This window comes from Chelonus insularis, unplaced genomic scaffold, assembly GCF_013357705.1.
Source record: "Chelonus insularis isolate UGA/USDA-ARS -01 unplaced genomic scaffold, ASM1335770v1 contig_406_pilon, whole genome shotgun sequence".
Lineage (NCBI taxonomy): Eukaryota > Metazoa > Arthropoda > Insecta > Hymenoptera > Braconidae > Chelonus > Chelonus insularis.
The window spans coordinates 743,339-960,215 of record NW_023276563.1 but is presented as its reverse complement, the minus strand read 5'-3'; the positions used below and the strand labels follow the sequence as shown (position 1 = coordinate 960,215).

At 28.9% G+C, this 216,877-nt stretch overlaps 17 protein-coding genes and 4 long non-coding RNA genes across 51 annotated transcripts; 10 read left to right on the top strand and 11 right to left on the bottom strand.

The window, feature by feature from the left end:
- Window positions 1-11,105: 11,105 nt before the first annotated feature.
- On the bottom strand, window positions 11,106-13,607 carry Dpit47 (DNA polymerase interacting tpr containing protein of 47kD). 3 transcript variants are annotated; one of them, XM_035087338.1, is made up of 8 exons: window positions 13,473-13,555; window positions 13,348-13,399; window positions 12,956-13,244; window positions 12,418-12,589; window positions 12,140-12,332; window positions 11,781-12,061; window positions 11,500-11,664; window positions 11,106-11,324 (listed from the first exon to the last, which is right to left on the bottom strand). In XM_035087338.1, the coding sequence occupies exons 3-8, from the start codon at window positions 13,233-13,235 to the stop codon at window positions 11,222-11,224; spliced, it is 1,194 nt and encodes a 397-aa protein (XP_034943229.1). In that variant the 5' UTR covers window positions 13,236-13,244; window positions 13,348-13,399; window positions 13,473-13,555; the 3' UTR covers window positions 11,106-11,221. The 3 variants fall into 3 exon arrangements, with proteins under 3 accessions (XP_034943229.1, XP_034943231.1, XP_034943228.1); XM_035087340.1 differs by lacking the exon at window positions 13,348-13,399 and having other exon boundaries at window positions 13,473-13,607; XM_035087337.1 differs by having other exon boundaries at window positions 13,348-13,554.
- Window positions 13,608-13,649: 42 nt separating this feature from the next.
- On the top strand, window positions 13,650-17,676 carry Got1 (Glutamate oxaloacetate transaminase 1). Its single transcript, XM_035087336.1, has 6 exons — window positions 13,650-13,805; window positions 13,914-14,043; window positions 14,779-15,069; window positions 15,207-15,741; window positions 15,814-15,956; window positions 16,032-17,676. Exons 2-6 carry the CDS (start codon window positions 13,929-13,931, stop codon window positions 16,190-16,192), a joined length of 1,245 nt encoding a protein of 414 aa, XP_034943227.1. The 5' UTR covers window positions 13,650-13,805; window positions 13,914-13,928; the 3' UTR covers window positions 16,193-17,676.
- A 7-nt stretch (window positions 17,677-17,683) lies between these two features.
- LOC118069318 (small integral membrane protein 8) lies at window positions 17,684-18,815 on the bottom strand. Of its 3 annotated transcripts, none has more exons than XM_035087344.1 (3): window positions 18,641-18,815; window positions 18,163-18,285; window positions 17,684-18,005 (listed from the first exon to the last, which is right to left on the bottom strand). In XM_035087344.1, exons 1-3 carry the CDS (start codon window positions 18,644-18,646, stop codon window positions 17,847-17,849), a joined length of 288 nt encoding a protein of 95 aa, XP_034943235.1. In that variant the 5' UTR covers window positions 18,647-18,815; the 3' UTR covers window positions 17,684-17,846. The 3 variants fall into 3 exon arrangements, with proteins under 3 accessions (XP_034943235.1, XP_034943234.1, XP_034943236.1); XM_035087343.1 differs by having other exon boundaries at window positions 17,685-18,005; window positions 18,163-18,291; XM_035087345.1 differs by lacking the exon at window positions 18,641-18,815 and adding an exon at window positions 18,448-18,622 and having other exon boundaries at window positions 17,687-18,005; window positions 18,163-18,291.
- Window positions 17,994-20,602, top strand: JMJD7 (Jumonji domain containing 7). 2 transcript variants are annotated; one of them, XM_035087341.1, is made up of 5 exons: window positions 17,994-18,294; window positions 18,940-19,096; window positions 19,166-19,651; window positions 19,793-20,051; window positions 20,413-20,602. In XM_035087341.1, exons 2-5 carry the CDS (start codon window positions 19,045-19,047, stop codon window positions 20,600-20,602), a joined length of 987 nt encoding a protein of 328 aa, XP_034943232.1. In that variant the 5' UTR covers window positions 17,994-18,294; window positions 18,940-19,044. The 2 variants fall into 2 exon arrangements, with proteins under 2 accessions (XP_034943232.1, XP_034943233.1); XM_035087342.1 differs by having other exon boundaries at window positions 17,994-18,420.
- Window positions 20,603-20,614: 12 nt separating this feature from the next.
- Window positions 20,615-24,652, bottom strand: LOC118069314 (zinc finger protein 69 homolog). 2 transcript variants are annotated; one of them, XM_035087334.1, is made up of 6 exons: window positions 24,526-24,652; window positions 23,204-23,867; window positions 22,913-23,131; window positions 22,612-22,824; window positions 21,852-22,526; window positions 20,615-21,400 (listed from the first exon to the last, which is right to left on the bottom strand). In XM_035087334.1, the coding sequence occupies exons 2-6, from the start codon at window positions 23,825-23,827 to the stop codon at window positions 21,134-21,136; spliced, it is 1,998 nt and encodes a 665-aa protein (XP_034943225.1). In that variant the 5' UTR covers window positions 23,828-23,867; window positions 24,526-24,652; the 3' UTR covers window positions 20,615-21,133. The 2 variants fall into 2 exon arrangements, with proteins under 2 accessions (XP_034943225.1, XP_034943226.1); XM_035087335.1 differs by having other exon boundaries at window positions 21,870-22,526.
- A 272-nt stretch (window positions 24,653-24,924) lies between these two features.
- On the top strand, window positions 24,925-25,530 carry LOC118069204 (uncharacterized). The gene is made up of 2 exons (XR_004690591.1): window positions 24,925-25,184; window positions 25,346-25,530. It is a non-coding gene; the product is annotated as an uncharacterized lncRNA (long non-coding RNA).
- On the bottom strand, window positions 25,505-46,528 carry Wnk (Wnk kinase). 14 transcript variants are annotated; one of them, XM_035087160.1, is made up of 13 exons: window positions 45,400-45,670; window positions 42,542-42,686; window positions 41,759-42,438; window positions 41,274-41,416; window positions 38,557-40,359; window positions 34,452-37,848; window positions 33,763-33,837; window positions 30,165-33,254; window positions 29,999-30,095; window positions 29,797-29,879; window positions 29,650-29,714; window positions 29,350-29,543; window positions 25,505-29,241 (listed from the first exon to the last, which is right to left on the bottom strand). In XM_035087160.1, exons 3-13 carry the CDS (start codon window positions 41,999-42,001, stop codon window positions 28,607-28,609), a joined length of 9,825 nt encoding a protein of 3,274 aa, XP_034943051.1. In that variant the 5' UTR covers window positions 42,002-42,438; window positions 42,542-42,686; window positions 45,400-45,670; the 3' UTR covers window positions 25,505-28,606. The 14 variants fall into 14 exon arrangements, with proteins under 14 accessions (XP_034943051.1, XP_034943046.1, XP_034943042.1 ...); XM_035087155.1 differs by lacking the exon at window positions 45,400-45,670 and adding an exon at window positions 46,055-46,528 and having other exon boundaries at window positions 29,999-33,254; XM_035087151.1 differs by lacking the exon at window positions 45,400-45,670 and adding an exon at window positions 45,759-45,813 and having other exon boundaries at window positions 29,999-33,254.
- Window positions 46,461-48,056, top strand: LOC118069203 (U3 small nucleolar ribonucleoprotein protein IMP3). The gene is made up of 4 exons (XM_035087166.1): window positions 46,461-47,017; window positions 47,108-47,422; window positions 47,500-47,572; window positions 47,664-48,056. Exons 1-4 carry the CDS (start codon window positions 46,881-46,883, stop codon window positions 47,685-47,687), a joined length of 549 nt encoding a protein of 182 aa, XP_034943057.1. The 5' UTR covers window positions 46,461-46,880; the 3' UTR covers window positions 47,688-48,056.
- Window positions 48,057-48,131: 75 nt separating this feature from the next.
- Window positions 48,132-49,439, bottom strand: snf (U1 small nuclear ribonucleoprotein A snf). Its single transcript, XM_035087165.1, has 3 exons — window positions 49,237-49,439; window positions 48,725-48,965; window positions 48,132-48,617 (listed from the first exon to the last, which is right to left on the bottom strand). The coding sequence occupies exons 2-3, from the start codon at window positions 48,959-48,961 to the stop codon at window positions 48,162-48,164; spliced, it is 693 nt and encodes a 230-aa protein (XP_034943056.1). The 5' UTR covers window positions 48,962-48,965; window positions 49,237-49,439; the 3' UTR covers window positions 48,132-48,161.
- A 961-nt stretch (window positions 49,440-50,400) lies between these two features.
- D1 (D1 chromosomal protein) lies at window positions 50,401-53,393 on the top strand. Of its 2 annotated transcripts, none has more exons than XM_035087056.1 (3): window positions 50,401-50,552; window positions 51,927-52,177; window positions 52,264-53,393. In XM_035087056.1, exons 2-3 carry the CDS (start codon window positions 51,947-51,949, stop codon window positions 52,390-52,392), a joined length of 360 nt encoding a protein of 119 aa, XP_034942947.1. In that variant the 5' UTR covers window positions 50,401-50,552; window positions 51,927-51,946; the 3' UTR covers window positions 52,393-53,393. The 2 variants fall into 2 exon arrangements, with proteins under 2 accessions (XP_034942947.1, XP_034942948.1); XM_035087057.1 differs by lacking the exon at window positions 50,401-50,552 and adding an exon at window positions 50,579-50,834.
- Window positions 53,394-54,665: 1,272 nt separating this feature from the next.
- On the bottom strand, window positions 54,666-56,946 carry LOC118069154 (uncharacterized protein C3orf18-like). Of its 2 annotated transcripts, XM_035087054.1 has the most exons (5): window positions 56,765-56,946; window positions 56,516-56,667; window positions 56,080-56,418; window positions 55,483-55,626; window positions 54,668-55,412 (listed from the first exon to the last, which is right to left on the bottom strand). In XM_035087054.1, the coding sequence occupies exons 3-5, from the start codon at window positions 56,413-56,415 to the stop codon at window positions 55,359-55,361; spliced, it is 534 nt and encodes a 177-aa protein (XP_034942945.1). In that variant the 5' UTR covers window positions 56,416-56,418; window positions 56,516-56,667; window positions 56,765-56,946; the 3' UTR covers window positions 54,668-55,358. The 2 variants fall into 2 exon arrangements, with proteins under 2 accessions (XP_034942946.1, XP_034942945.1); XM_035087055.1 differs by having other exon boundaries at window positions 54,666-55,427; window positions 56,516-56,946.
- Window positions 56,947-57,489: 543 nt separating this feature from the next.
- okr (DNA repair and recombination protein RAD54-like okr) lies at window positions 57,490-60,636 on the top strand. Its single transcript, XM_035087053.1, has 7 exons — window positions 57,490-57,691; window positions 57,788-58,033; window positions 58,111-58,301; window positions 58,395-59,471; window positions 59,544-59,949; window positions 60,028-60,191; window positions 60,302-60,636. The coding sequence occupies exons 1-7, from the start codon at window positions 57,689-57,691 to the stop codon at window positions 60,591-60,593; spliced, it is 2,379 nt and encodes a 792-aa protein (XP_034942944.1). The 5' UTR covers window positions 57,490-57,688; the 3' UTR covers window positions 60,594-60,636.
- A 94-nt stretch (window positions 60,637-60,730) lies between these two features.
- LOC118069197 (MATH and LRR domain-containing protein PFE0570w-like) lies at window positions 60,731-63,293 on the bottom strand. The gene is made up of 2 exons (XM_035087147.1): window positions 63,115-63,293; window positions 60,731-63,053 (listed from the first exon to the last, which is right to left on the bottom strand). The coding sequence occupies exons 1-2, from the start codon at window positions 63,207-63,209 to the stop codon at window positions 60,782-60,784; spliced, it is 2,367 nt and encodes a 788-aa protein (XP_034943038.1). The 5' UTR covers window positions 63,210-63,293; the 3' UTR covers window positions 60,731-60,781.
- A 247-nt stretch (window positions 63,294-63,540) lies between these two features.
- LOC118069234 (uncharacterized) lies at window positions 63,541-64,491 on the bottom strand. Its single transcript, XM_035087200.1, has 3 exons — window positions 64,184-64,491; window positions 63,973-64,098; window positions 63,541-63,873 (listed from the first exon to the last, which is right to left on the bottom strand). Exons 1-3 carry the CDS (start codon window positions 64,230-64,232, stop codon window positions 63,593-63,595), a joined length of 456 nt encoding a protein of 151 aa, XP_034943091.1. The 5' UTR covers window positions 64,233-64,491; the 3' UTR covers window positions 63,541-63,592.
- A 396-nt stretch (window positions 64,492-64,887) lies between these two features.
- LOC118069235 (uncharacterized) lies at window positions 64,888-66,082 on the bottom strand. The gene is made up of 3 exons (XR_004690596.1): window positions 66,026-66,082; window positions 65,219-65,332; window positions 64,888-65,126 (listed from the first exon to the last, which is right to left on the bottom strand). It is a non-coding gene; the product is annotated as an uncharacterized lncRNA (long non-coding RNA).
- Window positions 66,083-66,748: 666 nt separating this feature from the next.
- su(sable) (suppressor of sable) lies at window positions 66,749-74,646 on the top strand. Of its 2 annotated transcripts, none has more exons than XM_035087061.1 (3): window positions 66,749-67,979; window positions 70,459-70,885; window positions 70,960-74,646. In XM_035087061.1, the coding sequence occupies exons 1-3, from the start codon at window positions 67,936-67,938 to the stop codon at window positions 74,251-74,253; spliced, it is 3,765 nt and encodes a 1,254-aa protein (XP_034942952.1). In that variant the 5' UTR covers window positions 66,749-67,935; the 3' UTR covers window positions 74,254-74,646. The 2 variants fall into 2 exon arrangements, with proteins under 2 accessions (XP_034942952.1, XP_034942953.1); XM_035087062.1 differs by lacking the exon at window positions 66,749-67,979 and adding an exon at window positions 69,776-70,058.
- Window positions 74,647-75,056: 410 nt separating this feature from the next.
- LOC118069163 (U6 snRNA-associated Sm-like protein LSm8) lies at window positions 75,057-76,190 on the bottom strand. The gene is made up of 4 exons (XM_035087078.1): window positions 75,813-76,190; window positions 75,692-75,732; window positions 75,409-75,536; window positions 75,057-75,307 (listed from the first exon to the last, which is right to left on the bottom strand). The coding sequence occupies exons 1-4, from the start codon at window positions 75,841-75,843 to the stop codon at window positions 75,217-75,219; spliced, it is 291 nt and encodes a 96-aa protein (XP_034942969.1). The 5' UTR covers window positions 75,844-76,190; the 3' UTR covers window positions 75,057-75,216.
- Window positions 76,191-76,257: 67 nt separating this feature from the next.
- Window positions 76,258-87,121, top strand: Vinc (vinculin). 8 transcript variants are annotated; one of them, XM_035087069.1, is made up of 15 exons: window positions 76,259-76,539; window positions 78,098-78,205; window positions 78,361-78,506; window positions 78,662-79,160; window positions 79,270-79,743; window positions 79,994-80,881; window positions 80,999-81,086; window positions 81,455-81,499; window positions 81,831-81,950; window positions 82,162-82,233; window positions 82,733-82,857; window positions 83,016-83,255; window positions 83,350-83,440; window positions 84,692-84,709; window positions 85,217-87,121. In XM_035087069.1, exons 1-15 carry the CDS (start codon window positions 76,483-76,485, stop codon window positions 85,384-85,386), a joined length of 3,141 nt encoding a protein of 1,046 aa, XP_034942960.1. In that variant the 5' UTR covers window positions 76,259-76,482; the 3' UTR covers window positions 85,387-87,121. The 8 variants fall into 8 exon arrangements, with proteins under 8 accessions (XP_034942968.1, XP_034942960.1, XP_034942962.1 ...); XM_035087071.1 differs by having other exon boundaries at window positions 78,683-79,160; window positions 85,217-87,120; XM_035087070.1 differs by lacking the exon at window positions 84,692-84,709 and having other exon boundaries at window positions 85,217-87,119.
- Window positions 87,122-92,310: 5,189 nt separating this feature from the next.
- LOC118069258 (uncharacterized) lies at window positions 92,311-172,102 on the bottom strand. The gene is made up of 7 exons (XR_004690598.1): window positions 171,847-172,102; window positions 150,994-151,158; window positions 148,374-148,428; window positions 96,605-96,846; window positions 94,453-94,676; window positions 93,701-94,360; window positions 92,311-93,234 (listed from the first exon to the last, which is right to left on the bottom strand). It is a non-coding gene; the product is annotated as an uncharacterized lncRNA (long non-coding RNA).
- On the top strand, window positions 109,934-205,567 carry LOC118069257 (zwei Ig domain protein zig-8-like). Of its 2 annotated transcripts, XM_035087232.1 has the most exons (9): window positions 109,934-110,022; window positions 110,196-110,457; window positions 150,186-150,233; window positions 183,524-183,655; window positions 194,556-194,818; window positions 196,138-196,357; window positions 200,335-200,518; window positions 203,658-203,800; window positions 205,140-205,567. In XM_035087232.1, exons 4-9 carry the CDS (start codon window positions 183,589-183,591, stop codon window positions 205,253-205,255), a joined length of 993 nt encoding a protein of 330 aa, XP_034943123.1. In that variant the 5' UTR covers window positions 109,934-110,022; window positions 110,196-110,457; window positions 150,186-150,233; window positions 183,524-183,588; the 3' UTR covers window positions 205,256-205,567. The 2 variants fall into 2 exon arrangements, with proteins under 2 accessions (XP_034943123.1, XP_034943124.1); XM_035087233.1 differs by lacking the exon at window positions 109,934-110,022 and having other exon boundaries at window positions 110,119-110,457; window positions 205,143-205,567.
- Window positions 205,568-210,706: 5,139 nt separating this feature from the next.
- Window positions 210,707-215,259, top strand: LOC118069231 (uncharacterized). The gene is made up of 3 exons (XR_004690595.1): window positions 210,707-210,776; window positions 212,794-213,079; window positions 215,077-215,259. It is a non-coding gene; the product is annotated as an uncharacterized lncRNA (long non-coding RNA).
- Window positions 215,260-216,877: the final 1,618 nt, after the last annotated feature.

The following is a 216,877-nucleotide window of genomic DNA, read 5'->3' as shown; positions in this document are numbered from 1 at the left end:
AATAACTGATAAGTAATAATATAGACAATTGAAATAGAAATTCGATTATTAAATTTACATTCTTCAAGTGTTTAAAAAACTGCATAAAAAATCTTAACCTTCCATCTGCTCTAATATCCTCTTTCCGGTAATTTTTTCTGTTGCGTGGAATTAATAAAATCTAAATGTTACATTCACCTGTTCTGCACTGGTCTGGAATTATTAACGCATAAAAAAATCGATATAGATTGTTTAAAATTTTAGATCAAGCTAAAAATTGAAGCATACATTCTTCAGATGTCTTCATTTCCTTCAAAATGCTCGGAGTTTGCTTTGGAATCTATCATTCCAAGCTTATATCAATTTTCCGCGATCTATTTAAATATAAGATATATCCTTATATCTTACAAACTAAATGTTTAAAATAAAATTCATTATAGAGTAAATTATTTATGGTATTTCAAACCCTGAAAAATTTTATTCCATCATTAAAAGATGAATTTTATCTTAAAGTTTCACCAAAGTTGACTATAATTATTTCTAGCTGATAAGTTCAACTATAATTATAGCCAATGAATGAATCGCCTCCACATTTTTCCATCCTTCAAATTAAATTTCTACTCAAGTATTCCTAACTATCCTACTTTCGTAGTTCCCTCGTGACATGACCCGCGCAAAAATTTGTCCGATTAACCTTGGGTACTTCAGCATGATATATATTATCTATAGGCATTAAAATTTGTAACTAATCAATTCCACAAATATTTCCGATGAACTATTATCTAGGCCACAAATATTACCAGCTAAGTTATAATTAACTATTGGTGTGACGACAGGTTAAGCCATGTAGAGATATGACGAATCGATTAGAGCTAACATATACATTCTATTGTAGAATCATTTGAAATCATATCTAAAAATATTTATCGTTATAGTCCTATTAAATATCACTGATTACGCTCTTATTCATCAATTATTATTACCTGATGGCTTGATATTTATTGTCCGTACACATAACGGCTCTAATAAGTGATAATTAATTATCATTAATGAAAATGGTGAGATGATAGGAGCTTAAAATTTTCAATGTAATGAAATTGATTACCTCATCTTATTCTGGTTGATAATTCATGAATGATAAATCATAGAAATTAAGAGTTATTATAATCTGTTGTTGTAATAGCTTGTGACACATTGAAAAGATGAAATAGGAAGGATAAAGCACTGTAAACATGTTGGAAATTGAAATATTTTTTTATCTTGAGATATACATCATGCTACATGCAATTCAGTGGTAGTTATTTGTTTAACGGAGATCATGGAGTAAAAAATCATATAGCTGTAGATACAAATCCTGTTCCTGTTATTTTTATTCTTCATTAATGCAATCTAGAGTTAATAATCAGTCATTTAAAAAATAAACATGACTCCTGGGATTAATTATTTAATTAAAAGCAATGTTTTGTCGTTTATTCATCGCTTACAGTAAATACTGTGGTTTTTAATTCATATTTTTTTTTCTTTCAGATTCATTCTATATATTTATTGTCAAAAAGTTTATGAGTATGGTTTTGATATTATTTTACATGGATTTTTGAGAGTGTTAAGATAGCAAGATTTATCATATTGAAATATAAAATTTGTTTTTTAAATTTCTTTTCACGTCAATATTTCAATAAAAAATTTAATATTAAAGTTTCAAACCCAATATTATTTTCAACTAAATCGGAAGTATAGCTCCATTCCCCAGAGGTAGACTTTTCACCACCCATATCATTTTAACTGCAGACAAAATTTCGAAATTTTTTGTTCATTGATCATAGAATATGGAATAAAAGTGGCATTAAAAGGCCGATTGAAATTTTTGGGCGACAAATATGTAAATGGAATACAGACGATAAAGGACCAACGATTGAACTGTAAAAAAATTTCTGCTACGATAGTGATCAGCCACAAAAAAAGATTAAATAATTTATTAAATGCATCTATTATATATAATTCATAAGCAGAGACTTTGATCGATGTACATGGTGTACAGACTATATTCTTTTGCTCTTGATGAAAATCTTTTATCAATTAAAAATCTCTTGAAATATCTAGAAAAAACTTGTTTCCATGTGGACGAGCAATGTCTTTCTGTTGCTTTTGAAACAGACTCTAATGTTTGATCTATTAAAGTAACAAAATATGCATTACATAAAGTGATGGTTACTTTTTATAATTTAATTTAAAGCAATTTAGAATAATTATTGTAATAATTTAAATTTAATGTAAATCCATTATAAATTCCACACCAACGCATTTATCATTACATTATTGTTTTTCAAAGAGTGCCCGTGAGCATATATAATGCTAATCTAAATGCATTGTCGTATATTAATCTAAATTGAAAGCTCATTGATTAATTTCAATTAATTAAATGAACCTCACATATTTTATTCCATTTTTAAATGATATTTTATCATAATAATCAATTTCTTTTCTATAAAAGAATTGATTTAATAAAAAGGATCACAAAAATCTGTTCATTGAGGTTTGGATTTTAGTATTAAAATTTATAAATTTATGAAGAAAAATAACGTACATTGGGTTGCTCATGATAATAGAGTTTTAATTTTCTCTCACAATTTATGATCAACTCATATCATATATTTTATGTTTAATGAAACAATGTCATAACCAGACTCAGTGCTAAATATTTTGTTAAAAAATGATTATAATAAATATTGATGTTTAAAAACATGATGGAGGTAACTATTACTTATTGCCAATGACGATCACAAATCTATCAGATAAAGTGTTGGTCGATGTTTTTTATATAGCCGTTTAAAAGCCACACTCTGAATACAGTGTTTATAAAAATGTTGCTTTTCGCTGCTTCTTTCCGGAGTGAAATATGGACATGATGAATAATAGTCGGAAATCCATAAATTTATAAAATCGATTGGTAAAGTTCAAAATTCAAAATTGAATTAAAAGTGATTAATCTAGTTATAGGTTGATTGATTAATAATAAATTTTCACATAAACCAGCAATAAAAATTTGTTTTACTTTTAATTGCTTCTCTTTAACAAATGAAACCGTAAAAATTTTTCCAGATACAAATCACCATCACATTGTAGGTGAATTGAAGTTAACCTGTGCTGTAAACTCAATTGATTAAATACAACACAATTAATTGCTTGTCATTGATTCAATTATTGTCTTATTAACAATAATTTTTACTTTATGTTCAGTAATTTCTGTTTCACTTGCTATTGATCTTCAACTTATTCTCAACACGATGCTAATTTTGCTTCTTAAATATTTCCAACATGGCATAAAAAACTGGAAAAATCAAAATCAAAGACCTTTTGTTTTAATTGCCTTTTTCTTGTCAGTATTATTCGTGATTTAATTTTTCATCTATTGAGGAAAGTATTTCCACGAAAAATATATTTATTGATGAATATTTACAATGGTTAGGTATAGATCATTTTGACCCAGAGACCATCTCACCCTGACTTGTCCTAAATCAATGGTAGCATAGATAACAGCATTCGTAATTCTAGCAGGACATTTTTATCGCATCATTCTGGTGCTGTGCTTGTTCATCGCAGTGCATAATTGATTTTGGTGGATGTCAGTCAATCAATATTCATTTGTTTCCTGGTTTATACATTTATGTCACTATCTTGTGCACGAGTATATTGGCAACGTAATTATTAGTACGATCGCCTGCAGTATAACTTTCCAGTTTAATTGTTATGAAAAAATTAAAATTTATCGATTATTACACAATACATATGTTAATTCATAAATTTACTCCGAAATTTATTTTGTGTTCGAAAAATAACGACATACCCAATATCAAATAAATACAGGTTTTCGTCAATTAGTCCATTTAAAATTTATGAAATTCTATACACGAATCTCATAAAACGGTTAGATGATAAAATGTGGAGTTGAATGTGGGCTATTTGTATTTTTTTTAATGGCAAAGCAGAGAATCATAGAGCGTTATTGGCATTTGCATAAGATGTTTGAGTAAATATGTGGGTTAATACATTTACAAGTATCTCTTGAATACATCAAGAATTACAATTAGAAATTCTTATTGAGTTTCTGTAAAACGCCATATCTTAGAAGTATTATATTATATGTTTTAAAGTTACAGTTAAATATTAAATGTTAAGTTTATGTTTCATAACTTATGAATTGCTTGAAAATAATAATTGTCAGTCATTAACCATCTACTTAATTTTTACAACTTTTGTTCACTTCTAACTAAGAAATTTAAATCTTTATAGAGACAATAATTATCTCTATTGTATAATTTATAATTTGAAATCAATAAACACAAACAGTTTATATAATTCTAGGGAAACAACATATTTCTTAATACTAGTATGGTTGATCAAATAATCATAATTGATTGATTATTATTCTACCTTTCCATTAAAAATCAATGCAAATAAGCAGTTCAATAAAACTCATATAATGTGTAAAAGCAAATATGTTAGATTTTACTCATTATTATGGTTCTTTACAATGAGGTATACATAGTAATTAGTGTTTTCTAGTACTATCAATTCTATCAATACTATAAATAAAATCAATATTCAGTTCATAATAGCATTAACCCTAAGTAAGCCGCATATATTGAGATCAGATAACTAATCAATTCCACAAATATTTCCGATTGACTATTCCGTAGCCACAAATATTACCAACTAAATGAACTCCAACTATTGGCACAGAATTAAATCTAGTTGTTGAAATATGATGTATTGATTAGCGAGAACATATCCTATTTGGTTGATCATAAAAAAATTAGTTATTACGAGAATTCCATCAAATATAACTGATTACATTCTGTTGCATATAATAAAATATTTGATTGAAGTTATTACAGAGACTTAAAGGGAAAAGAAATGGTAATCTTCAGTCAATCAAATCAAATATATTAAAAATTTGATAGAGTAATACTTTTTTATTTGTACATCAGTGTAACTGAAATTCATAAACTACTTGAAAAAATAAATTATCGATCAAAATTCTTTAAAAAATTAAAAATATTATAAATAATTTATTTATTTATATTGTGTATAAAAATATTTTATGATTGGAATTTTTATTTTTGAAAATAACTAAGTATGTTAATGATTCAGAAATGATTTTTTTGTTTGATTTTTATTAAATAGTAAAAGCAATCAAAATTTTTTTAATGAAAGAATCTGCATATAAAGAAAAAAATTCTCAATTACACTTCAGTCATTAAAATTCGACAATTTTTCATAAAAATGCCGTTGTTCAAAGAAGAATGAATAAATGTGCATAAATGTAAAGTTCATATTTTTCTAAAACTGTTATAATTAAGCTCACTTTCTCCTCTATTGTTTTATTTTATTAAAAATGGTAAAAAAATAACCCATTACATGTAATGAATAAAAATGAATAATGTATTCTAAACGTTGCTAGTATTTTATTCACCGTTTTATTGCAATTTATTATCTTCTTTGTACATCATACGATAACAGGAATATGCACTTCATTTAAACTATGACATTTTCCGTTTCATTGCTATCTGAATAAATATAAAAGCTTAATGAAAAAAAATTCATATTATTAAATCCTTTACGACGTTCTTTAATACAAAAATTTCAGCCGAATAGAGTTTGCGGAAAAGGTTTTTATTTGAATAATAGAGCTGAATGTTATATGAATACATATCGTATGAAACGGGCATTTATTAACCGTAATGAGAGAATTATAATTGCTCTAAACGTAAAATAAATAAAATAGAGACACAAATGAGTTTATTTTATTCGGTATATAATCTATATGTATAATAATAACTAATTGGCAATGGATTGCATTGAGCATGAAATTGATCTCGTGGGAAATACTATTGTAATTAGGCTAATTAACATTACTTACTTCTCTATTTTCTCTGTTTTTGTAATAGCAACGTTTTAAGCTTTTACTAGAATAGATTATGATAACGTTCTATTTTCATGCATAATAATTCATAATTGAATGAGAACATTAAAAATATATTAATATTATTGAAACAAATGATTTTTTTTGTTTTTAGCAAAGAAATCATCGTTGGGTAGAATTATGATGGTCATTTAGATAAGAATAATGTAACACTTTCATAGCATCAGTTTATAATTAGAATTTTAATTAATTTACATTTAAACTATCAAATAGAATCTAGAAAAGTAATAATATTTTCTGAATTATTCTTTAGATAATCTAGTAAATTGAAGGATGATTTTAAAAAATGCTTTTATATTTTTATATACATTGACGATTTGTACTCTAAACATTCCTTTTAAACCCGTAAGAAAAATTATCATTGGTAAAAAATAATATTTTTGATGAGCCAATTCATTTTTAGAGAGAATATTTAATTTCTATATGAGTAGAAATATAACAAAAATTTTTAAGAGAAAATTTATTTAGTATTAATTCTGTAATACACCTCTAATAAAACAATAATTCCTGAATTTCTTTACAAGGCATGATAAAATTAAAAAAAAATTCTACCGCTCTGGAAAAAATTTTTGTTGACGTTGCCATCCTCATAACATAATAAGGATGTTTTGATGCAATAAAAACCTGAATTCTTCGTTGGCAAATGCGATTTATTATTCACGAGCAAAATTTAATAACTATTAAAAAAAACTTAATATTTCGTAATAGTTTATGTGTAATGAATGGGTGGGATAATTTGCGAATGTAATCGTTGCAGAGTGTGAGGAAGATGATGTTGAAACTAGACGGTGCAAAAAGCTCTCGTTTAAGCTCCTTCCCTGCTATATTCACATTTGAACATAATCACGTTAGAGTCAAATTGAATTGGTTGCGTCGCGACGCGTGCGCTATATATGACGCCTTGCGGTATAGTTGATAATATCCTTTCCCCTTTTCCTACCTATGTACGTTCATATGTATACATACATAATCATTCTTTACTCTGTGTCAGTCGTGCTCATTGGTATCTTCACACGCATCACAAAGTTTATCGCTATATGCGAAAAAAGCAAAGTGTTTTATCTCCTTGTTAAACTACATTGTAAACAGTGTTTATTTTTTAGTTTTATGCCTTGTTATGAACTAGCTGACAGATCCATCACTATATACTTTTACAACTTCAAAAAAATATGTACGTATATGTCCATGGATATTCCTGGTAGGAATAAAGATTGGTGAGCTTTTAGTTCATTATAGAGCCAATGGTGGGATATAAAAAAAGACCAACCTTTGTTCCTTCTAAAGATAGAGTAAATTTAATATTCGATATCTCTACCCTTTGATTATACTACCTTGAATGGTCAGGTCTTCTCTCAAACGAGTATGAAAAAAATGTATCCAAGAACTGTACAATGAACCCTAATGTCCTGCTGTCATTTTGGTTGAAAGTTAAAATTAAAATTTTATATGAAAAGGAAAAATTTGATTGAAATATTTATGAAAGCTTAATTTTCTAATAGAATAAATGTGAGGTCTCTATTAAAGATTAGAAATAGAATTTTACGCACTCCCTATTATGTACAAGTATTGAATAACATTCTACACTCTATAACATAGCATCCACGGTGGCACGCGAGCATTCGAACCGTTAATCTACTTACATCAGTTGATTGGAATGAAATAGGGTAGATAAAAGCTTTATACTACCCACTGCCACTAACTATCAAAAATATAATAGACTTAGCTACGTTCATCGTCTCTTTTTGGACATTATTTTTTATCATCTCCTTCGATCCCTATTACATACACATAAAATACATTTCATATTTTTACTATGATTTTAATCGCATAATTAACAGGAACAATATAATCACATGTTGTAAATGACTTTGTGACCCAGTTTAAATAAATATGAAAATAAATAACTTTTCAAGAGGATGCAGTTTTAAAAATTTCATCTCCAACATCGTGAAATGGTTCAAAAGGAAACCGGAAACTCTCACACATAAAATATGATCGATGTCATTCATCTTTTGCTTTTATTTGTTCTTCACAACAGCGAAATAACCCAGGCTGATATTTATCTAGAAGCGTAACAACTTATGCATGTACAACAACGAGAGAGTGGCTAATTGTAAAGCCAATGCCCTTGAGTAAAATGCGGATATTCAACCACTTCTGATTCAATGTCTATCCGATAGCAATGAAGAATTCAGTCGTGCCACGTGGAGCGTGAATAAACTGAAGCAATGTCTACACAGTTTCAACGTCTTCCGTAATACGTTCAGTTATTCTATGCTAATATGAAGGCTAATAAATTGTTTTTCCGCAAATTCAGTGGATGAAGCAACACAAATAATAAATTAGTCTGTATGAGAAAACTTGGTCTGATCTGTTAGTTGCAGGTAAATTAATCACTGTCTCACTCTTGACATTCCTACATGGGTTATTTTTTTTTAATGAGCTTCTATTTGAAAACAAAGATTTAATTATTCAATACTGATTCATGATTACATGAATAATAAAAATATGTCACACTTCATGGATACTTTATTGTCAAAAAAATAGTTTTTATCTCAACAAAATAATTTAACTTCTAAAGTCAAATTGAAATATACTATTTTTTATTGAATGATGTTATGTTTTTCAATAATAGCAGACATTCTGGATTAATTATCCAATTTTAGAAATATTTGGAGCAATAGTGACCAGCATTTTTGATTAAAAAAATCTCCTAAGTGATTAATCAAAAAATATATTTAATAAAATCTAATCATTTTGATAAAAATAGAAAAATTTTTATTTTATCAGAAAAAAAAGATTAATCAAATCAAGCTATCAATTAAATGTTAAAAGATAATTACTGAACTTAAAATTGAATTTTAATGAATTTGTAAATTGGCAGTTCCAAATATAAAAATTATGAAGAATCAATCTTTTTAATTTTTTCTGCATAATTGATAAAAAGTAAAAAATTCAATCAACTGATGATGATGATGAAAGCAGTTCAATCAAATATTGATCATTACTTAAATCTAATTAGTTTTAAATTGCCTTCATCAACTTAATAAGACAATTGACACACCTACGAAAAGCTGCTCTTCACATTGCTGACAATGTTGAAAATTTGATTTCATTAATGCACTTCGTTATGATCACATGAAATGATCAAGCCTTCAGTTTTTTAATGTTTATTCACTCCGTTTATTTAACACTATGTTAATCTATCAATTCCCTAAGCTTTAATAATAAAAATGAATTAAAAACATTGTGAAATGGATCATAATTATATAAAAAATGGTTAAAAATTGAAAAGGATTTCAAGGAATTAATTTAAATCTATTATTTAAATTCATTATACAAATCTCAGAGTAAAAATTCATTCGTGAAAGCAAATTTAAAAACTTTATTTTTTATGTATAGCACTTTATCTACTTTCAGTTCATATTTCAAAGATTTAATTCAGTTATCAATCAATTAATCAAAAATAATTATTCAGTAGATTTTTTATGCATTTGAAATTCAAATATTTGACCTCAATATTATAATTTTGAATTTAATTTCTTTTCACTTATAAATACGATTATGATTGCTAAACCAAAAATAGGTAAATATTTAATTGAAAAGGAAGTTAATCATTTAATCATTTGATGGTGAAAAATTTCATTGATTATCTGTTACAAGCTGCTATAATATTCTTTACCAGCAAATACCATTTTTAGGATTAAAAATTTAAATGTAACGTGTAACTGAATTTTCTAATAACACTGTCATTTCATTTCATGATTAATCAATAGATAGAGCATTGAAAAATCAACTGTGAGCAATCTATCGTTGAGAAATGGAGAGGAAATAAATTACCAAAATCAATTTTACATGAAAACGTATTGACAACACTTGGAAAGAACGTATGTTCTAGAGATATATTGACAGTTCCGTCCAATTATATTATCATCCAAAAAGACAATGGAACATATCACTTGACGTTTAACTTCCGGATTAATTGAAATCTATTTCATGTTCAATGTTCAATAGACTAAAATTTTTGTCAAGAACATTGAACGGTTTAATATCACTCAGATATTCTGAATTAACTATTTAGAGCAGAAACTATCGATGGATGTTGGAAATTCTTGAATTAAAAATTCCAATTAATTTTCGATTAAAAAAAATATATTTTCAGCTATTGAAAAACGTTTCAGAGTCGATATATTAATAAATACATTATTGAATATTTAGTAAACGTAATTTAACATTTTAATAAATGTTTTATAATTCAATATACACATATAACAAAGATAAATATACACGACGAACGCATAAAATGTCAGGATATTAATTATGAAAATATTTCAAAGGAATCTATATCAATATTCTCTCTTTAAAATATATTCTCGTTAATAAACATACTCTAATGAATTAAAAAATCAAAATAAACTATACATCTCTTATTTACAATCATATTTTCAATTATGATAAAATATTTCAAAAAAGTTATATTTAATTTTATAAAATAATTCCGGTCTCAAATTAGCAGTTATAATTATCCATTCATAAATATAAATTAATAAATTAATTTTTCTGAGTTCAGGTTACTACAAAGTGAATACAAAAATTTATTTTATCACAGAATGATGAAAATACTCCAAAAAAATAATATAATATATAAGTAATAATCCAACATTAAAGAAAACGTCTAATTAATTACCTCAGTTTCTATGAATATGTTTCCAAAATGCATTTTGGTATTAATATGAATTGATAATATTGTCTAGAATACATGCATACAAATGATAACTTTAGGGCTTGTAAGTTTATTGAAAATGAGTTCTATCAGTTAGCCTGGTGATTACCGATTGCTATGAATAAATTTCGAGTTATTGGAACGAAAGCTCACGTCGACTAATTGATAGTGGTCATAATCAGAAATTAGTAGTAGCTGAAGTTAATGCTTCATGCAAGCCTAATTCCATTAAATTCACCCCAATGAAATCTGTATTATTGGAATGCTCTCTCTCTCTCTCCTCTCTCTCTCAAAAGTGATTATTAAGCACTTTAGCAGATCATTATTTCATCATTTTCAATTTCATAATTTTGAGCACTAAAAAATTGTTAACTGCAATTGACTGATCATACTCTTTGTAATTGAAATGATAATTAATAATAATCATTAGATTTTCTTTATTGCTTTGTAAAATATTCAAGTAAATAGTATTAAAAAAAAGTATTCGACCTTCGCAATAGCAACATTATATATTGTTATTATTATTAATAAAAATATTACAATGATCGTAATGACTTGTAGTTATCTAAAAAACGTTTTTCTGTATCACTTGATGCAATTAGTACCAAAAAGGAGGGTGTCCCACCTCTCACAGTAAATCTGAAAAATTTGAAAAATTCAATTCAGTTATAATCTAGTTATATACAGCTATTAATAAATATTAATTCTAATAACCGATAGTTAATGCAATTATTTGCTTCAATATTTATTAAATTAAGTACAAAAGGGTTTGTTAAGGAATTTATATAAAAATAGAAAGTAATTATAAACTTACTCTTCTTGTTTCATAATAGTCCCTAAGGTTTTGCTTACATCTATTTTATGAATAGACATTTTATTCTTTCCTTCAAAATAAACGTTTAAATTGGAGAGAATATACCGTCGACCAATATCCCACTCTGGTGGCTCTTCAAATAATTCCTCTAATTGATCCATAAACCTATTGAGTAATGATGGATGATCATTATTAACGAATGAGTAAATAATTAAATTATAATAATAACATTTATCAAAGCATTATGCTCAGATAATTTTATTTATATAGATCTTTCTTACGGTGTATCCTCATAAAAATTTTGTATGAAATCAGTCTGCATCGTTTCAGGATAAAGAATCATTACAGGCCACACTAATCGATTTGCTTGGTCAAACCTTACTCTGTACTGAGCCAATTGTGGAATTTGTGGTTCTAAGTCCTTCAGCTCAAATATTTTTTTGTCAGTAGATAATTCTATCTTTATACCTCTATTAATTATAGCTTGAATTAACTTGTTTTCTTCTTCTTCTACAACTTTTTCACGCTTTTCTTGCATGCGATCATCACGTTGTTTCTTTTTCTATAAAACAGAATAGAATAATTTAGAAATATTCCACAAGCTTATAGATTTTATCGACCGATGAAAATTTTTATTTACTCGTTCTGTTAGTGCGTTTGTCATAAGTGTTGAAATTTCCTTATTTGGTTCATATTCTGAAAGATACCTATCAGCTAGTTCAATACATTCATCATAATTTTTACTGTAATAACAACATTGAACTGCTCGAGCTAAAGCTTTTGGATAAATTGGTTTAAGTTTTATAGCACGCTTACAATCAGATAAGCTCGACCTGAAAGATAAATTATTATAAAATAAATGTTAGCAATTAATTAGAGAATTGAAATGAACTTCTAACAATTTTGTAATCAACTTACCGATAATTTTTTAACATAAAATGAGCTGCAGCTCTATTATTATATAACTGTGCCCTCAGATCGTCATCTTTACATTTTGTTTTAATTCCTTCTGTGTAACTTAAAATAGCTAAGCGGTATTTTTTATATTTATAATTGAAGTTCCCATCCTCTTTATAATTTGCTGCTAGTTCTGAAACAATTATATACTTATAAAAAAAAAGCTTATTGAAATTATTTTTGCATTTGAATTTATTTTGAGAAAAAATATTATCAGTCATGAAAATTGACTTGTTTCCGGGAAATAAGAATTTTTTCATTACTTGTATCTACAATAATTGAATTTTAATTAATTATGACTCGTGACTCATTTGATTGTTGTGGCAGGAAATTTTTATTCTTTGGTAAACAAAATTATATTACCATTAATGCAAAAATAATTTAATTTGAAATATTATTGCATATTAAACATTTTTCTGTTCTGTGACTGATTAATAATTAAATCTTCAATAAAAACAGATTGGTTTTAAAATTCAATTAATCTCATATCAATGCAAACCTTCAGGAGTATTTTCATCCTCTCCATACTTGAGCTGTTGTAGTCCCTCAATAAGAGGAGAAAGTTCTTCACCAGGTTCTGGGGCTTTTTTCATGAAAAATGGATGTTTTTCCATTTCTTCCTCCCACCGATCTTCAGGCCATCCTTCTGTATAAGATTTTCTTTCTAAATTACTAATATATTCGTCTAATTCAGCATCAAGTTTAGCTGCTAACTCCAAACGTTCTTCCTCACTCCACTTTTTTTTTTTAGTTTTGGTGTTTGTTACCTCAGTCATCATAAAATTTTACTAAAAAAAAAAGGCTCATATAAATGCAAATATTCATTACTTAAAAATAATTTGATAGTTTATCAAATAAAACTCAAATAATTAATTTATTTAGAAGAATAACCTATGCACAGCTTTTATAACCTCAAATTTCCATGCTCGTTTATATTTAGCAACTTGAAAACATTCAAACAATGGTCATGGGGTAATAATAAAATAAATCTTATTTAAATTATCAAACACAAATACCTTATTTTACAAATTCAATTTAAAAAATAGTAAAATTTATATTGTATATTATAACTAGTTGACTTGTTCGTATATAATTTTAAATATTTCTTATATTGGCAACAGTGATTGGAGTAAAGACGCGCGCATTTCAACTTCACGTGACGTATTACGTCAATGCATTTTATTGGTTGTATAATTATCTTTTTGTGTATTCCTTGCCCATCCACTTCACGCTCCATTCATAGCAGGGACAAAAATTGAGTTTAGATCACTACCATTTGCTGGTGTACTATCAATTTTTTTGATTATCATAATCAGTGATCATTAAGTCACGTGAATTCAAAACTCTTAGTAAGTATAATTTGATTTAAATTTCTATTTGTAACCTTAATATTCTTCAGAAAAATCATAAATTCTTGAATTTTTAAAAACCCTAATTCTGTATACTTCTTACTCCAGTTCCCACCAGTCAACATGTCGATATCAAGATTTACTGGAATTGAATTGGGACCTCCCATTGAGGTTTTTGCCCTCCAAAAAGCTTTTACTGATGATCAGTTTGAAAATAAAGTTAGCCTTGCCATGGGTGGTAAGTAACTATGGTTCTATATTTAATTTCTTGAATAAAACATAAAAGGGATTAGAAAATACATTTTTGGAAATCAACTTATCATGATTGATATCCAAACCGAACACTTGTGAATTTTTTGTCAATCGTTTTGTCAGTGTGAGAAATAACAGATATTGTTGTTTATTCTAATAGCTTATTTAAAAATCGGTTTTTGATATCTATGATAGATATATTGATATAAACTATTTATTTTATAAAAATCCAAAGTAGAGATATAATATTTTTTCTATTAATAACATCTCAAAATAAAAATCTTCGATATTCCTATTTTCTTTTTTTGACATGTGACTTCGTTATCTTCCTTTTTTGAATTCTTATCTGAAACAAAAAAATTTGATAAATTTGAATAACAGAATTGACTTAAAAATAGATCTGTAATACATTGGAATTATTTGTAACTTTAATCAATTTTTTATTACGATAATAACTTATAACAACGATACTTATCTTAATGTTTTGATTTTTTCTTTTATTTAATATTCAAAGATACATGCAACCTCATCTCATTCGTATCATCCTACTGTTACATAATTAATCCCACATGTATCACATTTTATTCTGTGTATTGACTCCAATGTCACTTTCATTAGTTCTACACTTGTGGATTTTTTTTGAACAATTTAATGTAATTAGCATTTATTACTATCTATTAATCCACGAAGAATGTTTATGATTTTTTATTTAATTGTTTAGCTTACCGCACCAATGAAGGCAAGCCATGGGTTTTACCTGTGGTGAAAAAAGTGGAAAAGTCAATGGCTGCTGATGAATTACAAAATCACGAATATCTTCCAATCTTGGGTTTAGATGCTTTTAGCCAACATGCAACGTCGATGCTTTTAGGAAAAAATTCTCCAGCTGTTCTTCAAGGAAGAGCCTTTGGAATACAATCACTTTCAGGCACTGGTTCCTTACGTGTTGGAGCTGAGTTTCTGTCAAGAATTTTCCACTATGATACATTCTATTATAGTACACCTACATGGGGTAAGTCTTCGAAGAAACCAAAATATTTATAGACACTTTTGCTGTTAATAATAATTCTTATCTTTTTCCAAGCAATGTCATTGCTGAACTGATAAAATCATTTATTTTTTACATCGAAATATTTCATTCTTTTTTAGAAAATCATAAATTAGTATTTGCGAATGCTGGATTTAAAAAAGGATGTACGTATCGATACTGGAACCCAGAAACTCGTGGGGTAAATATTGAAGGCATGTTACAAGATTTAAGAGATGCACCGGAAAACTCTGTAATCATTCTCCATGCTTGTGCTCATAATCCCACTGGATGTGATCCTACTCCAGAAGAATGGGGAAAAATTGCCGACGTCATCGAACAGAAAAAACTCTTCACATTTTTTGATAGCGCTTATCAAGGCTTTGCAAGTGGAGATCCAGATCGTGATGGATTTGCCCCCCGACTCTTCGCAGAACGTGGAATGGAATTTTTCTGTGCTCAGAGTTTCGCTAAAAACTTTGGCCTCTATAATGAGCGTGTTGGCAATCTTGTTGTTGTTATGAACGATACGAAAGAAATTGCTCAGACTAAATCTCAATTGACATTAATTGTCAGGGGAATGTATAGCAATCCACCTAATCATGGAGCTAGAATTGTTGCAACTGTTTTAGGGAATGATGATTTGCATGAAGAATGGTACTAATCTTTTATTATTTTTTAAATAAATTTATTATGAAAATATTGTTTATTAATAATCTTCTTTTATAGGAAAGACCATATTCGTGTAATGTCAGAAAGAATTAAATTAATGCGAAAAGCTTTGTACGATAGACTTTTAAAATTAAGAACACCTGGCACTTGGGAACATATCATTCAACAAATAGGAATGTTTTCATACACTGGTATAACAGGTAATGAACTCATACATTTAATATTTACTCATTAAAAAAATTTTTCATTATTCACGTAATTTTATAATGTTACAGAGAGACAAGTTGAATATTTAAAGGACCATTATCATATCTACATGCCCCGTAGTGGTCGTATCAATATTTGCGCTTTGACTGACAAAAACATCGATTATGTGGCAAATGCCATCCATGACGCAGTCACACTATTTCCCGACCCAACAGGCAGTCCCATGTAAATCAGGTATTGATGTAAATACCCAATAAAATTACCGAAACGTAATAAATGAACAAAGCTAATATAAAAAAATAATTTTATTAAATGTGAAAAATTAACTGATCGCATATGATACGATTTGTAACATGAATATTAAATAGACAATGAATCAAATAGGCGTAAAAGAAGAGAACAATAATAACAGTAATAATTAAAACTATTTTAGAATTGATTGAATGTACATGGAAAATTCTAACTGTAATGGTAAAAGTAGAAGAATTACTTTGGCACAATATGTAAAGAGTTTTAAATAATATTGATGTGAATTAGTGATTAATGTATTAGAAAAATGGAAAGGCTTCATTTAGAGAAATTGAAGGTAGAAAAACAAATAAAAAGTACAAAGGTCCAATTATCGATGAAATATTAAAATGTGTGCACATGCTGTGATGCATTCCGTAATAAACAATCGCAATGATTGCGTTATTAATCATTATCTATTATGAATGCAAATTAATTTTATAGTTAAATTAACGTGCCAAAAAGGCGTAACATTTCATAGAGCTCGTGAGCTTGAAATTTCTTTTATTTAGGATAAAATGTCTGACCGAATAATTAATATCAATAAATTCAACATGAGCTTCTTAGAAATGATTGGATTGTAGAATACCGTTGTATAGATGCAAATAATTTATTAGCAAGAGCAATAAAATTATCAAAATTTCTTTTCAGTTTAATTGAAGCGTGTTTTTGGAGTTTATTCGATAAAATAGTTGACAGATTTATTCTGGCATGAATTTCGAGCAATATTACTAGACAAAATAAGTATAAATAAACTCGAATTAATTGTTTATTTACTTAAACAATCAAACAGAAAATATATAAATCAAGAACAAATACTGCCAGAGGGGTATTTGAACAATTTACAAGAGTAGATTATTGACTATTTCCAAAAAAATATTGATAATAATTAATTAATACATGAAATCAACGATAAAAGATACAAATGATTTATCTAAACGTATCAAAAATTTTCACAATAAAATAATTAAATATTGGAGTAAACGTATTAGTTGTAACATACGTTCAGACTGTTTGATCTTACGGATAAATTTTAAAATACTCTGACAATGGGAAGAAAGGTTTATATTTTATAAAATTCTACACTAATTAAAATATATTTACACTCGCAATAAAATGATTTATATCATTAAAAATTTTAAATAATTGATAAAATGAAAAAAATTCATTATGTGTTATTTTTGAAGTTGTTTTAAAGATAAAAAAAAATGTTAGTAGTTGCATTTCAGGCAAAATCAAGCATTTATGTATCGAATAATGAACTATCCTTGTGTAACTGATGTATAGACAATACTATAAAATAATTAATCGATAAAAGAACGAATTGTAATAATTGAAATATCTTATGCTCAGAGCAAAACCCTGTAATATATCAACGTATTGCTGTTTTGTGTTAACAATAAGAAAATAAATAGTTTAAAAAAATATTGTCTTTATTCTTCTATAACTCTAGCTAAAAATATCATTATATATTTTTTAATCTATGATATATATACAATGTTATTTAAATTAATAGTGACAATAAATACTTTATTATTATTTTTTATAACATTGAATGAAAAGTAATTTACTAAAGTCAAGAATTTAGATGAATCTCAAGTATCCCACTTGGATTGTTTTTTCTTGAATGTCTCTTTACCATCAGATTCAACAGCGGCATAATAGCCCATATCTTCATATTTTGATCTCATGTAAAAAATGTAAGCTGAGCAACCGATCATCGCAGTTAATCCTAAAGCCATCACCACTATATTCTGTAGAAAAATTCACTTTTATTTATAATAGCTTAACAATGTATTGAACATCGTTTTATCACAAACATTTAATCTCATCTTTTTGGAAAAGAAAAAATTAAATTGCTTAGTGCATGGTAAATTTGTTTAATAATTTGTTTAATTCAAGAGTACTTACAGGCCGTGCATATAATTCAAAATTTACTACTCGAAAGAACATAGTACTTTTTAGAGAACGTAAACCTGCTCCAGGTGCTGCTTTTTCTCCATTTCCTGGTTGGCTTGTCATTTTTGAATAACACTGTAACTAGTAAGAGTTTTATTCTTCAATTATATTGACAAATATATATATTGATGTCATCAATAAACAATGAGTTAATTATTAATAATCAATGAAATGTAATCATCTATTGTCATCACGCTTTCTTGTTACGAGGTTATGTGTTATGTTTACTATTTTTACCTTCGAAATTTATTGAAAAAATTCAAGTATTTTGAATAAAAAACTTTAAATCTTCATTAATAATTAAAATTAAACAATCGAATAAATAGCTTATACTAATTTTGTGTTTGTATTGAAGTTGTTAAATAGAACATCTAAGTTTTCTAAAATTTTTAAATGACTGTAGCTACACGAGTTAAAATACGATACTTACATTCATTTCATACTGTGAACATAAGGTCGTAGGTTCGAGCCTAGGTGGATGCCCGCTTAGTCTTTTGAACTATTTTTCAATTCAACATCCACAGACTAGCTCCCTGTTGGTGCTTTAATCACCAGCAGTGGCGTTCCCTAAACTGTGGAGATAAAATGCTTGTGCTTTCGCTATGTTCTATGGTCCCATCAATGGCTCTAGTAACACGCAGCCTCGCAACATTTTTATTTTATTATTCAATTAATTGAATCATCAAAATTCATTGATTTTTTTTTTGTTTTAATAATGATTTTTTGTAGGTCATCGTTTGTTGGCATTCTTAATATAATAAAAGGTTTATCTTTCTGAAAATTAGAAAACTATAGTGTCATGAATAAATTAATTTTTTCATATTAACAACAATTATGGAAAATAAAATAGAGCAAGCATTCAAATTATTATCTCAGGAAGCTAGAGGTTGTAATGGAATCGTATAAATGAATGATCAATAATTCTATTACGATTTTAATCTAAAAATATTTTCAGAATTGTATCTATCAGAGCATGTAGCAGAAATTGATGGATCAAAAGATAGTATCAAACCACTAGAATTCTATCGAAATTATGTGTCTCGCAATATTCCAGTTTTGATAAAAAAAGGAATATTAAGTTGGCCAGCAATAAAAAAATGGAATACCGAATATTTTCGAAAAGTTTTATCAAGTAAAATAGTCAATGTAGCAGTGACTCCCAATGGGTATGCAGATGCAATAGCCTCTAATCCTGAGGGAAAAGAATATTTTACAATGCCAGAAGAGCGTGAAATGAGAATGACTTCATTTTTAGATAAACTGGAAAGCTCAAGAGATTTAAATGAAATTTTTTATATTCAACAACAAAACTCAAATTTTGAACAATATTTTTATGAACTTTGGTCAGATGTCGATAAACTTCCTTGGGCAACGGAAGCATTTGGAAAGGATCCAGATGCTGTTAACTTCTGGATGGGAGATGAACGTGCAATCACATCAAGTAAATTTTATTTATTTCTTTATTCTTCTATTCATCTATTCACATGTTAAAATTAATCTTATCATCTATCTTAATAATTACAACTTATTAACATAAGCTTTTTGATTAAACAATTGATTGTAATTATATTTTATGTTTTAGTGCATAAAGATCCATATGAAAACATTTATTGTGTAATCTCTGGCAAAAAATATTTTACTTTACATCCACCAACAGATTTACCTTGGATTCCTTACAAAAAATATCCACCAGCCAATTATAAAAAGTGCGGTGATGACTGGATTATTGAACCAGTAATTCACGATAAAACAGTTGATTTATCGTCTAATTCAACAGATTATACTACTGAAGATTTAATACCTTGGATTTCTGTCGATCCTTTAACTCCAAATTACAATAGGTAAATCATTTATTTGAATATTTAATACCAAAAATACTTTATATTTTTTTCGAATAAAATATAATCATTTCGAAAAAGTTCCATCAAATAAAAGTGTTAAAATAATTTTTCACCAAATAATGAAATTTACAAAATAGTAATGCTGTTGATGTATAGCATCTATAACAAAATCATGTGTAACTATAAAACTTTTTGTCATATTATTTCGATAATTTTTTATTTATTTATTTATTTGAACTTCATTGTTCAAAGCTAAACTTTAGTGTTACCTATGACTAAATAAATACTATTTTATAAAATTTTGTCTTACATTTTAAAGTTTCAATACCATTTTTATCAAATTAAAAATCATTTGTTTCAGATATCCACAATATAAAAATGTGACACAATTAAACGTAACAGTAGAAGCAGGTGATATTTTATATCTCCCATCGTTATGGTTTCATCATGTTAAACAATCTCATGCATGCATAGCATTAAATTTTTGGTACGATATGGATTACGATATTAAGTATGCTTATTACAAATCTATTGAAATTTTGTGCCAATAAAAAGTCTTGTTGTCTATACATATTTATGTCTATTTATTTAGTCACTAATAGTCGTAACATGGTTATTATTAATCATTTTAATTGATAAAGCACACACACGTATGTGAATGTTTTGTATAATTTCCATTTATCTGAACATTTACGTTATGTAAATACTAATGTTTACGAGAACAATTAAATGTTCCATAATTGCTTGCAAAATTTATAATTATAAACCTGTAATTTCGACTTCAGAATATTTTCAGATATATTTATATAAGTCAAATTTCTTTTTGCTTTCAAAATAAAAGAAAATGTTATTGGTCTTTGAATCCTTATACCTCAAACATACAATAATTATTGAATATGATTATAACTAATTAATCATAATTTATGTATAAATTTCATTTTCTTATATCAAATGCATTACTCATATCTGTAACGCCAACTTGATGTATTTTGTGATCGATTATGATCACGAGAATGACCACGTTCCTGACGATAATTACGAGAATATGTAAAATTATCATCTGACGAGTGATAAACTGATTCTCAGGCTAAATCATCATCCGGATCACTATTCATAGCACTTCGCCATGAACGTTTAGGATATCCAGGTCCATGTTGGGTTTCATACATTTTTCGATTTTCAAGATAACGTTTGTAGTTATTTTCACGTTTTCGTCGCTGTTCTTCAGCTTGTTGTCGTAATTTTTCTGGATTCATATGAGATGTAACCATGTGTCGAGTAAGTGAACTCATAAATTTGTATGTAATTCCGCATACATCACACGATAGAATCTCTTGGTTTTGTCCTTGCTGTAAAATAAAATATTCCAAATTGAGTACTGTAATTTTAAAGTAAATCATTTCAATTTATTTCTTCGTTAATAAATTGATTAATCAATCAAAATTATGTAAAACTAAATTTGTACGTCACAAATCATAGTTGGATAAAACTGTTTTATCATTTTTATCTGTACTATTTGGACGTGTGCAATGTTTTTATCATCATTTACTACAAAAAATATATTAATTTTGTTATCTCCATATCTCTAAGCTTAATAATTCGTCAATATTTAGATACTTTTAATGCTCCATTCATAATTTTTTATCTTAAAAGGTTTATTATACTGAAAATTATATAGATTCGCATATTTAATAAATTCCATTGTTAACAAATAAACCTTATGCGACTCTCATCAATTTGTCAAAAAACTTAACTATAATATTAATTAAAATTTAAAAAAATAGTAAAAAAACCACTCACTTTAGATTCTTCACGTACCTGTTGGTGCACTAACATATGACGCTGTAAATTATTCAGTCGATTAAATTCTCTTCCACAAACTTCACAATCAAATTTCTTATCAGGATCATGATTCTTCTTGTGCACCATTAAATCAGTAGAGGTTGAGAATAATTTATGACAAATGTCACATGTATGTCCACGCTGTTGTTCTCCAGCTAAATGAGATTCCTCGTGTTTTTGAAGTGCAGGTTTATCAACAAACCGTCGACCACAGTAAATACAAGGTAAAGGTTTAGATTCAGGATTATGAAGACTCATGTGACGACGTAAGGCAGGAGCAGTTGGGAAAGTTTCTTGACACTCCAAACATTGGAATGGTCTATCTCCTGTATGGGTTTTCCTGTGTCTAGCTAGTGTATTTTGATCAGGGAATCTTTTCGGACATAGATCACAAGGGAAATTACGCGTCGTTATATCTTCTTCTCGAGCGTGTTTTAATCGATTGTGTCTAAGTAATTGGAACTGGGTTTTGAAACTCTTTTGACAAATTTCACACTTCAATGCATCTGTTGTTGGAATAATTACTTGAGTTCTCTTTAATCCGTTTTCATCTTCGGAGATAATTAGAGAAATCGTTACTGTGTTATCTTCATTGTCATTGTCATTATTGGTTGGACTTGATGTCGATGATCCCTATAATTATGAGTAAAATTATTATTTTTTTGAAAACATTAACTTTAATAACAACAAAGAAAAATTGACGATCGTGTCTTATTACCTGTCTTATATGGTCGTTTTCTATATGTGGCGTAATAATAGCAGCTTCTTGTGTTTTTTGTTGAACTCTCATTTCATGAGTGTCTTGTTCATCACTCACAGGTTCAGCAATAGCATAATTTCCGTCTTCCGTGAAATAAACTGGTTGCATAACACCATTTTCATCTTTAAAATAAAGTTGACCATTTTCGTCTTCATGTAAAAATATTTGTTCCTAAACGAATACAAAAAATAAATTAATAATTTTAACTCTATTACTTAAAATAATAAATCTATCTATTCATCAACTAATTAATTATTACCTGATCATTATCATCTTCCTGTCCTTGTTCTTCAGCCTGTCCTTCCCATTGTTCTTGTTCTACAATTTGTTCTTGATCTTCTTGTTCGAGAGCTTGTTCCTCATATTGATATTCCTCTCCATCATTTACTGCATGAGCAACATAAATATTACCCATTTCATCTCCTTCATAATAAATCGTTCCTTCTTCTTCACCTAAATTTTCTTCTAGTCTCTCCATCTATTAGAAAAATTTCGATTAATTTTTTATCATCATATTTAAAACTACAATAAAATAACTAATAATATTTACTTTAATATATCGTGGATCTTCCTGATGCTTTGAAGATTCATTCTGTTTTTTAGATCCTAAAACCGTGTACACTAAATCATTTTCAACATTCTTGACAATTTCATGAGGACTATCCTCTTCTTGTCTAATTCCTTTTGCTTTACTTGAACTTGATTTATTTCCATTCATTGTAATTTGCTTGTCATTATTTGTAATAACTTGATTGGCAGAAGCTGATTTTATTTCTAAAGGATCAGTTTCTTCAAGCGTCCAATCATCATCTGCATCATAAGAAAATATTCTTTGACTGTTGGTACTTCTATCACTGTCAAGACGTGGTTTTTTAGATCTGTGAGCGACTTTTTCATTCTGATCATCAACAGATTCACCATCAGTAGTTTCTGCTGCTGATACTGTTTTGGATTGTTCTACAACTTCCTCAGTTTCTTCCTCGCTTTCTACAACTTCAATTTCTTCAATTATTTCAACTATTTCTTCTTCCTCTTGAATATCATCTGACTCTTGAATCTCTACTCCTTCTTCAGTATACATTATTTCCTCCATAACACCATCTTTTGATTCTAAAATAGCTTTCAATTCTTCCACTTCCATTGTCGTCGTTTTCGCACCAGTTTTGCTGGCCATTATTTGATAACGTAATCTTGAAATTTATATATTTTGGATGCTGTTTATGAAATTATAATTAATTTAATTTACATATTCAATATACATAAATAAAATTTAGTTCGAAACAACTAAAGTAAACTAAGTTTTCCCTCTAATAAAACGTTTATAATAATTTGAAATATAAACAATTGTATAGATAGGGGTTATTGTCAGGACATTCGATTAAATGTTATGCTTGAGCTTTTGATTTTAACATTTTGTGCAATTGACAGAAATATTAGAAGTGAACTCATGATTAAAATGAAAAAACATTCAATTATAAATCATAAAAAAAGCAAATAGTTGCTCCAGTAATGGAAAAAAGGTTAAAGTATGGCAACAGAGGACAGCAAGTATTGGACAAATGGCCAGTAGAGAGCACATAGGATGGGTGATGCGTAATGCAAGGCCGAGACTAATGGAAACATGCATTATTTAATTATTATTTTTGTTTATATTATAAGCTTCAGTATTTGTTAAATAAATAATATGGAAAGAAGTTTATTTCAATTGAAATTTGTCTTAGAACGCGGCTCACCAGTCGGTACGGCTCAGGCATGCATTTATCAACGGACAGCAAAATGGCTACGATTACACGACATCGTTGTGTTGTATGTGATTAACCTATTTGATGGACTATTTAGGGCCATGCTGATCTTAATTATTATTTTACATACCTGTTAAGTAGTATTATGTATATAATTAACACGTAGAATCTCGCAATTACTGTTTAAAAATAATTTTGTACTCGGTCGATACGCGTCCAGTTTCCCCACTAATCGAGTGACGCCACCATAATTGAAGAGAAATGTTTATCGATGGCCGCTTCAGAAAAATCCCTATATTGTATATACCAACTCACAAATTCTCTCCAATCACAAACTTCGTCTTCTAGGGTAGTTGAAAATTATTATAGGGAATTTCAGCATAGGTGGCGTCGTTGTTGAACGTTCCCGCCCGTTTTTCTCTTCAACATTTTTTTGTTGGTCTTCCTGCATTATTATTATAACATAACCATAAACAATAGCTGTCAAAACGTGCGCATATTGATAAATCATTCATTTTAATGTAAAGAAAATGTGGTGGTTGTTTATAGCTTCGCTTATTTCAACAATTGATTTTGCTAAAGCATCAGATGGATTTGACTTTGGAGATACTCTAGCTTTAATTCTAGGATTGATCATTGGAATCATTGGATTTTTTGCTTGTATGGGAGCTTACGCACGACGTAGAGCTCAATTTGAAGCAATCTAAGAGCTAGACTGACCATTTAAAAATTATTTATCATATCTATTATTATTAAATATATATATATATGCACATATATATATTTATGGTAAGATATTTACCTGATTATACTAAAATATGTTTACTAAATGCTATTTTGTTTATAAAAACATTTGTACTTCATAAGATAACATCGGCATTCAACTATTATTAATTTAAGATTCTATATTTATTAAGAAATTATTTTTGATATAATTAAATATATTTCAGGGTATTTTTATAAACAAAACAATAAATAGGAATATAACTGAATTTTCTACGTTGTCAATTGTTGAATAATGCATTATATAATTCAACTACTGATATATTGTTAATTAATAATATAATCATTCATAACTGTTAATATGAATATTATAATGAAACATAAAATAAAGAGGTATTTTTATTTTTATTAATCTTATTTGATTTTCTTTTACAATGAGTTCCTGGTTGGCGTAGACTGACGTGCGAATGTGTAATTTTAGTTGTTTAATTGAATTAATTTAACTGTTGATTTAATTGAATTTTATGTATGTCTTTGACTGAGCGACTACTTAAACGAATTTCGGAATAATAATTTTTCTTCGAAGAAATATATAAAGCAGTCCAGCTGCATGACAACTGGCAAGACTTTTAATATCATTATTTTGATGCTATTCGTATCATAATACCTAAATAAATTTTACGTTATGATTTATAATTAGTGTTATATTAGTTTCGTGTGTTCCAAATGAAGCTGATACTTGCGCAGAATTTTTTCTTGTAATCAGTTTTCATTTTTGTCTTAATTATTATCACTTACTGCGCATTTTTTCAATAATATTTTTTTTTCTTTTTTTTCATATTGAATTTATCAATAAGTCATTACAGATTTCTCAAAATTCATTTAGAGTACTTTCCAATTTATTCTGAGCTTTCTAAAAAAATATAGTAATAATAATACTTAATTGAGTGTCTTTTTTTGTTTAGCTGCAGTAAATATTGATCAATAAATACCCCTGAAAAAATTAGTTGCAAGGACTTATTGATAGATTTAATAATTTATAAAATTTCCATAAACATATATTAATTAACTTTATATTGATTTAATATCGATTATTTTTCTTTTATGCAAGAATCAAACTTCTATTTAAATAATTAAGATATAAATCGAATAGAAGCTGGAAGAAAAATGTTTATCAGAGATTAAAATAAAAATATCCGTCCACAAAGTTGCATCACGCCAAATCTAATTTATTCCATTCATTTCAAGATTATTAAATTTAAATTTAGCTCTCAATTTTGTCTTGAAAGTAATTATATCATTTCTCAATTTTTATAATATATCATATCTTTCATGTTTTTATAGCACATTAGAAAAATCCTTTTAAATACCAAAAATAACAATAATTGTATAATAATTTAAGCATTTAAATTAGTCTATTTAAAATATTTCTTTTTAGAGAAGAACATTTTAACGCTTAAAATTAACGAATTAAATTTAATTAAAAATGGGGAGACAGAAATAAAAATAATAAGAAATAGGCGAACATTACATCCATTTTCAGAAAGCCTTAGAAACGTAATCAATAATCAATATTAATTTTCGTTTTCACGACTCACATTGTTCCATTCCGTTCATCACTGATTTTAGTTTGTTATCTAATCAGTCTTTATGAATTCTCTCGAAATCTTGTCATTAAAAACAGACTTCTCTGGATTACTTGATTCGGTACAACATTCCATTGTCGAAGTATCAAGAACTCTAATTCAAGTTTTTTCATTTTTTGTCTTAAAATTAATTCTCACATAATATTCAATCTCGTACACACTTCAATAGAAACAATGCATAACTTTTTTTCATTCTGTATATTCTCTCTCTCTTTCTCTCTTATTCTTACACTCTCATTTTATTTATATCATTTTCTCTCGCATGCTTTCATACAATTTGCATTTAATTATCAGTTATTACTAGCAGTCGCTCGAATTTTTCGGTGTCAAACTTTTACTGATGCTTCTTCATTTATCTTAATCTAAACTATACTGTTGCAATTACTGTACAATTTTTTTTAATAAATTTACTGCGGCACAAACAGTTTTATGGGACTAAAAAAAACATTAAATTACAATTCAACAAAATAATTGCCAATTATTTGTAAAATAATTATAATAAAATTTACTCCTTAAAACTCACTCGTATTTAAAAATTTTGAATAAAAATAAATCATTTCGGTTTTTATAGCCCGGCGTTGATTTTATTCCTTTAATTGAATTTTCTTAATTTGCTTTCCCAACTCATACAATTCATTCTCTCAATTCATAATACAATCCTTTTTCCAACATATTCGAGTTCAGTTCCTGTATATTTATAATAAGTAAAATATTTTATCTATTAATTATACAATGAAAAGTTTAAAAAACGATCTTTTACATAAAAAATTGAATTAAGCGCCAAAAATGATGAAATTCCATAAGAACGTGGCATGTAATTTTTGCATAGGAATATACTTTTATAAATGAACAATGGTGCAAGACAGTAAAGCTCGATAACTCAAGAATAATTATAATAAAAAGATAATCAAGTCAGTATGATTAAAAAAAAAGAAAAAAAACAATGATAGCATTTAGTGACGATGCAATGAGAAATATTTAACTAGTAACACAATATTGTTTTCTTTAATTCGAATAGTTAGAATTGCTAAAAATACATTAAAGCATAACAGTGACTATAATAATCATTCTCACACTTTAAATTTCACGTCCATTTTTTTTTATTTATTCTCACTTTTATCTTTTGCCACTTATTTATCTTGCTCGTAAATATTTTTTCTCTTATCGTTCAGACGTTCCCGATATTCATTAACAGTTTATAAATAAATATCGAGTTGAAATGGCCTTTTGCCATAATTCAATCATAAAGACTAGCTGAGGCCTGCACAAATATCGAGCATTAGTATTGCTCAACCTAAAAGAAGCATTGTAAAATGTGTAAAGTTGTTTTTCACTTTTTTTCTATTTTTTGTCATTTTACTTCTGCTTATTTCTTACGTCAATTTGCTCACAATTACGTAGACGCCAAAATGTTGGCAAACGTATACGAGCCAATATTAATATATTTTCCTTAAACCTTGCTTAATTTACTCTATTTGTTATTAAACGCACGCGTGCGGCCAGCACCGCGACAAGCAGCAAGCGTTTCTGGCACGTTGAGGAATACATTGATATCGAAACAAATAAAATCATTGACGGACAAATATTATCCATAAACATCACTAGATAATGTCTCCTTATAGGCAGAATTCATTAAAAATATATATGTATATATAAATTCAACAGTCCTTCGTTATAATACAAGTTTTAAAATGTATTTTTTTCTTATTTTTATTACTTTCTAATGAGAATTAAAAGATCAGAAATCAGTATTATAACGATAAACTATTGGACATATATCACAAATAAAAGGATCCACTAATAAATAATGACAAATCACTCGACTTTGATAGATAAAAAGTGTTACTGCTCTAATTGGGAAGTGCTGGATTGTGGATGATCATGTTGAGGTTCACCAGGAGGAGTACCATCATGGGAATTACCCACGTGAGGTGTAGCAGGAGTGGCTGGTTGAGATTGTGGTGTCCCAGTTGGTGCATAAACGAGACGGTAGCCAGCAGGAAGAAAGAATCCACCATGAGGTGTATAGCTAAATGCCTGGAAGTTGGCTAAGGCTGCTGCATCATGGTAATGAACATAACCAGTAGCACCACCAGCTGCTGGAATTGGTGTTGATGCTACTAAAGATCCACCAGATGCAGGTGCTATACTTGTGCCATCAGAAAGAATCGGTGTAAATTGGTATTGAGGATGACTTGTAACTGTAGTTGGTCCATTTGTGGATCCAATCACTTCTGCACCTTCCAAAGAGTAACTAGAAACATTTTGAACATTTTCCGCTGGCGGCATTACTGGAATTGGGATGACGTAGGCATGAGGAATACTTGTTGACTGCTGAGGAGCTTGCTTCAACTTTTGTGTTGCCAGACGTAAAGTTTCTTCAGTATCTGGTGAATAATTTGATATTCGACGGAAAGATGTTTGCGGGGCTGTACTGAACATCAGGTAATCCTCTACGGCCAGAGGTCGTGATGGTCCTAAGCATAATAAAATACATATATTTATTAGAGATTTTTCTAGATAGTGTTTAGGATAAAATAAGAAGTTAGGAAGAATGTGAAGTAGATAAAAGCAAATATGTTTACCTTTACTATGCAAGATATAATGTTTACCTGTAACAGTCGATGCTACAGTATGATAAAGCAAAGGATGGTGCTGATGTTGGTGCAAAGCACTTGCTTGCTGTTGTTGTTGTATTAACAGCTGCAACTGATGCTGTTGGAAACGCTCTAATTCTTCCCTATGTCTTTTTTGTAATGTTTCTAACTCCATTGTTTGTCTAATCATTAATAAAATATAATTAGTATTAATATCAAATATTTTCATATCAATTAATCATCATTAAAGTAATACTGAAGTAATAAAAAATAACATGTTTTTCATACCTTTTAATCAACAACTGATACTCTTCGCTTGGTGTCAATGTTTGTATCCGCTCCTCTTTTTCAATCTAAACAAAAAGTACAAGTTCATTAGTTGAATCATAAATGTTTAATGAATAAATTAAAAAAATTTTATTCCAATTTATTTACTTCGTTTACAGATAATCCTACCACAGAAGATGAAACCGGTGGCAAAGAATTCTCTCGATTGAGTGATACTTGCGCTGGTGGATCTGTTTAATAATTTGATTATTTTAGTAAATATTTTTTATCATAAAAAAATTTAATATGTATAAAATAATAATTTTTATAAAGGAAATATAATAATTGAAAAAAATAAATCAATATTTACTCTGAAATTCATCCGGATGATGATTAACATGGCTAACACGATCTCCTCGGCCATCATCTTGGACTTGCATTTGTTTTTGCTGCTCAACTTGTTGATTCTGTACCGAAACGTCATTACCAGGTGGTCCTGTTACTTTAGAAACCATAAATCGAGAAATTTTTCTCACCGGTTGTGAAGGAGTCCTTGCTTCATCTTGTTCAGTTGGCACAGGTGTTTCAGTACCAGAATTATTCATTAAATTAATTGGGGTATTTGACCCAGTAGGAATTCCAACTGGAGTTAAAAGTGTTTGAGGAGTCGAATGTACTGGAAGTTGATGAGTAGTCGTTGGTTGCGTCACTTGTGATGGCATTGGTGGCGTTAGCGGTTGTGGAGACGATGTAGGGAAAACTGGTATTCGTTGATGAATTTTAGCTAACTCGTGCTCTAATTCTTGAAGTCTCGATCCAGGTCTTTGAGTGCGAGATTTGACATTTTCTTTGCTGGGGCTCATTGTTTCCGTTCCTGTTAGAACAACTGGCGTAGGACTATCAAGAGTATTTTCTGCATTAAGTTGAATTGGGTGTTGTAGTTGTTCACTTGAATTACTGTCAAAAACATTGGGATCAACATAAATAGTTCCAGGTGGGTGAACTGTTGTCTGAGGAGAAAGATATCCGAGCGATTGGACGGAAGTTATTGACGCATTGACTATTTTTTGCTGGAGAGAATGGCCGGAAATGTCATGCCCCATATTACTAGAAGGTCCATGAGGCGTTGCTGGATGGCTGATGGGAGGAGTACCAATATTAATCGGTTCAGAAGGCTGGCTGGTAAGTTGAACAAGCTTCTGATGCAGATCAGCAATTGTCTGAGGTCCACAACTGGTCCCTACAATTTCTGTAGGTTTGTCTAATGAATTTTGCTGACTGAGTTTATGATGCTGTTGTATTAATTGATGGTGTGCAGACATCACAGGATCATTTGACTCCACAATAGTATGCTCCGGAGTGATTTCATGGCTGGAATTTTCATATTCTGATATTGTTTGATAATCCGAACTAGTCCTCCTGCTTACACTCCCATCGATAGTACTTTCAGTCTCTAAATGCTTAGAAGTTTGTTGTTGCTGTTGGAGCTGTTGTTGTAGATATTGTTGATCAATAGATCCTTGACTGTCTACTTGCTCCTGGACTTGAGATTGTTGAGATACAGTCTGAGGAATATTTTGCATTGGTTGAACACACTGAACAGACACAGATTGTTGATTAATATTCTGATTAGAATATGTAGGCATAGACCACTGACTTTGAACAGCGACATTTTGGACGTGTCCTTGAATAGTCTGAGAAATTATTTGTCCTTGGGAATCTATTTGTTGTCCCATATGCTGAACAGGTTGGAGAAGAGATTGTTGAACTTGAATATTACCAGTCTGTTGTTGTTGTTGCTGTGGTTGTTGATGAGTATGATAAAATTGTTGTTGAATTTCTGCCTGATTTTGTACTTGAGAAATCATTTGCTGTTGTCCAGGATAATTTTGAGGCTGGACAAAATTGGTCGATTGTATTTGAGGAGCTTCTGGTTGAATTGGTTGGAAATACTGTTCTGAATGAAGCACCGGCATGGTTTGTTGTTGATTAGTAACAGAAGATGATTGATCATGAGAAATAATAGCATGTGGAGTATTTGATTTAGATTTCGGATTCGAAAGAATATTTGCAAGATTTTGAGCTAAATCAGGTAAAGTTGAAGAGACTTCCTTTGTTTTAATTTTTGGAGTGACCTCAACAGGTGGTGGAGGTAACTGAACAGACATCACAGGCGGCGTATTAATATTTTGGTGAACAACATTTTGATGTTGATGTTCTGAAGGTGTTTGTTGCATCTGATCAGTTTGAATATAATTTATTTGAGGTGGATTAGAAATTTCAGACACTTGAGAATCAGTTGACACACTAGATGCTCTTCTCAGCCAATCATCAATATTATTTTGTTGAGTTTGAGATAAAGGTTGGATGATAACATAAGGATGAGAAGGCGTCTGTTGTTGTTGCTGTTGCTGTTGTTGCTGCTGCTGCTGCTGCTGTTGTTGTTGTTGTTGTTTTTGCATCTGCTGTGATTGAGAAGGAGATTGTTGAATGTACTGCTGTTGAACCTGATTAGTTGTCTGGCCCATAGCAATCTGATCATGTTGGATATGTTGTTGAATTATATTTTGTTGCTGAACACCAATTTGTTGTTGATGTTGTTGTTGAATAATCGATTGTTTCTGAAGAGTTACTTGAGCCTGGTATTGTGCCATAGATTGTACTTCTTGTTGTTGAACTCCAGCATTTTGTTGAAATTGGAAATTTTGATTCATCTGTTGGTTAGATGGTTGAACAAGATTAGATGTTTGGACAACAACTACAGTTTCTTGTTTAGTTTGTGTAATTAATGATGCTGGTGGCAATTGATTAATCATTTGTTGATTTTGCATATTTATTTGCATTGCATTAACATTTTGCATTCCTTGAGGTTGAGCCTGGAACTGTTGATTTGATGTTTGAATTTGTTCCTGATGCATAACTTCAACATTGTTAGCAGAAATACTTGACTCTCGCACTACTGTTTCATACTTGGGCGCATTTAAGTCTAAAATCTGTGCAGGAATTTGCTGTGGTGGCATCAAAGACGTATTATCCGGTGGAACAGTGACGGAAATTGTTTCAGTTTCACCAGTAATCGATTTTTGTTCAACCACAGGACTCACTAGGAAACGAGAAATTTTTCTAGTTGGAACAACCTTTGGTTTTGATGTTTCAGTATAATTTTCTTGTGATTCTTTACTTCCTCCTTGAGATTCAATAGATTCTTGTGGTCGAGTTGCGCAAGATATTTCAGTAGAATCGTCTTCTACTTTATGATTAATAAAATTGCTGTCTTGCTGAATATTCACAGAATCTACAGAATTTAACTTGATTGTGTTTTCTGCTGAATCATCAAGACTTGTATTATTAGATTCTAGAAGAGTATCTTCGGATGCAACACTCTCAGAATTGTCATTTAAATCATTCAAAACATTTACTGGTGTTAGAGTATCAGTGTTTTGTGTTGACGTTGATGATCTTCGGGATATTTCGTCAGATATACTATTTTCCGCTGTTGTTTGACTCTCCAATGATTGGTTATTTTGTGCAATTTTATTTTCCGTAGGCGTCGTAGCTATTTGGTTTATTATTTGATCTATCGGAAGTAGCTTTGATGTTGCAGACGCATTCGATGTTTCGTCTCTCTATAAATAAAAAATAAAAATATTTATCAACATATGTAATAATATAAAGTTTATTTCAAAATATATTGATAAACTCTGAAACTTTATTTTCATTAATATTAATCAATTATTACGAATTATTATCAGTAAAACATAAAACTACACACAAAATAAAATTCAATATCACAGAAATTGTGAAGAGACAACATAAAAAATGCGATAAAATCCTGTAAAAAAATTTATCAACTTCTATTCACTATTTTTTCTTTTGAATAGATCAAAGGGAAATAATAAATCCTATTTTATATGATTGATTGGACTTTCTAATTAAAACAAACAATTCGATACGATGATCTGCACACTGTGTATTAAGCTTCAAAATTGAAATGAAAATAAAACGATAAAATACAATGAAGAATAAAAGATAGAGGCAATGAACGCAGTAAAAATGCAGGCATGAACATAAAAGGCAGATAAAAAATATTCACAAAATTGGATAAATATGGATTCGAAGAGGTGTAGAACTCACCGAGCGATGCCTACGATGGGCTTTGTAGGAAGATCGATGGCTGCTTTGACGAGTTAGCGAGCCGTGTCTCACCTGCTGCGTCCAAAATGATACACACATACGCTCGATTATATGCACGAAATAAGAAAATTGTTCAACTTCAAGATTCCGTTGGATTTATTCATATTTTATTATTTAAATATTTATTTTATGTTTCTTTATCTGTCAATCATGTTGATGTTTTTTAAATTATATAAGCTACCTTTTTGAAATATTATATGAATATCAACTACTTATTCCCCAAGCAATTTTGATTGTAAAACAAATGGATATCTCTCATATTTCTTATCATGAGCTACATAAAAAGCTTCTTCTTTTAATGCTATGTTATTTGATACGGAATAAAAAATTTCGTGTCTCTGAATAACTTAATATTAAATTCCCTCAAAAATAATAGAACATTGAACCTAAAAATAGTTTTCCAACCAACGGAACCTCAATAATCAAAGTTTAAAGTCTTGCCCTTTACACAAGAATTACAAAAGCATTTTTGATAACAAAACATTCAATAAGCCTGTTTTGCATTTTCAAGAAGAAAACAAAAAGAAACAAAAAAAATCATAACAAAAAGTTGAATAAAAGAATCATCGTATAATTAACAAAAGACCATGTTTATGACTAAAAACATTTAGTTTTTTACAATTAATTACCTTAGATGCATCGAGACTGTGATCACGATTTCTTGGTCTACGACTTGTGACAGGACTCCCGCCAGCTGATTGATCAGCTGGACCATGAGCGACTAGAGGAAGGCTACGAGTTGGATCCAGTTTCAGTTGTTTCACGATATCTTCGATCAATTCCACGAAAGTAGCACATTGAGACTGTGGTAAAAGATTTTCTGCCACAAGATTATTAGCAATATCTTGGGGAACCATGTCATTTCGATCGAATTTAAAGGTCACAGTCTTCTGTTTGCTGGTGTCTAATTGACACTCGACAGTCATGGATTGATCATCACGATTAGTAACTGATAAAACTGTTAATTTAATTCCAGGCTTCCTACGTTTAGTTCCTGACCTTTTAACTCGGCTTTTTTCCGGTACTGGAACTCCTTCAGAATTTTCCGATGTCACTCCATCATTAGAGCTTGGAGTACATGAAGATCCAACAGCCTGTGGTGTTATTGATAGCTCTTGTTGAAGACTGGCTGATAAATCAGAAGTCATTGTAAAAGATTCAACTGTATCTTGTTTCATTAAAGCATTTCTGTCAATATTATTCACAGATTCCATGGCAATGGCATTGACCATTTCTGGTTGCTGTTGAATATTATTTGTTTGACTGATAACATTCGTGCCTTGAATAATGTTCATACTGACAGGAATATTATTCACATTATGAATATACTGCATCTGTGCCATCATATGTTGTTGAGTATGCAAAGTTTGCGTATTCTGAACATTATTACAAGGTGCAGTCTGTATATGTTGAACATTTTGAATGGCTGATGCCGCTTGAAGATTCACAGCTGACTGAATAGACACTTGAGGTTGGCCTTGAGCTGATACATAGGCTTGTGATGTTGGAGCCACGACATTAGCATGCGAGTAAATTGCTTGATTATGTCCTTGATTCAAGATTTCAACACTCCCCGGTGCACTTGAATTAGTAGGATAAGCATGATAGACTTGCTGTTGAATATTTTGCTGATATAACGTAGCATTTGTAAATGATGCATTTGCAGTTCCTTGTTGATAATATTGTTGAACATTTTGTTGCATTTGCATTGGTTGATTCAACGTATTTTGATGCATTTGCTGTAATTGCTGCTGCATCTGAGCTTGAGCATACTGGATGTGCGTTTGGCCCTGTTGAATAACCTGTTGTTGTGGTTGGTTCATTTGCATGGATGGTTGCATTTGTTGCACTTGATTAGGTAATGACATTTGTTGTGGTACCTGCATCTGATTCAACTGAATGTATTGCTGCGGTTGCTGAGGTTGTTGCAGCATTTGTGATGGCTGTTGTTGAATTTGTGTCGACATTTGAGCCGGTTGTTGTTGTATCTGTTGTTGCTGAGCTTGAGGTTGCATCTGAGTATGTTGTTGAATCTGTGGTTGTGGTTGAATTTGTGACTGTTGCTGTTGTTGAATTTGTTGTTGCTGTTGAATTTGGGGCGATTGTTGAATTTGTTGCTGTTGTATTTGTGATTGTTGCTGCATTGGAGTTTGTTGAATCTGTGGTTGCTGCTGCATTTGAGTTTGTTGAATTTGTTGCTGTTGTTGCTGTATCTGTGGTTGTTGTTGAATTTGTTGCTGCTGCTGAATCTGTTGCTGTATTTGTGGTTGTTGTTGAATTTGTTGCTGTTGTTGAATCTGTTGTTGCTGTATCTGTGGTTGTTGTTGAATTTGTTGTTGTTGGATCTGTGGTTGTTGAATTTGTTGTTGTTGGATCTGTGGTTGTTGAATTTGTTGTTGATGTTGAATCTGTGGCTGTTGTTGAATTTGAGATTGCATCTGAGGAGACGATTGTTGAATTTGAGTTTGTATTTGGGCATGTTGTTGTGGAATTTGTGTTTGCTGCATCTGTGGTTGCATCTGAGGTTGTTGCACTTGCTGCTGTTGAATTTGAACTGATTGTGTCTGAACTTGTTGTTGAGACATATGTTGAGGTATCTGAGGAAACTGTGGTGGACCTTGAATAGCCTGAGGAGTCGAGCATTGTGAAGAATTGGCACTTAAAGTTTGCGCTATATGTTGCGAATATTGGGGAGGTTGTGATTGAACTTGTGGTTGATACGTCTGCTGTTGGGGATGTTGAATTTGTTGATACGATTGCTGCTGAGATGGTTGTTGATACTGGACTTGTTGAGTATTTTGAGAGACTTGGGGAATCTGTTGAGCTTGTTGAGGCTGAACGACAGAAGTTTGTTGTTGCTGCATCATGGGTTGTTGCTGAATTATTTGAACCTGTTGCGGCTGCAAGCATGGCTGTTGTTGCTGTTGATTCTGCAGAATCTGTTGAGGTTGTTGTTGCTGTTGATTCTGCATAATCTGTTGAGGTTGTTGTTGCATCTGTGGCTGCTGTTGTTGTTGCTGCATTGTCATTTGCTGCTGTTGCATTGGCATGGGTTGTTGCAACGGTACTTGCCCTTGCATCTGCAAGTTTAAGTTTTGTTGTTGAATTTGTTGCTGTTGCTGCTGTATTTGAGCCTGCTGTATTAATAACTGTTGCTGTTGTTGTTGCAATAAACTTTCTGCTGCAGAATCAGCTTCTCTATCCAGTCGTTCTTTCTCCTCCTTAACTCTTCGCTCTTCTCGATCTCGTAACAATAATGCTATTTGTGATTTCAACATTTTAGTCACTGCTTTTACGTCTTCTTCAAGAATTAAACTTGATTTTGCCATCTCTGTGGCAACCTCCTCAGCATTGTCATGTTGTATGTCAAAGTCAAACTGAATCGCTTCATTTTCTTTATGTTTATGTGTACGCTTCTTCGGGTCAAGAACGCGTAATCTAAACTCCACTCGCGATAAATCGGCATCAGCAACTGCACTATCACGTGATACCATTTCCAATTTTAAACCTATATCATCCGCAAAAAATTCATGATTCAATAAATCCTTTACTAAAGGTCTTTCGTCTTTCTTTAAACGTATACACATCTCTATAATCTCACGTACTTCTGGATTTTCCACTTTATCATAACTTAACGGTTTAACACCTGATACAACTCGTTTATAAATTTGTGCCGGTCCAGTGCACTCTGAGTATGGATATTCACTCGTAGCCATTTCAAGCATACACATTCCAAATGCATAAACATCGACAGATTCATCATAATGTTCTTCATACATTTCCGGTGCCATAAACTCTGGCGTACCAATTACACTCTTAGCAAAACTACGGTTTTTCAAGGTTGCTAGGCCAAGATCACCAATTTTAACACTTCCGGTAGTGCCAGTAATAAAAATATTATCACACTTCAAGTCTCTATGTATAATGGGTGGAGACCGCGAATGTAAGAAACTTAGACCTTTCAAGATCTGTCGACACCAAGATTTAACAACCTTTGGATTAATTTTTTTGAATCGTCTCAAGTATCTGAAAATTAAAAAAATTAAAAATTAGTTATATACATTTATACGTGGATAAATAAGAGTTAAAAATAATATTCAATAATTTTAAATATTCTTAAACAGACGTCATTATTAAAAGGATCTTCTTGCATTCCTAACTGTCTCTAAATATACCCGTTTTTTTTTTGTTTAGCTTCATAATTATGCATCAAGAGTATTTTAAAATACCGCTGTAAAAGGAGTCCTTAAAAATACTCCTTGCATACGTTATTATCCTGACGCATTTCCAAATCATTGTTCGCAACAATAAATTCTTTTTTTTAACTCTTCATTTAAAATATTTAAACAATTCTATTGAAGTTGTTCTAGATATTTGAATTACAATTATTATCATTAATCAGCTTATTAATTTAATAACTGGATTATTTATTTTTAGAAAAACATTCACGTTTGTCTCATACTTGTATAAATAAATAAGTGATCGTATTGAAGAGACACAAATAAATAATATTATAAAAGTATTTTCCAATTATTCTTCGATTTATAAATAAAAATCTGTATATCTTCCGATAAGAAAATAAACATCAATTGTAAATAGAATAATGATTTTTCTAAAGAATTCTCTTTGCCTTCATAATTCAATTTTATCGCAATATCTTTCCTATAATAATTACTAATAAAGCTTCATTTTAAAAAATATTTATCTTAAAGAAGAAAAGAAATAAAAACGTACGTTTTTAATGTTCCTGATGTCATAAGTTCAGTGACAAGAACAATATATTTCCGTCTTGTAAGCGTAACTTCCCAATAGTCATAAAACCTTACAATATTTGGATGTTGAAGACCTTTAAGCATCTCTGCTTCCTCTCGAAATCTCAATCTTTCAGTTTTATTTAATTTTTTTTCTTGGAGTTCGCACCAAGCTACAGCGACTCCAGTTTGAGTATCAAGACCACGATAAACTGTTTTAAAACTACCACGTCCAATTTCTTCTTCAAATTTGAGGAACCGTTCATCAGGTGAAATCCCAATAGCCTTTTCTTCATCATCATCTTGTTCTATAGTCTGCACCTTGACTTTCATCAATAAGTTTCTTACGTCCTCCATAGCCATCGTTTTTTGTTTTTCCAATTTTTCATCAGCCTTGAAATTTTCATCTAAAAGTGGTCCAATAAAACCTTCAACCGTTTCTTCCTGTACTGGGTCTTTAGTTTCTGCCTCTTCAGGCTTTCTCTCAGTCTCTTCTTTGTTCTCATCAGCAGGTTCAACGTTTTCTTGTTCTGTATTCAATGGTTGTACCTTTCCTAGCTTACTTAACGATTCTCGAAGTGCTTGAGCGGCAACTATATCACTAATGCTCGTATCATTGTCATCCTCATATATCGTAACTTCATCCTCTACCGCACCAGCAGGTCTCACATCCTGTTCCTTATTTTCAGGCATTGTAACTTCTTCTGTAACTGTAGAAGTTAAAAATCTCGTACTTTTCACCCTTTCCACTTTAGAATTTTCATTATCACTAACACTTGTTTTTTGTTGTTCATCATCAGTAACTGTTCGTGGAGAACTTTTTCTCCCAACAGAGTCTCCACTTTCTGTAGATTCTGAAGATATTTTTCTCTTAGGTATTTGGGAAACAGATTCTCCCGAAGTTTTTTTCTTATCACTAGAGTCCAATGAGTCTTTTGAAATTTTTCTCAATCGTTCATCCGATTTAGTTCCACTTAATGACTGTTTATCGACGTTATCCATCGACCTCGGATGACTTGAGGAGTGTATTAACGATCTCCTCTTTGACTGACTTGAGCTCTCTCCATCAGTACTTTTTAAAGATATTTTTCTTACAGGTGTAATCGATTTAGAGCTCTCCTGCGTGTCTTGCATATCATTTAATTTTCTCGAGGCATTATCATCAGTGCCTTGCGTCTCAGTCTCGACTAGTGAACTATCAACAGTCTTATCCTCATCAATTATTTTTCTAGATTTCATTTTGCCTATTGGCGTGGAAGGTGTCGAGTTTATCCCAGGTATCCTTGACATTGTTTGCTCGATGATTTCTTCAGCATCGCTGTAAGCAGCATCACTGCTATGATCGCCAGTGATTAAGCATATATTTTGCGATGAAGAAGATCCATCAGGAATGCTAGAGTGATTTTTTTTCCTCGATGATGGTGATGACGAAACAACTCCATTACTCGTTATCGAATCAGCAGAAAGATCTGTTTGATTTCTCGTTTGCTTCTTACTGATACTCGATGACGAACGAGTTGAGGAAGATTTACTGCTAGCTCCTGATCCTGACTGACTAATAATCGACAGTTTACGTTGACGACGACTATTATGAGCCCTCTGAGACGTTACAACACCACCACCACCAACACAAGATCCTACACTTTCTTGTGAGGCTAAATGACCCACTCCAAGGCCAACTCCACCTTGGCTACTTCCGCCTCCACCGGCCACCAGTTTCGGACACAGCCCGGACAGGCCAACACCTCCAGCTCCGCCTGACGAACGCTGTCTACTTGTCTCATACCTGCAAAAAAAAACCAATCACACGTTTAAGTTTACACATGAATCAATACCACGCAAATGTCTTTGTTTACACATACAATTGCATTTACTGAATATTTAATGTGTAATTCAAGCATTGGTGTGAACTAATACATTGAGCTAACGAATTTAACTACTTATCTATTTGTAATTCATCTTATAAATGACTTAACTTAATAAATAACATGATAACGAATGTCTTCAGCAGTGATTAGTACGTTTAAGAATAAGATTTAGAATTTATTCATTTGTTTAGAATAATAATAGTGTCTGTAATGTATTAAATAATTATTTATAAATTCTTGCATTTATTTAGTACTTTTAATTTGTGCTATCTATGTGGTAATTAATTAATTAATTATCATTCATAATGATGAATGTTATTATTGCCTTGGAAGCAAGAAGAATTTATAAAAGCCTTTTATTGTTTTATTATTTCAAATTAAATCTTTACGCTTTTCTTCACAATTGGTAGATTGACAACAATTATAAGCATGCCTTTAGTAAACATGAATAGCCATTAAATTGATTGATGAAGAAAATTCGTTAAAAATCAGTGAGAATTAGTCGTTGATTTATATTTAAAACATAATACATAAAATAAATACTCAATTGAATGACTATACTTGCAGCTGTGTACACTCTTTTTTTATTGTGTTAGAGAATAAAAATAAGTTTAATTAAATATTTTGGCATATTGCAACAGAAACAGAGTGTGCATTTAAGAAATTTTTTATTATGAAGACAATCCGACAGAAAGATATCGCAGAATGAAAAAATATTATATGTATTTAAATGGATAAATAGCAGAATTGAGAAAAGTAAATTAAAATTATGATAAGATGCGGTAATGTGTGAAATGTAAAAAGCATGAAATTGATACAGACATCATTATACCTGTCCTGACTGGAGTGGCCAGATGGGAAGAATCCTCGCACTACGTTGCCTATAGCTGCTCTCTTTTTTATATCCTTATCTCGTCCTTTAAACCCTCCGACACTTGTGCTCACCTGGTGTTCTTGTCGATGTCCACGTTCAGCCTAAAATTTAACAAACTATTAATTAAAATTGTTTTTAAAGAATTATTATCGCAAATAAAATAAACGAGTTAACCCTTAGATTCATAATAAATAAAGTTAATTATAACGTTAATTAGCACAATAATTATATAACATTATATTGGCAGCGAAATGAAAGTTTATTCCAACGAAGCAGAATATAATCTACTAGTTTTGTGCAAAGAATTAATGCTAAGTACAGTTAAAGGTAAGAAGTACTGTACATTGTGCGTGAATGCGTAGGTAGATTATGAATCATCAAAGTACAATTGGGTTAATACGTTCTTGACAATGAGTTGAAGTTAAAATCTTGCATTAAATTACCCTTAAACTAAGTAGTTTAATATTCAAACTGCTGTTTGAATTAGTAGGCACTGGACTGAGATCGCAACGTAATCTCCTATGAGATTTTTCGACGATCGGGTGATTATCGTCGTCAAAATCAAGTGAATTATTAGTACCAATAGAAAATGCTCGACTTGAGGTCAATAAAATATCGTCGACGTTATCCTTTCTTCCTGTGCTCACCGGACTCACTGTTTTACTCTCATTGCAACATCTCGGCATTGCACGAAGTCAATCGTTTACTTCTGGAGTTATAGTTTTTTTCACAGCCGTTAGCAACACTGCTTATATTCTTACTAAATCTAACTTTCAGTTTTCTAATTCCGTTAAATATTTCGTCAATAATAGTGTCAGTAAAATTACTTTGAGCTTTTAAATCTTTTAAATTATAATATTTACAAATATTAAATAGTCTTTGACACTTGAAACTTCGATTCACTTTAATATTCTTCTTTGTTTAATTTATCTTCTGTATTTTAGTATTAATTCACTATCTTTCTTGTCTTTTTTATCGATAATAATCGACATAAAAATTTGTCTTATAAACTCGAATTTTCCTTTTTATTGAAGCTTTATTTCGAGTCTTATTTATCAATTAAAACCTACAAAATCGCTTGATAACTATCAACTAATTTCATCATTGACTGGAATGATGTACTCTAAAATGTAAAAACACATTAACTAGTCATTAATCGTCTCTACTTTTAATAGAATATCATTAAAAATGTTCTCAATTTTATTTAAACATTCTTTTATGCATACCTAAAATTTTAAAAGCCAGGGTGAGCTATTTGTGGAAGTGACCAGCAATTATAAAAGAACTAGAAAGCAAGTTCCCAAATACCAGCTCATTTCCTACGGCTTTCAATGAGGTTATAGCCTTTCATCGCAATTCATCTACGAAAATCTGTAATAACACAAAAAATTTATTAGAATAATATATTTTGAAATATATTGAAATAAAACTATTAAAGTAGTGTATAGTTAGTTAAAGGCAATATTATTTTATTAATAATTTTAGTAAAAATAAGCGCATTTAAGGAGTAATATTTATGCAGCTTTATTTTGATTTTATTGGCAGCTAGAAATAACACAAGATAAAAATGACGTCCGAGGGCCAACTTAATGATGTAATAGCTTTAGAATTTTGTAAAGAGACAATTGAATGGATGAGGAGGAGCTAACAAAACGTGTATACTGTCACGTACTCTCCAAATTGCACTGTAGGAAATAACAACCATTTTAGCTTGTAGGAACCAATCTAACTTTCAGCTGAAGAATACAAGTTAACTGTGATTATATTCAAACAGTTTCGTTTCAGTACTAAACTATAGCACTATGTTTTGAAAATATTGGAATAAGTATAGATATTTACTAAGATGAAAGATAGACTAACAAAAAAAAAACTATTTAGAAACAATTTATTATCCACCATTTTCAACTGATGATGCTAATGACCTGGAGTTAGACTATATTATAATTGGTTTACTAGAAGTAACATTTTACAAATGACATATTGCAATGTTATCATTCAATTTATGTGTTCGGAGAAAAACGATTCATTGAACATTTTATGAGTTTTTGTATTTAAAATGATAGTTAATTACTGATACTAATGATTCACAATTTCCAATTGCGAATAGGTGGTCGATTGTAAGGAGATACGTTTATGATATCTCCGTGATACACGAGAAACAAATTTCGCGGAATTTATCGTTCACAAATCGCGGTTACTTTGAGCTCCAGTAGACTGTCAAGCGATCAAGCATCAGAAATCTGACACTCAAATAAGAGAGTAGAGTTGTTGACAATGCGCAATACATATCTACAAGTCAAGCACGTGTATGTGACATAAATTACGCATTATTTCAAGTTCTATCAACAATTTATAATTAATCAAATGAAACATTGAATACTCCCACAAATAAATATTTATCAACTAAAAAATTTTCTTGGCCTTTGGAGCAGGCTTTTTTTAACTTCCAGATGTTGGGAAAGATCAGAAACACGAGGCAGTGAAACATTGATGCGTCATCTTCTTACAAAATTATGGAACACGTGTACATTCGAAAAAGAGCTGATACTAAAATGATAAAGAAAAATAGCAACACGCGCATTTAGTTAGTTGTTTTATTTACATTTTATCAAGAGTTATTATTATTCATTGGGCTTTTTCCTTGTCGAATAATCGTTATTTGACAAGGAAAAGAAGATGAAGAATAAATTATATAAGAATAGAAAGAATAAAACGATAAAAGTAATATATGTATAATTAAATGTTGATTAAAATGGTCCAATCATTGAAATTTCACTTGTTAAAAATACACTCGAAAATCACTGAAGTATAACCGTTTAAATAATTAACCTTTATTTTTATCAGATTTTCTCACTCTGATAAATAATCCATTTATAATGACGAGATGAAGAAATATCATATTATCTATTCACGTCTAATTTTATTTAATGACACAAAATTCGGCTGAAGACTGATGGTAAGAACGGTGATTACATCTAGATGATAATCTTGATGATTTCAATCACTACCTAGAATAAACTTGAAGACGATTTGTTGAGAAGTTATAAGCCCTAAAGTGAGTGGGAGTGTTTCTGCTTCAGTAAACTCGACAATAGCTAATAGAAAAACTCAAGTAAATGCTGAATGACGAATAATAATAATAAATATACACTTCAAAATGACACTTGGTTGTAAAAATTTGACATAAAATGAACAGTCAAGTTGTTGATGATTGTTTGAGTGTTAAGACGTGAAATGAAGTGTGCAGTGAGGGTGAAATCATATTGATTGTCACATCAATTTATATAATAAATAAAGTGCGTAATCGGCAAGATAGTGAGTATGACGTAGGTGGAGATAAATGAATAATTGCAATGAAAGGTTGATAAAATGTTGGTGAAAATGGGTTCTACGAATGAATGAGCAAGGAACTGAACCTGTCTGAGAAACAACTCGTTAGTTGTCAAAACGCGCACGTACAAGTTTCAACTGAATGAAGAAACAGACAAGTTATCTGAAGAGAGAGAGAAAGAAAGAGAAAAAGAGCTCAGAAGAAACGAATAAGAAAGATTGACAGTGCGCAGCAGCAAGTGTCGAGGCGACATACAGGCGTCACGGTCGCAGAGTACAGACGACGATGGGTAGAGAGAACACAGGGGCACGTGCGTGTGCAACCGAGGGCATACACTACGCACACCGCAAATCAAATAAGCTCTTTAGCTTGTCTTGTATTGTACATGGTCACGATGAGGCTTGCAACGACGATCTGACCGATCCACGTATACATTTACGCAGGCTTCAACTTGAATACTCGAGACGCTCGAGACACACGCCGCACACGCGCGTCTTCACAACTACATACACACAGAAAAGCTGAACATGAACTCACATTTACAATATATACACACATAAAATCGTATGGCCACGATAATGTGACATCTATCCCAAAAATATCGCGCCAGACAGATCTATCACGAAGAGACGAAAAGGAAGGTAGAAGAAATGGCAATTGAACTCATTCTTCTCAATATCTAACACTAAGCATCATTAATATTCATAGACTAACAACAATATTAAATAATAACACAACGGAACGATGGTTAACTTGTCATTAAGTCTCAGAAGCAAATAGCAGCGACACTTAGTCACACTTATTGATGTTTCCTCGCTTTGTTGTGCACTTTCCCAGACTCGAAACTTAACTGACTCTTAATGTGACTTCTCTCAACCGGCGAGGCTTGTGAAAAGCCTCACTGGATGATCTCTAAAGAGAGACAGAGAAAGCGGTCGCGTTGAGACTACGATCTGCTACGATCGAGTGAGCCTCTAACGACTCCCGTGTATTCTCCCGGCGAGACGGCTCACGGCGACACACACGCGAGCACGTACACACGCTAAGCTGACTAACCAATACAATATCCCCCCTTGCAACTCGTTCTCCCGGCGCCACACGTTTTTACTCACATTTATGCTGGCGAAAAATAGCCCCCGACTACACCCAAATCATCACCATTTTTTTTTACTGACTGTTGGGGCGCACCCTTGCGGTGCTATGCAGTAGGAAAATCTGCAAAACGTTAGGGGGCCATTCACATTACCAATGCGACCCCAGCGCTTTCGATGTGTAGGTGTGCCAACTTAAACACAACCATGTTGCGATACTGGCGCTCTCTTGTCTTTCTCTTGACTATTCGATTGACGTTTACTTTCGCTGAGGATCACTTTGCGCGAGCAAAAGAGATGAAAATATTATTACTTACACACTTGCGTCAGCTGAAGGCAATCTTCTCTTTCTATATAACTTTATCTTTGGATTTGTACACATATATATACAAACGTGGCGCCATGGTAACAAGGGAGAGATCTCGTGTCTCGTGTCCGGTTCTAAAAGTCGCTGATGCTTGGAATAGAAATCCAGACGAAAAAATTCAATAACTCTCTGACTATATATGCTACATTAACTACACGGATATTTCTCTTATTAGTTTTACTTTAAATATTTTTTTTAATATCCAATTACTTGTATGTCATGGCCTTGTATTGGCCTATTTATAGTTTATTTATATATGATGATTTTTTTCATTTAATTCTTCCTTGAAAATGGAGTTTTATTTTCGCAACTTGATACACTCAGTCAATCTTTTATTTATACAAAAGATACTGCGGTTTTTTGTTTATTGTTTTATTTATGTTTTAAACAAATGTCTTTTAGTACCTAAAAACAAATGTACGCAAATAGAATGCACTTACTATTGACATTCGATTGGTTTTCATTGAACTAATGGTGACATCGGAATTTACCAATTGTATCTGGTATGATTCATTCAAGTCGATTTAATCATATGATGAAATTCTCGAACGATTATTGGTCGATTTATTATTATTGGACCACGTGTTTGCAATAACAACTAATCAACGACGTCAAAACTACCCGGGAGTATTTGAATCAGCCATTAAATTGGCAGCAAACTGAAGTGAACTGAAGAAAAATTTAATAGCTACATTGTTACATAGAAATAACATAACCTAAAAATAGCTTGAAAACGTGAGTTGTCTTTTTGTTGTGTTTATCCAGTAATTACAAAAATGGTTCGTAAATTAAAATACCATGAACAAAAGCTTTTGAAGAAGGTTGATTTTATTTCTTGGCAAGCAGACAACAATTTACACGAAGTAAAAATATTGAAAAGATATAGAATACAAAAGAGAGAAGATTATACAAAGTAAGTAGAATAAATATTTTAGTACCTACATAATTTAGATATAAATTAAAATTTTCATTAATCTAACATGAATACGAATTTGTTGTTTAGGTACAATAAATTATCAAGAGAAATAAGAGACTTGGGGAGAAAATTGAAAGAAATTGATCCCAAACATCCATTTAGAATAGAACAGAGTGCAGCGTTATTAGAAAAACTCTATATGATGGGTTTAATTGCTACTAAGTGGGATTTAGGATTATGTGAAAAAGTAACTGCTAGTTGTTTCTGTCGAAGAAGACTCCCAGTCGTTATGGTCAGAAATAAAATGAGTCAGAGCGTTAAAATGGCAACACAATTTATTGAGCAAGGGCATGTTAGAGTTGGTGTTGAAATTGTAAAGGATCCTGCGTTTTTAGTAACAAGGTAAATACTTTGTGTGATTTTCATATTATTTATCTAGTAATAAAATTGATTAAACATTTTTAAATTCTTTTTATTAGAAATTTGGAAGATTTCGTAACATGGGTTGATACTTCAGCTATTAAGAAACATATTATGGAGTATAATGATGCTGTAAGTATATTAACAAATAATTGTAAAAATTTATTTTATTTAATATAACTGAAAATTTGTTATCAATTGTATAAAAAACTTTTTTTTTCAGAGAGATGATTTCGATATTAGTTAAGTAATTAATATGATGAAAAAAGGATTGTAAATATATTTTTATAAAATAATTAATAAGATGCATTAGACATAATATGTATAATCTTATTTTTTTATTACATAATAATTATAATTTTCATTATCAATAGAAATAGATACTTTTAATGTAATACAAAGAATGGAAATCACTTAAAAATGAAGTAAGTGTAATTTTATAAATTTCGCAACTTTTATTTTATTCGAATTAGCAATAAACTTTATCATGTTAAGTTTATTTACAAATACACTATCAGCACTCCTGGTATGTTGAAAATAGAAATGGAAAAGTAATTGATGATCAGATATTTATCGCCTCGATGCGAGGTAGAATATAAAATACCAAATATAGAAATACCTTTCGCTATTTTTCTATTTCTACCTCATCTCCTAGATCTCAAAAAACTTCTTTGGTTCCGATACTCCAATAATGCAGATTAGCAATATTGTTATCGGAAATTTATTTTTTAGCAAACGATATTTTCATTGCATGTGATGGAGTAATTTTGAATCCTTGTAAAGCGTCCTTAGCTGCACCTGATTGAACTTCATTTTCGAATTCAACAAAAGCAATATCATGCCTATTAGGTACAAGTCGAACTTCTTTAAATCCAGGGAACTGGTTAAATAACATAGACAACATCATTTCTGATGTTTCATCAGGTAAATTAGTTAAGAAAAGAATTTGATTTGGCGGCTGTTCCGGTACAGCTGTATTTATCATTCCAGGATGTGCAGGAACTCCAGAATGATAACCAACTTGTGCATGTTTTGCCTGTTCCTTTGCCCTCTTTTTTGCCCTTTTTGCTTCTTCTTCGGCAGGTGCAGGAACTCGTTTCGGTTTCTTCGGTCTTTCTGCATATGTTCCTTTCATTTTTGCAATTATATCACTGTCTGTTTTTGCATATTGTATTCTCTATAACATTAATTACTCCGATAAAATCAATTATTTCATAAGAATTATCTGATTTAAGTTAATGATTTAAATTGTACAAAAATAATCATAATGATTCATCATCTCACCATTGGTTTATCGTAGAATGGAAACCCTTGCATTGATCTAAGTGCATTAGTTGCACTTGCTATTTCCTTAAATATAACAAACGCTTGACCCCTCATTTTTAATGTTTTCATGGCTACAATATCCATTATTTGTCCAAATTGAGAAAAAATGGCATATAAAGATTTTTTTAATTCTTCTTTTTTGATTTTTTCATTTAGATTATTTATGTAAATAGTGTTGTTTGGACGAATATCCATTTTCCTATAAATATGAAAAAAGAAAAATTATCAATTCAAGTAGTATCAGTTATCGTAATATTTTTAATTGATAATTATTCAATAAAGTGTAATTAACTTAAATTTCAAAAGTACAAGCCTGCAACATAAACAACATTGAAGGAGTGTCGTGAATATTATCATGTTGATATAAAATATATAATACATCTATTATCATAAGTTAAAATTATGTAAGCAAGCTTTTTTAAGATTGAATGTTTTTAATATACGAGAAATAATTAATTATTTATACTTACGTTTAATAATCGTTTTATTTACTATCCGGTTAGCGTCAAATTTATCGAGGTTAAGTTGTCTTACACTTAGTTTTCATGAAAGTTTCTGTGACTGATTTGCATTAGCTGCTACAATAGAAATGCAGCTTTATGAATCAGATGCAAAGCAAATTCTCATGATGGACGATAAGAAAATTCGCATAATTGATTTTTTTTTATTTTATCTACAAAGTAAATTTACATTAAATTAAATTAAATTCAGTTCATAAAATAAATTAAAATATAAATTTAGATAAAATGGAATTAAATTCTAGTAATTATAATACTTTTTTCTTATCTATCATTATTTTAGAGTGAAAAAATAGGATTAAATATTTCGATTTATCTCATTAAATTATACAATAGACTTATAAATAGCAACATACTCGTTATTTATGACTGAATGATATACAAAAGAAATTTATTTTACATTCAATAAACATCAATCAATTTTCTAAAAAACTTTATCCTTTAATAAAGTACTTCTCTTATTTAATAATCGTCAAAAAAATATTCGCGTTGAATAAAGCTATTAATTAACTAGTAAATCGATGGCAACTACCCGCCATAACTCAGTGATCATGGCTACTACAAAATTTCCTGTCATATGTTTTTATTTAATAAAAATATTATAATTAATTTTTAAAAAATAAATAAATAATTATATTAAATAAAAATAATATTATTTACAGTATAAAAAAATTTATTACAATATAAATTATTAAATGAAACTTAAAATCAATGAAAGATACAAACATCTAGTCGGAGCTTCCTGCTCGAATCGATCGGGGTCGAGGAAACTGAAGGGGACGATTTTTTGGCGGGAATTCCTGAAGCGCGCGACTAAATTAAGTAGTTTAGTTGCCAAAAAATTCGCAAATAAACATTAATGAGTTTATTGCTCCGGAATGTATAAAAATGACTATTAATTTAATATCTCATCGTTGTAATAATTTAGGCCAGATGAGGAGAAAAAAGTCTTGAATAACAGAACAAGGAAGGAGAGAATAGGGAAGAGAATGTGTGCAAATTCGTTTGTATACATACACAAGCGTATAAAAAATAGAAAAGGTAAGGAGGTGGCGCTGATGATGTGAGAGTGAGTAAGACGGCGATCAACATAAAAGAGGGGAGTGAATAAAGCTAAACGTAACACACGGATCAACAGAGAGCAAAGTGTGAGAGAGAGTATTCGCCGTAGTGCAACTCTGATTCGCGTTCAGTGTGTCCAACGCCGACGACACGACGCGCGCACCGGCAGCCGCCTTTGTCTCTACACACCACACGAAGTTCCGGAGGTAAGTACTCTAAAGCTCTGTGTCTCAATTTTCTCTCATCAACTCCATTTGTTTTGTCAGTTATCTCGATGACAACATTTGTCAAAAAAAATCATATAAATTCATTGATCGCGTTAGTGATTTTTTGAGACAGTTCGCATCATCTGTAACGGTTTACTTTCAGAGATATTAATTTTTGCGGAGTACTGACGGGTCGGTGTTGTGCGACGCATTCGACGCCGCGTCTCAACTCAACTCGGTTAATGGCGTCTTACCGGGACCTTATAAAGTCAGTTTTTGAAGGTAGAAAAATTTTATCATTACATAGAATTTATTGCCGAATTTTTCTTATTTTTTTCTGTGTAATATTCCGCTGAAAAAAATCGACAAAATGACGCGCGAACGCGTTAGCGTCACTTTTACTCAAAGCGCCGTCGCGACCCACGCGTTGCTTGCTTGTCGTATTCTTCGTTTATGTTCGCTACGATATGTGATCTTGATTTGGAAGATGGTGGACGTTGTAAATTAGTTGAAAAATTGGAAAAAAATTATATTTTTATCCGAGTTATTTTTGATAATACAAAAAAAATTTTTTCGCGAGGTAATTAATTTTTGTGAAATTATAAAATATTGTGATAGCAAAATGGCGGGAAGCTCTGACGTTTTGAGGGTCAGTGCAAAACGGCGTAGGAATGGACGAAAATTGATTGACTTCCAAGTATTAATTAAATTGGTTTATTTTCATGCAAAAATTGTGCAAAAATTTAATAAAATATATTGTGTTCAAAAAAAATAAAATTATGTATATTTACACATTCCAAAAAAAGAATTCAAGCAAATAATTTTGTATTGGTTCGTTTGATATATTGAATAAGCGCCCTCAGGATTGGCGGATTAATAGTGTTTTAGATACTTTAAAAATCAACCAACGCCTTACTGAAAATCGATACATCTCGCTTTAGATTCTACAAATAATTCATGAGAAATCTTAGTTATTTTTCTTTTGTGTTATTTTTTTCTCTTCAATGAACCTTTAGATCGCGTTTCGTTGAGGTCTTGGGGACGCTGCCGCTCTCCAACGATAATATTTCTTGATTACATTGCGTTAAAGGGTGGGAGAAATAAAGATGGCGATTCTCCCGCCTTCGATATACTTTTGTGACTTTTTTTTCAACCTTATATTGTAGGGCTCTACTAAGGAATAATCGTAATATTTTTTTACGACATTAAATTTAATTTAAGGAACAGAAAATGAGATAAAAAAAAATTTAATTGCTGCTGTTAAAACTACTATTTATTAATCATTATTTATTTTTATATATAGATATATATATTTTTTTTTTCATTTGAAAATAAATTTGCTTATTTTTTTTTTTTCGTTAATTTTTTTTCCAGAATAAATAAAGAGTTCAAATATGTCGGACGATAATTCGCCAGTAGTTGAAGAACAGAAGAAAAAGCGTGGTCGTCCTCCAAAGAATTCTGATGCAAAAAATGCCGTGAAAGAACCAAAAAAGCGAGGAAGGAGTGCTGCGACAGACAAAATCAACGCCAGTCGTCCACCAAAATCTGACAATGAAGATGATGCACCTCCTGGACCAGTTAAAAGGGGTAGAGGTAGACCAAAAGGTTCCCATAAAAAGAAGGTGATTTTTTTTTACAAATTTAATTAATCCAATTAAATTATTACAGATGAATAAATAAATGAATTAATTATTGATTATTCCATTAGAACACACAGAAAACTAATGCACCCTCACCTGGACGTGGACGCGGTAAACCGAAAAAAGTAGAAGAGAAACCAGAAAGCACCGGCGAGGAAGAAGAATTGGAAGAAGAAGATGATGAAGAGGAGAATTGAAAATCAAATGCAAAATGTCTTCGCGACTCATAGGGGAATTTCATTTTCGGAATTCTCTAAGATTTGCTAACTGTTCTTCTCGGTCATTTATTTTTTTTTTTCATAATCATATTTTCTTTTTTTTAAGTTTTATGTATGTCGATGCACGAAAGTGTAACGAGTAGAGCTACTACCTCGACGATGGTGTGAATAATAATTTTTATATCTCGTTGAGCTAAATCAATAACCGCTCATTTGATGTAGAATCAAAAAGGAAAAAAAAATAACAAAAAAAAAAATGAACGACTAAAACGTCGTCAAGAGACTCGCGTATCGCGTAGTGCATCTTGTTTATCATTTTAAGTATTATTTTTATTCTCATTTTTTAAAAAAAAATAAATTTTAGTCGGAAATAATAATACCGATTAAATAAAATGACAAAACAAAAAAAATTTTAAAAACCGAAAATTTGTGATTTAAAAGATTGTGACACGATTGAAAATCTATTGGTCGCATTGTTGAAGCCACTTCATTATTTTTTTACTTATGTTTTTTTTTTCTATTTATGTTACTTCAATTATTCAGAGATTAAGGACATAAACGTCTACTCGTCTACACACCATGAATATCTTTAAAAGCAAAAGAAATAGAAATACTTATTAAGCAGGTATTCTACAATCGAAAAAATAAAAAAAAAATATAAAATAAAAAAATAAAATAAATTCATGGGCTAGCTATTTATTTGCTGGCAGTAATTGAAAATTTAAAGATACTTATAAAGTAAAAAAAAAAAAGTAATAATTAATTAAATAAATTAATAAAATTGTAGGATACTCTCTTGTATATCACGAACGCGTGAAAACTACTCAATCTTATTGCAATTTAAAGAAAAATAAAGGGAAAAAATTAATAAACATGAGTAAATGAATATTGAAGTCCCGCTTCCGAGACAAACAAGTTGTGTGGATGTAAAATTTGTATTAAAGTAAAATAAATTCAAAAAATACTCTTATTTAATTTAATATGACCTTTCTAATTGAATTGAATCACATTGAATAGTGTATAATTAGACCAAGAATAATTGATATAATACAAATAATTTTAAAGTAAAATTTAAATACATGTACTTTTTAATAATCATTTATGTGATAGACCAGCTATACAATTCATTTTTTACATCAATTGATGAAGATAATTTAGTAAATATACATATACATACATTCATATATGTATATGGATATGTATATTTAAAAACAAATCTAGAAACTGTAATATTGCATTTAAAGTTCTATAAATAATTAAACTCTCTTTATAATTACTAGTGGATTATTACTTGGTTGTCATGCAATCACGTTTTATAATAATTGAAATTTTGTTTTTCAATACATATTTCATGTACGTGATTTTTTATCCCTAATGATAAATACTAAATTACTGATATATTTTTATTTCCCTACTTTATTTAATAACTTTAGTATTACTGATATTTTTTTAACCATAAATATTATAAATAGCTAAAGAAAAATAGCATTTAGTGAGTAGATGATTGATCAAATCACAATTGACATGTAAAGTGAAGTGGAAAATTCCTATCACAGGCATTTTCTTAAATTTTATTTATTTTCTTGTATTTTTATCTCCATCTTTATAATTTCATGATGTGAAAGTTGAAAAAATTAAAAGAGCCAAGTAGAAAAAGACGATAGTAAAAATAGAGTTAGGCTTTAAAAATTTAAATGAAGCAATAATTTATCGACTAGATCTTTGGATAATTGATTATCAATTTTATAAATAAAAATTTACGTACAATTGACACCACAGATTGTCATTTTCTGTAGTACATATTTGTATATTAATTATAAGCGGCAGCGATGAGCTATTTTGTCACAGTAATTTATTATTTTTTTTGTTTATTTCATTTGTTAAACGATTTAAGTTGCTTAAAAGCAAAAAAAGCTCACCAACTGTCCAGTCTTTGACACGTCTCAATAACGTGCAATTTTATTGTATAATAACGATATTTCAATAAACTTTTTTCTTTGTATATAATTATCTATAAGACGTGAGACTAGAAATTCAATATTTAAGTTGTTTTTTTTTAAATATAATAATATTCTGATAATAAACTAAGCAACAGTAGACGAAAAGTGTGACTTCAATCATATCTTTATATATTTTTTCAATCGTTGTTTATTATTATCAGTAATTTATAATTATAAAGTGTACCCGTGTATTAAAATATTGCCAAGGATTCCTACTTACATTTTTTATTTCTCTCTTTCTATCAAATTTTCAATATTTTTTCAATAAAGATTTCTTTATAATTTAAATATTTTTATAGTTTCAATGAAACGAAGTCTATTAAAATTATAAAATAGAAAATAATCTGTATTTTCCTAATCTAAAATAATTCTAACTTCTAAACAATAATCTCATTTTGTGCATCATAAGTTGATCATTATAATGATCAATAAGTAACGAATTAGCTTTATTTTTCCAATTTTACTTGAATACTCTTTGGTACTATTTATAAAAGTCATTCAATTTATTTTGCGATATAAAACATTTATATCGATTTAAAGTCAGTTGATGGATATCAGCTTTCAACAAAAATGCTTATTCCAACTTATAAAACAGTTTATCAATTATTTAATTTCAATAAATTAAGTCCATTTGTTACCCATGTGCTTTTTTCTCATTCATAAGAACAAAAATGTCCTTTTAGATATAAAAATCACGGATTTTGTATCTTTGAAATATTTTGTTTCACAATTCTTATGTTTATGCTTACTTTTACTTTTTATCATATTATTTCGCTAAATTTTCGTGGTACGAGAACACTGTCAGCAGACATCTTCATCAATTGATTCCATTTCTATTGCTTCTTTTGTATCTCCAGACTTGCTACTGGTAGTTGATAAAAACCTAGGCGGTATTCGCATTGGATTATCGTCCGCAGGAGTTTGATTACTCCGAGGAACCTTACGTCAGCGACTGAATAGCTCCGCATTCTCTTCGCTGTCCATTGATTGGTATCCTTGCTAATAATTTTAATTCTGTTGTTATTTATAAAGTAGTTTCAATAAATAATGATGAATAATAAAATCATACTCTTCGTTGACGACTTCCGATGCCTTCATCAAGTAGTTCAGTTTCCCAGTCATCTTCTCCTTCTTCACCAGGATCGAAATTGTATAGAGGCATTAGTCTATGTCGCAATCGCTCCAGCTTTCGACGACGAGAAATAATTAAAACCTGAAAATGACATTTTATGAACATTCTTTACTTCTTCGTAACCTTACAGTAAAATTCTTTAATCATTTTTATTATTAGAGTTTTTACATATAACTAATTTTTTTGCGATTGATGGAGTACGAGAATTTAAATTTATTCATTAACAATTAATTATTAAATACTGATCGATATGTAATCAATAACCAATTGACTATCATTAATATTACATTAGCAATATTATTAAATTGATTGATTAAAAGTAATCGAGATATACTCAATTTAATCTCTACGCTTATCATCGTGATTGTAGCATTTTAATCACCATCATATTAAAAAAAAGTTTTAGTCGCATCAAATAATTTTTGACAATGCAAATAATGTAGTTAAGTTATTGAAATAATTTTAAAAAAAACATAAATATTGTAAAAACTTTTTTCTTAAAATCGAGAAATAAGTTAAAATTGTTGTTAGTACCACAGCAGATAAGATTATTACGAAAATCATGACCCCAAGAGGTACAAAAATATATTCTACTCCTTCAGGGGGACCAAATTCATCAAATGGCTCCTCAGTGGTTGTCGTTGTACAGCTTTTGGTAGATTTGTTAAGCGTTGCTTGACTAGTGACTTCTTTTAGAATGCCCAAAGATGATTGTGTAGTGTCATTGTTATATGAAGTTGATGATTCTGTATAACTACCACCAGTTGTAGTGCTTCCATTGTTTATTAGTCTAGTCATATCTGTTGTTATATCCTCCAGGTTGTTCAAAAAAATCGTTGTTAAGACAGAAGTGTTAGTCACATCTTCCATGACCTTATAATTTAATATAAAATTAAAATATTAAGCAATGAATTTAATCCTTAATAGATCATAAATAAAAACATTGAAGAGTAAATTTTTATTAACATACCTTAATCAATTAAGATTATTAACAAATGAAGAGCAATACTTGGCATTTATTATTACTTCTTAGTTTGAATAATTGAATTTTGTTAATTAGAACTGTTATTCACTTTGTCAAGGAAAATTGTTGATATTTAATTATAGAGTATTCAATATTCGCTTTTAAGAATTATAAGTTTAAGGTTAACACTTTTTATTAGTCACATATATCATCAGTTATTTTTGTTAAGTCAATAATGGATAAAGATCAACTTACATTAAGAATTGAAATATAATAATATTTTTAAGTGTACGAATTCGACTGTAAATTCAAATAGTATGACGTAAATTCTTATCACGCATCACTACACACATTGATTGTACACACATGAAAGGATTGTATGGATTTTTTGACATAAACTTGTTACGAAAAAAATTTTGTTAGGATCAATCAACTGATAAGAATATTTTAGTTTTATTTATAAATAACTATTTTACACTAGTGATCCAAGTGATAAAGAATAGAACTAAAATTTTAACTATTGCTTTGTGGCCACAGTGTATCCAACTTAAATTTCAAGATGCAATGATTTCGTATAATTCGCAATTTATTTGCGAATAAATTTAAAAATGGTAATTGATTTCTTTTTAAATTAGAGATAGAATTGGTTTAAATATAAGTTGTATAATACATGAGAATGTGTAATACTTTTTTAATTTAGATGAGACATCAAATTAGAATCATACATATAAAAAAGTAAAAGATAAGAAATTGAATTGTTGCAAAAATTGAAATTTAAAAATACTAAGAATGGGTTAATTTGCAATAAAAGTTTCGCCATTTCTGTGATGGTCGCGACACCTACAACTGTCAAAAAAACAGTTTGAAAGTAACCTAATGCCACAATTTTCACACTTCATTTTTAAATTTTCCGCGTTTTTCTATTTAGGGATATTTTTTGTGAAAAGTTTACTGACCTTCTTTTTTGCCGCGGAATTTCATCCAACAAGTCAAAACAAGTTCAAAGAATCTGTTTACTTGGACAGAATTATCTGTTTATTTGTGCGAAAAATTTTACTTACTTTTAATAAAAAAAATATGTCATCATTATTTATATTATATAATTATGAAATATATATTTTGTTAATTTTTTAAGTGCTATTTTAAAAAGTTTTATTCACAAATATTCAGTGATTAAAAATGGTGAGAGTTATAAAACTAACCTGCAAAAGTATAATTCAAAAGCATTGCTTTAAATGTTTCTTTTTATTAATTTTACATAAATTTTAATGTCAATAGAGGCGTTCAGCAGCTCCTAGCCAGCTTGGAAAAAAACCTCTTATTACAGATTTAGAAAATCATATTCCAAATGTCAGTATTATCAATATTAACAATAACAAACGGCTAAGTGATGAAGGGTCTTCACAAAAAGAAAAAAGAACGAGATTATCAATTAAACCAAAAACTATTCAAATTCCTGAACGGAAGGCTATTCAGTTATCTGCTAACGATGTATCTGCTACTCAGGAAAGTGTATCAGAACACGTAAGTTAACCAATTAAATTATAAAATTGAATATCAATTTAATTGTGTACTTAAATTCAATTATTGTACATTTTTAGGAAGAAAAAATTCGCAAGTTGCTCAGCAAACCTTTTAAAATCCCAATACCTGGTTATGAGCTTTCTGGTCGGTTTTTAGGAGCAAAATTTGCTGGTCCTAGAAGACCCTTACATGATCCATTTGGTGCTAATGCTCTTGTCGTCTATACTCCTCCAGAGTTATCTGAACATGAACGTCTCAAGGCTGATGAGTAAGTCAATAATATTAGTTTATATCTAATATCTAATAAATGAAAAATAAAAAGATTTTATGTTTCTAATTCAACATATTCATTTTTTTATAGAAGTAAACTGTTAGTTCATGTAGTAGTAGATCCACTTCTATGTAACATTCTTCGACCACATCAAAGAGAAGGAGTAAAATTCATGTATGAATGTGTCACAGGCCAAAGAATTGAAGATGCTTATGGATGTATCATGGCTGATGAAATGGGTCTTGGTAAAACTCTCCAATGTATAACATTGCTATGGACTTTATTAAAACAAGGACCTGAAGCAAAGCCTTTAATAGAAAAGGCAGTTATTGTTGCACCTAGTTCTCTTGTTAAAAATTGGTATAATGAAATATTTAAATGGTTGGGTAACAGAGTAAAACCATTAGCTATCGATGGTGGAAGTAAAAGTGATATTGACATGAAACTCAATGGATTTATGAAAACTTATGGAAGACGTTGTGTCAATCCTATTTTAATAATTAGTTATGAAACATTTCGTCTCCACTCACATGTTCTTCATAGTGATGAGGTTGGTCTTGTTCTTTGTGATGAAGGACATCGATTAAAGAATTCTGAGAATCAAACTTATCAAGCTTTAATGGGTTTAAAAGCCAAAAGACGAGTTCTACTCAGTGGAACACCGATTCAGAATGATCTCTTAGAATATTTTTCTCTTGTACATTTTGTAAATCAAGGTTTATTAGGTACAGCTCAGGAATTCAGGAAGAAGTTTGAAATTCCTATTTTACGTGGTCAAGATGCTGCTGCAACTGATAACGAACGAAAATTAGCTCAAGAAAGACTTGAAGAACTTGTGACTGTTGTAAATAAGTGTCTTATAAGAAGAACAAGTGCTTTATTATCAAAATATTTGCCTATTAAATATGAGCTTGTTGTGTGTATCAACATGACAGATCTTCAAAAAAGACTTTATAAAAATTTCATTCAGAGTGAAGCAGTTCGAAAATCTATGCAAGATCATGACAGTGAAAAAAAGAAAAAAGGAGGAACTTTATCAGCACTTTCGGCAATAACATTACTTAAAAAATTGTGCAATCATCCTGATCTTGTTTATGAAAAGATTCAAGAAAATTCTGAAGGATTTGAAGGAGCTTCAAAGCTTCTTCCTGCAAATTATAGTACAAAGTACGTATTTCTATTAAAATCTTTCTTTCTTTGTTAATGATTAAAGATTAATCGAATAAAAATTGGTTTCAGGGAAGTGTTACCAGAGTTATCAGGAAAATTGATGGTTTTAGATTTCCTTTTAGCGTCAATTAAATCAACAACGAATGATAAAATAGTTTTGGTATCGAATTACACACAAACTTTAGATCTCTTTGAAAAACTCTGTCGCAAGCGAACATATCGTTACGTTCGTCTTGATGGTACAATGACGATCAAAAAACGATCTAAAGTTGTAGATAGTTTCAACAATCCTGATAGTGGTGATTTTATATTCATGCTTAGCTCAAAAGCTGGAGGATGTGGGTTAAATTTAATAGGTGCTAATCGATTAGTGATGTTTGATCCCGATTGGAATCCTGCCAATGATGATCAAGCTATGGCACGAGTTTGGCGTGACGGACAGAAAAAACCTTGTTTTGTGTATCGGTTCTTATGTGTAAGTTCAATATCTCAATTGAATTAATTATCATTCATAAAAGTATTTATCAACATTATATGTTATTGATAATTCTAGACGGGCACTATAGAAGAAAAAATTTTTCAACGACAAGCGCACAAGAAAGCTCTCAGCTCTACTGTTGTTGATCAAGAAGATGATGTTTATCGACATTTTACGCTCAGTGATCTTCGAGATCTTTTCAAACTTGAAGAAAATACAACATCTGATACTCACTCTAAGTAAGTACTCCGAAATATTAAGTAATTATTGCGATTGGAGAATAATTTTAGTTTAAGTCACTAATTGATGGCCAATTAACAATCCATTTCCATTTTAATCTGTTCTATAGATTCAAATGCAAGCGTTGTGTTAATGGAGTTGAAGTAAAAGGGCCTCCAGAGAATTCTGATTGTAACTCAGATTTATCTGATTGGCGTCATTCTCACAATGCACGAAATCTTCCAGATATACCATTGAGACAATGTTGGTCCAGTGGTATTTCTTTTGTGTTCCATCATCGCTCTACAGAGCAGGTGAAAGAGAAAGTGGAGAAAATTAAAGAATCTCAGGAAGAGACTGACGAAAAAGCTGATGAAGAAGAAGAAGATGATGATGATGATGATGATGATGACTCTTCGTAGTATAGTCCATATTTTCTATTTATTGATAACTTATAATTAAGGTAGGAATAAGAGAAAATATTTTGATAAAATTTTTATATAAAATATCTAATGTAAAAAGTGATTAATATTATAACTTTGATGTCATTGTTAAATATTAAATATTTTATTAATTAATTACTGTAAATTACAAAGAATAATTGATAAACTCAATATAAATCCCTAATTCTAGTATTATCATTTTTTTTGTGTGTGTTTCTCTTTTTACTCCGAACTTGATTAGACATTTTTGTTTTATTTTTTATTATCTTATTATTCCGAGTCTTTTTCTTAGTATTATTTCGAGCTTTTATATTTTTATAACTTGAATATGTTTTTGCTATTTTGTTCTTTCCCGTTTCTGAATTCCTATACACTTTTCCTTTGGTTAATCTACTATTTTTTTTCTTTATTTTACTATTTCTGTTATTTTTTCTTTTCGAATTGACTTTTTTTCGATTCAAAACATTTTTCTGATTCTTCTTATTTTTTCGATTCATTACATTACTGTTACTTTTAACTGATACCACAGTAGATGTTTCTTTTTCTGGTGGAGACACTTCTTTCTCAACATTATTCTTTAATTTAGAATTTGTAAATGAATAGTCAAAATTTAGAGTAGGTTGTTGCTGAAGATTATAGCCAGATTCTACAATTTGGGAATTTTCCTGATTTTTCTGGTATATTACTTCATTTCCAAGAGAACTCAAATCCGTTCTTTCGCTCAGTTTATCTTGATGTTGAACGAAATCTTGAGGAAGCTCATGATCAATAGAATTAGCATAATTCAAATAACTCTCATGAATTTTCTTACCATTATAAAAGTATGAAGCTAGCTCTTGACGATCATTTACATCATATTGATCACTGATTGGTAGCTCTCTTTTTCTTAAATCTCTTATTCTACTTTTTGTCTTAGTATCATTATGTATTTCACTTGAAGAAGCTAAAGTCATTTCTTCACTTGTAGAAACAACTGTTGAATTCGTTAACGATTCTTCAGCAAAAAAATTCGATTTCGTTGCATTCTCAACCTGTTGGTCATCAGGCACCAGTGTGCTATTGATTGATTTATTCATTAATGATTCATCAGTCGTTGAAATATTTTCTGTTCCATTTCCTGTCGTTGATGGTTCAATAACTGATTTATTAGTTGTTGAATTCGCTGAATATCGAGAACTAAATGTTGGTTGCATTCTAGATTTATAAAGATCTCGGGGTGCAGTTTTAAGAGATAATGGCGGCAACGCTGTTGTTGTAGTTGTTATTTCAAGCATTCCTGGAATCATTGAACCTTCAGCACTATATAAGATTCTTGTTCGGACAGCATCAGATTCATTTGAATTTTGAAATATTCTTGAAGTTTCATTGGACACTTGTAAGTCAGAAGTGCTCATCATAGGATTATAAACTTCTTGAGTTAGAGAATCCGAATTATCCGATGCCGGAATTTCAATAGCTGTATCGAAAATGTATGCTCCGTTATGGTCATTATATGAATTATTTTTCTCATTAGTATTATTTATAATTAATGGAAATTTGATTTTGAATGATACCGCTGGATTAGGATCTTTTTTAATATTAATTCTGGGTATTTCTCCAGGTCTGAACAATGCTAATATAGATGTATTGTTGGTGAAACTTAACTTGGGTAGCTCTGTTGATGTTGGTATTTCTACTGGCTTAAAAAATATTTCTGCTTTTAAAAGATTATCTGCATTCCTATCGGTAGTTATTTCTACGTTTGATGGAGTTGATGCCTTTGTTTCATCATTCATAGTAAGCTGAAATATTTCTTCCCACCTAGGAATCATTTGGAACACTGAATCATTTTCTGTATCAAAGTCAGTAGAATTTGTAACTGTTCTCAATGAAAGATTTGCGTCTTTTAATTCTGAATCATTAATTATTATGGTCATTTTAGAATCTTCATTTGTATGATTATTGTTATTTATTATAGCATCATTCAGAATACTCGATAGAATGCCTGTATCATTTGAGAACTGTTTATTCACGTTGATTAAATTTTTATAATATTTCACCTCTTCATTCAAAAGAGGTTTATAGAAAGTTAAAATAGGTTTGATATAAAAATTGAAAAGTAATTTCATAAGAAAATTCCCATTCTTTTCTTCATCGTCTTTTAAAATTTCGGATCTTGGTTGAATTTGACCTAATGATTTTTCTATTTCTTGGCTTAAATTAGAATCTTTTTCTTTATATTTATTGAAAGATTCTGTTATTACCTCTTCAAATCTTTCTGTTAAATTCTTAGTTTCTATAGAAGATGTAAGTTTGGAATTAAGATCTCTTCCTGTTTTTTTTGGAGCAACATCAATGCCTGATAAATTTAAAAATGATATCAAGGGATAAATATATGGAGATATATCAACTTTTTCAACTGGTTCAGGTTCAATATCAAAGTCTTCACTGACATTTTCCCTGGAGTAAAAGTATTTTAATTAAGTTTTTTGAATTTCAAACAATAAATCGATTAACTTACGTGAAAGTTGATGGAATTCTTTGTAAAAAAATACAAAATACAAGGCAAGAAAATAACTTATTAAGAATTATACATTTTAAAGATCGTTTTAACATGGTTTTAAAATACTCTAACTTACATATTTATTTTTATAATAATTATCTTGTATTATTTTAGTAAATACTTCTATCGCAACAATCACGAAACTTTTTCTAATCGAAATGAAATCTCAACTCAAAGTCTGTACAATAGTTAATAACCCATTGATTCAATTTTTTACACAATTGATTGTTTAAGAAATAATAAAGTAATTTGTGGAACTAAAAATCAATAATCGATTAGAAGATTTCAACAAAATGTTATGAATTTCAATTTTATGGCTTTAGTAAACGTATAACTAATTAACTTGAAACTAATTCAACCACAAAACTAATTCAACCACAAATATTAACTTGTTGACTCTAATAAAGTAAAATAAAAATATCAAAATCAGAATGAGTCAGAGTAATAGAAAAGTCAATACGAATATAAGTATTATTAATGATGATCCAGATGTAGATGATGTACTATTGCAATAGTTTGTTTGGCAGTGGAAAACAGATATCCTGCTAACATAAGCCCTTGAAGTATTTTGCCTTACATCAACTTGTAAATAATGTTGTTGTATATAATCAACAGGATATTTCTTATTTTCAGATAAATATGCACCTGAAGTGGAGGTGTTTGCAAGGAAAATTCGGAATTGACAACGTCTGATGATCACTCCTCTTGATGAATTACCTACAAGCAAGGAGCAAACGATTTAATAAATAATTTATTTAGAAAACAACCGATGATTTTTATATAGCTTCAAGTATTTAATGTTTACATTTAACTTACTCAATTCATAGACGACCTTTTCACACGCTGCATTTTCAAACATACTCGAGCAATCTCTTTCAATGACATATGGGGCTTTAAAAATATCGTCACAATATCGACAGTGATAGCATATTAGTGCCTCACCTGCAATATTTTATTTAATATAGTAATATTCTTTGCTGCTGTAAATATAACAATTATTTGAAATATTCCAAATAAATTAATTCACTGGTGATGAAGATTGTCAATATTATACTAGAAATCGGTGATAAATTCATTATAGCTTATAGAAAATTATTTCCATCAATCAGGAAAATGTATGGTGGATGGTGAAATAATCATTGCGTATAAACTGCGTATTAGATAACTGTAAAAAATCACAATTATACTGTTACATAACTACCGTAATCTAGACAAAATGACACCTTAAACATCAATTATTAGTAATTATCCTAGTCACAGTTAATAACTACTGATAACGTACATAATTTTTTTGTACAAAGGTAATAATAATGTTATTCCAATAATTAGCAAACTTTACATCATGTGAATGATACAGTTTCTACTAATTAATTGGAAAAGAAGTTTTGTAATTATTAACTTTAGTATTAAAGGTTAACGATCTAATGCCAATGTTCAGACTCAATAATTATAGGCCATAACAAACTTTATTTGCTTGAAACTCATAAGCATATTCTTAATTCAAAAAAAAAAATATATATTGAATTGATTGGATGTCTACACGGTTAATTAATCTGAATTTTTCTACAAAAATAATATGAATATTGATTATCATTCAACTCGATATAAAAAAATGTTATAAAAATATGAATTATTACAGAACGACCTTACTAAACAATTTATTGATAAAGCAAAATTTGATTGTGTTCTATACAATAAAATTATTCAAACTAATTAATAATAATTCCCATTTCAATTAAACATCCATTGAATAGTAAATGAAAATAATCCAGACATAATTGGTAGTAGATTCAGTTTAGTCTTTTGAGCTTGATTACATAAATTATTAGAACAAAAATAATAATGTAGTGTATTTACAGGTGCATCATCTTTAATATCATTTTTTATAGAATACTGAAAATATCTTCGTTCTTCTGATACAAAATATTGTCCTGTGCAACTGCGGAGTATGACGCCCTCAGTGCCATTTGCTAGTGGAAATAATTTCTTCAAGTAAATTCTTCTTTATAATTAACTCTATAAAAATAATATGAAGATTTTTATGTATGTTTATTTTACTTACATAATATAAACTCAATTTTTTGACAGATTGGCGAAATGAAAGTACAGTTTTCTACTTCGGTATTATTTCCTAGTTCATTACAGTAAGCGCAGTTATGGCATTGAAGTGCTTCTGCTGAAAGTTTAATGATATTCTTGTTTAGTAGCTTAACATCAGCTGTTATTAAAGATAAAAAATAAGGTCATGAAATTGATACCAGAATAAAAAATTAATAAAATAGTATTAAATAAATAATAGTTAAATTTAAAACTCATTTCAGACGTTAGTTATGCTTAACATTCATTAGCTATGATGTTTGATGATATTTTTAAGTATGAACAACTCAATTAAATCATATTTAAAATTATAAGTATAATAATTAACACATTACATCTGACGTTATTTACTATTGTATACGTGTTGTAGAACGTCAATTTTTATTTATCTATGAATTAATTATACTGTTGTTAAATTCCTTAAAAAAAACATCGATTCAACTTTGTCTAATTCAATATCTCGGAAGTAATTAAATTAATCAAGAACATTGACTATAAGATTAGCTTTTTGGCAAATCATTTTCTCACGAATTTGCTAGGCATAATCCAGAAACAATAGTTAATTCTTCAAGGTTCTATGAGAACTTTCTCGAAAGGATTTACTGACGCACCTCCTGCAATAAAATTTGAAACATCTTTCAAATCCTACGTCGTAAAATAATTTTATCTATGTATAATTTTTATTATCTAGTTTTTCTGTTCGAAGTTGAAAAAATAATTAGATCTTTTTTCTGTTTCTTATCTTTATTTTTAAAAAATGTTAAATACTTACGTATTATTCAATTGCTTGTCAATATTTAAATTCATTTTTTCATATTGCTAATAAAATATTCAGCTTCATTTAAAATTTTTCATCTTTGGTGTCAAATCAGTTTCGAATTTATTTCTAAATTTTTTTATCCTTTTATTATTTATAAATCAGTTTTTTTTTAGTAAAAATTAATCAATAATAAATATGTAAAGTTGCATGACGGATCATTATTTTTAATGATTCATAAAATAAATACAACTGTTGAGCTGAGCTAAACAAAGTACAGTTCACGTTGCTTATTGGATTGAATAAAGAATAAAAAAAAGGATAAAAAAGAATTTAGGATTGAAAGTAATATGCAAATTCAATATAAAAAAATCCCATTGTCTGCTTGCTAATAACATAGGTCATCAGATACGAATCTTATACAATACATAGCGTTGGTATTGTAAATTCCATAAGACAATGTTTTTAGAACGTTTAGTAAACTAACGTAATATTCCCTTTACAGTTTCCGAGCCCGCATTTCCAACGCTTGGGTTTTTCAGCAGGTCAACAGAAGTGAAGGGGGAAGTAAAGAGACGCCGGATCTGAGAGAGAAAGGTAGTGAGTAGAAACAGTAATTTTGGGAGTGGGAAAAGTCACATGACCCATAATACTCGTCTCTGATTGGTCAAAAGTACTTGACTTTCCACTTCTCCCACAATTTCAGGGGACGCTTGCTTGTCTTTCTTACGTACACGAGCTCAGAATAGTTCCAGATGTGGCCATGTTTAGTTAATATATTTGAAGTTTCTCTTTATCGATTATACTCAATTTTTTAACGATTCACTTCGATCAACAATTGTAAAAAGAAACTCCATCGTATCTCCAGAAAACAAAGATAAACCGCCGATCGTATATATCTTTGCCTGATAAAAGCTACACAAGACAAAAGACGACCAATTAATATTTTCTATCGCGTACATTTTTAAATGAACCCGATGTAAAGAAAGTAACTCGTACACTCGAGACGCCATTAATCGGAGGGAGGGTCAAAATTATTGAGAAAGTATCCAGGTAGTCATTACGAATTTTGATGAAAATTTCGTTGCCATTGATTTCTAATTAAATATTTAAAATCGTGTTAAATTGAGTTTTCAACGAAGTAAAAGCATTTTAGTGGCTTAGAAATTGCAACAAAAACGCGCGGGCGCAATTACATGACACATACAAGACATATACAGACAAAGACAAGCAGTAGACACAAGGATATATCATACATATACATCAACGATCGATCACGTGATTTGAGGGGAAGCTGTTGTGGCGCGCACACACGGGAAGTAGCCAAGCCCAGACGTATTAACGTTCGCTGACATCGGTGGTCGGCCATGCCACGTCAACCAGAATGACGTTGTTGGTCCAGGATAAAGGGGACACGATTAAATACTTTAATTACGATTTATCGAAGCTCACAGTGATATCAATGTACCAGAAAATATTTTATACGCAAAAAACGAGTGAGAAAGAAGTAAGAAACAGCTAATTGTAGCCCAGGCTTGCGATATTAAAAAAGAGATAGAGAACGTTGGTGGGGAAATTAGGACAGAACGAAGACTTTAAACAGTTAACAATTCTGATAAGGATTTCATATTCCCATAGATGGTTTCTAATCATCCGGATTCCTGTTTCGTGACTCATCAACTCCAAATCAGGGCAACGAGTTTTTGATATTTAATATTTTTATATCACGAGTATTTTAAGGGCGCTTGAGTGTCGGGTCGATTAATCGAACGAGCTAGACGCTCGTAGTGGCAGATATTGGTAACAAAAAAAAATCATTACATTGAGAAAAAAAAATTCTCAAACTTTTAAAGGGCAGTAAAAGATAGCTCGGTCGGTGGAAAAATAGCAGCTAAAAAGTATTAAACAGAGTCGAGTAATCGAACATGGCACTTGAAAGTGTCAGCGCGGCTGAGACTCTGATCCAAAGGTTTGCCTCATTTTTTTCTACTCTAATTTATGAACGACTGTTATGTCATACGAAAAACAACCACGCGTTGAACAATTTGAATTTTTTTTTCTAACAAAAAAAAATTACCGTGTTTTTTGACGAGGGCATTACTTATGCTTTTGTCATTGTTGGAGCTCCATTTTTCTTCATGAAGATACCCTAATGTTCAGACCCTTCAATGCCAGCCAGCGAGAGTAAGGACACCTTCCAAGGAGACATCGATTTTTTAATGTGTATTCTTTTTTTCGATTGTTTTATTTATTTGATTTGAATTTTTTTATCTTTTCTATTAGTCATCATCACGTCATGACTAGAAAATTATTTGTGTTCTATTTATATGCCAGATGATGACAGATTAGGTCAAGGCCATTCTCTATAGTTCAGTTTAGTTTTTTTGACGATCGTAAAAAAAGAATAAAAGTTGAATTGGTAAGATTCACTTTGGAATTTTAACATTACGAAATCATGCTTCATAACGGGTTTAGTGTTCAAGTTGGCTGGCTTTTACTTATTTCATTTTAACAATATATAAGCAGCATTTGAAAATCAATATAAACAAACAGAACATTAGGGAGCTTCAAGAAAGAGAAATAGAGTAATTTAAAAATTATTAACTCTACTAATTCTTGAGACATATAGATTTGTATAATATGTTTATTTCTAAAAAATTTTTTTTCAAGACATTTATTTTTTATTGTTTACTAGTGGTTGAATACCACATTAATTCAAAAAGCTCGAATAACAAGTGTATGTAATATTAATTACGACGGACGTGACTAAGGGTAAAGTTAATAATTTACATATGTTACTGATGATAGTGTAAAGATATATTGGTTGAACAAATATAGCGATATTATACACACATGAAACACGTGAACATATACAAACATATATGACAAAGAAGACGAGAGAAAGTCACGCAATGTGTTTCTGATATACTTTGACCTCTTTGACAATAATTGACTGTAAACAAACATCAATTGTTACATTCATCAAATTTAAAACGATAATCTAATGAAATATTTGATAAACAAGTAACAGGTAATGATTTGTTTATCAAAATGACAGACAACTGTATTTAAATAATTATGATAATTTTAACAGACGAATTTAAGTATTTATAATTTAATTTAAAATTATGCTTCAATTTAATGATCACATGACCCTGAAAGTCATGATGGTAATGCAACAATGATGATGATTATGATACATGATGATAACATTATGATGCGCATGATGATGGCAATGATTATGATAATAATGATGATGTTCTACAGAACTGGTAAAGTATTTCTATTTTCAATCATTTTGATTATTTAATCTTTTTAATTATTTCATTTTAGTAGATATTTGAAATTCTTTACAATCATTATTTATTTAATCATTCAATTTATATCCATTAATGGGTAATTGTTTTAGACTGGACCTCGGTGCTAGTGTTGTGTTTACTTTTTTTACTCCTTCATTGAGAATGTTTGGTGTGACTTATAATTGCCTTAGAAAATTTATTTTTTATCTCTTTAAAATAGTCCATGATTAGATTTGATGATTTATTGAAAGATTTGTTTTTTTTTATATAAGTGAAGTGATTTTTTCTAATCTTAAACATTTTGTGATGATGAACTTTTCTATGAACTTACAGAATTTAATTAATGTACTTTTTTCTTTATCGATCCACTTTTGTTTGCCATCAGATATTGAAAATTTTGACGAGAAAGATCAACGTTTTCAAAATGACTAGTAGTCATGTATGTGTTTGATATCAAAAAGATAGTCTCAATCTGTCTAAAATCAACGCAGCTTATTTATCTGAGCAGTATAACAAATTGAAAAAACAATTGTTTAAATTTCTAAATATTAATACGATATTAATCTAATATTAGTACGATAAACGAATAGTAGTTCTCGATTCTTAACAACAGACTTTATTTATTTTTTTAATCGTTGATATTCTCTACAAAAACACTGGCAGCTGTTGTCTTGACTACCAAAATAATTGCCTAAATTACATTGATTAAACACTTTATTTATTATTCATATATTTTCGCTCATGACAAGGTGAATGTCACTTGATATGATGAAGAAATCATTATTATCAATCATATGAATAGTTGAAATATTATGTCATTTTTATGACTCAAAATATTTTCAAATTTTTATTTGCCAATATTTAATGCATTCATTTTGGTTATTGTTGGGTTTCCAATTTCACAAAATTAACTGAAATTTTTGTTTATTAAATATGAAATATTGATAAATAAAACTTTGCAATTAAATTAGCAGAAATTTTCATATTACTAAAATTTGTTTATTTATTAATTATTGATTGAAAAATATTTGAGAACTAGTGTTACATAAACATCATCATTGGTTGTATTATTGATCAACACAAACTAAGAATGTATAAATAATTGAATGGTTTATTTAGAAATTTGATAGATTTTTTTTTATTTAACAGCAATGCAGATAATGATGATTTGGAGGACGGAGAAATTCCTTCTGATGAAGATGATGAACCAGTGGTTATCACCGTTAAGCAGGACAAACCTCCAGAGCCTTCAAAAGAGTCTTCAAAGTCTGATTCATCAAAAGAGAAATCAGATTCAAAGTCTAGTAAAAGTAAAAGTAAATCGTCAACAAATAGTAGCTCTAGTAGTAAAGTTGATAGATTTGGAAAATATAAAAATCCTTCCGAGGATTGGGCTGGAGACGTTGAGAAAGCGATAAAAGCTGTTCTTGACGAAAATAAATCTAAAGATAACAAAGACAGTAAATCGAAAAGTAGTAGTAGCAGTAAAAGTTCTCGAAGCTCTAGGAATAAAAAGAGAATTAGAGATGAAAAAGAAGAACGAGATCGTGATGACGATCGTAATAAAGATCAGAAGGTTAGTTAGTTGATTATTAGTTCAAAATTTTTATAAACTCTCTTTAACGAAGGGATGATTAATTGAATTTTTAGAAACGAAAATTAAGTGACGACGAAAATGTTAATGAGGATGATGATGAGATGCTCTTCGTCCGAGGAGCATCACCAGTACGACGAGAAGCTCATGAGAGTCCACCTCTATCACTGAGGCATCGAGAAGAACGACCTCGAGACTTATCACGTGACCGATCCCGCGATAGGGATAGTTATGATAGAGATTCCAGATCAAGATCACGATCCAGAGATTCTGATGAAAGAAACAGAGATCGACATAGGGATGAGAAACGAAACAATCGAGGATCATCAAGTCGTCGTAGTGGGAAAAGTGAGCGAGGGATAAAAAGTAAATCACGATCACAGAGAAGCGATAGAAGTGGAAGGCGAAATCAAGATCATGGTCAAGATTCAGATTCAATTTGTGTTTATTATATGCAAGGTAAATGTCATCGTGGTGATGATTGTCCATTTTCTCACAATGCATTACCACCTCGTAAAATGGAGCTTTGTAAATTTTATTTAATGGATTGTTGCGCTAAAAGAGACAAATGTCTTTATATGCATCATGACTTTCCATGTAAATTCTTTCATACAGGTTTAAAATGTGTTCAAGGAGACAATTGTAAATTTTCCCATGAGCCTTTAAATGACCAAGTGAAGAATATTTTATTGAAACATTTGGAAACAGCACCTAAAGAAATATTAGGCGAATTTCCTAGACTTAGTAGAGAAGGTGCTTTATTAATGATTAATAATACAGCTAGAAAATTAGCTCAAGGTCAGGATGCTAGTAGTGCGAAAATACCCAGTCTTTTTGATGTAACGTTGCCAGCACCACAAAATTTAACAAATGAGAAAGATGACGATGCAACGAATCATTTAGATAATGCACAGAATAGATTAAATTCGACAAAAGATAAAAAAGTTGCTGGAAAGAAAACAAGGTGGGGCTCTGATGATGATAGAGTGCCATTAGAACAAATTATGTTACTCCAATCTGTTAGTCAACTTGGTCTTCATCTTCCCAATGTTGCTTTGAGTCTTGCTGTTCAACAACAGCTTCAGCAACATATTTTATTACAGCAATGTATTGCAAATATGGAATATTATAATGAAATTCAAGGTAGTCCTTCAGCTGAGGGCGAAGGAAAAGGAAAAAAAGATGATAGTACGAAAAGTGATGAAGAAAAACTACAAGGACAGAAGAATTTAGCTGCTTTAGCAAAAGATATAGATTTAAGACAATTAATTGCCAATTGTCCAAAATCGTCATTACTTAGCATAGCTAATGAAGCAGCGAATTTAGAAAAATCTAAATTTGATGAAGAAAGTGATCATGACGACGAATCAGATCTTGTGATAGCAGTGCCAGCAGATGAAGAAGATAAAAATAAAGAGGCTGAAAAAGATAAAGATAAAGTCAATAATAATGATAATGGTGATAGTAGTACAAACAAAGAGTCTTCCGTTGAAAAATCAAGTAGTTCAGATCTTTATAATATTAATAACCAAGAATTATTACCGAAATTACCGAAAAAAACTCAAGAATTATTTTTACGTATTCAACAGCAGCAACGAGCTGCTACAGACAGTATTGGTAATGCTGATGATAAGTGTGCAGTTGAAGATTTAGAAAGAAATCAAGAAGACTGGTATTCAGATGATGATGGTGATAATGATGATGATGACGATGATGAAGGAGGAAATTTACAGATTGTTATAAAAGATAATTTGAAAGATGAGAGTGAAAAGAGTGATTTAGATACTCCTACTAAAGAAAGTCCTCCAACACCTCAGCCAGCAAGTATTCCTCAGCCAGCAGTAATTGTTGATAAAATTGGAGATGTCAGCAAGATTGATATCAGTGCAGAGGTGACTAAATTACTTTCTTCCATTAAACCACACAATGTAACATCATTGAAAAAAAGCCCTGGATTAGAATCACCACCAAGTAATGATGATAGAGGTAAAGAATCTGACCATGGCCTAGATAAATTATCTAAGTCAGAAAATGGTAGTGTTAGTCCTAAATCTTTCAGTATGGGATCTGGATCAGTTTCGAGAGATCCTCGGATGTCGAGGGATCCAAGACAACGGAGAAATGAAGATACAAAATGTAGTAGTCCAAGTAGATCGGATTCTAAAAAAGAATCTAGACCTCTTCGATTGGAAACAAGTATTTATTCATCAGGAATTATTTCTACAGATTCGCCAATGGACACGGATCTTAGAAGTCTTGATCAAGATCGTCGTAGACAAGATATGGACCTTCGGCAACGCTTCCCACAGGACTTTGGTGATACTGATTTAAGAGTCGGAAGTGGATATTCAGATACAACACGATCTGATGTTGATTTGAGGCAGATGTTAAGTTTACCATTTAAACCTGCTCCTTCTCATGTACCATGCACTGAGATTGATGCTAGCATAGCTTCTCATCCTCCTGTAACATACAAAGTATACGTTGTAGACATTCCTCGACCTAACTACACTGGTTTGAAGTTGAATAAAAATGATGCACTTGTAAAATATGATCCAAGACTCCGAAAAATATTCCGACTTAGTCAATCAGAAGTCGCAGATTCTCCAATGTCACCGCCTCCAGCTAAAAATATCCCGGATACTCCAAAATCACCGCCACAAGTCAGAACAGATCCACGAAGAAAAGCATTAGAAATGACAATTCCAACGACTCAAGTAATTACATCAACAAGTATAATGTCCACAAATTTAGGACCATCTCAACAACAATCGCAGGATCTTTCTATGAATATGGGTGGTCCTGGAATACAAGGACCAGGTGGTATAGGTATGCCATTAGGCCAAAATCAGATGATGGGAGGTATAGCACCCTTAGCAATATTGGGAGGAAGTATGCAACCACCTAATATGACTCCAATGGCGATGGGAGGAATTGGAGGTAATGTTCCGAACATAGGACCGAATGGTCCGCCACTAGGACCCAATCAAATGGGATTTGATGGCCGTTATGGAGTTCAGAGGAATGGTGGCCCAGGTTTACTTGGTCCAGCACCTGGATTAGGTTTTAATGATCATAGAGATATGGGACCTAACTTTAATGAGGGACCAGCTTACTCCGGAGGTAATTTTGGAAACTTTGGTCCAGGGCCAGGACCTAATGAACCCATGATGGGTTTTGGACCTGGAGGTCCAAATAATATGAATAATATGAACAATATGAACTTTGGTGGAAATAATCTTGATTGGCCCACGGGTAATTCAAACCCTGTGAGAAGAGGAGGACGAGTTAGGCGGAGAAATAGAAATAGAAATAATGCAGGATCGAGAGGTAATAGATCACCTCAATAAATTTCAGTTATTTAAAAAATTTGTGGTGATACTGTGAGATAATGACAAAAAGGTCACATTGATCATTTGTATAATATTAATTGAAATCTTGTTAATATTTATAATGATGAAATGAATTAATTTACTCAATTAAGTTAAATATAGTCAGTAATGACAGCAACGAAATTCTTTACTTATTTCTGGAGCAGGAAAAAGCTCAATTTGAATATTTATAGAAGTAATAATTATGAATTTATTAATCTAATAATTTTTTATAAATTGTAAGCTATAGAATAAATATTTGTATAACTTCCAATATTATTCTAGACTCGAAAGTCTAGTTATATCATAATAATATTTAATTTCAATTTATTACAAAATTAAGATGGAGATTAATGGAAAATTGTTTTTGAATTCCCGTTATTTTTTAAATCGTCAACTGTAAATAATATTATTTAATAAAGGAATGATGATTTAAAAATAGAATGGAACGAGTAAATTTAACGTAAATTTTTACTTGTAAATATCGTAATGAATTTTGTTTACTTTGCATAAAGGAAAATATAATTATAAAGACAATTAAAATATAATAATGATTTTTTCTCTTATAAAAACAATCAATAATTATCTTCAGTGTTTTGAATTTTATTTTTTTACGTCTTGAGAATGTAAATAATAGATAATATGATTTATGTAAAGAATTGTCCAAATGTATATTAATATTTGCAAAAATATATTCAATTAAATCTGTTTAAATAATTATATTTTTGATATCTTTATAATCCATTTGATCACTTATTATTTTATGATATAAATTTATTATATTTGAGTAGATATTATTAATTTATTATCTATACTATGTAATATTTACATATTAGAGCACTGCCAATTATTCGATAAATTTATAGTCGTAACGAAAAAGTAGATAATTTTTTGGTAAATTATTCTTAGTTATCAATAGTAATTTAATGGAATGATTCTGTGTTAATGTATTACAGATGTAAGTGGCTCAGCTCTTATCGATGCTAAGTCCAATTGAGAGTCTAATTCATCATCAAGTTCTCCAACGATTGCCCTAAAAACCAAAGCAATAAATCAGTAATTAGTATAATGAAATGAATATTTATAGGGTAATTGAGAATGTGATATTAATGACTCTATTTTATTATTACTTACACATTATCTCCTCTGATAATATGTAGACCTAAAACTACTTGTTCTACTCCTTGTGTCAAACTGTATACACGCTCATGTGATTCATCAAGAATTAAATTAATTGTTTGATCAAAGCCTTTTAAAGTTCCCTAGATAAAAAAATATTTATTACTAGAATAATGTAACAATCATGACATTTTGTAACAATTGTATACTTAATAAAGAACTTATTTAATTAATTGAAGTTGTTTATTGGATTTTGTTTATTAGATTTATAATTTAGAGTATGTCATCAGAAACTTACTATAAAATTTCTTCCATCAGACGTAATAATTGATACAGTATCTTATCATTTATTAAGGATTATAAGGTTTGATTTTATTGAAATTGATAAAATATTTGTTAAATTATTCTGAAAAGGATACGATTGATGTAGCTTTCCAATCCTGAAGCCATTTTATAATATAAAAAAAATTGAAATGTAAAAAACCTTATTGAAATTTGAAATTGAGAAATAAATAGACAAACGAAATTGTCTAACCTAACAGTTTATAAAACAAGGTTCCAATATTATCAATTAAATTACCAATGAATTTATAATATTATTACAAGAATATATAAATGATTAATAAACTGATTATTCGCCAGTGTAAGCTATTTCAAAAATTTTTTGTTTATTTTATTATTTCAAACTTTTGAATGCTTATTTTTAAATGTTATTTTTATACAACGTTAAGACACCGCTTACTCTGATTCGTTTGTGTATGAATAGGTTAGGTTCGATTCGCATTGAGCTGCAGCGATTTTCGGAGTAAACGATTGCTGAAAAGGAGAACTTGACTCTGAATTTACTTCGCTGAAACTTGACGTTCAAGCAGTTGTTTGCCGACTTGTGTTGAGTCTAGTTGAGGTCTTGACATTTTTACGTAAATCGCGTGTGCTAAAAGACTTATTTTGCGGTTAACCGCGTGCTATTTTTGTTGTTTTTTTCTTTTTTTCAAAAAATTTATTTGCTCATTTTTCAAGAGTGACAAGTGTAGTTAAAAAAAAAAAATATAACTTGTGCAAAAAGGAGTAACAAAAAAATTAGGTAAAATGCCTGTTTTTCACACCAAGACTATTGAAAGCATCCTCGAGCCTGTAGCACAGCAGGTAATTGTTTAAAACTCTTTTTATCATCAAATTGTCATTTTTCTTATACTGAAAATAATTATTAATAATTACTCCCATTTATTAAATCATCATTTAATTCATATGTTATAATTTTAGGTGCAAAATTTTTTTTTTTAACTCAATTACATCAATGATGTAATCAAAGTTTATCATCAAAAAACAAGTTAATGACTTTGGAGTTAAAAATCGAGCAAGAATATAATTTTCCTTGGTGTTCCTCCCACACATGTTCTGTTAATTTGAAGTAGTTATTTATAGTCAATCCTTGTCAAGTTGATGGTTATAATTGCACATAACTAAAAAGCATTTGCAATAAATACTACTCTAAGAATGACCATTTTCGTAAATGAATACATAACATATTACAAGCGACTTATACTAAAAAAATAATATATACATATATTTAGAAGTGACATCATTCATTGAAACTTGGTTAGGAGGAGAGTAAATGAAAGAAAGAGGGGAAAGAATGAAGGCGTTGGATATCGATATGAAAGATTTCTTACCATTACACGGTCGTTATCTAATTTTAAAAATACCTTGAAACTTCAATGTAATCTGTCAATCAGTCAGTTTAAAATGTAAATAAAAAAACATCAAAGTTTGTCAACCCTTCAAGAGCTTCAAGTTTCCCGCGCACTTGATAAGTTGAAAACCCGGTTTAATTAACATCTTCAGTGATTTTTTTGAACTGCATGAATGAGCAGTCAGACACTTAATAAAATCATCAAGTCTTCGAAGAATTTTGTTATTCATATAATAAGAAGTATCAGAATAATTAAATAACCACTTCCGTGGACCACGCCTGGCTACTGTTGGCTAATAGACGGAAGGTTATGATGAATTCTAAAAATAATAACGGCCCAAATAAAAGTTTACTGGCCATGAGTATAAGTTGAACGGTAGAAACTTTGAAGGTTTCATTACACAATGAAAACATTTGAATAAAAATGTCTTTGTCAGCTTAATAATCCTTATTTGTTTTGTCTACTGAAGACAAATTTATGTTAATCATGTATAAATAGCAAAATTTTCTGTCAATTGTCTACTATGCACTTTATTTCATGCTTATGTACTAAATAAGGAAATCTACTTTTTGCCTCTTGGTTTTTATCATGCCACCAATCATTCAATTTAACTTGCTTAGTTGGTTCTAGAGTTGAATGAATTATTATCTGAAAACAAAGCCAATTAACATTTTGTCGAATTTTTAGTAAATAAATGGAAATTTGCTAATTTAATTAAAAAATGATGTAATATGTTAAATATTCTATTGATGTAAACAATGACAAAAACATTGTTTATATAAATTCAATAATATTTTAAATATATACACTGAGGATTTATACTTTAGCAGAAAATTATGAAAGAGTTTCGTAATTTATGACAGAAATATAGCAGACACTTAATCATTTTAATATATAATTAGAATCCAGATGAGTCAGATATCATTTTATGTTATTTCTTAACACCTAAACGTTTGATTAAATGCTTTTTTATTTAAAACTATTATAATTAAGTTAATTACACTTTCTAGGTTTCGAGGCTTGTCATTCTACATGAAGAAGCTGAAGATGGAAATGCTATGCCAGATTTGGGACGGCCTGTTCAGGCTGTTAGCATGGCAGTCACAAATCTTGTTAAAGTAAGAGTCTTTTGGTCAATTAAAAATTTCAGAAATCGTTAAGTAATTTACTTTAAATACTTCATTGTACTTGGACAATTAAAGAAAATTTGTTATTGATAACAATTAAAAAATAATACAACGTTTTATTCTTTGTGTTTTATGTTATTAAATAGGTCGGAAAAGAAACTATTAATTCCTCAGATGATGTACTTCTTAAACAAGATATGCCAGCCGCCCTCCAACGTGTTGAGGGTGCTTCAAGGCTTCTTGAAGAAGCTTCTGCATTACTCAAGCAAGATCCGTATTCGGGACCTGCCAGGTACTGTTGACCTCTTTTTTTAACTAACTGTTAACTCTGCAATAAGTTTTGAAGCTTTTGTTAAATTGTGGACGCCAATAAAAATGTATCAAACCATGTGCTAGACATTAATTTAATGGAAAGCTTATTAATTATACTTTTAACGCTCAGAAAAGTGTTTATATTTCATGTTACAGAAAAAAGCTCATTGAAGGGTCAAGGGGAATTCTCCAAGGCACTAGTTCATTGCTGCTTTGTTTTGATGAAAGTGAAGTTCGTAAAATCATACGAGAATGTAAACGAGTTTTGGACTACCTAGCTGTTACTGAAGTTATTGAGACTATGGAAGATCTCGTACATTTTTTGAAAAATCTTAGTCCATGTTTGAGTAAAGTTTCAAGGGAAGTTAGTGCTAGAGAAAAAGAACTAACTCATCAAGTACATCGGCAAATTTTAGTTAGATGTTTGGATCAAGTTAAGACTTTGGCTCCGATATTGATTTGTTCCATGAAGATTTTTATTCATATAATATCTCAAGGTGGGAAAGGGGCTGAAGAAGCTGCCGAAAATAGGAATTATCTTTCTGGTCGAATGTCTGATGAGTTGAATGAAATTATTCGGGTTCTTCAACTTACTACTTATGATGAAGAAGAATGGGATGCTGATCAATTAACGGTATTTATTTGTATACTATAATAAAAAATTGAAAATATTATGTAAAGACTTCGACAATATTTAAAAAAAAAAAACACAAGGAAGACAATAAATGAATAATTAATTCCAGGTGCTGAAGAAAGCGCAGAGTGCCATAGAATCCCGTGTAAGAGCGGCTCATGATTGGCTAGATGATGGAAGAGCAATGCGCGGTGGTGTTGGTGAAAAGAGCCTGCGACAGATTATTGAACAGGCAGACAGACTAGCAGAACGCTATCTTTTGCCAGCGCAAGCTGAACCTATGGCAAAATTGGCTTCACAAATAGCTACAATGACGGATGCGCTTTGTGAGCTTCGTCAAGATGGAAAAGGAACATCGCCACAGGCTGAATCACTAGCCCGAGGAATAAAAGAAAAGCTGAATGAGCTTCGTTCTTCAGTTGCCTCAGCAATTGTAGCTGCTGATAAATCTGGGCTTTCACAAACGGCTCATACAGTTGCTGGAAGATTAGAACAAGCTCATAAGTGGTTGCTCAATCCACAACACGATGATAAAGGTTTAGGACAACGTGCCATTGCTATGATTGTTCATGAAGGAAAGAAGGTAATGCTTTTAAATATTATTTTTAAATTGATAATTCATCTTAAATGAACATTGTTTGATTAATTAATGCTGCTATTGGAAAGAATCAACGAAATTTCTTATATGTAAGTTTTTTTTAGTCTAGAACTAGCAAATTTAATTGGTTTGACAAAAATCAATTTTTATAAATAATACCCTTTTTACTCTCTTTCAGAAAAAAATATTAGAGTAAAAAAAATATTGATAAAAACAAGAATTAAATTTTTTGTAGGTTGCCGAGGGTCTTCCAGGAATCCACAAAGCAGAAATATTACAGCTGTGCGATGAAATTGAAAGTTTATCACGCCAGCTATCTGATCTGTGTGCTCATGGTCAAGGGAATACACCACGTGCACAAGAAATAGCTCGTCAACTATCACAAAAGTTATACGAATTGAAGAATAGAATTCAACAAGCCGTTGTATCGCGAGTTGTTGAAGACTTTATTGATATTACAACACCGCTCAAGCAATTTACTGACGCTGTTCTTACTCCTGAAGGTACTCCAGGACGTGAACAGAATTTTAATGACAAAACTCATGCACTTCAAACATTCTCCAATCGTGCAGCGAAAACTGCAAGAATGGTTGCTGCTGGCGGAAGTGGTGGTAATAAAAAACTTGCTGAGGCACTTTTAAATAGTGCTTCTCAAGTAGAATCATTAACACCTCAATTAATTAATGCTGGAAGAATTCGAATGAGTTATCCTGAGAGCAAAGCCGCTGATGAACACTTTGAAAATCTCCGCCAACAATATGCAGAAACGATGCAAAGAGCTAGAATGCTCTGTGATGAAGCTACTGATAGTGCTGACTTTATTAGAACATCTGAAGAGCAAATGCAAAAACATGCTTTCCTCTGCGAAGAAGCTATTGCTAAACAACATCCACAAAAAATGGTTGATAATACAGCTGCTATTGCACGTCTGGCTAATCGCGTTATTTTAGTTGCCAAACAAGAAAGTGACAACAGTGAAGATCTTCCATTTATTCAACGTGTCAATCAAGCTGCTGATGTTCTTCAGCATTGTGTTACTCCTATGGTACAAGATGCTAAGGCTGTTGCCATGAACATTACTGATGGACCTTCTATTTCACGATGGAGAGAAAGTAATCGAGCTGTAAGTATTGACTATAATTTGTTTCATGTTGTCAATAAATTAATTTTTATATTCATTATTATAATATTAAAAATTGTTTAAATATTAATAAAAAAACGTGTTTTATTGCTGTTTTAGCTTCTTAACAGTGTTGGACAAGTCCGTAAAGCTCTTCATCCGGATAAAATAATTTCCCCTGACATTTCCCAACTGCGTATATCTGACGGTGAGTATTTTAATATTTTACATATTCTATCTAATTTAATCCTCCAGTTGTCATATGAAATTACATTGATGCTAAATAGTCGTTGCGTGTACATACACCAATTATTTATCTGTGCTTTCAAGCAAAAAAAATTATTTTCTATAAAAGCGACATAAGTTAGGATTAAATTAAATTTCATTAGTAATTAAGTAACATTTTTTCCCAGAATTCTAAGGTTTTATTATATAAATATAATTATCTTAAAAGATATTGGAGGATTAATAAAATATTTTTTAAATTGTTTTTCATTTATTTATGTGTACTGTGATAATCAAATTCATTGTAAATAATTATAAGTGTAAATATGAACCTTCTCAAATTTATTCCAGAAAATCATGTGCCTCCCCCACGTCATACATATTTCGCAGACAAAGGTATCATAAAATGGCTCGAATTAATATTATGCATGATAATAATTGATTTTTTGTACTCAAAGTTTATACCAGGATAGTTCTTGTTTTTCACAATTAGTAAACTTAGTTGAGTGCTCTAGTTCCACTCGATTTTTTCGATGTTGTTTATAATTTAACGTCCAAATGTCTTATTCGTTGATACATTTTATATTTCATATATGCACAAGTTCAACAAATCATAAATTCATATTCATTCACTATCACAAATTTATATATTCCAACAAAAAAAAACTGATCTGAAAGTTTTTGTCGTTTGATATTATGATTTGACTTTTTAACTGTCACTTATCAGTCGGTGAACCTTTGAGGAATCAGCCGTCACCCAGCAATTTGGGCGCGGTCAGTCCTACTCTTGGTATTGCCAAACCGCAGCATCGTTCCATCAGTCCTTTACCTAAATGGGCACGTGGAGGTACAGGAAAGCAACTTCAACACTACTCTGCTCTTTCACTTTTATTCTTTAGTATACTTTCTTTTTTTAGAATTTTTTATTATTAGCAACAATAAGCTATTTATTTTTTCTACAACTTTTTTGCTTTAAAATTTTTAATAAAAATTACAGTTTTCGTGCTCCTAGAGAAAATAAATACTTTTCTTCTTTTCTAATGACACTTTTTTATCAGGAGATAATGCAGATCTACTATACCAGGAACTTGCCTCCGACAACGACTTTGAGAAATCGGCAAACGCCGGAGGTAATTCATCAATTAGCACACAATACAAACAATCGCATCAAGTCTCGTAATCATTCGAGACATTTTTTGTTGTTATTAATTTTCTTTATCCAACTTTTCGTTAATTTACTACATTTTACGTTATGTTATTTCCTTATTTTGGTGTCTACATTATCAAAATAAACATTTCCCATCAATTTCATGTCATCCATTCATCAATGCATGTTAATTATTCCTCAAAGGCATAATACACACTTCGAATGAATTAATTAATGTATTTGTTAAATAATAATTAATTATTATGGTTGTTCTTATTCCAATGCTGCATGATTACCAGGATACTACGATAATTATTATTACAACGAAGAAGATGATGGTAAGATAATGGATTCAATATCCGCATTTCGGGTTTTTAGCGATGAAATTTTATAGGGCTGCATCTTGATGTCTGTGAATGTGTTTGTGCATGAAAAAGTCGACTACTATGATACAGATTTCTAATTTAACTTTTTTCTTATAGAAATGGCTCCACCGAGACCTCCACTACCTGGTGGAGAAATTCCACCACCAAGACCACCACCGCCTGAAACTGATGATGAAGATGAGATGTTTATGCATGCACCTCAACCTAATCAACCTATTATGGTAATTATACTATTTTATATGTATTTTTCATTTCTTGCTTAATACTTTAAATAATGTAATTCAGCATATAATTTTTTTGTTACACTCAATTTGTTGTAGCTAATTAGATTAAAATCTTTCTTTAAATAAATCCATTACTCATTAATTTGTTTTTGTAGATGGCTGCTCATGGACTCCACCAAGAAGTGCGTCAATGGTCCAGTAAAGACAACGAAATAATAGCCGCAGCTAAGAAAATGGCTATTTTGATGGCTCGTCTTTCTGGTTTAGTAAGAGGAGAAGGTGGCAATAAGAGGGATTTAATTGCCTGTGCAAAAGCTATTGCTGAAGCATCACAAGAAGTTACACGCCTCGCTAAAGAACTTGCTCGGGAATGTACTGACAAACGTATTCGAACGGTAATCTTCTTTTTATGAAATTGAAACTGAGTAATTATAGGTAATTTTGCGGAAAAATGTTTTACAACTTTTTTCTTTCCCCTTTCTCATGTAGAATCTGCTACAAGTTTGTGAGAGAATACCAACGATAGGAACTCAACTGAAAATATTGTCTACCGTAAAAGCAACTATGCTTGGTGCTCAAGGTACGTTTTTACTTTATTTATTTATCTTACATTTAAGTTACAATAAGTTACAAATAAATTATAGTAAGCAATTATTTAAATTAACCATAATATCAGTGAATTAAAAATAACTAGGAATAATTGATTAATTAAATTAATTACTCAAAATAATAGATATTGTATATAAATATTTTATTTGAATTTTTTTTTAACTATGGGTTATTTTAGTTTATCAATAGTGGGGATTTTTTTAATGCTTTAAAGCCATGAAACATAAAAATATCATTAATCATTAATCATTGAATATTAAACATTAAGCTTAAGTGTGAGATTTTTCATTCAACAGAAATAATTGATCAATAAAAATGAATCAATTTAATTTATTCATACCTTAACATTTAACATTTAAGAGTGCAGTATTGAATCATTGATAATCAACAATCATTTTTCTGTGCATAGAAATGCTCCCCACCTGGGAAGAGTTGATGCTTTATGGTAATCAAAGCTGTACATAAATTGCATTTTGCTTTTTCTTTTAATTCTATTCATGTGCACATTTTTTATAATTTCTCATAAGCTGCTCATTTTTTGTGCATGCACCAAATCATTTGAGATTTTTCACACTCAATTTGCATTAAATTTTATTTTGTATTTTCATAATTCAGACTCACATCTTTCATAGAAGCTTTTATTGTATCTTTACATTCCTATAAATAACATCCCTTTATGTCTTATTTAATTTTAATTCTTTATTGAAATCCTGAATTATTGCTACGTTCAATTTTTTCATTTAATACCCACATATTAGTCAAATTATGAATTGGATAATTAATAATACATTAATTATCGAAACAGTAAATAAAGAATTGAATAAAAATAACCATCAGTCGTCACGATGTCTTTGTTATTTTTTCTGAATTACAATTCTTTCATTTCATTTTCCATTTCGTTTTGACTCTTTGTTAAGCATATGCATTCTCACTGCTAAGCTATTCTGGTTATAAGATATAGTTGTTGTACCAAATTAGTGCCAAGTTTCTGAATAAGCTTGGGGGATTTCGTTAGTCTCGAACGACGATTAATATAGTAGCAAGAATCACTGGCTATATTGGCTGCAGAACTTTTTGAAAACAAACAGATTTTCAGTAATAGAAACTTCCGTCTTATTTCTCTTCTTATTATTAGACTAACTTTTATTACTTATTTTGTCTATTATTCGGACTCATTAAACGGCATGTGGTGGCTTCTGCCTGCATCATATGATGATTACAGATGAATTGATTGGCCGCAGTAAGTCCTTCGATTCAATTCTTGACTTCGCATTTTATTCTATATATGTTAATCCAATTTACCTATTTACTAGAGTAGCTTTATATTCTAATTTATTGATAGAAAATGTGCATTTTTTTATACTCAACTAGTTATTTAATTTTTATACTGATTTAATATTTGCACAATTACTTCCTTTTCACGCATGATGAATAATTATTTATTTTATAGTAAATAAAATAATTAATTACTTAATTATCTATCTTTTCTAGATTTATTTTCGAAGATGTTTTAAAAACAGAGTTTACTATAAGGAAATGTATTTAAATTATGTAATTAAAAAGAGAAATCAATTTTTATTATTTAGATTTTATAAGAGTTGATTTCATTATTGTTGGAAACATCTGCCTAAATATTTATAGTTCTTTGCAAAAAACATCTTACGTAGGATTTCTGATTTATGTATTTGTCTTCTTGACAATCATTTATTCATTATCACAAAAACTAATGAAACAATTGATGACGCAGGTACTGAAGAGGATCAAGAAGCAACAGACATGTTGGTTGGTAACGCTCAGAATCTGATGCAAAGTGTTAAAGAAACCGTCAGAGCTGCTGAATGTGCTAGCATTAAAATTCGTACGGCCTCAGGAATGAAATTACGTTGGGTACGTCGCCAGCCTTGGTACCAGTACTAAAGTAATCAAATGTTTTCGAACTGGAAAAAGAAGCCACACAACAATCATCCTGCTCATCGTAAGAGAATGAATTGAGTTCTCACCAGAAGATTTACTGTCAATTGAACTGATTACGTATCGCTTAAATAATTGCTTTGGAGACATTCAATTGAACTAAATTGATGCAGAGATGGAGATTGTTTAAATACCTATATGATGTTCAACTTAGAAAGCTTAACGAATTTTTCAATGCCAGATGCCCACTTTGATAGCCATATATTGGATATTATAGAAAATTAGTAATAGGTTTTATTCAAATTTGCAATGAATTTTAACATGAAAATATTTTTAGGAGATATTTAAAAAAAAATAGGTTTAAATTACTATGAAAGTCTTGAACCAATTGGAAGATTAAAATGACTACGCCTTTTCGGATATCAGGGTTCACTTTCATTATTTATTGATATCATCAAAATCATTTATTTAAATTAATTATATAATTGTAAAATTAACCATCATCTTTAATGTGTTGATTAATAGTTTTTTCGTTGAGTTTGTAATGTAATTGGCAAGATAGTTTTAATATTTATAAAATTATTCTATTAACATATTCTTAGACAAAGTAACAATGACAGCTTTGTTTAATTAATTAGGAATAACTGTTTTATAATAACGTTTAAAAAATTTTAAAAATATTTTTTGATATAACATTATAATTTTAATGAAACCTTAAGATAATTTGATCATTGAAATAGTTCCAAGGTTAGAGCAATATTAGTAATTAAGTCATTAACGATGTAGAACAATTTCACTAGTTTTTTTTTCTTTAGTCACCAGTAGTAATAACGTTTTAACTTTGATTAAATAATGTAAATAACAAAAAAAGAAATTATTAATTACGGGTATGTATAATATAATAAAAAAGTACTGAATAGTATTTTATCACAGAAAAAACCGACAGATTTTTTATTCATAATGATTCGTCCACAAAGTGATTTATAAATGACTGTTATTCTGCGTTCAATGGCACTTTTTATGAATAAATTAAAAATCAGTGAAATTGTTCTATGAAAAAGGAGTTAACTAGTACATATTTAAGTCAATTAGATAAAAGGTTCTTAAGATATTGTACTAAATAGTAGTACATACTGGAAACCTCTTCCTAACTAGACTGGCCTTACTAAATTAATAAAGTAACTAAATCTCTCGAATAGATAGTAAATATTAAATGTGTCAGTTTTAATAATTGTATGTAAAAATTTTTATGAAGCTATTTTTCCATGTGAGAACGCAATATTTGCCTTAACAGTTGAATTATATATTTTTGTATAAAACTCCGTGCAATACTTTAGATTATTATCACATGAGACGATAATTTTATAAACATTTTATTTTAAATTCTTAGATCTTCCAGTGGTGCTAAATGCTAGTGCAATAAAGTAACATGTAATAACGGAATAATTTAAATTGCAATTATGATGATAAAACGAACCTTACTGTATTTCAGGAACTCTCTATTCAAATATAAAACAACTAATTAATTAATGATTCTAAAATAGGTAATCATTCATATCTCTTAAACATATTTGTGGAGGAAAAATAAAATTCAATTCGACTAATGCCAATAAAAATGGCATAATCTTAGAAATGATTTATATTTCTAAAAGGTTTGAAATAACTTTTTTCATTTATTATAGTTACAAATAAATTGTAAGAATAATTGTTTTCAATTGTAAAAATTACTAATTTCAATAAAATAAAAAATACATTTAATGCCAAACTAACGAACGATGATTTTTAATTATTTTTATTCAATGTTTAAATATCATAATATTAGGGCTGGGCTCTAGTCGAAAAGCAGCCCGATTCCCCCTATCTAGCTACATAAGATCGTAGTTTTGAAAAAAATTTTCCTAACATTTTTTTAAGATATGTATGTTTAGCTTAGATTCTAAAGTTTCTAAAACGTCTCTAAATATTGTTTTTGAACCAGCAGTTCTGAAGTTATTGAGGCTCAAAGTCTTACCTGTGACCGGATTTTTCATTTCTAAATATCAAAACTTGGAAAATGAGCCCCTGATTATCAAAAAATGGCAAGTTATCATATTTATGCTTGGATCATAAAATTTTGCATGTGGTTGGAAAGATCTTGATGAGACGATTCCAAAAAGGTAGCTATTGACTTTGGTTGGTTGAAGAAATCACGAGATATTCGTGAAAATCTGTAAAACATAAAAATATGCATAACTCCTATGCTATTAATGCTACGAGGGTGCTTGAGGGCTCATATGAAAGATCAGGACCTGAGTAAAAAATTGGGGTCCCCCTATAGGATAACCCCGTCAAAAATGCCGTATCTCTCATAGTTTTCGAGTTATGAGCGTTTAAAGGTTTTTCTATGTTTCGATGCAGCATAACTTTGTTTTCTGCTTATAACTCACGAACCATTAGACGTACATAGACTATGAGCATATCAATGGATTCGTAAGAGCTAGAGCTTTCCAATGCACTAGTCAAAATTATGATTTGAGCATAATTTATGCTTCTTTAAAATCGCCGAAATACTTTCCCTACAAACGGCGACTATTTGTCTATTTTTGCGATTTTAAGGGTGAAATAAATTTTTTTTAACAAATCTATGGATTTTGGTCGATAGCTCAGATTTCAAGGTTTCTAAAACGTCCCTAAAAAATTTTATTAGACCGTTTGTTTGAGATTTATAAGGGTTCAAAGTCAGGGGGATGATTATTTTCATCTGTATCCAGTTTTACCGGTTTATAGGGGGTGAAATAAGTTTATTTTGTCAGGCTGTGTCTTAATTTTACATTAGTACACATCAAAACGTGGAGAATGAGCCCGATAATCGTCGAAATTGGAGCTTTTTTTATTTTCCGGCGAAAAAAAATTTAACGGGGTTAAAAAATAAAATTTTTTAAATTTTGAAGTTTGACCACTCATTACCTTCCTATTGACGACCAGAAATGTAAAATTAGATCAAACATTCAAGAAATTTATTTCTTAACAATCAAAATAAAATCGAACCGGAAGTTGCTATAAAAAGGAGCATAAATTATGCTCAAATCATAATTTTGACTAGTGCATTGGAAAGCTCTAGCTCTTACGAATCCATTGATATGCTCATAGTCTATGTACGTCTAATGGTTCGTGAGTTATAAGCAGAAAACAAAGTTATGCTGCATCGAAACATAGAAAAACCTTTAAACGCTCATAACTCGAAAACTATGAGAGATACGGCATTTTTGACGGGGTTATCCTATAGGGGGACCCCAATTTTTTACTCAGGTTCAGATCTTTCATATGAGCCCTCAAGCACCCTCGTAGCATTAATAGCATAGGAGTTATGCATATTTTTATGTTTTACAGATTTTCACGAATATCTCGTGATTTCCTCAACCAACCAAAGTCAATAGCTACCTTTTTGGAATCGTCTCATCAAGATCTTTCCAACCACATGCATAATTTTATGATCCAAGCATAAATATGATAACTTGCAATTTTTTGATAATCAGGGGCTCATTTTCCAAGTTTTGATATTTAGAAATGAAAAATCCGGTCACAGGTAAGACTTTGAGCACCTATAAATCTCAAACAAACGGTCTAATAAAATTTTTTAGGGACGTTTTAGAAACCTTGAAATCTGAGCTATCGACCAAAATCCATAGATTTGTTAAAAAAAATTTATTTCACCCTTAAAATCGCAAAAATAGACAAATAGTCGCCGTTTGTAGGGAAAGTATTTCGGCGATTTTAAAGAAGCATAAATTATGCTCAAATCATAATTTTGACTAGTGCATTGGAAAGCTCTATCTCTTACGAATCCATTGATATGCTCATAGTCTATGTACGTCTAATGGTTCGTGAGTTATAAGCAGAAAACAAAGTTATGCTGCATCGAAACATAGAAAAACCTTTAAACGCTCATAACTCGAAAACTATGAGAGATACGGCATTTTTGACGGGGTTATCCTATAGGGGGACCCCAATTTTTTACTCAGGTTCAGATCTTTCATATGAGCCCTCAAGCACCCTCGTAGCATTAATAGCATAGGAGTTATGCATATTTTTATGTTTTACAGATTTTCACGAATATCTCGTGATTTCTTCCACCAACCAAAGTCAATAGCTACCTTTTTGGAATCGTCTCATCAAGATCTTTCCAACCACATGCATAATTTTATGATCCAAGCATAAATATGATAACTTGCCATTTTTTGATAATCAGGGGCTCATTTTCCAAGTTTTGATATTTAGAAATGAAAAATCCGGTCACAGGCAAGACTTTGAGCCTCAATAACTTCAGAACTGCTGGTCCAAAAACAATATTTAGAGACGTTTTGAAAAAATTTACGGTGGATGACATTGCATGATAAGCTAGAAAACCTTATATTTTATAGTTATACCGTCGGGTCTGTTTTATCAATAAACGTTTTCACTTTACATCTTATTTTCATTTGTAGATATAAGAGGAGTTTTAATAATCCTAAAGTAATAAATTCAATTTGTTTTCAAAAGATTATCAAACACTGTTTATGAAGGAAGTATCAACTTTTTCAAGTGATATGGAATATATTGATCATGTTTATGAAACGAATTTCAATTTACTCAAGAGCTCAGTAAACTAAAATTTAATTGTTGAGTTGAAAACTATTTCGAATTGAAAGTCATGTAAAGTGTACTTCGGAAGCACTTCCTGATGAAGATATTGAATGTTATGGTTGAAAATGATAAAGATTAATCATCTGTCTGATCATTAATTATTGTAATCCATCAAAAAAAGAATGAAACAAGGTATTCAAAGCGAATATTTATAAAATCCTAGCACTGGAATTTTATATAATCGTCTAATAATTAACAGCAAGCATAAGAAGGTTCCTCAAACTCCCATTATTCTTCTTCAGGTCTTTAAATAAATTTATGAGAAATTCAGATAGTTATTTGAAATCCAATAAGTCCATTTATATTCCTCAAAATTAATCATAAATTTATAATTCAACATTCAAGAATTTATTATTATTTAAACTCATCGTCATAGTAACTCATGTTATAGATATTTACTGATGAAAATGAGGTGACTGAGACAATTAAAGCTTTGCTTCTTGCTTTAAAAACTCTATGACTTTTTTTTGTAACATAAAAATTTTGAAATATTATTTCGTCTTATGTTAGGATTATTTTCTAGATTCCTCTGACATAGAACAAAATACGGGAAACGAATTTTACAGGTAAACTGTAAGGTTTATCAACTTCCTTGTACAAATGTGAATTCCGAATGAAGGAAGAAGAACGGAGGAAGAAGAGCGAAAAGTGGGACTTGATAACGGGCATTAAGAATTTTATCTTTGAAATATTCTAATCATACACTATATACTGACGGAACCCTTACCTTAGATAACTGTGTAATGTAGTAATGATGCAGTTCATGCTACTGATTACAATATTCAAATTTCTTCAAATTTCCATGCAAGAGTGTGACCTACTTGTTTTTAAAAAATGACCTTTGGCTATTTTCGACCACTTCAAGCCAATCTTTTTACTCAAGAAGCTTGCTTCCAATATTATTTATCTAACCTAACTATTGACTAAGATGCAAATTTGTTCATTATGTATCGGTCCATTAAGTCACAACAGCTATATTTAACTGTTGAAAATTGCTACAAAGCTTGCTATGGCACTTCAGTTAATATCATGATGGCGAAATTGCTTAATACAGCAGCATATGAGTATCCCTGCGATGAGAATCGAGCCATTATCGTTGGACACCTAACTAGCAATTAACTGAGATATAATCATGATCAGCTGAACTTTGAAATTTATTGTTGACTTATATGTTATAGCTATTCACTTTAATTTAGTCTATTTTTTCAAGTTCTAAAAGTTTCAAAAACACTTGTAACTTGAAGTTTATAGGAAATAAAATTATTTTTAATCAATCCAATTAGAAATGTTGAACCATTAATGAAATGCGTTTTATATTTTTCCAAATTTAATTTCATCAATTTTATGAAATGGGTTAGATTTATTTATTTTATACTGATGGAATTATATTTACAATTTTGTTACTTTTTCATTGTTAAGTTATATTCTTGTTGAATAAATATAAATAAAATTTTGTTCTCTAAATGAAAATAGAATTACATCATATGGTAGTATCACAGAGAAGGCTCTAAAAAATGCAATACTGTTCGATTGATAAACATAAAATTTATTTGAAAGCTAAGCTATTTGAATTACTCCAATTCACCATTATTTGCAGATAATTTCAAACAATTTTTTTCACAATAAAGTTATTCTTCCTTTCTAGAACGTTATACAGCTGATGGCTTTGTAAAAATAAAATAAACGTATCAACATGAAACTTCTGTAGAAACGTAATTGAATCTTCAGCTTTTTTGGCTATACACTTTTTATCAACTGTTTATCTTTTAATTTTATTGATTTGATGTTCTATAATGAATAATACAAATAGAGCTTTTGAATCTCTGTGGAACAAAAACCATGTATAGCACTTGGAATTGAATTTTCGTATGTCAAAGGCATAGAATAGCAAGTATAAAACAGCTTCAGTGGATGTTATTGAAATAAAAAGTATACCTTTTAAAATAATTGATTACCATTTATTTTTAAATTTATTTGTTTATTTAATTACAATAAAGTTAATCCGATATTAAACAATTATTCTTATAAAACAAATATTACATTAATGAACTTTATTAATACATATATATTTAACTTAATGATAGAATAATTTAATTATTTATACTCTCATGTAGTACAGAAGTGTTTTTTCAATTTATTTTTTATTATATTGACTAATTTTTTAATTCTTATTATCCAGGAATCGTCAGAAATGAAAAAGTTGTTAAGCTACTGATGATGTGATGGTAAACTTTAGTTTTGGCAAACATAGTGTAATACTTGATTTGATACTTCTCATTAGCAAGTAAAAAAATTCTTAAAACAATAATTCACAAAAAATAAAAAAAAAAGTGTCTGTATGTTCTTATGACCATGGATTAATTAAAGAGACTACTCCACAGTACTCCAACATGATAATTTATCATTTATTTCGATGGAAACTTTAATGTAAAGTACTTTTTTTTAAAGAAGTAAGAAAAACATGTCGAGAACTTCATCTTAATTTCATTTAAAAGGAGAAGTGTTGTTGGCAATAATAACAAGCCACTGACTGACGGCCAGGGTTTTTTTGACAGATATGATTTCTGTGAGTAAGGCGATTAAAGTTTTTTAACATACAGCCTTTGTGAAACAGACGGTCAGAAAGCTTTTTGGTCATTTATACCTTCTCCAAGACGAGCGGTCGATGTCTATGAATATTATTGAATTTTTTGTCTTGTTGTTCATAACATCAAATGATTTTAATTAAAATTTATTAACTATTCTAGTGATAAAATTTATGTGTCTTGTTTTGTGGAATACTACGGTTTATTATACGACTTCATAACCAATAAAAAATATTTTAATATCTCCTTGTAATGAGAAGTAACAGAAAAAAGTATTCACGTACTAAAGCAATTGCTCTTTTTAATATTGTAGTTTTTTTTAGATTTTCATTTTCATTTAGTCATAAAAAAAGAGAAAAACTCATCACATCATTATAACAAGCTGAATAATGCTAAGACTCCGGTAACAGTGAAAAACAGTATACCGTTGTTGCTTGAAAGAATAGAAGTTGGACTGTAAAACGAGCAATATAACATGCATATGACCTTATTTTTATGTTCAACGTTGAAAAATAGGCTTTTTCCTTTGCGTCACCTTATAACCGACATTCTGCAGCTCAATTCCATCTTCTCAACAGCATGTGTATTTGTTTACTGGCATTAAAACCTGAATAAAAAATAGGTACGTTATGAAAGGTAGTTTGAAATTAAATATTAAGAGAGTGTTCATGTGCTATGGGATAAAAAAGGAGTTCTTAAATATCTATTTCTACAATTTTAAAAGTTGATCCTCATATCTAATTTTATTATAATTATTACAAATACATAATTTTAGTTTAACTATTAACAATAAAAACTTTGAAAAAAATCTTTGAGGTTTAATGTAAATAAAGGTATTTTCATAAGGGCTTTATGCGGTTGAATAATTTCCAAAGAAAATAATGAAACTATGTATAAACACATTATTCCATTTTAAACTAAGTGTTCATTATTTTCAGTGTAATTATATAACAAGAATAAGTAGTTAATATGCGAAGCAATTCAATTTCCTATTTACAATCAAGACTATTGCCAGTGAAACACCAATTTTACCAGCACATAAACTAATCCGATTATGAAATTCAGATAATTACCTTTAGAAATTTCATGTTAGTCTGTTGGTGCGTGATTTGTTTCATGGATATGCGATGTTGATTCAATCACTTCATCACTTTATTAGTACTATCGCTACTTGAATGATACATGAACTTAATTCAGTAATACAGAATTTATAAAATCAATTGTATCTATTGTAACTCCCAAATTATTACTAATTGGAAAAGTAAGCCTTCCATATATGTATATAAGGTTTGCGTTTCAGGATCAGCTTTAATATTAATACATAGTTAAATCATCTTCTTGTTTATTCTTAACTCAATCTAATGATTTCAATTGAATTCATCTATCTGATAAATCTGTATTTAACAGAATTGAAACACTGATAATATATTATCATCATCATCATGAGATTTGATGAGTTCAATTGATAACAATTTAATCAGTAAATCATCGTTATCATCAGTACTTATTTCATTGTGAATCATTTTTTATTGACATTATCAAAGTCCACCAAGTGACCACAAGTAGTACATCGACTTCATGTATTAAATTATCTTCAAGATTAAGGCACGTTCTCGATCCAATAATACTGGAACAGATGTCAAGAACTTTGGAGAAAACTATAAATCAATGAGTCTGGAACTTCGACGTTATTCTTACATTGAATTGTATTCAATTGATTTACTTGATTATTTCTGGAACAAATAAAATTACCATTAATTAAATAAATCCTTTGTTTTTTAAAATAATCTACTGAATATTTTCCATTAAAGGATTTTATACTTACTCGTAAAGCAGGATGATAACGATCAATAGGATAGTGATAAATAAAAGTAGATGTATTTTGAATTCTGGTAACGATGAGGAAATCCAAGCGAAAGGTTGAATGTCTAGGTAGTTTTGACATCTGCAAAATGCTGCTTTGGGTTTTTCCTTAATTCAACTCATAAATTCAGTATCTGGAGTGACATTTCCACGAGTATTTGAAGATCAGTCGATCTCTAGAATTTCCTATAAAGAAAATGGAAAATATATTATAAAAAGTAGATCGAAAAGTGGAAAAATATTATAAACGACAGCTGTGGATTTTTTTTTACTTCAAGTTTTATATTATTTGTCATAGTAATGATACATTACACCAGTATCTTTTATGCACACATGAATAAATTTTATCTTGGCAATATTTCAATCAAATAAAAAGTCGGTTTACAAAAAATATAAACAAAAAAAGTAAATTTTAAGCTTCTTAATGAATTCGTTTATAGCACGGAATACTGTAATTTGTCAATTATATTATGTTAATCGTACAAAAGTGTAAAAAGCTTCTACAAGTGAATGATATCTTACATTATTTAACATTAATTACAATAAGATTATGAAAATAAGAAAATAAAAACAAAGCCAAGTGTTGAATAAAACATTTTCATCAGACAGACAAGTAAAGATATGAGACACCGTGAAAAATGTTTCTTGAAACTTTGTAAGAATGAAAAGTAGACTCTTGTATTAGTCTAATATATGAAGCAAGTAGCTTTTGATTTGAAATGTAAACATGATTTAATGCTTTGGAGAAATATTGATAAATAGAACAGAACAAGTTTGAGTCTTGTAGCTGTAGAGGTAAATAAGAGAGATGGAAAAAGTGTGAATAGACTATCCACAACTTGAGATCTGTCTTATTTCCGTTTACTAAGAGTCAAGTCAACGTGATGTGCAGTTAATAGGAAAAGAAGATGATCAGAAGGTGATCAAAAATAGTAATTAGGTGTTAACCAACGAAGCTTATAATGGATGTTCTTTAATCAACTCTATCAAGGTTCATTTAAATTCTGAAGTTAACAATATTATTTAGTAATTTTATCTTGCAGTGTATTACATTTTTATCAATAATTCAAGCATTGATGTTATATTCAATCCTTTTCAGCTTAGATTCAAAATAATTTATTTCAAAGGATTAATCTTAATTACTTGTTTTTGCATCAAAATCTACAGATGTTGGAATATTCATTTTTATTAATAAACCAGTTTTGGTGAGCTGAATCTAGCTTTATTAATTATTGAACATTCATACTAGATGATGAATTAATTCATCTTGAATTACAAAGATTATTTAACTACAGTAAATAAATTTCTTGATGGATTTAAAAAATGTATTTATTTAAAAAGTTGATTCATTTTCATGTTGCTGCTGCTTAAAAGAAGAACTTTTAGTGGATAAAAAAAAAATAGAGAAAATAGGAAAAAAGGTTTCTAACTACAACCATAATTCATCTCAATTATTTGAAGAACTATATCCCGTTTTTTTTTGTGAAACTGTAGGATCTATACCATCTATAACTACTTTCTTCTCTCGTAGATTCTTATCGAAACTTGTGAAACAATGTAGTATACCAGCTGAGTTATACATCACTTTCTTCAACCGCACTTTTCTCTGTCGAATCGAGTTTTGTTGGCGTTATCGAGTTTTCGGACGATGTATCGAAAAACCGATCGATGTAAAAGTTAAGTATAAGGCAGAAGCTTAACTCAGCCAGTAACAGAAACCATTTATTCAAGTGTATCTTTTCTTTTCATTCATTTTGCTGTGATGTTAGTGGATCTGATAGATCTACTCTGTTATGGACTCTTGACATAAGCTTTTTGTGTGCTTCAATACAAGTAATAGAAACCAAAATGGTGCATTGAAATGGTTGATGTCATCAAGAAAATCCAGTCTAGAGAATTGGTGTTACCAAAATAAACCATTTAGCTGGCTTATGGGAGATATTGAATTATACAAATGAGTCAAGTGGGGATTAGGTAATGGACATAAGTTTGAGACATCTGGGGAACAGCTTAGGATCTTGCACAAGGCTCATTTCTAGTACTAAATGCAGACGGGCTTTGCCATCAATCTTGAAGCAATTCATGCACATGTATATGTGTGTATAATAGCTTACCCGTTGCTACTGACCATGACCCAAGACCCTGGTGGACGTTTTATCCATCATCTGATATCGTCCTTGATTCTCTATCACTGCTATTGATGCATCTCCAAGGAACGTCCCCCTCTGATCAATGTTAAATCCCTTAGATCACCTTAGACTTGCCCATTTTATCGTTGAATCATTGAAACTGCTTCTTTTATTACCTCTCAATAGTATAATGATTATCCTATCAATCCACTGGGACTTCCGTAAACCTGCCGATAGAGAACAAACTTTATATATGGTTAGACATCAACTAAAATACTATGAAATTTTGTTCTAAGAAAAATAGGGTCAATTTTAAAATGAAGTTTTTATTATAAATTGAACAGTGAATATTGATTGTAGAAAATATTAAAAATAATCAATCCACAAAAAATTTTACCAAGTTGAAGATGAATCATTTTTAATAACTTTTAGTAAAAAAAAAAACAGTGAATGCTTTAAAAAAAGAGTAAATAATGCTATTAATTTTTCGAAAATATTATCAAGTATATCCATTTCAAGACAATGAACATATTAAACCAAAAAATATTTAAACTTTGCTGCGGTTTTAAATAAAAAATTTCTTAAAAATAAAACTTGAAGTTGTAATAAACTGGAACACGTAAAGTAAAACGAATCTACATAGATGAAAAAACGGAGAAAAAGTGACAAAACTTGTTCGAAACATGGCAAATCTTGCACAAAACTAACAAGCTAAAATTTAACGTGATTGCAAGAAAATGGCCATTGGGTTGAACATCAAGTGACAAACGGCCCTTTAACCGCGACGGCTTAAAAAGTCGGTCGTTGGAGTTGTGGTGGACGTTCAACTTTTTTCCTATCGTTTTCTTTTCTCACTTATACAGTTTTCCGCCTTTCTCATCATAAGTGGGCTCAGCTCATAGTTGGCCAACAGCCAACATGTCTTAGATAGCGACTAATATATAAAAAGAACGCGCGATGGTTTAATGTGCTTAATGGTCTGCGACGTCGGCGGATTCTGACCGAAATTATGGTGACGTCGTTACCGATGAGCTCGACAAGCGCCATTAACATCGCACTCTGGAATATCCAACGGATTGGAGGTAAAATGCTTGTCAAAGGAAACAAAAGGGGCACAATCGGAAACCAGTTTTGACCATTATTGCTGATGCTGCAATTGGCATGTAAACAAAAACAACCCTAGGTAATTCTATGGGCGAGGATTGTGATTCAAATGAGCTTTAAAGAGCTTTTTAAAAATTCAACAAGAATTCGAATGACTATTAAAAAAAAAGTTTAAACATTTTTTATTTAAAATATTTTAAAAGACTCTTGATGAAAATAATAATTATGAAAATACTGCATTTTTTATTAAATATTTCCTCAAGCATCTTTATCTCTGGAATGTCTGATAATTTTTTTTTGTATTTGTTAACACAATAAAAAAATTATAATTATAGCAAAAAAAGTTTTGCAGATTTTTTTTATTTATTTAATTATAAATCAATAAACGATGCTGTAACATATTTAAAATTGAATTTTAATTTATTATTAATAAATAAAATAATAAAATAATCATTTTTAAAATTGCTTGGTAATTTTAATGTAATTTATTATAAAATTTATTGACTGAGTTTAATTATTTATAGACAAGTTTAAGTTTCAATTTATCTTTAGCATGCCGTTAACTCTTTCTTATATTAACAAAGTGCTTCGAACCGGAAACACTTTTTGTGACATAGCTATTCTTTACACCTATTTTCATATTTTTTGTTTTTAATTTACTATTGAGTAACTTATCTTAAACATTAATTTCTTCTATTTCAATTTAATTGACATTTTTTCGTATTTTTATATCAATAAAATCGTAAAATAATTTTCCTGTAAAAATTTCATGTTTACATATCTAAACAAATACACTGGTAATATTTTTCACAGACAAAAAAATTAGTTTTTGCTTATGAGTATGAAAAACGTATGTACGCAATCGGTAGAACTAGATATTGAATTCACACAAGAATGGAAAATGTGATAACTCTAAAGGTTTGATAAAAAAAGGAACAATGCATATTTGATTTCATAGCAATTTATCAGAGTATAAAAAACTTTATCAATTTTTGCACTGTAATATTTTCTAATATTCGAAAATATCTTTTATTCGACCATAGTTACATAATTTAAAATATTTAAATTAAAAAAAAAAAAAAAATGAATAATATATGTATTAAATGTATGTGTATTAAAATATTTAAAAAAGTTTAGAATAATTTATTTTAAAAAATGTATACATAAATAATGGAATGAATTATGAAGTGTATGGTATAGAAAATAAACCAAACTTTTTCACCTCAGATAAATGAGTTTCGAATAAAAAAATGTTTTTATAAAGATTGCCACAACTTTAGAATATTTTAACTGATCGCTCCCTTTAATTAGAGAATCTTTTAAGCACTTTCGTAGGGAGTTTAGCGTGAAAATGAGCCACGAAAAGTTCTACGAAGCTATTGTATAGTTTCACAAGAAGGTTATCTTGGCTTTCTAATGAGAAACCAAAGTAGACGAAGCCGTAGATTTTCACTGACTGAGATAAGTATATATCCCTTTAATTCAACGAATCAATTGGATCTTTACTTCTCAATTGCCATTTCCTTCTCTTTTTACTAGTAATTAGTTGAAATTAATACCGAAAGAAAATTTGCACAAATTAAACTGAAATTCACAAGAACTTTAGTTATATTTAAGAAATTGTTACTAATTAATTTTTCAATTGAAATTCGTTTGGTAGAAATATTAAGAAAAAATTTTTATGCACCAATTATTGGAGAATTTTGTAATTAATTTCATTATTAAACTTTGTTTCTTGTATCTTTTTTTTTTATTAAGTGGTTTTCTGGAGTTTTGTTAGATAATCTTGGAAATTAGGACAAACACTTGATTGGATCAGTAAGGAAATTGTTGTGTAAAATCTTAAAGTTTTGATTAAAGGTGTAAATATCTTCTTCAATACAAAAAAAATACAATAATTATAACAAAAGAATTTGTTAAAATAAATTATTCAAATTTATAAAGTAAATAATGTAAATGAATGTCAAAATTGAAATCAAATGGGTAATTATTGAGTTTGATCACAAAATTATTGGTTTAGAGTAAATAATAAATAGTTGTTTAAATGAAAAATAATAATCAGTCCAATTTCCTCTGATAAACTATATCATAAATTAATTAATGTGTACAAATCTTTAAATCTTCCAGATTTGAAAGCCATAATACATAATCGGTAGATGCTGGAAATACTGCTGACGACTGATTTATTGCATGTTTCAGAGAATTAATTAAGCTATCCATTAGCATAAGATGTAGCGAGTTATCAGGGATTACTAGAGTTAAATTTTTTTTTAAGGATTTATGAAAAATGTTGAATTTTTATTCGCAAAATATCCCATCAATCTTATTTTCAGTCATTCATTTTTTAAATCTGTTATACTTTTTTTTTTTTTTATTTGAATAATTAATCAAATAATAAAACAGAATAATATAAAAAATTTTCTGCTCGTCATAGAATTATGTAATTTATTAATTTTTTATATAATTGATAAATGGAATTATAAGTTGCCTGCAGGTGTACGTCAATGATAAACATTTTTTCTTTTTGAGGGAAAAATAATCTGTTGGGAAAATTAAAAAAGGGTTTTTAATAAAATAATATCTGTAATTGAATGATAAAAAGGGCATGGAATAAAGAAGATATTCTATAGGATATTGCAAGAAAATTATACTATTGACAAAATAAAATAAAGATTTTATAGAAGATAACTGTAGAAATATACTTGGTATTGGTTCAATATCAATATGAAAATTCTTATTTCAGAAAGAACAGAAAAAACGTGACCATAGTATGTTCCAATAATACTAAAAATAATCTGAACTTCTTTACATTCGCAACGTCATGCTCGCTGTGAAAAATACAAGATAGGAACTGTGATGATTCGCATGCAAGATGCAGAAGACCTTTGAATTCGTTTCGTTGCACTGAGAAAAGTAACTTCGATCTTTTTCCACGTTTGCCTGTAATAAATTCAATTACAGAGAAAAATAGGTATAGGGAAATTGATTGAGATATACTATCATCATGATTTTTCGTTTTTCTAAATTTACTACACTTATTACCTTCATCACTTTAATTTCATCAAGATTTCACGGATTATTTACATTTGTATTGCTTATGGCTCAAACAATTCTCTCATCTCTTTTATTTAAAATTACAATCAAAAGAACTGTGTCATTTATTAAGAAATAAAATTAACTTATGTAATTTTTGATAATTACAAACAGTGTTTGAGTAATTACAAACATACTAATTAATACAAAGGGTTTTTTTAAAATAAAAATTTCATTTAAAGAATGCTGGTATGCTTTGTGATTTTAGCAAAAATGTTGAATTAATTATAATGAAACAAGTAGACAACTGGACTGAAAAATTTTCATTCAAATTTTTCAATGATTGTTGAAATAAAGGAACTGGTCCTTTAATACACAGTCTTGGTGTGACAACCTGACTGTATTCTTTTATTTTCATTGTCTGAATTGAATTATGGGCTGACAGTTGGAAGTGTAGGAAGTATGGTTTCCATGTAGAAATAGGTAACTTGGCTCTTTGGAGCTTTAAGAGCTTCCATAGTTCTCGTAAGAGCAAGTGAGAAAGATTGAAGGTACATATTGGATTCTCCTGCATAAGTTTCTCTCTCTCCCTCTCGACCTCTTCCCTTCTTTTTTTTCTGCTTTAAAAAGGTTGATTTGGCTTCGAATTTGATAAAAAGACTTTAAAAAATGATTCACTCCTATTTCAATCAATGATCCAGTAGCCCAACTTATTTCCTTGACATCTTAAGGATCGATACCAAGAGCTAATAAGTCCTTTGCTTGCCAGCAAAAATTCTCCTGCATCTTAAAAAAAAGTTATTTCCTTTTCTTTCTCATTTAATCGTTAGTTTATTTTGTTATGAAAAACTCAATTTATGCCTATGAAAAAAATTTTATCAGATAATGTTACACAAAATAATGCGGCCAGGCACTTGAACAAGAAAATGTCAAGTTATTTGAATAAATAGTAAGGGTTTAAAGCAGCTTGATTTAAAAATGTAGTAATTAAGCAATAAAGTAAGGTTTAAAGAAAAAAAAAGGGAAGAAAAAGACATGAACTAACCTGTTCTCTCAGAACACGTATGTTGAAATGTGGCTACGTGCAACGACGAGAAAAGCTACAATTAGTATTGTACACACGCGAGAGTAGAATGCTTTGGTGAATTCGCGATCAGAATCAGAGAATGGACATTCGCTAAAATAAGAATAACACGAGTATCGCTGATTTTGTATTTAGAACATGATATCCGATCAGCTAACAGCCGTCAAACTTGCAACAGAAATTGACAAGCGCATTGGCTTATCATTTATTCTTTCTGATAGAAACTAGTTATTTTTAATAATATTTATTATATTTTATTTTTAAAAAATTTAATTAATATTTGCTTGAATTGAATTGTTTTTTTTTTTTATTTTTCCTTGCAGTTGAAATGTATTAAATTGTCAAGAAAATAAAATAACAATTGATAAAGTTTCTCTTGCATGTTAAAAAGCTGAATATACGTTAATTTTTTACTTATCAATAAATCAATAATAATAAAAAATAATGATATTATAACACCTGAATAATTTCCATTGTTATCTTTTAATTAGTGCAAAAAATGGAAGAAAAAAACCTATGATAATTAAATAATCACCAACTGGAATAAATTTTAGGATGTATGATAATGTTTTCTACTCCGTAGAATAAACCGAAAGTGTCAGTATTTTTTGCAAAAAAAAGAAGAAAAACATGAAGAGTTGTATGACTGGCGTAAAAATAGAGAAATGGTCAGAAAAAAGATGGAATTGTGAACAAGAGTTATACGTGTAAACTAGACCTATATGGTCTGCAAGTGACTACGAGAACCACTAGTTCATGAAGTTACTTTATCTGGATAGTTCGAATTTATGAGTTGAAAGAACAGACGCTATTAACTCAAAAATCAGTGACAAGAAAAATCGGACAAGAGAATAATTCTTTGAAGAGTCGTTATCAAAATATTTTTACTATCTAGATTGAAGCTGGACCATCCTTTTTTTAAGTTTAAATAAATTTTGTCTTTCCGAGGATTCAAAAAATTTTTTATTTAAGTTACAAAATAGTTTGATTGACAGATTTTTAGAGTATTAAAAGAATCATTTTGGTTTGGATGAGATAAGTTTATTTATTGATAGAAATAGTTTTGTTATTTTTTTAGAAGTAAATGGCAATGTTTATTATAAAGATGACAATTTAAAATACGAAATAAACAGAGAAAATGAAATAAGTGAGGTATGATTTTTGTTTCGATTATTTTCTAATCATATTGTCCCGTAAACGATTGCAATATATTTCCCTATCAATCCTTTTGTTTCCCTCTCTTATCTAACTGGTTAAAAAGCATGCAGCCAGTAAACTCGGTTGTGCATCAAATTGAGTTTGCATCCGATAGCGCTGCAGTTCAAAATCCACTTTTCCTGCAACTTTATCGTGGTAGAAAACAGCCTCGTCCACAACCTTTCGCTTTTATTCTATTCTTGCATGAATTTTTTGTTTTTTTACTTTCTTCCACTGTAGTGCTCGACTTTAAAATCATCTAGGGTTAGGTTTAGTTCACTTTTTTTATTTTTTTTTATTTTTTAGCAGCAACGAGTAAACCAATCCAAGCAAATTTTTTTTAAACTTGTTGAAAAAAGAACACAATCTAGATCTAGTTGGAATTGAAAATAACGACTTACAAAAACGAAAAGAGAATATAGGGGTGTAAAAAATCACAGCAAACAAAATCAGAAAACAAATGTAACAAAGGTTTTATATCAAACTTTGGATTGCGTGAAATAAACATTGTAAAGCCATTGATCGTTGTGCTGGAAAAGTCTATTGGATATTGAAATTATTTTGATAGGCTTTTATTTTGTTTTTCTTTAAAGAAACAATAGTGAGTTGATAAGCAATTTTGCCAATGGATGGAAATTTTTTTAATTAAATTGTTTTTATGTGAGCTTTTTTACAATTTCTGACTTCCCATTAGAAAGTTACTGAAATCGTATTGATTTCTTCATATATAAATGACACATCAAATAATTTAATCCAGAATAATAGTAATACAAATCGATTGAATTTTTTTGTACAATCAAAATGAATGATTTAATTATTGATTTATAAATTCATTTTATCAAATTTTATTAAGTTCTTTAAATGGACTATTTTTTTTTTCAATTAGAGAATTGTTTATTTATATAAAACAATTAACATTATTTGTCTCATTAACTTGCGGAAAATGAAAGAAAAACTTTGGATTTAACGTAAATCTCTTCTGTGCATTTTAATATCGTAAAAACTTCTCTTCATGTATGAAACTTTAATTCATTAGATTAAAAGGTATTAAACATTTTTTTTACTACATTTACTAAATTAAGCGTGAGATATTCTGAAGGGGATCAATTTTTGGATTTTCCAGGAATTCTACTTCCACTCTCAAACTCTAATTTTCAGTGCAACTTTGCTTATCGCTCTGGGACATGAGCAAAATCCAATGTTATTAACGACATGGCGACAATCCTTGTTCAATCCCAATCTCATTACTAATTTTTTAAAAAGAAAAAAAAAATCAGTATAATCAAGTTTAATTAATTTTTAATCATTTGCTCAACTATAAATTGACCTCACTATTGACAGGAAGAAGTAACTTGACTAAAACATATCTAAAAGTGTCTTATTATATCTCCTTTAAACTTTCCAATATTCTCTCTTAAAAATCATTAGATATACAGTATTTGAACAACCGTATTTAAACATTACTCAATATAAACCACATGGAAAATAAAAAAAACTATCTATTGAACAACTATCACACAACACCAAACACACGATAAAATGTTATCAAACATTCACTTTAACTCCTACATCAACACTCCACCATGTTTCCCATCTATTCCACCGGATTATTAAGCATAAATTTTGTTATATCTTAAATGTGACGAAAAAATCGCAAATTAATCTAGACATTTTGTATTTGAGTTCGAAAAAGAAAATCAAAAAAATTCCAATATCTAAATAAACAGAAACTCCACATACAGTAGTGAAGTTTATCGTCATATAAAGGATATCATACCAAACGAGAAGGATGATCATGAATAAGTATAAAAAAGGTAGAGCTGAAAAGGTTGAAACTGATACAATCTTAGATATACCGTTGGAAGCTTGAAGATGTGAAACTTTCCAACGTATAAGCTGCGTGTTATGCTTTGATACAAAGACCCAGTAGTGTAATGTATATCGATACAACGATACTCCGATGGCTTATGTAACTTTTTATAGAAATGACTATGTATACATAGAATCATAAACAGCTCTTTATTCTACTTTTTCACGTCTTGACGCCTTTCAAACCAACTCAAGTGGAATTCTCCTTATTATATTTCTTGATGAAATTTCCTTCTATAACTAAGTACACCCACTACAGCATGTCTCCATTTTTTCTTTCAAAAGTTTAGTTCACTTCAAGTATGCTCCAGGACTTTGGCATCCTGCTGAATGGAAAATAGCTATGACATTGGAGCCAATGGGCTAGGAATAAAAGTGTTCTTTATTAACTATGTTATTGGAAAATTCATTGTAATGCAGTTTCATTTTCTTGTATAAAATTAAATGTAATGGTGAAGGGAGCTGTAAGTGTTCCACATGGAATTTGAAAAATTGGCAGCAATGCTTCTAGTTTGAACTCCAGAACATAAAACAGCATATGATGATTATAATAATAACAACAAATGCATCATGATCAACGCACATTTGAATTCTGTTTGCATGTTATTCAATTATTAGACTGAAAAAAAAATTTGCATCTATAATAAATCATAATTATTGCAATTCATTGTTTCATTATGATGTAACATAAACAAACCATCCTTCATCAATGATGAATATTTAATTTAACAAAATAAATGACTGATTAACAGAAAGAAAAATAGACTGTCATAAAGGAAATGGTGTTGCATAAAAAATACATTTGTTATAAAAAAAATAAAACATTAAAATTATGTGATCAATGCTATTAATCTAACTCTCTACATTGCAACAATGTCAGTTGGAAAAACTACTTTGAAAGTTTTATATTTTTAATGTAATGATTAATAATAAGAGTGCACTTGTGAGAGGCGAAAAGTTTGACGATAATAACAGGGTGATAATAGTCATTGTACACGATTTTTCAGCTAGTCAAAATAACTTTTTAAAAGAACGGACTTATATCCTTAAGAAAAAGATGAATAAGGTCTTTTAGATGGGAAAAGGTGATTACGTCAAAAAACAAAATGATTTTTTTTATTTATTACATTCATGTGACATCGTTATTTTTATCGTTTATCATACTAGTGTTTTTACCAGGTATGTTATATGACGAATATACATACCACTTTGATTTAAATGTGTATATACATATGTTAATGTATGTAATATTTTAATAATTTTAATGAATTAACAGAAAATTATCTCATCATTAGTTTATGCTAAAATTCTGTAATGAACTAAATCTGTCGAATTATGAATAATTTATGGTATATTGTGGAATCAAATCCGAAATGCTTATCTAGTGTGTATGGAAAATGCACATAAACTATGTTGGAAAGATAATATTCTGAGCCATAATTGAATTTAATGGCATACGGCTAAAAGTTTACTATACGTAGCAAGCTTCTATCAAGGCATAATAACACTGTTAGGAGCGTAAAGAAAATTGGTGTTAAGAAATTGTATTTATATTTAATTGTCAAATAACAATATTACTTTAATCAATTTAAACTTTAATTTTTATCTGTTTCTCGAGTTAATAATTAACTTCAGCATGTATTTATTATTGTACAATCATTCGAATTGTCTGTAATGAAGTCTGTAAAATAGAATCAGATTTAAATTTCTTTTATATGTTTGATAAAATTTTTTATTAAAATATATTAACGATAAATTTAGTATTAGAATATTTAAAAGGAAATTGAAGCTGAAGATAATATTGTAAATTTTTTTTAACTTCATTCCTGAATAGAGTTATATCTTTTGGATGAATAAATGAGATAAATGTCATCTGTAGAAAATTTTGGGTGGATAAATTGAATTTATTCTAGCATAAGGATGACATTATTATTTATAATAAAATTAATGCAAAACAGAAGACGATTTTTTTTTTTCAAATTCCGTAGGATAAAAAGTGAAACTAAGTGATCCAAATATACTAGAGTTCAGGGTAAACAAGTTTGTAAATCGAAGCTTCTCGAGAGATATAGACAGTTTATTAAATTAAGTAAAACTTATGGTTGGAATGAAAAGAATTATTTTGATTTCCCAAAGGTAGTTGTTCATTTTAGAATAAAGTCATGCTAATAAAAAAATCGGTTCAAAGCTTCTTTTAGTGTTTTTTTCGGAGTTTTTATAGGCATCCAACTAGAAAATCCCTTGAAAGATTGAAAAGCATAAAAATGTCTGACTAAATGCAGATAATACTACTGAATGTTCATTTATGTTGTGAGACGATAAATATAACTTCTCATATGCACTAAATATTCTTTAATTACTTTATAAAACTTTTTGTCTAAGCTTTTAATAAACTTATTTTCAGTTGTTTTTTTATTTTTTATATTAAAAAATAAATTCCAATAAAAATATTATTAGAAGTTTTTCGGTCATGAAGTTGGTAATAAATGTTCTAAATTATTTGTGGAAGAGGATTTTTGTTAGAAAACTAATAAATGTACTAATGTAAGATTTAATGGTTATTGATCAATAAATTTCTTAAGTAAAGCTCGAGTCCTTATGAGATAATCCTTTTAATACCCTGCAAACTAGTCTCTGCACAGCAAGATTAGAAAGCATATCCTTGAAGGACTAAAGATCTGTGAACTTGGGTTCATCACCGGAAATTTGGCGCAAACTAATGGTTATTTGCCTATATCTATACATGAAGTGAAAGCTCAAACTTTACGGCACTCAGTCAAAGTATGGCCATAATCTGGCAACAATAATGTATAGCTATCATGTCGTTAAATTTATCACAAATAGATAACATCCGCAATAGTCTCATCGTATATCCTATCACATCACTCATTGCCAATAAATTATACGAAAAAGTCATCGATATCTCCTATAAATATCACATTATTTTTTTAATTTATTCATCAGATATCTGAAATGAAAAATAATCAAAAGTTTAACTAAGCTTTTTATTTATAAATTCAATGAAGAATAATTTTTTTTTCTTTCAAGAGGTTTAATTGATTTCAATTATTTTAAAGAAGTTTTATATTGCATTAAAAGATTTTTTTTAAATTTATTATCTGAATATTTTTTATTGTTTTCCTGATAAAACAATTTATTTAAAATGGTTTTTCTTAAATAGAAAAAACTAATGTCTATATTTTATCGTAGACATTCTGGTCCTTTTAATTTAGGACATGGATGCACCAAAAATACGTGGAATAACCCGAGAAAAATCTAGATGTAAATTTTCCGACACATGGCTTTTGTGGGTGATAGGTGTTTTGTCTTGGATCAATTACCCCCCAGAGACATACAACAATCCGCTCGGTGGTCATGATTCAAGGAAACCCAATTCTAAATTTACCGAAAATAGAATACCACACTAAACATATTTACGAAAAATAAATTCATGTCACCTATATAAATTATGCTTCTGAGAAATAATGTTATAGTTTTTTATTTTTCTCCAAAAGAATCAAATATTTATCTGAATGTTGGTATTTTAAGTTTAATTATTAAAATTTTCTATTGAAATAATATTAATAATTAGTTAATCTAGTTAATCTAAATAATATAATTATGATGTATTGTCTTAGTGAATAGATTAGCCGAACTTCTTGGAGTAGTTTTAGTTGTGTGAAGCTTATAATTACTATGATAGTTGTTATCATTTAATATAAGAACCATAAACTGGAATAGAGTTGTATCTGGCATACGAGAGCTTTTTGAATGGCATGCGATGAAATAATGTCATAGTTGTTGAATCCTTTGAATTTAAATTAATTAAGTTGCAGTTGAAATTAACATTTTTTTTTACTGAAATTATTTATTTATCAATTAATACAACCATTTTATTTTAAGCTTTTTATTTCATTCACTAATTGTACGATCTTATCTTCGACAAAAATTATGGCACAGTTCAGTGACTTGGTTACTCAAGAAATGTGGTTTTGTTTTGAAAAAGGAAATTAAAACTTAAGGTGTGAGCTCTAGAATTCATTCCACAAAATCTTCTGTGATTTTTCTTCAAAGAACTACATTGCGTTACAAAGCTATAAAACGAGGTAGATTTTATCTTCAAACCGTTCTTAATCGTCTTTGAGAAATAAATAAAATAAAAACATACTAGGTAAATATTTATAAAATTTCATATCATTTCCTTGAAATTAAATTTTCTTATCTCTCCACATTATAATATGTGTCAACCACCGACTCTATTATCGATGAAAAAAATAATAATTTTCGAAATATTTAACTCTAACATGCCTTTTTCAAAAAATATCGAATGTCTGACTGAACTTGAGATGAACTACTTAAAAATATTTCAAGGAATTCAATACCTATTTGGTAATCAATAAATACTTGTAATACCGCAAATATTTTGTAAAAAAAATCAAGAAAAATGTGAGACAATAAAAAGATAATTTTTTTATGTAAAAATTAGTACACTTTAACTTTGTTCTGACATTATTTTTTCTTCATTTCATGGCTCTTCTTCCATACACCATTCAAAATAAATAATAAGCCTTAAGTGTTAATAAAAGTTCATTATTTGCTTAAGATTTTCTTGAAGGATGACACTTTCTATCTGAATTTCATCATAAATTTATTACAGCATGACTAAACTTTTTTACAAACGAGAAAAAGTTTGAAAGAATAAAATAGGATGATGTCTTGATTAAATTATATTTTGACGCATTGGATGAAGATGTTATCAGATGATATCATGTTCATGAGTTTTTTTTTAATCATAAATACACACTCCAATAAAAAGGTAGGAATGACATGACGGAATTAGAAAACAACACGAAAGCATGAAAGAGAACGGGTGTGAAGTAAAGAGTGTTGAAGAAATGGACGTTGAAGGAGGGTATGGAGCTTTAGAGAGCGACGCAGTGGAAAGAGGGCGCACATGATAGAGAGCAAGATAGCACCCTCCGCTGGGGACTAAAACTCCACGTTCAGTTACGCCGCGCCCCTGGTGAAGCGCGTTGCCTTTAGTGGCATCGACTTTACATGTTTTCAAGCCTTCTTGTTGTTATCACACATCACTTGTCACTATCAAGTCATTTAGGTACACTTCAATAGCAGCTTCTTTTCCAACAAAAAAATAAATTTAGACACTTTAAAATATTTTTAATACTTTTTTTTTTTATCGAAAAAAAATTGTTTGTAAAAGAAAAGAAAAATAAATATTTGTTGTTGGAAAAAATGCAGTTATAGTTGAAATGATAAATAAAATTGAAGTGCGATAAATAAAAAAAAAAAGAGGTGATGAACAAAAACAAGATGTCAAATCGAGTGTTAAAAAGTGGGCTAAAATAACAATCTAATTTGCATGAGTTTGATATAAATTGTTGTTACCAAGTGAAATGATAAAGAGACTAGTTGTTAAAAGGCATTAGTATGGTGTCTTTGTTTTCTTTATTTTGTTTACATTGAGGATGAGTTTCTCCAAAGGGGTTTGAATCGATATTCAAGACAGAAGCTTTTAGAACACTCGAATAATGTAAGTGATATTTGAATTAAGATCGAATTCTTAAAAGATCAATAATTATCAAGAAATGTGTGTGTATGTGTTTTAGTCGGATTTATATTTTAAACTAAGAAAAAAGAAAAATGATGCATTATCAAACTTTTAAACGGTTGTGTTATCATGCTATACACATGATCCGTAAGATGACACGGTGACCGAGTACTCGAATCGCAGCTTTATTACCTTGTCTTAAAATTCTATGAGCCGTGCATTGAATGTTCGTGCTGAGACTTAAAGAATATATATACAGATATATATTGAGGTACAGAATGATTGAAGTGTTTCGTCATGGATCACTGGTCGTTAAATCAAAATAACTTAAGTTAAAAGCAAGCTGCAAAGAAGAAGAAAAACGAAATACAAAAAAAATCACCGAATGCAACGTAAGTAATTCTTAGTATGGTGAAAAGTACACGTAGTGTATAGCAATTTTAATAGAATGCAATTGTGCAAAAATATTTTTAAAAATCCAACGTGAGATTTTCTTATATTTTTGTGCGCGAGCTTTTGTGAGGCAGATTATAACAGAAGTTAATTTACATGACCCATTAAAAGTTACGTAATGGTAACTACTATCGTTGCGACCTAATTTTTTTTTTTTGGCACCAATTTTCGCATATGTAGGAAGAGATTCTTCTCAATCACATTGCATTTGAATTTAATTGAAGCTTCTTATAATTAAAATACACTAAATATTTACAAGGAGAGAAATGATCGTAATAAAGAGAGCTTTTGTTGATATTTCGGTAATTAATTGTACATGATTTCCTTTTATGAATGAAATAAAAATATTAGCCCTTGAAAAACTTTAAGACATAGACAGGAACAAACTAAGTAGCAACTTCTGACGAGCTTTTAACAGTCTGTTCTGAAAATGACGGAAGTACTTTTGACGCTACTCTCATACACGTTACTTTTTCTTGTAGCAAGGGATTGAAGGAATAACTGAAGAGTCGTGAACGTCAAACTTTTAAAAGTTCAAGTTGTCTATGGCATCCAAGTTACTATCAGTTGAGCATTTTCTATTGCGATTTGTCTACACTAAAGCTATTGAGTATTGAGCTGTTAGACTTCCAACTTTTTTGTTACAAATATATATTTTGATTTCCTTCTACTTCGATTAGTTTTTCTGAATACAATCATTGTTACTACAAAGCTTTATTTTCAAGTGGAAATAAGTAATGTAACATTGAGACTTTCTTGATAATAAATTCCTTCAGTGGGAAATGAATTTAATTAAATAATTAATAGAATAATAGAGTTAATATTAAATTAAAATAAAGGTAAAGCTGAAGAAAGTTTTGGTTTAATAATTAAGAATTCATTATTTGTAAAGGAATTTTTTTCTGTTTCAATTAAAGGAAGCTTTTTATAAATTACTTCAAGTTTAAAAAATGTTGAGATATTGAAATTTTAATGGTTTTATTATTTAAAATATTTTCAACTTCTTTCAATTTTTAGTTAGAATGATGTTAATTTGTTATAAAGAATTTAATTTAAAAAATATAATAATTCTGATGTAAAAGGAATATTTAAAAGAAGAAAATATTAAAATCATACACATAAATCGTTACAAAGATTACAGCTCTTGAAATGAAGAAAATGAAAAAGCTAAAGACCAATGAAGTACGATAAAATGCTTCTCTCGATCATCAGTTATAAGCTTGGCTGGTTAAAACTATTTTTTTATCTTTATTGTCAAAATTATGATCTTTTTTATATAACTTATAAGCTATCCAAGTCATTCTTTATTTCCACTCTTTCAACTATTTTCTTCTTCAACTTAGCTATGAATTTTTATTATTCAAATGATAACGAAAAAATTAACAAAGTAATTACATAGATGCGTGTCAAAAGAGAATTACTGTGGTTGTTGTTGCTCATCTTTTGTAATATGCATTTGACCTAGAACCATGTATAGATTTATAGCAGCTCAATTCTAATACAAAACTTTGTAACATAGTTGAAATAAAATTAAAAATAATTTATTCATGCTATTCAGTGATGCATAATCTATCAGACTTAGTGTAAACCACTAATCGATCAAACTCCCATGTCATTACTTCTAACTCGACTTGAATGTGAAGTAGATGGTGCGAAGAAAATTGGGCAAGTAACTGAAAATTACATATTGACGTCGATATGACATCATCATTGTCATCATTGATATGGTGACCCGATTTTCCCTATGAATAATTTGACATAAACTAGGGTATTTCGTAAAGATTGCCAAGAAAATACTGGAACCGGTGAGTCTGCCATTGATCATAAATAAATGCATGTAAAGACGAAGAAAAAAGTGCGAGACTTTTCATGTTATTCCACACATAATTTTGAACAAATAAATTTTGGCAATAATCCACCGTCATTTTCTCTCTATCGTATATAGTCAAACCATTCATGAAACTAAACAATAAATAAGAAACAGCACATGAATATCCGGAAAAATTCCAATAATAAATTTTTCAAGATACTTGTTTGTATTCTCTTCATTCTTTACTCAATAATGAATGAAGTATTGAATTTTTATTGGGTAATTAAAAATTAAAAAATTTCTTGTAAAATTATTTAGCCTACTTTCAAAGTCTGTTTAATTTTATTCTTTCATTCATTTTTTTTTCCTGTAGAAAAAAGAATAAAAAATATGTAGACTAAATTACATGAGAAAAAAAAATGATTTAAATTTTTCTATTGATAAATTTTTCATCAAAAGCACGTGTAATTATCATATTTACTTTATTACATTAAAAATTATCACGACACTATACGACAATCTCTAATAAGGTTCCACATGAAAGATTAAAAGATATTCCATATCATCAGCTTAATTGGAAGTTGAAAGGAATACCAGAGATAACACAATTTATTTACACTTTTTTGTTTATTCATCTGACTGATCTGGCTTTCGGTTACTCGCAGATTCCACGGTTAGAGTTGTAATTTATAGCGTACAGAATCGGGTAAACCGGGCATGGGGTTAAACGGAGCTTAACACTTGGTGGTGGCGTCACGTTCAATACCGACACAAGCTTTGCCAAACAGTCGTAGTCGAAAGGAAACTAGAGGACGGATATGTGGCTGATACTTTGTCAAGCAAACTTCTATTTCAATTCTTGATTCCGTCGGTTTTGTGAGGAGCCACAGAATCACTTTATAATGTTGATAAATATGGTGTGTTTCAGACTACTAGAAATTCTTGGAGTTTGATAAATGTACACTGAATTGCGGAACAGTATTATTGTGACAATTAAGCTTCACTCTAAATAGTTAACTTCCTTTTGAAATGCTGATGTCGTTCATAATTTCGACGTTCATCAATTTGCGGTTTGTAATTGGGTTAAAAATGTTTCAATATTTTGTTAATCATTATCATGCAGCTGGCATTTGCAAATTTGATTATTATATTGCAGTTCAAAGACTTGGAATATTATTGTCTGGGTCATGGAATAGAAGAAAAAGACCTAGTAAAGAAAATCTTCTTGGAAAATCTTGCTGGAAAGGAAACTTTATCCAGAAAAAATCCCACTTGATTTGAAGCATTCACGAGACTTTATTTTTTCGAAAAAACCATTTTTAATCATCAACTGAATAAAAATAGTATCCAAGATGCATTTAAAAAATGATTAGATTAATTTATAAAAAATAGATTATTTATTTATATTTAATTTTGCATAAAGATTAATCAAACGGGAAATGAAATTTTTATATTTAGTTAAAAATAATATATTATTAGTGAACGAATGAATAAAAACTTTTAATCCATTAAAATTGATGAAACTACGAAAATTATGTCCTATTTTATATTTTATATTAAAAGTTTGATCGTTGACTATTTACGTCGGCACGTTTATTAATTTTTTAGACAATGTAGATTCTAAATTAAATTTCTAATTTATCGTACATTCGATTTATTTGTTATAATTTTAGAAATCGATTTTTAGGGTTTAATAATTTCTCGATAATTTGTCAGACCACAGGCTTTGAGTAAGAAACTTATTTTTAGGTAATTATCGGATTATTGTCAAACGATTTAAAAATATATTCCCAATATAAATACCATTTTCAATATGTTTTCGTCCATTAATAATACTTTCTTATGTCATAAAAAATATTTTTAATAATCTGAAATCACCGGACATTCTTTTAATTGGTGGTACATATAATAATAACGTTCAGAATTTATAATTCATACAGAAAATTTATCAGTGACAATTGGATATTTATTTTACTATATTTGTAAATACGATTTATTCAGAATTAATGAGAACTGTCATTCATAGTTATAATTTCAAACTGTTGTTTTTTATCAAATACTCTCATTTGCATAAATACTTTATATTTTTTCTTTTTTATTGGAAATGAAATTATAGATTTCCAAAAGGGAATTATCGGGAATTAATAATAATAAATTATTTTGAATTTGATATATTGAAAGGTTGGCAGGAAACTTTGTTTCCTTCATGCATATCATACCAGTGCATAAATCAAGAGAAAGTAAAATGCTAAAATTCATCTAATGAATCATTTCACTGAACGAAATAGTAAATATTAGTCTTCCATTTACATATAAGCACCACCATGTAACTTCATAATCAATTATTTCCGTTGAAAATTCATGAAAATTCGTTCATGTTAAAAAAAAAAATTTAAATAAAGTATTTTCATACTGATATTATCTTTACGAATGCTTTGGTAATTTAATTTTTTTTGGTGGGCTTTCAAAGAAGAATATTTTTTTTATTTTAAATCAATACCAAACGAAAACATAAAATGCAATGAATGTATGTAAAAAAAAAGCAACTGTCCCAAATGGTTTTGTTGATGTTTTTTATCTTCAAAATGGACTGCAAAAATGTCGGAATGTTGTTTATAATCAATTGAAAAATTTGTTTCAAAAGTAAACTTCAGTATGAATGGAAATTCCCTAAATAAAAAATCTCAAATATTTTTTAGTTCTTCCACAGATGTAGTTAAAATTCATTTTAACTTGTTTCTGGACATTTAAACGTAAAGTTAAATAATCTTTTAATTTTTGTTTGTTCTCTGGCTATCTACAATACTTGAATTTCCGTCATCGTATAATATTCTCATTCGCATTCTCTATTTTGCGGTCTATGCACTTCTTCTTTACTCACTCGATAGATCCTCCATCCCTCGCCTTGCTCTGACTTGTCTCCTTCTTTTGCGACCCGTCGAATACTCAACTCACGTTTTTTCTCTTGAGCCTTGATGTTCCTCCCAGAATATGAATTACATTTGATTTATTTCGTCAAGAAAGTAGATAATAATGATTATACCAACTTAATCACGTTAACTCTCTTCTAATTATGACTTGAACGTATGTAACTTTTACACTATATTTTTTTTTTACATTAAAAATCACTCATGTGTATTGTTTACATAATTTTTAAATAATTTATTCAGAATATTTTTTAATGTTAACGATAGAGACATGTCAGCAAATTTTGTTTCGGAATTCTTTTTCCTCTCCAAAGCTTACATTTAAATTTTCATCAGGATAAATATTTTTTTCGTTTGGAAAATCGTGAAATTTATGATAAATCTAGCTGTTCACTATTGGATTTTCCGTACGTTTCGTTCAATAATTTATAATGAAGTTAGACATCAATATATTTTTGATTTATGCAAAGTGAAAGTTCGAGTGGAATAATAATTAATGATTTGAATGTTTGATTGTGATTGATTGAAATAAACTTATGTTTTAAAGTATAATTTTTAAAATATCAAACAGATTAGAATCATAAAAATATTTTTTTGAAAATGAAAAACTGATAAAATATAAAAAGAAAAGATTTAGAAATAGATATAAATTAATTAATGCAATAAAGCATTTAAATAAACATATAATTAGGAATTAATTAATTTTTTTATCACCACATTTATTTAATTAAAAATCAATTTCATTGAATAAAAGATCAATTCATTAAATAAATCATTATAATTTTGAATAAACGTGGATACATGTGCATCTATGTATAAACATTGAAGATTTAAAAACCTAGAAATAAAATTTTCTTTTTATAAATTCATTCACTTTTTTTATCCTCTCGTCTACTTCAAGTTTCTTTTGTTTTAAAACGATGGAAAGTCGAGTATATCAATGGCATTTGTGAAAAACAAGCTGACAAAATAAGTAAGCTCAGGTTTCTTACTTAAATTTGCACTTTCTTGAATTGAGAGCATCTTTTTCTTGTCTTATTGTGTAAATTATGACCCTTTGGTTGAATTATGCAGAAATAACGACAATTCGAAAGGAATATTCACAATGAAGAATAAAGACACAAGGATGAAGTGGCCTGGTACTCATCCTGTATTCATTCCGTGGGGAGTAACTACTCAGTAATCCTCCGCTGACTGTTCATAGTTTTAATCGAAATCCGTTTTAAATTGTAAATGCGACCCATGACTCCGTAATGTCACGATAGCCACAGGCTTTCTTCATCTTTATTTTCTATCCTTTGCTCTTTCTATTACCCTTTTTATTTTTTTTCATCCTCTTTTCCAAACTACTATTCTGCCGGAGACACATATCGCATTAGTTGAATCTTCTACATATTCTCTAATTTCCATTCTCTCATTTTCTCTCAAATGTGGTTGACCCTTCGGTCTCCGTAATTCCGGAAAAGTTTCATCTTCCAAAAAAACAATGTCTCTAGAAAAAGTTTGTGGTCTTTTAATTTTTTTCAACATAAAAATATTCCAAACGTTAAAAACCAGTGGGTTATGTACGTAAACACGTTATATCTCTTCATTTTTCCAGTGAAATTCACTAATGAGTTGCATAAAAAGGTAAATATGTTTTTTTAATAAACATTTCAACGTTTAATATTTTTCATACTTTCAACTTTATCACTCACATTTTTGTATAACATGAGAGACACACTATTTAACTGCGTAAACAAACTTTTGGTAATTAAAGATAGTTATATGTTGGAATAATTCATCAAATATTTTTTTATTATTTGCGTTGAGAAAAATCAACTTATATTGAAGAGTATTTTTTCAGGACTCGAGTTTTTTTTTTCTTATTTCAGTAAGACATAAAAATTATCTCATAATAAGAAATGAATATTTTAATTAATCTAAATTGAGAAAAAAAAATATTTTTACTGAGTAAAGAATTGACTTATTAAAATTACTTAATAAAAGGTTAATATTTAGTTAAATCAATGACTTAAGAACTTTTAATTAACACATCTAATTAATTTAAGATAAAAATAATTGACGGATAATGAAATGAGATTTAAGAAAACTTCTAAAAATAAATTAAAAAAAAGAGTAGTGTTAAACAAATCATCCATATCTTGAAGGTTGTAATTCACGTTAACGATTCAGTTAACTTTTCTGTTCTGCAAACAGATTTAGGTAATGCTAGGGATTAGAGAAATTGTGCCACATAGAGGATGAAGATGAAATTAGTTGGTTAACCTGAGCTGCCGCGGTTTGCTTGGTAACAGCTCGTAACAAACACCTCGGAAAACAGCTTTCATTGCACCCTTAGATGTAATTTTCTTACCAAGCCTAAATATATGGGTGGTTTCTATTCCGTTAGCATCCAATTAATGCAGTGCTGTAAGACTGATGAATGCCAAAACTTTGTTAAAAAAATATAGACAATGTGATTTTTCCGCGACCTCAAAATTATCTATGTTTTATGTTATAATTCTTGGTAAATAGTTCTATCAAGGGAGAATGTTTCACAGAGGCGTACATAGAACAAGGGATAAAATCATGCTAACGATCTTGAGACGACGAAGGAGCAAAATATTCGCAGTCTAAAATGTATTCGGTGAACTCGCATTAACAAAGTTAGTATTCAGGTTAGTATAATCATTATTTCATGCTAGCACGAAGAAGGCGTGAAACGCTTTTGCTATTCTTTTCCACGAATATAAACTTACGGTTAAGTAAATTATCCTATGCAAAAGAAAATTATTGTTCGATGGAAATAAGCATCTACTTTTTATATCAAGAATAAATTATTTCTTTGATATTTAGTTTGAAAACTTGAGGGCACTATTTCGTAGAATTTTTAAGCTCAAATTATCCTTTGCACACGTTAATATTAATTAATAATAAATAATAAAAATTATAATAATGAATAGAATATAATTATTTTAGTGGGATTTTTAAAAATAATTTCTTTGGTTTAAAAAAGAACGTACAGTGAAAAATGTAATTATCTCATTTTAGGCTGGTAGTATTTGACTGAGTAATTCTATGATTTTTATGAAAGAGTGTTAAGACTTATTATTCCGTGTCACGCGACGTGTTTCACCTAAAGAGACGTTTCTGTAAGAGAGATTACATTTTGCTGCGCTCGCGGCTATCCAACTGTACAGAGATGAGTTGGAGAGATGGATTCATCAGTTGATCTGTTAATCAATGTATTCGCCTTCTTGGTCTCGTGTGCTGGCTTTTGTTCTCGTTTTTAGTTGAAGTTAATTCACAAACTAAATCTCAAAGACCAACCATAATTAACTATATTTCATTAATTTTCTATTTCAGAATATTTTTGACATACTTCCATCAGTTCTATCATGAACATTCTCATTCATTAATCCAAACTTAATTAAAAAATGAACATAAAAAATTTCAGAGTTTGAAATAAATATGAAATCTCTATTATTACTTTGAGATTGATTCTCTTCTTTGGAGAAAAAAAATATAATGAGAAAGTCTCATTGTTATTACAATAACAACAACTTGGAAACTATTTTTTCCTTGTTCATAACTTCAAAATTTTAATGTTCAGTATACAATTGCAGTAAATAACAGTTTGGAGTCGAGAAAAGTTTAAGAATATTGTCGCTAACTCCTTAACATCTTTATATAAGTTTACGCATCTTCTTCATTTCACAATAAATTCAGCTGACATCGTAAAAATTACTAGGACTTTGGTAGGCTATAGGTATATACATGTTTTAGAAAAGTTTATAAGATGAGGTTGCCGGAAGCAACACATGTACAACCCTCAACTATTCTTTTGGCTACACGCCATTTTGAGTATCATGATTTTATATCTGTATTAGCCATTCCATAGGATCCAGAAAAGAAGCAATTTCATACCAAGTTCAGCAATATACCTTTTTTAATTAAACTCCTACAATCTTGCTCAAGACTATAACAATTACGTTATGTAATTAATTAAACTCATCTTATATTTTTAAAGAACTTTTTTGTAACTAATTTGAAATTTTCTTGCCAAAAAGAAAAATACATTAATGTTGATGGCTAAAGTCTTTGCAGGGACATTCAGTTATTAACATGGAAAATTAATTTTACAACTTGAATGAATGTTGATGAATATTCAAAGCAATGAAATATGTAGGGTAATACAAGCCACTATTTGAATATCATAATAAATAATTATTGACAGAATGTTAGAACAAGCTTATAATTTAGCAAATGTATCAAAGTATCAAATATCAATACTTTTCATAAACTTTGACCAATTTCGAGAATATGATCCTAGTAAGTTGAGAAAAGCTAACTATTATTAAAGCTGTATCATTCTCAAAACACCTGACACCCTCATGATGATAGTTGATATCATAGGGAGGCTTCAAATAATCATCAACAGAATGATAATTTACGATAACATGTAAATGGGTGTCTGTGCGTACATCCTCTCGGAATCTAGAAACGATTAATTTAATTGATGAATATGTTCACGCGATTGAATTCACGATTGATTATTCAAACTTCCACTCATTATCTTCACATCACCAGCATTACTTTATATGCCACTTAATCATTTTAATTGATTTTAATATCTAAATTATTCTGATATATTTATGCATGAGTTGATTCAGACGTGGGCATTCGTTTTGGCGATATGGAAAAATTGAAATCGGTTGAGATGGATAACGATCAGGAGTTTATGTCAATCTGATATGAATGACGGATAGACTACTTAAAATATAATAAAATTTTTGTGTCATTCATTGATGGATTAACTGAAAGAGAATTTTGAGATTGAAAGGTCAGTAAGTTTGAAGGGAAAATATTATTTTTGAATTTATTACTTCAATATGAATTATGATGACATGAAGAAGTCTATGTCAAGAAATTCATTATTTATTTTTTTTTATTTAGTCAATTTTTTATAATTAATTTTAGAATGATTAAAATAAATGTTTATCAATTTTTCTTTTAAATTACTTTATAGCTATGCTTTGTCAATTATTGTTTGTGAATAAATTTTTTTAAATTGTTTCAATAAATAAAAAATATGACTTTTTTAATAATAGAATTCTTTAAATAATTTCAGAATAGAATTTGTTGGAAATAATTCTTATTGAGATTTTTGATTGAAGAGAAGGATTCTTTATCATTTCAATTGAAGGAAGTTATGCAATATACATTTTATTATTACTCCAACAAAATCCAAATTTTCTTTTGTTCACTTCAAGTCACAGTGAAATTTATTTCCTATGTTCTGATCTCGAATATTTATCTTGAGATACATTGAATTTATGAATGTTCAATAGCAATTTTTACTTTCTTCTTTGATTCATGATCCTCTTTACTTCATTATATGAAGTACTTTTTGCTACTGGACACCATAAACTATGTCGATATTTTGAGATTCAGATGAAGATTCATTATAATAATTTATTGAAGTAAACTAAACAAAAAATCGTCAACTTTATTCTTGTTAAAAATTATGGTAATCTGTTGCATCTAAAGTTCCACTCAAGAATAAAGATAGATTCATAATTTTTTCTCATATAAGCAGTTCCATAAATTTTATATTCTGATTAAGAATATCTCAATTTCCTTCTCTGCACAAATGACAAAGAGCTTTCTTTTATTCATTTAAATAAATTTTAATAAAAATACTATTCTCAATTATTTTTAATATTTTTCTAAAAAGAATCGTTAGTAGTATATGAGTACTGGATGTCTAATAAAAAATTTTTTTTCTGTCATAGAGACAAAATTGTACCGATAGAATTTAAAAAATTCCATCAACCTGACCCTTATCTTCATTCCTCACTTCATCATTTACTCTGATTGTATGGAAATTTTGCGACATATTTTGAGAAAATATCTTCCCTCATATGCCACAAGATCCTCTGCATTCGAGAAACATGTAATATACTAGAAATCCAGGTTTTATCCGTAGAAAGCATGAGCTAGTTTCGCATACAAATGTTAACGATTACCGGTTCAGTTGGCCAGCTGGTTTACTTGCAGGATTCAAAATCCCCTATAATATCAACGATATAATATAACAAAGAATAAAATCTTTCCAGAAAGTAGATATCTTGCAAGCAAACTCTCTTTGTGATTTTCTTCTTAAGCTATTATGCTACATATTAAATCTTAGTCTCATTCTCACTCAGTCTGTAAGCATTGTACCTTTGGATACCTATACAAACGTTCGTGAGGCTTTTGGTGTTCTTGACACAAATGAATATTCTGTTGTCACAAGAGTCTTCAACTCTGTTTCGTTGATAGAAAAAATAAAACAAATCAGATTTACATATAGAGAAATTCTCTACAACAACAACAACAGGCCCTGTAAACTATTCTTGATTTCTTTAATCGTTTAAATCAATTTTTTTTTAAGAAAGATAATTTTTTCTACAAAATTCGTTGAAAGTATTTCGTCGAGAACCATTTTAACTTTTGAATGAATGATGATTCATTGTTTTGTGAGGTTTTTTTCAAAAGTTATTGAAGTTTGGAGTTAAAAGTGTCGTTTTTTCTTTCAACATCCGATAACTTCGTTTTCAAAAATCGTACAACGTTCAATGAAAAACGAATTTCGAAGAGAAAAGTTTGGGCTTTAAAATGTTTCACTTGAATGTACAAAAAATTATTCACGCTGGAAAGGGCTTTTAAACTTGAAAATATTAAGAGTGTAGTAGGGAGTGATAAAAATTTTTTAACAAATAAATCCTAACAAAAAAAAAAACTTTATGAGAAAAAAAGGAACAAAATTAAACATTGTTTACTTCAAATCCACAAAATCACGACCACATTGGACAATATTTCATTTCCAAGTGAATGTGAACATTTAAATTTAAATATCGACATTCGTTTAAACTCTCGTCGATAATTAAAGTGACAAAATTAATTGCATGAGTTGTCCAGCAACTCTTAAAAGACAAATTAATATTACACTACATTCGATTTTCATCAACTCGTATAATTGATGCAATGATCAATATCAATTCAAGTTCAATTCATGCAGGAATTCCTTTGCAAAAGTTTATCAAACGAAACATGAAATTAAATATGTTAATATTTTATTCAAGCACTGACTCGCATTGATAAATGATTTAATTTAGCTTATTACCAAAAAATAATCATCATAATTTACCAATAATCTACTCTAGTGTAAATAATACCAAAAAGTGATGGTATCGAATTAAAGTAATGAATAAAAATGTTTGTGAATTTATTTCAAGGCCATCTGGAGATAGCAAGCAATTCCTAAGGCCATAAACAACTTTATAACTACAAAAGTTAAATTTCTCAAATGTTATCTCAATAATTTATATGTTAATGCGTGTTAATAGTCTTCCTCTCCCAAGTTGTACCACCAACATTTTATCACATTCTTTATATAAAACTATTTTATTCACTTAAGCTGTACCTCTTAAAAGATCAAAGCTAAGTTGAACATTTCTCGCAATCTAAGTCAACCATCTTCGTTAGAAATTCGTCCTTTACTTAAGTCAATTTAATTAAAGTTAGACCGCTTTAAAATTAATTAAACACCTTGGTAGAATTTAATGAAAGTCATATAGTGGATAAATAATCGATATTTGATTCAAGTGTATCGACAGAGAGTAATCCTATCTTTATTCTTCAATACAAGATTCGCTTAGATTAATATGAACTAATCATTCCATCATAGTGACTAGTCATTGTCATACGAATTGATACACTGATGCAATTGATCGAACTTCCACTTCCTAAACTATTCATCCCGTCACCTCATTGTCATGAAAATGAGGGAGCACCCGATTCATTGACAAGTGTAATATACATTTAGCTCAGGAATTTCAACAGAAGAACCGACTTTGTGGTAGAAGCACATTTTTCGTGTTCAAGTGGTAGATCAAATTCTTTACAATGTGCTTTTGTGAGGAATTAAATCGTTTCTACACATTATTCCCATTTTTCACATGCAGGAGTTTCATTTAATGGAAAAAGAGAGAATAGAAACATTTAATTGTTACAAATTAGTACTTTTATATCTTGACAAAAAATACAATAAAAGAATTGGTTTTATTATGAAAAAATAAATCAAGGGAAAAACTTGGAATTTTCTCTTTTAAAAATTCTTCATAAATATGCTTCCTTCAACCTTTGATGATACTACTTATGATGATCTTTATTGAAGATGAAAAACATTTTATTATTAAAAATTTCTTTGAGTTTTACTTTATTTATTAACAAAATATGAAAGCCAGACTATTAAATAAACTGAATTTCTTGGTATATAGTTGATAACAATAGAGAGGAGATCAAGGCTTATGATTCCATGATGTGTTCCTTTATGATAAAAAAAATACATTATAAATGATAAGAATTTTTTAAAGGATTAAATAAAAAGGATCTTCTAAAAAGCTCAAGACAACTATATTAGATGAAATTTTTTTTTTTCCAGAAGGTGTCTGCGATTTAAATGTCTGTGAAAAATGCCGTACTTGATATTATTTTAAGTGAAACGATATCGTCTAATATTGTTGGAAAAAATTGCCTCTAATGTTTGAGTAAATCTTCGTCGTGGTGTGATTTTGATGTTCAAATGATTGTATTCTTTTTCTTACATACAATGTCATCATTTTTGATTCATGACAGAAGTTTATAACATCAGAATTTAATAATCAACAATGAAATTAATACTACTCATTAATCTTTATAAAAACATTTAATTAACAATTGTTAGTAATTGATTGTTAGCTACATTTTATCATAAAATTCTTAATTACATTCTTTCTCATAAAAATTTCCTTTCTTATAAAGTTTATGAGTGTGTATTTATTTAAAAATGTGAAATTTCTTCCAATGATAATACTTTTAAAAAATAAAATCTAAGTCAAGCACCACTCTATGAAATTTTTAACACAAGCACATTTATCTTTGCTTATTAATTCATTGACCAATGAAATAATAAAACTTCCAGGATTCTCCACAAAGAAGAATCATCAAAAATTTTTATTCAAAACAAACTTGAATTTAAACAGTGTACTTGATAGCTCTAGATCACGAATTAGCAAAAAAAAAAAAAAATGATACAATAAATTACACTAATGAAGAACAGTCTTAAAAATAGGGTAAAACAAGTATTATTCACGTACGTGCTAATTTCCGTGTGTCCAAACTATAATTAAACGAATTTAACAGACTGTACACTGCAGCAAGGTAAAAAAAAAAACGTCTAGAGATAGAATGACATTGATCAGTAAGCCAATTAGACGACGAAAATTGATCAGAAATAAAATAAAGTTTAAACGAAAAATTAGTTTTATTGCTATTGAAGTGAGTCCAATATTACTAAAGATCGTATAAATTATTCGACTCTTTTTCCTTTTTCTACAAATCTTTTTCAAACTTTTTTATTCAACTTTTTTCTGTATTTTCTATTGATAAAGTACAAGCTTTAATAGTGGTATCACAGTGATTCCGAATAACTGGTTCAAGCTTAGGTGATGTTGCACGATTCGCCAGTCTGATTGTGCTTACCTTTTCGCTTATTGTAACTACTTAAAGTTTAATTATTCCCAGTGCATCTACCATAGAAATACTTGACTACATGAAATTATGACTGAACAACTTTGATATCAATTTCTTTGAAATATCACAAAATAAAAAATAATTGATGATTAATATTGATTTGAATTCAACATAAGTTGAACTTTTAGACTTAAAGATTTTTGAATTAAAATTCAAAGATTGTTTCTAATGGCTCTGATAAAACTCCTATATTTTCTTAGACCTATTATTAAAGAATATATGAAAAGAAACTTCAAATACTACCTAGGGTAATAGCAAGTATTATTAAAAATTTATGAGAACTATTTGCATGTTCTTTAAATTCTACATTAGTATTTATTGATAACGGTCTTGTTCTAAGCGTAATAAAAGCTGATGAACGCGAGAACGTGGTTATGAATTTTCTAGTGATAATATACCCTTTGGGAATGGTACAACACGTTGAAACAACGAGCTTGGAGTCACTACTTCTTGACAATAAGTCTACATCAGCAATTGTTTCTAGAGGTTGAACCCATGATTTTTCTTGCTCCCTTTGAAAGTTTCCTGTCGCAGCGTATCATACTAACACGTGCTAACCATCAAACATTCATCGTTTCCCTTTGCGATCTGTCTGACCACACCTCCACCATGATTACACTTTCATCGAGCGAATTCTACCTGCGTGACTTGCGCTCTTATGTTTCTTCAAGACATCTTTTATCTTTTTCAAGTTTTACTTTATCGTTTGTGTCACACTACTTTTTATAGTCTGTTAAGGTGCGTGATGACAACATAGTAAAGGGTCCTTTGCCTTTCGCCTAATTAGTTGACGCAAAGACACAGTACTACTTGACATTTCAACAAGAGTCTTATTTCATTTTTAAATGGTTCTGTGAAATACATCAAATTATTCTTTGTTTGAGAGTACATTTTTACTGCAAATATAATTAAAATTATTCCTTTTTAAATAAATCTTGACTATTTTATTTTTATTTTCTTAATATACACATGTTTTTGTGTTGATTAAAAATGTTGGGAAAATTTCTATTTAATAAAGAAAAGAAACAAAATTTGAATAAAAATAATCATAATTAAAGACCAATTATTCATAAATATTTAAATTAATTAATTTTTTGAATAAATTATTGTATAAATTTTTAAATGATGGTTGATTATATATTGTTAAATGATAGTTAAATAGTTTAAAAAATTATTAAACCGATTATGATAATCCATCCAATAAATATACTGAACCATAACGGAATCATCTAATTATACTTAAGACGTTATAATATTATCAACTATAACCACAAACTCCCCATTTTCTTCACCTTACAATTTTTATGAGCAGGAATAAACGTTTATTTAAACACGTTAGAAATTAAAACATGTTGAAAAAAAAGTTTTAAAGTAGTGCAGTTTCATAACTAATAAAACTTTTGTAATAATATAAATCATTAATTAAGATACATGAAAATTCCCGGAAGGAACTATTATGTACTTGGGATATAACACTAAAAATGATCAAATTCTCGAACAATTTGAAAAGTTATACAAAAGTTTGGAACAAAATTTTCCAGTCATTTGACCTCCTTGTCAGTTTACGTCAATACTTGGAGTAAGTTTCTTTACTATGTCATTATCACATAATAGAGAAAAGACAAGAATTAAGTAAGACATTATAATGGGTAAGTCTGCACATAAGACATCAAACTTCAGCAAGTATTATTATCTACTTAAAATATTTTAGAAACTAAGTGTTATATAGTGGGTCAGTAAACCACAAGTATTCAAAGATTGCTAGTATATTTGAAGAAGATACAAAATGTTGGATATTTAAACAATACTAAAAATAATATAGCATTGAAAATGACTTCATTGTTAGCTCGTGAAGTTCATGATAATTAATTAACGTGCAGTATCATTTACATAAATAGCTCAAGTAATTTACAAGTCAGTTTGGTGGTTTCATCTTCTCGTGGGGTAACAACCCCATTCAGAGGTTACTCGCTCTCTTACCAGCTCCTAGTTCACTTCGAGGTCTTTCGTTTCTACTCACTTGGCTTTTCAGATGGTACAGAGTACACATTCATAGTTGTACATATATTTACTGTGGTTGAAATTGAAAATGTTCTTTGAGTATCTGGATTTCCCATGTTACGAGCCACTCAATTTAGAATTTTCGGCTTGTATTACAACAGATGAATCGAGTAAACTCGTTTAAATGTACATATGTGAGTACGTACATATATTATATGTTTTAGCTACATCCATCCATGTATACTTTTCCATTCATAAGTATTCACACATGCCACGAAATACTCATTTATTTGGGAAGGGGAAGGATCAGAATAAAAATCATTTGGGGAAATTGAATTTTTTTTAAGGAAAATTCAGATTGTTCATGGGAGATATTCTCCAGGTGAACCAGGAAATATACAGTGTAGTCTCTATTTAATTTCAATCGAAAATAAAATTTTAGAGTTGTTTTATGCTGATGGAAAACTAGAACAGAGCTTTTAGTTATTTTTTTTATTTGTTTATATAAAGTATCTCTGTCAATTTGCAGACAAATCAAAACTATTTACCTAAATAAACGAGGATTACTTTAGTAACTATTAATTCGATGATTTTTCCAATAATTGTGACATGCTAAAACTTTCAATGATTAAATTTAAATTTTTTCTAAATTATGAAAAATTGTAAGAGTATTTTTTGTCATTATAATAATAAAATAACAAGCTTTTATTTACCAACATCCGTTCGAATTGAATTTACTTTAAAGCTCATTTGAATTTCAAAAATATTTCTAAAAAAACATCTCAACGTTACTCCAAAATTCTAAAAACATCCACAAATTGTTTCTGTATACAAAACTAAAACTATTTAATTAAAACAAATGATTCATATTCTAGCGAGAAAATATATTTAAGGATAATTAGATAATGTATATTATCAACTCATAAACAGAAATAAACAATCAAACTCATTTATCTCAATAGAATTATAATCTTAATATGTATGTAAACGTAATGAATTAATTGAAAAGTCATAACACTAAGCAACGACAAAATTACAATACATGGATAAAGTTATCAACTTGATTAGCTACCTAGACTATTCAAAACTTGAGCTTATGATTACTCAAGCAAAGTTTAATTAAGTGATTTACTCGAGCACAAATCATCAAGATAACTCGAAAGCCTAATGGTCCTACCAACAAGTTTCTGAGTAATTTTTAGAACTCTGTAATGCATGATAACGACTGTGTCATTTATGTATAAAGCGATAGGCTTCATGCCAAAATAGTTGAATGTCTTTTTTGTGAGATGATAAATTTGTAAATAAAGTTGTCATACAAATTTGTGACACATTGGTGTGATATTCTTGCAAAGAGGATCTCTCCCGGATTCGAATATCAATGCAAGCAATTTATCAGTTAATGATATCAGTCGACCAATTATCAATAAAACTCCCTCAAGTAATTTATTTCAATATTTCAGGGGTTCTATTTTTTTTTTATTTTTTCTCGTATTTATAAAATATGATATTTTAAAGTATTAGTGTTAAGTAAAAATTTTACATTATGAAACAACAATATTTGAATAATTAAGAGTACATTTCCATGAGAAATATAACGTAAATATTTTTTTTACTATAGAACTTGGAATAAAATAAAATATTTATTAAAGTAGAGTTTAAATAATTTAAATAATTTTTTGAAAGCCAAATGAAGATAAAAAAAAGCTAATTTTCAATAAAAAAATGCACTCTGCCTATGTACCAGCGATCACATATCTCTATTCAGTCTATCATACACAAAGTTGATTAGTTGATGAAAAAAAATGCATTTATATGAAACCTGATTCGTGTAGCATTAAAAAAAAATTTATTGATATTTAATCGTTCTTTATTCTATAAATATCTTGACGTTTATATTCACTAATAATCAGTAAATCTCGTTTGACAAAATGCCGATAAAATTGTTGTGAAATTAGAATTTAATTTATCCCTTCAGAAGGAAACAAAGAAGCAGTAATTAATTTATTTCCTCCAACAGAGAATATTATTTTTAATCGTAAATTACATTGAATAAGTGAAGTCTTTGTTAATCTGTTTTAATTGATTGTACTGTTTGATAAAAGAGCTTGAATATGACATTTAAGAAGATTAAAGTAAATAATGTTTATTAAGAATAATTAAAAAATTACTTGAGTTAATACTATTTTATTAAAAATAACTTCTCTAGTTTTTTTTTACCGACAGAGATAATATTTTTTCTCATATCCTTCTTATAATATTAAAATTTCATTATTTCTTATTTATCAATAGTTACAAGCTATTAAGATTAATTGTTTTACAATTTCAAAAATAATTTTTTTTATTTATGAAAGGATCATTAAGGCTTTTTTAAGGTTACCAAATCTTCTCTTTTTGGCTTTCTTCCAAGATTGACCAAAAAAAATAAGATTACCAACAATCCAGGATATACTACTTTGTACCATTAAGCTTCATCTATTTATTTTTTTTTTTCTATCTGACAAATAAATTACTCTTGACCGATATTTGTATAGTCAGAGATTTTTTTCCTTTGAGTCAGCTGAGGTGATAAAATTTATTCCAGCTGCAGCACTTGTATAGATTATGCTATTGTACTTGCTTACTTTTTTGTTATTTTTTAAAACAGTGTATATTTGAAAAACTTGAAAACTTTTTTATTCACTTTTTTATTTATTTATAAACATAATAAAAAAATTTTTAATCAACAGGAATTATTGAAATAAAACGATGTAATTTTGATTCTAATAAAAGTCACTGCCTGACAATCGAAAATTTATAATAATTTTTAATATTCGACTAAATGGATGCATTTAATTATAAACAAAAAGATCCAAAAATTTTTTTTCCAAGTTATAAATATTGATTTATTTTTAAAAAATAAATTGGCCTGTCGAAAAATGTTTTAGAATTTAAACCTTGGTCGTAGCCGCACAAGAGAGCTGAATAACAAGCGCAGTATCTACGAATAGTTCAGAAGAGCTCTTGTGAAAGTATGTGGGGCCGATGAAAATATTTCACAGACACGAGTAGCCACTATAGGAAAGACCAGAGCAGATATGCACTCGATTATACACAGTTAAATTTGAGGTGGGTAAAGAGAAAAAACGTTGACCACAGAAGATGAAGTGTAAGAGCGAGAGTCATTGAGGTAGTTGAAATGCACTAGAAGTCTTCTGGATCTACGGAGCTTTATCAGAAGCCACAGATTTATGATTCACTCCGAAGTGAATAACGCTAGGTATTTTGCTCGTGGTTAAGCCTTCGACACAATGTACTTTATTTTCCTCACGCTACTTCGTGCACCATATCTCATTAAGTGTTATTATAAATTTATTTTAGTATCAAATTTAATAGAAAATTGTTTAATCTTGTTTCACTTATAGGGTGAGCTTTGATTTATCGATAGGAAATGAATTTGATACATATTTCATCAAGCGGCGGAACAAAATCGCATAATACTATTTAAAAATTTTCTTTTGTCAAAATAACGGTATTTTTCAGAAAGAATTGTGGCTTTGATAAAATAAAAAAATTCTTTTTAAAGCTTCCAAGTCATTGCTACTGTTATTTAAAATAATAGTGGAGTTTATTTAGAGCAAAAAAGTTTTATAAATTCATCAAGGAACGTAATTACATTTAATCAGTTGAAAAATGGCCCATATAATATGATACTAGTAAGACCGTAAATCCACAGTCTTTACATCAATTGTTCCAACTTCTGTAAAATACTCGTTAAAATTTTAGGACCCTACATAACACTCAGGGATTGACCAGTGCTAAAAAATAATTTTATGATGCTATTTAAGAGAACCACAAATTTATCTTTTATGTTTTCTTAACTTTCGTGACGAGCGTATTTATTCTTGTTTTTTGTTTCTAGAGTTCAGAAATAAAAGAATCATAATCAAATTATTGTCATTTATTACTAAACATAAAAACAAAAATGAACTTGCCAAAAATTTAGGAAAAGTCAATTTTTAGAAGGATAATTAATCACAGTCAGATGATTTCCTACCCCAAAGTAGTTAAAGATATTTTTCAATAGATCAATGAATACTGAATAGATATTTTATGCTTCATTAAAGCTGAAAAATGAATGCCAAAGTATCTGAATTGATTGACGTCAGCATCATGACGTCAACATTCTTTTAATAATCAGACTAATTAACCATAAATGACTTATTCGGTATACCCTATCATATAAATTAATTGCTAATTTATTTGAAAAAACAGAACAAACGGATTTACAATGGAAACTGATTTGGTATTTACTTTTTCAAAGCCCAGAGGCATCGAGAATGCTTTGAAAGTAAAGTTTCTAAAATGAAACTGTAAGAACTCACACTATCTCCGGTAATGTCCTCATCATAGGTCCGGAAACGAGAGTAGTCTTCAAGGTTTCGTACGCTTCAGTAGAATTAGTGTCGTACATTATAATGTTTGAGTAGGTACGAGCCTTGAGCAATTTCATGGGAACGATAGCAATCTCTGCAAGTTCTCGGTCGTCCTTTACTCTGTCGCACATTCTCTAGTTTCATTCTCTTTACCAGAGCATAGCAGTACGAATTGGCCAACTATCCCATAGCCAGCGCATGTACAAATGACCTCATTTACTTTAGTGGTAAGAGTTGGCTCCAGTTTTAGATCTACAATCTCCTTGGTTTCAGAATCATCGTTCATTCTCGTTTTGTCCCGTCTTGGCATACGTCTCTTTCAATAGGCGCCTCAGTTGCAACTGAGGCGCCAACATCAAAATGAATAATTGCTCTACCAGAGGTATAAAAATTATATAAAATTAAATCGCTCTTGAGACTTTGAGTTTTTTTTTTTTTAGGCAAAAGATATGAATAGAGACTTCTATGATACACATTTAAAGCACTCAAGATTTTTTTTCCTTCTCTATTTACAAGAAAAAATTGTTGGCATAATTATGCTGGTCATAATTAAGTTTTAAAAGGGATTATTAAGTCATTACATTCAGAATTATTTTTAAAATATTCGAATTGTAATGAAGAATTTATTTAATCTTTTTTTTATTAAAGTTTAAAAACTTCATATCAAATGGTTTTTTTAAGTTTGCTGTCCATTGTGTAATATGTGTGATACATTTATTTGACGAGTATCAATATTTTTTTTTCTCTAATTACTGCAAATCATAGTGTTTAAAAAATCATCACAAATTCTTTAAATAAATTTATCACACATTTCCATCATTCTTAATATCGATAGAAATTTTTAATTTATTGTTCCCCCTAAAAAAAGGCTCAAAAAATATTTAAATAACCCCCAAAAAACTCTAGTTTATTTTCAATCATATTTTTAATGACTCAATAATCATTTTTTATATATAAAACATCTTTGCAATTAATATTTCATCAATTACCATGAATAAAAATATCAAAACTACATTCTAAAAGACAAAATAAACATTTAATATCGTGATTGTTTCAGCGACTAATGAAAACAGCACCAATATATCACATAATATTTCCAACGCACGTTAAACTGGATGCAGTAAATCTCAAAAAAACCATTTTCCACCAATACCTTGCATCATATCTCGTCCTAGGGTGTTACTATTGAAGGAAATAAATCCCGTACACTGCACACCTCGTGGCGACACCTATCACTTCTTTTTTTTTTTCCTCCGCTCTTTTTTAACACGCTTTTTCTTCCTTTCTATCTGTTCACCACACTCTCTACGTCAACAGAAAGAGATAAAACCAGCTCCGGTACAGATAACAAAGTATCCGAGAAATTTTCTAACAGGGTAACATTCAAACTCCGGTTACCCAAACTTTAGCACTTAAGGGGCCGTTAAAGCTATTTAGCAAGTTCGTCTTCTTTGAGGTTGACTGCGACTACAAGTCAATGAATTCCCTTGTATTCAACGCAGCTTGATTTATAGCACAAGCATGGAGATGTTATCACTCAAGTGATTTTTATGTTCAACTAAAAATGATGGTCATCATCTTCTTATTAATATCTTAAGACAATACACGATAATATGATGATATAGACTATAACAAAGTAACTATATGATAAACGACCAATTTCACTTCTTGTCTATATTTTCCCTTAGACTTTGATGCTCTTCATAGACTCTATTCATAAGCTCTTCAGCAAAACATGATAATATTACATCATAATCGTGGTGTCATTTGTCAAACACCTAGATGTTTTCGATAGCTTTCATTATTAGTTTTTATGTTAAATTTCTATTCAAATGTGCTTTATCGTTATTTTTTTGACTCTGTTTGATCTGATATAATCAATCACGTTTAAATCGCTATGAAAAACCTGAGATAATTTATATTCTATATGCAATTTCACTTCATCGATCATGAATGAATGGAACTCATTTCCTTTCGTTAGATGATTAAAATTGAATCCATATAAAATTAAACCAGCCGGAAAATGAGATAAAGCTCTCTCTTTATTTCTTTTTTCTTTTTTTTTTTTTTAATTAAGTAAGATAAAACAACTAACATTGTTATTATTGAATTTTCTTAGTTATGTACTTTTAAGACAACGACCTTTTATACATACAATAACTTGAAAGCTTTTTGATCGAGTGTTATAAGTATATATTTGAAAGAGCATCGAATGAGGTCACGTCACAACGCAGTATTGGTCGGGTTGTTCTCTCTTTTTCTTGGTAAGCTACATACAAGGAAACGTCTGACATTTATGGCATCACCAACGATAGAAAAGAGCTTCATACGTCAATGCTTCTATTGCTGACTACGTGCCAGTTGGATACAGATAGAGCCCTCCGGCATTTATGTTTTCGTATCTAATCGTTTTTTTTTTTCTTTTTATATTCCATCAAAAATCATTCTGTACTTTATGTAAAAAATATTACATCTGCGTTAATTCACTGTAGAGAACTTTCTCTACAGGTGATAATAAACCTCATTATGAGTGAAATATAAACAGTGGTGTTGATGGAAGAGAGAACGAAATCTGAGTAGATGGAGACATTTTATGTTCACTAATTACTGTAGGATTGTTTATTCATAAATTTTTCAATGATAATAATTATTTTTAATATTCTAAATTGCTTTGAGAATGTTTTAATTAATGATAAATAAAAAAATATTGTTTTAGAATTTTTTTAAATAAATATTGTTGCAAAAATGATTGAAGTATTTTAATAATTGGATGGATAATTTTTTTTTCTTCATTTAATTAAATTGCAGTCACATGACAATATTGTTAACCAACTCACTTTTAATTTATATAGATTTTCTAGACAATCGTTGGAAAATTAATGTAATTATTACATAAATTTTAATTTATTATTCATCTTTACAGTTACCCTCTGAAAGACACATTCAATAAAAAAAAATCTCTAACTCAGAATACCCCCTTCTTTGTCTCTTTAATTTTCAACAACCTCAATGTATTGTTATATTTGTAAAACAATAAACATATAATTCATACACAAGAGCAGAACATGATGTCGTGAATATTTCAAGAATTTTCCACACATCCCATTATGTTCTAGTATCTCATATTACTCCTCCTCCCTTCTTCTTCCTCTATCGGTTTCCCTTCTATTGTTTTCCTGCTGCGAATTTTTCGCGGCAATTATTCACTTCGATGACATTATTCTATAACAATGTATGAAAGAGAAATATTTTTCCAATTGCGTGGAATCAGAACAACTGGTGATTTATGCTTTCTCGTCTATTTTTGACTTTTCGGTATTTTCATTTCTCCTGGACTATTTGAGTTTTACAATTACGATGGTTTGGCTTTTTTCAAGTATAATATCGAAGCGTTTATAATTAATAGTGGAAGTGACAGATAAATGCAGCTTAATAAATCGGTCACTGTTGTGAGTGCACTATTTATTGTCATTTTCTCTCGATTGTTATACCACTATATTGCCGGATATTACTTTGATCTCACTCTTTCAACGCTATTTATTTCGAGTTGCATTTGGTCTCATTGCATATGGTTGGTCAGCAATCAATATTCAGTATGTGGCTATAGTTAAACAAGCTCAATACATGAGAATTCTTTAAAATCCATCGTCAAAAATATGCGAAGTGAATTTATTGCCATTTTTTTTTGTTGTTATTTGTTCACTTCGAATTATTCAATAAATATGTTACGAAATAACTGACATTCGAAGCTACTAAAACTTTGATTTATTTACTGACAATCTGTTATTGAATATGCCAGAGTACTCATCATTGATAGAAGATAAATGTATTGTAAATCATGGACACGTAGCATTCTGGTAATGAAAATTACATCTACAAAGTATATTTGAGGATGTTTTAGTAAATACTATAATCGATGAGCATATTGTTAAAATAAAATTAACAATTTTAATATCTTGAGTATCATCTGTTACAGCTTGAGGGATATTAATTGAAAGAAACCTCACTAATGATGAAATATCAAGTATCAATCAACATAGAATCTGTATCTAACTCATTAACTGATAAATAGAATGTGTTATTGAATCTATATTTGTAGGATTATGTAAATTTTCACGAATGCTATTTACCTGCTTAATAATTTAGTACTTTCCACATTTATTAAAAATTGCATTCTATGCGTTAATTAATATGTATTAGAGAATAATTGTATTAATGATCATTAGTTTATAATATCATTTCTAACTTTCATTGATAAATGCTCATTTTTAGGTGAAAGTTTGGTAGAATAATTGAGTTAAAAAATTTTAAATCCAAGTAACCATTGTTTATTATTGATAAATACCATTTTTCCCCTAATAGTTGCATTATTTATTTATGTTTGGAGACTAGTACGAACCAAAAATCGAGTGCAGAAAACAAGTCTAGCTGTCTTTAGAATATTTTATTTCAGTGAAAAATGATCAGATTTAAAGAAATAGAGATTTAGAGCTTTCACTGTGGAAATGTTTGATGGAAAATTTTAATCTCCCTTTCATTTCTATCCATAGATTTTACCTTAGAAGTTTCTAAAAACTTTCTATATTTTTTTTTATAGAAAAATTTGTTCAAATAAATAAATAACTTGATTAATTAGAGATCTTTCAATAAATATTTTAAGTGCATTAATAAGTTTAACAAAAATAAAGTAAACTAAAGTTTTGAAATATGCAAGAATAAACAAGTTTACTAGGAATTATTCAGATTAAAAGCGTACTAGATTCATAAAAATAAATTATCCCTTACACTAAAGTTTCTTTTGAACTTGGTAATTTATTTTATGACTGATGACTTTCGCGGTAGCTGTAAGTGTTGCCTTTCACGGATAAATCAACGTTGAAACACGTTAAAGACGTACAGCGAATAGTCGCTAGTAAATTGTAAAGAATCAATGGACGTATTTTTAAAAGCTTCCGGTATTCTTTCTTAAATTAATAAGTCATGTTTTTTAAAAAATTATCCTCTCTCGTTAGAATATCTCTTTTACACTGCATAAAAGATAAGTAAATATTTAAAAACAATGTTAAGTGAACAGGCAAGAAGCCTCCAACATCAAGTTAATTATAAACATAAATCATGTAGTATTTTACTCCATTAAATTAAATAATCGTCACTAAAAAATACGCTTATCTCATGAAACATTAATTTGATGAGAGTGAAATATATTTATTTTAATAATGAATAATTATGTACGAGAAGTGAATATAAACATTTTCTGTTAAAAATCATCCTCAATTATTTTTTCATGCTTTTAAATATCAAATTATTTTTTATTACACATCATTATCAATTTAAATATACTAAAATCTTATTTTAAATTAATTATTATCACTTTATAAATAATCCACAGCTTTAAAAAATCATAATTCACTATTAACTTTAGAATAAAATAATCTAAATAATTTATTTTACTTAGTCTTGTGATTTTAATTGAAATTTTTATAAATAAAAAAAAATTATCATCATGAAAATTAATTTTAATTTTATTTTCTTTTATGATTGAGCATAATTTTTATTGTTTATTACTTCTAAAGTAACTCTAATTGTTATTACGATAATTATTTGATTTTAAATCTGTTAACAAATTTTTCAAATAATTCTTAGAAAAAATGTGTATCACACCATGCAATCATGACATATTATCCTCACGAAATGTAAATATATTTTTTTTTTTACAAACTACAGGGAAAATAGTGACGCAATAAAATAAATTATATAATCATTTTTCCATTCTTTTTGTCCTGATGACCTACAATTAGTAACGCTTACTGTTATCAATTAAACAGATTATGACGATTTGATCTGTCATATATATTTTATTTAAAAAGCACTTATTGTCTTGAGCATTGTAATCAGTATTATTTATTTAAACGAATTTGCAAATCCATTGATATCATAAATACATTATTTTTTTTTTTTTGTTTTTAAAATAATAGAAGAGAATGACAAGATAACAATGTTAATTCAATCGATAAAAAATGAATATATTTTCAGTCAAGCAACTATTTGTTTTGATGATACGAGAACATGAAAAATAGCTTGAAACTGTGCGCAAGGTATCATTTGATAAAATATAGACATGCTCAATAATACAAACGGAAACGAACAAACCATAGCAAGTTATTGCCAATACGTGGTACATAATATTGCAACGTGCAAGAGATAATTCGGACTTAAGATTCTACAACGCAATTTATAGCAATAAAACTTGAACAATCGATCACATATTTTTTTATTGCTTAGATAACTAATCACTGCAAGAGAAAATATTTAATCCATACAAGTCAAAATATTCATTCTCATTCCGAGCTTTAGCATTCTATAGGGAAAGATTACGAGCTTTAATAAATTGGATTTAAATGCAATTTAACTTAAATCTGTAATAAAAAATAAAATGAAGCATTATTTTGTTCCATTAGCTTTGATGAAATTTATTCAATAAATCATTGTAAAATAAAAAAATTTCCCGTCCTGAAATGTTTCAATTTCAGTTTAATGAATATTAAAATGATTAACTGTATTCAATTATTAGTGGAAAAAATTGTTTTCAAAATTTAGATTATTTTTTATTATGAAATACAGTTGTTGGCAAAAATTAAATTAATAACTGTAAATTAAAAAAGAATACTGAATAATTATTATCATTATTTATTTATTGATTCATTTATTAGTTTTTTATTACATTTTTTTTGTCAATTTCATGACCTCAGCTTCCAGTCTAATTTTTTTTAGAGCTTCTAAATACTCTATAATAAAAACTGTAATAAATTATCCCTTGCAAAAAAATCTGTCTACATTCCTGAATGCAATAAATAAATAATTGTAAGTCATTTATAAAAAATATAGTATTCAATAACTGTATATATCCGTTCTGCTTCATCTCATTTTTATTCAGGTAAAAGACTGATGAAATTTTGAAACCAGTAATCAGTTGGTACTCGAGTAATTTTCAATGCACTTGGCCTATTTTAAAAATCAGTCTCCAGAGCATTGAAACGTATTTTTATATAAATTTTATTGACCAAAAAATGAAGAGGCAATAGGAGATAAGAGAAATGTTAAAGAATATAAAGCAAGAAAGGTTTTAGCCAAAAGAAAATAAATCGAAATATTATATATCTATATTTGAAAGTAGAAGGAATTTTACAAAAGGAATAATATAAATATCGAAATTTCCGGTTAAAGTGAACGAACATTGGAGCGTGACTTATTGTCCGATGGCATCTGTCACTGTGGTACAGTGTGTATATCCTTTCGCTCGTCTTTTGCCGTACTATTGGGACAGAGTCAGCCGTTTGTCGGTCCTCTCGTGTCACATTTTATTCTGAAAAACGAAATCGTAAAGCTTGGCTTTGGAAATCAGCCAAAGGTTGCCCAGGAATCGTGGCACGATCGATGAATAGAACTCGCATATTCTGATAAAATAACAGATTCTTTTCGATGAGATTTTGTACTTTGAACTATAATTCAATATTCCTGTACTTTTTATCAAAGGACTAGAATCTCAATACTTCAAAGAGATTATTTAAATTCCACCATTTTCACAATCAAAACGTTTCTTTTCATACATTTCTGGATATTAATAATCTGATGTTTGTTATGTGACTAAACTACTCGGGTCTAAACATTCTTATTTCAATTCTCGAAGCTTTTCTCTATATTCTACCATTTATTTCCTTATACTCGAAACTTTAAAGAAACTTTTAATCATTTTTAACAAATATCAAATCTGATGACTAATTGATTTTGATATCTATTATAATTAGATCAAAAATAATTTATTTTAATTAACTTGGGATAATTTATAATAGCTTTGAAACCAGTCAATCAAAATGATCATTAATACGCTAATATAATTTGAGAATATTTATAATAGATAATATGTTATGTTAAACCGTAACTACCTAATACCATTGACATATCCAAGTTACACTGAGATGACTATTCTTATGCTTATGGAATACAAGAATTATAATATTGTTAAGAGGTTAAGAATATTTGATCGTAAATAGAAGTAATTCAGGAAATATATTATTGTGAATTATAACAATTTCTAGAATTAAACATTTAGTGTAATAAAATTTTGAGGTGACAATAAATTTGTGACGATTCACATAAATTTGTGTATGTAATAATTGACGGGAATACTGAATCCTATCCACAGCATAACAATTAATATTGTCAATAGAATGGATATTTAATATTTTTTTGAGTTATTTAAATATTGAATATAAACAGAATGTAATAAAAAATTTTTTATTATTTTCAAAGAGTTTTAATGAATGTACGAGTGTTTAAATTAATGTAGAAATTATATTTGTCCTTTGCTAAAAAAAAATTACACATAATTCTCTTTGTTCCTTCTTTCTGAATAAAATTACTTTGAGATTGGACTAAAATACTATGCAAGTTGTGTGTTTTATTAGAATAAATGAAGAAATGACTGTATATGTTTGTTGTTGTTATATCTATATGTGTGTCATTGAAATAAATAAAAGAGAAATTAAATAAACTCACATATATATACATCCTTTTGTATCACTTTTACATCAAGATGTGCCTTATATATTCATATTTTGTTCCAATTATTTTTCCATTTTGCTTTTTTGTTTTATCAAAGAAATGCCAAAGTTGCAATGTTATCTATATATATATATATTTCTACACTGGTAAATATATACATTGGAATGATTTCATGCAAAGTTTTATAGCTTGTTTCTACAACCGACCCAATTACTTGCATTGCTTCACTTGTCTTCTATTGCTATTTGGTTGTTCAAATTACCCACATCTACGCTTCATTCTGACATATGCCCACATGGCGTCACTGGTATAACTACCAGAGAGAAAATTGAAATCCGCTTACCGCGTTGTGCACAATCGCCATTGTAATTTCGCAAAATGTTCACCACGTTGTCTAAATTTCTCTTAGTTTTTGCTTTATCTTTGTTGTTTGAATATTAATATTTCAAGAGATATCTTCAGCTTTATTAAATTTACTTCATTTTCAGATACTTGAAAAAAATATAAGAGTAAACATTTTTAAATTTACGCAATTTTTGAGTAACATAAATAGTTTGTGTTGGTGAAATAAGACGAAAATCTTGCACTATACATGAAAAAATAAAAAATCTTCCCGGTTGAAATGAATATTTTTTATGCTTTGAGAACAATAAAGTTGTTGAAATAGTCTCAGGGAGATATTTTAGAAAGGATTAATCTGAATTTTTTATGGATCTTGACAGTTAAGAGCTGACAGTTGGGTTTCGAATGGAAACCCATTAGTAAAAAAGTTTTATTTAAGGAACGATCAATTTTTTATGTGAGATATTTATTGTTTGATTGAATAAAAATGTAACCGTTATTGATGAAAAGCAGAGGGCAATAAAAAATTCATTGCTTCAAATTTGTTGGAATAAATTCAATTAATTAATATCAATAAAATGATTCCCACCTAAATAATCAAAAATTAGATACCTCCACCGTAAGTTTGACTCTCATAAGCTCTTCTAATGCTTCCATATTTAAAATCAATAGAGTATGATTTAATAGAATTATTTTAGCAATGTTTCTATTATTCAAAAAACATCAAAAATATTTATTCAAATCCTTTGACCAAGTCAGCGATACAAGGTAATATTTTATCATTATCATGAATGATAAAATTTAATCCTTACTTTAAAAAAATTTCTCTTTATCAATTACCAATTTTCATAAAAGCTATAAACATCTATTTTTACCGCACACATTATCTGTCAAAAGAGAAACCAACAGGTCTTCTGGAATAATAATTAGTGCCAATAAATCCATCACAAAATGATCAATAGCTAGGAAAATGAATAACTAGAGTATTTATTCGATGTTCCATAAAAACAGTTAATGTTCTATGTTTATACTATCTAGTATTGTTTATATTTTATGCATGTTTTATTGAAATTATAGAAAAAAACAATCGACGAGAATAAATATCATTTTTTATGATTTCTTTATCAAGTTTTACGAGAGTCTATCTGAAAAAAGTAATATTTTTTCCATCAGATAAAGCTTATATTTTTTTGTTTCCAATGGTACATTAAATAAATATGAGTGATAGTCGACTTTTGCTGAAAAAATAATAAATAAAAAAATTCAAAGCCACGAGATAAAAAACCATATATATGGATTTGCAGTTCGGTAATGTATTACAGTGATACAATCAGTATTTGAGGTGACTTTGGAGCTATACATAAGGAATGTCCTTCTGGTAGCATTGACGGGACTCTAGGGGAAGCATTGGGATATAGGTTCTCTTACTGCTTCACATATTCCCTAGTGAATAGTAAGATGTATGACCCGTTTACTCTCGTTGTCGGACAAATCGCAATGGTATCCATTTGAATTTCATCACTGCAATATCTGAGATGACATCGTATAAACTCTGAAATGAATGTTTTTAGCACTTTGCATTTCTCACGAATTCGATATGAGTCGTCGTCACAGGGACATTTGTAAGAAGAAGAAAAAGAACAGCAACAGAAAATAAAAAAGAAAAATAAATGAAAAAAAAATGTCACGAAAAGTTTAAGTGTCAAAAGTTGGTCTTTTGTTGTTACGATTTCACAGCAGGTTTTCTCTTCAAATACGTATTTGACTTATATTAATTACACTTGGACAGGCCAATGTTTAACTTTCAGCCGCAACTTACACACAAGCGATGCTATCGACTTGACCACTGTACGCAGCAGTAGTCTGACTAAGTCTGTCGTTAGCTACTTTGGTGCTGTCAACTTAACTTCCCCCACGGAGATTTATGATAGCGTTCTCCTGTCATGACTCTATCCTTTCTACATGTGAGTATGTAAATACATAGGTATGGTATTGGTAATTAGAAAAATTCCAAGAAATGCAGTAGTAATAACAAGAAACCGAGTAAATATTTGCACTACTCTCATGAACACGCTTTTACTCGCTATTTCTCTTCATATACAGTTAATATTAGCACATTTGTAATATTATTGTAGCATAGATATTTAAGTGTAATATTTATTGTTGAATGTGTGTCGTTAATAATGGTCTAATGGTACCCAAAAGTGTTAAGATGATTAGTTTAAATATTGAATGTACTGCAATGGAAATGAATTCGTAATTGTTTTTAAATTGATCGTAGGATATATTATGCTTTCTCAATGGGTTTATTTTCACGAAAGTTATATAATAGTAGCGATGAAGAAATTTTCTGCGGAGATAATAAAAAATTTATAGGTTATTTACATCTTTATTTAATGCTTAAATTTCTTTTTTTTTAAATTTCGTTTTCAATGAATTAAATAAACAAATTAACATTCAATGGTCACTTCCTTTTAAATTTTACATTAATACATAAAAATTTATTTGCCAGTTGCTCAATCAGGCTTTGGTCTTCTCAATGAGAATAAAATTTTTAGTTGTAAACCTTCAATTATTATACGAAACAATTAACAAACAAAGTGCTTTTAGAAAAAAATATTATAATGGTTTTATAAACATGTTCATCACTTAGTAGACATTTTAATTCAATTAATATCAATTTCATCATGGTGAAAATTTAATTTTAATTTACATCAAACAAAACTTAAACAAACAAAAAAAATATCTCGTCTATTTTTAATATAAAATTATCCTACCAGTTGAAAACTAAACAAACTCTTAATTTGAATAATGAATTATTGGTCAACAAAAACTCATCTCACTTATTATTTAATATTTTATTATAATTAAAAAATAAACCAAAGTAAAAATATATAACCACTTTGTTGCAACAGATATTATTCAATAAAAGTTCAATAAACTAAAATGACTTAAATAATCCACTTATTTTACTTGAATTTATAAACTCTCAATAAATTCCCTTGATTTACTGTTGTAGTGTCATCAATAATAAAAGAAATACTGAAGATGAAAGTGACAGGAAAAATGAAACTTGAAACTTTGCAACTTTCAAGGATAAAACCTCTAATGCAGTGGACAGAAATCTCCTTCTACTTCTTGACTCTCTTTGCTTCTTATTTTAAAGGGCACTTCAATCTACCGTAGTAACCAAGTATAATCTTGACTGAATAAGCTTACGATTGTTTTCAAGCATAAAAAAGAAGTATAAGGAATTTTCTGAAAAATTTTATTCTTTTAAGAGTGATTAAGATACTTATGTCCTAAAAATAATTTTATAGGTCACTAAAAAGTACCATTAAAATATAAAATACAATTATTATTTCTAATTAATAAATTTTTATAAAATAAATCTCTCGAGTTATTGAAACTTTCCATTTTAAAAAAACAGTAAAATATTTTGAAATGAATTAAAGATTTTAATTATAACTTTTAATTAAAACATGAATACAAGCAATAGTAATACTGATAAATCAAACTTTAGTGGTATCTATTTTCTTATCAGTCTGCAGGAATTTTAATGCCTTAATTAAGAATCGAAATATCTATGATAAGTAATTTAAAAGAACGACATCATTTCCCTGACTGGCGCATTAATATCAGAATTCCAATACTCAACAAGAGAACTTCTAAAACGTCGTGATGGTATTTCAATAATCTACTCAGTCTATTTAATTTCTTATATAACACGTCATCGATATAAATTTAGAATAATTCCTTCGAACCTTATGACATTTATTTTTTTTCCACCATTATTTTGATATATATTCCATCATAAATATTGTAATATATCTATATCTAGATCTAATAAGCTTTTATGATAAATAAAAAATCGCATAATTACCAAATAAATTGTTCAAATGAAATAGTTTGATACGAAATGATTATTATTATTTTGATAAAATATATTGGGTATTATTTTGATGGTAGTCTATGGCTTTTAATAACAACGACTATTAAGGTTTTCACGTGCATTGCCTGGATATAACAGTATATTAAGACTTTGAAAAATATGGTGAGTTAGGTCCGGTAAATGAGAACATTTAGCTACCGTATGACAAAGACGGTGGATAATAAAAACAAAATGCAGATTAATAAAAATGTGTGGAGAAAGAAAGAGGAAAAAGTAACTGATCGATTGAATTGGTTAAACGTTTCAAAGGGATACAAGCGAAATAATTCGATTCGTGTTCAATTTGTAAAGGACCAATAACAAGAGATATTGTAGTTTTGGTGTTTATGTAGAAAAAAAGAGGGATTTTTTGCTACAAAATATCTATGATTTAATTTTTTTTGTCTTTGAACTTTATTCATGGTTATTTTAGTAGAAAAAAAAATTAAGCATTTAATAGATGTAGCAAAAGAATAATAAATTGAATAACAGAAAGTGAATGATGAGTGATAAAAAACGTTATGGGAATTTTTTATGGTAATATTAGTTAATTTCGTTGTTATATTGTCATAGAATTGTTGGTGAAAATTTTGTTTGGATTTTTATTAAATGACCACTTTCTAAATCGGAAATTTTTTGATTGAATTTTTTTTGTAAAAGAGAAAAATTTTGGTTAAAGTATTGCATTTAAAAAAAATATTCCAAATATACTGTGAGTTATCTCGTGTTACGAAGTCATTCAAAGTTTTCAATAAAATTCCAATTTAGAAAAAAAATTTAAATTTTTTGACTTTGTCAAATAAAGCACAAAACACTCGATTTTTCGACTATTAAAATTTCAATGAGTATCAGCAATTAAATTAAATACCTAATTTTCTATGAAAAATAATAAAAAATATTATTTTCAAAGAGACTAAAAGAAATTTTGTTTTTTTTTTATCTTAGATAATCTTTTCTTTTTTTTTTTAAAAGTGTTTTGAAATTTAATAACCCTCTGAAACATATATTTTGATAAGAAAATCACTAAACCCCAAGTTTTATAGTCACACTGACATTGACTTGTCTGATATAAAAAAAGTATTTCGAAAACCCATTTCAGAATTTTTTTAATATTACATAACCCCAAACATCCCTACTCATAAAAAAAATTTCAATGAAAAAATTATTTGAAACCATTGTCAAGATCCCAGTAAAATTCCTTATTTCTCAATAAACAATATTCTATTGTTATAAACAAAAATTATAAAAAATTCTTTACCAAACAAATCTTGAAATATTTTCGTTATCTATTTCTCTAAGCTATATCCTGAGCTAAATCTTGATGTATATGTATATGATTGGAGGGTTGCATTTCAAAAAAAAAAGTAAGACAACAAAACAGTAAAGCACATGAAGGACTGCAGAGAGTACGATGATACTCTTTATGAGTATGGGATAGTAAGGGTGTGCTCAGTGTTATTATGAGTCTCCATGGGTGGCTTTTGAAAGCTTTTTGAGAGTTACTGTCTCGCCTACGGTAGATAGCCAGGAACTCACTTAGCGCCGAATTGCTGCGTACTTGGTCTCAGAAGCATTCGGGCTTATGGACCTAGCACTGTTTACAACCATTTTCCTTTTCTTGATATATATACATGTCCTATAACATGAAACTGGTCTCTATACGGTTAAATGGTTTTCGATCGAACAAATATCCTCCCTTTCTTGTCGTAGCCCGCAGAACCATTTTATCTATATTTCCAATATGGTTATGTTCCTGTGGGTAATATTGGCTAGCCTACAATATGTAATAAGTACACTCAATAAACCAAGTATGCTATAAAAATCTTTCGACCCTTCAAACACGATTCTTTCGCTTGATAGAGAAAAATGTATTAATTTTTTTTATTCAATCAACATTTTGTTGACTTTATGAATTATTTAGTTGCAACAATAAATTCAATTTGACTTGTTTCATGCTGTAGAGATATAAATTTGACATGAAATAAGTATGGTGATAAAATATCAATTTTTTCTTCATTATTAATTGTAAAAAATGAAAAAAAAGAATAATTTTTTGTTTTATTATAAATTGATTACATTTTAGTGCTAGAGCAGATATTTAATTGAAGTAGAAATTTACATGAGGGCTTTTGAGCTCAAAAAAAAATTCATTTCGTTATTTTTAATTGATTTTTATAGAAAAAATTTTATCATGATTTATTCATTTGTTTCGTCTTATTTATTTTATTTGCTGTTTTAAATATTTTTTATTACTATTTTATTTGGTGAACTGGAATTTATTTAAATTAAATTTTATTCGAGAGACTGTTGATATGTTTGTATTAACAAAATATTTCAATAAAAATCTATTATAATACAATGAAAATCATTTTATTACATCACACTTATTTCTATCTCATGTAGGTTATTTGTCTTAAATTTTTTTCTGTATCAACTTTCTGATTTATCCAATATCCTGTCAAGTAAAGCAATGTTTTCCTCATTAGATTAATTCTGCTCCCTAATAAATCTATTTCCAACTACGTTTTCCTTATAATGAACTCAAACAAGATCTTGGTAAACAATCTAATATTAACCCTTGAAACCACTATAGTATATTCCAAGCAATATTTACAAATGACCTATTCACTATTACTTTTGAGAAATGCAGAAAGTTCCTTGACGTTGACTATATAATTTTGTTTAACACTGACAGAGTAAGTACATATAGTTTTAGGTTGATAAGATTAACTTGGGATATGTGCATACTCTCTTAAAATGAAATAGTGAATATTCATTGATTTCTCAGTGAATAGTCACTATTTGCAACAGTTCAAATAGAACCACTGTGAAATAGTAGAAATACACCATTGAAACTAATTGGATGGTGCTAGGATTAAACTCTTTCACTGATTTCTAACAGTGAACCGATTGCACTATTTCAGCAGTGATTTTCAAAGTCACTGCAAAAAAAAGTGGATGGTTCACTGCTTCATTTTAAGAGAGTAGCTTAGGATAAAACATCACATAGAAGTAGGTATGAGAATGAACGAGAATCAGGGAAAATGAGTAAACGTAGGATTCTGTAATGCAATTAAGGACATGGACCATGTAGCGAAATCATCCAACATGTGGATTTTCCGAGCTCTTACGGGAGATAATCCATGACACAGAATGCAAATCGACGGTCTCGTTTCTATGGAGAGAAGCTCTCTGTCTCTCGAGTGAAAGAAATTGATCGATTCTTTAGATAAGCACTTAATCGTGCAAAATACGTATTGTTCTTTATCTATTGTTCAATTGACATTCTAAAGGAAAATTTATTATGGGAGTGTAATTGATTTGATTTAGTAAACATTCTAGGATTCAAATTAATGATGAAATCAGTTCTTCAGATAATGTATCAACTAAATATTAAATACCAGTCTTATGAATAATAATAATAATAATTATAATTGAACAAACAGTTTAATAACTTGATAGAAATAAGCAGTAATTACTGATCCAAACTAAATTGATATAATTTATTTCTGCTTCAAAAAAATTTGTTGAAAAAAAAAAACTTTTAAAGCAGATTCAAAAACAGTAAATTTTTTCAGTAATTGACTTGTTATTAGTGTGAATAAATTGATAACGATAGCGATTTTTTATTTTTTCATTGAATTATCTGGTGATGATGTTAAAAATATTCTCATGACTGGTAAACTAAACACGAAGTAGTTCGTGATGCACGAAAGGGAAGTCATGTTTAAAAAAAACAATTAACAATTAATTTTTTAAAAATTCATGTTGTGATATTAAATGGAAACGATTTTTAATAAAATCGGCAATTAGTGAACATGTAAATGATTTTATGAGAAAAAAATTCAATGACTCACCGATTTTCAGCTGAAATACTTTGATGGAGCTTTACAAGCAGGATTGACTGCATCACTAGATTGAAATAATAATTAAGTTATTTTTAGAGTTATTATAAATTAAAACTTTTCAATTAGACTATTAAATAATTCAAGAGAGTATTTTAATATTAAATATCATTATTTTTGAAAATAGAATAAGCTCTTCAACAGCTACTTTAATTTTAATTTTTTAAAAACATGTAGTTAGTTTATCCAAGGAATCCTGTTCATTTTTTTGCTTGTTTACTACCCAGGTATTTACATAGAACAAACAATAAAATTTCATTTCCATTAAAATGTTGATTCTACAGAGCGCATAAGACTTCAGAAAATGTAACTTCTCTATAAATTTGAATATTTTTTTATTTTTCCTCTATAAATAACCAAAGTGTAATGACTAATTTTCTTCTTGTTTAAAGATACTCTAAATTAAAAATTCATCTTCATCATCTTAAAACTGATGATCAATTATTTTTCTCTAATAATAAAAAATAAAATTTCTAAATTGTCACATCTGCTTATGTAGTTCATTTTGGCTTCAATTTTCTCCCATCACTTATTACATGATTTATGGATCAATTGATTTTATCTGAGTTACTACAGCAGACGACAGGCCATCAAAAAACAAAACACGTAAATATGTTATATCTATAGATAATTTATCGTATCGAGACGTCTACACAAACGGTATGAGCATAGAATATCATGCTGTATTATTTGTATTCATCACTGGGAATACCTATCACCTATCTTCAGTAAATTTTTATCGTAGATTTTTTTTTTCATCTAAATTCTACTAGAGTCATGAAAGTGCCGGTAAAATGGAATGCGAAAAATTTTCTATCTTCTATAGATATATATTAAAAAAAAAAAAAATTAAAAGTATAGTTTGGTAAATTATTATTTCATATTTTTGTCAAATCGATACTCATATAATCACTCTCTGCTACTCTACTATATTTTTAAAAATTTTTTTCATTTTCGATCTCTTGTTTTTTAAATATTCATTGGCAAATTAATTAAGTTGTTTCGAAAATATAATATGTTATACATAAAACAGGAACTTTTTAATATTGTTCTATCTTGAAGTCTTGCTATCACTACTTTTTTATTTTTTTTAATATTGATTTTTTTTTATATTAGTATTACTTGCATTCCAAAACTTTACCTTCCATCCGTAGGATAAACGTATAGTGCGAAGATAAAAAAGACTCGGAGAACTATAAAAGTTTCTTACAAAATCTCTCTAGAGCATAGAGCTGAGGGAATCAATATAATTTTTCCATTTCTGGGAAATATCAGAAATTGAAACTTCTATCGAAGTTTAGGAAATATTTTTTAACATTTCTCTTATATGTAGAAGCTATAAAAAACAGTTTATCAATTTGAATTTTTTTCATTTAAGTTTGTTCAATAGTGTTTAAATAATTATTCCAACTAAAAAGTTTTTGAAAAATTCCATTCTTCCAAAATAAAACTTGCTAATAGATACATTATTAATGAACCAAAAAATTGAATGATTTTAAAAATATCTGTTATCATCCAAGGGAAGAAAGGAGCTTAGATCAACAATAGGGGTGATCCTAAATTAGGAAGCGATGAGTTGAGGTAGTTAAGGGTTTTATGATAGGGCAGAAATTGAGGGAAACGTTAAATTTTTTCTGTAAATAAATATATCAACTAATTAATTGAACCAATTGTATAGTATTGGATTAATTAATTAATTAATTATGTAGAAGTTATTTAATCAAATAAAAGATTGAATAAAACGATGTTTTATTGTATTTTCAGATGCTGGAATTGTTGTAGTTAACAGGCGTTCATCGCTAATTAAAAATGGTAAGTGATTAAAAAATTATTTGTTATTTCATCAATACCTCTAACAATTCTTAATAGAAAAAAACAATTATTTTCTATTATTGTTAATAATGAATAGTAAATTAATGATATTATGAAAATAGAATTCATACATTATTTTAATTTAATTTTAATTTTATATATATATATCTATTGATGGAATATTATACTGATGAAATGGAATATTTCGTTCTACAGAATATATCAATCGAGAAATTGTAAGCTATCCTCTTGGGAAATTATTGAGCAAATAAATATTACATTTATAGCGGACCGAAAATATAATAAAAATGTTTGGTAATTTCTATTTTTTTTTTCCTTTTTTTTTATTGACAAATATGCGATTAAAGCTGTTTCCATGGTATTACCTTTAACTTTGTACATATTTCGTTTAAAGTTTCACATAATTGATTTAGAACTTTTCTTCAAGCATAAATAAATTCTTAAAACGCTGTAAGCGACATGAAAAAAGAACTTTTGCAGTTGAAAAAGCAAATATTATCTTTATTTACGAAGCAACTTTTACTTCGTTTGTTTATTTTTTAATGATGTTTTAAATAGCTTCGTCAACATTGCTTGATATCATCCACTTAGTTGTGACTTTTGTCATATCCTTCCAAGAAACAAAAATTTTGTCTTTGTAAAGTCAGCTTTTTAATTAGTAAACAATCAAGACAATCCTTTAAATGTATTGGGATTTTTTAAATGAATTATAAGAAGGAATTTATAAAAGAGATAATACCTTTTATAATCAGCAACCCTAGTAAGTAGCAAAAAAGTGGTAGTTCATTCCTGGCCCACTCGAATGTCAATTTAATCCAGCCCTTTTCTGGAGTCCTGAACATGGCCCACTTAATTTTTGAAGTACTTTTCTTGATATGACACTTGAAAGGGAGTAAATTCAAACCTAAAAGAGAAAAAAAAAATTAGGACCATTTAGTAATTATTTATGCAATGAGTAGCTCTATGCTAGTAGTAAGATAGTTCAGCATTGTTATTAAATATTTCAATAACATTACAGTATGCCGTAGGAAAACGTGATCAGGCTCACATGCATGATCATATTTCATTGCTATAATTACAGTACAATTATAGTATATACACCATGTACTGACACCAGTAACTAGCAACTAAAAATCCCTACCCAGCACTATCCCTTTTTCAGCCTGATACTAAATATGTGCATAATTATTTTCAACTAAAGATACATCTTCCTATAAAATGAGCTATCATGTCAGTTTTATTATAAATGAATATTTATTGGAAAATTTTGTATAAATATTGTTCAATTAGTTTGGAAAATAATAGAAAAGCTTATTCAATAACGAACAGTATATTTTTTTTGTATATGAAAAGTCTTCAAATTAGAGAGGAATAAAATGTGGTATTTTTATTATTTATTTTTTAACTAAACGAATAAGGTATCTCGATAACTAAAAAATATATGTTGAAAATGTTTTTTATCCTTTACAATAGAATTGTATCATTAAAATATGCTTTAACTGTATTTTTCTGTAATAAAAAATAAAAATTTCTTTTATCTACAAAAACTTTTGCATCATTAACAAATCTATGTAATTCACTAGTAGTTTGAAAATTGTGGCATTTTGGTAACACTTCAATAGTTGGTTTACATTTGACAGTATTATGTTACTTTGTTACTCAAAAATTAATTTATATTTTTACTTACAAAATTACACAGAGTGAAGTTTGAAAGTAAAAACAATAACGGAAGCAGGAATTCAGCATCATAAATAGATATTATTTCACTGTTGATAAGGAATGAAAGAGGTAGAATGTGGAGTGAGATATAAAACAATATAGGAAAAGACAATATCTCTTTCGAACACACGAAAATGCTAATATCACTCTGACTTTAATATTTTTACAAATATTGCACGTATATAGTAATTTAAAAACTTTATAAATGTTATTCTCTGTAGGACTTTAACTGAAAAAAAATAAAACCATGCATATAATTTAACCTTATAAACATTTTTTCTATCACAATTTGCATTAAACAACAAAAGATAAAAATTATTTATGCTACTCATTCGTATAAATATTCATTACACATCACCAAACCTAGAAAGATTATAAAAATATTTGCACATTTTATGATTCTAGTTTTTTTTTTGTTTATAAAGTCCACTTCAATAATAAAGTTTCAACAGTTAGCATATTTGACGAGACCAGTAACATATTGAGATGTCGATATGCAGAAAAGTTATATAAAATGTAAATTCACATAGATACTAATACATTCTATTCATCGAGTTCGATGTGATGGACTTTTTTTTTTGTCAATTTCTATAAATGTATAGCGAGGAGTAGACAATGTTTAAGCACTGAAGTTTTGATAGTAAGAAGATATACAGAAAGGAATAAGTAAAGTTCCTATATATACATAGGAAAGTTACTTAAAGGGTGAATATCAATGTAAACCTCGTAGGATATGCCTTATATATTTATGTGTTAGCCTCAGTAAGTGATGTAGCATTTACATAACTTTAACCCCAAGCCTATTTTCAGCCAGTGGATTTGTAAATGTCAGTATTTTTTTTGTAATCGAATGTATAGTTGAATGGCATATTCAATCTTATCAGTTATGCCAATCTAACGAAAAATATATTTTTTCAATATTTTTATATAGATTAAGTAATTTGATTCATTTTTATTCAATAATGATTCATTCTTCAACAATTTGCCAACAATAGTTTAGCTATCAACTCAACTCTTTATTGTTATTATTATTTGAGCTTGTTAAGTTTTTTTTATATTAATAATTTTTTATGTTAAGACACTTGACGTCTAACAGTTCTAGAAGTTTTAAAATTAGAATAATTGTGTCTCCATACTTGTATTAATGATATGCAAGTTAAAAATACAATTTGAAGTTTTTATTTTCTACATTTTCTCGTATTCATGTAAATGTCTTGGAAAGCTTTAATAAAAAAAAGACAACTTAAAAAGGATTGAATTTCTTTCTTTTTTTTTGTTCAATGAAAGCTTTCTTAACTTTATGAATTAAATTTTATTTTTAATTTAGTATATTTTAATTTAATAAGACTGCAACTTTGGATTGTAACGTATATTTAAAAAAGAATTTATTCTCTCATATTTAATCATTCATTTAATTTTAAACTAAAGTTATTGCTTAAAAAATCTTATTTTTGTTCATTAGTCTTTTCCTATTAACAATGATTTTCACCTACTTATCAACATCATCTGCTGATACAAATTACTCCAATAATTAGAATCAACTAATTTTGATAAATATTGATTTCGATTGTTACTTGATACTCAAAGATAAAAATAACATGTCTGCTCGAAATATAAGGAAGCCCATAGAAGAAAGAATAAGTGAGTATGTCTTGAGTGACATAAGAAACATATAAATGAGAAAAGTTATAAGCACTACTATTTGTTCTAATTCTAATAAATATCTATACACGTTAACGTAGGTTGGTTGCTTCTATCATTTATTTAAATCCCACTTTCTAGAGTAAGCATTAGAGATAAAACGGAAAAATAAAATCAACATAAATAATATAAATACACTCATTTTTCAATACCAAATAGCCAAACTCCATTTTCACTAAATTTCTGTTTTATTCTAAAAACATAAACCATCAACAATAATCTAAAAACATGTTTGACAATGTTTAATGCATGTTTTTTTAAAATTTTATTGAATGACTCTAACGATGGAGTATACAACAGGTATTGAAGCATACCTGGTCCTTGATCTTTAAATAGAACAAGTGTTTTTATTTTTAACTTTGCATCACTCAAGTGGATTAATATTATAATTGAAGATTACAAAGCAAATAGTTAATTCATCTCAAGACTATAAATTGATTTGATAATATCAATTAAGAGTCATGCTTCAAATGGGTTATTTAAATAATAAATGAGCAAGTTTACTAGAGAAAAAGGGTGTGAGTTAGAAAATACAGAAAGGATTCATAAATGGGCATTTATCTACATGCGTGTTATATACACATCGAAACACGCGAATGAACTCCACGTGCGGCACGCCCGCAAATTGCTACAATAGTGGCTAAGCAGCTCGATCCATTCATTTAACTTGTCAAGTCAACGACGCTGATATATGATCTCTTCTGATTTTACATCCTAAAATCATTTATATCCTGTTTCAACTTATTTTTACATTTTATTTAACATCTCTTTCACGTATATTTTTTATTTTTCATTCAATCATTTGCATGAATAAATTATAAAAAATAAAGGATGTTATAAAAAATGTTTGACAATGAATATATTCAAGAGTAAATTTTATCACACGCCTCTAGTACTCATTGTAGACAAAGTTAATGGTTCATGTACTCAGGCTTGCTCGATACGAACGCACTGCACCAACTTGTTATGCCGACTACTCTCCTGTACATAGTTGCGGTGTTTACTTGAAGATACCGCAGCCTCTAGGGTCCAGGGAATTAAATCCCATAATTCCGGTGTGGCTTTGAAATTCAACCACAATAGTTTTAGTAGAATTGTTGAAAAATACTGTGTTATATTCTAATGGATAATTTTCGCTTTTTGTCATTTATCTGTTTGTTATAATTATGATCCAATCAATTTTTTTTTTTATATAAAAATCATTATTGTTCCATTCTGACACACAATTATAAGTTACAATAATTGTCTGAGATTCAACAATTATGATAAACTTCAACTCTAATTACTCTCAATAAAATCGATTAGTTTCATTGAAGTAAATAAAAAGTACATTATTTGATGATAACGACTGTCAGTGATAAGAATTGAGGGATTTAATAATATAAAAAGTAAAATGGAAGAATAAAATATGGTTTAATTAAATTAATGAAAGTTTTTCTTAACAAATGATTATAAACAATGTGTATTGAATCGAGAATTCATTTTATTTTTATAATTATTGATAGATATTAGAATATGTAGTTAGATTTGCCATTATATCTCTAATAGGAACCCGAGTTCCTATTAACCCAAAGTTAATCTAATGAAACCTTTATTCTTTTTATTCACCATAACAACCTCATTCTCTTTTTACAAATTTTTTGTCCTCATGATGAATATTTCCCATCAACGAGATTTGATCGATTAAATCCTCTACTAACACCCAAATAAAATCCTTGAAGATTAGATTGCAGTTTCTAATCCAATGACAACGCAAAATACTCATGCGGATCTTTTTTCAAAAATAAAACCATATGGAAGTAATTTTATTTGTAAAATTGAACCGTACAATAAGTCAGAGTAATGTTACCATTTTTCATCTATTTTTTGTCCTTGTTCTATCATCCAATCTATGAGGATAGAAAAAAAAATCCCCAGAAAATTTAACGGGAACACAAAAGGGTGAAAATAGAAAAGAAGGTACGACTTAGCGGCATCTCTTTATTTCACTGGTTCTTGAACATTGTGGGAGTGTCTCATCGCGTAAAATAGAGCACTATGGTAGTGTAGCAAAAGCATGGAGAGGAACGGGTTGACAGAGGCGAGAGGTATGATGTACTGAGTACACGATGGTCCGAGGGGTTGGGTCTATAGGAGAGGAGGCTCCAACACCAGCGGACGTTATCTAAACCGTTGGTAATTTACAACAAGAACTTTTTCATGATGAAAAATCACCTTTCCAGAGTATCGCTCGAGTTTCTCCATCATGTCCACAGCTACAGGAATATTAAAGAAAAAAGAGTATGAAAAAAATGAAAGACTAGGAAATTTGGCAAACGAAAATACTGATCTCAGCAGAAGGAAATTGATCACAAGATTAATGAGCTCAAAAAATTAAAAAGTTTAAGAATTAAAAAAAAATGAACAAAAAAGACCAATTTAAAGTTGTAGTTATTATTTAACACCTGGGTTATATAGTGTAAAATTGAGAAAAGTTGTTAGATAAAGGATAAAGAGTAAAAAATATTAATCTGTATTTAACTTTGATGAACGAGAAATTCGAACTTTCGAAAAATAAACTATGTAATGGAACAAATGAGTAAAAAAAACTTTAAATGTAACTAAAAAACTCATTTAATTAAAAATTTTCGAGGATAGTAAACAACTAGATATTCAATTAAAAATACGTGAAGAAGTTAAAGATGACATAGTCAATGAGTTTGAAGTAGTGAGAATTTTATTTTAATGACACAAGTCGAATCATTTTTAAAAATTCACTATAAAATACTTCATCAAACTTTTATTTAAAAAAAATATTAACCTAATATTAAGAGCTGCTTTTAATGTCTATTTTTTATAAACCAGAATGAAATAATAATTTAAAAAATCGATCTACCTATTTCCAACCACTTATATTTTATTCTTTTCATTTATATCCAAATGGACTTCAATTTTAATCTGATATTAAATAGCCTATTTGCTCAAATAGAAGAGCTAAAAACCTCAATTTCGGTTAAAAAGCTTCATCACAATCAGCCATGATAGATCACATATTTTTGACATGAATAATTGAGGATAACGATTGCGTCATAATTTCAATTTTTTCCCAATGCAATAGGATTTATGAGGAAGAGTAACGGTGGCCAGAATAAAGGGTAATTGCAGTAAGGGCGTCGATTATCCCGGAAACTCGTCGTCGCGTGACAAGTCTACGTAATTTCTGTCGTTCGTGATGTCGACTTTAAATGCGATCCGCTCGTTAACCGTAAGTCTTTTTTCATACATGCATACATAAGTTGAGAGTGGTCTTTAAAGATGAATGCGATATGTATTACGTTTATCTTGTAGCACTTGAAGCAAGAGTCGATTTGACTTTTTTCATCTAACGAGTAAATCGCATTACGCTAATTATATCTTGTTGTTAATTACATTTACAACATCTTTATTGCTTTTTATTTATCAAACACAAAAGAATTGATTTCAAAAAAAAAGAAAAATATGTCATGGAATATAAAACACGATCTAATTTCTTTCTTTGAATGAACGTCCCTTTTAACGTTTTTATTATTACATTGTCTTTTTTATTGCTCAATCCCAATGCCATCAATGACTTGGATGTCAATCAGAGCGAAAGATAGAAAATGGCGGTAAAAAAAAGTCAGGGTTGAGTGAGTCGAAAGGGCATAAATGAAGCGCAAAAGCGCTACTCGTGCGAATGGCAGAAGCGATCGCGACATACCGGTACTTCCAAACCACTGGCCCGGAGATCAGAGAAATGATCGTCCTCTTCCTAAAACCATATAGGAAAAAGTGCCCCAGCCAAGTCAATCGTTTGCTTCTGTCTTGATCACACTCTTTAAAAGATGATACATCCTCATACCACCACCACCACTACTTCTTCAGTGCTTTCCGCTCCACAGCTTCATCACATCAATCTCTTTCAACCATTAGACCCACTTACAAATAATGTTGTAATTTCAACGTCATAGGGTTTTTACTTACATCATGTTTTCAGTGATTATTAAAAAAAATTAGGATAAAGGACTTTTTAATTTTAAACAATTTGTTTATTTTTTTAAAGAAGAAGTTGATGGAAAAAAGATGATAAATGTAATGATATCGATTTTAATAAGAAAGATGAAATAATTGTAGAGTTGTGAGTGATTTAACAAAATTCAGTGATACAAATTAAATTATGTCAGACAAGAGTAACTAAATAATATAAAGCTGATTTACTTTTTTTTTGTTTTAATTTGATACTAACGAAGAAAAAGCTTACTGTGAGTGATTAAAATTAATTAAATTCCTAGGTATTTAGCTACTTTACCTGCAATTTTCTTGTAACTTAAGTAATATAAGTCAGGATTGATATTATAATCCTTTGAGCATGAGATTGGAGAACTTTAATAAAAAAAAAAAAAGACTTTTAAGCAAATCATATTTTTCCTCATTTTAATCATCACGAGAAGTCAATTTTTTGAATTACTGATTAACTTAATTATTTTTAATGGAATCAAATAATTATTGATCTACTGCTTCTAATTTATTGCCCTCTTTCTAATTCCACTTCAATTAATTATTCTTACTTAAAAGAATCACATACTGTAATGAAATTTTTTTGAAGAGTTACCAATAATTATCTCCAACTTCTATATCCAATTAACTTTTATCAACGAAATCAAGCCAACTTTTATTATTAATTGACTTAAGTAACTTATGATCGCATTATATCTGGCAACAAAAAATAATTTAAGCCTTTAGGTAATAAGTTAATAGTTGAAAACTTTGTTGTTTAATACAAAAAAAATATTCAATCTGAAATAACTTAATAAAACAAAATATTTCTGATATAAAGTTAGAATTAAATTGTATTTTACTGATCCATAAATAATATTATTTATAAACTAAAAATCATCTTCTCTTGAATATTCATATTTTATACCAATAAATAATATTACATTCAGGACGGAAAGGTCTTTGGTATAGCAACAAAACAAGGTATCTTGTTCTTATAACACAACTGTAGTGTTGCAGACCCTCTTTTTTCTTGATGAATAATTACATTTTGTTGATTTATTAGACTTAGACTGGTGCAAAGCATCAGCAAATATTTGTGCATATGTTGGAGAAGTATAAATATCTTTACACTTAAGACATCATAAACACTTCAATGTATTATATTTTCTAAAAGTTAGGTCAAAAATTGACTAAACAGTATTAATATGATTATTAGCTTGCATTAATTGTCATTATCATGTTACTGTGTTATCATTATTATTATCATCAGAGAATTTTAATAATATTTAAATGACCTAATAATTTTCATGAATGTCTTTAGTATATATTCCAAGTAGAACATGACCCTCATTCATTAAAGTTTTTTAGTATTTATTTTGTAATTTATAGAGTTGATAATATAGAATTCTCAGTGTGATCCTAGCTTATATAACACAGAGTTCAACGTGTGCGAATTACAGATATTTCTCTTCGAAATAAAGCCAAGTTACCCTTTGAAAGGACAGAGGCATTAGTGAACCAAGCAAAGTAGTATTATGTTGAGATTCTGAGTTAGAAAATGTTTTCCGAGCTTTATGAAACTAAACACGTTGTCGAGTTCCTTTGAATGTAAACTCATATGTTAGATTAGAATTCGGTTTCAAACACTTGTAATAATATAGTTGACTTTTAGTAATCAATCCTAACATCTTCTTTGCCCTCAAAAGTGCAATCGTGTACAGCCTAATCAAGTGTTAGTGTTAAAATTAACTTCATTTATTTTCTAAATCATGAACAATTTCATACTAAATCCTATTACACTAATATTACACTAATGTCACAAGCCCTTGACAGTGACATGACACTAGCACAGTGATTCTGATTAAGAATGACACTATTATTGATCTAAACAACAAAAACTTCTAAATATAATAAATAACTATCTAAATAATTTTAAAACTAATTTATTAGACTTCTACTATTAGTTTTAAATTATAAGAACAATTATTTATTTTGTTAAGTAAACTTGTTTTTTTTTTTGTAAACTTAAATGTTATAAAAATAAAGAAAAATATATTTTAAAAACAAGCTCTATAAAATAACAAATAAGAATGAACTGAGGTTCACTTTCAATTGTCTCTTCGTACAGAAACATACGTGTGGAAAAGAATCGAAAAGAGAATAAAAGAAACAGTGACATCTCTATCAATAAAACAAACAATTCTTTCGTATGGAGACATTCACAAAATTCCAAGCACTCTTGGAATTTGAGGAATTTCTTTAGATGTTTCAAACACTATTCTGCCAGAAAATTTATCGATTCTCTTGTAGCTTTTGAACTTCCCAACAAACTTGCATTCGAAATCAAGATTGATATTTACAACTAACTAACTTCTTATCAATGAATGACTAATTTCTATTTGATTAACTGATTATCAAACTATATGGTTATATATCTAAAATCCATGAAATTTTGGTTTTAATATTTATCATGGTATTTTTTTGTTGGCTCGATAGTTTAATGTAATTGAATTTTTTAAACCTAGAGCTATATGTTTGGTTCCATCTATATTTGTGTTCGATAGAATAAATTTGTTATTCGACAAGAAAGTTAAAGAAACCTAGGAGTATTGCTATTCAAATAAAAATAAACATTGACTTTTTTATTATCAAAGCTAATATTGCATTTGTGATAAATAAATACAAGTTTCTCCATTTTCACACTTGATGTAATAATCATGTGATAGACAACTGTATCCTAGAATCAATATTTTATTAGAAAAGTTTCTTCTCTAAACATTAGAAATTGATGAACAAAATTATTAAAGGAGATTGATACTTATTTTAATTATTCATTTGACAGATTTGAAGACAAAATTAGAGAATGAAATCAAATTAAAAGTTGGAAAGAATCCCAATAATCAAAGCAAGTTGATAAAAAAAGGTTTTGATTTATAAAATATATTATTTTTGATCAAAAGCATTTATCAAATTCTTAACCACCATCAGATTGGTATTATTGAATGCTTTTAAGCAGATTGAACTCGAACAATTTTTTTCTATTGCACTATTTTCCACGAATTCATATTTATTTATTCAAATTTCTCTATGAAATGCAGCCTTTTTTTTGGTTTTATCTCTTTTTTAGTCTTTTACGTTTTCAATATTCAAATTAGCTGACAAATTAAAGTGTATACGAACAAGATAAATTTATATAATTTAAATATCAAGTTTTTATTGACAATGAGTTCAGGTAATGCAGTTTTATCATTATCTCTTAATTAAATCTTCATTTTAACTATTCCAAAAGATATCAATCTAATTACTAGACGATAATAATACATCGATAATCATTAACTACTTTACTATTATCATTCTTGAATGGTAATTAAAAAGCCAATTTACAATTAAAGCATTCTCAAGTGCGGCTCATTGACAAGTGGATTTTCTTCCAATTAAATAGAGTAAGTGTTTCATTGGAGAACAATAATTAAACAATTGATTAATTAAAATGAAAGTTACAGAAGAATGAAAGTTTGAAAAATAGCATTGATATATGGACTTTGTCCGGTCATTGTAGATCCACTCGGGGCTTGTACGAAATTTGCCGAAATTGAATGGTCTCTAGACCAGCTTCCAGGATTTATAGGAATAGTAACATCAGACCGAGAGTTTCTAGTATCCTCTATTTGCTCAGTGATTGCTATGACGACACTATAGATACTGCGTATTATGAAGAGATAAACTTGTTAATGGAACATACATCATCATGACATAAATTCAGAATAGGATGTGATGACAGGTAGAACATTTTTTTTTTTTTATAAATAATCTTATTTTGAATACCAGAAAAGACATTTCTCATCTTATTTATGAAAATAGGATTAAAAATAAATTTTAAATCAAGAAATGAATTTTTTAGTGTTTCAACAGCATACTAAAGTTTGATCAATTATTAAAATTTAAGTCAATAACTTATTTTTTTTTATAAATATTTAAATAAACGGAAGCAAAGATCATTCATAATATAAAAATCCGATTATATTGTTTAATTTTCGTAGAATGGAGAAATATTGAAAAATAAATGAGTTATTTCATGCAAATATTTATGTACGATAATAATTTAAGTGATGTTTAAAAATACGTCAACTCTTTCAGTTTTAAATAATTAAAAAAATTTTTTATTCAAATAGGCACATTTATGAAAGACATTATTTAATTTCAATAACCTGAATCGTCTGCTACGAGTGAATATTTTACAATTTATTAATAACGACTAAATTCTCGGTTCAATACTAGATATTTGATATAATAATAAATGTCGATTCTTATAAAAACAAATTTTTTACTATAACGAAAGATTGATTAATTGATAAAACATTACTAGAAATTTTCTCTATCAAAACAAATTTATCCGAACGTGTTTTCAATTAAATAATTGATATATTCATCAGTAATGTTCAGCATAAAAAGTTTTTAACCGCAATTTTATTTCAACTGATTACTGTTTAATATCGTTAACAGTAAAAAATGAATTGAATTTTAAATAACATACGACTTCAATTATCAGCAAGCTGTAAAGAAATTGATTGATTAATTTGAAAAATTCACAAAATCTATGAAACAATTGTTTTCAATGAAATTTGATTATATTTTTTATGGAAACAAACCTGCAGGTAAAATAATAGGTATTTTTTTTTTTTTATACTCAGTTGATTGATGAAATATTTTACTGAAGCCAAGTATAATTTTTATCGATTATATGATGTAAGAAGAAAGAAAAAAAAAAACTCATAAGTAAATATTGACTAGCTAGATTACTTTCTACTAAATAATAAAATGTTTTGAATGGAAATATTTCAGATGGTGAATGAAAATAATGAAGGAAATGTTCATTTAACCCTAGTTGACCCCTTTTGGACCATCTGAAATTTTTCCCACTCTGGAGATTAACGGCGTGCTTCCTCCAGAGAGCAATTACATGTAGTAATTAATCAAAACACTTTACGTACATCAGTCTTATATGAATTAGGCTTTAATATTTCCAGGACACTGACTTAGAGTGCATGAATGCTAATGAGGATCTCTGAACGCAGAACTGTTACACCAAATATGTTATGAGCCTGTCAGTATGCAATAGCGAAATCTGTCAGGACTTGAATATACGTTCACCACAACGCAAATGCGTCCATAACAGTTCGAGGTCTCACTATAGGTATTCGGTTTACTGCCTCAAGGGGAACGTAGCTTACGATTATACCCGATTGTCAATGGATACACAATGGTACAGACGCAATACACACCCTCTAACTTGACTTCTTCCCCAGGGATATCTCAATTACCTCGAAATTTCACACTAACATGATATTTCGACAGACTATTAATTTATGTTTATTTCACGCTTCCGAAAATCCGTCGGCTAATTAATTATTTTCTCTCACTATTTAAATAAAATTAACCAACGTTAATTTCATGTCAAACAGCTTGAAATGAATGGATTTTTGATGCTCTAATATTCATTGTGGACCACCATATAACTGATCATCACCGCGTAATGCTATGTAGATGATGACATGAGGGTACCCCTATCATCTGTCAACCCGAACACAGTAAATTGCGAATTCCTGAATGACATGGAGACTGTAATGACGATCAGTGAAGAGGAAGCCTTTCCAAATATGCCGATTGTCACGGCTAGAATGGCTTGCTCGGCCGTTTATTTCATACCACTGAAATTGAACTATTGACCAGAGTCAAATAATTCACTTTGACACGGCCTCTATGCGGCTAACAATATTTTTTGCTACTATAAAAAGTGGCTAATTATTTATTAACCAAAAAATAGAGATAAATATTGGACGATATACTGTAACAAACAAAAATACAGGAAATCATTTCTATGAAAATTGATGGACATTCTGAAGATCAATGATTTGAAGGATGATTAGTTTTTGATTGGAAAAAAATTAAAAAAGATCCAGTCAGATTTATAAAAGTAAAAAATTAATGGCTTTGCTTAATTTTTATTTTATTTGTAAAATAGAAATTTTTATAGGGAAAAAATAAGTCTAAAGCTTGAAATCTTTTAGAGATAAAATAATACGCTAGGATTTGCATTTGAAAAAATTTAGTAGAACAAAAAATTCCCGAGATTTTTGGAAGCTATATTTTTGTAAAAAATAATCACATCTTGATAAGCCAAAAAGCATTTCGAAAGCTCGTTTTCTCTAGTTTAGAGAATGCTGATGCGAAATTTTTTATCGGTCACCAACAGTTTGTGATAAAATTAGAAAAAATAAGCTAATTAATCCCTTAATATTTTCAAAATTCTATTCGTCCTTAATTTATTACTCTATCACTCTCCACAAATAATGTTGAAAAAAACTTTATTAAAATGAATTCAAGACAAAACAAGATTTCTTTCAATGAATTTAATCGGATCATTATATAGCCAATTGTTAATTGCAAAGAAAAAAATTATAAAAGTGAATTATTGAAATATTTTTTAAGGTTAAGGTGAAAATCAAATTGTTCAAGTTAACTTTATTAAACCAGTGTTGAATAATTGGCATACTTAACCTTCAATGGGTCATCTGAATAATAGATTTACTGAAATTTGCCAAATCGAGTTCAAATTAAAATCAACAGGTTACTAATCTCATAATCTTATCTATACTTTGTTGATTAATATCTTCAAGTTAATTGAAAAAATAAAAATAAAAAATTAATTAAAAAACGGCTGTTATAATAAATCATTGATTGTGGTTTACAATGATACCATATCAATTTTAATAGTAATTAATTTGAATAAATATTTGATTACCAATCAAATTCCATAATTCCCAGAGTATCGTCATTGATGCAAACATTCAATACTTAATTTAAATAATATTCGAAACAATCCAATACCGCTTGTGCAATGTCATTTTTATCATTTAAACAACTCGTTTTTCTCTATTATTGATATCTGTTGAACTGCTACAATATTTTAAAAATTAATCCCAACATCAATATAACAATACTATTCATGATTATTGTGTTGTACAAAATAATTATCATGCTGACATTCAAAAATATACTATGTACGGTATATAATTCGAGTAATTGAAGTCGACAATTGTTAAATTATTTATGGAATAATGTAGTCGTTGATTAAAAATAATACAATGAACTAATAATAATAACATTGAAAATATTCAAATGTAAATAATAAAAAAACTATAATACATTTCTGGAATGTAAGCATGAATGGAATAACATTCTCTGAAAAATTCAGATTGTATTTTAAAAATAATTATTTCAAATTTACAAATATTCTACGAGTTGTGATAAGTTGAGCTTGACCATGGATTCTTTTGAAAAATATGTTACTAATTTATTTTTGCTGATGGAAGTTTAGAGAATAAAATGAACTGGCTATTTTTTTATTGTTTGTTTTTAAAAGGAACAAAATATTAACATTATTCAACTGTTCTATAGAATTTATATTCTATGATCTTTTGTTTTATCTCTATTTTTAATTCCAAATTTCTAAATTCCTCTTCGCCAGAAGCAAATCTCTGAGCAATGCCTTTTCTCCTTGCATAGTCTAGTCTTTAAATGAACATAGTGTCTTTCTTTTCAAAGGAGATGTAAATGACAGGTAGTCAAAGCAGCTGTATACTCTTGATGATGGATATATATATATAGGGTAGTGTTCATACATGCAAATGAAACTTGCATGTGACACTTGAATGCTAACAAAGCTTTAACCGTAGAGCCTCTAAGTTCATTTATTTTCCTGCTATGCGTACATGCGTGTATATAATACAAATATTTATATGGGAATTTTTATTTCGTGAAGAATTTTTTCCACTTGCAACATTTTTGAGGTAATATTAAAATACTTTGTGTGATCTGTATCTTTTATGAATTTTCAACTGTCATATGGTATAATAAAATACTTGAAATATTTCTTTCATGTCAAGAAAAATTTTGTTTACTATACAAATATGAGAAAAAAAATTCATCACTTTTTTTGAAGGTAAAAATATTTGTTGGAGACAATAATAAATATTTGGAACTGTTAATGTCGAAGTGATCATAATTCAATCCTACTTTATCAAGTCTCATGATTTTTTTAATGAGAAAACTGACCTAAAATACTCCATTTCTTTTTTAATCAACATCAAAGTGTAAATAGCAGACTATAATCTCCAACAGAAAAATGATAAGGCTGTAGCTTGCAATTGAGCTAGACCAGGTGTGCCTGATTTATGTATCAATGCTTCATAGAAGTAATTATTTTCTTAGAAGTTTTTTTCTTAGATCATTAACAACTAATTATTCATTGCCTATCTAATAAATTTATTATCTTCCCAATGAACGATAAATATCAACTTTTTCTTCGAATTGATTTTTCCTATTAGTAAATTTTTCTGTAAAAAATCTACTGTTTTCTGATCTAACATATTTACATCACATATTACAACAAATCTACATCTCCTCAACCATTTCCCTTCTTCAAAAACATTTTTCCTCCAAAAAAAAATGATTAAAACAATAGAAGTGAATCGACAAATGCTATTAAAATATTCACTGCTGCATTACTTTCTGAGTATCTCTAATTTCCTCGAGCTCTTTATGCTCAATAATATCGAAAATCAATATAAAAAAAATCCTACGAAAATCCTACGTAAAAAAAAATGGGAGATAAACCAATTCAGAATTTGAATCAAGATACAGTTAATTCATAGTGTCGTGTACAAGTGCGATTAATTCGTCGTCGTTGAGCCGCAATGTCAAAAGCGTTGGGCTGGAAGAGACGAAACGAGTTGCTTGTCCGGATGCAACGGTGAGAGGACATGGCCGATATTCTCTCACCCTTTGCTGAAGCAAACCCACTCGGTTCTATGATACCTTTTGAAAGCTGCACATGGAAACACTCTTTCCCTACGTCACATGTACATACGTCTATAAATATCTCGGACGTACGTGTTTCGTATTCACTAATGCAAGCTCTCACAAATACTCGAGTGTTATATTTAATACAAACACACACTTATACGACACACACGCACATGCGTTTCCGGATATTTGTAGCTTTACTACGATGACATTACAAGGGTCGTCGTCGTCTGTTGTTTCGAGTCAACGACTCGGTCTCAAAATCTACAGTACGGAAACATGGTACTAGGAACAAGCCAACCTGTCAGAGATCACGGAGTGTAATTTTCCGGGGTGTTATGTACATCGCATAGGAACCTATGTCACTTCTAACACCTTTCTCTATATTATGAATTTCCTTTTACTCACCTTTCTCTTTATCTTTCCCTTATTTCGTCGCATTTCTCTATCGCAAACACCTTCCACAACCACCACTGCACTGTATAATACATTTATGCATATCTACTCGGTAACTTTGGTCAGAATGCATTACTGCATACGTTTCCATAACATTTTCCATAATGCAATTGTGTCAACACTACTTTCTACCTGGTAGTACGTTTTTTTTGCACTTTTGATAATAAAAGAAGAGCTCGAAGGAAAAGTAAGATGAAGATTGAAGATATATATTGTGTAATAATAGATTACAGGGAAGTGGTAGGTATTTGATAGATTGTGTTCTTTTCTGTTTTTTTTTAACATTACTTTGACGAAAGTGGTCTAGAAATTTTTTCATCCGATTATTTAAGCTTATTGAAAATTTCTTAACTTATTTTCGCGCTTATTTTAATACTTGAGTAGAAGTTATAATTTTATAAAGGAAATTTGCTTTTTTGTGTGAAGCTTAAATTAACATAAGTACTTAGTTTTAAAATAATCTGTTTCAAAATTATTTTTTATTTTCTTGGTGATTATTTTTGCTTATTTTTTATGTATTTAAAAAAAAGGTTCTTTTGTATTAAATATTTTACTTTTGTAAAAAAATTGCTTTAAAAAAAAATTAACTAAATTAAGATGTTTTTATTCAAGAGAAGTTCTGGTTCTAGAATTGTGAAAGGACATTTTGTATTTTCCCTTTTTTTGTTTTTTTTTCCTTTTTTTTTGAAAAAATAATGAAGATGAAATTTATAGTGTGGTATTTTATAGAGGTCCTCGAAAAATATACTGTAAATAGTGGAATGTCTAGTTCTTCAGTGAATAATTTGTAAGGGGAAAAAAATAACTTTATTTGTAAATGACACATCATTCCTGAAGTGGAAAATCTATGAGAATATAAAAAATGCAATCGAATATTTTTTTTACAATGTTTTTCACCATCTTCTTGAAATTTAATTTATTAAAATTTACTGTTAACTTATCTCATTTGCGATTCTATAAAAAAAAAAAATAAATGAACATTCAATACTTTAGAAAACTTCCAGTTTATTTTTCCTCTTCTCTTTCTGACGGAGAAACACTTATTTTTTTTCTTCATTTATATTTTGCGACAAATGATGTTCTAAATCATTAAAAAAAGATCGGGTTGTTGAACTCATCACTACGTATTTTTTTCTTTCTTAAAAAAATCTCAAAATATTTTATATTCAGATAAATGTTAAGTCGCTTTTATTCGTCTGTTTTCATTCCTTCACTTCAAAAATTAATGGTAAAAAAGTTAAAACCACAAGACAACTCAAGACATTAAGACAGAAAGAAATATTCTAAAACTGACACATTGCAACTAAAAATCGTGAGAAGAGCACGTTCACTTGGCTCGTTGTAAAGTGATGAAAACTTACGACTTAAAGTCGACAAGTGTTGTCACTCATATTTAACATTTAAAAATGCTTTAATAATTCTTCATAAACTCACTAATAAAATGTTTCACGTCGTACAATAAAATGAGCTATTATTTCTTGTGGTTTCCAAGCTAATTCGCTTAATTACTTATAATTAAATAGAAATTCCTCTGGGTAAAACTTTCGCGTTGTATAATTGGTAAAAAGCTTAAACTTTAACTCTAACACTATTCAAGTTGGTAAGATGAATATCATTTGAGTAGTTTGACACACCTACGTTTGTAAATTATCCTCACATATCTCTAGAGACATTTCCGCATCTTCAGAGCAATTTAACTCATTATAACGTTAACTTGATATTTTTGCTGAATAATTTGAAATTTCAGATCGTTTCATTGAACCTCATTATCATCTGAATTAATTGCGTCGTATGTTTTACTCCAAAATAATACAATAAATATCTTTCATAAAATATTCCATACTCACAGTGAACATTCAAAAAAAAATTATTATTTGTTATTTTTCATTAAAATCATTACTAATATATTATATTAATTAAAAAGTTAATTAATAGATTATTTGCTACACTAAATTTTAATTAAAATTTACTAATCTATTATTAATCAATAAAATAGTATCCAAAGAGCATAAATTAAAATTAACATACTAATAAATTAACAAATATTAATCATTTATTATTCATAAAAAAGCCAGTTTTCATTTTCTATTTATCTTGCATTGAATTTTGAGTTTATAATTCATGTGTTGTTCTCATGTAAATACCAAAGTCCAAACTAAAAAGAGACCACTTGGATATAACTGAATATTTATCAAATAATATTTAAACTACAATTTACTTAATAATTGTTTAAAATTTATTTATTCAAATAATTATAAAGTAAATAGTAATAACATACTCTTCAATAAATAGAAAAATACTATGATGATAATTACCATAAATTTTCTTTTATATAACTCAACTTTCAAACTCGAGATTTATCAGAAATGGAAGAGAAAATGTAAAGTACTTACAACTTGGCCTGTGGGCGTACATGAAAAATTGCCCATGCAGTTATTCAAATTTCTGCGACTAACAGCTGTATTATTAATGACCGTAAACGATCATTAAATTATGGAGCTTTCAACTGACTATTTGGTCAATATGTCAGTAAGACAGACTTAAGATCTACCCATGAATGCATTGTTATGAATAAATCAAGATGGGATAGAAAAAAAATATAAATAAACCTTATCCGTACAGTCGTTATTTACATCCGGTTAAATATTATCGTAATCATAAAGCTATGGTTATTCTACTTTCTTTCACGCACAACCTTGATAAATGTTATAAACACTAACCTACTCCAAATATATCAGACTTTAATCTCTACGAATTCGATGTAGTGTGAATGTTTCAGTGGATGACGTATGGATCTCTTTACTTATCGAATTCACGTTAGTTATTCATTTTTTGTTCTTTTTCGATTTTTACCTCTTCTTTGACTCCTTTCGTGTATATTAACGATAGAAAAAATTATTACATGCTGACGTTTACACTTTAAATGCAATTTCTTTTTTTTTCAATTGTGAAGTTGGAGAAAATTTTTTTTAATTGAATTTCCATTTTTATTTATAGACTTAGATGAAATAATGTAAAGATTAATTACTGGTACAAAGCTCTACAATACTTCTAGCATAAAAAAATTAATTGAATTGAAAAGTATTTATTTAGCGTCAAACAATGAATTTGAGTTCAGTTAAAGATTAATTAATGTTAATTTTTTAAAATTAATCAAGCCAATTGTTTAAGTAGAAGAAAAAATGTTGATCATTAATTTAAAAGAAGGTTCCTTGTAAAGAAATTAAATTTTTTGCAATATTAAGTAATACTAGTATTGCTATGCGTTTAAAGAGTAAAAAAATATAATCTAGTAATAAAATAAAAGAAGAAACTAAGCTTTCCAATTTAGATAATAAAACCTGAATTGTTTTTCAAATTAAAAATTTCAATCTTGGCAACCTGTTTAATAAATGCACAAGCACCTTAGCCAAAGTATGTAATTCGAATCGATCGAAAAGTGAAAAAGAGAAAAGATGAGAAGATACGAACACTAAAATTTTAGTGAGAATGGAAAGAAGAGATAAAACGATAGTTTGAGAGAAATAAGAACAAGTAAATGCATTATTAAAACAATATTGATAACATATATCCATTTGAAGATACATATCATGACTTTATCATCAATTGAGAATTTCTTTTTTGAAAAATAAAAATATAAAAATATATTTACGCAATTATAGTTACACTATAAAAAAAAAACTCAATGAGTAATTACATTTACTGTAAAAAAATTTGACAACTGCAAACAATAAAATTCCGGAACACTTCTTATTTGTACAAAAAATTTAAGTTAAACAATCAAAAATCCATTTGAACTGTAGACAAGAAAACTTTTCTAAAATAAACCAAGAGTTTGAAAAAATCTAATCAATTTTGAATATTCGATTTGTTAAATTTTTATATTTATTTTTAATATTTATAATAATACTCATAGTGTTCAGTGTTCGATGTAAAAACTAGATAAGAAAAATTTAGTCTTCTAAAGAACTCAACCCCACCTATATCTTTGTAATTCAATTTTATCTGAACAAGCAAGAACGTCTATAAATTGAATTTATATGGTTTTCATTCTTTGGTTGCTCGATCGCAAAATACAAAACTAAACGTGACGTTAATGTAAAATAAAATTTTTCTATGGAAACCATTGGCCATTTTTCTATAAACAATTCAATAATATTCAAGTTCTCTTTTTTAAATTTACACAACAGTCAATAAAAATCACATATTTATATATATTCTCTCCAAGTTAAGCTTTTATATAATAAAAATATGCCTGCCAAATACCTATAGTAATAACTGCTCAGTATAAAACCATTTATTCATAAATTGCAAACTAATCCATTTTCATAAACCTTTATTTTCAATAGAATTTTTCCGTTATTTTTGTTATTTTACGCATAGGAGAATTGGTAAAAGTTACTGATGCATTGTCAAATTTTTTTACGCAAGATTGACTAATACTCACGTTTAAATTAAAATATTATTTATGGTTTTATAAACATTTGTAATACGGATAGAATATCAAATACCTATTTGCTATCTTATTGTATTCGGTTCATTCTGAATGTAAACCGATAACTACGTCAATCTATTAAATTTTCAAAATTTTCTACGAAGCTTCAAACAAAAGACACAGTACTAACACTAAAAGAATAACTCAATTTAATGATGCTACTAAATACAATTAATGGTAAAAAAGACCATCAACTTATTACTCCGAAATTACAAAAAAAATTTTAGGTTAAAAATTGATGGACATAAAAGTGAGTTAGAGTTTATAAAGCTTGTGAACGAAAATAAAAATATCAAATATTAACACAATTACAATAAATACAATCTTTTAACAATAAAAATGTAGTTAAAAAATACTCACGTATTGGACACAACAATCGATTAATTTACTTCTTCCAAGCTTTTAGTGCACAGTAATGATGGTTCCTTTGTTCTTAAACTTCATTATCGCCTTTTCACTTCAATTCGTTTCACTTCACTTCGTATTTCTTTTCTTTTATTGTTCTATCAAACGTGTTTTGTTGATCATGTTACTTCAACGGGTATACGAACTAGTGAGTAAAACAAAAATCCACAAGAAGACCGCGAGAAAAGACAATCTACACAGTTTCAATAAAAGCTTGTACTCACTAACATTCAGAACCAACGGTTACAAACTCACTCGGCATTTATCCCCACTCCCCTCTCCTTCATTCGTTACCTTTGTTCTTTTGTTTTGGTTTCGCTTAGATCGAGGTCAATAAACACATCAGGACTTTAAGTTGAATAACTATAACTCTTGTAAGAGATTTTCATAAGAAATATTTGTAAACAAATTAATGAGAAACAGAAGCAAGAATCTAAGCTCGAATAAATGAGTTACATTATTGGATAGCAAAGTCGATCGTATGAAAATAGTATTCTAATATGTATTCGCCAATGAAAATGATCGCATGGGAATAGCGAACGAGAAGTTGGTAGTATGTATTGAAAAACGAGAAGTTGGTAGCATGTATTACGCGAAGATGGTTTACATAATGAGATCATACGATAAAATTGTTCCATAGATAAAATAGTCTTTGGACAGTTTAAATAAAAGTAACTTTATCGATTATATTTGAATGAAATACATAAATTTTTTCAAGATATTCCAATTGGATCAGGTAAAAAAAGAAGGCTATGAAAACTTCTTCGTTTATATACCATCAACAACGTAGACTAAAAATGGTAAATTTCTACTGGTCCTTGAGGTTCAATTTAAGACATTAATTTTTCTACAAGTGCACGATAAGTAGAGAGATAAAGCTAAGTGAATCAATTTTATTAAAACTGGGAGAGAGGAATTTTTTTTTTTGCAAAAATGAAGTCTGATAGTGATTTTTAATTACTGGATAACCTCTTTACGATTTCAAGAAAGTTTTTTATAAAATTAGAGAAAAGATAAAAATTGTTAGTGACAATAGTCTCTGGAGATCGACAATGTTGGAGTCACGATTTCTCGAAGATTAAGCCATCAAGGTTCGTTTTTATCACGAAGCCAATATAAAACAGAAAGTTATTATATATATTCTCACAAAACGATCTCATTCTCAGAAGACAAAGAAAAGTTCTAGCAGTAGAATAACTTGAAAGGTATATATACTTTTTTACTGAAATACATCATATATATTATCTTGATCCCCTGTTATTATTTCCAAAAATGTAACGTATTGATATTAAAGCAATACAGTGAAATTTTACAAATCAATTTAATTGGATTAAATAGTGAAATAATTCAACTTCAATCGAAATTAAATTGCTCTATTTACAATTGAATGATTGAATAAATGACAAGACAATTCATATTAATTAGCCAAACCAATTTAATTAGAATAGTGAAAAATCAAAAGCTGATAATTAGTACTAACTATTAACACTTTATTGCAAAACAGATTTAGTAATTTTTGCCTTCAAAGGGTAACAATAATTGCACAGGCAGAGTGTCAACACAACAGCAGCGAGGGTTTGTGTCTCAAGTATATGAACACCAGCATATAGGTGGCAAAGTCCACTTATCCTGGGATTGTTGGAGTGTATGTACAGAAACAAAGAGAGGTAACAATGATAACGAGAACACGAGACAGACAGAAGCAGAAGAAGCAATGAGAGAGAAACCAAGAACACGTGAATAGAGGGTGAAATAGCTCCAGGGTTTGGATAGAGAACGGCAGCGTTGGTTAGCTAACACGTGACTTGAATTTTAGGCTTCCGCAGTTTCTCTTCTCAATGTCGCCGCTTGTTCAGCTACCCCTGACAGCTTTGGGATCGGGCGTTACCAACCTACCGAAATCACGACCGTATGTTCTGAGAACTAAAGGGGTATGTAGCCAAGTCGATCCATGTTGGACACAAGTCAACTTGACTGGTTTTAAACCATTTACATCAAAGTTTGAATGAGCGTAATGTCCGGGACTTAGAACGGACAATTTACTGATTTCACTATTTGATAATAAATTCAATTTGCATTCAATCAAGAAGAAGAAAAAAAAATATACTGAAGAAAAGAAATAATTTTGTACTGTTTGAATGGATCTCTTGAGACATATAAATGTTCACAAGTCATCACAAGAGGAAGTCGTAAAATAGTCCGCTTCACTGAATCATGTCTTTGATCTGATAGAAATATATTGGTCGTAAAAATACTAACAATAAATTGCAACATGATTTTCAATAAAAAATTCATAAATTTAACTTCTTGAAACAATTGAAAAGTGAAGTTTCTTACCTAGAATATTCAAAATCAGTTCAACGAAATGTCTTTCGAAAAAAGATTGATTATCATCAGAAAAAGGAAGAATGTAGAAGATTTTGTAGCTGAAACTAATATAAATGTCGGATGGTTGAAAATGAATGAAATGAATCAGTTCTTGTAGAAGACAAGATGAAAATAATAGAATACGACAGATCGTTCAGAAGACAAATAAGAAGACATTTGAGAATCCTATTTAATTGTCTTTTCTTTATATATTAAAGCTGCGAAACCAATTCAAATTTTCAGAAATCTGATATCGTTCCTCATAATAATATCTTCATCTGTAGAATTTATTACGAAACGTCTTCTCTGTTTAATATCTTCAAGATAAATGGTAATTTAGTTTTATCTTTATTTTGATAATATCTCATAGCTTCTGCTTAAAATTATTTTTGAAAGTTTTCTGCTCAATTCATTAATGTAAAAGAAATACTCACAATTAACTTAACTCTTACTTAAAGAATAGAAACTTCATTACAGTACTTTTTTCCAATTTCAATCACACTTATAGTGATTAAAATTGTAATTGCTACAAGCAATTTTGTTTTCGCTATTAATTAAACAAAATCTGTGAAAGTAAAAAAACTCAATTATCCTTTGTTTCCAGGTAATTAATATCTAATAAATGATTACTAAGAGTCATTACATGTAATCAAGATATTTCTTCATGAGGAAAAAGAATAATAGAATGACAAATAAATCTAATTTATGAAGAAAACATTCATATGCAAACGGGAATCCGTAAAGAATTTAAAGAATCTTCTGTAAGTAAATAAATGAAAACTTGACAATTTAATAGTTCATATTTCAATTTTATAGTCAGTTTTTGAAAATTATAAAATAAATTATTTTTTCAATAAGCGTTTTTCTTTGGTTTCGGTAAACTAAGGTTTCAAACAAAAAGATGAAGCTAGAAAATTATAAAAAGAATATTATATTCTTGAGACCATCAATTTACATCTTTAATGATGAAGATGTTACTCTGAACTCCACGTTCTTTTACCCATTTTGCTTGTGAATATAGATTTAAACAGTCAATCAGTCAGACCATTTTCTTTCTCTAGAAAAAAATTTCTTTCCATAGAGAAGATGAATAGCTAAATTTAATCTTGCTACAAATTCTTAAATCTAATATAAAAAAATACTATTTGAATAATGACTATAAAATAATCAAATATATATAATTAGTTCAATATAGTATGAATAAAATCATTAATCAATTGAATGATTAAATGTGTTAAATAGGTGATTATACAATTTTAATGAATGGAAAGAATTATAAAATGTTGCCTAAAAAAAGGGCAACTCAGACACTTTTATCCTTCGATCAGTAATATTCAAACATCTTTTCCTTATTTTTCTCTCATTGTCTTTTTCTTTCATTATTCATTGTAATATCAGAAAAAGCAGTTAAATTCAATCTATCCTCGATTAGAATCAAAAACATCTTCTAAAGTGTCTTTAAATTTCAATCAAGACTCTTAACTTTTCTCTTTAAGTTCCCAATTAGTAAAAGAGCATATTTAAATGTAGTCAATGAACCTGACATATTTGATGAAGCATGTACCAAAGTCATTTGCAAAAAGCATAGCCAACTAGAGATTGTAATCGGCCAAACATTTCATAATGAATAATAAAAATAGCTCGTTTCGATGAAAGAATACAATACAAAACATGATATAATGGACAAATTTAATAACAATGATGAAAAAATAATTGAAAAAGTTTATAGTTTAAATGAATACAACACCAACAATTTATTCAAAAATATTGATGTTGCTAATAAAATGACTCGTGCTCACGTTTTAATTAGCGATATTTAAATGTATAACTTGTCTGAGTAGTTTTTTCATTGTAATGCTACACTGTTAATACTCAGCTGTTTTTTTCCAGTGTATGTATTACGGAATACAGACGTCAGAACTTCATTGTGGTCAAAGAAATAAAGTATACAACGACGCGCACTCAACAGTAGTATGTTGGCCAGCAACGAACTGGCAAATGAGAAAGTTAGACGCAGAACGGTAATTAACCGTTGCTCTGAATTTGAACCAGGAGGATTAAGTACCTTTCTGGAAAAGTGCCTAATACTATTTAATCCACATTAAAAAAAATACAAAAACATCAAGATGACTTCAAGTGACATAATTTAATTTTAATTTCAAGTTTCATAGAAACAATCTTCTGATATAGAATAAAAAATGATTGCAAACGAAAATAAAAGAAAGCAAAGAGCTAATATGTAGGATATAAATGAAAACTTTATGATTGCAAGATAAAGTAAAGATCGTAAAGAGTTTTTATGAAGTTAGTTGGAAAAAAAAACCACGCAATTGAGTTTTGTTAGTCGACAGAGGCAATTATCTTCGCTTTATCTTAAGCCTTACTTCAAGACATTGTGGGGTTAGTAGTATCTAATACTATAGGAGCTATAGTGATGTCACTAATTTACCTTAAAGTGCTACCTACTAGTTTTATACTTTTTACTTGCTCACTTGTATACTTTTCTATAGTACATTCTGAAAGTAGCATGTAATTTTAATCACCTCTTGGTAATCTTTTCTTATACCTATTTTCTTGCTACCAGTTGTATCAGCAAGCAAGACCTTGTCTAATCTGGACAAGTTCTATGCTTTAATAATATTCTTTTTGCAAAGATTTGCATTAAATATTCTTGAAATATTGTCAATTAATTCTGACATGAAATCGAAAAATTTTTTAATTAGGAAAACAGCAATAGCTAAAATCAATAGCTGTAAATTTAATTCTTTATGATGTCAACCAACAATGGTGCAAATGAAAAGAATTAAATTTGAAGTTTTGAGTTCACTCACTATTATGTCTATATCTGATGCTAGTTTTTTTTATCATAGAAAACGTAGTCGAATATGCAGATATTATCAAGCTATTCCGAATTTCTCAGATAATTTTTTGGACGTTGATTTCATTGATGTATTCAATTGATTTACATATATAGGTCACTGTTGAGCGAGAAAATATCTGTTCCACGAGAATTTCCATGGATGTGAAAATGCGGCAAAAGGACATATTTACTTTAGCAAGGTATATACATTCCTGCACCATGTAATTTTGCATTGGTAAACCAATACATTTTTTATATATGAATTTTGCTACTAACACATTAATTAACTAATATTTTCTTCCGTTTTTAGTTTCTATACTGTTCAATAACATCATGAATTTAATTATCTTCTTCGAGAAGCCATTTATACCTAAGAAGTGCTTCAAGGCATAATTAAAATATGCCGGTTTTACTGTAATGTTTCCTTTGAAGTTTGTAAGTACTCCAAGATGTTTTATTCAGTCTCGTTTATTCAGCATACTTTGCTCAGATTTCTTCGATAATTTTACAACCCCGATTAACCCTTTGAAGGTTATTTAATAATTTAGATGATAAATCAAAATGTTTGAAGTAAGAAAACTATTTTTTTTCGTGAAATACTAAAAACTTGATGTTTTAGCAATTATAGAGATTCAAAATTATTAGATTTGAATTAAATGAAAGCTGGTGAATGCTATTTATTTTTAGACAGATTGTTAACTTGAGATTAATGTTATTAAAATATAAAAGAAGTGAAATTGCAAAATAAATTAAGCCTAACAAAAAATTGCATCTTTTCTCATCAGCTATAATTCAGTGCAAGCTGAGGAGAAAAGAAGATTAAAACAACGGGGAGGAAAAATTCAGGAACAGTTTAATCATAATAATTTTAATTACGCAAGTGGCGACGTAAACTCGACATTTATCCCAATGGAATTGCAAACCACAATGTACACTACCGTGTGAACCAACCCATCTGGAAGATTCTCAAGACCATATGTTTGCAAATAAAATTCACAATTTTATATCACAATAAAAATTAATTAGAAAAATACCTTTTGCCAAACTGCTTATAGCAGATGACAAAAAAGGCTCAAATACAGTGAAACCATAAAAAGCTTTGATTCAACTTACAGCAATCTTTGTTAGATCAGTTAAAAGTTTGTGACTTCCGTACGAAGAGGATATTCTATTTTCTTCCACATCCTTCGACAGCTATCTGTAAAGAAAACAAAAAGAATATTCGTTATTAAGAGTTAACAAAATATAAAAATGGAGAAGCAACGAAAATTGGATGAAAATGATACTGTCTTTATTAATCTCAAAACCTTGATATTTGTAAACTAATATATTTGAACACGAAATAGCAAAAAATTGATAATCATTCATGAAAGCAGCTAAGATGATTTATACTTTTAAAAATACACAAGAATTGTGTTAAAATATGCTCAACTAAGTGAGCTACTATGACGCTTATAGCTGTCTAGTGCATCATGAAAGATTATGTTAGATTTCATATGAAATCTGAGGATTTGAGTGGTTATGTAGACCACAACTTAAAAGCTCAGCAGAATATTTTTTCCTTTTTGCATCGTCACATGCAATGCTTATCGTGAAAATCGATTATGGCCAACACTAAATTGATGTTTATTCAAATTTATATACCAATTTAACTTTGTTTGAGAAATTCTGGGAATGGCAGCTGACTGAAAAAAAATGTTATTTATCTGTATTTACCAACCTGGTGTCAGTAACTAATTTATTATGGCAAACAAATATTATATGACATATCCATGGTATTACATAAAATTGATATACAATTTACTCATTTATGACGATATTTATATCGGCCAATCAATCGAGTTTACATAAAATCAAGTGATCCTTTCATGTACCATTAATAAGTAATGTAATTATGTAAAACGGAATATGAGTTTGAAATCACTCGGTTGAGATGGTAAATTATGTAATAATAATTAGATTTAATGAGCCATCAGCTTAACATAAAACAAAATTTAATTTTCCTAGTGGAATCGCTGATTAATCAAGCAATAAATTATATCGTTTATCTACGATGAAGATTATAAATAAAAGTTGGAAGAAAAAATTCTTCAGCATTTTAATCTGTATAAATGTATAATAATGAATGTGGGTTAATGAGAAGATGTAAAAAATTACAAAATTTTATCGAGAAGTTTCTGTCTACTGTGGTAATAAAGTATAATCTAAAGAGGTACGTAAAGACATAAACACAACTTGTGGAAACTGCGAGCTTTCCCTCAAGATATAGCCGACTGTAGATTACTCTAGAAATTACCAGTGTCCTTTTGATATGTAAAACATGTTGATAACATGCCAGAGGATTAATTAATGATAACCTATGGGATGTTTGTTGACATAAATAAGAAGAAAATTACGAAAATGGTTATTACCTAAACAACGGATAATGATAAAAGAAATTTTCAACTTAAAATTATACTACTATTTAAAATAAACACTCAATGATTTTCCACTTGAATTTGACTTTGCTTAAATGAATGTGCCAACGACCAGCACCTGAGGTTGTCGTTGGAACAAGTGAAAATACGTTCTGTGAATAATATTATGCAAAGTTCATTAAAGCTAACCTCTTGAACCATTCGCGCACCGAAAGTAATTCTGCATTTCCATCCTTCGCATTCGCTTTCTCGTGCTCCTTCAACAAGAACACCGTGATGAATAATAACCCTCCCTTGCGAGATGGCCAAAGACCACGCCCGGCAGCGATTCCAAGTCCCTACTGACCAACCTAACAGTCACGCTTGAAAACTTAGGGCCACGTTCTACAGAACTAATCCCTTACTGGCTACTCTGCACTTCAACTTGAACTTTCTGTAGTTTGTAAACCAACAGAATTTTGTTTAATGAAATTGTACATACCATTCGCATTCTATTCTATTCATCATTTTAATTATATCATGAGAATGAAAGCCACAAGAAAGGGCCCACTTATTTTATTTTCAAGTTTTGAATTCCTTTTTCAACCTGATTTCTGGAAATAATTATTTATATTAAATTTTTCATTATTTTTTTTGGTATTCGTTAAACAGTCATTAGAGCTTGATAAAAATTAAATATGTGCTATATTTTTCCCTGTGTTTCTTATTCATTTTTCTGTACTCTCTGAATTTTATTGTAGACAATTTTCTTTTTAGTTAGAAACTAGAGAAGTTCTTGCTCCATAGACTGAAATATTAATAGATGTAAAATGAATTACCATAAGAAATTAAAGTTTCAATAGTGATCCAAAACTTAAAAATGTAATTTATGTTCTTTTTAGAACGTTTTTTTGTAATTTCAATATGAATGCTAAATTCTACTAAATTCAATAAAAATATTAGCTTCATTTAAAGCAACTGTGGAATATCAAAAAGTAATATTTATTCTGAATATTTTGTTACTTCATTTTATTTTATGATATATACATAAAATGCAAAGTATTTTTCCATATTATAATGATGTTTGTCACGTCTTATGATCGGCTTGAGCGTCAAACTAAAGGGAAATGTGACGAGTTACGCATTCGTATGATATATGTCACGTTAATATGCGTTTGATGTGTGTAGAACGGTGGAAAATGCGGTTTATTTATGTGAGAATTTTATTTTGATGTGCAATGCAATGATTTCTTGCTTATTTGTCAATATAAAAGTGTATTTGTTAGATGTCAGATACTTTTTGCAGAAAAGTTTTTTATTTTTCTTCAAAAAGCTGAATCATTATTATTATGACTATCATTATTATTTGATAATGGTTTTTTGAATTAAAACTTAAAACAAAAATATGTTGAATACAATAATAATCAACATTATTATAAATAACGAAGTTGAAAATATTTTAACTTCATTCTCAATAGAAATTCAGAATTGAATGGAATGAAATAAAGCAGTTTACGATTCGTAGAACAATACAACAATAGAAATGGTGCTGTGTTATTCAGTTTTTATTAATGTTTTTTAATTCTAGAAGAATAATTTTAATTAAATTTATTAATCTACGATTTTTTTTAGATAATAACAACACCTGGAAGATAGTCTTGAACAGAAAGAAAAAATAAAACAAATTTACAGCTGCAGAATGACATTAACAATTTCAATAAAAAAAATTTAAGAGCAATAATCTGGAAAAATCGTCAGTGTTGATGTATATGTGTATATACATCAACTAGACAGTGGAGACTTTTCCTCTAAAATGCATCCATAAGTAAAAAAGATGTCCGGGAATATTCACCAATAAAAAAGTACTAAATCACCAATTTTTGAGATCAAATTTTTTGAGATTTTTAACAGATCACCGTTGAATTATTCAGTCTACAAAAGACAAAGATTATCAATTGATAATTTTAAAAATAACCTTTCAAAAAAATCTAAGTGTTAAATTGATAATATCAAGATATTTGACATATAAAATTATTGAACAGAATCAAGAAAACACTTTTTTAAAATGAGTTTAAAAAATTATTGACGGTTTATCTATCTACACGTTGGAGAAATTCTGTAAAAATTGGCCAATAATTCCAGAAATAACTGACCATTCTAGATAAAAAGCGAAATACAAGAATAATTGTGTTAGTATTTCACATTATTTGGGAATGAAACATAAAAAGCCAATCGAATGTTGGATACAGTAAAAATAGTGTGGTTTGTCAGTAGGGAGTTGAAATTGAATTGAAAAAATTTTCATTCAAAAAAATAGTCGGAATGTTTTAATAGGATTCAAAGAAATAGCACAAAAATAATTAATAACAAATATTTATCCTCACAGTTACATTGTTTTCGAATGAAAAATAGCCACAAGGTCTTTACACTCGACTCTATTCCATTCAGCCTTCTGGTATCCACTCAAAAAGGTCACTAGCTCAAGAAAGAAAAAGTCTAAAAAAAATCAGGTCGTTTTAAGATCCAAGTACCAGCTAATCGCACATGTCAAGAAGGCCTCCCAAAAATAACAAAATGAACTTTTGTGCATTACAGAACTTTCTTCACAAACTTTCTGATCAAAAAAAAAGCTACATGAAAATACTACACTAAAAAAAAAATTATCAGCTAACAAACGACATTGAGACTTTATGTGTTTCCAACATTTTAAAAATAAATAAGTAAATAAAGAATAATTATCATTAATCAGTCTTGTTTTGCGATGGTTGGTTTAATCATAGATGAAACATTAGTTATCCCAAAATTGATGAAAAGTGAAAAGTACAGATACAAGATGGTATTATTATGGAAAACTTGCTTGTTATGATGTTGAACTCTTGCCAAGAACTAGACGAGTTCTATATCTATTTACATCTCTAGAATATTATAATATTTATCCAGACGTCTATCGCTATACCTCAACAGTGATGCATTTTACTCAGAGCATACAACTCTCACTTGTCAATTCAAAATTCTGCGCTCCAGAGCACTGCACCATATAAAGCAATATATTCTGTTACAAATTATATAGAATATCATGAAAGTGGTATTACTATATCAGAATAATTTTAAAAAAAATATCAGCCTGTATTACTTTAAAGATAAAATGAACCTCCATTCTGTTACTTTCATAACTGATTTAAATGTGGCTCAGTGAGTGTTTTGTATACGAACAAAGTTTACTGTAAATACTGTTTATTTAACCCTCCTGAAACTTACTCAGAACTTAAACATTGAATTTACTTAGTTCCAGCTGGACATAATTACATCAAACTCGAGTTGAGAAGTAGCATGCAGATAAGTTGAAACTAAAAATCATTGTAAGTTTCATTGTCAAACATGTCCCTGCGATTTATTTGTAGAAAATGGCTTGGCTTTATTAACAAAAGAGAATAGAACGTGAGGCCTTGTTACTCAACTTCTCACTTCAATGTCTTTCAACATGGTCACTTGAGTTCTCACAGACATACCGGAATTTCAAGTGTATTTGCATTCCAAGTTATTCTAGTACACAAATTTAAACAAATAAGATCATTAGTCACAGTATCAACTACTTAATTCCTGACTAAAAATTCATCATTTTTATCAATATATACTCATGATGTATTGAATAAATGATAAAGAAAATATTTAAAATAATCCTCAGAGTAAGAGAATGGTGTCATAAAAGTTTTATGTTCTTTATACTTCTATTGATTTTATTTTCATTACAGTTTCATTAAAATTCGCTCCAACTATAAGCAGAAGCGTGAACTTTGAAAAGTTAATCTCTCTTATTCTCAACAAACAATTTATTTATATTAATAAAGTGCTGGCTGACTTTGGACTTTAGCATAAAATATCGTTCCTATTCTGCTGATTCTTTAAACATGAATTGCTTTTAATTAATCAAGACGTTTATATTAAAATTCATTAATTAAATATTCTTTTCCAATAGAATTTCTAATTGAATATTTTATTGTTATTGCAGATGACTAAAAAAAAACCACAAACCCGCGGATGGGGCTAGATAACATAGATCACCTTTGAGCAGTCATGTGGCGTAAGCAGTTTCTGATGTGCTGCTGGTTCACCCTGCTGTCAGCATCGCAATCTCATTCAGGTACGTGCTTTTACAGATTCATATGTTTCAAGTAGATCTTCATTTCACTTGATTCACTTATACGAAATTCACTTAGGTTCATGCAAATCAGGTTGATACACATGTTAAATTCGCAGTAGCTCGTCTACTCAATGAAGGCTAAGTGAAGTCTTGTTACCTAACCAAAGCACTTACAAGTCCTTTAATCCTTAATTACTAAGCTACTTTACTGAATTTTGCAATGAATCAACGTTCGTTAATTGACTTTTGGGAGAATTAATTTCGCAAAAGATCCCAATAAAAACACTAAAGCTAATGATGAGTCTTCATGTCTTATATGGTGACATTTTACCTTTATCTTCTCTCAACAGTCCTGAGAATTCCTACTACTTGGACGTTATGCAAATAACTTTTCTTTACATGCAGCGACCTAGCTACTATACAAGGGGAAACGTTCATTTACTGTCAAAAGGAGCTTTGCCTGGAATGCTTTGGTATCTCCCTTATGCAGAACTTGGTCAACGTCTACATGGTTGATGCATTAACCGCATGTAATTCCCAGATATTTCCTCAAATGTTTGGTCAGACATTTTTTAGGCCAAGCTTAGTTTTTGAAGTATTCTGTTAGCCACGATAAGACGTAGTATCCCAGATAGCATCTTAAATTGAGTTTTCATTTCTTATTTGTTTCAGTACATTACAAATACAATTCAATTTAATTTATTCCAATGGAATAATACATTTTCATTTATTTTAATTGAATTAATTAATTTCAAATTAGTGCAAGAACGGTTTTAAAAAGCTTCAAGTCATATTGATTATTGATAAGAGTGCGTTTCTTTTTTTCAATCGAAAGAAATAAAAGTTTCAAATTTTATTAAAAAAAGATTTATGAATGAAATAACTTCTCCTTCCAGAAAGGTAAATAATTGACGTCTATAAATCAGAGGCGACAATCCTTAGAAAAATTTTAAAGTACTGGGAATTGAGCTCTGGCGTCTGACCAATATCGACGTTACTACTGGCCTATGTCCAGCATACTAGAAGGTATCAACCTGACATATGTTTTTTCTGTAAGATGTGAGAATTTTTAAATATATTGAAGGTACGTTTAGTTAAATTGAATCTCCGTTCATCGGGTCATGCTAGTGAGAAATTTATCTATGCTACAATGTAAGCAGCAAAAATATTGGAGTCGTGCCAGATCCGTTACTTTTTCCTTAGCTGACTTATGGCACCAGTAAGCTGCATTTCACGGAGGAGCTTTGTTCTAAGAACTGCGTATGAATTGCTAGGACTGCTTGAACAAAGTGACCTCACTTTTTCACCAAGGGGTCGAGGAAAAAAAAGAAAAGAGACAGAATAAACAAAGTTGTGGGTTCTTCCACTTTTCTAAATCGTTTAGCGATTGACATAAATTTTATTTTTCTTCCAGTTTGTGAAAACAATATCCTGATAAAATACTTTGAAGCACTCTTCGATTCTAAAAAAAATACTATAAATATTTTATAAGGATATTTATGGTGATTGTTTAGTAAGAGACTGTCAGTACAAATGCTAAAATGGGAATTTAAAATGGTTTGAGATACTGAATAAAAAATTTCCAAGTTTTTTTTATTATTTTATCTATGTCTTCATGACCAATTAGTTATTAATTGGTACAAAAAAATTGTATTTGTATAGAAAAATTATAAAAATAACTATCTAGTTATTTATCATGTTTATTGATCATTTTGTTTTTATAGATGATATTTTATAAATATTTAAAATTTCACTAAAATTCAACCACAAACCAACTGCAATAGAATCTTTAATGATCCATTTTATTAACTTTTTTGTGAGGTATCATAAAATGTTGTCTATGCTGACGATCTCAATCTCTTTTATTTTATTCAGTAAAAGCTAGAGGATGAAAAAAAATATAGCATTTAAATGTCTCTCAGTAATTATTGATATAATTGGAAAAAATTAATTTTAAATTAACATTTGAATGAGTTTGCATATTTATCAATTTTGCAATCAAGCGACATATTTTAATTATTCATAAAATAGTCAGTTATCAAAGAGAAATTTAAATATGAAAAAAGATAAAATTTACTCAGGTTTATGCGAAAATCGTTATCAGTATAGCAAAATCTAAAACTGAACAGATTTTTTTTTCTCATCCATAAATATCCTCAAGAGGTACTGATGTATACGATATACAAGTACTTGAGTATATACATACGCCCACTCACAGAAAATAAAGTTTTACGACCGCCCAGGAGATTTGAGACAGGTAGAAGACCTTCGATTATACTCGAAATTCTAGGAGCACTCGGGAGTATTGACTTAAATTGTTTTTTTTTTTCATCTAAATAAGGTAAAATTTGATATTCAAAGAGTCTAATAATTCTCTTAACATCAAGAAAACACTCAAATTTTATAGAGTAGTAAAATAACTTTTATAAAATGAGCACAGTTCATTTTCGAATGATTTTTTTCGGTATGAAAAGTCATTAGATATTGAAATTTAAAATACGCTATCAAGGAAAATAGAGAGATTACCAGTGAAATAAAAAATTGGAATAAATTTTAAAAACGCCATATTTCAAGGAGAAATCAGCGTATTTTGATGAACAAAGAAGCAATCAATAGTTTATTTCCAGTGGTTAGGAGTACTTTAAAGTTCTTTTTTCTTCGAATTTCTTTTTGGAAATCACCAAATTACTTTCTTTCACAAAGATATTAACTGTTAAAAGTAAGAACTTTACTTTGAACTTTGAACTCTAATAATTCCCCAAATAAATGTCACCCAGTAATGAATCTAATATCATTGAGAAAAGCTAAGAGCATCTTCTTTGAAATGTTATCACTAGATGACATGAAAAAAATTTCCTGAATGCTGTAATTTCTTTTTACAACTCCAGAAAGCTGTTGAATTCCAAAACAACTGTAAGGATCGCTTCGTTTGATTTTTTTCAATTTTTTTACATAGTGATATGCAATGTTAAAAGTTTTTCATGTAATAAAATATTGAAGAAGTAAAAAGATTAACATCTTTCAGAAGTACTGTAAGGTAATCATCAAGGGTGTGATAAATGTTTTAAACTATTTTTGAAAACAGAAACGACTTAAAAATTAATCATGTTTTTCCATTTCCAGATGATTCCACAATCTTTTAAAATAGGGTATTTGTGATTGATCACAGGTTAAAATTTTTGCAGCAATTGCATGAATTCACTCAATTGATGGGTGATGGATGCTTTGATGAAAATTCATTCAGCTAATGGATAAAGTATATCTTCAACAGTTACATGTTATCACGATATGATACTGGGAGTACTTAAAAGGATATTGTTAGCAAAATCGATATACACGCAAGTAAAACCGGAGGCAAATTTTACCGGATGTGCAACTCTAGCACCAGAACTTTATGACTACATTATTGAAGAATTGAAATTAAATATACAGCTATTGAAAACATGAAAACGCATATGCATTCATTGAAACATGATGTAATTATAGTAAAAATTTTTCTTTCTCTCTAATTTAAATATTTTAAAAGCATACAGGAAGAACGATTTGATTTGAATGAAAATAAGAAAATCTATGTGGAATTGTATGAATAGTTTTCTCCATAAGAATAATATTTTCACGGACTAAATAAAATTCTTCATTCGCTCATAAATTTTTTTTATCAATATGCAAAATTCCTCACTTCCTTAAGTGATTTGAATGATTATATTATCAAGGTGGGAATAATCTAGCTCTCATCAGACTTAGTAAATACAAATTAAATTCGTTAAAAATTCATATGATATTCAACTTCATGTTCTGATGTTTAATTGAAATATTCATAAAGTTGTGATAAAAAAATCTATCCAGTAAAATACATCACTTCAAGTAGGTTCTCCAAAACCACATCAAAGGAAAATTCGTCTAAAATATCTACCAAAAGCAACTTTTTCCATCAACGATTTAGTATTCGATTGCGAATTATTGGTTTTAAGAAAAATCCAGTGAGAGATAAAAGAAGAAAAAAAAAATATAAAAGGTTTTCCCACGCAGCTGCAAGTGCGCTTAACATCGACAACAATTCAAGTGTAAGATTGAACCACTGAAAGGTTGAAAGAGCTAGTAGTATAAACCTAAACCGTACTTTACACTCGAGTAACTCCCACGACGAATTTGACAAGAAATAAAAATAAGAAATACCGTAAGAATCAAGTAACGGACAGATGAAGTAGAATAAAAGAAAATATTTTATTGTTTTGTTAAGAAAGTACCTATATATAAACGACTTCGATATTATTTGAGATGATATCAGTAGCACATATCATGACGACAGAAAAATAACTTGGCATTACATTGCTGTGGAACTTGTTGAATTCATATGGGACTAAATTGATACAGACAGCAGGCTGTGAAGACAGGGAAGAGTGAACGAAGGGACTGGATAAATATGGATGAGATTCCTTCAGACTAGGTTTGTGCTCATTCCACTGGAATAACGTATGTAAACGAGATAATGATAAGCGTACACAAATCTAAGCATTTATTTCAAGAAAATTATAAGTATTATGTTCAACGAACCTACTCAATTCAACTCATCTTGTTGATGTTTTAACCATGCCTATTAAATGCTCACCAAGCGAAAAACATCAACAAAACTTCATCATCAACTTTCAGCATAATAAATTTCTGAATGATGCTGATTATGATTACAGCAATTATGTTGAATATCACATTCTTTGCTTCAGGAAAATAATTTATGCGAATAAGTACAATAATTTATTACAAAAAAATTTCGAATATTGTATTGAACAGAAAAATTCAATTAACAAACTTCTTTAGTATTAGGAAATTGGCATTAAGTATTGGAAAATAAAGTTAAGTTCTAAAGAACTGATCAATTAAGAAAAAATTCATGAAATAAAACTTTAATTGATACTATTGATTATACAGATATCAAATTTTAATTAGATGATTACTTATTGATGTAATTTTCTGACGTAATTATATTCACTTAGATTCCACGGTTTTCATTAACTCGTATTATACGCCCACCGCGTGTTTAATTTATTGATCATTATGAGCAAATGCTGGAAGTTATGACAACATAAAGTCTGAAGTTAGAATTATTGTAAATAAATACAATAAATTTAGATATCCATTTAGAGAATGGAAGTTAAACTTACTAGTAATTCTATATCAATGATGAAGTTAATTATTTAGTGCTGTAATGAAAACTCTATTATCTCAATTGGTATCACCTACTTGAGAAAATATCCGTGTTTTCTTTGTTTTTTTCCCAACTATCTCTAACTTCCAATTAAATATATCTTTTGCAATTTCTTTCAGTAATTTAATCTTGATCCTCTATCTTTGCAATTATTCTGGTGATAAATACTTGACAGGCACGTAGAGTTTTATATTTACTTAGTCATCAACCAATGATTATTTAAGTCTAATGAATTAAAAGTAAGCTACTGTTGTGGGTTTTGTTTGGTAGAAAATTGTTGCTATTATTTACTTGTTAAAAATTTTTTTCCAGTCAAAAACAGCCTAGCTCGATACGACATGTTAGCGAAGAAAGATATCTTCGGAAATCCTTGGCACAGAAATTGCATCTTGACTCTCTCGTTTTCACCCTTCCTTATTTCTTTCACCCTAGTATATTTTCTATCCAGACAAGAAGGCTTTGGAAAAGAATGAAATTACACCGGCGCCAGTTCAGAAAATACTGAAATTTATCTCACACGCTTTTTTTTCCTCATAAACTATTTTTCGACTTGTCTTCATGGTTTCTATAGTCATTTAACAATATCTTTTATCTATTATTAACACTAATGACATTATTTACTTTTTAATGATATCCAAAAAAAATGGCTCTCATATGTTGAAGTGAAGTATTGCTGATTCCATCATATGAGTAAATATTCAAAAGTGTTTAAAAATCAGGTTTTGATTAAATTCTCTTTGACAAACTGAAATAATTTCATCATAATATAAATATGGGTGTATATTTATCCAAATATTAAATTCACTCTATACATGTGTTAAATTTAACAAGAATCAGAGCACTGATTTTGCTTGACGAAGTGATGGCGCGTAAATATGAATAAAATATGAGATGAAGTACATTCGTGCATGCAAGTTATTTGCAATACGGAAATTCGACTCTGAAATTATGCACAGTTGTGTCTATCTTTCATTCAACATTCTTTCCGTGACGAACCAGCCTCAGTAAATCCACTTTTTATCTCTTTACTCATGAAGAAAAAATACAGAATGAACTTATAAAAATTTGAAAAAAAAAAAAAAATAAAATAACATCAATTTCGACTTTATTCACTTCTGAACCACCACAAGGCAGATTTCCAAGCTGTTTGACATAAACATTGGGTGACAGGTATACACATTTCATTTTGCACTGTATAAGTTAGAAGCTTCACGAATCGACATAGAGATACATCCACAACACATACATTTACAACGAAACGTACATTTTAAATACACAATAGTAAACGAAATGAGAAATGAAAAATTTTTTATTTGCAATTTTATTATTTTCTGTGCATTTTTATGATTGTCTGTGGGTGTTAATTGTGAAAAATTCCTTGATTTATTTCTAAAAACATAAAAATGAATTACATGTAAATATTCAAACCTTGCTTTACATTACGTTGATGTTAAAAACTGACACAAATATTTAATTTATTTTGAAAATGAGAAAAGTTTAATTCTCGTTAAATATAAAGTTATCAATAATCGATTGGTGAATAAATAATCGAGCATCATTTAAATATAAGATAAATAATTCACTGGAAAATCAAAAAGAGAATAATTTATTTTATGAAACAAAAAGTTAATTAATCATTTCAATGATTATTTACAATTGACTGAAAGTCTTATTTTAGCTGTCAAAAGTGACTAATGAGAGTATAAAAAGCCTGATACATCAAGTTGAACTTGTCTGTCTATTATTTTTTCAAGTAATAATTCTGGAAAAATTTGATGGTGGAAAATATCCAATAAGCACGATAGCTACGACAAATACGACAGTCTATCGACACAATCTCACGCTTCAAGAACTTAAATTAAGGTGAGAGGAACCTTTACGGGCCACGAAATACGACAAAATAATTTTTTTCTTAAATAATGTACTTGATAAAATTGGAGAGAATCTAGATGAAATTCCATATTTCTTTTATATAACAAACCAGTCTCTAGTCTGGATATTTTATTAAAAAAAAATTATCTAAAATAACTGAGTAGCTGAATGTTTTATATTTCCATTAAAAAAAATACAAAAATAGTTAAAATAATGAGTTTCTATCTACAATCTAGCAAGGATAATTTAATCTAAATTTTTATTATGCATTCGATATCAATTAAACTTTGTTAAAAAAAAGGAGAAGAAGGTATTATTTTTCATTATTTAATATTCAAGCACTGAATCTGACTTAAAAAAGAAGAATAGAGTATAGTTAACCTGATATCAATATAATTATGGTCTACTTGTTTTAAAAAGTTGGAAAAGAATGGACCAAAAAATTACATATGTATATCAGCACCCGGAACACGCTTTAGACATCACTTCTAGAATTTTTATAAGTTACTTCCCTGCTGAACTGAAAAAGGAATTTCAAAAAGAAATTTAAGAAAGAACTGTAAAGGAAAAGTTACGTAAATGATAAGAATAAAGAAAGATGAAACGGTACACAATGTTTTTAAATTTATATGAATTAAAATATTCAACTTTTATTATTCATACCGCATAAATATTCATTATTATCATTTTTTATTTTACTATAAAACTGTTCTTTATTGAAATAATGTGTTTATTGCAACACATTTATTTTAAACGATGTTAAAATAGCCATGAATTATTTCTCTACTTAAAAATTAGCCTGTAAATTAGATACTCATTTTCTAGAAGTAAATTATAATTGTGCTAAAACAGCAGGTGTTTTAAGTGGACGTATTTCTTGGTGTGAATAAAGAGTCTAAGATCGGTGGAGATAACATAGAGTCTGTACATAGAATCTGAATAATTTTGTAATGTTCATATATTAGATTTCAAATTACCACGAACTGCCTGCCAAATATTTCAAACTGAATCAAGCAGTAAATTTAAATTTTCCATTCCATTTAGAGAAATTCATCTTTATATGTATTAGTGCTTTTGTCTTTTCAGAATTTTTTCTTTCATTATTTTACACTACTTTATCACTCTCAGCAATTTCCAACTCATAAACACGTATCAGTGAAATATTTTCTCAACACTAATATAGAGAATAGAATTAAATTTTCGAGGTGAGAATGAGTATAACATTCAAGTCATAACAGCAAAAATCTTCAAATAAATTCCACTCACATCTAGCGTTTTTCTATACACACTTTGAGAAATAATGCAAGAATAATTTTCTGATAGTCATAAATGTGGTATAAAAATCTGAATTTTAGTTAAGAATGGAATGAAAGAAATGTATCACAAGCCAGAAATCTAAATGTGCAATTATTGTAATAGTGTTCTAACAGAAACACTAAGTCCTGAGAGTGGATATTCAAAAGAAATAAAGAACTTGGAGAATGACAGTCAAACAATCATGGCTGACAGTTTTTTCCTATTTTTTTCTATCCTCTCTAGATTTCACTAAAAGATTAAATTCAAATGAGAGATTTTACTAGATTTAATACCGTGTATCTTCGCTTCCACTATATCATCCTGCCGCTTTCTATAATTTTTTTCCTTTTCGAACGAGGAATAAAACGTCTAACTATTTTATCAGTATGCCTCACATTAAATTACTTTTATAACTATTATTATGATGACACAGTTTATATAAAAAAATAATTAGCCATCTCTCAACTTTAGTAATTATGTATTTTTCTTGTCTTCATTATCTCCCATATCTGTAACTACTAATACCCTGCATTTAACTCTGGAAATCATAAACATCACGAAACTATTGTATGTCTAGATGGAACTTTAACACAAATGTCAGAAAATGCCAGAAAGAGCTTTTGTTAGAACAGAAGCATGTATTGTGTTATGATATTGTAAGAAATACAATACGGGAATAATTCTTGCAATGACCGCCTTCAGAAGTTTCTAGATTTTAGGTCAAGCATGAAAGTCTTTCATCAACTTCTTCATTTTGAATACAATCAAGTGAGGAATTATTTATCTCTATAATTGAAGAATAACTTTAGATTGATTCACGTATTTATTAATTAGAGCTATTTCAATTTCTATTCTACTAGTTGGTTATGAATCAATATAATTATTTGTAATTTATTAATTATCAATGATATTGAAGCTCTAATGCTTAGTCATTTATAAGGAAGATATCATTTGATAAATAATTATTTGAATTAATAGAATGTTGTAATACCAATTAAAAATTAATTAGTATTGATTTATCATATGTTCTGAATTGCTATCAGCAAAATAGCAACATCTTCTGATATCCTGTAAAAATCTTAAAATGCAGGTGAGCCTGCAGCTTTCCAAGCGATTTAATCGCTAAAAAGAAAAAAGCTTACACTGGGATGAACGTTAGTATATATGTATGAGAGTGAAAAGAATTTGTAAGAAAGAAAGCAGAGCATTTGCTATAAAAAGATTTCAAAAACTATTCTCATTTAGGTTTTCCTTACTCTTTTTTCAACTTCACCCCGAGAAAATTGTTCATTAATCCCATCAATGAGGAGACAATGATCGATGAATGCAACAGAGTTCAAGCTTTGGTTCATGAGAAAAAATATAAGTAAAGTATCTACTGATGAGTCACTTTTTTTGAAGAAAGTAAACTTTATTTTCCTCTCAACAACATGTATTGTTATGTTGTGATGAAGAAGGAGTAAATTCAGAATGTTGTCAGACAATGAACTCACAACATGTGGAAGTTTAGTTTGATTAATTTCTTCTGTATGAGAGATTAAAAGTAAAATAGGTTCTCGAAAAAAAGTTTTCTGAAAAAATATTATACTGATGTAATAACTTTACTAAGTTTCTCAATAATTTATGAATAAGCTAGAAATTTAATTGATCATTCAATATTCATGAATTTAGTTGTTTGGAATAATTAATTAATTTACAATTATCAGCTTGTCTACAGCTGGATGGACTAATTCATTGGATATCAATCATTTGTTTATTTATAAAAAATATCTGTTTATCTGATATATTTGCTAGTTAGTTGCTATCTCGAAAACCAATGGGAGGATTTGGGTGTGGTTTACTCTATTCGATAGCTTAGTCCCTTGAAACGGCTTTAGTCTTTGAGTGAGATGGGTTAATTAAGTCTCAAGTCACAACGGACAAAACCGTTGGCAGGTTAATGCTTTACATTGTATTAGAATTTCAAATAGGTGATATTGTTTCTTTCATGAATTATATAAATTTCCTAACATACAAAACATCTTGAAGCTCTAATTAGTCATGTCTTTTTTAATCTGTCACATTTATAAAAGAATTTCATGAGAGAAGTGATGCAATTTAAGTTAATTTAAATAATTAGTAATTAACTGGTCAGTTTCACTGATTTAATTAGTTAGATTCACAGCGGTATGCCTGAAACTATTTAAATTAGTACAGATTGATTGACAATTAGTAGCCTCTACTAATATAATCCAATTTACAGAGTAAACATGTTATTTCTCATACTTCTAATCATTCATCTTTAATTTTAGTATAAATTTTAAGAAATTGTGAAGTTATTTTGAAGTTACAAGTAATTAAGAAATAGCTATGTAGTTAACTTCAACTTCAACTTTAAACGTAAGTCTTGAGACTCTTAAATAGGCAAAAGAGTCTTAAAAAAAAATAGCTTAACTTCACGATAACTACTGTTTAAGACATTTAATCATTAATTAAAATGATTTTTTTAAGTGGGAAGAATTGTTATTTTATAATTTAAAATTTTTATAGTTACAGAATTATCAACAACAGAATCAACCACTACAACATCTACAAAGACAGCCAAAGTAACAACCACTGCTAAACGCTCTATTCCAACGGATTCACCAATGCTCAACTACATATTTGATATCCACAGTACACTAAACAAACATCAACATCACAGAGATAATCGTTGGGGTCCTCACTTTGAAGGAGAGAGTCAGAATGTAACAGCTCAAGCTGGCGCAACAGTTATGCTTGACTGTAAAATATCATTACTTCAAGGGAAAACTGTAAGTGGTTTATTTACCAAAGTTATTTCCTTAAACATACATACAAATCATGTTAAAATCTTTTTAACATTAATTTTAATCTATTTCTCACTATTCTCAATTATATTTCATTTAATTTACCTTAAATTTGTTTTTACCAATTTTTTTTTCAATTAATTATGATGAAATTCATAACAAAATATCATTTTCTTACTATGACGGCTATTGATAAATGATTTCATCTCTTTCAATTGGCTAAATAAATGATGTAACTAATAAAGGGAATTTAATCCTTTCAATTAATGGGCTCAATCAATTTCATCAAGTAGAAAAAATTCATGCAAGAAAGACAATATTAATAGGGTCATATTGAAACTTGTATTGCTCATTATAGTGCTATAACTGTTCTATGATTAATTATCTAGCAATATTTATGTAAATTCCGTAATTAACTTGCTACTGTTTGATTTATATGATCATTTACTCAAAGCTAAACATCAAAATTCAATAACATTATTATAAGTTTGATGGAAAGTACGTTCGTGGAAGTTTAATTAATCAAATTTTTCCATTATATAGTAACATTTTTGATTGAAATACTTGAAAAAAGAATCAAAAAAAGGTAGCATAAACGGATTAACCATCAATAACCCGTTGAAGTAAATCTAGTAAATGAAAGTAAATTCAATAGTTCAAAACAGTACAAGCGTCGAAATTGACGCCCATGTATGGTCTGACCGTCGTTCCTTGTTCGTGCAATGATGTCCATCAGTTGACGACCACTTGTATAGAAGAGGAATCGGGTATTTCACGTGTACAATGAACCTACGCGAGAACAACATATTGTCCAATTGCATAGTTAGCTAAATAAATAGCTATGCTATGCACAAGTAGAACTACTCTTCTGTCTATGACCGTCAATTGTTCCAATCAATACGATTATCACTAATTCTAGCCATACCGCTATCGACCTGTAAAAGCTCTTCATCACGTTTAAATTGCGCTACCGGATATAAACCTGGATTTGAGAATTATCGTTAAACATCACTGTGTCGGAAACGTATTTTTGTAATTAATGGGTTACTAAGAATAGCTCTTGTAACAAGTTTTTATACTGCCTTTTGGAATTGAGAATTACAAATTAAATCTAGAGAAAGAATGTTAGTTTAAATGATTACAAAAAAGTCACCATTTAATTATTTATACTAGAAGTAGTTGAATAATAAAATTTAATAGAAAAACATTTCATTGTAAAATTTTCTAAAAATCAATGAAAGGGTCATATTGTTGTGGTTCGAATAAATGGGATAAAGTACATATTTTTAATTTATATTCCACAGGTATCTTGGTTACGAAGACATGAGGATGGTGAAAAAATGACACTTCTTACTTACGGTCAACAAACTTACACTGGTGATCCTAGATACATGGTTGACTTCCAATATCCTGATAACTGGCGCCTGAAAATAAAAAGTGTAAACAGTAGTGATGAAGGCCAATATGAATGTCAAATAAGCACACATCCGCCAATGACAATTGTCGTTAATCTTCACATTAATGGTAAATATGATTGATTATCAATTTTTTCAATTTAAATTTATTAATTTCTTTATTATCCAGAAAAAATGAAATATTTAAAAATGTTAAATCTTGAGATTAAATCAATTGAATTATTTTATTTCTTGGTTCAAAGTCACAGACTCGCTGAATGATAAACATCACATATTTTTCAACAGAAAAAGAACATTACAGCAAAAACAAGTCTGCCAGTGGAGTAAATATTTTTCCAATAAAAAATCTATCGAGAATAAATCAAAAATTGAAATAAACTTTTTACTATTCTAAAAAAAATTATCCTGAATCAAGCAGCGTAATTAATTATATTTTATTTTCTCTAGAATAGTTTTGAAGTTCAGTGGCAAACCGAAAAAAAAGAAGGTGTTGGAAGCAATTTTCATTCCATGATATATAGCTCAAGTATCATTTCCGCAGTTGCTAGAGGGATAGCATCAAAGAGATTCCTTTAAAACCGTTCAACGATTCCCCAATTGACCAAGTCAATCATCTTTTTTTTCTTCATCAAGCTCAAGTTTGTGAATTGCACCAAAGGTAGTAGACGATCTGCTGTAATGCTTTGAACGATCAAGTACGCAAGACACGTGAGAAATGGAAACGCTAGAAACTTCATTTCGTTGAGTGGTCCAATGGGATTGTATTAAATCCTACTCGAATATCCATCTTTCAAACATCGACCAATTCATCAGAAAGGACTTCCAGATATTGTCAACTTTTCAAAGTAATATTAAATTTTGTTTTATATACTTTGGAAATATTTAAACATCCATTTTATAAGTTCAAAAGATTCAGATATTAGAAGAAATACAATTTTGAAATGTTTCACAAGAAATAACATCGATTTATGAAAGATTGAAAAATGATATAAAAATCAAAGTAAGAAATTAAACAAATATTACAGCTAATTAGGAAAAATTTTTAATCTGATAGCCAATCAGTACCGTTATTCTTTATGTCTATGATTATCAATTTTTTACTGCTGATGTTACTACAATATTTTTATTTACTAAAAATAAGAACTGAAATATTACGCTGCTACTCATTAGTCTCGTTACAAGCTGGTGAAAAAATTATAATATGCTTGGTTATCAAGTAATTTTAATGGAGGTACTTTAATGTGGAAACAAATGTAAAATATGATCGAACAATATCAAAAATAATGAAAAAAAAATTGGAAAAAAGGATGAACCGAACGAATGAAAATAATGCAAGGAGCTTGCATAATTGCAAACTGCAATGAGTAAAGACGAGGCTTTCAGAAATTACGAAAAGATTCCAACGAGAATTTTTGCGTTGCAATGAGAGCTGAATAATAAAGAGTCATATATTAAAAATGTGAATGATGAAAGAAATGAAAAGTATAAAAGAAAGATCTATTTTGACATCCGAAGTAAATAGATAATTTTAATGAATAATTTCGATGTTCATTCGAAAAATAGGATTAAATATCGTTCAGTTTTTATATATTATCTAAAGGATTTAATGAATTGTATTATGTGGCTTAAATAATGACGTTAATACAATCCCGAGCAATATTTTATTAAAGCTCATTATAAAGACAAAAATTGATTGAATTGTAATATGAATACTAGGCTATATTTCTCCTATGAATATTCGTTTCATGAATGAGAAGCTACTAAAAAAACAAATAAAGAATAATTTGATGAATTTTAGTAGAATGAAAGCAATTGAGTAATGAATTGATTTAAAAAATGAGAAGATAATAAATAGCATAAAAGATTCATGATAATAATTGCCAATGGTATCTACTGTTTTCCAGCAGTTAATTAAGTTTCTAAAAAATTTCTGTTTTCGAACAAAGTTTCTCACCTAAATACACTTTTCTTACAAATTAAGCTGCACGTGCAAGCTGCAAGGCAAGCTCTTGAGTAACACTGCTGATCATTTCCTCAGCTACAATGCTGATGCAGCATTAATATAAAACGTGTACAAGAGCAAACGTAAGCATCGGAACACTTGTAGAAAGCTTAAGTGACAATCACTTTCTTAAGAAACTTCTTCATTAAAAAGTTTATTTATTTTATTCATTATTAACACAGTTCTCACCATACATCATTTCGTAATCTACTCATACCAGAATAGTTGAGAATTCGAAAGAACTTACATAAAACTTAATAATCAATAGTTTACGATATTTTGTTACTTACTCATGCTAGAACTTTTGTTTCAATATTCATGATGTTCATCAACACAAACACCTTACATGGAAAATTTTTGAGGGATAATCTTTTCGTACTTTGCCATGTACTAACCACAAGATAAAATCTCCGAGATTACCAAGTTTATCTCGACTTAACCGTGAGGATAATCCTTTAATCTTTGAAAAACATTTTAATAAATATTATTATGAAGCTTTTAATATAAAAGATTTTTGAAGATGATACTCTACTACTAATTTATTTTCTATTTAATCTTAAAATGACAAAAACAACAAAATGCTACAATTACATAAAAATTGATTAAAAAAGACATCACTAGTTACATTAACAGCTTAAGTATTTTATTAAATTTTATTTCTCAGAATACGTTGTAACACTAAAATTTTATGGTGATTCACACATGATGGAGTTATAAAAGCTTAAGCATTACACCTGTTAATAAATAAATTAATGATGCCATCAATTTAATAGGCCAAAGTATGAAGTTGTTACATCAACAAAATCCGAGATATTGATTCTAAAAAATGAAAAGAGGTTGATAAAAAAAGGTAAATATCTGGCATGAATAAAAATACCAGATAATCGTAAAATTTTGATACAATAATAAAATGTAGAAGCCAACAACTATAAATATATAATATTGCTATTCAGGAAGTTCCAAGATAAAGACAAAGAAGTATTGCAAACAAGCTGACAGTAATGTAACCATGGCATTCAAAGGATCTTGCATTCCATACAGATACTGAGAATCGAGCTTGACTATTATATGAGGCATATGCTAAAATCCAGAACGATCTGATGCAAAAGACGTCGGGAAGAAGGGAGAGAAGAAGAATAGACATTGAGGAACGTAAGATCTTGAGGGCACTTCCTACATATTTATGAGTCATTGCGCTCCCGGTATTTCTGAGACAATGAAAGGAATGAAAAATTGACAATAGAAATATCTCCGTAGATATGATTATGTGGCTTACGGCTGTGAATTGAACTAGTTTTTATAAAACTTGAAAAGCAGTAAATAATGATAGTGAAATAACTGAAGATTAACAAATAGATAATGATAAAAAAGGATTAAATTTAGTTGCTAAAATCACTCAATCTTGTTGAAATAAATAGTTTTATGCAATTAAATTAAAAGAAGCTTTACGAATATCGACTTTTTTTCATGCTAATTTTACTGGTGATTACTGTGATGAAAATAAAATGAATGCTCTTTTTGAAGAATAAAAAAAGTAACAAGTGGAGTTTAATGTTCTGTACTTAAGTAAGACGATGACTTCATCAATCAATGAGCAAAAAAAAAGATACTGCACTCACGTCTTACAATTAATCCCTATACGTACTTGAAAGAAAGAAAGGATCAATATTAGAAAAGCTGCTCAACGTCAAAAACGAATGGAAGGTGTTCAATCGAGAGTAACGCAAAGAAAAAAATCCACAAGGTAGATAGGTACTCTCACAGTTTTCAAGAGATCTTGGAGACAAAACTTTTTCGCGACACAGAGCTACTGAAACTTTATGCACCTGCGACCAGGATAGAGGCTGGATCACAAGAAGGTCCTTCGGGAGTGTGAGAAAAAAGATACTTTTGACGAAGGAAAAGCACGCCGTGTAAAGTCTGACTTTGAATCCCTGTTCTTTTTTTTTGTTTCTCATGAGATTTACTCTGAATTTCACCTTAGCGATGTTTTATATTTGATCCTACCTGAATGCTTGTTTCAAACTTTTTCTTGCAGTTTTCATTTTTTCACTTATTCCCTAACCTGGATTTTTTTCTTTCAGCACCCTCGGTACAAATTGTGGACGCAATGGGGGAACCACTGAGAGACAAGTATTACGAAGCGGACAGCACTATAGAACTGTTGTGTGTAGTTCGACACATGGCAATGCAAGTACAATACAGTGTGGTTCAGTGGCTTCATGGCAATAGGATTTTAAATTATGATACTACCAGAGGTGGAATTAGGTAAGCTGTGGTACTTAAAAAACTAGCTGTCATGAGAGAGAAAAAGAGCATAAAATATAAACTTGAAAATGTTCACTCGCCCGCATCGAACTCGATTAAAATTTCACACACATTTAATGTATCCTGTGGTTCATTTCCCGAGGAGTGCCCGCGCACCAGGAGTTTCAGAGTCCACAAAATCGTTATAGTTACTCTGAAAACCTTAACTCACCAACTAACTGTTACTTCCGTCTGCTTTCAACTAACGGATCTGAGCATTTCTACTTACAAGGGATGAGTTTTAGAGTCTGCAAAAAACTCAAATACGTTTTTAATTGCAGATACGGGCATTGTCGCAATCTATTTGAGTTTTTAAAAAGAAAATGAAAGTGAATTATTGTAAAAACCAACATTATAAATCATAAGTTGACGTATGGAAAATAAAACTCTTCTGAAATTAAATTGCAATTACGGTTTTACATCGAGAAGTGATTTTAAAATCTCTTTTATTAGCTGTAGGTAAATAAATGTTTCAATTAACAACTTGATGAAGTTCTAATCTATTCATCATGTTATTTAGATTGTAAAAAAGTATAACTTAATTGATTAAAAATAAATTCAAGTTGAAAGAAATATCATAAATAAATAAAACTGAATAAGAATTAGAAAAAATGTATGGTTGTAATTCATCATTTTATCATCTCTACTTGAGATAAAGTCACTGATGGATAAGTGTGGTTCATTAAATCATAAGGAAATAATTTTTTTTCAGTATCAATTAATATGGAAGCTTTTAATTAATATTTTTAGAAGTATTAAAAAATTCCAATTAAACTTAATTTAATAGAATCCAATAAAATATTGAATTGTGAAAGGTTTCGAATATTTTGTAGAGACTATTCTAAAGGCATTAACTTTAATCGATTCGATAAGTGTCATTTAAAAATACTTGAGAAAATTTGAATTATTCAATCGAATTTCCTTCTTAAACAAAGTTTAACTCCCCGCATTCTAATAGAAAATTTTCAACATTACAACGGTAATTGCACTGTAATAAAGCTACTTTTCCAAGCACAGTGTTCTCTCGTTAGGAATCCTATTGTCAAGTTCTTCAAGTTATCCGTTGTTTCGCAATGACTGTAGAATTCCCCCGTCTTGGTAATAGTATCACTTTATTCACAGTCAAGAGCGAAGAAAGATCTGAGAAGAAATTTACAGTCTCGTTATTTTATTCTTCATTGAGAAGTAAAGTAAGTGGTTTAAATAGTTAAATATCACCATGATAAATGTTTTCATCATTTCTAAGGATCTTTATTGTTGGCAACAACTATGTTTTCACTGATTCTAAGTGAAAATCAAGTTGTAAGTTGACGAGGGCAACGTTAACGAGTTTCCTCTCAACAACTGGACTTCTTGGTCGTTGAATTTACTTCAATAATTTTCAACATTTCTTGTTGACCTTATTCCAACGTCTTAGTTTCATCAGAGTGTTCTAGATCTTGTGATTTCCTGATTTTCACGGCTTTGGAGTGCCGAAATGATTTTTATCTCTACTTCTTATACCAACACAATTCTTTTTCATTAAAGTGTAATAAATATTTTCACAACTAATTAAAAAAATTCCACAAGAAAAATTCTAAAGTATATCACAATTTTAAGGGAATTTTTGATCAATTTGTTATTGAGCTTAGAAATCTTAATCACTATTGAAAAATATTTTCACATTCATTTTTATCTGCCTTAATTTCAATTAGTTGTACATGAAAACAAAGTATTAAGTAGAAACAAGAACTCACATTAAGAAAAACCAATAAATCTTCATGAAAAAAAAAGTGAAAGAAAAAAAAAGAGTAATTTAAAATAAATCTTCTCAAGGAGAAAGATCATCCTCTACTAATTTACTTAATTACCCAGTCCGAAGGTTTCATTTAGATACCTTTTAAAAGGGTTTCTTTAGTTGACTTGACAACTTGTTTCAGAAACATTTATATTTTTTTTCCTAAGGCAAATTCTCTTTTGCATTGAATATGTATTTTACACAAATATTTCTCAAGTCATTGAATCTTGTGAGTCTGACGAAATATAACAAACAAAATTTAAGAAAGAAATGAAAATGTAGCTTTGTGTACTCATGGTAATCCAAGAACGTGAATATGCATTCACAACGCCAATACTACGAGTGGTTCGTTACTGCACAGTAAACTGTGTTGATCGAATTATCGCCAAATTCGATAAGCATAGCCAAACCCTAATAGATTTCAATGAAACCAAACGCCAATTCAATAAAATGAAAACTTATTTTATTATTAAATTCATACTCATATTCAAATTTACTTCAGAGGATATTTTTATGATTTATTATTGAATGTATCAATACTATAAATTTTTAAATGTTAATTTATTGAAATAAACAATCTCAACCTATTTTATTTACAATTGTTTTATAAACATATTGAATTATGACTGATGGAAAATGATCTTTAAAATAATTTATTGGTTAGCGCCGTGTATGACAATTGTATTTCCCTATCGATGGTGAACCTTTCAAACAATTCTAGCAAAATAAACTCAGGCCAGTCAAATATCACTGATTAAAAAAACTTTTTAGCTATTTAAACTTAGATTCTAAATAAGATGCTAATAATTAACTAGAGTATTTATTAAACCGTGAATTAGATAAGTAGACTCTAAAAAAATTTGAAAAGTAGTATCTCAACGAGTAAAGTGAATGAATATTGAGTATTATTTAACAATAACAGTAAGCTAACCCATGGAGCCACTTGTAGATAATGAATGGATAAGTTGTGAGAAAAAGTTTTTCAATTAAAGTTTTGAACTAAACCAGCAGAGGTAGAGTCTACTATGCAGCTTACGAGAATTCACGCCATAGCCTCTTGTTTGTTAGTCAAGTTACTTATTTATTATTGTTTTTATTCTATTCAATGTACTTATATGGAGGTTAATTTCAGTTCATGTGGCATCTACCTCTAATCATAATAACTATAGTAATATGATTATTATAATAATTATTATAATAAGAATTATTATCACTACCATGATGATTATTGCTTTTGTTGAATATATTAATACTGCCACTACTAAAGCAACTGTCGACTCTGAATATGAGTTCAAAATAAACTTTTAATTAATGTTATTTTAGTGTGAAGACAGACTTGATGGATGTTGGTGCAAATTCAACGTTGAGTATAGCAAGAGTGGGACCAGCCGACAGTGGTAATTACACATGTGTTCTCACTACCATGCCAGATCAGCCTGCAATTGTCCATGTTCATGTACTAAACGGTGAGGGCCAATCATTAAAAATTTTAATAACTTCTTTTAACCTCAAAGAAGCCTGCCTATCAAACATTCTGTCTAAATTTCCTATCTTTCACCATTTTTATGGGAATGAAAAATTTTAATAGTCATGTTTGAGCAGTTTTTCTTTCAAGTCATTCAATTTTTATAATTATTTTTATAGAAAACTAAGATTCAAAGTTAGTACCTTTGTCAACAAATCTGATTTAGAAATAATTGAATTTTGATTTATAAATGATATATATGATTTATGTGAACTTTTGAATCATTTATTCATCTAAGCATTTTTACGCATAAATAATTTCCATAGCAATTAATACATCATAGCATTCTGTTCAATTGATCGACTATTTGAATACGAAATCACGTTAAATTGAGCTGAAACTAAACATCTATTAACCATCAATAAACTGAGTCTTAATATCAAATCTGTTTCGTGCCAATATCAGTAAATCGTCCTGTTTCAAATGAAATTAATTAATAATAAAAAAATATCTTTCAATAGAAAAAGTATTACCAGTACTAAAAACACCTCTATTTCCACTGCAACAAAATTTGGATTTTGTATGGATGAAAAATTTTCCAATCAACTCTATAATAATTTAAATGGAATTTAATATCGAATGATTGTGAATAATTTATCTAATCAAATAAATACTTTAATTTATTAATATATTATGCGTATTTACGAGGACATTTTTTTAATCATTTAATGTATCTGTCAATAATCATTAACACATTTATTCCTCTGAATAAAATTTTTCAACAATTCTGTACAAATAATTCTTTAGCATAATTCAACATTAATATTGTTTGATAAAATATCAAGTATTAAATTACTGGGTAAAAAATTTTCAACAAAGCTTGAATGAAAAAATAATGTAATTCAAGGACTTTTTTTATAAAAAACCGATGCCGTAATTTTTTGCAATAGTTAACACTCCCAACTCTAGTATCTCCTATTGTTCTTATGCTAGCCCCAACACTTGACAGCTTGAAGACAAGGTACTGAAAGGGGTTACAGCCCCTTCTAACAGTCTACCTATCACAAGAACACTCAACCGAATAGCCCTCAATGATGTTCTTTTGTTTGAACTTTAGTGAGTTTAAATTCACTATTAGATAGCTATAAATATCCACTCATTCTTTACCCTTAAATATTTCCTATACGAAACAGAGGTATTGTCACTTTCAAAGCACGTTCTATTTTCTTGTTTCGTCTTTTTCATCAAATAAAAGAAGCCCCTTTGATATATTCTATATCTTTTCTAGTAATGTGGACATGAAAGAGATGAAATGTTTGAGTGACCTTTTTTTGTTTCAGGAGAAAGTCTAGCCGAGTTACATCATGGCACAGCAAACGTGCAAACAGTCCAGGACACCTATCCACTAGTTTTCTTTGGTTTTATCCTGGCACAACTGCTCTTAGTACCGAGATGAAGAATCGTCAATACCAACAATTCTATTGTAAAGACGATAAAAAAAAGTGACAGTCTATAGAACGATTGAAGTGAACAAATCATCATTCTTATATCATTAAATAATTGATAAAAGTGTATTCGTGAAAGACAATTTACGGATGTTTGAGTAATTTATATATTTATCGGGAAAAAATATCTATCAATGATAAAAATTGATGATGTGATTATTACATTCATAATTCAATATCGTCATCACCAAAAAAATATATGCGAATTTTGTAAAAAAAAATTACCTAATTGAGTTATCGAATTGTTTAATTGTTCTGTTTTTTGTTAATTGACTGTCTGAAATTCTTTTTGAATGATGTACATAATTTATAGTTGAATCATGATGAAAGATATAAGGTTAATGTATAAAAAAATTGTTATTATTTATTGAGTATTAAAAAAAAAAATAAATCGTATGAATTTAAGTAATTAACATTTACATACTATCAAAAAAAAATTGTAATTACTGTTAATATTGTTTGCAAAAAATTTAAGAAAGCCATTGTTGAGAAGATTACAAAAGAGTTTACTACAAATCTGGCAACAATTCAGTTTATGCTCTTCGATGGTATGCAAAATTAATTTAATGTGTTTTGATGCATGTAAATTTCACGTTGAATATTTTACATGGATTCTGAAGTCAATTTCAAGAGCATGGTGATGCCTATTTCAAGTTGTTAGTAAAGTTCATGTATGACATGGAGAAGAAGATTAGAGAAGTTCGCGCAAAGCGATTGTCTTTGAAGAATATTTCTTATGCTTCGGGAAATCTGCACATGAATACGAATGAAGTTTCAAGAAAGGTAAGAAAACTAGAACAGGCAGGAAATTTGTACAAAAATATGGAAGAAACGTGGGAACACATTAGAAGTAAGATGACACATATCTATAAAAACTACTTGCACAGAAATTCAGATAAATTTGGTCACATAAACCTCAGTCAGTTTTAAAACTTCACTGATTTAAAATTTAATAAAAAAAGATTCTATCCAATAAGCAATTAATAATAAAATACTTATTTTAGATGTGAGATTTACGAGGAGAAATAAAATGATAATAAAAAAGAGTGTTACAAAAAATAAGAAAATGTTCCGGAACTTAAACCCACACTTCAGTGACTCCCTGCTTGCTTTACAAGTCCCAATAGTACAATTGCAAACGACCACTTCAGACTCCAATGTCATGCTGAGTATCACTTCCGAGTTTTTCAAAGTGTCAACAACGTTTTTAACAAAATGACAGTCTAATCGCTAATGCTCTACCATTAACAACTTTATGGTAACTTTATATAGGTTTGTAACTCATACAAAAGTTTATTTAAATTCAACTTTAAATTTTTCTCAACTTCTTTTTCAATTTTTTATTTAATTATTTCTATAGATTTCTCGTAGGTGAAAAGAAACTAATTGTTTAACAGAAAATTTTGTTTGGTCCATGCTGTCGCAAAAAAATTAACATTTTAAACAAAATAACTACACAAATTGTGGTAATTAGATGTAAACTCTTTACCAACAAAAAAATATTTAAAAGCAGATAAAAATATTCTAATTAACCTCACTTTACTTACTTTTCCATAACAATTTTTTTAATTACTGTTTTGTATAATTTAACATTAAAAGTTTTCTATCATTAAAAAACCATTAAAACAATTGCATTCTCTAAACTCTTTTTTTTTGTTGTATATTACATTTTAATCATTCAAATGAAACTATTCAGAACCATTTAATTTTATTTTATTAGAATAATTACAAATAGAGTAACATTACAAACAGATTATGGGAAGAAAATGATTAAAGTTATACATTTTTTTGGCTAAGTGAAATGTTGTCATTTAAGTTAGAGTATTCAACTAATTAAAAAATTTCAATTTTTAGCTTACATTTGAAGCAGTAAATATTAAGAAGGTAAAAGTATAATAGAAAAATACGTTAGTGGTATAAAATTACATGCAACCGTACCAAAGAGAATAATTTTTACCAAGCGAGCTCGCAAGGACACTAGCGTCCTAGAAGTAAAAATTACTTCAAGAGTCAGCCAGCGTGGAATACATGAATGCATTTTCTTCTTTATTCGGAACCGCAACCATTTTAATCAAAAAAATTTATTATATTTTATAGGATACTTAAAATGTCTCGAGAAAAAAATATCTAAAGAAAGTGGTTGTTAATATTATACAGAAACTGCAATGTAGCTACTTTCTTGTATATTATTTCTTTACTTAAACCGTGCAACAAAGAAAATAAATGTGATTTAACTATAGTAAATGCTACCATTATTTTTTATTTATTCGTTTTGCCAAAATAATAAAGGAGCTTACTATAATGATAGCATTAGACTGGTACTTTCAGAGATTTAGATTTCGATCAGTTTTGTGGATAATAGAATAAACTTTTTGAAAACTTTATATAAACCAATAAGTTTTCAACAGTGGAAATGAACTACTTATTAAAACAGGTAAAAACGATATTTTTATCACCAATTTTTCTATCTCTTTCTGATTAAATTGATTTTTATTTTATTTATTGTTTAGATACACACCATCCATCTCCAAAGGGTATTTTACGTTGATACTACTTCATAGTAATGAAAAATTATTTTATAATTTACTGTGATAGCTAATTCTTGCAAGTTAAGCTCTAGATGTTTGCAATTGTTTTTAGGTAACACAAATAGGTACTACATAATTTAAAAAAACATAAGAATAAAATTACACACAAGAGCAAAAATAGCAATCAATACAAAACATCTTTCCAATATAAGTGGAAATATATTTCAATATTTTTTATCGACTAGAAAATACAAACAATGAAGTTGAGAATAATAGATTAACAAAACAGAGCTATTCAAAAAGTTATAAAAATAGAAATTGAAGTGTATACACTCAATATTGAGAAAGTATCACTGATACTCTACAACATTTTATTAATAAACCGTATGTAATGTATTTGTAATTGGACAATATGAAAAATTTAACGTTATGAGTTATCAATGATAACAATAAAATTATTCGAATAATATAAAATTGGATAATGTACAATGATAAAATTTGATAATATCGGGGAATTAATATTCGAACAAGGAATAAACACTGTTAGGAATAAAATATTAATATTTAATTATTGTAAAAGGATTCATTGAATAATGGTTTCATTACCAGAACCATATACAAAGCTTATCAACTGATACTCCTAATTTCAAAAATGTTTTATAAAACATTATTCTGATGGTTATTTATTACATGATATATCATATTTATAAGGAACATTATTGGAACCATACCAAAAATGTAACGAGATATGAGAAAAGTCGATTTAATTAATTTCCCTGTGTTATATTTGTGTCATTACAATTGTTTCCCTCTGCAAGTTTGAAGTATTGAAATTGTACGAATGGGAAGAAATTCACACGGTTAGTGTGTTATACATTTCGAATGAACAATAGCCATACGCCAAGTGACACATACTCTATAAGTGAGAATAACCATTTGTACATATATATCATCAACAGCATACGAAAGAGCAATCGAATAAATTGAAGTAACAATATAACTAGCAAAAAAGGTAAAATTGCTGTCTTTTTGAATTGTAAACGTTTATTATATTTTCTCAATAAATCGCCCTATACAAATAGACGTGGAACAATAGCAAGATCAATATCACGACCACAATTCATGAAACAAACAACCCGTTAAAATCTTTTTTTCATGCTAAACCACTAAAACACTTTGTTGAAATCATATAAAGAGTACTTGTTGAACAACACCTTATCAAAATAGTTTATCGAATTAGAAATTTATTAATTGATCATCAGACTGTAATATCCATTTTTCTATGCTATTTATTAAGTTATCCATCTCATTTGTGATGGTCCGTTACATTGTTAATTATCGCAATAGATAGAATGTTCATTTGACGTGAAATCAATCATTTAAAATTGTAGCATTTTAATATTTATTTCAAATTATTTATTAATTAACCATGAAATGTGAGCTAGAAATATATCGATTACAAAAGTTAGTGAAGCATAAAATTTTATTCAATTACTTGTTTTTATTCGATATTATCGCATTGTTAATACGGATACCGAAATTTATTTGATAGGTTAAAGTCTCAGAGTTTAATGAAATAATGTTATCATAATAAATTCCAGTTTTATTCAGTTTATCGGAGATTAATTAGTTAATTAATTATATATTTACCTGTCTAAAAACAATATAATAATGCTCCAATTGTTCTATGCTCCAAACGAAGATTATTAATACATTGCACTTTCTATTCAAAATTTTTTCAATACAAACTCTATATTTAACTAAAAATATATATACGATTAAAATATAAACACTAATAACTTTTTATAATTTATTTATTTGAATTATTAATTCTTTCAAACATATTGAAACATAAATTAAAAATGCTTGAACGCGACAAACAACTTTTCGCCATGATAATGACGCACTTTTTGAAAAAACAGCGACACCAATGGCGTCCTTTGAACTATTTACGCAGTTCATTTGTCAGCTGACTGGTGGCCTACAAATATGAAAGTAGGTCAAGTTTATTGCCTTCGATATATTATTCAAAAAATCCCCATAGAGTCGTCAGTTAGAGTTAAAATGCACAATTTTAATAAAAACATTAATTTTAAAAAAAGATTTTAAATTGATTTAATTAAATAGTTACATAAATATAAAAACAAAACAAAATCTCTAATAGAAATTCATGGTATAACACAAAGGGGGCCCCTCACTGCCATATGACGTCATCTTAAAAGTTCAAAATGGCGATATATGTGTTTGCAGGAATCCTCCAGTGAACATTACTTTAAAATTTTGCAAATACCAAACTTCTGAAATATATATAATAAACTGATAATGGTATCATACATCAAATTTCATCTAATTTAACATTATTTCAGTAATTATTTTTTTGAAGAACAATAAATTAAAGACAATAAAATAACTGACAGTGATATAACGATATCTTTAAAAAAAACTTAACCATGGAAATATTAAATATTTTGTCTATAAATTATTAGTTATTTATTACAAACGACATTTTTCGTGTAATTTAGTATAATGAGTATGTGTATGTGCTGTATGGGACGTGCCAGTAGTAAAGTAGATGAATGGTCCGGCTTCATTTTATTGTGAGAACACAATTAAGCTGTGTGGTGACTAATATGATACCAGACATGTAGTAAGGTATATTTGATCCACATCATAAATATATTCATTTTATAAATGAACTTACAAATGGTTTTTTATTTGCAGTACTTTTATTTCACTGTAATGTTCTATCAAAAGTTATATTTAAATTGGAAGGATGCAGAGAAATAACTACAGTACGATTAATAAACCAATATTCTTTATCAGATGAACATTCCTCTAATTGCATAATTTGTTCGCCTCATAAGTCTGTTCATATTCGGTAATTATAATTCTGAATGAAATAGATAAGCTTACATTGCATTTGATATCTGCAAATTCAAATAAGGTAATATTTTTTATTTTCGCTTGTATTTTTCATTCATAATAGTTTGATTAAATAATTCTATATTGAGCATTGGTAATTTTATTTTTTTCAATTATTTTTGAAAAAAAAATAATTCATGAGATAAATTAGTGAACTGAGGTCAACTTTTATCATAATTATAAATTTGTAGAGACCAAACCACAGAACATTTCGTTCCAATTGTCACTGTTTTTACTCTAGTAATTAAACCATTACCAAAATTTACATATATGAACTAATTTAATGATATTTAGTCTTTAATTATCCAAATCCGCAAACGCTAATCGATACATTCAAACAATATCTTTTACCAATAGCATCATTTATGGAACGAACATGTTTCTATTGATGTTAAATAGGGTTTATTACTCCTTTAATAAATTTTTGAAACATCTAGATGTTTAAATCAAATAATTTACAATTAAGTTTTATTAATCAGTAAAGTTATATCTATTAAATACTTTTTAATATTAATCCATAAGAAATTCTACATCTTAAATTGTCATAGAATCTCTTTACAACCTTAGATTATTTCAATTACCATTAGTTCACCTTAGAGAAGGATCTTTGTCGCTTTGAGATCAGTTAATCTCTCATTAGCATTACATCATTTCTATTTTCTCCTAGCATTGTCAAATTTAGGTTAATTCTTCAAAGAATTTTGGATTAGTACAGTTTATAATGTTCTCACTTGTAGGAAATAACTAACTCAGCTGCATTCATCAAGACGTTTTATTTCATTCAATTAAGGATTGAATAAGTTTAGTCAGAATTTCGCGTCATTAGACCCGATATATAATTCAATGAATTCTTCCTAATGAAATGCATGAACAAAAGTTGTGCGAAGTTAATTTAATTTCTTTCATTGACTGTAATGTTCATAAAAACGAAACTTGTTTCAAGAACTTATAGAGCTGAACAAAACAGAGTACGTTTGTTTGTACAAATGTAGGTATATATGTATAACATATATATATATATATATATATATGTTACAAGTCATCTAGACAGAGTGGAAACACTCTCCCAATTATACACTGCACGCGCTAATTGCACGTGCCCAAGTTCTAACCAGTCTAGTACGCTGCCAAAGTTTATTCGCGATGGACGAAGCCAACTAGCACGTGTCTCACATTGTAATATGTCTAGAATAAATTCTACTTACATACTTGTTTTAATTATTTATACAATCATTCATTCAACTCAGTTAAATACCATAGCTTTAATTACCTACTACTTAAAGCAAACATTTTATTTTTGAAGCCACATGAGAACTTGGGGAAAATTCGCTGTATAATTATTTTTTATATTGCTTGGTATAATTCTAATTGGGTAGAAATATTATAAGTACTTGTTTCACAGCCAAATGAATGAAAAAAAATCTGTCTGGGTTTATATGATCCACTTCAAAAACACTACATTTAAAAAATTCAACGTATTTTCAATTTTAATTTATTGTTTATTAATCATAATTATTAAGCAAAAAAAAAGATTTAGAATATATTATTATTTGTCATAGACAAGTTGTAAATACTTAATGTTTCCTATAATACCATTTGATCTCATAAATCACTAGACATTGAAAAAAAAAAAAAAATAAATAACCATAAAATAGATGGTAGCATCGGAGATAGCTTGAACACAAGCTGTGATAGTTGCATGATAAACCTATTTAACAGTCATTAACCTGCTTGCTTCAGTTTATTGATGCATCAAACGTGACCATAGCTTCCTGAAGCTTCAGTCACTTGACCAACAGGTATATAAAACGTAAATGACCTATATAATTTCTAATATATATATATACATGATACAGACAAGCTGTAGCTTTAAGATGCCATTGTCTTTTATTCAAGTCAATACGTAATAGTAAAAAATCTCTATATGAGAATTATCATGAAAGATCTCAAGAACTGTTTTTTTTTCAGTCTTCAACTTTTTCTATTTGTGAAAATGATAATAAGTAAATAAATGGAAGTTTCTTGAACCTCTTCAACAGGTCACGACAGTTAATCTAACTAGAACTGGACTTGACTCTCACTCTTATTTCTCAAAAGAGCAAAGAACTTGAGGGAGAAGTTTGCCAGTTCGGTGTAAAATTACGAGATATTTCGACAGCTGTAAAAGAAGTTAAGAAAAAAATAACTCATGAGAAACGACAAATAACTGGAGTAGTTGGAGAAAGTTATGTAATTTTTTCAGATGGAAAAATAATTAAGGGACTGAAATATAAACAATAAGTTCGAGGAAAATTGATCAATAGTTCATTGGAACGATAGCGAAAGGTAATTTTGTTATACCATTCCATTTAAAAAGTTAAATAGAAAATTTTTTCAGCAGCTGGACAAAGTATTAATGAAATCAACCCATGGAGTGAAAATGTTCTCCATTTTAAAAACTGATTGAAACTCAGGTGTAAATGTACAACTCAATTCATTCTAATTCAATGAAATGATATAATATATAATTGATTGCAGTATAAACAATCATTAAATATCATTGGCTAATTTAAAAAATGGGTAAGGTGTATACCAGCAAATGTCTAAATGATCAAAAATTAATGTAATGGATAATTAATAGAACGAGCATTTAAATTTACATTCTGTTGATTTTGCAGTTAATAATTAGAGTAAAATAATGAGTGAAACAGAAATAAAAAATATGTGTTTTCAATTATTGTTAGGAAGAATAGAATAAATGGTACGTTAAATAACTTTATTGATCAATTAAACGTAATAATAAGCCATACATTGATCTATTGAGTTACTTTTTATAAGTTGGCTTCAGTGACAAATATAGTTATTCGATAAGACTATAAATTATCAAACTGCTTGCTCATTAAATTCATGACAATCAATAAATGTCGCCCGTCATAACATCATAACTTCACTTCACTACTGAAGTCATGTATACAAATCTGTCGATCGCACTGTGAAATTTTAGTAAACGCGAACTTTACATGATTTAAGTTTGATAAGTTTGCAACTATCGCGTGGCTGTCCATCGGCCGACGAATTACTTACTAGATCTAGGCATTGAGCAAAAACGTGATTTGAACTTCTTTACTCGGTATTGTTTAATAGGTAATTAAAAACCACTGCAATCAATAATAATTCTGAAATGGCTTACACAGAAAACAATCAATACATAGTAGTTCTAATTGTTATAACAACAAATAATCTAATCAATGTTAAAAAACAGTTGTTAGATTTATTAAAGAACTTCAATGATAGAATGGGAATGAAAAGACATTTTTATGTATAATTATAATTTTAATTAATTTATTTCAAACTAATATTCATAATTATTATTGTTAGTAGTCAATTTTTTCGCCCGAGTAGTTATCTACTAATATTGTTAATTTGGAAAGTGCGTATGTATTAAACTGATAATCTGCATTTGTCGTAATTACATATATTGAATAAAAACGTAAATAGGTCATAGCTAATTTTTTTCCAATTTTCTGATAACTTTCCAATATATCCAATATGCTCTGTAATATTGGAAAAAGAATAAAGAGACGGTCATCAATAATGAAATTTTGATTATAACAGAATCAAATTATTTTCATCATATGTAAAATGTCAAATTAGCAAATTGAATTAATTTGTTCCATGACAAAATTAAATTTCAAATTTTTCAAACTTGTAAGACAATGAATAGAATAAGTTTTTTTATGACAATTGTGACAAAATCATCTTAAAGAGCTCCTAAACAGTTCTTGAAAGAAGTAAAAAATCCAGAGAAATGGCTCCCCTTTGCTTACAGTACCTTTCTACATTCTCACCACCAATACCTATCCTATACTTTTTCTTTGGTTTCCCATCGTTCGAAAGTACATTAACGGGAGCCCATTAAGGTTTCTTTCCTCGGTAACAAATACTTCCACAACGTGAACATGTCTTGGCATATTGAACGTATCCTAGTTCACCAAGATTATTTCAATTTATGCGAACATTTTTAAAGTTTTAATACGGTTATTAGAGTATTAGTCCAAGTAATAAATATTCACAATACGTTTTTTTATAATTAGTTATTGATTAAAATATGCTTTGAATAATTTTTATTTAATTAAAAACATTAATTCAATTAAAATCTCTCATAGTTTCCAATCAATTATGTTAACAATTTACAAAAAATATTTAATAAAAATGATACTTATATCAAGTACTTATTCAAAGTTTATAACAAAAAATTGAAAGAAAATGCAAATGTTTTCTTAAATTGTTCTTTATATTATAAAAATTGTAAGGCTCCACTAATAAAAACAAATGTTTTCCAGATATGACTCAAAAAATCAGACACTCACTGCACAGATGGAACAGCTCGATGTGAGAATGGCACGTACCAGGTACCTTTTCGAGAAGAATAGTTATGAGCTAAAAACGAGGAACATTTTCTAAAGTGTAAGATTACCCTTTAAAATTCCGATGGTTTAAGAAGCTCTGAAATTTTTTTCTTCAGATTACGGTGATATTGGATCTAAAATAAACCTAAAAAAATCGAAGAATCTTATATAATAACTTTGAAAGTAGCGATTTGAATAACTTAGAGCTTTCAAGTACACAAAAGGTTGATTATTGAGAAAAGCATATCTGTCATCTTTATCTGGCATTAATACAGTCAAAGGGAAAGAGATGGAGGGATGAAAGGAAAACCAAATTTTTTAGAGAAGCTTCTAAAATAATGTCGTGAAAGAAATAAAATGGCTTATACAAGTCGTATAACATCATGTAACACGTGCTAGCAACGTTGAATGACTACATAAGAACCCGCAGATTCGCTTTCTGAGCTCCACACTTGTATTTCTGCAACTACTTCATGAAATCTCTCTACATACATGAAGCTAAGAAATTGCATACAACATTCTTGAGTGGCACTTAAGCATTCCACTTGCTTACATAATAATATGGCCAAACAATAGATTTTATTTATTTTTATTTCCTGCACTTATGTGTTTTATGATACGTGGTGCAATTTGAACAAAGTGGATAATTTAATTTTTGGCCAAAAGTATAAAGTATTCATCAGTTTACAAATTTTATATACAAAACATTTAGAGAAAGCTTTGAATAAGAATTGTATCCAACTTTTGAATGATTCTCAGCTCATTGCTTTGTAATTGTATTTTCAGAAGTTATATTGTAAGAGTTCAAAGTTGAAAGCAACGGTCAATAACTTGATTAAGGAAAGTTGAACAACATTTGCTAGGAAAAAGCATTTTGTAGTGAGAGAGTAAGCTTTTAAATGCTTCACTTAGATTTTTTTCCAAAATTTTTTTCACGCTATAGACGTTCTCAAAGCTTTGATTAAAAAATTAAAGGTTTATTTCTTCTTTGCTCTTTTTTTTAACTTTTTGCTGAATGATAAGTGAGAAAAAATTTTGAATTGGAGATTTATATTCAAACAAAGATTACAGGAAATGATCACAATGAATTCCTAATTTAAATAACATTAACATCATTATTATTATTTATTAAAAATCTGAATAATTTTTAATTAAAAAGAGAAACAAACAAAGTAACTTTGCTTATTGTTGATAAAAAATTTTTTATGAATCAGTTTTAGTGAATTGTTTTTTATCTAGATATTTTTTTTTATTGATGTAAATAAATGTGCATAGAAAATAAAAGAATATTTAGCTTTGTGATAAAATATTTCAAAAGTATATTTCATTTAAGCTGGATTCAAATTGTGACGTGTTTCATATCAAAATTGATTTATAAAAATCTATAAAGTCGGTAAAAAATAAAAAAAATGCATCATAATGTTAGAAATATGCAAATAAAATCTGCTCGTAGTAAAATAAATGCGGTCGTTTTCCCAGATACCTTATTCAAGGCTCAGTAATATGGTGAAATTTATTGTCGAACTGAAGCAGTCAAGTCCACTGAGCATTCCCTCTGTGGCCGATTTCATTGGGAATCGAATGCATATTCTATTGTTACATTTGTAGGCGGTTGATAGTTTACGTATACTTGTAATCATATAAATGCAAGAGGTACAATTGGTACAAGATATAATACATAAACATTTCTTTGTATTAATATAATAGTAAATTTATTATATCGTACACCGTATTT

Coding starts and splice junctions, on each gene's coding strand:
- LOC118069163 (XM_035087078.1), bottom strand. CDS start 75,843: ATGGCTTCAGGATTGGAAAGCTACATCAATC. Junction 75,733..75,812: donor ATTGGAAAGCTACATCAATC/GTATCCTTTTCA, acceptor ATAAATGATAAG/ATACTGTATCAATTATTACG. Junction 75,537..75,691: donor CTGATGGAAGAAATTTTATA/GTAAGTTTCTGA, acceptor TTTTTTATCTAG/GGAACTTTAAAAGGCTTTGA.
- LOC118069314 (XM_035087334.1), bottom strand. CDS start 23,827: ATGGCCAGCAAAACTGGTGCGAAAACGACGACAATGGAAGTGGAAGAA. Junction 22,825..22,912: donor AGGAAGATGATAATGATCAG/GTAATAATTAAT, acceptor GTATTCGTTTAG/GAACAAATATTTTTACATGA. Junction 21,401..21,851: donor AGGTACGTGAAGAATCTAAA/GTGAGTGGTTTT, acceptor TTTATTTTACAG/CAAGGACAAAACCAAGAGAT.
- Dpit47 (XM_035087340.1), bottom strand. CDS start 13,235: ATGATGACTGAGGTAACAAACACCAAAACTAAAAAAAAAAAGTGGAGT. Junction 12,590..12,955: donor GGATGAAAATACTCCTGAAG/GTTTGCATTGAT, acceptor TAATTGTTTCAG/AACTAGCAGCAAATTATAAA. Junction 11,325..11,499: donor ACTATTATGAAACAAGAAGA/GTAAGTTTATAA, acceptor CAAATTTTTCAG/ATTTACTGTGAGAGGTGGGA.
- D1 (XM_035087056.1), top strand. CDS start 51,947: ATGTCGGACGATAATTCGCCAGTAGTTGAAGAACAGAAGAAAAAGCGT. Junction 52,178..52,263: donor AAGGTTCCCATAAAAAGAAG/GTGATTTTTTTT, acceptor TTATTCCATTAG/AACACACAGAAAACTAATGC.
- Wnk (XM_035087155.1), bottom strand. CDS start 42,001: ATGCCGAGATGTTGCAATGAGAGTAAAACAGTGAGTCCGGTGAGCACA. Junction 41,417..41,758: donor TTAAACTACTTAGTTTAAGG/GTAATTTAATGC, acceptor GTTAAATTTTAG/GCTGAACGTGGACATCGACA. Junction 29,715..29,796: donor TAGGATTATCTGTAAACGAA/GTAAATAAATTG, acceptor CTTTTTGTTTAG/ATTGAAAAAGAGGAGCGGAT.
- LOC118069203 (XM_035087166.1), top strand. CDS start 46,881: ATGGTTCGTAAATTAAAATACCATGAACAAAAGCTTTTGAAGAAGGTT. Junction 47,423..47,499: donor CCTGCGTTTTTAGTAACAAG/GTAAATACTTTG, acceptor TCTTTTTATTAG/AAATTTGGAAGATTTCGTAA. Junction 47,573..47,663: donor TTATGGAGTATAATGATGCT/GTAAGTATATTA, acceptor TTTTTTTTTCAG/AGAGATGATTTCGATATTAG.
- snf (XM_035087165.1), bottom strand. CDS start 48,961: ATGGATATTCGTCCAAACAACACTATTTACATAAATAATCTAAATGAA. Junction 48,618..48,724: donor CATTCTACGATAAACCAATG/GTGAGATGATGA, acceptor TTAATGTTATAG/AGAATACAATATGCAAAAAC.
- LOC118069257 (XM_035087232.1), top strand. CDS start 183,589: ATGTGGCGTAAGCAGTTTCTGATGTGCTGCTGGTTCACCCTGCTGTCA. Junction 194,819..196,137: donor CATTACTTCAAGGGAAAACT/GTAAGTGGTTTA, acceptor TATATTCCACAG/GTATCTTGGTTACGAAGACA. Junction 203,801..205,139: donor CCATGTTCATGTACTAAACG/GTGAGGGCCAAT, acceptor TTTTTGTTTCAG/GAGAAAGTCTAGCCGAGTTA.
- JMJD7 (XM_035087341.1), top strand. CDS start 19,045: ATGGAAAATAAAATAGAGCAAGCATTCAAATTATTATCTCAGGAAGCT. Junction 19,652..19,792: donor TGAACGTGCAATCACATCAA/GTAAATTTTATT, acceptor TTTATGTTTTAG/TGCATAAAGATCCATATGAA. Junction 20,052..20,412: donor TTAACTCCAAATTACAATAG/GTAAATCATTTA, acceptor CATTTGTTTCAG/ATATCCACAATATAAAAATG.
- Vinc (XM_035087069.1), top strand. CDS start 76,483: ATGCCTGTTTTTCACACCAAGACTATTGAAAGCATCCTCGAGCCTGTA. Junction 79,744..79,993: donor TTGTTCATGAAGGAAAGAAG/GTAATGCTTTTA, acceptor AATTTTTTGTAG/GTTGCCGAGGGTCTTCCAGG. Junction 82,858..83,015: donor AACCTAATCAACCTATTATG/GTAATTATACTA, acceptor TTGTTTTTGTAG/ATGGCTGCTCATGGACTCCA.
- LOC118069318 (XM_035087343.1), bottom strand. Junction 18,006..18,162: donor TTGAATTATATGCACGGCCT/GTAAGTACTCTT, acceptor ATTTTTCTACAG/AATATAGTGGTGATGGCTTT.
- LOC118069197 (XM_035087147.1), bottom strand. CDS start 63,209: ATGTTAAAACGATCTTTAAAATGTATAATTCTTAATAAGTTATTTTCT. Junction 63,054..63,114: donor AGAATTCCATCAACTTTCAC/GTAAGTTAATCG, acceptor CTTTTACTCCAG/GGAAAATGTCAGTGAAGACT.
- Got1 (XM_035087336.1), top strand. CDS start 13,929: ATGTCGATATCAAGATTTACTGGAATTGAATTGGGACCTCCCATTGAG. Junction 15,742..15,813: donor GATGATTTGCATGAAGAATG/GTACTAATCTTT, acceptor CTTCTTTTATAG/GAAAGACCATATTCGTGTAA. Junction 15,957..16,031: donor TTCATACACTGGTATAACAG/GTAATGAACTCA, acceptor ATAATGTTACAG/AGAGACAAGTTGAATATTTA.
- LOC118069234 (XM_035087200.1), bottom strand. CDS start 64,232: ATGAATTTATCACCGATTTCTAGTATAATATTGACAATCTTCATCACC. Junction 64,099..64,183: donor ATTGACAATCTTCATCACCA/GTGAATTAATTT, acceptor AAAATATTGCAG/GTGAGGCACTAATATGCTAT. Junction 63,874..63,972: donor AAAGGTCGTCTATGAATTGA/GTAAGTTAAATG, acceptor CCTTGCTTGTAG/GTAATTCATCAAGAGGAGTG.
- okr (XM_035087053.1), top strand. Junction 58,302..58,394: donor GAACGTCTCAAGGCTGATGA/GTAAGTCAATAA, acceptor ATTTTTTTATAG/AAGTAAACTGTTAGTTCATG. Junction 59,472..59,543: donor CCTGCAAATTATAGTACAAA/GTACGTATTTCT, acceptor AATTGGTTTCAG/GGAAGTGTTACCAGAGTTAT.
- LOC118069154 (XM_035087054.1), bottom strand. CDS start 56,415: ATGGAAGATGTGACTAACACTTCTGTCTTAACAACGATTTTTTTGAAC. Junction 55,627..56,079: donor TAATAATCTTATCTGCTGTG/GTACTAACAACA, acceptor TGTCATTTTCAG/GTTTTAATTATTTCTCGTCG. Junction 55,413..55,482: donor TCGGAAGTCGTCAACGAAGA/GTATGATTTTAT, acceptor TAAAATTATTAG/CAAGGATACCAATCAATGGA.